The sequence below is a fragment of the Tasmannia lanceolata genome, unplaced genomic scaffold (assembly GCF_043159265.1).
Source record: "Tasmannia lanceolata isolate RefF3 unplaced genomic scaffold, GAP_Taslan_0.1 ptg000019l, whole genome shotgun sequence".
Lineage (NCBI taxonomy): Eukaryota > Viridiplantae > Streptophyta > Magnoliopsida > Canellales > Winteraceae > Tasmannia > Tasmannia lanceolata.
In genome coordinates, this window is record NW_027518696.1 from 18,460,275 (window position 1) to 18,748,632 (window position 288,358).

Consider the following 288,358-nt stretch of genomic DNA (forward strand, 5'->3'; position numbering starts at 1 on the left):
AATGGTGTGCCCCACCCTATGCATGGCCAGATTTGAGAGAAGATTGTGGGCCCACTCATTGGTGAAAAATGGTGGGCCCCACCATATGCCTAGGTTCGGATTGAGATGTGGGCCCAGACATATCTAAGCATGCCGTGTAAAACGGTGGGCTCCACCCATAAATGATGAGCCTCACCTTACCAAAAAATGTATTGTAAATTGATGGACCCCACGTACGCATGAGGTGAAAAAAAATTCCAATAAAATTTTTCTATGGAAAGAAAATGACTGACAAAGGAAAGAAACACACTTAGCATATTACAAAGCATTCTTGGCACATGCTATGCATAGGCGTAAAATACTTGGGCCCCACAAAGTTAGTGAAAAAGGTTAGAGAAGAAGGGAGATAGGGGAGAGGTGAACAAGAATTAGTTGTTAGCAGGGCATAGCATATCAATTAACCTTTTGGAGTATTGTTTGCAGATGATCATGTTTCTTGCTTTCCTTGCAGAAACTTTCTCTAGTGCCTGTGTGGTCACTTCCATCACCACGTTCATTGCCTTCATTGGTTTCAGCTTTCTAGTATAGTGCTGTCTTTTTCTTCATATCCTTCTTTCCTAATAAAATATGTTTCTTTTGTAGGAAACATTAGATGAAAATGTTTTGAGAAGAACAAGCCATATAATATAATGGATTACCCTTTGGGGATGTTTGGCAACCATGAAAAAAGAATTCATAGATAATTTGTTTACCCAAGGTGACAGAAGGGTAGAGAAGGCTGGTAAGAGAGATCTAAGAGGACCGTGAGTGAGGACATTTTGTGGTTGGGTTGGTAAACAAGAAAAAAACCTTACCTGTTTAACTTTCCTACCCCATCTCATGCTGTCCTCACTTACCATCCCTCAAATCTCTCCTTTTCGCCTGCCATTGTGCCCTCTCTGACACTAGGTAAACAAATATTCCATGGTTTTCTTTGTCATGGTTGTTGAACATACTCTTTGTGTTAGGAACTAGCCAAAACAACCCTTATAATAGTTGTTCGTAAGATGAATAGAGAGCACCAAATTAACAAAGCTTTAGCTCTCTATTGCTACGAAAGGAGTTTATACATAGTCCACCCGTACTTTCCCAATTAACAAAAGTACAGTGGACTAAAACCGACGGAACTCGAGAAAAAATTGTCTCTAGCCTTGTTAGGGTTTAACTCTATAGTGCGATCATATGAGCACAAATGAAGTCGATCACATCAGAACTTCAATGTTAAGTATGGTTGGGCAAGAGTAGTACTATAATGGGTGACCTTCTTGGAAGTACATACCTTGTACTCCTGTCTTTTTTGGGATTCTTTTTTGGGATTGTGCTTCAGCCTCTAGCTCAATGGCCAAGACCTTGTTTTTCAACATGGAGGCCGGAGGTTCAATTCCATCATACATACTACAAAAAACAGGAGTTAATTCAATTGTGATAAAGTCAACTCACCCCAATATGAAATTGATTGTTACAGTCCTAAGTAGGGGCCTCCTAAGTAGGGGCCTGCCTATGTATGGGGCTAGGTGGCACCCAGGTGTGGGACAGGTTTAAAGGGCCTAGCCTAACACATTCCATCACTCCTAGGGCCGTTGGCATATTGATTAGATAAATAACATTTGGTATCAAGGCCGCCGCCACGTCACATGTTCTAGTCCCGGAAGGGGTGACCTATGAAAAGGGCTACCTTAAAGAGGTTAGGGTAAAACAGCCTCCCCCTTGATTCTTCAACCCCTGTTCAAGTTTCCCGTAGTAAAATCTAAACCATTGATTATTGTAGTCTTTTATCTACACACCGGGTGGCAATTCATCATAGGACCAAGACAATGTGGTTCCCCTCATGATGTTCTACAAGATCAGAGGCCTCAATATTTACATACATGCGTCCTTGTGAGTAACCCAAAACTTATTCTGTTAATTAATAATCACAACTATTTCTTTTCCAATTGAAATTTTTTTTTTTTTTTTTTTTTTGAAATTTCACATAAATGTCCTTGTGTCTGCATTCAAAGACCAAAAATACATGTTATAGGAAGTAACCCAAAACTTATTCTGTTAATTAATAATCACAACTATTTCTTTTCCAATTGAAATTTTTTTTTTTTTTTTAAATTTCACATAAATGTCCTTGTGTCTGCATTCAAAGACCAAAAATACATGTTATAGGAAGTAACCCAAAACTTATTCTGTTAATTAATAATCACAACTATTTCTTTTCCAATTGAAATTTTTTTTTTTTTTTTAAATTTCACATAAATGTCCTTGTGTCTGCATTCAAAGACCAAAAATACATGTTATAGGAAGTTAGGACATCAAATTGACGTATCTCTGGGCGGGCCGATAAGATGGATGATCAGGAACGATCAAAAGCATGGCCTGCTGTATTAGTTTTGTGTGATTCGTGAGGGGAACCATGTATATTGTTTGGCCATCACAAGTCCGGCCTACTTCCCTTGGTTCCATCCCCATTGGTGATTCTCAGCCTTTGATCATGTATGATCAAATGATAAAAAATATGTTTCCGTAAAACATCTTATGTCATTAATTTTTGCACTCATAAATCTTGCTAATGGGATCTTAATTCGACACAAACCCTAGAGCCACCGCGTGGCAAAGGCCTTGTTTGGATTGCAAGAAAAACATTTCTGACGGAAAATTTATTCTTAAGAAAAAAATTTCCTTTCTACAATATGGAGGGAAATGATAATATCATGTTAATTTAGAAGGATATATATTAGGAAAAATTGTTAGAAAAATGCAAAGTTTTGGTTAAATTGTCAAGTAAGGGTACGTTCTTTTTATTTGTGAAATAGGGGCTGTCAGTGCTTTTAGAAATCCCAAAGGACAAGAATACTCTCCCTTCTCTTTTTCCCTTCACCTTTTCAGCTCACTTCCCTAATGGTTCCGAGATATAAAATGTGGTTCCCTAGTGGTTCCATGGTAGAAAATGTGGTTCTCTAGTGGTTCCGGGGTATAAAATGTGGTTCCCTAGTGATTCCGGGATATAAAATGTGGTTCCTAGTGGTTCTGGGGTATAAAATGTGGTTCCCTAGTGGTTCTCGGGTATAAAAAGTGGTTTCCTAGTGGTTCCCGGGTGTAAAATGTGATTCCCTAGTGGTTCCGGGGTGTAAATGGGGTTCCCTAGTGGTTTCAAGGTGTAAATGGTGGTTCCATAGTGGTTCTAGGGTATAAAATGTGGTTCCCTAGTGGTTCCGAGATATAAAATGTGGTTCCCTAGTGGTTCCCTAGTATAAAAAGTGGTTCCCAAGTGGTTCCGGGGTAGAAATTGTAGTTCCCTAGTGGTTCCGAGGTATAAAATGTGGTTCCCTAGTGGTTCTGTGGTAGAAAATGTGGTTCCGTAGTGGTTCCGGGGTATAAAATGTGATTCCCTGGTGGTTCCGGGGTATAAAATGTGGTTCTGTAGTGATTCCGGGGTATAAAATGTGGTTCCCTAGTGGTTCCGGGGAATAAAATGTGGTTCCCTAGTGGTTCCGAGGTATAAAATGTGATTCCATGGTGGTTACGGGGTGTAAATGGGGTTCCCTAGTGGTTCCGAGATATAAATGGTGCTTCCATAGTGGTTCCAGGGTATAAAATGTAGTTCCCTAGCGATTCCACGGTATAAAATGTGGTTCCCTAGTATAAAATGTGGTTCCCAAATGGTTCCGGGGTAGAAATTGTGGTTCCCTAGTGGTTCCGAGGTATAAAATGTGGTTCCCTAGTGGTTCTGTGGTGGAAAATGTGGTTCCGTAGTGGTTCTGGGGTATAAAATGTGGTTCCGTAGTGGTTCTGAGGTATAAAATGTGGTTCCCTAGTGGTTCCGGGGTATAAAATGTGGTTCCCTAGTGGTTCCGGGGAATAAAATGTGGTTCCCTAGTGGTTCTGAGGTATAAAATGTGATTCAGTGGTGGTTCCGGGGTGTAAATGGGGCTCCCTAGTGGTTCTGAGGTATAAATGGTGCTTCCATAGTGGTTCCAGGGTATAAAATGTGGTTCCCTAGTGGTTCCGAGGTATAAAATGTGGTTCCCTAGTGGTTCCCTAGTATAAATGTGGTTCCCAAGTGGTTCCGGGGTAGAAATTGTGGTTCCCTAGTGGTTCCGAGGTATAAAATGCGGTTCCCTAGTGGTTCTGTGGTAGAAAATGTGGTTCCGTAGTGGTTCCGGGGTATAAAATGTGGTTCTGTAGTGGTTTCAGGGTAGAAAATCTTGTTCCCTAGTGGTTTCGAGGTATAAAATGTGGTTCTGTAGTGGTTTCGGGGTAGAAAATCTTGTTCTCTAGTGGTTTCGAGGTATAAAATGTGGTTCTGTAGTGGTTTCGGGGTAGAAAATCTGGTTCCCTAGTAGTACTGAGGTATAAAATGTGGTCCTGTAGTGGTTCTTGGGTATAAAATCTGGTTCTGTAGTGGCTCCGGGGTATAAAATATGGTTCCCTAGTGGTTCCGGGGTATAAAATGTGGTTCCCTAGCTGTTCCGAGGTATAAAATGTGGTTCACTAGTGGTTGCTATATATAAAATGTGGTTCTCTAGTGGTTCCCTAATGGTTCCAGGGTATAAAATATTGTTCCCTAGTGGTTCCCTGTAGTTCCGAGGTATAAAATGTGGTTCCCTAGTGGTTGCGGGGTATAAAATGTGGTTCCCTAGTGGTTCCAAGGTATAAAATGTGGTTCCCTAGTAGTTCCGGGGTATAAAATGTGGTTCCCTAGTGGTTCCGGGGTATAAAATGTGGTTCCCTAGTGGTTCCGGGGGTATAAAATGTGGTTCCCTAATGGTTCCGGAGTAGAAAATGTGGTTCCCTAGTGGTTTCGGGGTATAAAATGTGGTTCCCTAGTGGTTCCGGGGTATAAAATGTGATTCTGTAGTGGTTCCTGGGTAGAAAATGTGATTCCCTAGTGTTTTCGGCGTATAAAATGTGGTTCCGTAATGGTTTCGGGGTATAAAATGTGGTTCCGTAGTGGTTCCGGAGTATAGAATGTGGTTCCGTAGTAGTTCCGGAGTATAGAATGTGGTTCCGTAGTGGTTCCGAGGTATAAAATGTGGTTCCTTAGTGGTTACGGGGTATAAAATGTGGTTCCCTAGTGGTTCCGGGGTAGAAAATGTGGTTCCCTAGTGGTCCTGGAGTAGAAAATGTGGTTCCCTAGTGGTTCCGGAGTAGAAAATGTCGTTCCTTAGTGGTTCTGAGGTATAAAATGTGTTTCCCTAGTGGTTCCAAGGTATAAAATGTGGTTTCGTAGTGGTTCCGGGGTATAACATGTGGTTCCGTAGTGGTTCCGGGGTAGAAAATGTGATTCCTTAATGTTTTCGGCGTATAAAATGTGGTTCCGTAATGGTTCCGGGGTATAAAATGTGGTTCCCTAGTGGTTCCGGGGTATAAAATGTGATTCCATAGTGGTTCCGGAGTATAGAATGTGGTTCCGTAGTGGTTCCGAGGTATAAAATGTGGTTCCTTAGTGGTTCGGAGGTATAAAATGTGGTTCCAGGGTAGAAAATGTGGTTCCCTAGTGATCCTAGAGTAGAAAATGTGGTTCCCTAGTGGTTCCGGAGTAGAAAATGTGGTTCCTTAGTGGTTTTGAGGTATAAAATGTGTTTCCCTAGTAGTTCCGGCGTAGAAAATGTGGTTCCCTAGTGGTTCTGAGGCATAAAATGTGGTTCGGTAGTGGTTCGAGGGTATAAAATGTGGTTCCCTAGTGGTTCCGAGGTATAAAATGTGGTTCCATAATGGTTCTGAGGTATAAAATGTGGTTCTGTAATGGTTCTGAGGTATAAATGTGGTTCCGTAGTGGTTCCGAGGTATAAAATGTGGTTCACTAGTGGTTCTGGCTTATAAAATGTGGTTCTCTAGTGGTTCCGGGGTAGAAAATGTGGTTCCCTAGTGGTTCCGGGGTAGAAAATGTGGTTCCCTAGTGGTTCCGATGTATAAAATTTGGTTCCCTAGTGGTTCCGGGGTAGAAAATGTGGTTCCCACGCCGGGCCCGTACGGGCCAGGTCGATCCGCGTGTCACCCGGATTTTTGCCGTATTTTTAAAGATGTTTTTGGGAAATGATATCCGCACTACCGTATTTTGATGAGGACACTCCTCACTTTATTAAAAGTACGGTATGGCCCGCACCATAGGATGATCCAAACCGTTCATTAGATGGGCCACAGCCTAAATAGGTTGTGCCCCAAAAAGCATTTCCGTAGGTTTATCCTAACCCTCTGATCAGAATGTGAGAGGGTTGGTCCTAACCCTCTATAGATCGGAGGGATAGGATCAACCTATGGAAATGATTTTTAGGACACAACCAATTTAGGCTGTGGCCCATCTAATTGACGCTTTGGATCATCCTATGGGGGGCCATACCGTACTTTTAATTAAATGAGGCGTGCCCTCATCAAAACACAGTAGTGTGGATAACAATTCCCTTTTTTTATGGGAATTTGCTAGCCACCTTTGCCGAGGCAACTTCTCGGCTTGTGGCCCATCCTTTGATGCAAAGATTGGCAGAAGTAATATGGGTGCAAAGGTGGCTAGCAAAAGCATAATTGCAAAAAATAGTAATCATTACTTGTAAAAAATAGTAATCATTACAGATTTGTGGCTGAACTGCTAAGTTTTAAATGAAAAATTACGAAAAAATGGAAGCAAAGTATTAAAATGACGAAAAAAATACCAAAAGGATGCACTTACATATGACAATTACCGACCTATAAAGTTTGACTGTCTTCCGTCGGAAGTCCGAACGTTTGTTCGGAAGTCCGACTCGGAAGTTCGAACAAATCTTCGGACTTCCGAATGTAACCAATATTTTGGTTATGTATACTGGCTTCCATTCGGAAGTCCGAAGTTTTGTTCGGACTTCCAACGGAAGCCAGTAGAATAGGGATAATTCCAAAGATTTTTATTTTCAAATTGAGTAAAAATTCGAAGGATAATAGGGATATACATTGTGATCTTAGTGTCATGCAGGCAACTATAAATTGAAGCTTGATTTTGATGTTTTAGAATAAAAAAATGCAAAGAAAATGGATTACCAAACCCTGTTGTAAATGGCAACCTTCATGATTACCAAACCCTGTTCCAAGAGTCGGACTCGGAAGTCCGACTCTCTCTCTCTCTCTCTCTCTCTCTCTCTCTCTCTCTCTCTCTCTCTCTCCCCCTCATGATTATCAAACCCTGTTGTAAATGGCAACCTTCAAAACCCTTTCATGGAGTTTTCCACGTTAGAAAAGTCTTGAGGAAGAAGAAGGTGGTAAGTGAGAAGGTAATAAGTGCATAGGGATAGGGAGGGTATTCTTGTCCTTTGGGATTTCTAAAAGCACTGACAACCCTTATTTCACAAATAAAAAAACGTACCCTTACTTGATAATTTAACCAAAATTTTGCATTTTTCTTACAATTTTTCCTATATATTATCATAAATTGAAGGTCCCTCACTGCAAAAATAAAGATTAGGGTTGGCTCAAGTTATCTTTGTTTTTGTGTGTGTGTGAATGCAAAAAAACAGTATAGACATTTTAGAAATAGTTTTCCTCGCCTAACTTCTCTAGAAAATTTCTATACTACAAACAAGGCATTAATGGCAGATCAAATCAATGGTCTCAATCACGTATCATATCTGCAACTTGTGCATTGTGTCATGCTCATTTTGTTCGTCAAAAGATCATCTTGTCAATCTATCTCTAATGAGACTACATGAGTACATGGGGATAGAAAGTCTTGGATAAGTTAATCCTAGGATTGGTTATCCTGCCTGAATAATTTTATCTTGAATAAACTCTTGAGATTAGCAACCAGCTTTATAAGTAAAATTTTCTCATCATGTTATCTCCACAATATGGGTTTCACATGAAGGACCCAGATCATGCCGACGTAGTATGGGTGTCACCCGATCAAGGTTCCAAGGCATTCTTGTTATAGGATCTTTCCCCAACCTTTTGTTGGCTAGAAAGAAGAATATTTAAAGTTAGAGAACGACTCCACACAAAGTCACTTTTACGATCAATGGTAAAAAAAAAAAAAAAAAAAAATTGGGTCCTACATGAGAGATGTGCGTTAAATCAATACAGTATGATCTTATTAAAACATATCATAAGGGACCCACATGATCAAACAAAGATCCAATTTGTAAGGTTAACCCTAAACAAAGCTTGATGGATCAAGGGTACAGGAAGATCCTATCAACGCAATCTCGATCAATGGCATTTGGCTGGACTTATAGATCAACAGATCTGATCATGTAAACAAAGGCAAAAGTGGCGGGGCCCAACAAGTATCTTTTAGGAAGGAACGTAAAAGTAGCTTTGTTTGTAGCATCTTTCTTAAAGTTAATGCCACAAAAGGTGCTACTGATCTCAAAAGCTTCAATGAGATGCCCTAGACATTACTTAAAATAATACCCATGAAATGAGTCTACAGCAAATGAGAGGGATTATTCAACCTGTTTCTGTCATTTGAGGCTTTCCTAGTCAAAGTAAGTCAAGTTGAAATTTTAAATTCATGCATAAAAGGCCAGGAAAAAAGACAAAGATCTCTATAAGCTAGGGTGTTCAAACCCTAGCTTTTTGTCTTGTCAAAACCACCCATTTCTTCTTTAGGTTTCTAAGATTAGTCTTTAATTTTCTTTAAATAATCATCATTTTTCTCTTAACTTTTACCGTGGCGGCGAACTCTTGATGCCCATATTTTATGTTTTTTCCTACAAAGGCGGCGCATCTACACCGATGAATCCTAGGCAGGCTTAACAGTTTGCCAGATTAAACTACGAGTTTAAGCTTAATCATATAGTTTAATTACAGAAAAATCATAATTGATGGAATTTTCCTACCCGTCCAACCGTACATGATTTTTATGATCTACAACTTTTTTTCGACTAATCCTAGAGTCAGTATCTAAAGCCCATTTCCATTCTGGCCCAACAAATGAACGGTCTGGATCATCCTATGGAGTGGGTCCATATTACTTTTTGAAAAATACTGGACTTCACGCGCACATACCATATAAAATCTCATAGCTTATGCACTGTAGTTTAGAATATGATTATAAGTTGACATTCAATCTAATCATGCAATTAATTAAATGAATAATTGAGGATATTTTATTGTTTCAAGGCAATATTTCTGAATTATTTAGTGGGTGTTGAAACAAAAATTAAGTTATAGAACATGGTGGCATGGTGGCACGAACGTTCTACCTACGCCATTACCATGACGTATAATGATTTATATCATTTTAAGGAGAAAACAAAGAGAGAAAGAAGAAGAAAGTTGAATATAGTGACTAAAAGCAAGCCACGCGTGCAATAATATCATGTGGTATTCGTTAAGGGTACTCCAATTGGATGTTTTAAAATCTTAATTTTTAATTATATGACATGTGTCGCTCTCAAAATATTAGAGCATGTCAATTTTGCCACCTCAGCAATGACATTTCTATGCCACGTGTTGCTCGCATCATCAACTAATTCATTCATCTAAATAAAAGGGTGTGTTTGGATGCATATTAAGTAGAAGTATAAGGAAAGTAAAATGAAATTACTTTCTAAAGTAAAAACAAATATAAGTAGTAAAATGAAGTTACTTTCTTAGTAAAAACAAATATAAGTAAAAGTGAAATGATATATTCCCACGCTTTTCTTTCTTCTTTTTTGAGCCATTAAAGTTGGGGGGGGGGGGGGGGGGGGTTTCTCTTCCTCAAGTAAAAATCATGTTTGCTTTCTCTTTTTCTCTTGATTTGGGAGGAAACATAAAAGGCTATTATTTGGAAAATTCCGAAATTAGAATAAACAGTCCACGACAACCAAAGGCATGTGGGAAAAGGAAAAATGAAGTCATTTTTCTTTTGTTTTATAGGGAAATACTATTTTGGTGGCAACCAAACGACCCTAAGGAATTTGATCTCTTATTTAAAAAGACTATAAAAAAGTAGTAAAATAAAACTTTACTTCAGTTTTTTAGTGCGCTTAAGTTGTTATAACGCCTCCCATTGGTGCGCTTAAGCGAGACCCAGCGGGACTCAACATTTAAACGAATGTGAGGCGTTATAACAACTTAAGCGCATCAAAAAAATGGAGAGCTTAAGCGCACCAATAGTTTTCTCTGTAAAACAACAACTTTATAGTTTGTATATAGATGATGTGATAAATAAGCATGTAAGTGACCCATTTGTTATGTTAGTCATATGGGATTTGCTAACCAATTTCTATGAATATTCTAATCATCCAATCAAGAACTTATGATAGCCTAACAAAAATCTACTTATAACCCTTATTTAATACTCGAATATAAATTTAAATATCCAAAAATTATCGTAATCGTCCAATCAAGAACCTATGATTGCCTGACCAAAATCTACGTATAACCCTTATCCAACGCTCAAATATAAAGGTACCAGAATAATTACGAATCTAATGGTCATTTTCAGGCTTATTTATCATATCACCAAAATGACTTGATATAATAATGTTTTTAAGTCTGTTTATCACATTATTTTAGCAGTTTTAAGTGAAATTTATTTTCTTAATTTTGGTCAATTTTATAGAAAATATTCTTAATAAATGTAATTTATGAGTAATGTATCATGAAGACTGATATCCACACTACCATATTTTGATAATGCCACCACTCACTTTCTTTTATACTTATGCAACTAGATTTTTATGCCTGTTACAATATTAAAGATGGTATCAACATTCAATCATAAATGTGTAAATAAAACAAGGTGACTAGTGCCATTATTAAAATACAGTAGTGCAGATATCTTCCCATTGATATACTACCGATTACGATTAAATTACATATACAATGAACATTATATATCTATCTATAATACAAATTAACCACGTTTCTTTCTATTGTCATTTGTTCTCTTTGGAAGAATTTTTTTTATTGGAAAACATGTTCTCCTCTAATTCAAGTTTAGTACTAACTTTGCACTGGGTGGAGCCAACCATTATACCTGTGGGGGCCCACCATCTCTACCCAGACCTGCTAGGGCGGTCCCCCGGGCCACTCTCTTATAGGGCAAAAGAGTAGTCATAAATACTAAGTAATGCCTCTCTTAATCTTTCAAATACAATAATAGAGGAGTCATAAATACAGTAGAGGGAGTTGCTCAAGGAAGAAAAAGGGGCGAATATATCAGTTCGAGGGAATGATATTTCCACCACCCGGGGGTGGGTAAAATCCCGCCTTTAATGTTAATGGTTAAGTTTTAAAGGCAAAGAAAAACACCAAAAGGGGTGAATTTATCCTCAGCAGTGAACCATTCTCACAGAAACCCGTTAAAGGGAGGGATTTTACACAGAGTTGGTACCCTACCACATGTTTCACACGTGGTGCCCAACCATTGGATGTTTGGAAATGAGCATAACGAGGCCGTCATTTTATCTGCCCACAATTCACGTTTACAGTGGGGCGCATTATCCAACAGTGGGAGCGAAAAAATCATCTCCCTATAGCAAAATTCCTACTAGCACACGGGATCTTTTCGCAAATCTCTGGAGGGGGAAAGGCAATCGCGGTGGGGCCCACAAAACACTGTCGAGTTTTTCCAATCACGAGGGCATTTACAACACGTTCGTTAATACTTTTTTTTAAAATTTTCTGTATTTCTCTCTCCGAGGAAATTTCAGATCGTACGGTCCAGCTTTGAGCTTAGCTGGAATTAGCGGGGGACAGCTGGCAAATGTACGGAGGCTACCGTCGCCGTCCGATCGTTTAGTTTGGCTCACCGACGGCACCAAACCCGTGTCAGAAAAAAAGGAAGGCTGATTTCCTTTTGTGCCCTTTCCTTTTGTCTTATTGACATATAGATTTTTGGGCTTAGAATAGAAGTAATTAGTAATAAACGTTGTCTTTGCACAGAAATTATATGTATTCGTTGGATGTTTGAAGAATGCTTACCAAAAGGTCTTTCACTTGGATGAAATTACAACCATGCCATTTTTAAGAAAAGAATGATATTCCCACGCCTTTTCAGAGCATATCATACCTCCTCTTGTCTTTTCCTGTTATTTTCAACTGTTTGATTATAGGAATTTCCTGGAAAAGTATTCCTATATTTTTTACATGGTAAAAGAAAAAACTTCAACCAACCTTATTCAGTTTTACTTACGGAAACCTTATATTTATGATAATATCCCTCTAAATTAACTATACTCATGCTATTTTCCACTAAGTCATGGAATGAAAAAAATTTCCTAAGAGGAAATGTCTTTCTTGCAATCCAAACAGGGCCAAGGCTCCATTTCTTTGGATAGTAAAATGGGAGTAAAAATAATTTACACTAAGTTTTAAGTGAAAAAATAGGTGCAGGATTTGTTTTTATGCCCATTTCATGTAAAGAGAGAATGTTATAAAGAAATCATTGGTTATGTCCCTTCTTGGGCCCTACTTTTGCCCCTTGTACATAATCAGATGTATTGATCTAAGCAATGGGCATAAAATAGGGGTAAAACGCATTAATCCTTTATTTGTCCCCTTTGATACAAAGGCATTGCATGTATCAATTCACTAATTACTATTGTTAAATCTAAATAATATCATTTTAATTCGACAATAAAAAAACATGTACTATGGATGAACATGATAGTTACAAAAATATGTCCTTTTCCTATATCCAAATAGTCAAGGGCCTATTTTTATCTAAAGTTACATTTTCTTGAATTTTTTTCTCTAAAACATGAGTTTTCAACGTCTGGCTAATTGGGCATGTTCGGCAACACTTCTCATTCTCGCCTAAAGAATCGGGCGAAAACGGAGTGATGAGAAACTTTAGAAACGGTTATTTATCGCTTCAAGGAATCCTATATTTTAGTCGAAAAAGTAGCAGAAATTTTGGAAACGGACCTTAGTGGGTCACGCAGCCAAACAAGATTTTTGAGATTTTTTGGCTTTTGTCATTCTCCACCCGTAAAAAAGGGGAAAATCCCGTAAAAAATAGTTGTCGAACACGCCCTTAATGTTCCATTGATTTTCACTATTTTTAGGTAAATTTCAACTCATTAGAGTCTCAAATTCTTTCTTTTTTTCCCATAGGGCCACTAGGATGTAAGGAAATAAGATTATGAAAAAAAATGAAAGTCTAGTAAGGTTGAAACTTTCAAAGTAAATACTAAACTTTTTAGTTATAGAAAATATTATCCATTAAAACTGAGTTAGGCAAACATTAGGAAATTCATTTTCTAGAGATAGGGCGTGTTTGACAAGGCTTCTCATTCTTCCCCGACTAAATGGGGGGAAATGGGAGGATGAAATCTTTCAAAGTGACTCCAAGTCACTTCAGAAAATCTGTTTTTTTCTCATTTTTTTGCAAGACAAATGGAAAAATGAGAGAAACATGATTTGTGGATCCAAGCTACCTACCTACATTCATTTAATTTTTTTTTTCATTTTCTCACACTGCACCGGTTAAGGGTAAAATCTGCCCAACCAATAAGAGCAGAACTTGTGGCGCTTATGCCAATCTTGTAGGGGCCGAGCTTGCCTATTATAAAGCAAGGCCAAAAAGGCCCTTTTTTTATCTCCAATGTTAGCAACTTTGAGTATAAAGGAAAGTGCTCTAGTGGAGAGTTCGAACCCCATGACATGAGGCAACCTTCCTAAAAGCACCAACTCGTAAATAGAAATCGAGTTCCACTAGGAAACTTGGGGATTTTCGAGATAAACATGCAAACCGACTCCTTAGGGAAGTCGACCAATAAGGAAAGACTCTAAGAAAGGCAAGTATTCCAAAATGTCAAGTACTCCAACTCTATAAAGGACCCCCACGCTCAAAGGTACGCATCTAAGATCTATGACATACAGTTATGACATACGATGTCACGCCCCGACCCCACTGTGCAGATATTGTCAAGTTCTGGGTTGTCTACCCTCCCCAATTTTGTTTTCCTGCAGTACTAACCGTGCCCAATGTTAGACATAAGTGTGTCCTTTCAGTAAATTTTACTTGGATATGATGATGCTAGTTATTTTAAGCATGTTAATAATTGTGATTATTCTTGCTTATTATGGGGAAGCTTGTTTTGCCTATCGTTGCATTATTATGGAGATGCATGTTAAGTAACTAGATGGAATTAATTAATCGTTGAGATTGATTAATAATCGTCAACAGATACTGTCTGTTACTCACACGACATAGACCAGCCCCAGCATCTGGGATGTGCTGGATGAGGCCAGTTGCGATGAGGTGATTCACCGCCTCGACATCTGGGATGTGCGATGAGGTAATTGACCGCCTTGATTCCACATGAGATTAGGATGATTGACCTGTTTCAAACCAGGATAAGGTATTCCCGAGATGAGTCGGATGAGCCTTGCAGTCGTTGAGGACTGACCTGCATGGTGTAACCGCATGACGATATATCTACTTCCGGATAGGTATGTGCTCTCTAGATTTACACCATGGCGTGTGCACTGGGTGCAACATGTGCTTCAGACCACTACCTACAGGTGCTGGATTAATCCCTTTTACCTAGCACCATGTGTGAGGAGCCGGTTCCGTAGGTAACCCTTGTGCCCTGAAGACCCTTCGCTTTGCTATGAACTTGAGGTCTGATGCTCGCTACTTTGGCATGCTAACCTGCGGTTGTGATCGATTGGACCTACTGGTGCATTGCTAGGAAAGCAGTTGGATTGATATGGAATAACATTGTGGTTGGGGAGGATCCCGTGATATTTACCTATGGTTAGGCTATGGCGTGCACTTGTTTCTCTTTATCGGCCGCGACATTTTTATCAGGTTTTATCGATTATATTGCAAATTGTTTTCTAACTATATTTATATAATTAGATATGCTCCTAAACTTGTAAAAGTGGAAGAATTTTCCGGCTAATTGTACAAGACTTAGAGATTAACGCAACAGTACAATGTCTGAACTCCCCTAATATCCAATGCAAAAATCAAATCAAACCAATTCCTCAACCTGCATATGTAATTGGTTTTCGGTTCCAGAAACCCAAACCTAGAACCGAACCATATATAATTGGTTCTCAAAAATCTGAACCGGAACCGAACCATTTAAAATTGGAACCAAACCGAACCGAACCAAAGTGACCGGTTCGGTTCGGTTCCTCGGATTGGACTTGAACCATGTCCACCCCTACTTGCCTGACACAAAATACCCACATTTGTTTAGGGTATTTCATTTTCTTAATGCAAGTGGGGTTTTCCCCGACAAAGTATTTGTTCCCTTTATTGGGGTTCTCTCCCATTAGGCAAACAAAACAGGATTTCCACTAGAGGAAATTTCTCTTGCTCACGTCTATGTTTGGTTGCACGGTGGTGGCTCTGAGAGTAGTGGAATAGGAAGCCAAAGGGAGGAGACAAGCATTTTGATTTCCCTGGGATTTCCTCAGAGAATTGTGTAAGTAGTGTTTGGTTGCGTAAATATACTCTAAAAGCAAGAGAATAAGTAGGGGGTGTCATTACCAATTAAGGAGAGAGAGAGAGAGACAGAGAGAGAGAAAGAGGGAGGGAGGGAGGGAGCATTATTCCCTAGAAAATTCAACCAAAATTCTTAACTTTTGGAAGAATTTGGTTTAAAAGTCATGACGGACAATGAATCCATGTTACCAGACAAGCAATTAGTACATGTGAAACATCCAAGGGAGTCAATGGGAGTCCAATGCTATTTTTGCAAACACACGTGGAATGGCATGCCAAATCCAAGTCAAATTCCTACGACTGTTGAGCTTTTATGCAACCAAATGAAGCCGAGTGTTATCAAGACCCAGAGAGGAGGTGTTATCAAAATCGTGCTAAGTGCAGAAAACAGTTCCAAATGTAGAATGATGGTTGCAATTGGTAGTTAAGAAAAAAAAATATAAAACATGTTGGTCACTTTGAAATGGTTACTTACAAAGTAAGTTCTGTTATAAATTATGAGCACTGACGAACTCCAAATGACTTTAGTGTGGAAATATCTTTGCCACGTAATCATAAACATTATTTCTATGGCTCAAAAAAGGCAGTGACAAATCGACTCCTAAATATCTTAAATCGACTCCCCATGGTCTAGGAACTAATTTCTAAACTTTGTTTCTGTCGAATTGATTTAGTTCATCTTGCATGGCAGTAATAAAAAATCATCTTTTTCCGCCTCATCTATATTCTTAGGCTCTATATGTGACAAAAATGCAGCAAATTCACACACATTTCTATAATGAGACATCGTTTTGACTCCTTGAGAGGTATCACCGATAATTTGAGTTCTTAGGTGACTAGATAGAATCATTTTCCCTTTTCCTTGATCATCAACCTTTTTATGATGACTTTCTAGCTCTAGTGTCTCTAAGGTTTCACTAATATTATTAGCAGGCACTTTATTTTCAATTTCATTTTGGTTTGTGTTTCGGGGGGTAACTTCGTAATCTTTATCATCGTGTGATCTTTTCATTTCTTCACTAAGTTCATCACATTTCACATGAATGACTTCTTCAACACATAGTGTTCTTTTATTTAATACTATTACCAAGTTTCCTCTCTCTCTATATAAGTGAGCTTAGAGCTCATTCTACAGGTACATCATCATCATTCGTGGTTTCTTTGCGAATTTCTACGTGATTACGTTCCTGGTTCAAAGGTTATGGAGAATTTTTTTTAAGTTCGCTTTCGCATTAACGTACACCCAACACACTCCGCGGGCTCGTCCCCTTGATATGCTAAAAACACACTCTTGACGAGGAGAAATCCACATATATAGCCCTGTAACTTTTCCCCCCTTTCCGATGTGGGGAGGTTCCGCTCTATTACCATAATGTCATGCCCCGACCCAATTCTGCAGATATTGTCCGGTTCTAAGTCGTCTACCCTCTCCGGTTTTGTTTTCCAGCAACACTAACCGTGCCCGACCCACTCCGCGGGGCCCGTTCCTTGGAGATGCTGAAAACGTGTCTGCACATGGAGAGGAGAAATTCACAGATATAGCCCCGTAACTTTTCAAGCTCCGAGGCTGTTTTCTCTAAGAGCAAGACGTGCACGGATCGTAGGACTCTTCAAGCTCATTCGGCCACGAACGAATTTCGGCACCAACAACGCTTAAAAGAATCGAGTGGAGAATTACTGGTGAATACAGCCATAGTTTTTGAAGAATGATTTTTTTTTGCACCCAAATAGGCTACCCTAGAGCAAGACAGCCTTTTAGGCCCTGATTTGATTGCAAGAATTTACTCAAAAGTTTGGAAAAGAAAAACTTTTCAAGAATCTTCGTGGTTTCTATTATTTGATTACACATAGAAAAAGTTACTTAACTATGGAACTTCAAGTTTTATTAACATCAACCTTTAATTTATAATCACATCACTTTAATTTATCATTTTCCTCTAAATTATAGAAATTTTTTTCACAAGAAATTTTTTTCCTAGAGCTGTTTTTCTTCCTCGCAGGGTATTTTCGTAATTAGAAAGGTGGCTTTGGGCAACATTGTAAACAAACATTTTACACGTGGTTGATACTTTGATAGTGACATTCCTCGAAAGCATGGCAAGACCGTAAATATCTTACAAACAAGTGGCAATTGATAAAACCATCTTAATCATAATTTCAACCTCAAAAACCAAACCCCCACCACATATTAAACCGACACGAGTCAAATTTCATTAACTTCACAAACACGCCCGTCATTTCCCCAATTCAACGGGGCCAAATCCGTCATTCTCCCATTAAATAAGTACGCCAGTCCGCTTTCCAACACTACTTAGACCCAAGACCTTCTAAAATCTCCCTCCCCTTTCTCTCGCTTTCTCTGTTTTCTTCTCTTTGGCATTTCATCGAACAGTTTGTGAGATTTAAGTTTTTCCTCCATTTTCCGGCCAAATCTCGCCGGAATTTTCATGGCGTGACCGGCCGGAGAGCGATGGGGAAGGTGGCGTTAGGTTTGGCGGTGAGTTTTGCAGTGGCGAATTGTGCGATTGCCGCGATTTTGGTTAGTCGAAGTGTTAAAAGGAGGAGAAAGTGGAATCATGTGGTTGAGATTTTGAAGGATTTTGAAGAAGGGTGTTCTACTCAGTTAGGGAGATTGAGACAGGTTGTTGATGCTATGGCTGTAGAGATGCACGCGGGTTTGGCTTCTGAAGGTGGGAGCAAGCTCAAGATGTTACTCACCTTTACTGATAATCTTCCAAATGGGTAAGATTAGGGTTTTAAGATTTGGGTTTTGTCTAATTTTTAGGGTTTTCACCTTTTTCTTTCCTTTTTAAATCTTTTGTCTAACTAATTCCTTTTTTGTTGTGTGGAGGAAGAGGAGGGCTAATGAATGATTGATTGGGTTTGTTTTTGCACTTTATTTAATGATTCTTGGTTTTCTTCGAATTCTTTTTTGTGTTTTTTTGGACTTTGTTTCCATTTTATGTTATTATTCTTAGTTTTCTATTTGTGGGATTTCTTTCTTTTTTTTGTGTGTGTGTTTTTTGGGATTTTGTTGAGTTTCTATTTTTGTTACTTTTTTTCGGAGTGTGGAGGTGCCTAATTGATGGTTTGTGTTTCCACTTTATTTAATGATTCTTGGTTTTCTTTGAATTCCTTTGTGTTTTTTTTGGACTTTGTTTCGACTTTATGTTATGATTCTTAGTTTTCTATTTCTGGGATTTCCTTTTTTTTTTGTGTGTGTGTTTTTTGGGATTTTGTTGGGTTTCTTTTTTTGTTAATTTTTTGGAGTGTGGAGGTGCCTAATTGATGGATTTTTGTTGATGAGTGGATATCTGTTTTTCTGTTTTTTTTAATTTTATTTCTTGGTTTTTTTTTTTTTTTTTGGGTTTTAACATTGAGGTGGTTTGGTTATTATACGGTTGGAATTATTCCCCCCCCCCTTTTTTTTTTTTAAATATCTTTTTAAGGGTGAAAGTGATGTTGAAAGTGGGTTGTGTGGAGGTGAGAGGTTTGTTTGGTTTGTGCTGATGGGTAGGATTTTTATGAAAAATTTCATTTTTTTTTATCTGGACATATGGCTTTGCTTGTTTCAATTTTCATTATCACATATATATTTTTTCCTCGTAATTGGTTTCGTTCTTTTGCCAGTTTTGTTAATTATATCAATGTATAAAGTCTTAAACTTTTTGTCTTTGATGCGAATTATTAACAAACTGGTAGGCTGTTGCTATTTGCTGTGAGGTGAGTGGGAAGTTATTGCTGTTTTGTTGGTTGGTTTGATTTGAAGGAGCAATATTTCTTTTCTTTTCTTGTATATTTTGGATATAATACCTTCTTTTTGTTTATAATGAGGGAACTGTGTTTTCTTGTTTTGGATTACTACAGACATTTATTGTATTCTGGTGATTACTTGGATTTTTGTTCTTTTTCTCTCTCTTTTTCTTCTTTTATTTATTTTCTTTTAAATCTAAAATTTCCCGTATTACAGTTTAAATGTAGTTTTGCTTGAGGCCAGAGATGAGTTTGGATACTATTTGATGTGACTGATTATTTTTCTGTACTTCCAGTTTTAGCTGAAGTGTTTGTCGGGCATATAATTGTTTCAGGCTATCTTTTTTGTGTTGATTGTTGGACAGTAGTGCATCTTTTCAGAACATTTTTTAGTTCTTTGGAAGGAAGAGAAAAGAACAGTGGGAAGATGCTTGGGGTTTTTACTTGCATTATAACTTTATATCTTTGATTTAATTCCACTATGAGGTTCTTAGTTTGGGTAGTGTGTATATGGATGGCCAAAGTCCTTGGCTTTTGTACTATGGCATTGGATATTGGGTACTGAATTGTAATTGCTGATATTTTTGCTTGTTTTCAGGAGTGAAAAAGGAATTTATTATGCACTCGATTTGGGGGGTACTAATTTTAGAGTGTTGCGTGTTCATCTTGGGGGTAAAAGGTCCGCAATCATAGGAAACCAAGTCGAACGCCAACCAATTCCTCCGGATTTAATGACTAGTACAAGCGAGGTACTTTAGTTTCTCCTTTGTCAAGCTTTAATTTGGTGTGGCCGACCTAGAAAATTTACCAAGCGTTCTTCTTAGCTCATGAATTATTTACCACTTGATTATTGTTGACATCTTTGCTCTTTCATCCATGTCATCTTATATTGCACTATGCCATCTACAGCTATCTTTATTTTGGAGTGATGAAAATTGCTTGACACTTCAATTCCCTTTCTATCAATAGAATCCCATAATTATAGAAAAAATGACGTCTTTCTTTGCTTGTAGGATCTTTTTGATTTCATTGCATCAACACTAGACCGCTTCGTCCAAACAGAAAGCAATGGTTTTGTGCTTCCGCCAGACAAAACAAGGGAGCTTGGCTTTACATTCTCTTTTCCTGTTAGACAGACATCTGAATCATCAGGCATTCTTATCAAGTGGACAAAAGGGTTTGCGATTGAAAACATGGTGAGTTGGACTTTGGTTTATGAACAAGCAGTTAGTAACTTAGCATAAGCTGTGTTTTCGCATCTCAATTTAAGTTTTTTTTTTCAGCGCTTGTATTTACACATCTTAAATTTTAAGGTTTTTTAAGAGCTACCGAGTTACTAGTATCATATGTCTGCACTGGTGGCGCTTATAGTTGCATATAAATGTGTTCTCTGTTTGTCATATGACTCTAATGTGTCATTTTCTTTGCCCCAACCTCAAAGATTGTAACTTTAAATGGAGGAATGCTGTTTTTGGATTATTATAAGACTTGCTATTCTATGGTTGCCTGTTTTTCTTGTTCATTTGAGTTACCTTTCAAACTTGTTTAATTCCATTCTCTGCCCTCATTCATCATATTCGCTTAATTCAATGATTTGTCCTTTTTCAACCAATTGCCTTCATAAACATGATTTGGGCTTAGGGACCCTAAGCATATCTTAGATTGCTGTGTGGTGGTGTCTTTGAGAGGTAAAGTATTAAGCCAAATCTTTCTCATCTTTCTTTTCTCCTCAAATCCTTTTGAGTTCTTGTCTTGTATTTCATTCATATCAAAGCTCTAAGTTGCCCTCTTGTCTCTCTCTCTATGTGTGTGTGCATAGAAGCAGGAACCTTCTCTCGGTGTGCCGCTCCCACCTCGGAACCTCGATTCGACGCTCCTTAGGAAGAAGCTTCTAGGGGCGTGACTCCAGAGAGACGGGAACCGCTCTAATGACGCTCTCAGCCTGCTTCCATTACTCTATAATTCCCACTATCACCAACTTCCTTACATCAAACTCCTCCAACTCTTAAAAGTAGTTCATTGGAGCAAGCACAAAGGCTTGTGCATCTTCAGAAGGCACGAGGAACGAGTGCACACAAATGAAGATGGTGAAGATGGTTAGAAATTAGCTTTTAGATGTACTTAAAATTTGAAAGTTACATATTAAAAAAGGTTAGAAACTATTGTTTTTTGATGTACTTGAATTTTGAAAGATATATAAAGAAAATATTACATACACGCTCCCATGACGCTCCCAAACTTAGACTCTTATAAACCCACGCTTCCCCGCCTCCACCCCCGCCCCCGCTTCGTGCTTCTAAGTGTGTGTATGTGTATATCCTCTGTTCTCTTTGTTTTCATTCTTTTGTTCATCATTCATCAATTCCCTTCAATCATGCCTCCTTTTCTTGTAGTTATATGTCTAATGTTCCTATTTCTTTCATCTGGCTCCTTCTCTCCTCCTCGAAACCTATTGTGTGGGTCATAATTCTCTCTTTTTTGGTCGAAGTTCCACCTTTTCCTTGCTAAGTGCAGCTGTTGCGTTAGTTGCTTATTAAGTTACTCTTATTTTAAACTCTTATAAGTTGGTGCATTTAGTAGAAGCAGAAGAAATGAGAAAGATATAATTTTCGTGAGGGTGAGTTAGGCGCTATATGATTAACTCCAATCTTTTGTCCACTTTAGTGACTTTTATTCACTTGAGTGGAATGTACTTATCTTGCAAAAAAAGTGGCATGTACTAAAATAGATAATTCTACATCTATCCAACAGACTTAAAAGTCCAGATCTGATCTAAAAATTCCAGAACAGTACATTAGTTTGTAAAGGGTTTAACAATAAGAAAGTAATCTGAATTTGAACTATTTGTAAGGTTTGAAACTAATCCAAACATTACTAGGTGAAGAGAAGATGAAAAATCTAAAGCTCTAATGGAGTAGATGAAGGAAAAGAGAAAGAAAACATGATTGAAAGCACTTAGAAAGCAAGAACTGAATTGAAAACATCTAAATACCTAGCTCAACTCAACTCAACTCAACTAAGCCTTTGCCCCAGACTAGTTGGGGTCGGCTAATGAATACTTCAGAAAATTTTCATGAAGAAGGTGAAAGGATCTACCCGGCTCAAATTGACTAAGTCTAATCCTGACACCAGTTGGGTTTGTCTACATGGATCATTTTCTTCCATTCTCTCCTATTGAAGGTCATGTTCTCTGTTATGTTCCTAGCCATCAAGTCTTTCCTCACTTTTTTCTACCCAAGTTGTTTTCGGTCTGCCCCTACCTCTTTTTACTCCATCACCTTGGCACGAGCCACTTCTTCTCACCGGAGCATCCAAAGGCCTACGTTGGATATGCCCAAACCATCTTAAGCGGTGCTCTCTCATCTTCTCCTCAATTGGTACCACCCCCACCTTTTTACGGATGTCTTCATTTTTAATTCATCAATACCTAGCAAAAGCTATACTTTTTATTCATCAATTCATGTATTTCAATGGTCCTAAGGCTTACAAAATATAGAGCTAGTCCGTGACATCTAGAAACTTTAGACTAATAACAAATAAAGTTCTGACATGTGGATGAATAGTTACTTGAATACCACAACCCTGATTTCTAGCAGCTTATCACTTAAAACTCACCCTTCTAATAACTAAACAAATAAAATGTAAGGAAAATAAGACTGCAACTGTGCTAATTTGGATGGCCTCGGTTCATTATTCTTCACCAATAATTTGTTGTCTGCGTTGTATAAACGGCCCTCCACCCTTATTAATTTTCAATGCTCTTCAAAACCTAATGGTAGTTCCTGTGGGCCCCACTTCATCGTGAGTTGTAGAGCAAGAGCTTGGACCTGGTGCTTTCTGGTATGACTTTGGCTGAACATGTTAAACGGGTCTCTATCACATAGATACCAATAATGCCTGGATTACTAAGAATTCCTTGGAGCCCGTTCTGACTAACAACCTTGATGAGAATGTCTACAAGTTCATTTTCAGATTTGACAAATGGCACAATCATCATGTTTGCAAGTACTATCTCCTATGAAAAATGTCAATCACTTGATATCTTTCATTCCCATGTGAAACACGGGAAGTGATATCAGTGGTTGCTTGATTGTCGTATTGAAGTCTCATATTGACTCAACTGGTTTTTCCCTTTGTTGATCGATCAAAATCTTCTTTGTTTCCGTGTTAGTAAAAAACTAGTGTTAATCATTGACTTAGTCAAAATCTTTTTTCTTTTCTATGCTTTTTGCTTGATCGATTTATGGATCCCTTTTCTCTTCTGTTGCCATTGTCCATTTTTGGATCCTTTCTTAACTACTCACTTATTCAAAAAAAAAAAAAAAAAAGGAAAAAATATTCATGGTAGTCTTATACTTGAATCGTGAAGCTTTGGACTGGATTTTGGAACTGCAAAGAGGGAATTCGTCTGCCCAATACTATTTTAATTCTTATTTGTCTCTAAGAAAAAGTATTGAAAGCGACATTGACCAAAGTATTTTGATAGGTAGAGAAAATTCATTTTTCTAGCATATTATTTTTATTGCTGATTGAACTTGTCATGTGCACTAGTTGTTAATTGATTATGTATATAGAAACTTTTGGGTTAATCACATTTTTCGGATAACTACTACTTATGGGAACTGACTATTGTTAATGTTTAGCTGAACCTAATCATAAAAAAGGGTGCTTCTGTAGTATGCACTGTGTACATGTTCATAGTCAAGCACATTTTTCGGAGAACTATGTGTGCAATAGATAACTTAAAGTCTTAAACTGTTTTTGGTTGTTTTCCTTGTTTGTAGTGCTGAAAATAGGTTATTATTTTCGTGTTATTTTTCTAGATCATTTCAACATATGATATTTGCAGTCTAATAGTTATATACATTCCATAATCATTAGTTGTTATTTACTTTACACTTTAGGTTGGAAAAGATGTAACACAATGTTTACAACAAGCAATGGACAAAAGAGGATTGCATATGCGGGTAGCAGTATTGGTATGATTAGTGTGCCTGCTCTTTGTTTCGAACATCAAATAATTTTGCTATTGCGATGTCTTTATTTAATAACATAAAACTAGTTGAAGCTTGAGTATGTTTGTTTTCTTCTTTGATCCATAAAGTTCTCTCCTCAAAGTAAAAAGAATGGATTGTTGTACACATTTCCAAAAACTTCCATGAAAGCTGAGACGGGGTGGTTGGATTTTTGGCGAAAGACTCGTACAATTTTCTTGATGTGCTTTAATACAAGCAGCTTAATCAAATATGCTGTATATTCTTGAATATAAGTGTTTTCTTTCCCTTTAGTTTATTTCATGTTGTTTTCTTAGATTTTGGGTTATAATCGGTCGTCTCTGGTCATTCTATGTTTATTGAATTGTTACATATTTGTCGCATTACGTTTATTGTACTGTTACAACCTTATGCCACTTCTGTAATTTTTGATGTTATTGGACCATCGGATTGCTGCATCACATTTTAATTAGAGACAAATCTGTTCGAAGGTCGAGTTCAGATCTCATGCTGTTTTTCATTTTGAAATGAAGGGGCATCATCCATCCATGTGCAACCTCTGAGAAACAAGAAGAGTAACAAGGGGAGAAACATTGTCCAAGATTTTTTGAACATTGAGCAATGTCCCAAGATGTCACCTTACTTGAAATTTTTTGTTTTTAATCTCTTGAGGGTTCATTAATTCAATTTCAACATCCTCCACAATGAAAATAGTTAGTGCTAGAGTTCATGATCATGTCTGTATGGAAGACGGAGTTCCAAATTTAATTATGGATTATGTAGTTCCTATCCCTATTAATATTTCTTGACTTGTTGATGTTCATGGACCTGGTCAACACTAAGAAGAAACAACAACAATAATTGCACACTTGAGTGAGGAATTAGGGGTGAGACATGGAAAAAACACTACTACCCAGACATTTGATCTTGATTCAAGTATTGATACCATTCCATCGCTTCCTATTTTACGTGATTATGCTCCAACTTCGGATAGTGTTTCTCTACTGTCTTCTATTCATGTCGACTCTGAGAGTCATTAGATCTTGATCTTCCCATTACTCTAAGAAAGAAATCTAGATCGTGTATTCTACATCCAACAATTACTTGCATATCCTATCAAAACTTAAATTCTTTGTTGCTGCAATTTCGTTGTCGAGGTTCCCAAGGCAGTCATAGAAGCTCTTTTCCTTCTTAATTTGAAGGTGGCAAACGAAATGAAATCCCCATAGAGAAATGATAAACGGGAAGTAATAACCTTACCATAGAGAAAGAGGATAGGTGAATTTAAGTGGGCATCCATTCTACCAGAAGTTGAGAATAAATGGTTCAATTGAGCAGCATAAAGCTAGATTGGTTGCAAAGATATTCACTCAAGCTTACAAGGTGGACTATCATGAGATGTTTTCTCGATGGCCAAATTAAATTATGTTGGGTCTTTTTGTTCGTAACTAACTCTAAGAATTGGCCTCTCCATCAACTTGATGTCAAGTATGCATCCCTTCATGGAGAACTTCTAGAGATGGTGGACATGGCCTTACCTCCTAGATTCATTACCAGTATTGACCATCACACATAAAACAAGAACTCATTCAATATTATGTGTTATCATAAGAATTATAGCAAAATAACAAATAATATCCATGCACTCCTAAACCTTGCTTTTGATCTCAACCCCTGATTTTGCTTTCAAAAGGCCTAAAATGACGAAGAAGAAAACTTTCAAATCACCTAAACTATAAGCTTTTGTCTCCAAAATGCTATTCAGGTCATACAACTTAGGAAGTTATTGCTTTACATTAGTGTGGCCAGGGATGGAAAATTTTTGAAGTTCACTTCAGCACTAGCGATCGCTTATAGTACCTTAATTTGCCCTAGTCATAAAACCAACTTAAACCCCAACTTAGAAAACCTATGACTTAACAATCCTGAAATAAAGAGACTTGCTAAATTAAGGATTCCTAAAAGACTAAACTACCCTAAAAGCAATAAAGACTAAAATAACCATAATAACATCGCGTAATCCCAAAAATATCCATAAGAACAATAAAATAACCCTAAAATAAATAAAAAGATCCCTGTGCAGGCCCATGAGCACTGCCCCGACTAGAATAAACCCTCAAGGGACGTCTACGGTACCCATCATTACGTCAATGCAAGTGAGAGATCTAATGAATGTTGTTGTCTAGACCTCCAACTTTTCCGTTTCAAACATCCTAATAGAAAGCACACTGCCCTTACACCCCCCTTCCCGGTGCTTTTATTTATTTTCGAATTTCTTATCGTTGGAATTATATAGATGAGTACCAGCAGCTTCATACCTTGAAATATGATGGGCCAAATGGCTTCTTTTTCATATTGTTTTTTTTATATCAAGGTAGCCAAATTTCGTTGAAAAACAAAGCGACCGAGATGGTCAATACAACACGATTCTTTTTCATATTTTACTCGCGTCAAAACCTAGAGGAAATCTGCTCATCTATGTAACAAGAGTAGTCCATTTTTGAAAAGTTGCAATGTATGATATTTCTGGAGATTCTCCATCTCTCTTTCTCATCTCTCTCTTAACTTTTCTCCTTCTTATTCAAATATAAATGGAGCTGGCCACCTTAACTTGCCTATGTACCGAAGAGGATAGGGGAGGATAGGGGCATGATCTGATACTAGGTGGGAAGCATCCTTCTAAACGCCTTGAGAAAAATATCTTTCCAATCTGAAAAATAATTAATCTACATATTATAGGAAGGTTTTGGACCATGTGAACTTCCCTCATAAAAAGGGTTAATGAGATCATGGTTGGAGTCGAATTCCATTTTAAAAAAATGGTTAGAGTCGCATGAGATCATGGTTGGAGTCGAAGTCCATTTAAAAAAAAATGGTTGGAGTCGAAGGCCAAGAATTTAGAAATTGAAAGAGTCAAATGAACCGGAGGTCATGGAAAAAGGGATCTGATATTAGGTAGTTTGACCCAAAGAAGGTCCCTTTTCGAGTCACTGCATGGGGCATAAACTGGGGACATCATCCATGAACAAGATACACTGCTGACACAATCCATGAACAAGATGAAAGGACATTTGGACTGATATGGATGAAGTTCCTCAGAGAATTTGACGAGTCGACTCCTTTTTACCTTGGCCGCGTTCCGCATTGCACCACATCTGCATTCTGCGTTTTGCCCTACAGTATCAATAAACTCCTTTGACTCTCCCGAGTTATGACCGCGTCAACCACGTTCTTGGCCTCGTCCGTGCCGAGTTGACAAGGATTTTTCTTGGTCATGTTCTGCATCACATCCGCGTTTTTAAACACTGGTATGGATTGTTAAAGGGTTCCACAAAAGCCAAAGACCACCTTGCTAGACCTCTAGAACGAAGAATGACCACACTATAACCATCCCAAATTGAGTGGATTTCATCGATAGTAGCCGGCTCTAGTTTAATTTCCTTAAGTTAGACCATGGTTTTAAATTTCGGGTTCGATTGCTACTCGCCACGGAAATGGAAATGTTTCGGTTTCAGTCAGAAATTTCAGTACGAATCCTGTAAAATTATAGATATGTATGGAAACATATGCAAATGATAGACAACCACATAAGCAGAAATGCACACTTGGAAAACTATCACATAAGCAAGACAACCATTTATAATGGTTTAACAACATTTAACACTAGTGACATACGCTGTCACGCGTGTCATTAGGTGAAACATATCATATTGTACATTATCTCATCAATAATAGAAGTGTCTCTCCCATCTATTTGAAAGTCTTCAGTTTCAATTTGTATACTTAAACAAATAGGCAGGATTTAATAACATTTCTGATTTAGGGTGAAACATATCATTTTGTACTTGTTTTTTTAATTTCTTGCATTCTCTCAGCTGTTAAAACGAAACCGCCTTACTCATTATGATAAAGAAAATTGGCAAGTGCTACCAAAGTAATTAGGTTTGTTTGCTTAATTATCTGGTCTATCTAAGCAGGTGAATGATTCTGTGGGAACATTAGCTCTTGGACATTATCATGATGAGGACACTGTGGCTGCAGTGATTATTGGGACAGGCACAAATGCCTGCTATGTGGAGCGCATAGATGCAATTATTAAGTGTCAAGGCCTTCTTACAAATTCTGGTTGCATGGTATCTTTTATTTTCCTCTCAAGTTATTTGCAAGATTTTAAATTTCGGTTTCGATTTCAGTTTCAGCCACCACCGAAACCAAAATATTTCGGTTTTGGTGGAAATTTCGGCCGAAATCATATAAAAATATAATAATAATTTCATTTTTTAAAATTTCCACCGAAATATCTAAATTTTCCACAAATTTCGGCGATTTCGGTGGAAATTTCGTAAATTTCGGTTGAAATCATAACATTTTGGTGGACTTTTTTAAATTTTAGGTGGACATTTTGTAAAAAAAAAAGATTTCATGCAAATTTCAGCAACATTTGTTGTGTAAATGAAATGACAACAGCATAGTTTGTGGACACCTAGTAGATTATTATTTGATATGTTGTTTATGCATTTGGATTAAATCTTCATCTGTTGATTAGGTTGTCAACATGGAATGGGGAAATTTTTGGTCATCTCATCTTCCGAGAACTCCTTATGATATTGATCTAGATGCCGAGAGCCCAAACCCTAATGATCAGGCAGGACTCAATTGTTGTGGCTTGCTCTTGCTCATTCATTTGTCCTTTTTCCCTTATTAATTATTGGCTATTATAACTTGTGCGTTCTTATTTCAGGGTTTTGAGAAGATGATTTCAGGAATGTATCTCGGTGACATTGTAAGAAGGGTGATTCTGCGGATGGCACAGGAGTCGGATCTTTTTGGAGATGTCACTCCTAGCCTATCTGTGCCCTTTATCTTGAGGTCTGTCCCATGTATAATTAGCTGTCTCCTACATACCATCTTTAAGTTTTTCCTTTGGGAAATGATATTTCCCCCCCGTTAACGGATAAAATCCCCTCCCCCCCCCCTTTAACGGTTCCTGTGAGAATGGTTAACTGCTAGAGGATAAATTCACGCTCTCTAACTTTTTTCTTTGCCTTTAGAACTTAACGAATAACGTTAGAGAGGGGGGCGGGTTATCATTCCCCTTTTTCTTTTTCCTTTTTAGCCAATCTATGAAAATATCATAATCTTCATGAACATATGTGGCGCAGTTTTTGTCTTTTTAATTTCCAGTTATCTATTGACACTAAAAACACTACCCCAACGATGTGAATATTCAGGGGTCCAGTATATCAATAGACGATTTCTATAACCCACTTCATTGTTTTTTTTTTGGTTACTACCCAGATGATCTTTCTCATGTTTGAATCTAGCAATATTTTCTTTGTGCCTTCAGGGTTTTGTTTTGGTAGGTAGTAATTTTCCTTTTTTTTCCTTCTTCTTATGTGTAACATAAATTTCCTTTTTACAGAAGAAATATTTTTGCCTCCTAGTCTCGTAACTACTGCTGAAGTTGATTGTCATCTCACTACTTTTCCGCATTTGGCATTTTTAGGGCCTGATTATATGCATGATAAAATATTTTTTATTGTGATATTGCCTTTTGTCGCACACAAAATATTGTATAGGTCCTGGTGGAATGCTTCAGTAGGATACAGATTCACAACGAGGCATGCACACTATTGCATAGTGGGGCCATGTCAGGCTGAGATCCGGATCTTGAGGTCCTACTTTGGAATATGCAAACGGGATTATCCTTATATCCAAAAAATGTTTTTTATGGAGTTTTGACTGTAGATTCAATGACCTAAAATACATTTAATTGGATATTAGGATTATTTCATGCTTTTTAGGACATTGAAGATCCAAATCAGGGCCTATCAGATTTGAGGTTCAGATCAGCTCAAGGTGGGACCCATTTTGTAATATCAGGCGTGCCTCATTGTATTACAATGAGGTTGCACCCTACTGAATTAGTCCTTAATTATTGTATATTGTAAGCTTAATTATTGTATATTGTAAGAAAGAAGCCAAAAAAAAAAAAAAACTATAATTGTGCTTTTTGCAAATCTGTGCACTATGTCACATCACTTGTGCAATATTTTTTCACATGCTACAGCATATTATGTGCTTTTGCAATAAAGAGAATCATAGTAAAAATATATTTAATGTCCAGTGAATGAATCCCTAATTTCGGTTTATGCATTGTACTTCCTCCCAGTGTGTGTTTCTTTGCTATGCTATTCAAGGTACAATCAATGTGTCTGTCTAATGACGTCATGATTGTTTCTCTAAACGGGCTTCTTGATCACTAAGACAAACAATCATGTTCTTATCTTATTTAACTGCTCTTTCTTTCCTATGAGCATTCTTTTCCACCATTGCCATCTTATATCTGGTCCCTTATTTATTGGCATCTTCTCTGTGGTGTTGTGGTTTCAGCTATCTGTTTAAGATTCCTTTCCCTTGTTTTCTTTTCCTAAATCATATAGCATAGGTGTCAAGTTACATTTGTAATCTGATGATCATGTATATTACACTGTAAACACCTTCACCATTATGATTCCTGTCTTAACTGTGCTGCTAGACTCTGATATTTATTTATATCGAGGCTTAGTAATGTGTGACGAGCTTTATGACTAGTAGTGTGGGCAGCGGTAGCTATTTCTGAGTTCCTAGTTTTACGTTGTATTGAACGACTTGTCTATAATTCAATTCATTGGCTCCTCAATAAGCTAAGGTTACATCTTTTTAATGTGATGTTTGTGAGCTGGTTATAATGATCTCAATGACATTAATCATGTTACCAAGGTATAGAAGAACTGTCATAGGATTTTGAAGTGCCCATCTTGATCTCACATGGTGGAATCCTACCAATTGCAAATGGACATGAGAAGAGATATAGTCAGAAGCCATGTTAGAAGTGTGTTGATTTACATCAGTTGATTTTGTTTCTGTTTTTTCCGTTGTTATCGTCGTTGTTATATCATCAGTATCAGTATGTATTTAACCTATTCTGTATACCCTCAAGGGAGGGTATTTATGCTACAATAGAATGTGATGCTTCTGAGTTAAGAAAGCACCATAGAGCGCGCACCCCCCCCCACCCCCGCCGCTCTCTTTCCTCTTTCAATAGCGACCATATCATACCTTTTAAGTATGATAAAAGGAAGTCAGTTCCCTTTTAAGTTGTTCGTTTTGATACTTGGGCTCGAAGCAGGGTTCAAAGTTTGTCGAGTCATAGATATTTCATTTTTTTAGTTGATTACTCATGTATGACATGGTTAAATTTAATGAAAGAGAGATATGATGTTTTGTTTTGTGTATTTTTTAAGTATTTCGTAAAGAGTTTTCAGACTTTATTTGGAAATTTTTTTTGTATTTTACGTTCAGATAGTACGAGTGTGTGAATTTCAAAATTATCTTTCACAATCTTATTTTGTGCATGAAACATCTAGTGCCCCTGCTTCACAACAAAATGGAGTAGCTAAACATAAAAATCGTTCTCTCTTTAAAGTTCGCTTAATCAATATTGAACAAATTTATTAGGTGATGCAATGCTAACTTTCTGTTACTTCATTTATCAGATGTTATCTTCTATCTTGTATGAAGTGTCTACTCACTCAGTTATATTTCCTGCTAGTCTATTGTTCCCTTATTCTGCTAAACTGTTTGGTGTGTCTACTTTGTTCACTCTCTGATTCATGGTAGAGGAAAATAGACCCTTTTGTCGTTATGTGTCTTTCCAGGGTACTTTCGTACTTAGAAATGACATTGTTACTATAATTTTGTTTCAAAGAAATGACATTGTTTCAAATAAGGTCTGAGGATGAGTCCTATTTTTGTAATTTGGATGTCGACAAACTAGACTTTAGTATATGATGTGGACTAAAATTGGCCTAGGAGTTTGGGCTCTTTCTAGCTTGTGTGTGTTGTAGTATAAAAGGGGTATCATTGTAATTTGAGTGTAATGAGTGGACACTGTAATGAGGGCACCATTGTAATATGGGTGTGATGTGGGGGTAATGTAGTGAGGCATCAGTTTTAAGGAGGGGGACCACAACAATCAACCCTCTCTTCATTCAGCACTCATCAAAGGGGACCGCATGTGGCATAACAACCAGTCCTTTTAATTTGATACTTGTCAAAGGGGACCACATGTGGTATAGGGGATCGCACTTGCTGGAAGCATCATAGATTAACACTTGGCACGGCAACTCAGCTTGCTAATTGGCCATGAGTTGGCATTGGATGGCAGCAAGAGATTCGCTCAAGGCCTCTACCTCCTATAAATAGAGGATATGAGATCTCGTTTTGGACGGTTCTGAAGTTGGAAGTGTAACGACCCAATTTCCGACGGGTCGCTACGAGCAACAAAACTTTCTAAATATCCCCATGAATTTTTTTAAACAATTCTAACTGCTAACATGTCCGCCATGAATCTTATTCCCAAAGTTAAAAAGAGAGTCAACTACAATTATTCAAATTGCAAATGTCTGAAATACAAATGCATAACTTAAGGTTCCATCCATCTAGATACTTTTCAAAAGCTAAGAAACTAAACACAAGAGATTGACGAGGCTTGTCATCTCCAACACTGAATCTCCTTCGTGCCCACCCCATGACTTAGGTCTCTTCATTAGCAAACGCTCCTTCTTCCATGTTCTTCAATCCTGATGATAAAACTGAGTGAGAATAACATGATCCCATATCGACTTGAACCAGTAGCGAAATTCAATAAAGAGATACATGTCCAGAAAAATATCTATCAATTGACAATTAAAAGAAATGAAATATAAGATGAGTCATATGAAATCAACAAAACACAATTAGAATAATGTGATGTAACATAGAGTGATACGATACCGAATAAATTATACTTGAATTATTTTAGGTGTGAAGGTTATCCCACCTAAAATAAACACAATTAGAATCATGTGGGAAATGCATAGTTGGTTGTAGATAGGTCTATACAATAAAGTATTTCTCAAAGTATTTCTCTGATGGAACTGTTGAGAGACTAAATGCAGATTTGGTTTCTAAAGCTTTGCACAAGCCTTTGGTATTGATTGCATAGAACGTTTTGCACCTGTTGCAAAGCTCAATCCAGTTAATGCATTTCTATTGCCACCCATTAATATTGGCCTTTCTGGCAGTGGGATGTGAAGAATACCTTCATGGTGATTTACAATATGAAGTTTATAATATATGGAGCAACCATCTGGTTATGTTGCTCATAGGGGCTTCTAGGTAAGGTTTGCACTTTGAGAAAGGCAATCTATGGTCTGAAGCATTTTCCCGTGCTTGATTTGATAAGTTTAGTTCCGTTGTTACCAAGTACGACTTTTGTTGTAATCATGTGGACCCCTGGGTATTTTTGTGGAGCCAAGACACTGTGATTCGAGCTTTTCGTGTGGGTGGCATTATTCTTATAGGAAACAATCTGAGAATTATTGATGTAAGTAAGAGGTATTTGCACACCAAAGGTTTTGGGCAGTTTTATTACTTTCTCGGCATTGAATTTTCAAGGTCGAAGTTTGGTGGCCTTCATAGTGTCATCCTATTAGCTTAGTTGTTTTTTGCGGCCTTCATGGTAATTGTGGTGCCAATTGTCTTGTGGTGGGACTTTTTATTACTTTTGATTTTGGCGCCGATTGATTTCGCTTCCAATGAATACTAAACGACATTTTGTGGTTCTATAGTTGTATCTGTGATTCTCAACTCAACTCAACTCAACAAAGCCTTTGTCCCAAACTAGTTGGGGTGGGCTAATGAATCCTTTAGAAAATTTTCATGAAGAAGGTGAAAGGATCTCTACCCAGTTCAAATTGACTTAGTCTCATCCTGACACTAGTTTGGTTCGTCTACATGGATCATTTTCTTCCTTTCTATCCTATCCAAGGTCATGTTCTCTGTTATTTTCCTAGCCCTCAAGTCTTTTTTTACTATTTCTACCAAAGTTGTTTTCGGTCTGCCCCTACCTCTTTTTACTCCTTCAACTTGGCACGAGTCACTTCTTCTCACTGGAGCATCCAAAGGTCTACGTTGGATATGCACAAACCATCTTAAGCGGTGCTCGCTCATCTTCTCCTCAATTGGTGCCACCCCCACTTTTTTACGGATGTCTTCATTTTTAATTCGATCTAACCTTGTGTGGCCGCACATCCATTCGCATCTCCGCTACACTCATCTTATGCACATGCTGCTTCTTGGTGGCCCAACATTCTGAGCCATGCAGCATGACTGGCCTCACAACTGTCTTATAAAACTTACGATTCAACTTGTTAGGTATTTTACGGTCGCACAGAACTCCTGAAGCATGCCTTCACTTCAACCAATCTGCTCTTATTATGTGGTTAACATCCTCTTCAATCTCTCCTTCCTTCTGTAGGATTGAACCAAGATAACGAAAGATATCCCTTTTAGGTACCTCCTGTCTAGTCATATTTAGTGCATGCTCGCCTCGCCTCCTTACATTACTAAAGTTGCACTCCATTTACTCCGTTTTAGTCCTGCTCAGTCTAAAACCTTTGGATTCTAAAGTAGTTTTCCATAACTCTAACTTAGCATTAACTCCTGCTTTGCTTTCGTCAATTAGTACTATGTCATCTGCAAATAACATACACAAAGACACGTCGTCCTGGATACCTTCTTAAGTTCATCCATAACTAGAGTAAAAAGATAGGGCTTAGAGCTGATCCTTGGTCCAGTCCTATGGTAATTGAAAACTCACTAGGCGTGCCATCCGTAGTTCTGACACTAGTTACACTAGTTACGGCTCCATCGTACATATCCTTAATCATAGTTGTCTCTGGGATTAATGGCAGATATTTTACTGTTGTCTGTTTATGGTTTTTTATTGGTATATTCGATCTTTCGATATAGACCATTTTTTTTGTCATCCACGGTTCTTTTTTCCCCTCATGAGTGACAACTTTATTAATTGGAACAACTATGAATTACAGGGAAAATGTGACAAACTACATAAAAGTGAATAAGCTGTCATGGAAATGGTGTTTTAGTTATTTCTCTGATTTTCTTGTTACATTATTTGGTAGTAAGTTTGTGATATCAATTTTATTATTTTTCATTTTAGTAAGGTCTTGAAAATGCAAGGACAAATTAATGACATTTTCTTTTTCCTCTATTCTCTCCTTGGGTTTGCATGGTCTTTGAAACTCAGAGTCAATTTGGTCGTGCTGAAGCTGATTGGTAGGTAGTGACCAAGTCTTGAGTCAGGATTTGATTTGGAATTTTGTATTACTGCGTTCTCTCAGCTTCGCTGGAGATTGACATGGAATTTCAGGACCTTTTGCTTCTAGTTCACTGTGATCATCTTCCATGCGTTTGGAAGAGGACCAGACCCGTGATGGGCCAATGTGATGGATTAGTTGGCTCCTGTCCATATATTAATTGTTATGTAAGGGGCCATAGTCCATCATTTTGCAGGTGGAGGGTCAGATGACCAGTCAGGTACTCTTTGGGTGGAAGTAGTATGAAGTGGGTTTCATGTTTGACCCATTTGCTGCAGTTTTCTTGGGCTAGGGTCCTGGATGCCGGGCATTTTATGTTGGTAAGCACCTATTAGGGACTGCTGCTTAAAGGTTGGATGGGCTAGGCAACCAGTTTTGGGTGTGGAGGGCTATGATTTTGTCTACACATTGAATTTATTGCTGAGAGACGACACGTTTCGACACTCCTTTCAACATTTTTAAATGTCCTGCTAGATGTGTCAGACTTAATGTGGGTGTGTGGACTGTGGACACGTTTTTGTACCATGCCAAGTGTGAGATTTTGTTTTATTATTGAATATTGTGTTTATCTATTTTATTGCAACTCTGCTTTCTTATCAACTCTCCTTTTAGCTCTTTAACTGATATATTTTTTTTATGTTATATTCCCTCCCCTAAACCTACAACCGCCAAACCCACCCTTATTCCAATATTATATTCATTGTATCCTATTGGTCTCCCATTCTCGTTGCATATTGGAGACAGAAGAGAACTAGATTAAGTTGATGAATGCATTTTTATTTGATTATCTTATGTCTGTTTTAGATTATAGTTGATTGATCATGAAATTTGTTAGTTTGTCAAGTGAATATCATATTGATATTATTGCAAGTTATGATAGTAATAAGTAATTTATGTATGTGCTTGTATGGAAGTGCCCGCATTTCTAGATTTTTAAGGGTTGCCATGTCAGACACCTTGTATCCATGCCGAAACTCGGCACACATACCTGTATCCAAAAATTATGATTATATATACCTTTTGTTTTAGCTGTGCCCCGGTTTCTAAATTTTGGGGGTTTGCAAACACTCCATGTCCGTGTTGACACATGATGCTCGTGTCAGTGTCCTCAAATCATAGGTGGAGGGTGATTCCATTTTTGGCTGTTGGCATTTGTTGGAGCCAACAAAATGGAAACCCACGATGCTTTTTTCTAGGACCGTAACTCTCCTTTGCGTTCTCTTATTAATGAATTTAAGGTTTAATCACAATGGAAATCCCACCCTGTTTGATTATAAATCTATTGTTTACTTCGTATGGGTTGGAAAATTCGGAGTGTATAATAGAAAATTTGAAGATTTCAAATCATTTGGGATGAACCCTCCAGATCTTATTTGGCCCCATATACCACATAGTTCATGTGTAACATCGCAAAAAAAAAGCTAGTGTCTTGCAGCACATGTTCTATTATTTTTTATTTTTTACTGATAAAATAACTCATGTATCCAGTCAAGCAAATAACATTTCAATGAATAATTTCTGCTAAAGCTGTGTGTTCCATCAAGTAATAACTTTCATGATGATCCAGGACACCGTTGATGTCTGCGATGCACGAGGACAATTCTCCTGACTTAAGAGAAGTTGCGAGAATCTTAAAAGAGATTCTGCAGGTAAAAGTCATGACTGCCATTGTAACTTTTTTTCCCCATGTAGGCCTTTCTCTTCTTCATTTCATGGACACTCAGCTCATTTCTGCTCTGTAATCAATTTTATTTCATCAAAAACTTCTTAAAGTTAAATACAGCGTGCAGCAATAAAATATCATGGAAATTAAAAGCCTTAAAAAACTAAAAATATGGAAATAAAAATCCAAGAAACTAAATAATATGGAAATAAATCCCTAAAAGCCCTAATAAGCAAATACTCCTCTTATTTGGGCCTACAATCTGCATCACTACTAATATCATTCATATTATTCCTTGATGAATTCTTTCAGATCTCCGAAGTCCCCCTCAAAGTACGAAGAATTGTCGTGAGAGTATGTGACGTGGTGACACGGAGAGCTGCTCGATTAGCCGCGGCAGGTATTGTTGGCATCTTGAAGAAAATAGGAAGAGATGGAAGTGGTGGCAATACTAGTGGAAGAAGGGAGTCGTTAAGTAAAACGAGAAGAACAGTTGTAGCCATTGAAGGGGGTCTGTATGCAAGTTATTCTATGTTCAGGGAGTATTTGAATGATGCAGTGTCTGAAATATTGGGCGAAGAGATGGCGCCTTATATTGTTCTTAGGACCTTGGAAGATGGGTCAGGTATTGGAGCTGCAGTCCTGGCCGCTGCTTATTCATCAGCATCCTCGGCCGTTGATTGAGGTTTCTGTAATAAATATATAGCCGCTTGTAAATGTGGGAATTGTTTTCATATTTATATATAAAGCTGGTGTTGTGCAGTAGCTCCATTGTATGGGTATTGAGAAAGCAGGTTTTCTTTGTTTCTTTGTTAAAATTATATCATTCTTTCCGCTACCGCCCAATGTTTCTTGGATTTGAGACCTCTTTTCCTCTCCTCCCCTTTCCTACAGAGACAGAGAAGGCAATTGTCTATTTTTTGTGTACGCTTTTGCCGCGCATGTTTGTTGGGTGTCTTATTGTTTTGTATATATGTTTTTTTATTCCAGGGGAAATGACTTCTAAAGATATTCAGTTTGTCATATTGCACTGGATATATAACATAGAGGAAGTGATATATCCGCCCCTTTTGATCACCAGGAACACCCCCTGTCAGTGTTTGTGGCAATCAGGAGCTTTGAATTCTTCTTCTGACATAAGTACAACAGCCCCTCTTTAGTCATTGATACATTGACAGGGGGTGTTCTAGTGATAAAAAAAGGGCGATATATCATTTCCGATTAGAGGATGCATAATATGAAAGGCTAGTGATAGTGAAACCGGTTTTACAAACAAATCGGTTTTTGCCACGGACAAACACTTCAAGAAACTCCCCAAAAGGGGATTTTTTTGTACACATGGTGCAGTTTGATTGTTGGTTCCTTCCATCGGTCTTACTCTCGGTTACCATCTTACTCTCTTTACCATATCATTTTCCAACATGAAATGATAATGCCATTTATCAGTCTTTTTTCAAACACTACTCTCTGGGGATTATGAGGCGGTTTAGTCAGGAAAGATGGTGTGAACTTTGCTGGAGTAATGGGAATTATGAGGGTGTTTAGTCAGAAAGGATTTGTGTGACTTTCGCTGGACTTGAAGAGTAATGTGTTAGTGGCGCGTGCCTTTGTGGGAGAATTCTAAAATAACCCCTTAGTCATGAGTTCCCTGAATTGACATACTTCATACCCTAGGAGACCGTTGGAGGACATCCCAGCGTAATCCTACAGTCCAGTTCATAGCCTCTCACGATCATCCACTACCCGATGACACCGATCATCCAACTCCATTATCAAAGTCTCACATCCAGTCTGGAAAAAAAAAAAAAGCTCTCAAATCACACCTTGTGAACATGTGTAATTGTGCGACTGTCACCTTATAGCTCATCCTACGGTGGCGTGGACAGTCCTCCCTCTAGTTTCTGACACATTCAACTCTAATCCTGACTTTCAAAACGTGACAAGTACACCCCCTGAGGTTTTGTTATCGTGACGGAGTAGACGACGAGGCGGAAATGGCCAAAATGCCCTCGTCTTCCCCAAGTGAAAATTAGGGTTTTTAGACTTGAAAACTGAAAATTACTGTTTGATTCAAATCCTTGTTTATTTATCAACATAAATCCTCGATTTAGGAGTTTTATTTGCCTTCATTTACACCATTATCATGATTTGCACATAAACCCTAATATTTTAGGGCTTTTTTCTTGTCTTTATCAATGTTTTTTTCTTGAAATGTGGGTTTGATGTAGCCATGGCGTGGAGTTTCATTGTCTGTGGTGAAGGTGACGGCGGTGGTCGGAGATGGCGAGGGCAGCGGTGGCCAAAGGTGGTGATGGCGGTGGTGGCCAGAGGTGCGACGGCGGAGGCCAGAAATGGCATAACCCTAATCCCTCTGCAAATGAGGGTATTTTTGTCCTCAAAATATTAATCATGGTTAATTTCAGTCTTTCCGTCAGGTTAAACTGACAGACTGTTGATGGAGGGGGTGTACTTGTCACGTTTTGAAACCTCATGGGGTGTACTTGTCACGTTTTGGAAGTCAAGGTTAGAGTTGAATGTGTCAGAAACTAGAGGGGGTGTAAATGTAATTTTCCCTTAAATTTAAAACAAGAGGGGAAGTGGAGGGATACTTGGCAACTCATCTCTACTAAACTTTGTCTTCTCACCATTTCAATAAAAAAAAAACTATCTTTTCACAAGCCTTTTCTACACATCTTTAAAAAACACCCCTTTCAGCAAAATAAAATATATTTGTTTTCGAAAAATTAATTTTGAAACTCTTTTATTTTGATAATCACCAACACCTCCACACCCTCTTGTTCATTCATTTCCATCAACGATCTGAAATGGACATGGAAGTGTAGTGTAACAAAAGTGGAGTTGAATGGGTCTACTTAGAGCGAAAAAAGCACCAAAAAAGTATGAAATGGCTAATGTAAGTAGTGAAAATCATTTCCCATCATAGAACTATAAATAAATAGAAAACTGCTTATTTTTATTATTTATTTATCTGTAGAATTGTATAATTTTATTTTTAATTTTCATCTTCTTATTTTCTTTTCTGCTATCCCGAGAGTGGAGAGAGGAGAGATATTTTTTTTTTCGGCCTCAGGAGGAAGAATATCGGATAGTGATTTTCCTTTCATTAAATAAGAAGTCATAAGGCAAAGGTGAATAATAGTATAAGAGAAAACATTTCACCTACACAATAGCTTAAAAATACGGTGGGGGCCCGCATTGTTTGGGTGATCCAAACCATTCATTTGAATGGTCCTCACATAGATAGGGTGTCCACAAAAAATCAGATCAATAGGATCATCCCAACCATTCAAACTATGGTGGCAAAAAATGGACTAATTTGTGAAGGTTTATACCATTTTCATTAGATTTCATGTAAAATTCAGTACCAACTAGAATATGGATTCGCACCCCTGTAGGATAATTCGCACCTCTGTAGAGGAAGATATGTGGCAGGCTTAAACTGTTTTTAATGTGACAAGTGGTGCGGATTATCCTACAAGGAGTGGGAATTTATAATCGCCCAATACTTCGCGTGGAGCCCAATTACTCCACACGCGTGCTGAATGTAGATGCTCCCACTTCAAACCAAAGTGATCTCATGTTCATGCCTAAAACCCTTGCCTCCTCTTTCCTTCGTTTCGGTGCTTGTTCTTTGCTTGTAAAATTTTAAGTTTCAGTAAGACTCCTGCACTAACTCTCTGATACCAAACCCTACTTCCATGGGTGCGGATAACAAATCCAACGGGGACTGCAACAAAGGCAAGAAGAGAAAGCATCGTTATCTTCCCCATAACGTAATTTTCACCCCTTTCTCTTGTTCTACTGCTTTTTTTTACCTTGAATTTTTTTTTCTTGATTTCTGTTTCCTCTGCTTTATATTTTCAGAGGCCAGTCAAAAAGGGATCATACCCATTACACCCAGGGGTTCAAGGATTCTTCATCACTTGTGATGGGGGAAGGGAGCGCCAAGCAACTAACGAAGCTATTAATCTACTCGATACCGTATGCTTTTCGCCCCTTTTTATATTTCCCCTCTTTTTGATTAACATGTGTGTTGGTGTTCCAATATGTTTTTGCTAATTTTCTATGTGGGTTTTGCTGTTAAGGGTTCAAAGTCCAATTTTTTCACACTTGCTTTTAAGTGGGTTTGTGTTTTATAGGTTGACATTCCAGTCCTCTGATAAGTGTTTATCCTGCAGTTATAAAGTAGTTATTAGATATTTATTTATGTTTGTGCCGTGATGTTGGACTGGATTATGCTTGATGTATGGAATTTCAACTCTGATTAGAAGGATTTGAGCCGTAACATCTCACACACTTCATGCAACATAGATCTGTATTTTGCTTCTGCACTAGATTTAGTCACAACCTATGATTTGTGGTCACGAACACGAGTGTCACGTGTCGACACGGACACAGAGTGTCTTACACAGCGAACCCTCAAACTTTAGAAACAGGACACGGCTAAAATAGAAAGTATTTGTAATCATGATTTGTGGATATGGATTCGTGTGTCCAGTTTTGACATGGATACGAGTTGTCTAAACGAGGTAAACACAATATTCAATAAAAAAACAGAATGTCACACTTGACACCGTACAAAAACATGTCCACACATCCACATTAAGTCCAACACTTTCAGCAATACAAGTGTCCAAAGGAGCGTCGACACGTGTGGACACACGTGTTGTGTTGGACATGGCAGGACATGTGAGTCGGCAATAAATTCGAACTGTCGGCCAAATCATACGCCACAACAAATTGTTTCTAACTCCGCCACATAACAAGGTTTCCTATTACTAAGGAATAGTGGCCCAAAATGGACCTCCTATTAGTAATCGGGCCTGCGTAGTCTGCATTTATATGGACCTAAGATCCCAAGTGACCATGTCTAGTTAACAAATTCTCCTTCGAAGAGATGATTTTAATTACCCTAGGATTTTGTTAGCTGCCTTTAAATGTGTGATCTTGGTAGCATGCATAAACTGACCGACTACACCCACCGCGTAAGCAATATCAGGCCAAGTGTGGGTCAGATAGATCAATTGGCCGACCAGTGTCTGAAAGCGCTTTGCATGAACTGATTGTTGTTCATCCTCATCATTTAGTCTATAGTTTTGTTCAATCGAGGTGTCAGCTGGATTTGCGCTTAGAGTACCTATCTCTTTATGTTCTAGGATGTACTTACGTTGAGATATGAAGATACCTCCGTTTTTTATTTTGAACGGACTACCTCAGTCCCAAGAAAGTGCTTTAACTTTCATAGATCCATGATTTCAAATTTCTTCCCCAGATAACTTTTGAGCTTTTAATTCTTCTCATCATCTCCAACTACCATAATATTATTACATAAACAATGAGGGTCAATATCCCTCCATGGGCCTGACTCTGCAAGTTACCATCCTTCTTCACAAGACTGTTGAAGTGCTCAAACCATGCTGTTGGTGACCGTTTGAGACCTTATAATGGCGTCTTTACTTTACAAACCTTCCATTCATCTCCAAGAAGCTGAGAACCTGGAAGTACTTGCATGTAAACCTCTTGTACTAAATCCCCATGAGGAACGATATTCTTCACATCTAACTGATGAAGAGGCCAGGATGAGTTCTCTGCAACAGATAATGGAACTTGTATAAATCCATGTTTTTCACCGGTGCAAATGTCTCCTGATTTCAACACTGTATGTCTGGGGTGTATCCCTTGGCAAACAACGTAGCCTCGTACCTTTTCACTGATCCATTTGGCTTGTATTTTACTGTGTAGACCCATTTACAGCCAACTGGTTGCTTCCCTCTAATAATGGCCACGTATTTCCATGTTTCATTCTTTTCTAAAGCTTACAATTCTTCACATTTAGAATCTTTCCACTGAGCCTGAGATAAAGCATTTGAAACACAAGAGGGTAAAGAGGCAGAGGAATTAGAAGCCAGAAAAAGGATGAAAAGATGGAGATAAAGACTGATTTGAAACACAACAGGGTAAAGAGATAGGAAATAAAAGCCAGAAAAGAATGAAAAGATGGAGATTAAGACTGATTTGAAACAAAGTTAACAATGGGATTTTGTGGACATGTGGATTTCCCTTTACATGCAATAATGAGAAGATTATGATTATCACTGGTATCAATGACAGGAGCATGATTAGAAAAATCGGGGTTTTTAAGGTAGTTCCTGCATTCAAGGTAGGAATAGCTTTGATTGATTGTTCCTCCCTTGGCTTCCTCGTATAGACTTTCAACTCCTTAGCCGGCCCACTTGTATCTTGTAAACTAGTAGTACCACTAGAGTCAAAGACATATGGTGGCACCAGAATATGGAAAAAAAAAAAAAAACAAGAGCACTCCTCCCTCCCCTAACAGGCTTCTCCGGAAGAGAGGCACCATGACAAGCAAAGAAAGGGTTGGATTTATTAAAAGCAACATCCGTCGGCATAAGAAGTCACCGAGAAGCAGTATGTTGGCATTGATTCTCCATAGAAGCTAAAGAAAAAAATCAGAGTTGGAACAGCATGTGAAGCATCACTCGGCGGAGAAGCGTGGTTCTATTGAGTCACATGAAAAAGGGATCGTCTCTGGAAATCAAGTAGGCCAGTCAAAATCAACGGAGGTGGAATCACTTGAGATGGATCTCACAGGAAAAGTGGCTGATTGCCTCTTGCGATATGAAGATGTGGCATCCCTGGAGTGCACTAATATCCCGGAAAATTTTGATGAATTCTCAGAGATGGGTGGCTGTCTGGGTATTATGTTCGAGGAAAATATGGAACAAACTCGGATAATGGCAACTGAAATTGATAACAGGGAAAAGAAAAATAAAACTTTCACAAGCTTGAAGGGTAAGGGGCTTGGGGAGTTATTACGCCTTCGGTGAGGTGGCTGGGTGCATGGGGTTTCCGTCGGGTGTGTATCCTTAGTTAGTTTACTCATGAAGATCGTCTTTTGGAATATAAGAGGGTTGGGATCTGAAAGGAAGTAACTTGAGGTAAAGGATCTTTTGCCTGGGTCGAAAAGCTGATATATTTGCCATAATTGAAACAAAAATGGCGGGGGTATCAGAAAATTGTATTAATGGTATATGGGGAAGATCAAACAGAAGGTGGATCTCAAAAGATGCAAGGGGCCTTGCCGCGCTGCCGGGGGGTGGGGGTGGGGGTTGGGGGGGGGGGGTATTGTGACTTGGAGAGAGAACGGTTTCGAGATGTTGGACGCGGCTGTAATGGAGTACACAATCTCGATTAAGTTCAAAACAATTGGTACCAATTTGCAATGGATGCTTACTGTTGTATACGGGCCACTAAAAGCTAGAGAAAGACAGTTGTTATGGCCGGAGCTAATGGGGATCCGGAATCAGTGGCAAGGTCCATGGATACTGGGTGGAGATTATCACGGGGGGCCAATCACTAGTAGCATGCAGAAACTTTCCAACCTCATTCAAGATTGTGAGCTGATCGATCTTCCTCTTGAGGGGTCAATCTTCACATGGTCAAATAACAGGAAGGAAGTTATTCTGAGCAGATTGGATCAGGTCCTTATATCCAAGGAATGGGAGGAGAAGTTTCCAATTATTAACCAATGAGCTGTACCGAAACCGACGTCCGATCATAACCCACTTCTTCTTGAACTATTGGATCAATCGGGTGGTCCTAGACCTTTCAGATTGGCTGAAGCTTTATGCGAAGTGGAAGAATTTAATTCAAATATCTCCAATTGGTGGCGGTAGGAGACATGATCGGGGTGGAAAGGGTACGTTTTATGCAAAAAACTACAGAATCTCAAAGCCAAGATCAAGGTATGGGCAAAGAGGGAAGTTAATAGCCAAAGATCGTCGGAAGGTTCAAATTACTTTTGAGCTGGGCAATTTGGAATAGAAAGAGGCATCATCAATATTGACGGGTGAGGATCGTCAGAAGCGGATTGATTTGAAGGTGGATCTCGAGGAGATTATTCGAGGAAATTAGTTGGCGCCAAAAATCCCGAATCACATGGCTGAATGAAGGGGACGGCAACACGAAGTTCTTTCATCGCATGGCTAATTCTCGCCGCAGGATAAATGCAATTAACTGTCTGATGATTGATGACAGTTTTGTGGAAGATCAGTAAATTATTTGAAAACATATAGTGGAGTATTATGCCAAACTATGAGTCTAAACACCGGTGGCGGCTGAAATTTGAGGGGCTCGCATTTAAAAATCTATCTCCCGAGCAATCGAGGTGGCTTGAAAGACCTTTCTCTACTGAGCAAGTTGAAGAGGTAATGAAATTGATGAAGAAGGATAAAGCACCAGGCCTGGATGGCTTCCCGACGTCCTTTGGCAGTCAACATTGGGAGGTTTTTAAAGATGACTTTCTGGCATTCATAAATGTGTTTCATGAAAGGGGGATTCTCAATCGTGCTATTAATTCAACATTTATTACACTGATTCCTAAGAAAGAGGGTGCAACATAAATCAGAGATTATAGACCTATCAGTCTGGTGCGTGGAATGTATAAACCAGTGTCTGAAAATGAGGATGCGACGTGGAACACGGATGAAGAAAATCTTTGTCGACTAGGCACGGACGCTAGCAAGAACGTGGTTGACGGGGCCAAGTTATATTGAGTCTTAATTTTTATAAAAAGATAAATGAAAAAGATACAAAAAGTATAGAAATAGTGTAAATATAACAGAAACTAAATCATTAATAAGATGGATCATATTTTTAGGGAAATGATATATTCGACCATTTTTCTTCCCGGGGAAGAAAAGGAGGCCAATATATCACTTTCCTACTTTTATCAATGAACATAGACGGTGAAAAATACACATCTTCGTAATCTGCCCATTTTCAACAAGATTTTAGAAAAGGAAAGGCGAACTCGAAGGCGTTTATGGGAAGAGGAGAAACATCTGGCGATTGCAAGTCTGGAAATTAGGCGTGCGACTCTGGGTGCTGACCATGGTCTGGGGCGAGGTATCCCTGAGGTGGAAGATGGTCAGCAATTAGTGCAGTCTAATGAATCCAGTAGACGTGACAAAGGAAAGGGTGTTTTGGTATCGTCTACTCTTGAAGAACCTGGGCACCCAGAATTGGAAGATTTTAATGATTTCTTAGCAATTGGCGATGTGTTTGGGATCTCTTATCAGGAGGATCTAGGCAAGACTAGAGAAATGTTTCTTGCAATGCAAGCCAGCGTTGTAGATGATAAAACAGAAAGATTCAAGGAGGCTTAAACAAAACCTGGATTATGCGATTAAAGGATCTATCTTAAGAGGTGGCTGAGACATTCTGTTTCAGGGAGTGTGTATTGTTTTTCCAAAGATCTCATTTAAGGAGAATTAGTTAGTTGTGGAGAAGTGCACCCCATGGTTTTACGTTTCGGCCGAGATATTTCGGTTTCAGTCGCAACTGAAATGAAATTTACATTAAGTTGTTTCTTTCCAAGATTTCGGCGAAATTTCAGTTGAAATTTTATTTTTAGCCTTTTGTACAAAATTTTAAATAGATCCACCGAAATTTTAAAAAAGTCCACCGAAATGTTATAATTACCACCGAAATTTATGAAATATTCACCGAAATAGCCAAAATTTCCACCGAAATTAAAAATAAAAACGAAATCATAATCATATTTGTACATGATTTCGGCCAAAATTTCATCCCGAAACCGAAATGTTTCGGTTTCGGTGGTGACCGACACCGAAACCGAAATTTAAAACCTTGGTGCACCCGACTTCTGGTGGCAGACTATTTAGACATGATGCTCCTGATTGATTTAATTGTTAGACGCAGACTGGGAAGGAAACGGTTGCAGGAAACCAGGAAGTCAGTACTGAGGTGGTGGAAATTGTGATGCTGGCTTCAGTCCCATAGGTTGGAGGTAAGGCAATTGCTAGGATGAATGTTGGTAGGGGTCAGTCTCTGCGCAGTTAAGCTGAAGATCCTAGTTGGGTTGAAAAAATATTTAGTTCCGCATTAGCTTGAGAGACCATGGTCTTTCGCTACTAGAGGCACTTTGGTCTGGGAGTCTCTCTTATCGCTATTAGTCAGGAAAAATGAGGTTCGGAAAAGGACATGGGATGAAAGTCTTTAGAAATGCAATGGATAATGTCAAGCAGGCATGATAGGGAAGGGAGGAAAGGGGTTGTTTTGGTTTTTATGTCCTATTTGTATGGTTTATTTTGCATTGGTTTCGGGCATGCCCGTGCCAATATATATGTTAATATCTTGTAATGCAGGATGGGACCTTTGGTCCTGAATGCTTATTGAGTATCAATGAAATATGTCAACTTTTAAAAAAAAAAAAAAGACAGTGAAAAATATATATTGGAAATGATGGACATTGAACCATAAAATATTATGTGTGAGCTTGTGCTGTAAATATCATAAGCCAAAAATAATAAACAATTAATAAAAAATTTAGGGAAATGATATATTCTCCCATTTTCCTCCCCCCCCCCCCGGTAGTGTAAAAGGATAGTCATAAATACTCTAAAGGTAGTTGGCTCAGGAAAGAAAGGGGGCGAATACACACATCCCATTATTTAATATTTAATGGATGTTAAAAATAGCAGGTAAGAAATAGGATAGGACAATGGATGGGACAAAACATGCCAACTGTGCCTCACCCAATTCTTCCTACTCTATTGAGGTTTACAGAGGAAGACAGAGAGCACATTTATTGAGGAATAAATAGCGTATAGAGGAAGGAAACAGGGAGGTGATATCTTCACTACTTGTTTTTACTTGGGACAGTCCCTTGTATATCTTTGACTACTCTTTTACACTACTGGGTGCTGTCCCAAGTAAAAGAATGGCAAATATATTATCTTCCATCCCCATCACTTTAGTTACTTTTGGGTAAAATGAGAAGAGGTTTTTCTTGGCCGACGGATTTTCTGCGATGCACCCAGCTGCGGAAGGGCTTTGTGTGAGCAACCAGAGGTTCCTTCTATTGGTCTTACTCGCTGTTACCATATTACTCTCTGTTACCATATCATTTTCCAATATGAAATGATAATGCCATTCATCACTTTTTTTAAACACTACTCTCTGGGAATTATGAGGGGGTTTAGTCAGGACGGTTTTGTGTAACCTTTGCTGGACTTGGAAGAGTAATGGGAATTATGAGGGGGTTTAGTCAGGAAGGATTTGTGTGACCTTTGCTGGACTTGAAGAGTAATGTGATAGTGGCGTGGCGTGTGCCTTCGTGGGGGAATTCTAAAATAACCCCTTAGTCATGAGTTCCCTGAATCAACATACTTCATACCCTAGGAGACTGTTGGACATCCCAGCGCAATCCTATAGTCCAGTTCGTAGCCTCTCGGGATCATCCACTACCCGATGACACCGATCATCCAACTCCATGATCACTCCTTGCGAACATGTGTAATTGTGCGACTGTCACCTTATAGCTCATCCTACGCTTGCGTGGACAGTCCTATTGGTCCACCATTTGCAAAAGCAATTTAAATTTAAAACAAGAGGGGGAGTGGAGGGATACTTAGTAACTCATCTCTACTAAACTCTGTCTTCTCACCATTTCTAAAAAGAAAAAAAAAACTTTGTCTTCTCAATGGCCTTTCCTACACATCTTTCGAAAACAACCATTTCCGCAAAATAAAATATTTTTATTTTCAAAAATTAATTTCAAAACTCTTTTATTTTGATAACCACCAACACCTCACCCCTTCTTGTTCATACATTCCCATCAACGATCCGAATTAGACACGGAAATGCAGTGAGAAAAAGGTAACACAAGTTGCCTAGAATGTCCACTTAGAGCCAAAAAGGCAGCTAAAAATAGTATGAAATGGCTAATGTAAGTAGTAAAAATCGTTTCCCATCAGAGAACCATGGTTTTAAATTTTGGTTACGACTGAAATTTCAAACTTATCCGAAACCGAAATTTCAGCCGAAATCCCAAAATTTCGGGTGAAATTCCATACTAGCTATCAAAATGCAGTTTTTTGGGACAAAATTTCGACCGAAATTACCGAAAATTTGGCAATTCATTACGAAATTCTGTAATGGAATAAAAAATTAATATTTTATAGCAAATTTCGCAAGAATTTCCGAAACTTCGGCCGGAATTTTCGAAATTTCGTCGGTTTCGGTGTCGGTCCTCACTGAAATCCGAAATTTTTGGTTTCGGTCGAAATTTAAAACCATGTAGAGAACTGCAAATAAATAGAAAACTGCTTATTTTATTATTTATATATTTGTAGAATTGTATAATTTTAATTTTAATTTTTATCTTCTTATTTATTTGTTTATTATTCTATTTTTCTGCCATCCCGAGAGTGGAGAGAGAATACTTCGCGTGGAATCCAATTAACTTCGCACGTGTGCTCAATGTAGATGATCATGTTCATGCATAAAAAACTATGCTTCCTCTTTCCTTCTTTTTGGTGCTTGTAAAATTTTCAGTTTTAGTGGGACGACTGCACTGACTCTCAAACTGTACCACCATGGGTGAGGATAATAAATCCAATGGAAACTGCAACAAAAGCGAGAAGAGAAAGCATCGATATCTTCCACATAACGTAATTTTCACGCCCTTCTCTTGTTCTACTTTTTTTTTTCCTTGAATTTTTTTTCTTGATTTCTGTTTCTTCTGTTATATATCTTTAGAGGTCAGTTAAGAAGGGCTCCTACCATTACACCCAGGGGTTCAAGGATTTTTCATAACTTGGGATGGGGGAAGGGAACGCCAAGCAACTAACGAAGCCATTAATCTACTCGATACCGTATGCTTTTCGCCCCCTTTTATATTTCCCCTATTTTTGATTAACATTTTGTGTTGGTGTTCTAATATGTTTTTGCTTATTTTCTAAGAAAAAATACATTTACACCCCCCTCTAGTTTTTGACACATTCAACTCTCATCCCGACTTTCAAAACATAACAAGTACACCCCCTGAGGTTTCGTTGGGTTTTTTTTTAACGCGATGAAGTGGCCGGAAAGCATAAAATGACTATAATGCCCTCGTCTTCCCCAACCAAAAATAAGGGTTTTCATACTTGAAAACTGAAAATTAGGGTTTGAGTCATTTATTTATCAGCACAAACCCTCAATGTAGGGGTTTTATTTGTCTTCATGCACATATCATCAACCTACAAACACAAACCCACTTAAAATCAAAATTGGAGTTTGAACCCTTAAACGCAAACCCACATAGAAAATAGGGAAAAATATAGATACACCCCCTCTAGTTTCTAGCACATTCAACTCTTACCCTGACTTTCAAAACGTAACAAGTACACCCCATCAACTTTCTGACACAGTTAAGTAGACCCCCTCTGTTGACGGTCCGTCAATGTAACTTGACGGAATGACTAAAACTAACCTGTGTTAATATTCTGAGGACAAAAATACCCTCCTTACTAGTTTTAAGCCATTTGCAAAGGGATTAGGGTTACGCCATTTCCTTCCAAGCTTGTTTCTTCCTTGTTGACAGTTCCTCCTCAATGGCATCAAGTGCCTCTTCTTCAAGACATCCCTTACCACAGACAACGAAACCCCACTCCATGGCTACATCAAACCCCACATTTCACGAAAAAAACAATGATAAAGACAAAAACAGCCCTAAAATATTAGGGTTTATGTGCAAAGCATGATGATATGTGCATGAAGACAAATAAAACCCCTACATTTAGGGTTTGTGTTGATAAATAAATGAGGGTTTGACTCAAACCCTAATTTTTAGTTGGTAAAGACGAGGGCATTATAGTCATTTTATGCTTTCCGTCCACTTCGTCGCGTTTAAAAAAACCCAACGAAACCTCAGGGGTGTACTTGTTACGTTTTGAAAGTCAGGGTTAGAGTTGAATGTGTTAGAAACTAGATGGGGGTGTAAATGTATTTTTCCTTAGAAAATAAGCAAAAACATATTAGAACACCAACACAAAATGTTAATAAAAAAGAGGGGAAATATAAAAGGGGGCGAAAAGCATACGGTATCGAGTAGATTAATGGCTTCGTTAGTTTCTTGGCGTTCCCTCCCCCCATCACAAGTTATGAAGAATCCTTGAACCCCTAGGTGTAATGCGTAGGAGCCCTTCTTAACTGGTCTCTAAAGATATATAACAGAAGAAGTAGAAATCAAGAAAAAAAATTCAAGTAAAAAAACAGTAGAACAAGAGAAGGGGGTGTGAAAATTACGTTATGGGGAAGATATCGATGCTTTCTCTTCTTTACTTTTCTTGCAGTTTCCATTGGATTTATTATCCTCACCCATGGTAGTACAGTTTGAGAGTCAGTGTAGTCATCCCACTAAAATTGAAAATTTTGCAAGCACCAAAAAGAAGGAAAGAGGAAGCAAGGGTTTTTAGGCATGAACATGATCATCTACGTTGAGCACACGTGCGAAGTTAATTGGGCTCCACGCGAAGTATTCATTCTCCACTCTCAGGATGGCAAAAAAAGAGAATGATAAACAAATAAATAAGAAGATAAAAATTAAAATTAAAATTATACAATTCTACAAATATATAAATAATAAATAATAAAAATAAGCAGTTTTTTATTTATTTGCAGTTCTCTGCATGGTTTTAAATTTCGTCCGAAACCGAAAATTTCGGATTTCGGTGAGGACCGGCATCGAAACGGACAAAATTTTGGAAATTCCGGCCGAAGTTTCAGAAATTCCTGCGAAATTTGCTATAAAATATTAATTTTTTATTCCGTTACAGAATTTCGTAATGAATTGCCAAAATTTCGGTCGAAATTTCGTCCCAAAAACTACATTTTGATAGCTAGTATGGAATTTCACCCGAAATTTTGGGATTTCGGCTGAAATTTCGGTTTCGGATAAGTTTTAAATTTTAGCTGTAACCGAAATTTAAAACCATGGTTCTTTGATGGGAAATGATTTTTACTACTTACATTTGGCCATTTCATACTACTTTTAGCTGCCTTTTTCGCTCTAAGTGGACATTCTAGGCAACTTTTGTTACATTTTTCTCACTGCATTTCTGTGTCCATTTCGGATCGTTGATGGGAATGTATGAACAAGAGGGGGTGAGGTGTTGGTGGTTATCAAAATAAAAGAGTTTTGAAATTAATTTTTGAAAATAAAATTATTTTATTTTGCGGAAATGGTTGTTTTTGAAAGATGTGTAGGAAATGGTTCTCTTGGCATATCTCATCAATCTATGCAATCTTCTGGGTTGTCTGTTCTTGCTGTTGGCATCTGTGGGGCTACTTGTCCCCCTGCTGTATCGCTTGATTCAATAAAACTTTTAACTTTTCAAAAATAAAAAATCTCCCAACTACCATTATATTATTACATAAACAATGAGGGTCAATACCCTTCCATGTGAAATCCTGATAAATAATGTGTGATATGTCTGATTCTGCTAGTTACCATCCTTCTTCACATGACTGTTGAAGCGCTCAAACCATGCTGTTGGTGACCGTTTGAGACCTTATAATGCTGTCTTTACTTTACAAACCTTCCATTCATCTCCAGGAAGCTGACAACCTGGAAGTACTTGCATCTAAACCTCCTGTACGAAATCCCCATGAGGAAAGATATTCTTCACATCTAACTGATAAAGATGCCAAGATGGGTTCTCTGCAACAGACAACGAAACTTGTCTAAATTCATGTTTTTCACCTAGCAAATGTCTCCTGATTTCAATACTGTATGTCTGCGGTGTAGCCATAAGCAACATAGCCTTGTACCTTTCCACTGATCCATTTGGCTTGTATTTTACTGTGTAGACCCATTTACAGCCAACCGGTTGCTTCCCTCTAAGAAGGGCCACTGATTTCCATGTTTCATTCTTTTCTAAAGCTTTCATTTCTTCACATATAGAATCTTTCCTCTGAGACTGAGATAAAGCATTTGAAACAGAAGAGGGTAAAGAGGCAGAGGAATTAGAAGCCAGAAAAATGACGAAAAGATGGAGATAAAGACTGATTCGAAACACAAGAGGATAAAGAGACAGAGGAATTAGAAGCCAGAAAAGAACAAAAAGAGGGAGATTAGGATTGCTTTGAAACAAAGTCAACAATGGGATGTTGCGTACATGTGCATTTCCCTTTACATGCAATAATTGGAAGATTAAGATTATCACTGGTATCAATGACAGGAACATGATTAGAAAAGTAGGGTTTTTTAAGGTAGTTCCTGCATTCAAGGTAGGAATAGCTTTGTTTGATTGTTTCTCACCTGGCTTCCTCATATGGACTTTCGACTCCTTAGCCGGCTCACTTGTATCCTGTAAACTAGTAGTACCACTAGAGTCAAAGACATATGGTGGCACCGGAATGAGTAAAAAAGAAAAACAAGGACACTCCTCCCTTCACTAACAGGCTTCTCCTGAAGAGAGGCACCATGAGAAGCAAAGAAAGGGGTGGATTCATGAAAAGCAACATCCGTTGACATAAGAAGTCACCGAGAAGCAGTATGATGGCATTGATACTCCTAGAAGCTAAATACCAACAAAAAATACATTTGAGAGCTTTCTGATCAAGTTTAGTATGTGAGCCTTTTGAATGTGGACAAAACAAACACATCCAAAACTCTTTTTTTATTTATTATTTATTTGTGTGTGTGTGTGTGTGTGTTGGGGGGTGAATATAGAACAATGCGTGATTAGGAGTATGGAGCTGAATTGGAGACTTAAAAGTAAGGACATGAGAGGGCTTACGATTGATAATAAAGGCAGCTGTAAGAACTGCATCAAAAGTTTTGGGAACATAGTGCGACATAAGAGTGCCTGAGTAACTTCTAGAAAATGCCGATTTTTTTCTTTCTTTTTGCTACCCTATTTTGTTGAGGGTGAGCCTTGGCGCACTGGTAAGGATGCTCCATTGTGACCTGGTGGTCACGGGTTCGAGTCACGGAAAGTCGGAAACAGCCTCTCTGCAAAGCAGGGGTAAGGCTGCGTACATCTAGCCCTCCCCAGACCCTGCAATGGCAGGAGCCTCGTGCACTGGGCTGCCCTTTATGCTACCCTATTTTGTTGCGGGGTCCCAATGCAAGTTCTTTGGTGTTCAATCCCATGATCATTCAAATAAGTTTTTAGGCCAGAGTAAATGTATTCCCCCATTATCAGATTGAATAATTTTGATAGGGGAATTAAATTGGGTAATAGCCATCTTATGAAAAATTCTTGAAGATTGAAAATACTTCATCTTTAGATTTCACATGGTATACCCAAGTACTCCAAGTACTATCATCCAGAAATGACACAAAATAACAATGACCAAAAAGGGAGGTGGTAGAGTACCGTCCCCAAACATCAGAGTGCGCAATAGTAAACGGAACAATGCTTTTAATAGAGGTCAATGAATACAATGTTTTCCAGGTTCACAGACTTCATTGGGAAAATTCAGAGGAGCATATGCAAAAATTTGAGGAAACAACTTTTCAAAGATTGAAAAGATGAATGTCCTAATCTAGTTGGCAACACATCAAGTAGTCTTTATTGCTACTAGAAATACTACTCTAGTACTTCTGATTTGGGTTTATTTTGAGTTGGGCTTGAAAAAATAGGCATGATTTGGGAATGGAAAAGCCTGGATTCCTATTGTTGTCTCAATAAGAAAAGTTTCATTTGATATTTTTGATCGAACTGATCTAGCATTATCAAATTTGATCCCTCAAATTTGTTGTATATTCTTTCATATGTCAGTTACGTTTCAGGCATGGTTATCCATGACTGTCATGGTGTGATAATGTTCACTATGCTAACATTGTTTACATTGGATGCATTTGTCTTCTTATGCTTGCAATTTCCCCTTTCAAAAGTCATCTTTTAATAGATTTTCTCCCAAGTCTATTAAGATCTTTGGTATGGTTTTTCTTCTTGCGTCTTCTCAGTACTTTGTATTTCCATCTAAAGCACTCTTTTTTTTTTCTTGTGCAGTTTTATGAAGAACTAGTGCATGGAGAAAATTCAGTTGCAAAGACGATAAAGCCCAGCAAACCTTTGAATAAAATAACTAAATTTTCAGATTCAGAATCTTCTAGTAGTGATGATGAGTCACAAGATAATGCTCAACATGAAAATGAAGCAGATGAAGGTGAAAAAACAACGGCAAAGAAACAATGCCTCGAAACAGACGCATCAAAATGTGAAAAAGTAGACTGTGATAAAACTGAGGAGAAGCCCGTTGATAAGCTAATTGAAATTGAGGGGAAGCCAATTGATAAGCTAATCGAAGCTGAACTTGAAGAGCTAGGAAACAGGAACAAGGTGAGCTTAATAGAGGAAAAATCATTTATAATCTCTTTAATGGCCTAATTTTGGCTAATTATATATTCGTTTGTATTTACATATAGAGAGTTGTGTTTCTTTGACTACATGACTGTGTAGTACTTACCCTCTCTCCTATTTGTATGCCTTATGTAATGGACTTAATACTTTTTATAAAAATCACAACTTTTTCTGTGCATGTCTTGTCTCTTTAGCATTCTTCTGAGCTCTTTGATGCGAATTTTGTGAAGAAAGCGTGCATGAAATATGCGCAATTATCAGTTATTATTGCATATCTTTTTTTTTTTTTTTTTTTTTTAATTTTGGTTACTTCCCACACCGCTGCATCTTGTATACAAGTTCCCTGTTTAGTTTATCTAGAATTCAAATTGCTTCAAATTTTGAAAATGTGAAGATTTAGTAATCGAGGCTAGAGTCAGTATGTAGATGTTATTAGTTATTACCATTGTTGTTGCAATAAAGGGCATAGTTGCAGCTTTATGACAGGCTATGGGAGAGACTTAAATTTTGTTGGTTATCTTCTTTGTAAGTTTAGAAGTGGGTGGATGGTGGTCAGACATGGAGATGAGGTGCCTGACATGGTAACCCTGGCAAATTTAAAATTTAAAATGGCAACACTCGTTCAGTTATATGATACATTGGAGAATGTATTATTTCGTATAGATTAATTCATGTCAACCTGAAATGCGGAAAAGTTTATGCATATTAATCGAACGAACAATTATTATGTATATATTATACATATATAGTATCGTTTATTATGTATATATTGTACATATATCGTATTATTTCATATATTAATTCATGCCAGTTAAAATATGGAAACTTTACCAAAATTAGTAGAACAAACAATGACTGTATATATTATGCAGTATATATACACATATTTTATTTGAAAGATGACATATTCCATTGATACTATGAAAATTACATTGGGGACCAGAAGTCCCAGCCTGCATTACATAGAATCAAACAAAAAAGGTCCAGGGTGTACCCTAGACCAAGAAGGAAAAGGAGAAAATAACAGAATTCGAGACCCTTTCTTCGTACGCCATATTTCTTGACTAATCACATTAAGAGGGACTTCTAGACAATATTGCCTCGACTAGCGAAAGACCGTGGTCTCTCAAGCTATTGAGGTTCTAAATCTTTTCTCGGCCCACCTAAGATCTTGAATTACCTAGAGCAGATATTGACCCCTGCGATCTCTCCTATTTATCATTCTAGCAAATTACCTTAACACCAACCTACAGAACAAAAACCAGCTTCATAGATTTCACAATGACTGTGACTAAATTCCCAATTTCATTTAACCCTCTCCTTTCCAACCTACCTCTACTAATTGAAACAACCACAAGAATCATGTCTAAGGAGGTTCCATTAGAAGTCAATTACACTGCTCCACAACTAACGAATTCAACTTAAATAGATTCTTTGGAAACCAATACAGAGTCCCTGATACAGTACAATTCAGCAACCTCTCAAGATAGGATCCTTTAATCTCATAATCCAGCTTCCATTCCAGCCACCTTGGCTCTTTCTATTTTCTCCTTTACGACTCTTGCTTGCATTGCAATTTCTCTAGTCTTTCCTAGGTCCTCTTGGTAAGAGATCCCAAAAACATCTCCAATTGCTAAAAAGTCATTAAAACCCTCCAACTCATGGTGTCCAGGTTCCTCTAGATTGGACGATATCAATACACCCTTTCCTTTATCATTTTTACTGGACTCATTAGACTTCACTATTTGCTGACCATCTTCCACCTCTGAATTACCTCGCACCAGACCCGAATCAGCAACTAGGCTCTCGCGCCTATTTTCCAGGCTTAAGATCGCCAAATGTTTCTCCTCCTCCCACAAACGCCTTCGGGTTCGCCATTCCTTTTCTAAAATCTTGTTGAAAATGGGCAAATTACAGAGGGGCGTGTGAAGTTCTTCCTCACTGTTCATGGTGGACAGAGAAGGAGACATGCCTGACTTTGACTGACTTCGACTCTTTCTTTCATCCACTGCTTCTTAAGAGGAGAAAGTAACACCTCGCCAAGGGTAGGCAATTCCTTCCTCGCCAGCTTTTCATTATATTGAAGATTTTTTAGAAGGTCAAGGTCTCCATCCACCAGGGTAAGGTCACCCTTGGTTACACTAATTATAGCCACAGATCGATATCTACCAGACATGCTTGAACTAGGCGAGTTATCCAGAATTCGTAGGTATTAGTGATTTTCGGACTCAAGTTTTTTCTTTCTGACGTACTTTTTTCGATAGATACACTTAATCCTCCTGTTAAGTACTGATAGGCCACCACGAGTACCAAGATACGAGTGTCCCGCCCAAGACCTCTTCTGAATTTACCTTTACCCGAACGTGTGTGCTTTTCATCGACATTCTTGCTTGCCTTGAGGAACCTATTTTTTAATTTTAAAGCATTTAGCTCCTTCGCCGACTTTAACCTAAAAGAATCCACAATATCTTTCCTACATGCCTTTCCTTTTACGCCATGTGGAACTGAAATTAATGTTTTTGGTGCGATCCTTACATTAGGCAGACTCACAACTCCCCTTAGCGTAGCCTCCCTACTTTCTGACGAGACATGGGCGATCTTAGAGGGGACAAGCGGGTAGGTGGGCAATGCAAAATTTAAAATGGGGTCCACCACCGTCTCCGATCCGCGTCCAGTGGCCACTGCCACCTTTTCCACTGGATAGACCGCAACCGGTGAGCCTTTATCGATGGAAATCTGATCGGATCCCTCAAAAAGGGCTAAATTGTCTTTACTACTGGATTCTTTCACCACTGACATTGCCAGAGAATTTATACTATCCTCGGACACTACCTTAACTCCCACCGAATAAATGGTGGAATCTACCCTTAAATTAATGGATGGAGGGATGGATTTCCACAAGGGGGAAATAACTAGCTTAGAGGCAAAGGCCAAACAATGAATGTGATTCCCAAAAAGCTGGGTCTCAAGGACTTGACCCAGATGTAGACCCATGATCTCCACCGTGGCAGAAGACCATGCATGAAGAGGAATATCATAAAATCGCAACCGAACAGTTCTAGCCCCTGTATTATATGCCGGGAACCAGGGCTGGAGGGAAGAAAGATATCCCCCAAAAGCCTCACCTCCCCGTCGGAGAATAGAGGTGGCCTGGGCCTCAGAGTCAAAGCGAAATAGGATGCCCATTGTGCTAATAGCGAAAGGTTTTTGCAAATTCGGGAGACCCCAAAATTTTTTGGCCCAATCAATCCCAAACATCTTCTAAGAGCCGGGAGCCAAATTTCAAACTCCTAATAACACAACTCTTAAGATTTCTTTTTCTTCCACTACAGAAGCTGGAATGTGCAAACATTGAACCTCATCGTATGTGGCGACTTGGACCTTTTTGGGTCTCTACACTAAGTTGGGATTCTCTCTAATTCCAGGTTTCGAGGATTTTCTGCATATGGTGCGAGAGCCAAAATTTTCTGCACAACCAGTCTCCCCCACTCGAGAATGGCCTGCGATTAGACTCCACAACCTGCGGCCAGGTGCCTTCCTAGCCCCAAAATCCATCCTCCTCCCCCTGGTATCCCAGTCTTCCAAACTTCCCAAAGAACCCACATGCGATCTAGGTGGGGGCCATTGTGGCCATTGGGCCCTTGCCAAATTAGCTTCTTGCCCAAGCGAAAACAAGAATCTTCGGCAGCATGGGTTAAAGATCCCAAGGGATTCAAACACTTCCATAACAGAATAGCCTTCATCTAGGCAAGATAGAAATGACTCTGATAGCCGCTCAAGGTTAAATCCACACACAGAAAAATTCCGATAGTTGCTTAAACTCAAAGACTCCTGGTGGGATATTCCGACGGCTACTGAAGACATCCCTTATAGTCATGATCTCCTCTTGGTCCTATTTCTCATTATTTTTTTTTCCAGTATGGCTTTTTATAGCTCCATAGGAGTTCAAGATTCCAATACGACAAAAGTGCAAGCTCTCCTTACGGATATTCTTCTCATGATCACGACCTTTTGGATGCCCCCATCAGTATATATACATGTATGGTATCAGATGACAGAATGATGTGTTTTGTTTGAATAACACATGTCGATGTGTCTGATATACATGTTGTGTGTGCAGTCTACTAACTTTTAAAATATTGGAGTGAACTTGTTAAGGTCCAAAAGATTTCCTTTGTCCCCATGAAATGACATTTGAGGAGTCACCTTCAACCAATAGGCGGCCCATTCATTGTTGATGCAAAAAATGCGAAGGTCACAAAGGAGCGCATGTGCTTCTGCTTCATTTGAATCACATTCCCAGCTTGGAAATGCTTTCAACACTATGCCATGGTGGTATCGAAAAACTCCGACTCCAACTAGTCCTGGTTTCCCTTTTGAACTCCTATCAAAATTTAACTTCATCCACTCTTGGGGTGGTGGCTCCCAACAGGGTTGTGGTTTTGGTCATAGACTCCTTCCCAAATGATACTTCTCCAATTCTGTACTCTGATACGAATCTGAGTTGCTTCATCCATGAACTACCTAGGATGAACACATTGTAGGGAAGAAACATTATGCATCTCCTCTTGGACTGCCCTTGCCTCAGTATGATCACTTTAACCACTCCAGGGAGCCATCATAATTTTATTTTATTTTATCCCCCACACTATCTAACCACCCAACTGTCCATTTGGATCTGGTAGACCTTTCTAGCCTCATCTTCAAGTCACAACAACATGAGTAGAATTTCATTACAGCTTACAAGCTATGTCACAAATATCTCTGATATTTTCAAAATATAGCGTTTTTATCACGGCATTTTGATAAAACAACAAAATCCCGAAATAATCCTGAGCTTTTAAAAATATAGTGATATTTTCATTTTTATCATAAAATATCGCGATAATATCCCGATATTTTTCTGATATTTTTATTTTACATTTTTTCTTAAAATTTATATTTTTATATAAAAATTAATATATCCCGAGATTTTCCATTGCTGAGAAATTCACGAGAACAATAATTGTGACATAGCTTACAAGTACAGATGGCATCAGCATCAATCCATACCGACACAAGGAGAAGATCAAAACAGCTTGCAAGCACTGGCTACTAGTTACCTTCCATAGATAAGTGTCATTTTCTGTGGATTCTTATCAAAGTCTATTTATGCTTGTTGTTCATTCTGACCATCTCTCACTGGAAAATACCTGTAACTTTAATATTTTTATTCTTCATTGGAACTTCTCCATATATTGATGGCCTATAAAATCCTCTACTTTTGGTACAAATGCAAAGGTGCCTGTTTCATTGTAACTTTTCCATGTACCGATGACTGCTTTTCCTGTCAATTAGAGGCATTTTGTTAGCCTTGATTCTGGTTGTAATGGTGTCGTCTTTATTCAAATGCACAAAAGAGCTGGAGACCCTGGGCCTACTGAGATTGTACAACACATGATGCGATCAGCTGCTTCTACAAGGAAGCATATGTCAAGGTTTTTACTTTTCTATCTTACTTTTCCTGAAAAATCTTATATATTACTATGTGTTTTAGAGAATTTCTTTATCTTGTGCCTGTGCTCTAAATTTGACTTGGCTTCCACTAGATTCATCTTGAGAGTGTTACCAGTCGAAGTTACATGTTATGCATCAGAAGAGGAAATTTCGAAAGCAATCAAACCTCTCATTTCTCAATATTTTCCAACGGAAGCTACTACACCCCAAAAGGTATTCTGTAGGTCAATAATGCTTATGTTATTTATCTCGAGGTCAATAATTCTTCTGTTATTGTAGTCGCTATGTTCTAAATTTGAAGGAAGAAACGCCTAATGCCACTTGTTCTGTTAAAATCAAATTTGCAAAGCACTCCCCTGATTTTCTACTGGTCAACTCCATATTTTTCATAGACAATCAAAATGGCAAAAAAGAATGGCCCTGTGCCTGTAGCTCAATGAGACAAGGTTCTGTGCTTTTAACCTTGAGGTTACAGGTTCCACCCGGCATATCTGTCCAAAAAGAAGGTGAAATAAAGAAAAGGCAAAGAGAATCTTTTAAAATAAATAACCATAGAACCCTTGTTTAGTGCGTTAAAGTTAGTTTTTACATGGTGTCAGGGCAGGAAGGTCAAGATGATTAAGATCCAAGGGATCGCATCTTTAACAAGGTACACGTTGAAAAATGGAAGATTTTTAACCTCTTCATGAACAATATCACACTCGGTGTGCAGCTAAACACAAGATGAGATGCAAAAACATAAACACACAAAAAGAAGAAACACAATATTTATGTGGTCTGGCAATGTGCCTATGTCCACGGGAGAACACAGTTTCACTATTTCAAAATTAGGTTTACAAACTCTCTTTACAGCTCGACCAACGTCTATATCGCCCAAATTAGTCCGCTAGGATGATTCATCACTCTGCCTTAATACCAGACATCTGCTCAACAATACATCTCATATTTTTCTTTCTCTAATGGTTCATTATATTTTTTCGCAAAAGTTCTCCGCTTCTCCTTTTCATTCTCCACTTATCTCTTCATTTCACCAACTAATCCTTCATTTGTGTCTGTCCCTTTTGGTCTTAATCTAATTTCTTTTCTCACTTCCCGGCCCTTAAAACCCACAACCCCCCTAGGGTTTTGTTTCGAAACCCACAAACTCCTTATGGTTTCTCCCTTTTTTTTCAATGCTTCTTATCTTATATTTTCTAACTTGAGCATCACTTAAGGTGCAAGTTACCAACTCAATAATAGAAAAGCTCAGATTGGAATAATGGTGGCTTGTCATTGATTCTTGAAATTGTACCTTTCTGTATTATAGATTTCAGATTTCCTATGCCAATCTTCTTGAAACTGTTAACCATTGCAAAGAGGCTATCATTTGTGGACACGGACACGAGTATCACGTGTCGATACGGACACGGAATGTCGGACTCAACAAACCCCCAAAATTTAGAAACGGGGACATGGCTAAAAGAGAAAGTATAAATGATCATGATTTGTGGATATGAATTCGTGTGTCAACAGTCGAGTTTCGACACTGAGAGTTGTTTGACATGGCAAATTCTAAAAATCTGGAAATGGTGACACGCACATACATTTAAAACTACTGATTACTACCATAATTTGTAACAATATAAATATGGTATTCATTTGACAAACTAATAAATCTTAGAATTAATCAACTATAATCTAAAACGAACATGATATAATCAAATAGCAACGCATTCATCAATTTAATCTAATTCTCTTCCATCTCCAATACACAACGAGAAAGGGAGGCCAATATGATACTATATTTGAATAAGAGTTTGTTTAGGTTTTTAGGTTTAGGGGAGGGAATATAACATCAAATTTTAGTTAAAGAAGAGCAAAAAGAAGTGTTTATAATAAAAGAAGAGTTAATAATAAAAGAGGTAAACTCAATATTCAATAGTAAAATAGAATGTCACACTTGACACGGTAGCAAAACTGGTCCACAAACCCACATTAAGTCTAACAGTACCCTTAAAAGTGTCTAAAGGATGTCCACACGTGTGTGGACATGTGTGTCGTGTTGGACACGACATGACACGTGTGTCAGGAATAAATTCAAAGTGTTGGGTAAATCATAGCAAAGAGGTCATTTTATCTATAATAGAAAAACTAATGTACTTGTAGAAATATACAATATGAAGGTTGCAAAAGAAATATGTTGATTGTGGACCACTGTGCTCTTTGCATCCAAGATGGGGAAACTGTAGACCATCTCTTTATTCACTGTAAGGTTGCAAAAGAAATTTGGAGTGGCATATTGGGTAGATTTGCTATTTCGTGGGTATTTCCGGAGCACCCAATTGATTTGTTGGATTGTTGGCACATGGCCCATGGAGAAAGAAGGGTAAAGTCCTATGGTGCACTTCTTTCTTAGTAGTCATTTGGGTTTTGTGGGAGGAGAGAAATGCAAGGGTATTCAAAGGATACACAAAGAGTCATTTTCTGTTGAACAAGGTGATAGCCCTCACTATTTTTTGGGTAAAATCGCTCCCAAGCTTCAAGTTTGTGTCCACTTTTGATCTATGGTGCGGTTGGAGGGAAGTGTGCTCAAGCTCAAAATATAGACATGTGATAGTGCAGGAATGGGAACCGCCGGCTCCCCTGATGTTTAAATTAAAATTTGATGGAGCTAGCTTTGGAAATCCGGGTCTGGCAGGTATAGGTGGAGTATTAAGAGATGAGGAGGGCTCAGTTAAGTTGGCTTATGCTGATCCTATTGGAGAGACTGATTCAAATGAAGCGGAGGTACGTTCGGCTTATCAAGGCATCAAGTTGTTGGCGGCGGAGGACTTGGATAGAGTGGTGGTTGTAGGGGACTCCCTCAATGTAGTTCGCTGGCTAAGTGGTTCACATGTGCCACCCTGGAGATTTTCTGAGCTTTTTGATGAGATCAAAGACATTGTGGAGAGAACCGATATCTCTTTCCGCGATGTCAGGAGATTAGCTAAGGGGTGGCTGATAAGTTGGCCAAGGATGGGGTGCATATGTCATCTCTTCAACTTTTTGATTTCTTGCCTCCTTGATTTTCTTGGCTTTGCTTATTGTATTTTTTCTCTTTTCTTTTTCCTTCTCTTGTATTCGATCATCTCGGTCTTTCTTTTGAATGAAATCTTCAGCATTCAAAAAAAGAAGGAAGAAATATACAAAATGAACAAATCAAGCATTTTAACAACCCGCATCAACTTTTACCCAATTTATAACATTCCATTGTATTTCTATGCAGTTATGAAGTATGGACTATATAAAGCATTACCAGATCATTAGAGAAAAAAGGGGGGGGGGGTCTAAAGTAATCAGGGCGTTGCATGATAAGAGACCCTGATTTGGATGCTCAAGTGGAATTTGGAGTGCTCTATGCTTTGGGATTTGTACCACAAATGGTGTCCTATGAGCCCACCTCTGTGTAGAGTTGACCATTCAACACCTGCGGCACTGTACCACAATTGGTGCACTGGTCTTTGCTTCATTAATATTTTATTATAAAACCGAATTTTAAACCTAAAAAATCATGAAATCTAACTCCATTCCATTTTTAATTGAAGTGTTTCATATGATTTTGAAATACCATTTTCTCCTTTTGAAATACCATGGTCTCAGTTTTTGTGTCTTACTAGCAACTCGGTTTCATTTCATTTCTCTTCAATGGAAAGTGATCAGGGCGTTGCATGATAAGGGACCCTGATTTGGATGCTCAAGTGGAATTTGGAGTGCTCTATGCTTTGGGCTTTGTACCACAATTGGTGTCCTATGAGCCCACACCTGTGTAGAGTTGATCATTCAACACGTGCGGCACTGCACTGCGATTGGTGCACTGGTCTTTGCTTCATTACTATTTTATTATAAAACCGAATTTTAACCCTAAAAAAATCATGAAATCTAACTCCGTTCCATTTTTAATTCAAGTGTATAGTATGATTTTGAAATACCATGTTCTCTTTTTACTAATATTTAATATTTACGTTTATGTTACCATTCAAAAAAATATATTAACGTTTATGTTACCATTCAAAAAAATATATTAACGTTTATGTTATCCTCATGTGCTGTTAGTCTCGGTTTCAGTATTCAAATCTGTAGTATTTCTTTTTTAATTACTTTTTATTTATTTTTTCCAAACAGTTTTGTGTCACTGGACCAATCAATGAGTACTACTCTGAAGGGACACCCAGTAACCTTTTTAAAACTTTATTTTCCTTGTATTTGCAGTTTGCAGTACTATATGAAGCACGTGCAAACACTGGTATTGAGAGGATGCCGATTATAAACTCGGTTGCAAAATCTGTTCCCGAGCCGCATAAAGTGGATCTTAATAACCCAGATAAGACCATTATAGTTCAAATTGCCAAGGTAAGCACAGTTTTGCAGTATTTGGCCTTTGAATATTGCATATTCTTTTCATCCATGCATACCACATGAATTTTAGTACGAAACATATTGCTAGTACTCATGGACGTGACATACTATATGCTACGAAATTCCCAAAACCAGAAGTCTTTCCTTGTATTTACTAGTTCTCCACTTATGCGCTTCTTTACTAAAGCCTATACCAAGCAATTAACAATGATTCACTTGTGGTATGTTTGGTTCCACAAACGCTTAGCATTCATTGAAATTTCGATTGCCAATGAATGTTGATTCCTTGTTTGGTTGCCAATATTGCATTGAAGTTCCATTTGACTCCCAAACATGTTCCAGACATCATTATTGCTTTTTTGCACATGTGGCGCCCATGTGGGACTAATGTTACCTCTTTTCATCTTCCAAATTCTACAAAAATGTTAAATTTTTGGTAGAAGAATAGAGGAAAATCAAGGTGGCAGCATGGCACGGCACTAAAAGAATCAGCCCACACGGCCCGTGGGCCAGGCACGGCACGGCCCGTGACCCACTCGTGCCGTGCCTTGTCGTGTCGTGCCGGCCGTTTCAGCCCACTAGTTTTTATAATATGCATTTCCTCTAGAGATCCGAGGGCTAAGATTATCCTATGGAAATGATTTTTAGGGAGCAACTTATTTATGTTGTGTTCCATCTTATGGACGGTGTGGATCATCCCATGATGTGGTCCATACAGTACATTTTGAAAAATAATAGGGGTGCAACTTGGGTTGGGCCGGGTTGAGCTTTTATCAAAAAATGAATAAGAATCAACCCGACCCGACCCGATTTTAAGGTAAAAGCTCAACCCGAATTCCCAAAAATCGACACAAGTTGCACCCCTAAAAAATAAGGGACTATAAGGGCTTACATCATATAAAATCTCTATTTTAACTTCAAATTTTCACTCTTATTTTTTAATCCAGACAACCCCTTCCTATTTAGAAATTAACTATATATACACTAGAAAGGGGTTGTCCAAAGTAAGATAAGGGGGCGGATATCACTTATGAAAAAAAAATTTAGAATTTTTTTTTTCTTTTGAACATCATTTCCTTTGTTGTTGTCAAATAACAAAAATTTGGACCCAATTGAGAATTCATTGTGCTTGGAATATTTATCCAGAACCCGCGCGACACCTTTAATTCTTATTAATATAAAAAATTATGAGAGGACATAGAACCTTGCCTCTAACCCGCCAACCATACAAGAAAAAAAGAAAAAAATTAAGTACAAATACATTGTGAAGTACAAATTAGAAATTACAACTTAAAAATTCGAAGTCTTCATATTTCCTTAGGTGACTCGGTTGAGTCATCTTCTCTTTTGTCTTGTGTGTTCTATCATCTGCATTCAACCAGTCCTTGAGGCACACGCAAACCTCTAATTTTTTTTATCACTTTCTGCTCTGTCTGTCATCTAAGACCCTGTTATCTGCACTAAAATCAGACTCCGATGCTACTATGGACACCGGAGGCTTAATAGATCACGTGCCATCGCGGATAGTACTGGATAATTTTTTTCATATTCTTTCCACCATGACATCAAAACTCTCATTCATCAGGATTAAGGTAGCTTGAATAATCATTTCCCAACTATAATGATAGCTCATCAGAAGATGTACTAGCATTATGTTTTGGTCTTTTTTGATTTATTAGTGACCAAAATGGGTTATTTCTAGGTTGGTAGTTCTTTGAAGAACTTGGTCTTCCATGTCCATTTTCTGTCTCATACAACGCACACATAGAATGTAATAATGATCTAATCTCATCTATACTATGCCCAGATCCACTACCCAAGTTTTCATTGCATGCATCTAAACAGACCTTGAAACCTTGTAACTTAAACTTAGGGTCCATTATTATACTTAAACAATATAAAAGTGGAATTTCTTGAAAATATTTTTTAAATTTATCCTCCCTTCTATTAACTATACTTCCATATCCCAATCTCGTTCTTTTATTTTGAAAACAAATTATAATTTTATATATTTGACCCAAAATTAATTGCGAAGTTTGATAGTAAACAACACCGGAAAGAAGATTAGTTGTATTGTAAAATACTTCTAATAAATCTGCAATAACTTCACAAGTGTTCCAATATTCTAGAGATAGATTATAATTGGAAGGTGGAGGCATATGTTTTTGGCAAAATGTTGTAATTATATTTTTGTACTCAAATGATGCTTTTAGCATTTTATAAGTTGAATTCCATCTAGTTTTAATATCTAAGGGGACTTTTTTGTAGTTTTTTAAAATTTTTTACACAAAGCTTTAAATTCTTATCTTCTATGCCCGAAAGACTGATTAAATTGAAGACAATCCTTAATAGTCTCTATTTATAGTGCAATTTTCGATAAACCATCTTGTACAGTTAAATTTTAAATATGGCATGCATATCTAACATGTAATAGTTCTCCATTTAAATATGTTTCAATTGAAATTTTAATAACCCTATCGATGTAGTATTATTACTAGTATTATCAAAGCTAATAGAAATTTTTTATTTTGAATACTATATTCGTGAATAGTAGATAATATAGATTTTGATAGAGAATGAGCATTATGCGGGAATTCTAATTTACTAAAACTAAGTATTATTTTTTTTAACATCCAGTTGGAATTAATATAGTGTGTTGTTGCACAAATATAGCCTTCATTTTGTTTATTGGTCCAAATATCAGAAGTGAAATTTTTCCGTTAAATTTTTCAGAACTTGAAATCAATTGTTCTTTACGTTCAGTAAATAATTTAAACAAATCTGATTTTACAGTATTTCTAGTCACTTTTTAAAAGGTAGGATTTAGAGCTTTACGAATATATTTTTCAAATCTTTTACTTTCGGCCAAAACTAATGGTTGCTGATCTTGTATGATGTATGATGCTAGTTCTCTCCTGTTCGTATCTTAAGAATAAGAAAAAGTTTCTAATGAACTAGAAGTGAGGCTTAATGGTTGCTCATCTAATGAACTGCTTTGCTCTACAAACAGTGGAATACCTTCCCAAGTGCCATGTTCCAGCTTTACTTCAACAACTAAAATCGTTTTTACATAATTTACAAATAGCCCTATCTTCTAAAACTTAAATCTTTCATTTTTTCAACGGTAAAGAACTTCATACTTCTGACATCTTACCTCAACAGGTCTTAAAACTGGGAGCTTGACTCCCATTAGTACTACAAAGTCCTTGGGTAGGTTGAGGAGGAATTTGATATTCGGATTCATGAGTGTATGTATCCTTATTCCAAGGTTATACACAAGCGTCTATTAATTCCTCATTTCCCATGATTTCATTTGGTTCATGGCCATGGTCGTTAAAAAAGCGGTTGTGTGAACCAGCTATTTTAAAATAATAATAAAGATAAGCTTAAAGTAAATTTTAAAATATAAATATTAAATACTTCAACTTATGTAATCAACTTTGCTTGAATCATCCACGGAGTTGTTAAGTGCCTCCTTAAATGCTAAATACCGCAAGTTGTTAAGCGCCTTTTTAGTTCCCTCCTTAGTCCCTTTTTCTTAATCGCTAATCGAAGTGAGTAACGGAGGATTAGAGAGAAATAAATTAGAGGTAATTAGAGAGAATGATTAGAGGTAATTAGAGAGAATGATTAGAGGTAATTAGAGTGAGAAATAAATTAGAGGTGATTAGGAAGAGCGAGAAATAAGAGAGTAATATGAGAGTAAAAGAGAATAATTGAGGGTGAGAAATGAACGGGGAGGGGAGGGATATTTATAAGGCTTGTAACATAATGAGTTACCAAAATATCCCCCAAATATAGTTGTTGGGGTGGGTATTTTTGTAAAAACATGTAAAATCACTAAAATACCCCTAAGTATAGTTGTTGGGGGTATTTTGGTAAAAACATGTATAATCACGAAACTACCCTCATAATATAGTTGTTGGGGGGTTTATTTTGGTAAAAACATGTATAATCACTAAACTATCTGTGCCTAATATAGTTGTTGGGAAGTGTATCTTTGGTATACAAGAACTTAAACAATGTAATTTCCGAAATTACCCCTCTTACTAACCTTTTTTTCTAACTTTAAGTGGGGTTTTTTGGATAAAACACCAACAACAATGAAATTCAAAAGGGAATGATGGTCGTGGGCTGTGCCGGGCCGCAGGCCGTGGCGTGCCGGTTCGGATCGGCGTGCCGGAAAGCGTGGCCCGGTACGACCCACTTCTTCATGCCGTGTTGGCATGGCCCACGCACTATAGCAATTCGTGCCGGGCCGTGAGCCGACACAGCCCAATTGCCACCTTGAGTCATTACCAAGAAGAAAAGAGAGAGAGAGAGAGAGAGAGAGAGAGAGAGAGAGAGAGAGGAAGATGAAAACACAAGCCCTTTTCCACTCAAGGTGGCAATTGAGCCGTGCTGGCCCACGGCCCGGCCAGCACTGCACGACACGAATTGCTACAGTGCGTGGGCCGTGCCTGACTACGCTTTCTGGCACCCCGGCCCGAACCGGCATGGCCCGTCGCCCGGCCCACGACTATCATTCCCTTTTGAATTTCATTGTTTTTGGTGTTTTTTTTCCAAAATACCCACCTTCGAGTTAGGAAAAACGGTTAGTAAGGGGGATAATTTGGAAATTACATTTTTTAAGTTCTTGTATACTAAAAATACCCTTCCCAACAACTATATTAGAGCGTAGTTTAGTGATTATACATGTTTTTACCAAAATAACCCCCCAACAACTATATTAGGTGTGTAGTTTAGTGATTATACATGTTTTTACTAAAATACCCCCAAACAACTATATTTTGGGGTGCTTTAGTGATTATACATGTTTTTACCAAAATACCCCCAACAACTACATTTGGAGGGTATTTTGGTAACTCATTATGTTACAAGCCTTATAAATATCCCTCCCCTCCCCCTTTATTTCCCACCCTTAATTACTTTCTTCTACTCTCTCTTTCTAATCACCTCTAATTTATTTATCTCTTTCTCTCTAATTACCTCTAATCCTTCTCTCTAATTACCTCCAATTTATTTCTCTCATTCTCTGAGCCTCTGTTACTTCGATTTACGATTAAGAAGTGATTAAGGAAGGGACTAAGGAGGCGCTTAACAACTTGTGGTATTTAGCATTTAAGGAGGCACTTAACTCCGTGGGCAATTCAAGCAAAGTTGATTACATAAGTTTAGGTATTTAGCATTTATTTTTTAAAATTTACTTCAAGCTTATATTTATTATTTTTTTAAAATGACCGGTTCACACGACCGCTTTTTAACAACCATGGCCTTGAACCAAATGAAATCATGGGAAATGAGGAATTAATGGATGCTTCTGTAGAACCTTGGAATGATGATACATACACTCCTGAATCCGATTATCAAATTCCTCCTCAACCTACGCAAGGACCTTGTGGTATTAGTAGGAGTCAAAACTCCCAGTTCAAAGACCTGTAGAGGTAGGATTTCAGAAGTACGAAAGTTCTTTACCATTGAAAAAATGAAAGATTATAAGGGCTATTTAGAAGATAGGGCTATTTATAAATTATGTAAAATAGATTTTAGTTTTAAGAGTAAAGGTGGAATAGGGCACTTGGGAAGGCATTCGACTGTTTATAGAGCAGGAGGGAACATAAGTCATTAGACCCTAAACAAACCCAATTAAGCCTCACTTCTAGTTTATTATAAACTTTTTCTTATTCTTAAGATACGAACAAGAGGGAATTGGCATCATATATCATACAAGATGAGCAACCATTTGTTTTGGCTTAAAGTAAAAGATTTGAAAAATATGTTCATAAAGCTCTAAATCATGCTTTTAAAAAAGTGACTAGAAATACTGTAAAATCAGATTTGTTTAAATTAATTACTGAACGTAGAACAATTGACGTAAAGAACAATTGATTTCAAGTTTTGGAAATTTTAACCGAAAAATTTAACTTATGATATTTGGACCAGTAAACAAAATATAGACTATATTTGTGTAACATCACACTATATTAATTCAAACTGGATGTTAGAAAAAAAGAATACTTAATTTTAGTGAATTAGAATTTCCGCATAATGCTCATTCTATATCAAAATCTATATTATCTACTGTTCACGAATATAATATTCAATTTTTTTTTCTATTAGCTTTGATAATGCTAGTAATAATACTACATCAATAGGGTTATTAAAATCTCAATTGAAACATATTTTAAATGGAGAACTATTTTATGTTAAATGTGCATGCCATATTTTAAATTTAACTGTACAAGATGGTTTATCGAATATTGCATCATAAATAGAGACTATTAAGGATTGTCTTCAGTTTATTCAATCTTCAGGGCATAGAAGATAAAAATTTAAAGCTTTATGTAAATTTTTTGGAAAAAACTACAAAAAAGTCCCCATAGATATTAAAACTAGTTGGGATTCAATTTATAAAATGATAAAAGCATCATTTGAGTATAAAAATATAATTATAACATTTTGCTAAGAACATACACCTCCACCTTCCAATTATAATCTATCTCTAGAATATTGGAATACTTGTGAAGTTATTGTAGATTTATTAGAAATATTTTACGATGCAACTAATCTTCTTTCCGGTGTTTACTATCCAACTTCACAATTAATTTTGGGTCAAATATATTAAATTACTGTTTGTTTTCAAAATAATAGATCGAGATTGGGATATGGTCATATGGAAGTATAGTTGATAGAATGGAGAATAAATTTAAAAAATATTTTCATGAAATTCCACTTCTATATTGTTCAAGTATAGTAATAGACCCTAGGTTTAAGTTACAAGGTTTAGAGGTTTGTTTAGATTCATACAATGAAAACTTGGGTAGTGGATCTGGGCATAATATAGATGAGATTAGATCATTATTACATTCTATGTATGCGTTGTATGAGACAGAAGATGGACATAGAAGACCGAATTCTTCAGAGAACTACTAACCTAGAAATAACCCACTTTGGTCACTAATAAATAAAAAAAGACCAAAACATAATGCTAGTACATCTTCTAACGAGCTATCATTATATTTGAGAAATGATTATTCAAGCTACCTTAATCCTGATGAATGGAAGAGTTTTGATGTTTTGACATGGTGGAAAGAACATGAAAAAAATTATCTAGTACTATCCGTCATGGCACGTGATCTACTAACCACTCTGGTGTCCATATTAGCATCAGAGTCTGCTTTTAGTGCATGTAACAGTGTCTTTGATGATATACGGAGCAGAATGTCACCAAAAACATTAGAGGTGTGCGTGTGCCTCAAGGACTAAGGACTGGTTGGATGCAGATGATAGAGCACAAGACAGAAGAGAAGATGACTCAACCGAGTCATCCGAATAAATATGAAGACTTCGAATTTTTAAGTTGTAATTTCTAATTTGTACTGCACAATGTATTTGTACTTAATTTTTTTTTCTGTTTTTCTTGTATGCTGGTTGGTTAAAGGTAAGGTTCTATGTCTTTCTCTAATAATTTTTTATATTAATAAAATTTTAAGATGCCGCCCGGGTTCCTGGATAAATATTCCGGGCACAATGAATTCTTAATTGGGTCCAAGGTTCTGTTATTTGACAACAACGAAGGAAATGATGTTCAAAAGAAAAAAAAATTTCTAAATTTTTTTTCATAAGTGATATCCGCCCCCTTTTCTTACTTTGCACAATCCCTTTCTAGTGTATATATAGTTAATTTCTAAATAGGAAGAGGCTGTCGGGATTAAAAAACATGAGTGGAAATTTGAAGTTAAAATAGAGATTTTATATGATGGAAGCCCTTATAGTCCCTTATTTTTAGGGGTGCAACTAGGGTCGATTTTTGGGAATTCGGGTTGAGCTTTTACCTTAAAATCGGGTCGGGTCGGGTCGGGTTGATTCCTATTCATTTTTTGACAAAAGCTCAACCCGGCCCAACCCAAGTTGCACCCCTATTATTTTTCAAAATGTACTGTATGGACCACATCATGGGATGATCCAAACCGTCCATAAGATGAAACACAACATAAATTGGCTGTTCCCAAAAAATCATATCCATAGGATAATCCTAGCCCTCAGATCTTTAGAGGAAATGCATATTATAAAAACTAGTGGGCCGAAACGAGACGAGCCGTGCCGTGCCTAACCCCATCCTTTTACCGGCACGGCCCGTGGACTAATCGTGCCGTGCCTGACCCACGGGCCGTGTGGGCTGATTTTTTTCTTGCCGTGCCGCGCAACCAAACACCACTTGCCCTGCGCAACCAAACACCACTTACCCCAATTCCACCATTCTTTTAGACAAATCAGATGCTTGTCTCCTCCTTTAAACTTCTTATTCTACTCCTCTCTGAGCCACTACCGCACAACCAAACATATTAATGACTCGAGATAGAATCTTTTTGAATTTGTAAAGAAAGTTTGCTAATGGAATGAAGAAAGGAAGAAGTGATAGGCTACTGTATTTTGCTCTGTTCTACTTTATTTTTTACTGGCTTTGGGTATGCCCGTGCTAGCACTCTTTGATATTTTGTATCGCACGATGGTACTCCTGGTCCCTAATGCTACTTCAATATTAATGAAATATGTCAACTTTCAAAAAAATTAATGACTTGAGATGAAGGGTGCACTCCATGAGGGAAGGTGGTCTCAATCTTCATGTTGAGAGAGTTTATTAACTATAATAAGCGGATTATAGAGCATTATGTCCTAAGCTACCAAGGCCTATTGGCTAAGATTATGTGATCTGAACTTGCCAACGAAATCTTCTCCAGATTGGTGGCTGTTTTGATGAGTTTGTGCTCATTTTATTTTTTTATTGAATGAAGGGTGGGACAAGTTGTCCCTACCAACATACAAAAGTGGACTGAGTCCGAGTACATTATAGATAAGGGTTATATATGAGATCCTCTTACAACTCCTCACTAACGGTGCTATCTACGTAGATGTGTAGATTATGGTCACCTCCTTTAGCACTCCCGCTTTAGCAAGGACATCCGCCTCTTCATTGGCAGATCTTCTCCTGTGTTCAATTCTTGGTTGCAGACTCCTCATTAGATCAAGAACTTCCACTATTATATTCTGTTGATGCCAAGGTCCTGGTGAACTTCCCGAAGCCCATCCTATCGCATTTGTTGAATCTCCTTCCAAGATCAGCGGCCCCAGGTTCTTTTCAGAAACCCACCGCAAACCAAAGAGTAAAGCCTTAATTTCTGCCTCATTTGCATCACATTGTCCTGCTGGACCTGAGAAGGACATAATGACTGATTGATTGCTGTCTCTGATTAGACCTCCAATTCCTCCCTTGGCCGGGTTCCCCACCGAGCTTCCATCAAAGTTGAATTTAAACCATCCTTCCGGCGGAGCCATCCATTTAGGTTTGGGCTTAGTTCGGATAGTTCTTTCCCAAATGACTGCCCACCAATTCCTTATCAAGTCACTCACCCCATATAGCAACTTTCTTTTATTCTTTGCCCACGAAATTAGCTCCATCTTGGTATCCGTAGCCACTCGCCCCAACGATCTTTGCTGGTCTTTAAATATTTGCCTATTACGCTCCTTCCATATGTTCCAAACGATTGCATAAGGAATAGTGTCCCAGAGAATTTGCCAATCTCTCCAAAGGGGCCTCCCCTCCAATTGATGAGCAGTTGTGCTCCTTTTAAGGAGGCGGAGAGCCATTTTAAAAGATTTCACTACATCAAGAGCGGGGAATGGAAGTTTCAACGTACGAGTAGTTCAGTGAACAACCTTGGTAGTCTATTGTCTCTCAGTTTGGAAATTTTAGTTGTGGAGGATACAACCACCTTGGATGAATTAATTGAATAAGACAATCTGCTAAAAAAAGTGAGCCTGTGCGGCTGTTCTCTGATGCAAAAGCCAGCCGTGAAATGGCTTTTCTTCCTGTGTGGCTGTTCTCTCATGCAACTATTCGTGAGCTTGAGCACATATAAGCTTATATGAGTTTGAGTGCCCAAACGCACGGGTCCCACATTTTTTGTGGTGATCCAAACCATTCATTTGCATGGCCCCGTCATAGATAGGGTGTGTACCAAAAATCAAGCCCATTGGATCATCCTAACCCCTCCAAAAGTGGAGGGGAAAAATGGGCAGATTTGTCGACAAGCAGTGTCTGTCCATTTTCCCCTTCACTTTTGGATGGGCTAGGATGATCCTATGGACCTGATTTTTGGCACACCCTATCTATGTAAAGTCCTTCCAAATGAATGCTTTGGATCACCCAAAAAATGTGGGACCCATGGTTTTGTGGCACTCTAGCTCGTATAAGCTATAAGAGCTCAAGCACACAAACAGTTTTCCCATATAGATATGTATATTTATATATATATATATATATATATATATATTTTGTAAGACGTCACATAATAAAAATACAAGAAGGTTTTTCCGCGGGGCTGACGATGCTGCCAGTATCTGTTTCGAGTGGTCCTAAAGCGAAAGATGGGGTCCTATAATCCGAGGGAACAGAAGATGATTAACATTTGAACCCACTTTGGATTGATATTCGCTCAATTGCAAACTATGGGTCCTTTGATTTAACTTTACAACTTGAAATGTCTATAAATACTCTAATATTTCACAAAGGACACAGAAATGCAACTTAATGCATTAGTTACTTGATACAAAAAATGACAGCTAGAAGGTATGTTAAATGGTAGGATCTGTACTGTAAATAGGGTATTGTGATTGCTTACAAGATTACTTACGAACTATGGGTCCTTGATTTAACTTTACAACTTGAAATGTCTATAAATACTCTAATATTTCACAAAGGACACAGAAATGTAACTCAATGCATTAGTTACTTAATACAAAAAATGATGGCTAGAAGGTATGTTAAATGATAGGATCTGTACCGTAAATAGGGTATTGTGATTACTTACAAGATTATTGCCTTCTCTTTGGAGATAATTGGTACGTATTTCACTGTGAAAACACACAGCCCTTAATTAACTAATTAACAGCCTGAGGCTAGAAGCACACAATTTTATGGAGTTAATATACAAGAAATAACAAGAAAAATTAATTTTTTTCTCCACTTGTCAACGTGCAGAAGTGTTATTGAAAGATCAACCTTTTTCACCCAGTTATCCTGATTTCTGTTTTCTGTTTGATGTCTTGCAGACCATTTGCTTGGTGGGTGTTGTTGAAAGCTATAAGGAGTTGGCCAAATACAACTTGAGGCAGCTGACATCCCCAAAAGCTTAGCTCATCACATTTCAATGTCAGCTTGGAAGCCTCAACAACAGAAATAGAGCATTTCCTAAGGTGATCCTTTCTGGGCTTTCCTATATTTATGCTTGCATAAGTATCTTCAAAGTACGTCTGACTTGTTAAAGATGAACTAAAGAACACAAGGAAAGTTTGAGAAAAAAATAATGGAGATTAGTGTGCATTAGGGAGATAAACATACATGCCAACTTTTGCAAGGAAAATTTTGTCGACTTTCTGCTGAAAAAACTGAAGTGATGGTACCTCTTTTGAGAAAATATTCGAAGTTGTGAGTAGTTATGATATTCATTGAAATTAACAATTGAAAAGAACTGTAGTAATAATAAAGTATGAGGCCCAAGTATGAAAATTTGGAGTGTAGTTATCATTTTCTATATCTATTCTTACATTGCTTTTCAAATAAGAGACGACAAAAAGCATGGAATGATGGTTAATAGCATGTGTTTGTTGAGTTTTTCTAGCAAAAAAAAATTTACAATAGGATCCATATTATTTGCTGATCTAAACTACTCATTTGTTGGGCCACAATGTTGATAGGTTATGTGCCAAAGATCTCCAAATTATCATTACTGTCCGCTATGTGGAGGTTTAAAATGAATGAGACGGTCTAGAAATATATCAGAATTGGGAGTTAGGATTATCCGTTGGTGAAGATTTTTCTGTGGCACGGCGCATCTACATCAGGACCCAAAAAATGAATGGTTTCGATCACCCGGTGATGTGGGCCCCACCATATTTTTCTTTTGCTGCACTCGCATGCAGTCATTTCACCATATAAAATCTGTGTTAGATAGGGGTGGCGAAGGATCCACTTAACTGGCTCATAATTTGTTGGCAAGATTGCCAATGGGGGACACACTTATGAAACATTGCTAAAGAGGGTTGATAACCCCCTTTTGAGAGTTTGATAACCCCATTTAGAGGGTTGATAGCCCCTTTTAGAGACTTGATAACCCTCATTTCGTCCCTCTCTTAACAATTTTTCAGAAGTGTGTCCCTCAATGGCGATTCTCGTATTTTGTTGTCCCCCATTGCCAATTTTTCCTAATTTGTTTGTCGGTAGAATCTAATTCAAAGTGTTCTTTTGGAAAATTGGATCCTATTTTGTGTCTGGGTTACTATCCATTTCGATTTGAACCGTCCATTGGAGCGTTCTGTGGATCTTTTTTTCAATATTTGGGTAATGATCGATTTCAAATCGAACTGTCCATTGGACTGCCCTGGCTCGTACCTCCAATGTGCATTTTTAGAATCATAGAGAAAGAATGTTGTCTATTATTACTTATTAGTGTGTGGATATACTGTTTATTCAGTCAAATTATTCATCATCCGGAACTCATCTAAACTCCTAAAGAATAAATAATAATGCTTGTGAGTGAAGGAATTAATTTCAACTGCAAACAGGCAGCATCTATCCTCTAGGACTAGGTTAGTACCTAACTGGTTAAGAGAGAGAGAGAGAGAGAATAGCCAACGTCATGGTTGGATTCTTCTTAATTAAATTCATACGAGGTGACACCTCTCTCCTGAAAAAGGGCTGAGAAATTGCTATTGCGAAATTGACTTGGACATCAATAGATAAATAATACAAGTAAGAAGGGATATTGTAGTGGGAGTGAGATGTGAATGCAAAAATTGTAGGGGTGCAACTCGTGTTGATTTTTGGGAATTCCGGTTGAGCTTTTACCTAATAATCGGGTTCGGGTGGATTCCTATTCATTTTTTAGCAAAAGCTCAACCCGACCCACCCAAAGCACCCCTACAAAATTGTTCAACATTCATCAAATGATTGTTAGGTATTGTGAACTCTAATTAAATTTAAGTTAGGCTCGGCTTACAAATTAATGCACAGCCCTATGATCAAAACATAGTTCACAGCTATTGTATAAGAACTCTAATTAAATTTATAATATTTCCTGTTGCTCAATATGAAGAAAAAGGAAAAGTACGCCCATGGATTGGACCCATGCAACTATAAGAAAGTACGAAAAGTGGCTGTTGAACGGTATGGATCATTGAACCAAAAAATTCACAGCTATTGTATAAGAACCCTGAAATTAAAATTTTTTTCCCCAAATAATGGTTATATAGCTTTAGAATGATATAATTAATAGCTTCTTAAGAGGAGTTTTTAAGAGGAGTTTTTATATGGTGGCCGACCGTCCTACGTGAAGGGCAGAGAGAGAGAGAAAACTATCCCCCTTGATTTTTTATCCAGGTCAAACCTCCTTTTTTTTAACTTTTGAGTTGATCAGAAATCAACGTGGTGGATATTTTCTCTCTCCGCCCTTTACATACAAAGGGCGGCCACCATATAATTTCTCTATTAAAGTTTTCTTATATGCAAGTAAGAATCATTTTTTGCGGCATCAAAAGAAGCCCTAAGATTACCAAGTTCCTTACCATGTCATTGCCTCTAAACTTAAATTAAGGAATTATTTCTTTTTTCCTTTAAGCTTAAGATGATACGAAACAAGGGGTGGAAATGTGAGACAAGGAGTGGAAATATCAGTTGTTAAAATAAAATTTTGGTTTTATTATTTCTTTCGACATGCTTAAGGGCCTCTTTGGCTCTTTGGATAACCCTGAAAATTGTTTGCGTATAATTTTATGGGAATTGATATTTCCACCCCCCTTCCCAGCATTTCCAGCCACTTTTGTTAATTAAAAATGACTGATTGGAGATGTGGTCATTTTAAGGAAGAGACAAACAAAGACAAAGGGTGCCAGATATTATGGAAAATGGGTGGAAATATCATTTCGCTAATTTTATATGCTTGTAGTCTTATTTTTATATAATACAATACCAAATAATGGTTGCAAATAGTTTTTTATATGAGAATAGTGTTTCTGAGCTCGAGCTCAGAAAGCTCATCTGAGCTTGAGCGTCAAAAACTCATGTGGGCCCATGTTTTTTGGGGATCCAAAGCATTCTTTTAAAAGGCCCTATCATCGATAAGGTGTGTACCAAAAATCAGGTCCATAGGATCATCCTAAACCTTCCATTTGTGGGGGGGAAAATGGACTGTTTCTCCACAAATCTGCTCGTTTTTCCCTCCAGAAATGGAAGGGTTAGGATGATCCAATGGAGATGTGACATTATATATCTTAGATGGTTTCTAATGTGACATTAATGTCTCATTTGCAAATAAGATAACTTAAAATAGCTTTCTCTTTGTTAATTTTCCTTCAGGCCCTGTTAAATTGCAAGATTTTCTATTTTTCAACTGTTTGATTACACATGAAAACGATAACTTTTAGCAGCGTGGATAAAGTTTTATTTAAAGGGACTTCCAATTTCTGATAAGATTAATCTAAACATGCAATAACCATATCACATCACTCTAAACTGTGGAAAGGAAAAAATTTCCAATAAAAAGTTTTCCATATTCTACCTGAAATCCAAACTTGGCATAGAATAAAGTCTCAAATATGAGAATAACTCTCTCAGTCTAACCTCATGTCTTCCTCTAAGTAAATTCCTATCGCCAATCCACCATGACCTGTGCAAACACTTCTTTGCCTCGAATTTCCTCTTATTATCTTTGATCCTCCAAAAAAGATCTATTCTACATCTTTTGTATTATTGGGCTCAAATTTACGTTTAATTCTGTGTCTAATAATCATTTTAGGACTCCATCTTCTCAAAATCCAAAACAAACAAAGACAGATTGAAGCTTTTTCTGATTAATTCAAGCAATAACCGACGCCTTGCTTATGATAATCATTGTTCATGGAGTAATTCTAAGAGAATACTCACCTGATCTGATGTCTGATTCCACAAGTTGCAGCTATAGTTATCTCTAAGGTTTTCTATGTCATCCACAGCGAGTTGCGATGGCAAAGAAATCCGAATCACAACTTGAAAATGGACATTTTTCAGTCCATCTCTCTTCTGTTCGAAGCTACTATAGAAACAGCGAACAACATGATCTTGCCACTCTTCAGACTGAGGAAATACAATGCTTGTGATCCTCAAAAAAACCACTCAATGAAGTATAATCCATTTGGATGCACATATAATTTAACAATAGACGTAGAAGGAGATCACAGATCATGCCTAGCCATGATGGTTTTGCAATTTCATAAATCAAAAGTGTCTGTTTGGGGTTCATTTAAAACCCAGTTCAATTTTGGGTGCAGTATGTGTAAACTGGCAATCTGAAAAGAGAGTCAACACCTAGCAATGAAATTAGAATTCCAAAAAGTTGGACTACATAATTTCTATTGATCCTAATCATATATTTGTTTTTCAGTAGTTACAGTGGTAAGATATTATGTGGGCAATCATTGATCTTAGATCAACGGTCTAGATTGATGAATGAGATTAAAGTATGAAATTACTGGATTTACTCATCAACCAAAGTGATCGATTAAGGGGTATAAGGGTAACCAGTTCATCTCATCCTATTAAATATTTAGTGTAGCCCTGAGTTTAACTTGTTGAGTTCAATTATGGGAGAAATTATATGGTGCCTGAGCGGGCATGCTCGTGTGAGAAGCACCACCCTTGATATTTGATCCAATAGCAACACAGCAGTAGTTTTTCTATATATGAGGGGTTGGTCTCTGCTGCCATCTATCTGATTATAAGATCTTCCCCATCAGATATCAGGTCATCCATAGAGGCAGTAGAAGATGTTACACTAATACATCTATTGTCTCAAAAGTCAATACTCATCTTGCAATAACTTGCAGAAAAAGCACAATGAGTCCCCTACCAGCATCATCTTTCTGATAGCAATACAATATAATATCCCACCCAAGGTAAAAAAAATGCGGAGAGACATCCTTAGCATTGCAGCCCATCCCATCACAATAACCCAAATGTAGATATATGTTGGAGATATATGGCATGACGAGGAGATTGAGGAAGTTGGAAAGTTAAAGGAAGAACATAACCATATTATACAAATCATGACTATCATAGACGTCTTGAGAAGCCGCCGGAATATTCCTCCGGGAGTTCCCGAGTTTAAGAAATCGTTGGAATTCTTTTGTGTGTGGACTTAACCTTGAGCAGCTATCAGAGCCTTTTCTTTCATGTCTAGATGGTGGCTATTCTGTTATGGAAGTGTTTGAATCTCTTGGGGTTTTTCACTCATGCTGCCGAAGATTCTTGTTCTCGCTCGGGCAAGAAGCTAATCTGGCGATGCCCCAATGGCCCCCACATAGATCGCATGCGGGTTCTTTGGGAAGTATGGAAAACTGGGATACCAGAGGGAAGAGGTTGGAATTTGGGGCTAGGAAGGCCCCTGGCCGCAGAGCAGTGGAGTCTAATCGCAGGCCATTCCCGAGTGGTAGCGACTGGTTGTGCTCAAAATGTAACTATAAAAACTTTGGCTCACACACCATATGCAGAAGGTGCTCGGAATCTAGAAACAGAGAGAATCCTAACTTAGTGTAGAGGCCCAAAAATGTCCAAGTCGCCACCCACGACGAAATTCAATGTTTGGTCCAGCTTCCGTGGTGGAGGAAAGAAAAAGGAATCTTAAGAACTGTCTCATTGGGAGTTTGAAATCTGGTTCCTGGCTCTTAGAAGATGTTTGGGATTGGGCAAAAAAGTTTTGTGGTCTCCTGGATTTGCAAAAACCTTTCTCTCTTAGCACAGTGGACATCCTATTTTGCTTTGACTCTAAGGCCCAGGCCACCTCTATTCTCCGACGGGGAGGAGAGGCTTTTGGGGGATATCTCTCTTCCCTTCAGTCTTGGTTCCTAGAATATAATACGGGGGCTAGAACTATTCGATTGAGATTCTATGATATTCCACTTCATGCATGCTCTTCAGCCACTGTGGAGATCCTGGGTCTCCATCTAGGTCAGGTCCTTGAGACCCAGCTTTTTGGGAATCACAATCATTGTTTGGCCTTTGCCTTTGCCCTGGTCATTTCCTCCTTCTGGAAATCAATCCCTCCATCCATTAATTTAAGGGTAGATTCAACCATTTATTCGGTGGAAGTTAAGGTGGTGTCCGAGGATAGTATAAATTCCCTGGCAATGTTGGTGGTGGAAGAATCCAGTAGTAAAGACAATTTGGCCCTTTTTGAGGGATCCGGTCAGATTTCCACCGATAAAGGCCCACCGACGGTGGTCTTTTCATCGGAAAAGGTGGCAGTGGTCTCTGGGCGAGGAAAAGAGCCATTGGTGGACCCCGCTTTAAATTTTGAATTGCCCACCTCCCGCCTGTCCCCTCTAAGATCCTCCCTAGCCCATCAGAAAGTAGGGAGGCTACACTGAGGGGAGCTGAGAGTCAGACTAATGAAAGGATTGCACCAAAGAAATTAATTTCCGTCCCACGTGGCGCAAAAGGAAAGGCAGGTAGAAAAGATATTGTGGATTCTTTTAGGTTAAACTCGGTGAAGGAGCTAAAGGCTTTAAAATTAAAAAATAGGTTCCTCCAGGAAAACAAGAGTTCCGATGAAAAGTGCGCATAAAGGCAAATTCAGTAGAGGTCTCGGGAAGGACGCTTGCATCTTGGCTACCCGTGGTGGCCTATTAGGACTTAACGGAAGGATTAATTGTATGTATCAAAAAAAGTAGTTTAGAAAGAAAAAACTTTGGTCCGAAAACCACCAATTTCTACGAATTTTGGATAACTCGCCTAGTTCAAGCATGTCTGGTAAAGAACGATCTCGGGCTACAATTAGTGGGACCAAGGGTGACTTTACCCTAGAGGATGGAGACCTTGACCTTCTAAAAAATCTCAAATATAACGAAAAACTGGCGAGGAAGGAATCGCCTACCCCTAGTGAGGTGATACTATCTCCTCTTAAGAAGCAGTGGATGAAAGAAAGAGAAGAATCTAGTCGAAGCTTGGGTATGTCTCCTAATTTGTCTATCATGAATAGCGAGGAAGAACTTCATACGCCTTTTCGTAATCTGCCCATATTCAATAAGATTTTAGAAAAGGAAAGGCGATCCCGAAGGCGGTTGTGGGAGGAGGAGAAACAATTGGCGATTTTAAGCCTAGAGAATAGGCACGAGAACCTGGTTGCTGATTTGGGTCTGGTGCAAGGTAATTCAGAGGTGGAAGATGGTCAGCGAATTATGAAGTTTAATGAGTCCAGTGGAAACGTTAAAGGAAAGGGTGTATTGATATCGCCTAATTTAGAGGAATCTGGGCACCTAGAGCCGGAGGGTTTTAATGATTTTTTAGCAATTGGAGATGTATTTGGAATCTCATACCAAGAGGATCTAGGAAAGACTAGAGAAATGTTCCTCGCAATGCAAGCTAGAGACGCAGCGGAGAAAAAAGAAAGAGCCAAGGAGGCTGAAATGGAAGCTGGAATATGAGATTAAAAGGACCCTATCTTAAGAAGTTACTACTTTGAATTGTATTAGTGAGTCCTTGCTTATTGATTTCCGAAGTATCTAGTTAAGTTGATTTCGTTAGTTGTGGAACATTGTAATTGTCTACTAGTGGAGTCCTCCTAGACATGGTTCTTATGGTTGTTCCTAAATAGTAGAGGTAGGACGGAAGAGGAGAAGGTTAAAGGAAGTTGAGAATTTAGTTACTTAAATTGTGGAACCTATGAAGCTAGCTTCAGTTCTACTGGTTGGTGCTAAGGTAATATGTTAGAATGATGAATAGGAGAGATCGCAGGAGTAAATATCCGCTCTAGGTAATATTAGATCCTAGGTGGGCCGAGAAAAGATTTAGAATCTCAATAGCTTGAGAGACCATGGTCTTTCGCTAGTCAAGGTAATGTTGTCTGGAAGTTCTTTTTGATGTGATTAGTCAAGAAATATGGTGATGTTGTTGCTAGAGAAATGTTGGGGTTTTGGGAGACTATATGAGGAAGATGAACGATGCTGGTTGTAATGTCTGCAGTGCAGGGCAGGCGGCTGGGCATGGTTGGGGCAGGCTTCTTTGAATGTAATGTAAGTCTCGGCCATGGTGCAATGCATGAAGAAAGGGTCTCGACTTCTGTTGTTTTCACTTAGCCTTCCTGGCCTAGGACCTTTTATTTGATTCTATGTAATGCAGGTTGGGACTCCTGGTCCCCAATGTAATTTTCATAGTATCAATGAAACATGTCATCTTTCAAAAAAAAGAAAAAGAAAAAAAAAAAAAAATATATATATATATATATATATATATATGAGAGAACATTTCCTACACACTACCTTAAAATACAGTGGGGGCCCACATTGTTCGGGTGATCCAAACAATTCATTTGAATGGTCCTCACATAGATAGGGTGTCCACAAAAAATCAGATCCATAGGATCATCCTAACCATTCAAACTATGGAGGCAAAAAATGGACTAATTTGTGAAGCTTTATACACGTCCATTTTACCTCCACAAATCGTAGGGTTGGGATGATATTATGGAGCTGATTTTTTGTGGACACCCTATCTATGTGAGGACCATTCAAATGAATTGTTTGGATCACCCAAACAATGTGGGCCCCCACTGTATTTTAAGGTAGTGTGTAGGTAACTTATCTACACAAGTGTGTAGGAAATGTTCTCTCTCTCTCTCTCTCTATATATATATATATATATATATATATATATATATATATATATATATATATATATAGAGAGAGAGAGAGAGAGAGAGAGAGAGAGAGAGAGAGAGAGAGAGAGAGAGAGAAAATTGTTGGTGAGCTTAAGCGCACCAAACCTATGGTGCGCTTAAGCTCCCCAATCACATGGGTCCCACATGTTTGGTGGTGATCCAAACCATTCATTTGCAAGGTCTTATCATAGATAGGGGGTGTATCAAAAATCAGCTCCATAGGATCATCCTAACCCCTCCATTTGTGGAGGACAAAAATGGGGCAGATTTGTGTCTGTCCATTTTTGTCCTCCACAAATGGAGGGGTTAGGATGATCCTATGGAGCTGATTTTTGGTACACCCCCTATCCATGTAAGGGACTTTAAAATGAATGCTTTGGATCACCTAACAAAGTTGGCCCCCATGTGATTGGGGCGCTTAAGCTCACCAAAAGTTTGGTGAGCTTAAGCGCACCAACAGTTTCCTCATATATATATATATATATATATATATATGTGTGTGTGTGTGTGTGTGTGTGTGTTTTGAATGTCCTGAGCCTAGTTTTACAAAGGCGGCCTCAACCCTTCAATGACTAGCTTTTGCACTCTAAAAAAACAAGAAAATACGTGCAATTCAAAAAGGGGTCCAATATAATGGCATTCATGTTCAGCCTGTGTAATTATAATCCAACAAGAAGAAACCATTATTAGCTTAGGCCATCAATACACGGCATCAACCCTGACACTATAAATAGTGTGGCAATAGGATCAGAAAAGATGATTGCAGATAATGTTTATAAAGAATCATACTTAACAACAATCACATGAGATTGAATGGAATGAAAAAATTGATTTTGACACATACATCACCTTCTCAAAAGCCTCAGCACATCACCAACTAGATGCAAGGATCCGGTCACAAGAACCTACAGGACCACAAGCAGTTTCTATGAATAAACTTAAGAAATGAATGTGTTGCTCGTAAAACTATACACAAGGAAATCCAAATGTTGTGCCTCCTGATGAAGAAGTAGAGGTGCAACTTGCGTCGGGCTCCACCCAAACCTGATGGGTGCAACCCGAATTTGGCTTGGGCTGGGTTGACATTTCCTCTGGTTGGGTTGGGAAAAGCTAAACCCGATTTAATTTCGGGTTGGGTTAGAGTTGGTACCTTGGCAACCCGACCTGACCCAAATTTGACCCCGTCCTCTAATTTTATTTTGATTTTCAAAATCTCAAGGTTATATTTTTTCAGAGAAGGGTTCCTGCGCGAGAGCAGCAGATAGCTTATCTGCGCTCGAGTGCAAAAAATCATGTGGGCCCACATTTTCTGGGTGATCCAAATTATTCATTTGGAAGGCCCTTCCATATATAGGGTTTGTACCAAAAAATCAGATCCATAGGATCATCCAAACCCATCCAAAAGTGGAGGGAAAATGGACAGACACTGTTTGTCTGCCCATTTTCCCCCTCTACTTTAGGGTAGGTTAGGATAATCCTATGGATCTGATTTTTTGTGGACACCCTATCTAGGTAAGGGCCTTCCAAATGAATGCTTTTGATCACCCCAAAAATGTGGGCCCTGCCCTGTTGTTTGCACTCGAGCGCAGATAAGCTTATCTGCACTCAAGTTCAGGAACAGTAAGCCCATATTTTTTTTTATGTATTTTATTCTGTTTTTCCACAGGCCAATGTGAACCAATTTGAGGAAAATGGGTTGGGCTAGGATTGAGTGATTTAGAAGGTGGGAGGGTTAGGGTTCGGTTGGCCCTCCACAACCAAAGGCTTAGGTTGGGATGGGTTAGGGTTGAGGGCATGCCACCTCGGGTTGGGCTCAACACGACCCAACCCAGCCCGAGTTGCAACCTTATGACGAAGACTGGACACCAAGAGGCCGAGTAGGCCAAACAGTAGTCTTGCTCAAGGATTGAAATTTCAGCCCAAACAACTCAGTTTCCCATCCCGAAACATTCTGAAATGTCTCGGTATCAACCACCCCGAAGTCATAGCCCAGAAAGAATTTTTAATCCTTGCATCTTGCCCCTACCATAACAAGTGGATTGGTTCTCATTGTTTACCTTAAGATTTAAAATTTGGACTTTTAGTGCTTCAGTAGAACACCAGTAATCCAGTATTAATACTTCGACAATAAAAGCTTTAAGTAAACACAGTTTAAGAAGATTGGTCTTACCTGAATTCTAATGGAAGGGTTTTCCTTAACACAGTCCCTTAACCATTTTATTGTTGTCGGCAATGAAGGAATAACTGCACTGGAAGTAAACTGTTTACCCACAGTATTAAATTTCGGAGAATGATCATCATTGAGTAATGCGAACGAGGGTAAGCATTCTGGGTTATCCAACTTGGAACTCTCTTCTGGTATAGCATCTGAAAGGGGGCATGAAAAAGCAGCGTGAAGGGGCTAGATAATGACTGTGGCACCCATTTTTATTTTATTGAATGTCAGTGCCAGCAAAATGAGAGCACTGTCACTTGGCAAAAAAAGTGACATTTTCCCATGCCTACCTAATTGAAATTCTATCAAACATGACACCAAATAAAAAGAACATTACCTTTTCCACGGATTATCTTTTCCCAGGTTTTTTGGAGGGTGCACTGCCATGATAGGTCCTTTGAAGTGTCTGAGGATATAGTCGATGCACCTGAATCGACCTTATGATACATAGACAAACTTGGTGCGAAAAGGGCTTTTGAGAAATGGACACCTGACCAAACAGATGAAAATTTGGCAATAGATTAGCCAAAACAAAACCACGATTTCAAGTATCCATCATAGGAAATAGGAGAGTATGTTATCTATGGAATCCAAATAACACACAGCACAAGGCAATCTTATCAAATATATCAAGGGTAAATGGTCACTCCAACAGGGCTATCTTTTAGATCATAAATATAACTTCTTCAGCTCAGTAAATAAAGAGTACAGCTGATGATTTCTGCAGAATCAAGATACCATTATCCACTCCAAAAGACAGGTGTTTAGCCATTTCAGGAGTCAACAGGTGTTTCAGTCACGTCCAAAAAAATATTATAATTTTTTTTTTCATTTTTGAAATATTAGATATATTTAGTCCCAAAGGTGGCGACCTTTGCTTGGTTGGCCTTGCGGGATCAGCAAGAAAACTACTGTGCTAATGAGCAAGAAAACTAATGCGCTAACGCGCTTTTATTTAAAGAGAACTATCGTTTCGCGCAGCTAGCTGTTCTGTCAAGCATCCGCTGGTACTCCAGCTTTTCGTAGGGAGTCCTGTAAGGTTGGTAGTTCCTCGCATGAATCATGAGAACTGTTTCTTTAAGCCCTCTTCTAGGTGATTTGAGTTTGAATTCCTCTGCTAAGCCCAACTATGTGGCTCTGAGGATGGAAATAGGAGAGTATGTTATCTATGGAATTCAAATAACACAGAGCACAAGGCAATCTTATCAAATATATCAAGGGTATTTGGTCACTCCAACAGGGCTATCTTTTATATCATAAATATAACTTCTTCAGCTCAGTAAATAAAGAATACATTAGCCATTTAATGAAGATAAACATGTCTTGGACAACTTAAAAAATTAATGATATGGTTATTTTCGAAACTCAGAGAACAGCTGATGATTTCTGCAGAATCAAGATACATTATCCACTCCAAAAGACGGGTGTTTAGCCATTTCAGGAGTCAACAGGTGTTCCAGTCACGTCCAAAAGAATATTATAATTTTTTTTTTCATTTTTGAAATATTAGATTTATTAAGTCCCAAAGGTGGCAACCTTTGCTTGGTTGGCCTTGCGGGACCAGCAAGAAAACTACTGCGCTAACGAGCAAGAAAACTACTGCGCTAATGCGCTTTTATTTAAAGAGAATTATCATTTCGCGCAGCTAGCTGTTCTGTCAAGCATCCACTGGTACTCCAGCTTTTCATAGGGAGTGCTGCAAGGTTGGTAGTTCCTCGCATGAATCGCGAGAACTGTTTCTTTAAGCCCTCTTCTAGGTGATTTGAGTTTGAATTCCTCTGCTACGCCCAACTATGTGGTTCTGCGGTTCCTGTTAAGTATTTTACGTCAGCAAGTCCCTTGATTTCAAGAACTATTGCAAGGACCCCTCATATAAGCTTATATGAGGTGACAGCTAGAAACACAGTGGGCCCACATTTTTGGAGTGATCCAAACCATTCATTTGATAGGCCCTGACATAGATAGGGTGTGCCCAAAAATCAGATCCATAGGATCATCCCAACCCCTTGAATTGTTGTAATAGTCCCACATCGGAAGTGGAGAGAGAAAGTTCTTGGGTTATATGTTGTAGACCCCCATTCCCTGTGTAGACATGTTTTCTGTGGGAAAAACAAAACCGGGGAGGGCTGCGGCCTAGAACCGCACAATATCTACACGGTTGGTCGGGGCGTTACAAATATGGTATTAGAGCCGTACCTCCTCTAGTACGATGTGCCAACGAGGACGTTGGGCCCTTTAAGGGGGGTGGATTGTAATAGTCCCACATCGGAAGCGGAGAGAGAAAGTTCCTGGGTTATATGTTGTAGACCACCATTCCCTGTGTAGACGCGTTTTCTGTGGGAAAAACAAAATCGGGGAGGGCTGCGGCCTAGAACCGGACAATATCTACACGGTTGGTCGGGGCGTTACAAATATTGGAAGCGGAGAGAGAAAGTTCCTAGGTTATATGTTGTAGACCCCCATTCCCTATGGAGACGTGTTTTCTGCGGGAAAAACAAAACCAGGGAGGGCTGCGGCCTAGAACCGGACAATATCTACAAGGTTGGTCGGGGCGTTACAAATATGGTATTAGAGCCGTACCTCCTCTAGTACGATGTGCCAACAAGGACGCTGGGCCCTTTAAGGGGGGTGGATTGTAATAGTCCCACATCGGAAGCGAAGAGAGAAAGTTCCTGGGTTATATGTTGTAGACCCCCATTCCCTGTGTAGACGCTTTTTCTGTGGGAAAATCAAAACCGGGGAGGGCTGCGGCCTAGAACCGAACAATATCTACACGGTTGGTCGGGGCGTCACAATTGTGGAGGTGAAAAATGGATAAATTTGGGCAACTTTATAACTACCCATTTTCACGTCCCCAGTTCGAAGGGTTGGGATGACCCTATGGAGCTGATTTTTTTTGCACACCCTATCTATGTCAGGGCCTATCAATGAATGGTTTGGGTCAGCCCAAAAATGTGCGCCCACTGTGATTCTAGCCGTCACCTCATATACGCTTATATGAGGGGCTGCTCATACTCACTTTTCCCTATTTAGATTTACAATAAATTTCAGGCGATTAGATCAAACCATAAGTGGTGACATATGAACAACTACAGATCATCATTTAGAAACTTGAACCCAAAAAGAACCCAGCTAGATACATTCCGAGTCAACTTGTCTGAGTGATTGACTGGGCTGGGTTGAACGATCCGCTTAAAAACCTCAAAAGGTATCAGTTTAAAAAGAAAGGTACTCCAATGGGAAAAGATGCTATTAAGTTTATAAAAGAAAGGAAAGCAACTAAGTTCTTAGGAGCAAACAATTGACAAAAGTAAAATCATGGGGGAACAATTCTCTGTGAGAACCTTCTCTAAATGGAAAAATGTCATACCACTGGTCGCTGTTAGGATTTTTTTCCAAATGAACACCCCTGGGGTCCCATGTACCATGTGTACAAGATCAGGACCATTAATCCATTGAGAGACCACAAGTCTGGCCCATCATAATCTTATGGATGGAATGTCTGTTCAGTATGGGATCGAGTCTCTATACGTAGCCTCGTGATGGTGCACCACATCAATGGTCCTAATCAATACTCTCTGTTCAGTATGGGATTGAGTCCTAATCAAATCCTAATGGTGATCAATAAGGTAGTCGGTCTCTTATAAATAGTACCACTATATAAGTCAAATCGCTTTACTTTTTGTATTATTTACTACCAACTAATATCTAAGCTATAAAGGTCTTGGAAGGCCTATGTAGCTTTCATCCCATATTTATCTCCTCGTTTGCAGCTTTTCTAAAAGTAAAATAAATTGAAAATGGAGGGAAAGAAAGAAGAGGAAGTGATGCAGGATTGAGAAGAGAAATAGAGGAATACAAGAAGAAGAGAAGATAAGGAGAAGAGAGAGAAGAATAGAAGAAAAGAAGGAGAAGAATAGAGGAGAAGAGGTCTTGGGGGAGAAGATGAGACGAAATGAGAGGGGATAATCTCAATTCAATTAATCATCCAAAACTCTAAATCCCTAATACATATGAAGCTTATTTATAGGCAATTAAAATAAAATTCCATGGAAAATAAAAAAGCCTAACAACTAAAAACATGGAAATAAATATCTTAGAATCAAAATAACATGAAAATAAATTCCTAAACTAAATAACATGGAAATAAATCCTAATGGACAAATATGCCTCTTATTGGGCCTACAATCTGCATCATGAAGTAAGTTGGGGAAAAGAAGAGAGAGTATAATAATAAGAAAGAAGGGTCCCAGTTTATCACTTTCATTGGGCTTTCTTCTGGTGTTAGTGGACATGGTGGATTTCTTGGCATATATCCTTGAAAGAAGATGCAGTAATGACATAGAATTTGCTAAAATTTTAGACATTTTTTAAAGATCAACACTTCCTACCTTTCCTAGTAATTTCTACAGAATCTCAAGTACACGGAATGGATCAAAAACAGCAAAAGAGGATTGACAGCTTGATTCTACAAGGGATGGCAGAGCCTATTTGAAATCTTTGCAAATCATGAACCAATGTTTAGTTTGAATATCAAGCATGATTGTTTTCTATAGATAGTTATGTTTGTCATACAAGCTGATCACAGACAACTGACATTAAAGTCAACCTCTCTTGAGGAGAGAATACCCAGCTTATAATATCTTCTATGGTTCATCTAGCTGGTCCTCCACACCGGAAGTCCACAGTGTGAGATTGTCCCTCGAGAGTTGCATGATGAGTATGCTGTCCTTGTATGACTCTTCACCTAATGTGTCTAGTTCGGGGATGGCTTCCTCAAATGCCTGTTTTGCCATGCTACAAGCTTTCTGCAAGGAATTCAGGATCTCCCAGTAGAATACTAAGAAATTGAGTGCCAGCCCAAGTCTGATTGGATGGGTCAGGTGAGATCAGCCGTCGTGATGTCCTGGGCGGCCTTGTAAGCGAACGTAGTATCCTCGACGGCCTCTTTCTGCTCAGAACTGACCCTGAATTCGGACAAGTACCGATGATAATCATCCTTCATCGTGAGGTAAAAGACCTTCGATTTGCTTAGAGTGGCAGACGGGATGAGATGGGAATCCAAGATCTTGAGGATTCCGCCAAAGACTTCGTAGAGCTTGGACTAAACAAGGACTCCCTTTTCCCTTGGACGCATTCTGCATTTTGCCACCGTGTTCCGCATTTTGCCCTACAGAGCCAATAAAAACCAAGGTTGCCAGAGCGGGAATCGAAAGCGGGAATCAAAACGGGAATCGAAGGCTCCCAGGAAAAAATCCTACTCAAGGTTGCCAGAGCGGGAATCGAAGGCTCCTAGGGAAGAATCCTGCTTCCATGATTAAAAACTCCTTTGACTCTCCCGAGTTATGCTCGCATCAACCGAGTACTCAGCCGCATAAACCAGTACTCGACTGCCTTGTGCCGAGTCGACTAGGATTTTCTTCGACCATGTTTTGACCTGCATCCATATTTTGAAACATTGGACATGTTCTTCGTTCTTACGGCTCTCCTCATGCTCGGTCGAGGAGACGATTCTCTAGGCGGCACGACGCTGACCACGTTCTCAGTGCAGGAGACGATTCTCTAGGCGGCACGGCGTTGACCACATTCTTGTAAGCGATGGAGAAGAGGTCGTGCTTCTCAACGGTGACCTTGCAGACGGTGGGGGTTCCAAGGACGAGCTTCTCCATGAAGCCGGCCATCTCCTCGTAGCAATCGGCTGGTTAGGTATTCTGTAATTGCTACTAGCGCCATTGGAGAGAGAGAGAGAGAGAGAGAGAGAGAGAGAGAGAGAGAGAGAGAGAGAGAGAGAGAGAGAGAGACTTTCAAAAAGCATATTTTTTGTCATCAGTTCCAGTGACAATTAGGGATGTGCTTTTGTATCTCTATTGACCTCTCTCTTTCCAAAAACCAAAGCGAACAAAGGGAACTGCTTTGCATTCAATGTGAAAGGCTAGCTGAGTACATAGACCTGAGACTATTAGGAGCAAATACCAATTAGCAATAATAATTATGATGACGATGATAACACCACAACCACGATCAACAACAATAACAACAAACTCACAGTAAAAACACAATTGCATGGAAAACACATAGCAGAGTTATCATTCGAAAAAAACACATACGAGAGTTAACTATTGAATAAAGAGTGTTAGAATATGTAGAATGCCTAACGGCATAGTTGTCTTTGTATCTCTCTCCTCTCTTAATATAAATATATAAGTGAGGGGGAGTTCACTCCACTCACTCTCTTCTTCTTCATTTCTATTGCAACATGGTATCATACCCCTAGGGACCCCATAGAACTTCTCTCCACCACCACCCTTCCCTTAGCCCTAACCCTAACCTACCATGACCACCACCCCCCCTTCCCCTCCTCTCTCCACGCTGGCAGCCCCCGCCCCTCTCCCTGCTACAGGGAACTGCCAATCCCCCCGCCCCTTCTCTTCCCCATTCCCGACCTCCCCCCCCCCCCCCCCCCCCGCCCAACCCCTTCTCTTCTCCTCAATCCCTGCGGAACCTCTCCAGCCCCTCCCCCCTCCCTGACCCCAACCCTCTCTCTCTCTCTCTCTCTCTCTCTCTCTCTCACACACACACACACACACACACACTGGCCTCTCTTTTTCTCTCCAGCCTAAACCCCTCCCACACCAGGATGGGTATCTCGTATCCGAAAAATAGCAGTTCGTCCTGTCAATCCTCCATGGCCCAAATAACTCGATTTTCGCCCATGAACTATTTGTGTCAATGGATTCGTTCGATCCAAAACTTGAGATAAAGGGTGTAGGCCGAAGAACCTTATCGGGGCTTGGCATGCTGTGAACAAAAAAAAAAACCCTACTACCTAATGTCTTGAATCCCCTCTACCCTTCTCTTGTTCTTGTCCGCGGTCCAGTTCCCACTACTATGTCTTTCTCCTTTACTTGTCTCACTCCGAGAGCCGCGATATGATCCTTGGCCCCATCTAGTTTTTTCTACCTTCTCGTCTTTGTTCCAGTTTGCCGATTGTCGTGGTTGTTGTCTTCTTTATTTCTTTGTCTTCATGGAGCCTCTCGTCATTGAGGATTCCTCGATCGGCACGACCAATGGGGTCTGTGCCACACAACCACCTTCAAATATTCCCTCTTCTAGTTACTCCTTTCCTGTGGAGGGCTCATTCCCACAGATGACTACTGTTAAATTGGATGGGATCGTGGGACCAAGTATTTAACTTGGAAAGTCGCTGTCGAGACATATCTTCTCGCTCGAGGCAAGGTTAGCCTTATTCGTCAGCCTCCTTCCTCCTCTACTGATTCCACATATGCTCGATAGGAGCAGGAAGATGCGTTGATTCGCAAACTCCTTTGGCAGAGTATGACTCCGTCTATAGCTGTCATCATGATGCTTCTTCCCACCTCGAAGAAGATCAGGGATCACACTGCAATCCTCTATTATGGAGTCGACAACCTTACGCACATTTGTGCCACATATTCTGAGTGGATACGCTTTTGTCGTGGTGATTTGTCTCTCGTTGCCCATTAAAGCCAGTTCTCCCTATGCTAGTAGCTTGATCTTTTTATGGCCCTCACCTCCGACACCACAGTACATACCCATCAGCGTGACCAGCTCCGTTTTGTCCACTACCTTGACAGTCTGGGCCCTGAGTTCGTCCATCTACGTTAGCAGATCATTGGCTCTGGCTCTATTCCCTCCCTCATTGAGGTATATTCTTGTGCCCAACAGTGTGTTTTGAGCGACTCCTCCCCAGCTGTTCCTATTGATAGCACTGCCCTGACAGCCTATGATGGTGGTGTTCGCTCTGGTTGTGGTGGTGGTTCTGTTCCCCGTGGTAGGGGTCATGGTGGCCGTGGAGGTGGCTGTGTTGGTGGTGGTCGTGGCCGCTCATATTGTACTCATTGTCAGTGAGAGGGCCATCATGTCGACATTTGCTATACCCTTCATCCCGAGCTTCGCCAGACTCGCTCGGCGCACCTCACTGTTGCTGGTCCTCTCGAGGCTTCGCCTTCATCCCCCACTACCCCCATGGAGGCCAATGACACATTCACTTTATTATGGGCTGGCTATGAAGAGTTTCAGCGCCTTCACTTGAATGCCTGTCCTCCTACTATGAGGTTTGCACAGCCACATAATTCACCCACTACCCTTCTTTCTAGCTTTTGGTCCTGGATTATTGATTCGGGGGCCTCGAAGCACATGACTGGTAACTCTTCCCAGCCTACCGCTTTTCAAGCTTTTCATTCTGTCTCTCAATCAATTACAGTTTTTTATGAGACTACCACTCTCATCTCTCGTGTTGGTAGTATTTCTCCTCATCCTAGCCTTCTGTTATCTTCAGTTTTATGTGTTCCTAAGTCTCCTTTTAGTTTACTTTCTGTTAACCAGCTTACGAAAAGTCTCAATTACTCAGTCTCATTTTACCCCTCGTATTGTCTTTTTCAAGATCTCTTGATTAGGAGGATGATTGGCTCGAGACGTGAGGTGGATGAGCTCTATCATCTGGATTGTAACACGCCTACAGCTGCCTTACATAGTTCTTTCGATGCCTATCGGTGGAACTGTCATCTTGGCCATCCTTCTCTTCAGCAGATACAACAGACACATGTTGTTCCATGATCTGTTTCTCATTTTTAGTGCGAGTCATGTGAACTCGGAAAACACCATCGTGTGTCTTTTCCACCCCGAGAAGTCAGTAGAGTGCCGAGCCCTTTTTAGTTAGTTCATCTCATGTATGGGGCCCTCTAGGGTTGTGTCTTCTTCTGGTAATATGTACTTTATTGTTTTTATTGATGACTATTCGCGTATGACATGGCTATTTAACTTAAAGATTGTTCTGAGGTTTTTTCTGCCCTTTGTCCTTTTCACGGTGAAATTACAAACCAATATAATTGCAATCTCAAATGTCTACAAACTGATAATGCTAGAGAATATTTTTCTGGGTCGAATGGTTTTCAGGATTATCTTTCTACTCACAGCATCCTTCATCAATCCTCTTGTGCCTACACCTCTCAACAAAATGATGTTGCGGAGAGGAAACTGCGCTACTTACTAGAGGTGGCCCGCATCCTTCTTTTTTCAAATGTGGGTGCCTAAAACCTATTGTTGTGATGCTATTCTTACCGCAGTCTTCCTCACTAATCGTCTCCCGTCATCGGTCCTTAGTGGTGACTCACCCTTCATGGTCTTACATCCCGATCGGGATCCTTTCCCTCTTACCCCTCGGGTATTTGGCTATGTTTGCTTTGTTCACAATTTAGGTCCTGGTCGTGATAAGTTAGACCTGTGTCTTTCTGGGTTACTCTCGTACGCAGAAGGGATATCATTGCTATAGCCCTCGTCTTCGACGATGGTTTGTGTCATCCGATGTGACCTTCTTTGAGTCCGATCCATTGTTCGCTCAACCGCATGAGTCTCGTCCTCTTGTTTTTGAGCCGGCGCCTCCTCTTCCTCTTCTGGTTCTACTTGACCTTGTTGTGCTGCCTCCTCCACCTCTATCTGTGTCAGTGGATGCACCCGCCTCGGCCTCTACTCCTGCACCAGTTTCGATAAGTTTCGACAGCACCAGGTCCTGCTACTATAAGACACTATCAGTGGCATCGGCGTGCAGATCCCCCCACCTTTCGAGGCATCTTCTCTTCAGCTAGTGATCTCGGCATCTACCTCTCAGGTATCATCTCTTCCTTCTTCTGTTGAGCGAACTGATTCTCCTATTGCCTCACGCACCGGTTCACATTCTAATGCGCATTCTATTTATAACCTTATCTCTTATGATGATCTAACCCCCTCCTTCCGAGGCTTTGTCTCTTCTTTGGCTTATATCTCTTTACTGCGGTTTGTGGCCGAGGCTCTTGCACACCCAGGCTGGCATGTAGCCATGGATGTAGAGATGGGTGCAGTTCACACTTATCAGACCTGGGGTTTGGTTCCGTTGCCTTCTAGTGCTCGTCCTGTGGGATGTTGATGTGTGCTCTCTATTAAGTATTTGCCAGATGGTAATGTTGAGCGTTTGAAGGTACGATTAGTGGCTAAAGGGTATACTCAGACTTTTGCTGAGACGTTCTCTCCTGTTGCGAGGATTCCATCAGTTCGTGTTTTACTTTATTTGGCCATTAATCATGGCTGGCCACTATATCAGTTAGATGTGAAAAATGCCTTTCTCCATGGCGACCTCACTAAGGAGGTGTACATGGGGCAACCTCCAGGGTATGTTGTTCAAAGGGAGATGTCCTCCTCTGTGTGTCGAATGAGGAAATCTCTCTATTGTTTGAAGCAATCTCCGCGAGCATGATTTGGGAGGTTCAGTGAAGTTGACATATGTTTTTGCATGAAGCAATCCGTCGTAGACCATTCAGTTTCCAGCTATCAGTCTGCTAGCCATGGTTTTAAATTTCGGCCGAAATCCGAAATTTCGGCCGAAATGTTTCGGTTTCGGTGGACACCGAAATCGAAAGAACATTGAATCGGAAAAATAGTTTATGTCGCCGAAATTTCGGCCGAAATTACCAAAATTGCCGAAATTTCCGAAATTTTGGTGGGAAATTGGAATTGCATCGAAATTTGGGGAAATTTCCTGCAAATTCTGTGCAGTGCACCCACATGGTTTCTCTGAGAAAGGCAGAAAAAGGGGTCTGAAGCCCATGTGCAAAGCCATGTGCAAAGCCAAAAAAAGCTCAAAAAATGAGATTGAATGGAATCTTACAGGAATAATCTTCCCTATAAGAAACAAGGTTGTCATCTTCTTTTCCATCATGCAAAATTTCTTCAATTTGTAGCCGCTTGCTTCCTCTCCTCTTCCGATTTCAACTTTCAAGAAAGGTAAGTTTTTAGGGTTTTTTTTCTTCTCTCTGGTTTCAAACCATTGCAAGTTAAAAAAAAGGAAGACAGATTCTCTGTATTGACTTTTGATGAGAAGTTAAAATTTATAAAGTGGCCTCATTTTTACATGGGACAGTCCCCTAACCTGTATTTATCACTTATATTTTACACTAGAGGGGGCTGTGCCCAAGGTTTTAAATTTCGGTTTCGGTACCGATTTCGGACCCCACCGAAATCCGAAATTTCGGCGAAATCCGAAATTTCGGCGAAATCCGAAATTTGGTAAAATTTAGGAAAAATCATTTAAATGAGGCTGAAATTTTGAACCGAAATTCCGAAATTTCGGACCGAAATTTGGTAAAATATAGGAAAAATTCCCTTTTTTTTAAAAAAAAAATGAAAAAAATTACATTCAGGACCAGTTAAATGAGAGTATGCCACAGTGCGGGTTGGCTACTAGCATTCTAAAACAGTAGCCATTAATGCAGTAGTGGGGCTACTAGCATTTTACTTGGGACAACCCTTGCTAGTGTAAAACAGTAGCCACTAATGCACTAGTGGGGGCTGTCCCAAGTAAAAAAGGGGAGACAATATCACTTCACTTTCTTTGCACCCTCTCTTTAATTACACAAATTCAGCTTGTCCTTTCTTTTATAATTAGTATATGATATGCTTTTGGGTACCCTAATAACCCTTGACAGTTGCTTAAATTATAAAGGACAAGATAAGTTATTGCATTGATAAATAAATGCACTGCTAATGTCACCAACTTACTTTTTGTTGTGTTTACGAGAAAAAGCCAACAGTGAAATACATCATTGCTGTGACATGTGGCAGGAAGAAGATTTCCTATGATTCTTATAGAGTGTCACTTTCACCTTTTGCTCTCTACTTGCAAAAAATAAAGACAACCCTCGAAACTATCACTGCCACATGTATAAAGCTACACCAAAGATGGTTTCCCAATTAATTATCTGTCAGTCACTTCCAAAAAAACAAGGTAAGTGATATATGAAGCCCTTGTTTTACTTGGAATAGCCCCCTCTAGTGTATTTATGGCTACTCGTATACACTATATGGAGCTGTCCCAGGTAAAAACAGGGGCACATATATTCCAATTTTCAGGGCAATTTCGTGCTATCACTCATGTCTTGAATTATAAAGTGAATTCTAAACATAAAGTAAAGAAATACAATGTAACAAAGCATAATGTAAACACAGTAGAATCGACAACCACCCATCTAAGGAGTCCAACTCGATGTCAATAGCACATTGAGTTACGAGGCGGTTCGAATCCATCATCCCTTTCTCGAACTTGGTCATGATGGGCACGATGCATCTGCTGGCGAATCTGGTTTTCAATGAATAAGTAGTACTCTTGCCAGGACATGTGAAGGACGTATGACTGTTGGTATTGCTGGACATAATACTGATAGACATATGGCTCAACTTGCATCAACAATCCCACACGTGGGTACGCCATAGTAGGGACAAGCGCTATCGGTGCTGCTTCGAACGAAGATGATGCCTCGCCATGTGCATGTGCATGTGAATCATATGACATCCCATACCCATACTCATGGCCATAGCCATACCCATAAGAAGCAGTCGAACCCCATCCACTCTCGAAAGATGCATCGATCGGTCCATAACCATAACTCTGTGGAATCCCACCTTCAACGCTCAAACTCTCGAATGTGTCTGTCAAACTATCAACTCCATAACGAGAATGCGCATGTAAGGAGTCATCTTCTTCATCAGTTGGATGATACTTCCGTCGTCGTTGGAATACTTGTCTTTGCCTTGGTTGGGGTCGTGCACCGTGATCCTCATCTTGTGTAACGTGGTCAAACCTCAGCTCCGCTGTGAATGGGCTAAGTGGCCTATAAGGCTCATCACCTCCCACACTACCCCCACCACCAGAAGTTCTAGCACCTCCCACCTGTATCATCATCCGATGGAGAGTCTATGGACAAATCATCGTCACTAGTACCCTGTATTGGAACGGCAATGGGTTGAGCGAGGCCCTCTGTATCCGGCGGCAATGTATCATCATCGTCTTGCATCTGTTCAGCGATTATAGGATTCGGTCTACCACCCGGTGCATCCAGCACTGGCTCTCCAACCTCCTTCACCCACTCATAGAGAGGGTCATCCTCATCATTTTCACAGAAGATGTCTGTGAGATCAATTGGATCGGTGTAGTCCTCCAGGTTTTCTTCTATAGAGGTGTGTTTCATCCTCAATCGTGTGTTATAGTGGACATATACGAGCTTCTGCAAGTTTTCATGTCCAAGCCTGTTCCTCCTTTTAGAGTGGTTGAGGTTGAAAGTGCTCCAATTTCTCTCACAACCTGAAGAAGACGCTGTCTGAGATAACACTTTTATGGCTATCTTTCTCAGGTTCGGAGCATCTCCCCCATATAACACCCACCACTCAGATGCAAAATAACAACAGATTAATTAATTGGTTGCTCAATCAACAACTAATAACTTAACTAGCTTTAGCTTATACCTGGTAGTGTCTTATGTCGTCCAGCTATGCCAGCTGGACGTCCAAAGGATCCAAGTGCATCCCTAAACATCTTGATCTACAATAGAATTAACAATAATAGCTATTAGTTAAAAATTACAATATATACTCATCTATTTATAGTGAAATAATGCAATGTTTACCTCTCCTAAAGCAGTGGCTTCTGCACTCGCATCCGGTTCCAACTTGGCGACTACAATCTGTAAATCTTCAATGAGATCGGCGCGAGAAGCAAGTTGCTGGGTGTATTGGTACTTTGGATTGAGATAATATGCTAATAAGAAATAATTCATTACTATATCATAAATCAAAACATAAGAGATAATAAGACTATGTTGGTGTTGTCTGTTTTGATCATACCAGCCGAATGAAGTGGATGGAGGAGCATATTTGTCCATCTATTATCGATGATGGTATGATAACCTTGATAGGATCGAGGAGCAACTGCTTTTATTGCCTCCTTCATCAATCTAATGGCGTGATACAAAGAACCCATAGTAGGTTTTTTGTCCCCATCAACCATCCTCAATACCTTTACAATGGGCTCCAATATACCAACTACAGTTCTGCACTGATCCCAAAAGCTTGGTTTACCGACGATCTCCTCAGCCCTCTTTCCAGCTACACTCCTGCTCTCCTTGTACTCATTCCACTCATTGGATGAGAATAACTGCTTTAACCCAACCTTCTTGTCTAGCATACTCTGGAGAGCAATGTAGTTTGTGGCAAACCTAGTAAGCCCAGGGCGTACCAAATCTCCTCCACACATGTTCCTCATGATGGACAATATATACCCGTGGTTGTATAAGAAATTAGTCACTGATCTAGCCTCATCAACTACCTTCTTCACCGTCTTCTTTTTTCCAATGTCTTTCAACATAAGGTCTATACAGTGCGCTGCACACGGAGCCCAGAATATTTTATACTTCGACATAATCTTTTGTCCAGCTTTCTTGTAGTTGCTCCCATTGTCAGTGACAATTTGAACAACATTCTCCTTCCCAACCACTTTTATTACATCGGCCATATGCTTGTAGATGAACTTATAAAATATTCTGGACTCCGTGTGCAGCGCACCTTTACAATCGGCCATATGGTTGGGAAGGAGAATGTTGTTCAAATTGTCACTGACAATGGGAGCAACTACAAGAAAGCTGGACAGAAGATTATGTCGAAGTATAAAATATTCTGGACTCCGTGTGCAGCGCACTGTATATACCTTATGTTGAAAGACATTGGAAAAAAGAAGACAGTGAAGAAGGGAGTTGATGAGGCTAGATCAGTGACTAATTTCTTATACAACCACGGGAATATATTGTCCATCATAAGGAACATGTGTGGAGGAGATTTGGTACGCCCTGGGCTTACTAGGTTTGCCACAAACTACATTGCTCTCCAGAGTATGCTAGACAAGAAGGTTGGGTTAAAGCAGTTATTCTCATCCAATGAGTGGAATGAGTACAAGGAGAGCAGGAGTGTAGCTGGAAAGAGGGCTGAGGAGATCGTCGGTAAACCAAGCTTTTGGGATCAGTGCAGAACTGTAGTTGGTATATTGGAGCCCATTGTAAAGGTATTGAGGATGGTTGATGGGGACAAAAAACCTACTATGGGTTCTTTGTATCACGCCATTAGATTGATGAAGGAGGCAATAAAAGCAGTTGCTCCTCGATCCTATCAAGGCTATCATACCATCATCGATAATAGATGGACAAATATGCTCCTCCATCCACTTCATTCGGCTGGTATGATCAAAACAGACAACACCAACATAGTCTTATTATCTCTTATGTCGTGATTTATGATATAGTAATGAATTATTTCTTATTAGCATATTATCTCAATCCAAAGTACCAATACACCCAGCAACTTGCTACTCGCGCCGATCTCATCGAAGATTTACAGATTGTAGTCGCCAAGTTGGAACCGGATGCGAGTGCAGAAGCCACTGCTTTAGGAGAGGTAAACATTGCATTATTTCACTATAAATAGATGAGTATATATTGTAATTTTTAACTAATAGCTATTATTGTTAATTCTATTGTAGATCAAGATGTTTAGGGATGCACTTGGATCCTTTGGACGTCTGGCATAGCTGGACGACATAAGACACTACCAGGTATAAGCTAAAGCTAGTTAAGTTATTAGTTGTTGATTGAGCAACCAATTAATTAATCTGTTGTTATTTTGCATCTGAGTGGTGGGTGTTATATGGGGGAGATGCTCCGAACCTGAGAAAGATAGCCATAAAAGTGTTATCTCAGACAGCGTCTTCTTCAGGTTGTGAGAGAAATTGGAGCACTTTCAACCTCATCCACTCTAAAAGGAGGAACAGGCTTGGACATGAAAACTTGCAGAAGCTCGTATATGTCCACTATAACACACGATTGAGGATGAAACACACCTCTATAGAAGAAAACCTGGAGGACTACACCGATCCAATTGATCTCACAGACATCTTCTGTGAAAATGATGAGGATGACCCTCTCTATGAGTGGGTGAAGGAGGTTGGAGAGCCAGTGCTGGATGCACCGGGTGGTAGACCGAATCCTATAATCGCTGAACAGATGCAAGACGATGATGATACATTGCCGCCGGATACAGAGGGCCTCGCTCAACCCATTGCCGTTCCAATACAGGGTACTAGTGACGATGATTTGTCCATAGACTCTCCATCGGATGATGATACAGGTGGGAGGTGCTAGAACTTCTGGTGGTGGGGGTAGTGTGGGAGGTGATGAGCCTTATAGGCCACTTAGCCCATTCACAGCGGAGCTGAGGTTTGACCACGTTACACAAGATGAGGATCACGGTGCACGACCCCAACCAAGGCAAAGACAAGTATTCCAACGACGACGGAAGTATCATTCCACTGATGAAGAAGATGACTCCTTACATGCGCATTCTCGTTATGGAGTTGATAGTTTGACAGACACATTCGAGAGTTTGAGCGTTGAAGGTGGGATTCCACAGAGTTATGTTTATGGACCGATCGATGCATCTTTCGAGAGTGGATGGGGTTCGACTGCTTCTTATGGGTATGGCTATGGCCATGAGTATGGGTATGGGATGTCATATGATTCACATGCACATGCACATGGTGAGGCATCATCTTCGTTCGAAGCAGCACCGATAGCGCTTGTCCCTACTATGGCGTACCCACGTGTGGGATTGTTGATGCAAGTTGAGCCATATGTCTATCAGTATTATGTCCAGCAATACCAACAGTCATACGTCCTTCACATGTCCTGGCAAGAGTACTACTTATTCATTGAAAACCAGATTCGCCAGCAGATGCATCGTGCCCATCATGACCAAGTTCGAGAAAGGGATGATGGATTCGAACCGCCTCGTAACTCAATGTGCTATTGACATCGAGTTGGACTCCTTAGATGGGTGGTTGTCGATTCTACTGTGTTTACATTATGCTTTGTTACATTGTATTTCTTTACTTTATGTTTAGAATTCACTTTATGATTCAAGACATGAGTGATAGCACGAAATTGCCCTGAAAATTGGAATATATGTGCCCCTGTTTTTACCTGGGACAGCTCCATATAGTGTATACGAGTAGCCATAAATACACTAGAGGGGGCTATTCCAAGTAAAACAAGGGCTGCATATATCACTTACCTTGTTTTTTTGGAAGTGACTGACAGATAATTAATTGGGAAACCATCTTTGGTGTAGCTTTATACATGTGGCAGTGATAGTTTCGAGGGTTGTCTTTATTTTTTGCAAGTAGAGAGCAAAAGGTGAAAGTGACACTCTATAAGAATCATAGGAAATCTTCTTCCTGCCACATGTCACAGCAATGATGTATTTCACTGTTGGCTTTTTCTCGAAAACACAACAAAAAGTAAGTTGGTGACATTAGCAGTGCATTTATTTATAAATGCAATAACTTATCTTGTCCTTTATAATTTAAGCAGCTGTCAAGGGTTATTAGGGTACCCAAAAAGCATATCATATACTAATTGTAAAAGAAAGGACAAGCTGAATTTGTGTAATTAAAGAGAGGGTGCAAAGAAAGTGAAGTGATATTGTCTCCCCTTTTTTACTTGGGACAGCCCCCACTAGTGCATTAGTGGCTACTGTTTTACACTAGCAAGGGTTGTCCCAAGTAAAATGCTAGTAGCCCCACTACTGCATTAATGGCTACTGTTTTAGAATGCTAGTAGCCAACCCGCACTGTGGCATACTCTCATTTAACCGGTCCTGAATGTAATTTTTTTCATTTTTTTTTAAAAAAAGGGAATTTTCCTGAATTTTTCCTATATTTTACCAAATTTCGGTCCAAAATTCCGAAATTTCGTTCAAAATTTCAGCCTCATTTAAATGATTTTTCCTAAATTTTACCAAATTTCGGACCGAAATTTCGGATTTCGCCGAAATTTCGGATTTCTGTGGGGTCAGAAATCGGTACCGAAGCCGAAATTTAAAACCTTGCTGCTAGCTGGTTGTATATTGATGATTGTATATGTTGACAACAATATCATCACTGGCAGTAATTCAAGGGGCATACAAAAATTGATGAGTTTCTTGCAGAAAGAGTTCTCCACCAAGTATCTGGGTCGCCTAAGGTACTTCCTTGGGATAGAGGTAGCATATTCTTCTCGAGGTCTCTCGCTATCACAAAGAAAATACATGTTGGATTTATTAGATGAGATAGGGAACCTTAGAGTGAAACATGCATCTGTACCCATGGACCCTAATGTAAAGCTTATTCCAGAAGAGAGGGACTTGTTGGATAACCCAGGCAGATATAGGAGACTAGTTGGTAAGCACATATACCTCATAGTCACTCGCCCAGACATCTCATATGTTGTAGGGGTAGTCAGTCAGTATATGAGCTCCCTACGTACCTCTCACTGGGCTGTAGTAGTCCAGATTCTCAAGTACTTGAAAGGCGCTCCAGGGAGAAGCCTGTTGTTTAAAAGACACGGTCACATAAAGATTGAAGGTTTTTGTGATGGAGATTGGGCTGGATCTCCAGCAGATAGAAGATTGGGCTGGATCTCCGAGATCAACCATTAGGTATTGCACCTTTGTAGGAGGTAACTTGGTGTCATGAAACATATTGAGGTGGACTGCCATTTTATTCGTCAGAGAATCCATTGGGGGAGGGGGATATGCACAGTTTTCACTCGATCTGTGGATCAGCTGGACGGTATTTTTACAAAGTCATTGAGTAAGGCTAAGTTAGGTGATATTTGTTTACAAAGTCGTTGAGTAAGACTAAGTTAGATGATATTTGTAACAAGCTAGGAATGTATGATATATACATTCCAGCTTGAGCGGGAGTGTAAGAAAATGTAGAATGCCTAAGGGGGCATAGTTGTTTTTGTATCTTTCTTCTCTCTTAATATAAATACATAAGTGAGGAGTTCACTCCACTCACTCTCTTCTTCTCTCATTTCTATTGCAACAAAGAGAAATGCAGCTGCAGAGAAGTCTCAAAACACAATTCTGCAGTTCTAGAAGTGTACCGGATGAAGCACAGGTACTGAAAAGCCGTGGGAGCAGAAACTGAGGGTCTCTCACCTCCATGCAGTTGAACAAAAGAATCTAAAAAGACAGTTAAAATGTTATTCATTAGAATCTTTTTGAAATATGCAACCTAAATATACGTTAGCAGAAAGATAGTAATGAATAAATATATTGACAGCTATTTTTATTGTTAAGAAGTGAACCTGCAAATATATTGACAGTTACCTGCTTTGACGTTTTGTTAGAGCCATCAAAATTCTTATTGTCATTTCGAATGCCGGAATTTCTCCAAAATTCTTCTGTTTTACCATCTTTAATAGAAATTTTGTCCTCTCTTACAGCATTGGAGAACCATTGCGCACAAACTTCCATGCTTTCTGGACTGTGAGCGCCATCCAAGTAAAAGATTAGATCACCCAAAGAATTTTCTTTGATATCAGATATGCATGATTTCACCACCGTGTCATAGACAATTTGAGCCCGACCAGGTAGATTTGCAGTTGAAAGGCCTCGTAGAAATGCATCTGGCAAATAAGTGTCCTGGTTTGCCTGATTTGAAATTCTAATCAGTTGGGCAAGAAATAATATGGCTACCAATGGAAGCTTTCTTAAGTGCCATTCAAAAAAATAAAAATGAAAGCTTTCTTAAGTGTTCACATATCCCTTTCTTAAGTGTTCCAGCTCTACATTAATTGTTGTTTGGAAGCATAGTCATGGAAATAATTGCAGACGCTAGTTACTTTATTGCTAGACCCTAGCAATATCTTGGAAAACCAATATTACACTTCAAGGGGCTCCTTTTTTCGTAGAAACATAAATAAATTAAATTAAAAGGTGATTAATCCAAGAACAACTTGAGAAGAAAGGACTTTTTATTTATGTTAGCACAATGAGTCCATTTAGGAAAAAAAAAGCATTTCAGTTTCATTGATTGCACATCATAACAAGTGTCAAGAGAATGGCAGTTGCAGACCAAACACTAACAAATCTATTATTCATGACTTTAACTGTGAACACCCGAAATTTTGATACCCAAAATACCCCTACTTAAATTTTCGTCCACCCTTCCAAAGGGGAGGGCGTTTTTGTCTTTCAAGTCTTATTAGGGTTAGGACTCCCAATTGAAAACTATAAATATATCCTTTAGGGATTCTGCAGAACATAAATCAGCCCTAATCATTTCTGCAGCCCTAGAAGAGAGAGATACGTGCGAACGACCTCGGAGAATCGATCGCGGAGCCTTCTTCTATGAATCCGGGTAAGAACGTTGAGTCTTATTTGTTTATGTGATTAGAGAAAAGTGAAACAAGATTAATAAGTTTTAATAAGATAAACTGATTAGGATTTTGTGTCTTGATCTAAAGGATGAAATCGTAGATCCCTAAAAGATCAAGAAGTTGAATTAAAACCCTAAGATTTGGGTTGTGGGTTTATGTCCTAAAAGTTTAGATTAATTTTGGTAATTAGATCTAAAGATTTTAGAGCGTGAAATTGGGTTAGATGAATTCCTCTCGTCGATACGAATCCAACGGATCCGACCACGCGCAATTTGGAGTTCAAACGTATGAGTTATGGCCGTTTTAGTGTAAAAAACGGTGAAAAAGTCGCATTTCGGGGAAAACTGGGTCTGCGCAGGGGCAGACGACGGGCAAAAATGGCGGACGTCCGACTGTATGCAGTCGGGCAAACTGTAAGATTCCCGGACGTCCGGGAAATTTGCCGGACGTTCGGCGCGACAGTTTTTCCCCCGATAGCTTAAACTTTGCAAATTCATAACTTCTTCGTCTCTCGTCCGTTTTCGACGCTTTTGTACTCTACGGATATACCGGAAACGCATTCTTTCTGTTAAAAATAGTTTTAAAAAGTTTTGGAAACTTTATAATGATGAAAATTCAAAAATACTAATAAGAACCATAGGACGGTTTACCGATTCTTTTCCGATTGAGTACCAAAGGGTGTCTTGAGTCAGTGGAAGGATATATATGCCTAATAGGACTGATATTTATCATGAAACTCATGGGGAATATTCATATTCTTGATTGTAAGTAACCAAGGTGTAATGTGAAAAGGATTTCGAACTTCAATCGAAGTGAGTAATAAGGGACTATACTGATGGATTATCCTAAACCCTTTTTGACAATATTCTTATTGTTCACATGCTTTACTGTTTGAAAACCAATTCATATTATTGATTATTGCACCCTATTGAATATTGAAAACCATGATACTTTATAGATTGAGACTGTACACCCATTATGAACCACATGCTATTGAATACTTAACCCTTCTGAATATCGAATCAGTTTTTCTTGGGATGCTAGTTTATTTTGGACCCTTAGCCAATGGGGGAATGCATAATCCTGTTGGCACTTAAATACCACTGGCCAGTGTAATTACTGTCATATAGTAGACATATATCGAATCAATAAACATAACACTATCAATGTCTCAAGAAAATCTGACCTATCAAATTTCACACCCATATCGAATATTAGAATTGAATGATGCCTTATTTCTGAGATTGATGCCCATTGAACTACCAATTACTGTTATCATTGAATGCCTTACCGTCTTTGATTGCTTCTGCTTTTGGTGCCATCTCTGTTAGTGTAGTTTCTTATTACATCACATGAGCGTGTTTAGCTCACCCTTATTTAACAATTTCAGATCTCGAGGCGTGATTCCAGCTTGACTTGGAGCAGCAATGGAGGATTATCTGAAGATTTAATTATTTGCTTTATAAGGTTACTAGGGAGTATTAGAGAGCTTTAGACTCATTTATTTTATTTAGCATTGGGATGAGAGAAATTGAACATGGATTGAAATGGATTTATTTACTTTGAGGTGGAATGGTTATTTGGATTTAGTTTGCTGAGCATGGTTTTGTTTATTGCTAGCCTTGCATGCTTGTGAAGGCAACCTTCACAGGTATGTGACGCTGTTGTGTTGCAAGCCATGGAATGTGGTTTGAGGCATGACAAAAAAGTGGTATCAGAGCCTAGGCTTTAGGTCCTAGGTGTTTGAAATTGCAAAAGTGAGGTTGACTAGAAAATTTGGATGTTAGAATCAAGAAAGTTCTTAACAGATTTTCGAGAGAATGACTCGTGACCATTTTAGACTTAAGGTGTCATCAATGACTTTGTAAACTAAGGGAATCTTAGGCACGATCTAGTGCATTATGAAAATCTAGATAAATAGTAGATGAGTCATGAACATAGTTGATGACACTAGAAAGTAGTGAGTTACAAAATTGTACACTATGCGAGTTTAGACTAATGACCCTATAAACTATTGAAAGCTAATATTTGAACTTATGGATTTTGAGGAACCGGTTCGTGACATTGAGACGGGGTAGTTTGAATCCAATAACTATCTGAGTTCAGCTTGGTGATTTTGTAAGTAGTGAGAACATAATTGTCTATTAATTCAGATAAGAAAATATCGAAAATCTAACAGGGTAGAAAATGGGAAGTGTTTATTTGACTATGGGCGAATTGACGAGCTATTAATGAGGATTTTGTAAAAGTTGAAGATATGGATTTTGAGATAATTATTGTTTAAATTGATAATATTGGACATCAATGATGAAATAACTGGGAGGATGGCATGATGGACTTGTTGCACATGAGTTAGTTGTGCTATTTAGAGACCACACGATAAACTCACGTGCACCAGGGACGCCTGGTTGCACATGAGTTAGTTGTGCTATTTAGAGACCACACGATAAACTCACGTGCACCAGGGACGCTTGGTTCAACATGTGGGTTAGCCATGTTAGAATGAGAGGGGATGGTATGATGATTTTGCATGCACCGAGACGCTTGGTTCAGCATATGGATTTGTTGTACTTGTGTGAGATAGCTCAGTCCCTCATAAGGATATAGAGCCTTTGGTTTCGCGTGTGAGTTGGCTGTGTTGGTATGGGACAACATGGTGAGCTTGAATGTATTTGGAGTGCTTATTTCAATATGAGAATTTGTTACTTATGGGGTATGACAATATAGTCAGCTCATTTGGACTAGGGGCATTTTGGTTTAGTATATAAGTTAACCATGCTGGTATGGGACGGTGTTGTGAGTTGTGTGCACTAGAAGCCCTTGGATGAAATTGTGATTCAGCGTTTTGGTGTGAGAAGATAGGATTGGTTCTAGTGTTCTGAGACAAAGCTAGAGAATGAGAATGAGTTAGGGATTTGATTTTCTCTGTGACAGGCACCGTTTGATTTTGCTCTATGATTACTTCGAATCACAAATATACACCTTATTCATCTTGTAATCATCTTTGAATGGGAATCTGAATGATTTGCTCTGTCTTGAGCACATCCTCGCCAAGATATGGTTGATTGTTATCCAATATAGTGAAACATCACCGATCTGATGAGAATTCTATATCTTTCCTTACGTTTTCCTAGTGTACGGGGTAAAGTTTGGATTACTTTCCAATAAACCTCTTTAATTGAATAAGATCAAAGATCATTAGTATGGCATCTGAATAAATTCAGTGGAAAAAAATTTTTGCCCTTGAAATTGAGGAAACCGAATTCAATTGGTATCAATCTCATCTGATATAATGTGTGTTATTGTAATTTGAATCTGGCCCTAAGTTTTACCTCAACCTTAGTTGGTCAAATTGGAAAGATAAATTTGGTACTCTGTAAATGTGAAACGTATATGTGTTTCGAATTTGAACCTTAGAGTAAGCCATTGTAATATGGCTATCGTCACAGTCCTTAGGTGGCCATTTTGTCTTCGCTTGTTAGTGGAAAATTTCAAGATAAAAGAAACCCCAGGATAAACAAAATTAGTATTGAACTTGTTCTACAAAGCCTCAAATTTGAAAATTTTAATACTCAGCTACTTTTAAAAAAAAAAAAACTCAACTCCCTTGAGGAAACTAAACTTATGTTATTGTATATCGTCATCGATTCTGAAATACTAGAAGAGTGCTTCAATTACAAAAGCTCATTAGCAATCGAGTCTTAAACTATATGTGATACTAATGATCACCGATCGTTCACATTTTGGACCTCACGTTCAGAAATATAATGAACGTAGAAGGCCAAACTGAATTTTGTACGAACCCCATAAGTATTATTTGAGCTATACAAATGGGAAGCAAGAACTTACTGTTTGGGTGCAAATATTAAAAGAAAATTTTCTTGAGCAAACTTATAGATATTGTGTGTTGTTGTAATTTGAATCTGACTCTAAGTTTCGCCCTTAACCTCTATCTACCATTAGAAGAGCTAAGAATTTGTACTTTTGTATGTGTTTTTAAAGTATAATTTATTGTAATAAGACCTTTGTTCCGCCCTTAGATAACCGTCTCATCTTAGTTTGCAAGTAGAAAATTTTGAGATATGAAAAACTTCGAGATAAAAGAATTTAGTAATGAACCAGTTTAGCAAAGTCTTTTAACCCAAGATTTTGAAAACTTGGAGCTATATAAAAAAAGAGAGGAGAACAATTTGTTTATTTATAATCGAAAGAAACCACCTCATATAGTTGAACTTATCAGTGAGATTTAACCCCCTCTAAATCTAGTGAATGTGTTACAATTTGACTAGGTGATCCGTGTTCAGAACCTAAACCCTTTTAAATCCTATCAAAATGTGATAAACTGAACTCCGAAAATCGACTTGTGATGCACGTTCGAATCCCTTATATCTTATCATATACTTGATCTATGCCTTTGGTTAGAACCCTCTAAATTTATTGGATTGTGACCAATTAAATTTTATCCTTGTTCTGTGTTCAGAGAGAGACTTATCTCGTATGTATTAATCTAATTTGAAATTTTATTCGATAAACTGTAAGAGACCGCTATCGTTGTTATGGCCGTTGAATCATTCATATTCCAGATTCTACCTTTAATGTAATGAACCTAGGAATGAAAACAAAATTCTGTTTGAAATCTATAAGTGTGTTATTAAGTTGTACTTTGACAGCCAGGATTAGCCACCTTAGTGGGGCAATTAAATGAAATTGTCTGGAGAGAACATGGTGAATGTTGTGTGAATCCTAGCCCAGAGCTACATTTTCTCCCTAGGATGTCATGTGCTGGCCTTATGATAGTGGCCCCTCCTTGGTAATTGTTTAGTGTGTGAAGTGAATAAGAAAAAGTCAAAGTATAGAATTATATTGCCCTGTGTATTACGACTCAGCTTAAGAATTGTTCAGAATGAAAAGCTAATTTAGTGCGTAAATTTCAAAAACGAATTTTTTGTAACTAGGGTAGAATGTGAACACCCGAAATTTTGATACCCAAAATACCCTTACTTAAATTTTCGTCCACCCTTCCAAAGGGGAGGGCGTTTTTGTCTTTCAAGTCCTATTAGGGTTAGGACTTTCAACTGAAAACTATAAATATATCATTTAGGGATTCTGCAGAATATAAATCAGCCCTAATCGTTTCTGCAGCCCTAGAAGAGAGAGAGATATCAACAAACGACCTCGGAGAATCTATCGCAGAGCCTTCTTCTATGAATCCGGGTAAGAACGTTGAGTCATATTTGTTTATGTGATTAGAGAAAACTGAAACAAGATTAATAAGTTTTAATAAGATAAACTAATTAGGATTTTTTGTGTCCTGATCTAAAGGGCGAAATCGTAGATCCCTAAAAGATCAAGAAGTTGAATTAGAACCCTAAGATTTGGGTTGTGGTTTTATGCCCTAAAAGTTTAGATTAATTTTAGTAATTAGATTTAAATATTTCAGAGCATGAAATTGGGTTAGATGGATTCATGGTTTTAAATTTCGGCCGAAACGTTTCATTTCGGCCGAAATATTTCGGTTTCGGTGGAAACCGAAACGAAATTCACTGTGAGTCGGAAAAGTACCAAACTTCGCCGAAACGTTTCGGAAATTTCGGCCGAAACGTTTCATTTCGGTGAAATTTCGGAAATTTCGGTGAAACGTTTCGGTGAAGTACAAAATTTCAGTGAAATTTCGGAAATTTCGGTGAAACGTTTCGGAAATTTCGGTGAAATTTTTACAAGATTTCGTCCGAAATTTCGTACCGAAACCGAAACCGAGATTTAAAACCTTGGATGGATTCCTTTTGTCGATACGAATCCAACGGATCCGACCCACGCGATTTGGAATTCAAACGTATGAGTTATGGCCGTTTTAGTGTCAAGAATCGTGAAAAAGTCACATTTAGGGGGAAACTGGGTCCGCGCAGGGGCGAACGACCAGCAAAAATGGCGGACGTCCGATTGTGTGCAGTCGGGCAAATTGAAATATTCCTGGACGTCCGGCGCGGCATTGTTTCCCCTGGCAGATTAAACTTCGAAAATTCATAACTTCTTCGTTTCTCGTCCGTTTTCGACGCTCTTGTACTCTACGGATATGCCGAAAACGCATTCTTTCTGTTAAAAATAGTTTCGGAAAGTTTCAGAAACTTTATAATGATGAAAATTCAAAAATACTAACAAGAATCATAGGACGGTTTATCGATTCTTTTCCGATTGAGTACCAAAGGGTGTCTTGAGTCAGTGGAAGGATATATATATGCCTAATAGGACTGATATTTATCATGGAACTCATGGGGAATATTCATATTATTGATTGTAGGTAACCAAGGTGTACTGTGAAAAGGATTTCGAACTTCAATTGAGGTGAGCAATAAGGGTCTATATTAATTGGTTATTCCAAACCTTTGACAAGATTCTTATTGTTCACATGCTTTACTATTTGAAAAACAATTCAGATTATTGATTATTGCACCCTATTGAATATTGAAAACCATGATACCTTATAGATTGAGACTGTACACCCATTATGAACCTTTTTGAACCACATGCTATTGAATACCTAACCCTTATGAATATCGAATCAGTTTTTCTTGGGATGCTAGTTTATTTTGGACCCTTAGCCAATGGGGGAATGCATAATACTGTAGGCACTTGAATACAACTGGCCAGTGTAATTACTGTCATATAGTAGACATATATCGAATCAATAAACATAACACTATCAATGTCTCAAGAAAATCTGACCTATCAAATTTCACACCCATATCGAATATTGGAATTGAATGATGCCTTATTTCTGAGATTGATGCCCATTGAACTACCAATTACTGTTATCATTGAATGCCTTACCGTCTTTGATTGCTTCTGCTTTTAGTGCCATCTCTGTTAGTGTAGTTTCTTATTACATCACATGAGCGCGTTTAGCTCACCCTTATTTAACAATTTCAGATCTCGAGGCATGATTCCAGCTTGACGTTGGAGCAGCGATGGAGGATTATTTGAAGATTTCATTATTTGCTTTATAAGGTTACTAGGGAGTATTAGAGAGCTTTAGACTCATTTATTTTATTTAGCATTGGGATGAGAGAAATTGAACATGGATTGTAATGGATTTATTTACTTTGAGGTTGAATGGTTATTTGGATTTAGTTTGTTGAACATGGTTTTGTTTATTGCTAGCCTTGCATGCTTGTGAAGGCAACTTTACAAGTATGTGACGTTGTTGTGTTCGCCATGGAATGTGGTTTGGGGCTTGACATTAACAATCAACAAATAATTCACAAGTGCCAACTTAAATACTTATCCTCAGTTCTTTTAATTATTAGGATGCTGTTACTACTATTGTGGACTAGTCTGGAAAGGTATGTAATGACAGTTTATACATCATAAATCCCAAGATTGACAGCTGCTAATTGGAAAGATATCCCGGAAATCCCTGAGGTTATCCTCGAATCAGGCTAAAAACGTTTGAGTTTATGGCTTGGTGGTTTCTGTAAGTCACTATTAACTTGCCATTACTGCAACTGTTTAGGATGGAAAAAAATAATGAATTAATAAAGAGAACCGAGAAAGTCCTCAGAGGAACATACAGAGGATAGAAAATACAAAGAAAACCACAGACTCAAGGATGGAGGAAGTCAAACATTCCAAACCCACCTAGTCACACCATCCCTCACTAGAGAGCCTACTTCGGAATTAGCAGATCTCTTTAGACGCTTAAAGACAATAGAAGAGCCGAGAGTTGAGTCTGCAATTTCTTCAAAAAAAGACAAAAACCTCCACGGGGGCGCCGCTGAACCCGACAGCCACCTCACCACATTTTTAGAATCTCCCACTTTTGTCTTGATAAAAAGATTCCTATCCATTTTCTTGATTCCATGATACGCCGCTTTAACCTCCACCTCAGTTGAGTCCCCAACTCCAATGGGGCCAGAAAAGGACCATAAGATCAATCCAAAAGCATCCCTACAAAGCCCTCCAATACCAGCCGACCCCGGATTGCCTAAGCTAGACCCGTCAAAAATGATATTGAGGAGGTCCACAGGGGGCAGCTCCCAATGTTCAATGGTTCGAGGTCTAAATTCACTTTCATTGCAAACTACTTGCCACCCCTCCCATAAATCAAAGGCTGAGACAAATTTAAACAATGAAAGACTTTTCGCCTAAGCAATAGAGAGAGCAATTACTTTTATATATAGCCAATATGGGGATTTGGCCACCCCATCAAAGACTAGCATTTCTCTCATTCCAAATTACCCACCAAAATGCAAGAGGACTAATTCTCCATAACACCTTTCCTTTCTTTTTCCACGGTACACTCTCCCAATAAGACATTAATTCAGGGATTGACAGAGGAAAAATCCAACAAATTCCAAATCGCACAAGAATGCGACTCCACACCTCTCTAACAACCTTGCAATGGATAAAAAGATGGTTAATAGACTGACCATCTTCCAAGCACAAGGGGCAATGATCTACAAGCGACATGCCCCGTTTCCAGAGGAAGTCAATCGTTTGAATCCTTCCATGGACAACCGCCCAACCAAAAAAACTAACCCTGGGAGGGCAATAAAATTTCCATACCTTGGCTGAGATAGAGGGTACACCGCAGGGCACTAGATGATGATAAAAAGATTTAACAGAAAAGAGACCAGACGAATTCCAGATCCATACTCTCTTATCAAAGCCAGTTCTTTTGATGTAGAAACCCCCAATCAAGGTCAATAGCTGAGATATTGAGCCCAAATCCCCATCAAGGAAATTCCTTCTGAACATCGGAGTCCAAGTCACACTGGTACCCTCCCATTTGAAGCATTCACAAACTAGAGCCTCCTTTTGAGAGGCGACCGCAAATAAATCAGGGAACAACACCATCAGAGAGTCTCTCGAACACCATGCATCAAACCAACATCTAATACGGTTACCCGAATAAACTTTATATTTAATTCCCCCATCAAAAAGATAGCTCAGCTTATGAACATCTCGCCACACAGTCAGTGACTTCTTCTTATATAAGTCCTCCGACCCCCAATTACCAGCCGAGAAAGCATATTTGCTCCCAATCACCTTAACCCATAATGCAGATTCCTCCAACCCAAACCTCCATAACCATTTTCTTAAAAGACCATGATTGAAGTCTCTAACTCTTCTAATGCCCAGAACCCTATTCTCAATTGGAAGACAAATAGATTTCCATTTGACCAACGAAAAACCTTTCTTATCCTTAGATCGCCCACAAAGAAACCTACGTTGGATTTGCTCAAGCCTCAGAACCACATTCATAGGACATTTGAACAATGATAAGAAGTAGATAGGAATGTTTCCTACCACTGCTTTAACAAGTGTTAATCGACCTCCTTTGGATACAAGTTTCTTTTCCACGTTTCTAATCTCCTCTCAATTCTTTCCACAATAGGATCCCAGAAGGCCTTCTTGGGTCTCCCAACTCTAAGAGGAAGACCAAGATAAGAAGGTAAGCCTCCACCTTACAACCCAAAATGCTAATGAAAACACAACTCCTGCTGAGGAGTATTCAGAGCATACAGTCTAGATTTCTGGAAGTTGGATCTCTAACCCGAAATCATTTCATAGCATCTGAGAGTGGCCTTTAAATTCAAAATCTGATTTTCCTCAGGAGCACAAAAGAGAAGGGTGTCATCTGCAAATTGGAGCAACGAAACTTCCACACAATCACTGTCGATCTTGAACCCTTCAAAAAGCCCCAAACTGTTTCCTTTTTTCATCAGTCTGCACATAATCTCAACAATAATAACAAACAAAAAGGGAGAAAGGGGATCCCCCTGCCTTAGTCCTCTAGATGATTTAAGGAAACCCCTAGGGGATCCATTAATAAGAATAGAAAACCAAGCCGAGGAAACACACTTTCAGATCCATCCTCGCCATCTACTACTAAAGCCCATTCTCCCAAGGAGGTAGTCCAAACAATCCCACTCAACTCTATCATAAGCTTTCTCCATATCCAATTTACATAAAACACCACCTTTCCCAGCCATCAGGTAGAAGTCAATTGCTTCGTTAGCAATGAGAGAACAATCCAATATTTGCCTCCTACTAACAAAAGCACTTTGACTATCCGAAATAATCAAAGGAAGGATAATTTTCAAGCGATCAGCTAAAACTTTTGCCAACAATTTGTATAGGCAACCCACCAAGCTCATGGGTCGGAACTCCGAAACCTTTGAGGCCCCCTCCACCTTAGGATGGAAAAAAATAATTGATCATTGGATGTAGTTAATTTCGATAACGATCAACCTATACTCCAAAGTTGCATCCATAAATCATAACATATAATAACCATCAAGAAAAGAGATTGTAATTGTTGCAGTCGAACATTTAGCAAATGCTATTGGTGTTAGCACTTAACACTAAACTTTGATTAGAAAAAAAACCCATCAAAATGCAGTTTCAAACTGTAGACCATCTGCAGAATCGTCATATGGTGATTATTTATCACTGTGCTCTTTGTGTAGAGGTAGAGGAGACAGTTGGCCATATGCTCCGATCAAGTTGCCTTGGAGGTGTGAGGCTATTACGCAGTATCTTGGGTCTCCTGCTCAAAGCGGAAGACTTGTTGGAAAATTGGTCCTTTGTGCCATGACCAAAAAGAGGAAAAATCCTTTGAAAGTACCCTCTTAGCCACTACCTGGATACTTTGGAAAGAAAGGAAAGGGTCTAGTTAATGGGTCTTGATTCGCAACAAATTTTACATGCATGAAAAAAGAGAATCACACACAAAATCCATTGAGATCAAATTTCCCTCTTGCGAGAAGCGGTTTTATAATTTTGGAAGGGATCGTACACTTCCGGCTTTATTAGCCATTAATTACATTTCTTGAAGAAGAAAATACCTCTGATTATCCATCAAGAGGTTCCCTATCAAAGTACAAGTTTTGATTATCATCCCAAGAGAGAGTGAATTTGACTCTTTGATGATTTTTGTTTCTGAGTTATTTTCGACTCTTTTGTAAAGGGTTCTCCCGGAAGAGAGAAACCTTTGAGTCACCTCAGATGATTCAGATACCGCTATACAATTACAACCCATCTTTGCTCAATGGTACAAAACACCCAAGCTTTAGCACCCGGTGCAACATCTCCTGGTGCAACAACAAGCACCATCTTGACTATACTCTCAATCAAAGAGCGGATAAAGAACGCAAGCAGATAGCACATCTAATACGATATTGATTTGATTCTTTGATCATTACTATGTGAAAACATAGATTCTCTCTACACAATCTTAGTGTGAGCAATGGGCTCTCTATACGCTCTTGTCTGGAGACTTGATTCTCTACCCGAAAGAAGAAGACTCTTTTGTAAGAGAGTTCTCCGAAAGAAGAACTCTCTTGAGTCATTTCATCTTTCTCCCGGATCCCGGCAGAAAAAGGTCTTCTTTTCCTTTTTAGTCTTCTGGAAGGAAACTTAAAAGGTTTTCTTTATCATCTTTCTCCTGAATCCTGGTAGAGAAAGGTCTTCTTTTCATCTTTCTCTCGGATCCTGGAAGAGAAAGGTCTTCTGGCATCTTTCTCCCGTACACCGGAAGAGAAAGGTGTTCTGGCATCTTTCTCCCATACACCAGAAGAGAAATTTCGTCTTTCTTTCGAGTCTCCTTGAAAAGACTTAAAAGAGTTTCTTTATCTTTCTCCCAGGTCCCCGGTAGAGAAAGGTCTTCTTCCTTTTGAGTCTCCTGGAAGAGACTCAAAAGTACTTCTCTCCTTTTTAGATGAACTCTGCAAAAATGAAAAACGGAAAGAGAACTATTCTGGAAATATTTACCTTTCCTTTGTTTTTCTGCTTCCTTCTTTGCTCTTCCTTTGCTCCTCCTTTGCGTAACCCTCTTTTTTTCTCTAGGATTGGATCCCCTTTTCTAAAGGATCGAATTCTTATTTATAGAACTTTCTTGAAGTGGTTGGTAACTGCCACCTCACCCCTTATCTCTGAACTTCAAGATCTCCACTTCCCCTTTTGTGGGGAGTTATGTAACTTCTTTTCTTTTTTTTTTGAAAAGTGGATGATTCACTTCTTCCTTTGCGAGAGTTACTTTATCACCAAAAATTTAGGGATTTATCTTCCCTTAGTCGTAGGCACCTTTTTTTTTTGTTCTCTTTATTAAAGTACTTTGAATTTATATTTATCCATATTCACTTTAGGGAATAACGTAATGTGTAGCGACCCCTTTTTCTCTCTTCTCATTTTGCAAAGAGATTTCACTATTATACCCTTCTTTATAAAATTTCGAGTCCAACAGTCTCATTATATATTTATCAAGGAGATAGCCTTGATTAGTGCTTAGGTAAAATTCCCCCAGACTTGAGATTCATCTCAGCTCATGACCTATGGTATGAGTGGAGAGATGTATGACTATCAGAGCAGGCTCAGGCAGCCAATAACATGTGGATTCCACCAGAGGCAGGGAAGTTGAAACTGAATTATGATGAATCGAGTATGGGCAACCCGGGGCCAGCTGGAGTAGGAGGCCTCTTGAGAGATGATCAGGGGGTGTTGTCGTTAGCCTTCTCCGGGCCGCTGGGGACGACGGACTCAAATGAGGCGGAGATTAGAGCGGTTCTTCAAGGGTTGCAGCTCATTGAGGCAAACCTTTTCGATCATCTAATAGTCGAGGGGGATTCTCTTAATGTCTTTAGATGGCTGCAAGGATCTCCAGCTCATCAGTGGAGATTTGCACATTGGATCGATGAGATCCAAGATAGGATAGCCAGATCCCTTATCTCCTTCAAACAAGTTAGAAGAAGTGAAAACCCAGATGCAGATAGGCTTGCCAAGGAGGGGGTTTCAAGAGAGAGGCTAGAACTCTTCGTCTTCCTCCCTCCTTGATTTCTTTAGTATCGTAGCTTTTCCTCTGTCCTGTATGCTTTCTGGCTGTTCTTTGTCCATCTCGGGTAGCCGGGTCTTTCCCCTTTTATTAATAAAATTGCTGCCATTTCAAAAATAAGAAAAACACTGAACTTTGATTAGATAGTAACAACCTATCCAGATATCAACCTATAAGAGATTAGTAATTTTTCATTTTTAAGTGATCATTAAATGGAGTGTTAATTGTCAGACGTTTTTTATGATGGCATCCCGACACTCAATCTGTAAGTGTCCATGAGTGTAATTTCATGTCCATAGGTGCAAGTGTCCAAGGTGTCCAGTCAGCCAAAAAACTGGACTGATCAGGCAACAAAGGTAACAGCTTGGTTATCAATTTGGTTCTAATTGATTCCATTTAATTGACGGTTCATGACTCCAGTTTTAAATATATTATATATAGGAAAGGATATAGTGCTCGTTTTCTGTAATCCAGGGACATACAGTCACAGTAAAATTTGAATGTAATAGTGATAATATGAGGGTGATTAGCGTTGACGAACATTTGAAAATAGCTCCTTCAAGTGTCCTGTGCTTTGAAGCCAACATCTACAAAGAGCCACAGCAAGTCCAGCATTTATGTATTGGTGATCACCAGCCAACCCGAGCTTTAAACCGTTCAACTTATTCGGATGAAGTGGTGATGCCACTTCTAATGGAATCTGCACAGAGTTGCAAATATCCGATAACATTCATTCACAAATGTGACAAAAAGGGAAAAAGAGCAGATAAACTTTGAAAATTCACATCATAACCAATATAATACAGCCAATGTCAATGTTGTACAGGTCCATCTAAACAGGTGAAATACCCATCTCAAAATGTATTAGATTCTATCATGCTTTGGGTGCAAAAATTCTAGATTTTTTATTCAAATAATTTCTGAGTTGCATATTATTAAACTAGCAATAACCATAGTTTTACAGTTCTCTACAGCAAGCTTTACATGGAAACTGTAAAATTTAATTTATGTACTCCACCATATAGACAATACATATTCAGTTAGAACTATTATTAAATTAAAATACTAACTTCTTAAGTCGGTTAAAAAATAGGAACTTTTTAATACCCGAATAAAATATGCCACAAAATACATGAATCCTGACTTTTTCAGTGTTAAGTGTGACATTCCTTAGATGCATCATCCTTGCAACATAGAATGTCATGTTTGTTACTAAACTGATTTCCTTCATGTGCACATGACAGCAAAGAAAGAAAAACGATGTGTGGAATGGGGAGAAATAATAAAACAGCAACATAGAAACTCTACGGGCCATACCTGAAAATTCAGGGATGTTTAATCAATATGAGAACAGCAAATATATGTAGATCAATTTAGAAATCCAGGGTAATTCCTTGTCCAAGATATTAGGAATAACTTGTCATTTCTATAAAATCTAGGGACTTATTATGAAAAAGACAGAAATATTTTTGTTAAGTGAGAAGAGTGACGAGAATGAGTGAGTTGGAGATGAGCTCCCCCTCACTTATGTATTTATATAAAATATAGCAAGAGTACAGAGACCATATTGCCCTTAGGCGCATATACACTTCTAACACTCCCCCTCAAGCTGGAATGTAGATATCATATATTCCTAGCTTGTTACAAATATCATTTAGATTAGCTTTACTCAAAACTCAACTAAGCCTTTGTCTCAAACTAGTTGGGTTGGCTAATGAATCCTTTAGAAAATTTTCATGAAGAAGGTGAAAGGATCTGCCCGGCTCAAATTGACCAAGTCTAATCCTGACACTAGTTGGGTTCGTCTACAAGGATTATTTTCTTCCATTCTCTCCTATCCAAGGTCATGTTCGGTGTTATGTTCCTACCCATCAAGTCTTTCCTCACTGTTTCTTCCCAAGTTGTTTTCGGTCTGCCCCTACCTCTTCTTACTCCATCAACTTGGCACTAGTCACTTCTTCTCACTGGAGCATCCAAAGGCCTACGTTGGATATGCCCAAACTATCTTAAGCGGTGCTCCCTCATCTTCTCCTCAATTGGTGCCACCCCCACCTTTTCTACACACTCGTCTTATGCACATGCTACTTCTTGGTGGCCCAACATTTTGAGCCGTACAGCATGGCTGGCCTCACAGCTGTCTTATAAAACTTTCCCTTCAACTTGGTAGGTATTTTACGGTCGCACAGAACTCCTGAAGCATGCTTCCACTTCAACCAACCTGCTCTTATTTTGTGGTTAACGTCCTCTTCAAACTCTCCTTCCTTATGTAGGATTGAACCAAGATAGCGAAAGATATCCCTCTTAGGTACCTCCTGTCCAGTCATATTTACTACATCCTCGCCCCGCCTCCTTACATTACTAAAGTTGCACTCCATATACTCTGTCTTAGTCCTGCTCAGTCTAAACCCTTAAGATTCCAAAGTAGTTCTCCATAACTCTAACTTAGCATTAACTCCTGCTCTGGTTTCATCAATTAATACTATGTCATCTGCAAATAACATACACGACAGCACCTCATCCTGGATACCCTCCGTAAGTTCATCCATAACTAGCGTAAAAAGATAAGGACTTAGAGCTGATCGTTGGTGCAATCCTATTGTAATTGGTAACTCACTAGACATGCCATCTGTAGTTCTGACACTAGTTACTACTCCATCAAACATATCCTTAATCACATCAACATATTTAGTAGGCAATTTTTTTCCTTTCAAGGACCCACCACATAAAACTCCTGAGAACCCTATACACTTTCTCCAAATCAATGAAAACCATATGAATGACCTTTTTATTTTCTCTAAATCTCTCCATTAACCGCCTAATCAAGAAGATAGCTTCCACAGTCGATCGTCGGGGCATGAAGCCAAACTGATTCTCTGACACCTTAGTCCCTTTTTGTAGTCTATGCTCAATTACCCTCTCCCAAAGCTTCATGGTGTATTACTCATTAGCTTAATTCCTCGGCAATCGGTGCAACTCTGAATATCCCCTTTACCCTCTCCCTTTTTTAGCTTTACTCAAAGACTTAGTAAAAACATCAGCTAGCTAATCCACTGATCAAGTGAAGGAAACGCATATCTCACCCATTTGTATGAAATGGAAGTCTACCTCTATGTGCTTGGTTCTCTCATGAAATAAAGGATTGGTAGCAATGTGAATAGCAGCATTATTGTCACAATAACGCTAGACTGGGGATGATGAAGAGAAGCCAATCTCAGATAGGAGAAAGCGCAACCAAATAAGCTCTCCACTCGTATGTGACATGGCTTGATATTCTGGTTCTGCGCTTGACTTGGAAACTATGTCATGTTTCTTACTTTGTCATGACACTAAGTTACCCCCAACAAAGGTACAATATCCAGTGGTGGATCTCCTATCTGTTGGTGACCCTGCCCAATCTGCATCACATAATCCTTCCAACTTCTCATGCCCATGCTTCTTGAATAGCAGGTGTTGGCCCGCTTTTTAGATAGCGACGAATCTGAATCACAGCTGCCCAGTGGGAGGTACGTGGCGCACTCATAAACTGGCTAACTACCCCCCACTGCATATGAGATATCTTGGCGAGTATCTGTGTGATAAATGAGCTTCCCAACTACTCTTCCCAACCTGGATCTGATACCATGTTAAGAGAGAAGAGTGAAAAGAATGAGTGAGATGGAGATGAGCTCTCCCTCACTTATGTATCTACATAAAAGAGAACAAGAGTACAAAGACCATATTGCCCTCAGGCACATATACATTTCTAACAGTTTTCTTTAATTATCTTGGTGGGAGAGTAACTAAGTGATTTGATACCTCCGGTTGGTCTACACCACATAGCAATGTTGCCATTACACTGATGAGGTATTGGAAAATTAAGGGCTTTAGGCAAAAAAAAGTGGATGATGTAGATATTTCTTGTTAGTATCATTGTTTATGTAATTATCTCATTGAAGAGCGTTTATGTAATTTACATTGTATCACTAAGGGAATAAAAGAGTGGGTCATGATTTTGGAGATCCTCATTCCCACAAAAGTTATCTCTTCCTTCAGTTCTCCTCTCCTCTCTGTCCCACAATGGGAATAAAAGAGGGGGTGTATCCCATGATTTTGAAGATCCTCATTCCCACAAAAATTATCTCTTCCTTCAGTTCTCCTCTCCTCTCTGTCCCACAACTTTCCTTCTTTGTATGTGTCTTACTACAAGGTGTCAGAGTGGCTATAGGCCAAGCGAATAGTACAAATCTAGTGTAGGTCGACAATCGAGGCATCATAGAGAGTTTCCAATCTGACAAAAAGGGGGATGCTTCTCATTCTAGGCTGTATGTCTATATCATCAGTTGTATTGCTCTCCAGGGATAATATGATGGGTTGATGTAGATCCCTTCAAAGGCATTTACGATTATATTTTCAAAATTTTCTCAATGTTTTTAAGGAGTGCTTGTGGAGTTTTCTAGATTTCAAATTTCTCAAAATAAAAGAGAAGGCAGATCTGGACTGTTTTGATATGTTCTCACTAGAATTTTTTGAAGGAAAATATGATCTAACCACATTGTTTTTATAACGATAATGTGAGTTATTTGATCTGTTTTGGATTTATATTGAAGGTGATGGTAATATTTTCTTAGAGGTATTTTGATCATGAATGAATTTATCTTTCCGCTGTTTTTTGAAAATCTGAATGCCGAGTTGAATAGGAAAATTTCTGAATAGTTCTTAGATGTATAAGATTTGATAGACTGAAAATACATCATCAGGAAGTTCTGTGACGAAGTGAAGTCCCTATCAAACCCACAGAAGCAGTCAGACGGACCACCCCGGAATCTAGATCACAATCGTTAGATCAAACTATCTTGAATGGTCACGATTTGGCAAGATGTTTATGGGCAGCATATCAAAATTAGGCTATATAAATGTGTTGAGAAATTAAGAGAAGAGAAAAGTGAGTTAGAGAGAATGACTCCCCCTCACTAAATTATTTATATATAAGTAGAGGATGTACAATGACGATAATACCCTAATGCGCTATACTTATTCTAACACTCCCCCTCAAGCTTGAATGTATAAATTATACATTCCTGCTTGTTACAGATATCACTCAACTTTGCTTTACTTAATGGCTTTGTGAACATATCAGCCAACTGATCTGTAGACCGAGTAAATACAATACAAATTTCTCCTTTCTGAATCCTCTGACGAATGAAGTGGCAATCGACTTCGATGTGTTTGGTGCGTTCATGAAAGACTGGATTTGTTGCAATGTAGATAGCAGCCTTGTTATCATAATACAACTGTAAAGGAGATGTAGATACGATCTCGATCTCATATAAAAGCGATCTCAACCAGATAATCTATGTACCTGTGTGTGCCATCGCTCTGTATTCTGCCTCAGCACTTGACTTGGCAATGATGTCCTGTTTTTTGCTCTTCCACAATACCAGGTTACCTCCTACAAAGGTACAGTACCCGGTAGTTGATCTCCTATCGGCAGGAGACCCAGCCCAATCAGCATCAGAGAATCCTTCAATTCGCATATGACCATGTCCCTTGAATAATAAACCTTTTACAGGTGCACCCTATAGGTATAGGTATTTAAGAATCTGAATTACAGCATTCCGGTGTCAGGTACGTGGGGAGCTCATGTACTGACTAACCACCCCTACAGCATAAGATATATTTGGGCGAGTGACTGTAAGGTATATGAGCTTACCCATCGGTCTTCTATACTTGCCAGGGTCTTCCAACAGATCCCCTTCCTATGGAATTAGCTTTACATTGGGATCCATAGGGGCAGATACAGGTTTTACTCCAAGGTTTCATGTTTCTTCCAGTAAGTCCAACACATACCTCCTCTGTGATAGAGATATCCCACGAGATGAATATGCCACCTCTATCCCAAGAAAGTATCTGAGGCGGCCCAAGTCCTTCGTAGCAAGCTCTTTTTGTAATAAAGTCTTCAACCTCTGTATTCCCCCTGACTTGATACCTGTAATGATGATGCCGTCAACATACACAATCAACAGAATGCACCCTACAGAAGACTGATGACTGAACACTGAATGGTCTACTGTACACTGCCTAAGCCCAAAGTGCACAACGGCCTCACTGAATCTCCCAAACCATGCCCATGGAGATTGTTTCAAGCCATACAGTGATTTCTTAAGGCGGCAAACAGAGGATGACATCTCCCCCTTAGCAGCATACCCTGGAGGCTGCTCCATATAAACAAACTCATGGAGGTCGCCATGTAAGAAGGCCTTCTTGACGTCTAACTGATGTAATGTCTAACCATTATTAACTGCCATGGAGAGTATAACTCGAACTGAAGGAATCTTCGCAACTGGGGAGAATGTCTCATGGTAGTCAACCCCAAAGGTTTGAGTATAACCCTCAGCAACCAGACAGGCCTTCAACCTTTCAACTGTCCCATAGGAAGATACTTGATGGAGAACACCCAACGACAGCCTACCGGTTGAGTACCAATAGGAAGAGGAACAAGATCCCACGTCTGGTTTGAATGGAGTGCACCCATTTTTAGATCCATAGCAGCGCGCCAGCAGAGCCTCCTGTAATGACTGTGGCAACACAACAGAAGACAGGGACGACACAAAGGCTTGGAAAGAAGGGGTCAGACGATCATAAGAAACAAAGTGAGAAATAGGATGTGATGTAGAATAAGAACGAGTGCGAGATACAATAGGAGAGTCGGAAGTAATGACAGAAGAGGGTAAATACGATACCTGAGTAGGCAAGTCAGGGACCTCGACAGATGAAGGCGATGGTTCGAGTGAAGGAGGTGGAGGACCATATTTCTGCAAACGCCGCAGATAGTGTTTGGCAACAAGTGGTGGAGCCACTGGTATGGAAGATGATGCTGGCGGAACATCTAGAGTAGGAGGCTGTGAGGGTATCTGAGCCGAGTCAGGAAGTAAAGGAATAGATAATTGTGCCTCAGGTTCCAAGGGGCTGGAAATAAGGGAAGATGAAGGACTAAAGAATGCCTCCGACTCAAAGAAGGTAACATCAGGTGACACAGACCATCAACGTAGTCAAGGACTATAACAACGGTAGCCTTTTTGATTCCTAGAGTAACCCAGAAAGACACACCGTTTCGACCTAGGATCGAATTTGTCCCGACCAGGACCTAGATGATGGACGAAGCAGACGCACCCAAAGACCCGAGGTGTGAGAGGGAAAGGATCCTGCTGAGGGTATAATACCTAAAACGGAGAGAATCCACGAAGGACAGAAGATGGAAGGCGATTCGCAAGAAAACATGAAGTTAAGACCGCCTCCCCCCAAAATGACTTAGGAACTCGCATATGAAACATGATAGTGCGAGTAACTTCAAGTAAATACAGTAATTTCCTTTCAGCTACACTATTCTGATGTGACGTGTAGGCACAGGAGGATTGGTGAAGAATCCCATTAGATGAAAGATAATCATAAAACCCATTCGTGGCTGAGAAAAATTCCATAGCATTATCAGTATGAAAACATTTAATATTGCAATTAAACTGATTCTTTATTTCAACATGGAAATTTTGAAAAGCAGTGAAGACCTGAGAGCGGTCTTTCAACAAATACACAACCATGTCAGACACGAATAGTCATCAATAAAAACTACGAAAGGTTTTGAAATGGTTTTAGCAAATGCATTTGCGGGCCGACACTGCTTGACTGAAAGGTATGCCATGAGTGAGCCCAGGGGGTAGTTAATGTCCACTCCCCGTAGGACTCAACTCGGTAGATGTGGACTTGGAGAATGGACTTGCACATTTGATGTGATTAGGGGTAGGATGATTTGACGGTTATCTTCAGGGTAACGTCTCGATGGAGGCCACTGACTCAATGTGATTGTAGCATTAGCTATTAGACAATAATCACAGTGGGGCCCACTTGTGGGTTCTGCAGGATCTATCGTTAAATCCCTGCTACGATCCCACTCATAACTCGAATGACCTGTTTACATCTATTTGATAGGGGTCCCGCATTTATTGGTTCGCACACATGAATTATTTTTGTGGCATTTGATGCAAAGGGAAAGATTTACATAATTCTAATGGTGTATACACACCATGGGATGGAATGGGAATACCAATTTAGTTAAATGTTAACTAAAGGGTATTTTGAGAATTATAGAAAAATATGGATAGAGCTTTTATCTCATTGGATGGGAAGAAATATGTTTATTTAATTAAAAAATTAAATAAACAATTGTAAGTTTAGCTTATAGACTCGTTTTACTAAAACAGTCATAACTTACTCACCTTTTGGCCAAAATTAATGTGTAAGTACTCGTTTCGAAGAACTTTGAGAGATCTACAACTTTGTAGTTTATGATTTTTTCTAATTCGGTCATTTACTTGTCCAAAAATGAAGTCGAAATTTGACATACAACATTATAGCGGGAAAGTAGAAAAAGGAGAATGTAGGAGATATTTTAAGGATTGTTTTTATCTGATAAAGCAACCCACGTTTTCAATTGGAAAAACGCCCAATTTAGGACTTTCTAAACGTCCAAGAATTTCTAAAAACATTCCCCACATTGTTTGGTTTCTATTTTGCAAAAGCAAACTAGCTTGTTTGTAAATTGGAAGCTCCCAATTTTGACTAGTTTCCTTGTTTTTTAAGAATTCTCTAGAAACTTTGGATTGTATCAAAGGCAATTAAAATCTCTATAAATACAAGACAAAAGAATAGAGTTTTCAACAGCTCTTTCATAATCCATGTGCTGGAAATTAAAAGAGACAAGAAAATCTGTCCCCTTTGTTCTCTCTTTATTCATCAACTAGTTTTGGTTTTTTGAACTCAAAGGCATTCATCCAACTAATCTCCATTGTTCTAAACAATAATTCTCATATTATAATCTGATTAAGATCAGATTATAAGGTAAACAAAGAGTTGTTTACAAGATCCTTTGTCCAACAAAAGGAATCCATCGATTCAACTTGTGGTTTCACGTCAATTAGATTGTCGGCGAATTTTCGAGTAGTAGATCAAGCGGATGAGTTCTTCTCTACAGCAACTTAAAGGTATTTATATTTGTGTTTATTAAATCACAATAAAATCAATTAGTCCCTAGGAATCCTGGGCTAAAGCAAATTTTTTGTTCTACACGGTTTATTCTTCCGCAATGTGTAGCGATTTTGCTCGGGGTTTTTCAACCTTTCTAACAGGCAGTGCCACTGATAGGTGTCAACAGAGCTACGCAAAATGGTAGGAGAAGGGCTGCAGTCAAGGCGATAAAGTCCATCCACCTCACGTCTCGATCCAACCGTCTTCCCAGTCGAAAGATCCTGAAACAAGCAATAAGAGGAATAAAATGAGATGGAGCACTGAAGATTTTTAGTTAATTGACTGACAGAAAGTAAACTAAACGGAGATTTAGGGACACACAGTATAGATGATAAGGACATATTGTACCAATACGAGTGATGGGGGAAGTGGACCCATCAACGAGGGTAATGGTCAGAGAGCCAAAGGAAAAAGAGCGAAAGGAGGATAGCTGAGATGAGTTACCAGTCATGTGATTGGAGGCTCCCGGGTCAATAATCCAGGACCCAGAGCTAGAGAGTAAGGTCGTGGGTGAACTACCTGGCTAAGCAAAGTCTGTAGTAGGCTGGGAAGCACTCTGTTGAAAGCGCTGCAACTCCTCATAATCTGCCATAGTAAAGCTGAAGGGCTCATCAACTGAAGCAGAACCAGGTGCAGAAGTCACTGCATTGGAAGAGCCAGTAACGGTAAGATGAGCTGATCGAGGTGGGCGAAGTTCTGGATGAAGCGTATAGCATGTCTTGATCTAGTGGCCATCACGATGGCAGTGGGTACAATAAGGACGGCCACATCCACCACCACGGCCACCACCACGAGCTCTGGAAAAGGAGCCACCTCCTCTGGGTGGCCGAGAACCACCAATACCATCAGAGGCCATGAGAGCCAAACTATCAGAGGGGAGGCTGGATGGTGACTCACCAAGGCACTGTTGTGCACGAGAATAGGCCTCACATAACGATGAAATAGTACTGGAGCTGAGAATCTGATGACGAAGGTGAGTAAACTCCAGGCCCAAGCTCCCAAGATAGTGCACCACTCGAATTTATTCTCGCTGTCGACGGAGAACATTCACATCAGAAGTGAGAGGCAAAAAATGTCAACCTGCTGACATAACAAGATAAATTGCCCATAGTGAGTCTCAAGGGACATGTCACCACGTCGCAGATGCATCCACTCAGAATAAGTGGCACAGATACGAGTGAGGTTCTCAACCCCAAAATAGGTGACAACAGTGTGATCCCAGATCTCCTTGGCAGTCGAGAGGAGTATCATAGTGGAGGAAATGACAGGTGTCATGCTCTGCTAGAGCAGACTGCGAATCAAGGCATCTTCCTGCTCCACCAAGTATAGGAAGGGTCCTTGAGAGACGGGGGGATCCTGCCGAAGAAAACTGACTTTGCCCCGACCCAGGAGGTATGCCTCAACGGCAACTTTCCAGAGTAAGTAGTTGGTTCCATCAAACTTTACAATATTCAACTGTGGGTAAGATCCATCCACAGGTGCGTAGCTAGGAGAAGATGAGGAAGAGGGAGCCGAAGGTGATGGGGTGGCACTGACTTCAGTAGTCATGCCGACAGACGGATCCACAACGATTAGGGGATCCATAAGAACGACAAGAACAAGAGAACCCACAAACAACGGCGACAACGAGCGGAAAGAACAAGACAAGAGATGAAAAACCAACTACTCAAGGCAAGGACTAATAGCGCGGCCTCACGAGACAAGGACACAGGATAGTAGAGGCCATAGTGAAGACGGAAAGAGGCAGCGAAGAGACAAAATGGAGAGAAACGGAATTAGATCAGCACATGAAGGTGGAGAGATGAAGAAAAGAAATCAAAAATAGGATTAGGGTAAGATTTGGAAAAAAAGATATAAAAATGGAAAAATAGGGTTAGGGTTAAGGTAATCCGGATGGGGGAAGCACGGGGGTGGAGGAGGGCTAGAGGTGGGGGTGAGACGAGGGACGGGGGGTTGTGGGAGTTGGAGGAGGGGAGACGAGGGGTGGGGCTGGAGGAGTGGGGTGAGGGGGGTGGTACGAGGGGCGGGGGGCGGAGGGCTGGGGGTGGGTGATACAGGGGACGGGGGCGCTGGAGGGGGGTGGGACGGGAGGGGTCTGGAGGGGTGGGTGGGATGGGGGGAGGCGGGAGCGGGGTTGGAACGAGCGGCGGGAGGAGGTGGGGCTGGAGGGGGTGGTGTGGGGGTTGGGTTAGGGTTAGGGAGAGAGATGAGGGTTTGGGTTTAGGTATTGAGAAGATGGAGGCTGAAGGTAATCCCTAGGGATCAGAAACCCTAGGGCTCTGATAACATGTTAAGAGAGAAATTAAGAGAAGAGAAAAGTGAGTTAGAGAGAATGACTCCCCCTCACTAAAGTGTTTATATATAAGTAGAGGATGTACAATGACGATAATACCCTAATGTGCTATACTTGTTCTAACAAAATGGAAGAAATATGATCAAAATTATGGGAAGTGTGAAATGGAAAACCTTGCGGTAATGTTGTGGCTGCTACACTCTATTCGACATAATATCAGCAGAGGTCTATTGCTTCTTCCCAGAGCCAAAAATGGATGGGATATCGTGGCCAAGACATACTCATAAACACAATATTTCAAGATTCTATCAGTTATACCAAGGCATAGAAAATCTTGCTCAAGTGGAGATGTTAGTTGAGGAATAGTGGAGATGAAGTATTGAGTTCCGAAAAAGAGTGAGCCTTGACCTTGAGCTTCAGAGGGTTCAAGTCTTAGGAAAAGATTTTACCGCCCCTCTTCAGTCTTTGTATAACTGTATCAAATGGGAGACAAGAAGAAGAGCCAATGTGAAGCCCCTCGGGGCAGTGGCATCTCAAATCGAGCAGTTTGCTTTAGTGTTCAATTCAAGAGGGGACGAGATTGGTTGGGTAGCAACACTACACTAGTAGAGGCGCAAATAGAGGTGGCATGAATCTGTCAAAGAGAGACAGGATGAAATGCAGCCCTTGTGGGGAAAAAAGACACCATTGAGAAGTGTTAGAAACTTAGGATCGTCATCCCCATCTATGTCAAAGATTCAGGGGCCCGAGTGTTCACACAATTTTTAGAGGGTCAGACCACCAATAATGCTGACAAAAGAGCTCATGAAGTACCTCCACACTTAGCCTCAAGTAATGCTGAGACCATGTCATTGAAGATCTTCGTAAGCAAATTGGTTATAACTGCGAAACCCATCCCACTTGATCAATTATAGCGGCATTAATCTAATGGTTAGAACGTGTGTATATCCATTTAATCTAATGGTTAAAACCTGCCTAAAGTTTAATCTAACCTGATAGAACAGTTAGATTGTGATTTATGATCAAAGCCAGTACTAGGGTTTGAAATTTTTTTATTTTTTATTTTTTTTGTAGAACTGATAAATAAACCCAAATTTGAGTTTTATTAATCTGACCAAAACTTCAAACTTTGGTATTGGCTTCTAATAACGTTTTCACACCACATCCAAACTTCATGAAGTTCCAAACAATCATTCCTGATCACTTGGGCCAGTTACTAAGGCTGCATTTTTAACCTTTTTAAGTGCCTTTTTTTCATTGCGGAGAATGAAAATATGGAGAGAAAAAATCTGGAGAATGGCATTCCCCAACCCTGCTCCATTCTGACCGTTAATCCAAATCTTCGTCAAAATGTGGCTTGTGACACTGTGTTTTCAGGAGGAAGCTGAGTTGCTTGGTGTGATTCTCTTCCGCCTGTTTCGCCCACTTTCAAAAGTGGAAATGGAGAAATATTGAAGAATGCGACCCAAATTTAGCACCTTATCCCTATTCCTAAATTTCATTTGATTCTTCCTATTGAATCTGATTACATCTAGTTCAGCTCTAGAAAGCCTTCCAACCCTCCTAGCACTCCATCGCCATAGAAATTCTACATCACTAGGCACCATCTGAATGAATATTATTTTGGTTACTTTTGGAAATTGTGGACTGTCAGATAAAATCTGAAAAGAGAGGCATGTGCTCATATAGTAGATTGAAGGCAGTTGGATCCTCCCAGAAAACCATGAATATCAGATCACATCAAGATAAATCAGAGATCCCTTAGTAAATTACAAAAATTACTCTTCATGTTGGTAAAATCATTTGTAAAATAATGTCTTTAAAATATTAAGTATTCAAGCAGATGATAATACCATCAATTCAGAGGCCGTATCCTGAAGAACATCCATTGCTTCTGAAAGTTGGGGCACCGTAAATGCGGGAACTCGAGGCTTCATGTGCAGGGAAGAGATCAATCCATTTCAGAATACTTGAAAATGAAGACTGCATAGTCAGATAAGCAAAATCGAAATATTCTGATAAATAATCTATAACTAACAGATTCTTACTACTTAAAGGCCTTGAGCAGTTATGCTAGTAAGAGTTTACCTTGAAAATCCCAGCCTTTTCAGAAGCAATCTTTCCAAGGGTATCTCCTGCATGTAGGTAGCATTATACATCAAGTTTAAATAACGTGAATAATTTCTCCTTGAAGAATCATTCTATTTATATTAGAAAAAAAAATCTCCTAGAACTTCTTACTAGAGGCTTCCACACAATGAAGAAAAAAGAAATTACAGGAAAGTAGAAAAAAAGGTCGAAGAAAAAAAATTCTTAAAGGACCAGAACAGTGGCAGTTCATATATCAGTATCACAAAAAGAAAAGATATAAGTGAAGTTCAAAGCCATGAGATAGGAAGCTTAGCCACCCAATGATTTCTGGATTGAATCCCAGCTTGCCATATCAAACAAATATGGTGTAGAACAGAACCAGAAATAACTGAAAGGCATCTGGAAATCGTATTCTACTGTAATCTGTAAGCATATGTGAGCTAGAATTGGATTTTTCAGTTTCTAGTCTGTATGGAAAATATTGAAAAAACTTTACAAAACTTCACAAAGACAATTTCTATTTATTCTACAAAAATCAATGACTTCATCAAGTGGGAAAAACTTACACGTTAAATAATGTTTGGGATTCAGGTCACTTGGTCTTATGGCTTTTGACAAAGTTCCTATTGTGCTCACACATTAGACTAATACATTATGTTACGTGAACCCATAAAAAAACATATTTCCTGAAAGTAAAGAACAAAAACCTATTTAGGAAATTGGCTTATCTACTGAAATATCACATTTCCCAACAAGGTATGCTTTCTAGAACACATAAAGATCATAGCTGTAGAAGGTACCACCATGGTTCTAAATTTTGGCCGAAATGCAGAAATTTCAGATTTCGGTTGGGACCGAAACCGAAATCACCAAATCCGAAACTTTGGCTAGAGTCCCAAATTTCGACCGAAATTTAGGTTATTTCGGCCAAAATTTGGGAAAATGTCCGAAACTGAAATTTAAATCCATGGGTACCACAAGTCTATTACGTGGGCATTCGTAGTTTCCTACATAGCTTTTGAATGCTAATAACTTTATTATATATTGTTAAATACACAGTTATGTTTAGAAGGGTAGTTTGGGAATTATGTAAAAAAACTTGAGGGAATAAAAAAGCTCGTAAGATTCGTATGACGTTTTCTCCCCTTCTATTCCCCCCTACCACTTATCTTTCCTTCTTCCTATTTGCTTTTCTCCAAAACCTGTGACATGGAATCAGAGCTACAGATCTGATCCAGTCCTCTTCGCACATCCCCTCTCTCCTCCTTTCCACTTTTTCCTATTAATATCTTCTCTCCTTGGTGACAAGTTAAAAACCCTAGATCTACAGCGTTTCATGTGCAACAACCCTATTGGTTGGCTGTTCTTTCAGAATGTTCTCCTCTGTTCAAGACCAATGATCCGCAGAGATGTTGGTACATTTTATGTTGTACGTGACATAAACACAAATGTGTGTTTGTAAGCAGTGCACCATGCCGCCATGTTGCTAGCCTGCTAGAACCATAAATAAAAACTATAATATATAAATATGAATAGTTAGAAGTCTTTAGAAAAAAAAAAATACACCACCCTCAAGGTTTTTGAATCTAAGTATTCTTTTCAAAATAATCTTCGGCGAAAGTCAAATTATAGGAAAAAGGGAGTAGAATGTGTTTTAGAAGGCTTTAGCAAGTAAAAATTATCAAAGGGAAAAAAAATCTTTTCCCCCCAAGCAAGAGCATTAGAGGAAAAGCAATAAATGCCATCTGTGATGGCTGCATAAGCCCATGCAGAATCCAATCAAGGTGCCGGACTCCCTACCAAGGTTGAAGTGGCTACCTATATGCCTAGTAGGAAACTTTCGGAACTATGACCAAGTGCATAAAAAATGAGCACAAGTAGAGAAGGACGTTACCCAAAATCTCCATATGGTCCATCCCTAATGAAGTTATGCCACAAACAACAGGTTCTTTGATCTGTAAAGTTTAGCATAGCAAATATATTACGAAAAAGTTTATTTTACAATGTAATTTCCATATTCCTGCTGAATATAGGCTATAGAAAAAACAAAATAAAATAAATGAACTACTTTTATGTGTTTTGAATCATTTAATATCCAAATGCCAAATTACAAGAAAACAACTTTTAATTATCAATCCAGATAGCTAAAAAGGTGAGATAAAGTACCACATTTGTTGAGTCCAATCTGCCTCCCAAACCCACTTCAAGAATAGCAACATCAACCTATGACCACACAAGTCTTTGTTATAGCAATGTAATGATTGAGTTAAACCATGTGCATCAAACTGGAAGCTCATATTAATTAGTTAAACTGAAAAATGTATTTACATGTATGATGAGCTCAATGAAATAATGGAGTAGATCAAGTCGCTTTAAGGGGTGCTTCTTCCAGCACCTTTTTCTAGTCCTCTGCTAGGCATTGTCATTTGGCTTAACACGGCACCATATCATCATATTTTATCGACTAAATGGTTATAGACCACATGACTAGAAAGTAAAATGTGTTCTCTTCTTATGTTGATCTTCCTAGTTCTTGGAAGGGGTCAGATCGAGGATGGGGTCTATCATTACTTTTGATAGTAGGGGCATACTAGTTATTGTTATTCTATTATGTTTTAGATTATATATAATAACCTATGAAGGTGTCCCAGGGTTGATTATTTTTCACAACCCACAAATTCCATTCTCTGTTCTTTCTTCTCTAATATTCCTCTCCTCTTCTTTCCTTCCTACCTCTTGACATCTTACTTCTAAGATATATAGTTCTTTTCATTCAATTAAAATGGTAAGGGGGACCCAAGATCGATGAATGTATAGGCCTGATTTTCTTTTCTTTTTTCTTTAAAAAACCCAAATTTAGTCTATACTTCTACTGCATTTCCTCTTAGTATGTCTTGTACTGATTGTGGTATCAAGATAGAGGGTATTATTTTCTTTATTCTATTTTTATTTCTTTTGGGTCTGTCTTGTCCTAATTGTGGTATCAAGACAGAGGGGTTTTAATTTTCTTTCTGCACAGAAAAAGCATGAGTTTCTGTGTGTTTTTGTGCCCGGTTTTGTGCTAATAAAGGAATTCCTCTTTCGGTGATAAATCAAGAAAGAATAGTGGCAACGGTGAGGCTAAGATGACTCCGTGCTGCCTCTATGCATAAGAAGTTAAAAGAGTTGCTTCCCAGTTTGTGTAGCCTTTGTGATGTTCATGTGACCTGTATTCTTCTCATGTGGGGTACATGTGGTTGCACATTATGTGTGAACATTGAGAAGTCCTATAGTTGTCCTATTCGTGTGGCCATATAACTGTCCTGGACTGTAAATAATCTTGTACACCACTCATTTCTCATTTGTGTTGACCTCTTGTGCATTCTAAGTATGTTTTCTTTTTTGTGTAGCCAGATCTGCCCTATTTGCAAGCCACCATATGAGTGGAAGGAAACCTATGTTATCGAACATCATGGAGATGCCAAGGATGTAAATTTGAGTCTACCAAAATGAATGGGTTTAATTATATCCTATTTGAGAGTCATGTGATGTTTCTTGATACAGCCTAAGGGAAACAATATGTGAGACTGACTCTTCATATGAAACTATCTCACATTTGTATGAGCCATTTAAGAATATTATCTTGTTTCAACAAGGAAACAAGAATTTTAGTAAGTATTACACCACTCTTTGTGGCATGTGGGAAGACTTAAATGTGTACCAGCCTAAGTTATAAATTCTGGTCCGTTCGCCATTTCGTTTTGGGTACCTGAACGGAACGTTTCGGTTTAGTCCGTTTCATTCGGAGTTTCGTTCAAAACTTTCCGTTCTGCTACGACGAGGGAATTTTTTTTTTAATAGTTAAAATATGAAAAAAAAAATCCAAAAAAATCAGAAATTGTGAGAAAATAGAAGAAACAATTAATTGAACAAAATATGTAGAAGATCCAACATTTACTTAAAGGAAAATCACTATCAGCTGAAATGCCTGTGTTGACCCGTGCGTTGACCAGTGCCTGACAGGATGAAAAAATTTTAGAGACCAAAGTATGAGACTTTTTTTACTGGACTCTTGGGATTTAATAATGTTTGGATATGATAGATTTTATAAATTTTTAAAATTAGAAAAATACCCCATTGTTTGGAAGTTAGGATTTTGACCCAACCCATTTTTTCGAATTTTGTACTAGAACTGGAAAGTTGACTTTTTATCCTTTTAGATTTGGGTCTTGAAACTATTTTGAATAGATCCAAATGGGGGGTATTCCCTTGTTTACATGTAAATCTTAAGTAAATGGTAAATGACTTTACATGTAAATATTAGGAAGAAAAAGGAAGAACAAGAGAGAACCAAGAAGAAGAAACAGGAAGAGAAGAAAAGAAACCAGGATTTGGGGAATTCCGAATGAAACAACAAATTCCGCCTGTTTCGTCCGAAATTACGGATTCCGATGGAATTCTGGCCGGAATGACCGGAACGGACCGGAATTCCGACCGAACGGAATATATGGCCTTTCCGTTCCGGATTCCGGTCCATTCCGGCCGGAACGGAATGGAATTTAAAACTTAGGTACCAGCCCTTGACATAAGACATAGAACTTATGAAAAGGCAATGTTTCTCATTATGCTCACTCTGGAGTACCATTCAATTCGCAGAAAGATACTTTCCAGAAAGGAGCATTCTTCCTCGAATAATTTGACACTTTAAAAAATAGTTTAGTGTGGGAGATGTGTCTACCTTGACATCACCATTAGGCAGCAGAGGTGATGTTGGTACTGGTAGAGGCAATGGTGGCATTGGAAAAGTAGTGGTTGTGAGTCTAGGAGAGGCCGTGGTAATGTTAGAGGAAGTGAAGTTCGAGATCGAATGGCTGTATTTGTTTGACCTGGATTTAGATTGCTAGGATCATTACTGAGCATATGTCTCAGAGACCTTTGACAAGGGTGGGTAGATATCTATTTTTGGAAAATGAACAAAATCAGAGATCTATTAATTTTGTGAATTAGTTTGCTTGAATAATGTGCTATAAGTTTAGGGAAATGTTATCAGCACTACTGTATTTTGATGATCGCACTCCTCACTTTATTAAAAGTACGGTATGGCCCGCACCATAGGATGATCCAAACTTCTGCCGAGGGTTAGGATCAACCTACCGAAATTATTTTTGGGGCCCAACCTATTTAGGCTGTGGCCCATCTAATGGACGGTTTGGATCATCCTATGGTGCGGGCCATACCGTACTTTTAATAAAGTGAGGAGTGCGATCATCAAAATACAGTAGTGCTGAACATTTCCCTAAGTTTATCATATAATCCTACATGATATTTGGTATCAGTCTATCAGAGCCTAGGTTCAATGGCTACTACAAGCAGTAGGAATTTTAGGGGAAGGTGAACAGATAAGGACCGAGATGAACTTTATACGTGAACTTATAGATAGAGTTAGCTTTCTCGTTAAACAGTTACACATAAACGCAACTCAATGTGATGAAGAAGTGGCCAACACTTGGAATTCCGTTAATCAAGTTGATCGAATACCCAAAGTAAACAATCCAGTGGGAGAGGAAAATTACCAAGTGATTCCACTACCTAGAACAATCCCTAGAGTTAACCGTACACAAACTTACATGATGAACACTTGTACTAATAATTGGGAATAGGAAGTAACGGAAAGAAATAGATTATATAGGTGATATAACTAGGAAGGTTAAAGTTGATGCACCTGAGTACAATGGGACACTAGATACCAAGTATTTCATGACTGGATAGCCACCATAGAAGAGTATTTTGAGTGACGTGATATGAAAGATCATAGGATCTGATTTGTTTAGATGAAGCTAGTTGGTCGTGTTAAAATATGGTGGGAAAAAGTAGAGATGGAAGTACAAAGAGCTGTGATCCATTCAAATGTTCCAAGACAGGGCAATTATGCTTACAATTGTCCAACTAGAAACTTATTGGAGCTGACAATGTCGTAAGGAAGTATCATGATAAACTTGCCCACGATCATGAGTCGGGTGAGCCTAATGATGAGGCAAATGAGTTAGGGGAAGTAGCCTCTTAACTTGATACTGTTAGAAGAATTCTAATGACCCTGAAGGTAGACAAGGAAAGCTTTATACATCAAACTTTTGCACAAATATCTATTCTACTCAACTCAACAAAGCCTTTGTCCCAAACTAGTTGGGGTCGGCTAAATGAATCCTTTAGAAAAATTTCATGACGAATGTGAAAGGAATCTATCCAGCTCTAATCCTGACTTTTGCACAAATGTCTATTGCGGAGAGAAAATTTGTCGGCTGATCATTGATGGAAGTAGCATGAATGTGGTTTCACAGAGCACTTCGGATTTTTTAATCTAACTCCAGAACCACACGAGGTTTCATGGGTTCACTAGACTACTATGCCAGTCACACATATGATTGATCACCTTTGGTATTGGGGTATATGAGGACTCCATCTGGTGTGATGCAATTGCCATGAACGTTGCAAATATGTAACACCCGGCCCCACCAAGGGTCGGGAAAAGTGAATAATTTTAACTAAATATTAGCCGTATATTCCCCGATCGAAGATCAATGGCTTAGATCTTCGTTGGAGCCTTTCGAACTGTCGGATTTGCACTTACTATAAATAGTAAGTCCGTGCTTACTATAAATAGTAAGTCCGGACTCACTATAAATAGTCATCCAGTTTTTACTATAAATAGTAAATCATGATTTTACAATAAATAGTAAATCCCGTTTTTACTATAAATAATAAATTCGTTTTTACAATAAATAGTAAGTGGGCCCACCTATTTTTTTAAAAAAAAAATTAGTTCTTTACTTACAAAGATAAGAATTTAAAGAGACATAAATAACTTGGACACTTGGCATTCTTTTAGAATAAAAATAGGAAATATGCTTTTTAGTTGAAATAAACTAGGAAACACAAAAAGAAAGAAGAAAGAAAAAAAAAAGGAAAAGAGAAAAAAGCTAGGTTTTGTGCATCAATTCGTTTCCTCTTTCAAGTAAGTGCCCAAATTAGATTTTCTTTGTATTTTTCATTAAAATTTCAACATGTTCTCTTGATCTTAGTTAATTAATTAGGGTTCTTAGTGCCAAAAACATAAGAATAGGTTAACCTAAACTTGTAAAAATAAGGTATTAGGGTTGTTTGTAATTAGGGTTTCTATATACGCATGTTTTCCCATATTTAATTACTACATTTTCTCAATTTTAAAGCCCTAATTGAACCCTGATTTTTTTAATTATCACCTCTTTACATGCATATTTTTCTCAGTTTTTTAGGGCATGAAAACTGCTGATTTTACAGAGTTTCGTGCCATCAAAACTGCTGATTTGTACAGTTTTATGTCCTTAATTAGTTGCTGATTTTGGCAGTTTTATATCTCTAAATAGGTGCTGATTTTGAGTATCTAAGCATATAAATAGTGCTGATTTTGCACAGTCATTAGGGCATAATAGGTGCAGATTTCTATGGTTTTAATGCATGTTTAAGTACAGATTTTCATAGTTTTAATGCGTGATTAGTCGCAGATTTTCATAGTTATTAGGGCTTATTTAGTTGCAGATTTTCACAGTATTTTGATGAAAATGTATGTATTATTAGGCATGAAAAATATGATTTTTGGGGACCACATAGAGAATAGTTGAACAAATAAATAAAAAGGCATATCATAGGACAATAATAGGCATAGGTTAAATAACTTTAACATAAGACCGAAAGACGAACACCAAGCTAATTATTAAATTTAGACCTTAGGATCCTCATCTTGGACTTCGTACAATCACTTAGGCTTCAATATCAAGGCAAGTGATGACTGACTTTTATAATATTAGTTTTTTTTTAAATTGACAATTTATTATAATATGGTTGGGACAAGATATCCTCCCCCCCAGATTACAAAATAGGATCATAGTCCTTAGTCCCAGTAGGGTTCACAAAAAAGAGGCACCCAATATTTCTTCCCTTCAGGCTCCTGCCTTTGCTAGGCTATCGGCCACCTCATTCGCCGATCTCCTACTATGCTCAATCCCAGGATCCAGGAGTCTTATCAAGTCCAATACTTCCGCTAACAGTTCCTGCAATTTCCATGGTCCCTTTGAAGATCCAGAAGCCCACGCTACTGCGTTTGTGGAATCTCCCTCAACAATTAATGGACGTTGATTGTTCTCGTATGCCCACCTCAAATTGACAAGAAGTGCCCTGATTTCAACTTTGTTTGCATCGCAAATTCCAACCGGTCCGGAGAAAGTCATAATTGTGGATTCTATATTATTTCTGATAATTCCCCTAATACCAGCCCTTCCTGGAATGCCAAGAGAGCGGCCATCAAAATTGAGTTTTTTTTTTTTTTTAAATTATCTTGGCTTTTATTGAAGAAAAAGTGGGGACAAGATGTCCCATTACAGACACGTAAGATGTTATACAGCAATACTATTCCTCAGAGAGAGGCAAGTGATTCTGTACAAGATACATTGATTTCCATAAGATTTATGCCCTCTTTGGCCAGTATATCCGCCGTGCAATTTGCAGTTCTCCTCTGATGAATAAGTTGAGGGCAAAGACACCTAACAAGATCCCGAATTTCGTCCAGAATGTTGTGTAACCTCCATGGCCCTCCTCCTTGATTACCAGTCCATGCTATCACATTTGAAGAGTCCCCCTCCACTATAAGAGGGCCTAAATTGTGAGAGGCATACCACCGGAGTTCGAAAAGAAGTCCTCTGTCCTCAGCCTCGGCCTCATTTGCCATCAAAATTGAGTTTCAACCATCCATTTGACGGTGCCACCCATTTTGGTTTGGGCTTGGTTCTGATTGCTCTGTCCCATATAATTGACCACCAATTCCTTATGAGATCTCCCATCCCATAAAGGATTCATCTCTTAACCTTAGCCCATGAGACTATTTCCACCTTAATATCCGTTGCAAGGCGCCCAAATGTTTTGCTTTTCTCCTCAAAGATCCATCTATTTCGTTCCTTCCAGATATTCCGGGTTATAGCATAAGGGAAGGTCGACCATAATGCCCTACTTGTTTCACTAAAGGTCCCCTCTTCCAGCTAAGAAGAAGATAACTAATTGAGGCAGGACATACCCAAGACATTCCAAAAGCTCCAACCGCCCTTAACAACAATTGATATGAATATGGGCAATGCAGCATAAGATGATCCAATGTTCCTCATTTTTCTGACAGAGGACGCACATGCTTGCTAGACTGAAATGTCTTTTCTTCAAGCGGTCACGGGTGTTAATTTTCCTGTGTACCAACGTCCATCCAAAGGTCACCACTCTTGCGGGTGCCAAAGATTTCCATATGCGCCTGATCGCTGTTGGTTGGCCATCATTTAAGATTGCAAGGAAGAATTTTTCCGTAAATTCACCATTGGGTTCCAGAATCCATACCCTCTCATCTTCCCTATAAATTGAACAGTATGTCGACTCCGGTAGAGTAAGAAGCCTTTGAAGATCCTGTATTTCTAGCTCTTTACGATCCCGACGTAAACGTATATCCCAAAAACGGCTGCCCCTCTACCCTTCTCTTATCAGATAATTTGATACCGTAGCTTCTGGCCTTGTCACAATTCTGAATAGCCGTGGGAATTCCACACGCAGTAGTGTTTTGCCGCACCAAAGATCTAGCCAGAATCTCACCTCCGTGCCTTTGCCAACTTTGTAACGTATTCTCATTCAAAGTCTTCCTTAGCCGAGCAGATAGCCTTCCATGCTACTGAGCCCTTTCCGGCCGACGGTTTTTTGATATTCAAATCCCCCCTCCAATCCATATTTGGATCCAACTACCCAGTGCCAAAGAGCCATTTTTTCCGAACCATATCTCCATAGCCACTTACCAAGCAAAGATTTATTTCGCAATCTTAATTTCCCAATCCCCAAACCTCCATCCTTTTTTATTTGGTGACCCTCTCCCAATTGATTAAATGTTTTAGCTTCTTTGTTTGGCCACCTCCATCCCACGGCAAGTTCCGCTGCAATCTTTCAATTGTCAACGCTACCTTCACCGGCATTTTGAAGAGACACATAAAATAGACCGGCATGTTTGAGAGCGCCGCTTTTATTAGGGTAATTCTTCCCCCAAGAGATATGTATCTTTTCTTCCAAGTGGCTAATTGCCTTTCTACTCTCTCCACCACAGGGTCACATTGAGCTGCCGACGGGATCCCAAAGCCTACAGGTAAACCCAAATAAGTTACTGAGAAAGTCCCGGTGAGGCAATCAACAATTTACGCAAGATTTGAACTACCAGCTGGTCCATGTTGATGCCCAAAAGCATGTTTTTGCTAAAGTTGATTTTAAAGCCAAAAGTAACCTCAAACCATTTAAAGATCTTTATGATGTTAGGGATAGCCTGTGAGTTGCTTTGCAAGAAGACAAGTGTATCGTCAGTGAATTGAAGATGCGTTATTTCATCACCATTGGGTCCGGCTTACAACCCACGAATTAGGCCCGAGCAATTCGCCTTCGTCAACATTTGGCTGAGAGCCTGCACCACCATTATGAAAAGGTAAGGGGCTAAAGGGTCCCCCAGTCAGATGCCCCTTGAGCCCTTGAAAAAACTTTCTGCATAACCATTAATAATTACTGAGAAATTATTAAAGGATATTACTGACCTAGTCCAGATCCTCCACTTTGAACCAAAACCCATCCGTTCTTGTATAAAATCAAGAACTTCCCAATCAATATGGTCATAGGCTTTCTCAATATCTATTTTAAGCACTAAACCGGAGCTTCCACTTCTCTTAACATACTCGATAATTTCACTGGTAATGAGCACCCCATCCAGAATTTGCCTTGAATCAACGAAAGCTCCCTGAAATTGGGATATAATACCCCCCATAATACTTTCCACCCTTCGAGCCAGCAGCTTAGATACGATCTTAGGGATGTTGTGCATTAGGCTAATTGGGTGGAAGTCCTTGATCCCAATTGCCCCTTCCTTTTTTTAGAATTAGCGCAACGAAGGTGGCTTTTTCTGCTTCGTTGATGATTCCCCTCTCCTGAAATTCATGGAAGAAAGCCATGATGTATTCCTTTAAAATTCCCCGGAGCTTTATCTCTAGCGATCGAGAGAATGGTCTATTCTACCTCCTCCTCGGAAAAATTACGATCCAGCGAGATTCTTTGAGCGAGGATAATATTCCTGAACTGTATTCCCACCAACTTTGGCCGCCATTCAGTTGACTTTGAGTATAGTGCCGAGTAGAATTCCACAATTTTCCTTTGATGAGATTTGGGTCCTCAATCACTAAATCCCCATCCCTCGGACAATTGATAGAATTGATTCTTCGTCTTGAGTTTGCAACTCGGTGAAAGAATTTCTAATTCATGTCTCCTTCTTTGAGTCAAAGGGCTTGAGATTTTTGCCTCCACCTGTTTCTTCTCTTCGCAAGATTTCCTCATTCTCCTCCAAGAGTTTTAGCCGTTCCAGTTTTTCATCAACTGAAAGCAGGCCATCAGCCTCTTTTACTTCTAGAAATACCAAGGTGCCAGATATTTCATCCTTCCTTCGCTTGACCTCCTCATCCAATAATTTTTGACATTCTTTAATTTTTAATTTTTACACCTTCAATGTTTGACATAAAACATACCCCTTCCATCCATTAATTTCAATTTCCTCCCACCATTGTTTGACTTTGTCACCGAAACCCGGCACCTCCAAGAGATCCAGATCAAATCTGAATGGTCGCGGTCCCTCGGAGAAATTAGAAATTTCCAGCACTATTGGGTTGGGGTCCGACAGAAACCTAGGGAAGGCCTTCTAAGAGATAAGGGGGAAGTATTCTTCCCATTGTCTGGTTATAAAAATCCGGTCAATTCTGCTCACAATCAACTGATCCTGGTTGTTAGTCCACGTGAACCTTGCTCCATTTAATACCAGATCTATCAATTCATGATCCAAAATGAAATCTGAGAATTTTCTCATACTAGTTGTAATTCTGGTGTGAGTTCTTTTCAGTAGGGAAGCGAATTGTGTTGAAATCACCACCAATAATCCACGCCCCCTGCCAGCCAGCTCGATTACTTAGCAAATCAAGCCACAATTCACGCCTCTCACGAGCCCTGACCGGTCCATAGATAACCGTGAGCATCCATTTTTCATCCCAGTCAGATGAGGTGAATACTATCGAGATCGAGAACCTCCCCATTTGCACTTCTTCCCTAAGGAATTTTCCTTCTTTCCAGATTACGATAATCCCTCCTGCCGATCCCACCGCTTCTTTTGCAACCCATTCCCGATGGTTTCTGCCCCATATTTTATTGATGATGTTATCTGTTACCCCCATTATCTTGGATTCAATGACTGCCACCAAATCTAGCTTTCGATGATAGACTAAGTCCTTCACCGCCTGAATCTTCCTATCTTCCCCCAATCCCCTGATGTTCAAAACCCTAGCTTCATTGGGAGCAGAAACTGGGACTCTCAATGGCTTTACCGTCCTCTTAACTGAGGACCTCACACGAGCGGTGGGGCACGTGAGGGAGATCTACCCTTCCAGGTTTTAAAACAGCTTCGTTGAATAGGAAGAGTTTGGGGTTCCTTCCTGTGCAGCTCACTTCCGCTTTCTTTTGATTATTCTGTCCAGTGGCCTCCTCCGGACTCCCAGTACCAAAAACTTGATGAAGCATTTTCCGCCTCCTTGAAATGTTCCGATTAGACTTTCAGCTCTTGACAATCAACCCTGAAGAAATAGATCGTAGCAAACTTTTTTTAAGAATGCACAAGGCTCTGATTACTTTTCCCCTTAGCCTTGGCGGAATCGGGGCGAAGTGGCCCTTTTTCGACCCCTTAAAGTATAAACGGGTGCAACATGTATCCTATCGAAGGAAGCCAATAGGTTTTCCACAGGGAGCGGGCCATACACGGATGGTAAAGAGCTTTCTGGGTCTTTTCGATTAACAGATAAGCGAGGCTTAGGAAAGAAATTATCTTCAACGGATACCTTGGAATTGCCTGCCAGCTCAGCCAGGGAGGGACCGTTCTTAGCTGTGAGATGCGATTGAAATTTGAAATTTGAAATCTCCTTGTGGGCCCTGCTTTGAGTCTTGGGACCAGGGTCACCCAATTGCTGCAGTAGTGGCAGCCAGGTGACAGGAGGATTAACAATCATTCCACCGGCAATCTCCCTGTCACCGGAGAGGACGGATCTAGAGCCAGTGGCCACCACACCTCGCCCCTGAAAAACAACTTGATCGGTAATAAGCCCCTCCATCCGCCGATCAGTTGCCGGAGGACTTGTTAACGAAGGATCTATCACTCTATAAGATGTTTCTTTATTAGTCTTTGTGGAAACCCAAGTCGGCACCCTTTCCATTGGCTGGGGATCGTGAATTTCAACACCGATTTGAAATAATTGTTTCCGATCCGAAGATAGACAAAAGGCCTGGAGAATTTCCAATCTGGTAAAAATATTTTTGCCGAAACGAAGCTCATGTAGTCTTCACGGTTTCCTTTCATATCTCTTTCTAAAACTGTCCCAAAAATTTTCCCCAGAGCTTCCACCGTCGATATAGCCCATGCATGAAGAGGGATCCCAAAAAATTTGACCCAAGTTGCCTTTGCCCCCTGATGATAATCATGATGCCACACTTTGAGACAGAGTAGGTAGTGACCACAAGCCTTCCCCCCCACCATTTTGCCCAATTCCATAGATCATCTAGGTTCCATTCTGACTTCTTTACCCTTCCAATCAAGCAGGACTTTAAAATCTGTTTACGTTCGTCCACCTCCTTACCAGACACTGAGATTACCGGATTTCCATCCTCTAGGCTATATGAGGTCATCCCCGAATCAGGCCAAGACTTTCCTTCATCCAAAGTTGGAGATTTAAGAGCTTCCAGAGTAGGTGATGAAAGCGGTGGTGATGCAACATTCTTCCCAAGTTGACACCTTCGATAGTGTTTAATCCATTTAAAGTTCCGGTAGTCACATGTAGCACAGATCCAATCCCCCCTGTCTCATTGTACCCAAGGGTTGCAAGGAAACACCTTTGTTCTTCACCTTCCTCTGTTCCGTCATGAGTCCCAGAAGAGAGAGGAGTCAAGAAGGGCTTGGGCCCTCAGAAGCAGCACAGATTGCCAAAGGACGAGAAGGGCTTGGGCACTCGCACAAAAGCTCCGACCTCCTAGTGGCTTAAGATAACTCCGAGATCCCTCGCGGGCCTTGGGGTCCAAATCATATCCTTTTATAATATTAGTTACAATTATGATTTATGTGATTATATTATGTTTCCTATGATTATTCGCATTCTTTTTGTACCTATGTAATTGAATGACCTAGAAATCCCTTATAGAAATTGCTTGTGGTAGGATTTATATTTTTAGGGAAATCCTTTTATAAGACTATATACACAGTGCTTTTGGAGTCCCATACTACGGTATGAGATGTATGTGTAAATATATGGAAAGATTCGGTATATATACATGGTTTCTCGTGGCCACAGGTCGACGGATTTGTGATGATTTCACTGTGTACATACTTATGAGAAGATAGATATGACCCATATACCTCGTCGAGATAACATGATACTTCTCGTAATTTACTTGTCTATATGTACTCTGTATGATTGAGGCTCTCTTATATGATTCCAAGATTTGCCATCTTTAGCATATTCCCTTGACATTCTCATATGCTTATTGATATTCTTTATCCTTAGTAATAAATCTTATAATTCTTGTTGATTTTCCTTATCACATGTGAATGCCAAGAGAAACACTTTATAATGCAGATTTTATTCTTATCACTTTTATTATCTAAGCCAGTCACATGAGCTTGATGTTTGACTTAGATTATTTTCCAGACTTTGTAGGTGAGGAAAATGAAGGAGCCTTTGCCGATGAACAGGTCTATGTGGCACTTAGGACGGAAGAGAGAGCACTCATAGGGTTTTCTTTCGGGGGTGACTTGTTGTCATGCCTGATAGAAGTTTAGTTGTTTTTATTCACTTTACATATTGAGATTTAGTCATGGATTCAGTATTTTTATTTTATTTCAGCAGTTGAGATAAATCATGTAATAGACATTCAGTTAATGGAATAGAATTGTTTTGTTGTTGTTTCCCTCTTTGGTTGTTGTTTCCCCAAATCCGGGTCATTACAAAATATATTACTTGTTAGGCCATGGACGTATGATCTAAGCGGTCCTTAATTACTATCGTCTAATAATAACATTTACAACAATGGTCAACGCATTGTTGGAATCCCATGAATCAACGTTAAAGAAGTTCCATATTTTTACAGAGGAATCCAAACCTCTACATCTTTTGAACAAGAAAAAGTTTTTAGGCAGTAGGAAGAGTGGAGTGGGCCTATATTGCCACTAATGGTATTCTTTCTTCAAAACGAAGCTAAAGGCGATTGATTAGGTTGTGATTGTGCAATCTTTCAATATCTCTCTTTCCTCCCATTTCTAAAAAAAAGGCGTAGGTGGGGGGCTCTGTCCATGAACCATGCAAGGCAGGGGGCGCACTGCCCACCTGCAACCCTCCAATCAGCTCAGTGTTGAGTGGGATATGCACATCTTCTAAATAGTGTAGAGTCCAAACCTGATGATCAATCAACAATAAAATACAGGACACATGCACAATAACATACTTACATTTTAGGTTTTAATTGCATTCTTTCAAGTTTGAGAAATGAGATGTGATCCGTAAGAAATTTGAATAATTCAATATTCATTTTTATATGCAAATTGTAATATTCATAGTTAGATGGCAATTTGTATGATTAAATTTTCTTAGTTTTATTAATGTGTTACAATAAATTTGACATTTTAAGTAATAAAATATGTCTTTCTATTAAATTTGGTTAATATAGCAATTTCTTGTATTTTTCTAATAATTTCTTTATTTTTTATTTTTTTTAATATTTCTCTTACAAAAAATTTCTGGTTGTAGAGTCTCTTAATACATGGAACACCGACACGGACGAAGCACGGGTACGTCCAATCCCACTGACCAAAACGAAATGTTGAACGATTCGGTATTCATAACTAAGATAGTATCTATGCTGCAATCACAACAGGGCAGCAAGATGACCATCCTAGTTACTCCATTCAAGAGGGTAACCTATTTAAGGGAACTAATTTATGCTTGCTGAACACATCATTGCGAGAGCAGGTAATATGGGAGTTACATGCTGGAGGATCATCAAGGCACTTTGGCATTGATCAGACTATCTCAATAACTAATGATCATTATTACTGGTCATCACTCAAGAAGGACGATGCAAAAAGATTCCAAAGGTGTTAAACATGTCAGTTACAATTGGCAAGAAACATAATACAGGAATTACCTCATTAGTGATGGATAGATCTCAACCCGAAGCCTTAGTTTGAAGTTCTAGCCAAGAGTTGGAGGCATGGAGCCCACCTAGGAATTAATTTAGTAGTTATTAGATCTTTTATTCATATGTAAGATAATAAGGGAAAATTAGGTCTTTTGATTTTGTCACTTAAATCACTTATGTAGGGGTGCAACTTGAGCAGGTTTGGGTGGGTTGAGGCCAACGTTAGCCCGACCAGAGGTAGCATTCTGCATTCCTTCAACTCTGACCCGACCCAATCCAAGCCTCAAGTTGAGGATGGTCAACCCTAACCCTAACCCAACCTGTCTCTAAATCTCTCAACCCATCTAACTCGTTTTTTTTCCAAATCAGGTCGGGTTGAGGCAAAAAAGAAAAATGAATAAAAAAAAGAAAGCATAACCCTACGATTTTGAAAATTGTAATAAAATTAGGAGATTGGGTCATGTTCGAGTCGGGCCGGACTCAAACCTAATCCAACCCGAAATTAAATTGGTTTGACATTTCCCAACCCAACCTGAGGAAATGCCAAGACAAACCGAACCGAAATCGGGTTGAACCTATTGGATTCAGAATGAGCCAGACTGTGCCCCTACACTTAAGTGACATAAGTTTAAAAGGACCAACTTCCCTATTCACGACACTATTCACGCCAATATTCGCATGCTTTGTAGGGAGCCTTAAGTGAAAGAAATTTTAGTACAAGATTTAGGTGGTTTTGATTAGGGTTTTAGAACTTTCTAATGTTGTTTGTTAATTTGTTTTCTCATAAATATGTAGCTTCAGGGTATTTGGATGCTACGAAAATAAAACTTTTGCTATGATGAACCCTACTTCCTCTTTGATTGTAGTGTGATGCCCAATCGACCTATGTTGTGATACCCTAGGGTTCTAAAGTATGAGGCCTTGGATCAATTATCCTCTTCCACTATCTATCTTCTCCAACTATCTATTTTCTCCAACTGTTTGCCTTATCACCCTACATCAAGCTCCTACGTTTGGCTTAGATGTTTTGTCCATGATTTGACTTGAGTGACAAGATGGAAAATAGATCCATTAAATATTTATTTCTCGGTCACTCCTCCATTTAAAAGAAATTTATTAGTTAGAATACTAAAACACGAAGGAAATAATTTTAAAATAAATTTTAGAAAATCTCCTTTTTAATGGTAAATTTTCGCTTATTTTCAAGTGTGCGAGACTCTACCCAGTCCCTATTTTTCTGAAACTTGTTCTTTTGTCACTTTTTTGACCCAAATGTATGGTTTTATCCAATCTTTGTTCAGTCATGATGAATGGACTGCATGAGCACGTGATATGCAAGAGTCCGTCAATATGCACTTCAAGGGAATGTCTTACAAACCAGAAATGCTCTCTATGCCAAACTTACAATTGGGATAGGTCATCACTATGTCCATCTATTAACACCAAAGCAGCCACAATTCTCAATAATTAAACAAGAATTTGCAAGCAAAGATAGTTTTCACCCATTTGTTTGCAAAAATTTGAAATGTAAGTAAATGGAAACTCCTATTAAGGACTGAAATACTAAACTGAGGGACACCAGTCACAGAAATTCACATTTAGGGAAAACCAATAAGCAGCAGATCTGGCATTCACAAAATTTAAACAAGAAACACTTCGCAACTAACCATCTTCCAGGTAAGGTATATTATAGAAAAGGGTCAACAAAGAACTGAGAAAGACAAGTATATATGCATCAAACCTTCTCAGAAATAAAGATCTTAAACGCCAGCAAAGTGAGAAACTGAAACAATGGTGGCATCGGCAAATCCTCCGTAACTGTTTCCTACCAGCAAGAAATCCCATTTTCAGACATTTTTCCCTTGCACGCATTTTGTTTTCAGACAGCATCTAAGCATGAATAGATGAAATTTATCCATGAAGTTGATCTAATGATAAAATGAATGGCATTATGTCTGCTGTTTTTCTGACCATTCAACCCATTGTAATAGTATGGACATTTTATTCTAAGTCCACGACAAGCATACAAATTGGCCCACACTATTACCAAGAAATGAATCATCTAGCGTTTTTATGTAAAGGAGAAGCGATATTAACTAGATTTTATTTCTACAGAAATTTTGCTTTATGGATCCAAAAAAGTTTTTCCTTGGTGCGGTTGGTGAGCTAGGATTTCGGATAGAGCAGGAAAATGCAGTTGAACAGATTTCTCATTTCAAATTCAGATATAATAATGTTTTTTTTTTTGCACTAATAAATAAAACTATAGTACTCTAGTGTCTTTTGTTTTATTTTGCATGAACTACTAGATGGATCTCCAAAATATATTTTGCATTGCCTATTAAAAAAGGATCCCTAAAAGAATTTTGGTATCCCCTATCATGGAACCCATACCGTATACCAAGAGGAGGTAGAGGAAAGAGAGAAAGTTTTGGGTGTATCTCCTTTTATTATCTTATGTGTGGAGTGGAACTATTTCATGTTTCCCTGTATTGTACTATTGATAAATGGAAAATTTATTGATAAAGAGACACAACTAAAACGGGACCTTATTTGCATAATAAGATTATTTTAACTTAAAATCATTTGAAAGAGGGATTAAGCGGAACAGAACTGAACGGGAGGTAGAGTTGTGGAAACACTTGTTTATTGAGAGGACTATGATGCAGGGTGAAGGGTAGTAAACAAGATATAAAGAAGCTCCTTCTCTTTCATGATCATGACCGCAAGCAAAAACTTCATATTTCTTCCATAACCTCCTTTTCTCCTTTTTTTTTTTTTCGTTCTTTTCTTTTGTATATATCGATGAGGGGTTTAGGTTTTTTTGGCGGTGATGTTGATTTGTATGGATGATTGAAATGAATGATGCCCGTGGTTAAATGGCATGGTGATCAAATTTTTGAAGGGTGGATGTAATTGGGGGAAGGTATTGCCAGTCACAAGTTTAGGCATTTCCAACCATGTATATTTGCCTTATTTGTGATTTTGTTTTCTTTCTTTCTTTCGTTTCTTTTTTTTTTTTTTGTAATATGTATGGGAGCATGTACTGGACAGCTAAACTGCTACCTGCTCTTTTCAACACCCCATATGTAGACTGTTTTACCTCTTCTGCACGCCCAAGCTCTTCACTCACCCCCTTATTCTCACACCACACACATACTCATGCCCATTGTGGGCTGTTACATTCACACTCACATACAACCTAACACACGCACTCAATGTATATACACTCAACTCACGCCCTTTGCTCCTCGGTCGTGGTCCATGTTAACATCACTGCTACAGAGAGTTCTCCACCTACCGCCCTTGCTCCTACCTCACAGACTGCATCACATGACTCATCTAGTCCGGTTGTTACTTCTAGGATGATCTCCATTTCTAAGGACAATTTGGATCATCTATGCCATATGGTAGCCCAATTGGAGAGCTCGTCTACTTCTACATACCCTCACACAGGTATATGTGCATCTGCCTTCAACTTCTCCGTCATCTATTATTGATTATGGTGCTTCCGACCACATGGCGGGTATGTCCTCTGTTTTTTTTCCAAAATATAGCATCTACTCTGCTTTAGCATGGAAAGGAGACCATTGACAGTCCAAGTCTGGAAGCCTCCATCCGATGAACTGTTTAAGATGAACTTTGATGGTTCAAGCATGGGTAATCCCGGTCCTGCAGGAATTGGAGGTGTCTTGAAAGGCTAAGGTGGGGATGTTATTTGGGCTTTCGCGGGGTCAATAGGGATAACTGACACAAGTGAAGCGGAGGTAAGAGCTGTGCACCAGGGCATAAAGTATCTAGACCAAGCCTTAATGAACAGAACGATTATAAGAGAGTCTATGAATGTGATTCGATGGCTAAGAGGGATGGTTCTAGCATCGTGGTGATTTGCCTGTCAGTTTGATGAGATTTAGGACCGGATAGGAGGGTCCTCAATTGTCTTTAATCACATCAGAAGGTCTGCTAACAGTGTAGCAGATAGACTGGCAAGGGAAGGAGTTGGGAGACAAAGGATTGAGAAGTTTGATTTCCTTGCTCCTTGATAGCTTTTTATGTCTTCTGGGCATTTTTTGCCTCTTTCCTTGTTCCTCTTTGTACTTTTGCTGGACCAGCTCGGTCTGGCTTTTATTTCAATGAAATTGCTTCCATGCAAAAAAGAGAAAATGTAAAAGTTGTAAACGGATCTTCTCTTCCATTGATGGCAAGAGAGATGTTTCTCTGCACTCCCAGTTGTCTCTTTCTTCAGTTTACCATGTCCCAAATCTCCCTACAAATTTGTTATTTATTAGATGCATTACTAAGTCCTTGAACTGTAGTGTAACATTTTTCCCACTTATTGTGTTTTTCAGGACCTGCATTCAAGGAGGATGACCCATTCAAGGAGGATGACCGGGAGTGATTCGGAAACTAATTGCATGTATCTTCTCGAGACGCCTTCAACTCTCTGAGCCACACATCAATCTAGAAGTACAAGCTGTTCATATAGTAGTAACAATAAAGACCATCTGATGTAGGTTGGGACATATGTCCTTTCAGTTTTTAAAGTTGTTTCCAGAGTTTTTTAGTCAAGGTCAATTAACTCTTCAGTGTAAAATCTGTGAACTGGCAAAGTACGGAAAAAAAAATTATTCTTTGATTTTGAGTACAGGTATTACTTCTTTTAACATTATTCATTCTGATGTTTGGGGTCCAGCACCCCACCCACTACTCTTTTTAGCCATCATTTTTTGGGTACATTTCTGGATGATTAAACTCATAATACTTGAGTTTACCTAATGAAATCTAAAGATGAAGTGTTTTCCACCTTTAAGAACTTTCATAAGATGATCAGTATGCAGTTTAGCGATTCAATCTGTATTTTGCTTTTCAAAAAAAGAAAAAGATTAGTATGCAGTTTGAAACTGCTGTTAAAATTCTCTTGTCCAATAATGGTAGGGAATACATATCTTCCGACCTCAAATCGAATCTAAGTGGCCATAGAATAAGTATTGGCACTCCTGAGCAAAACGGAGTTGATGAGGTACAATCGTCATATTCTTGAATCACCTGGACTCTTCTTTTTGGTATAAATGTTCTAAAGCCTTTTGTTTTGATGTTGTAATTTGATGTTGTTCCTTCTTCTTCTTCTTCTTCTTCTTCTTCTTTTTGAATGGTAATTTGATGTTGTTCTTAATGTTGCTTTTCTCATCAATCGTATGTATGCCTTCATGGGTCTTTGGGTTTAGAACTCCTGTGGTCAGGAATTATTTGCTATTCCTCCCAAAGTGTTTGAATGTCTTTGCTTTGTCCACATTCAAAAAGGGTTTCATTCCAAACATGATCCAAAAGCTCATAAGTGCATTTTTCTCTGATATTCTTCAAATAAAAAAGGTTATTAGTGTTATCATCTGTCTTCTCGTCGTAAGTTTGTTTCCCGGGATGTCAATTTCCATGAATATGTTCCTTTGTTTATTGCTTGTGGGTGCTTGTCTTCAAGGTGGAGAGTGTTTGTGAAGAAAGGACAAATTTTGATTCTATAGTTATTTTTCCTCTTTTTTCTATACTACTGTTTTGTCTTCAATACTAGAACTACTACTGTGCTACTAGTCTACATGGGAGAAATAATGCACCCACAAAAAAGTTGAAAGCTTACACTAGGAGGAAGTCAAAGGATAACCAATTATCACAAGATAATCGTGCGTTGGATTCAGGTACTACATTATTTCCTCCTCTTCTTGTCTATGTCTTCTTGTCTATGATTATGTTCCTATCATTGATGTTCTTTTTTTTTAAAAGCAACAGGTTTATATATATTATAAATGAAATCGAAAGTTACAGAAGATAGGGACCAGCGGTCCCTTGCATATTTACAGTCGTCAAGGATGCCAACAAACCAAAAAACAAAACCATTGTTGCTCCATCAGAGACCACCACTCCAAAACTCAAAAATTATCTCTAAAAGCACTATGCACCAGAACTCTGAGATAGTAAAAAATAAGAGCTTCTAAAAGAGACTCCCCTTAAGATGAGCACTTCTGTAAATCCAATAGGAGCCCAACAATCTCAGAGGCGAATACCTCCTCGTCAAGGCCGATGCCGAGAGTTCCTCATCAGATGGTTCTTTCTCTCCTGTTGCTCTCTTCCTGATAATCATAGCCTCTAACTTTTGGATCCCTACCTCCTTATCTTCCTCCCACCGAAGACGTCTTGAGGTCTTTTCCTCCTCCATCACCTTGATAAAGAAAGGATGCTTGTGCATGGGAGAGTGAGTTTATTTCACGTTACGCGATCTAGTCAAACTAAAAAATACTTCCGGCCTTCTGTTAGCGGCCTCTTTAAATAACTTCCATTGTCATTTTAGAAAGTCCCTAATAACTTCTCTATGTGTGGCCGATTGTTTAGAGGCTAATTCCTCATTATATACCATCTCTTTCATCTTTTTTAAAGAGTCCTCCATCTCTGATAAGTCCACCGTCTGTTTTCTCTTCCGGCCTAGAACCAAGGGGCTCGAAGAAGCAGGGCAAGATGAGGACGAAGCGTTCTGGTTTTCCATCTTGTTCTGAAAGATCCTCCGCTCAGATATATTAGAAGGAAAGCGAAGGCGCAAGAAGGAGCTATTCTTACTATAAACCGCCTTGGAAGGGTTACTGATTTTAAGCCAGGTATCCAATCTCGCATTTAATGTGGTGTTCAAAGATATCATGTTAGCATAAATGAGCATTAATTGCACCGTAGTCGCCATTTCCAATCCTCCCATTACAAGTAACCTTTACGGCTTCCCACAATATATTAAGGTCCCGAAAAATGAATACTTTAATCATAAGTCAAAAATTCATTGGGGGTTTCGTCCAGAGCAAGTATTTCGATCAAGCCTCTCATTAAATGAAGGTAATCATTCCTCCAATTGCCATCGTCGTTGTAGTACCCATATCAGATAAAAGATATTACCTTTTCCATTCATTATCCCCTATACCCAAACCAAGACTTGGGAAACCCCCTCATCCACAAGCTACACATACTTTGGGAAGCGAGGAGGTTCCAACAAGGCTCGTATTGTTTACCTTTAAAATTTCAACCCCTTCTTATGTGAGTTTCAAGGGGGTGCTTGTTTTGTCCATGAATGATCTTCCACAAGATGCCCCCCCCCCCCCCCAGCGGGATCAGATTTATCCATTCTGCAACCTTGTTTCCCTGGGCATACATTTTTCGGCTTTCGAGGTTCCGGGCGGGCTCTCTGGATGGGTAAGCGAGAAATTCCTGGCCTAAAGGTTTTCAGATCTTTCCTTAGCTTCACAAGTCTATTCTTCCATATCCTTTGGCGCAAGGATCTGACAAACCTAGAAGGATATTTATGACAATGCCCCTTCATGCTGGACCCTCTCTTAGTAGGATCTGATAACGTGGGGAGGGGGAAACTAAACTAGGGAGGTTTGAGACTTCCGAGGCCCTGACGTGATTCAGAGGAAGGGACAAAAAGGAGGGAGACAACATACCCTGCATATGACCTGGCGCATCCGTGAGATGATGAAGATTCAAATTTGAATTTGAGGGCCCCATAAGGTCAACAATCTCCTTACCCTGGATTTCCGAGGAGAGAGAAGGCATCGTCCCCCGCACCGCCGGTAGCTGCTCCAAAATCTGATTATTCCGAATTACAACTCCCACAGTGTAACACTGGCCCAAAACTCGAATCTGAATAAAGGGCGGAGGTGACTTCCACCACGGAACAAGAATTTTAGCAGATACGAATGCCATACAGTTATTATGGTCCCCTTCCATTTTCACTTCCAAGACTCGACCAAATAAATTACCTAATGCTTCAACTGTTGATAGGGCCCAAACATGAAGGGGGATGTCATAGAAGTTAACCCATAGCGCCTCCACACCTTGAGCATACTATGTGCTCCAGGTGGAGAGGGAAATCAAATGACTGTCCCACGCCTCTGATCCTTTGGCCAGGATCACGGCGGCTTCCTCCTCCGATTCAAACATAAACAAAACTTCATTCCTTGATAAATCACAAGGACAAGAAAGAGGGGGGATATTCCAAGATCTCTTAGCCCACTGCCAAAGGTCATCAAGGGATCTAGACGTATTCTGCTTCCTCCCGATGAGGCATCTTTTGAGAGTATTCAGTCTCGTTTCTACCTCCTTGCCCGAGATGATTACGGATGAGTTACCCCCCTCAACCAGAGAGGAGATCATCCCCGAATCAGGCCATCGGTCAGCTTCTTTACTAGCATTATCCAACGAGTTTTCCGGGTTTTTCTTTTTCTCACCATAGATAGTACCCTCCAATCTAACCAAATGGCACCTCCGGCATTTGTTCCTCCATCTGAAGTTGAGATAATTATAGGATGAGCAACTCCAATCCCCGGATTTCCAAAGTAATTCCTCCTTGCTTCTTTTCCTTGACCCCCTTCGAGGATATGGGGCAGTAACTCCAGGTAGGAGATCGCGATGGTTTTGCTTACACCATCGACAGCAACGTCGCCATTTGAAGTTCCAGTAGGCACAAGCTAAGCAAAATCAATCCGCCTCCGGCATTTTCCTCCTCTCCTTAGCTTCAATCTTTCATTCACCTTATCATTGATGTTCTCAATGATAGTGATCTTCCCATTGTCGGTCGTAAAGGTAAGGACACATACGCAACATCCCATTGCTGAGTTCGTTTCTTATCAATCATTATCCCCATCTCACCATTGCTTTGTAGCCTCCATTTCCTCTGTTTTTCTACCTTCCAGAGTTTCAAATGCCTTCTCAACCCCAGTGGAAGGAAGCAACATGTGAGAATATGCGAGCGTTAGCGAAAAATGGGACTTTGGAATTGGTGGATCTTCCTTGTGGCGAATAGTTGGTTAGATGTAAATGGGCATACCCTGTGAGATACAAGCCAGATGGACTTGTAGAGAGATACAAAGCTTCATTGGCTGCCAAGGGTTATACACAAATGTATGGTATTGGCTATCAGGAGGCATTTCGCACCAGTATCGAAGTTGAATTCTATACAAGTTCTCCTACCTATGGCAACAAACCTCTCCGGACCCCTTATCAGTTGGAAGTAAAGAATGCATTTCTTCACAGGGACTTAGAGAAGGTTTATGTACGAGCATTTCCTAACTTCCAACTTCGTGATAGCAAAGGAAAAGTAAACAGGTTAAAGAAGGCTTTCTATGGTCTAAAGCAGTCACCTAGAGTATAATTTGAGAGCTTAACCTACAGCATGGTTTGAGAAAGGAGTAGGTTACTCTCAAAGCCAAGAGGAGTGCACGTTTGTACGACGTTCTCAGGGTAAAATTGAAGCACCCATAATATATGTGGATGACATTGTGGTAACTAGAGATGACGAGTTGACTTTAAAAGAGTATTTGGCCAAAGAATTTAAGGATCTGGGAAGGCTAAAGTATGTTATTGGGAATGAAGTTGCCCATTCATCTAAGGGCATCTTTATTTCTCAAAGAAAATGCATCCTATATCTTCTCAAGGAGACGGGCACTCTTTGCTCCAAGCATAGATCAATCGAACAGAATCGTAAGTTGAATGATGAGGACGGACTAAGATTGGTTAATGTAGGTCACTTTTAGAGGTTGACGGATCGACTTACCTATCTTCCCAACACTCAACCAGACATTGTGTGGGCTGTAAGTGCAATTAGTCAGTTCATGCATGCTCTCAAGACCCATCATTTTGAGGCTGCCCACAGAGTACTTCGATACTTGAAGTCATCTCTTAGAAACGGGACTTTGTTTGCTAGGCATGACCACGTGAAGATAGAAGCCTATAAAAATGCAAATGCAAATTGGGCAGGAATAGTTATGGACAGATGCTCTTCATCAGGCTATTATTCCTTTGTAGGAGGAAACCTTGTTACTTGGAGGTGGATCGGCATTTCATAAAGGAAAAGATGTAGGCTGGGCTGATTTGCACGGCTTTTGTTTTTCTTTCGGGGGGGGGGGGGGGGGGGGGGGGGGGGGTTGGCAGATGCAGATGCGCGTCAAAATTCTACCAAACATTGTCTACAAACAAAAATCGCTCATCGCGGACACCCCCGAGTCGACTCCCTTTCCCTTTGGCCGCGTTTTGCCCTACAGTGTCAATAAAAACTCCTTTGACCCTCCCGACTTTTGACCCCATCAACCGAGTTCTAAGCCGTGTCAACCCATTCTTGGTCGTGTACCAGCTGAATCGACAATGTTTTTCTTGCCAGCATTTTGACGCGCATCCGTATTTTTTTTATTTCTTTTAAGTTGAAAAAAGTATATTTATACTACGAGAATTACATTGGGGACCAGAGGTCCCAGCTTGCATTACATAGGATATCTGGTCAGAAGCGTACTCCTGAACCATAAAGTAGAACAAAACTAGACCATCTACTTACACTTCCATCGTAATAAAGCTAACTATTCAGTCCTTCCAATGATTTACACTGCAAAAAGCCATCTAAATAAACAAACCAACAAGCTTCCCAACAAACCATCAATCATTCCATCATAGCACCAGACTCCACGAGGACAAGAATGATCTCAACAAAAAGATGCCACCAAAAGCGAAAGACCAAGGTCTCTCAAGCTGATGGGGATCTACTTCGTTCCATATGCCCCACTGCTTCCATGATCAAATCAATGCCTCAATAAGCGAAGGCCAAAGTCTTTGAAGCTTGGTGAAGATCTACCTCATTTCATTCACTCTCATACTTCCTCTGGAGAATTTCTAATGAAGCAACTCAAACAGTCATTTCACCTAAGAGACAACCATTGTAAAATGCCTCAATATGCGAAAGACAAAAAGTCTCTCAAGCTTAACGAGGATCTTCATCGTTTAATTCGTTCCCATGATCTCTCCTGGAGAATTTTAATAAACCCATTAAACAGACAACCCACCAACGAAACAACCGCCCACCCATAATCCTTTGACCCATCACCAACAAACCTCGCCCGAACACCCAGAGACTACAGCCCTCCTAACAACATATCCTGCTGAGAAAAATTAATAATGAAACCGAGATTGTCTCCCATCTAAGCTCTAGATCCACACCTTTAACCGCTAACAACAGTCAACAGCTAGAGTCTTAATGCAACAGACTCAAATCATCCACTAATTGTTAGTAGCAGATCTTGTTATCATACCAAAATTTCCACCTAAGACTGAAGAAAATAACAGAAAAGAAATGACCTTAAAGCAAAATCCCTAAACACAAACTATATACAGAAGGAGGACTGGACAAATACTTCTTTAGAGCATTCAACTCTCACCCCCCCCCCCCTCTTCTCCATCCACTTTTTCTTTTTTCCTTTTTCTCCCTCCGGTCCCTTTCTTCCATACCAAGGAACATCTTTGTCGCAACTAAGTTTTCGTCATAACCAATCCCAAACACATCACCGATTGACAGCAACTCATCAAACTCATCTGACTCAACCTCCTCCTCCTTTTTTGAAATTCTTGCCTCTTCTGAGTTCACCTCAACCTCCTCCCTTTAGACTCTTCCTCCTGAGCAAGACGCGTACGAACCAACTGACTAACCTCCTCGCATATTTCTTTTACATTTCGCTTTCTAGTCAACCTAAAAATTCCTCCGCATTCTCCCTTGCGTTTTTTTTGAATTGTTTCCACTCCTGCTTCAAGATAGCCATTGATTTTTCTCTGGGAGTCGGACAATCTGCAGGCCTTCTATTCATTGCAGACCATGGTCTTTTTTGGTCTTGCAGCCTCTACTCCTTCCAGAGAGACTACTTTTCCTTTCCTTTTCCTATCTCTTACTTCTCCATCCCCAGACGTAGAGGAGTCACTTGGTTTGTCGTAATTTTCCAACATTCTCTGGTTTTCTGAAACTAGGGTTTTTTTCTTCTCCTCCTCCCTTGCAAAATGACCCTGAAGCTTCCTTTTAAAAAAAGGAAGGCCGCCTCTCGTAGCTAATAAATGTTTCTCGATTTTCTAGCCCCTAAGCATGGAGCTAGCTTTTCCAACACGGAGGCTTTCTGCTTCCTCTTAGGTTTGACATGCTTCCTTAGAGATCGATCTCTATCGGTTAGCGCTATTTTTTTTATTTTCCAACATCCCTTTTGTAGCCATCATTGACACTATTTTTTAATTGCCTTGATAACGACGCTTCCGCCGACTGCAAGTCTATTCCGTCAACCACACGATTTCAATTGACCTCCCCCCGAAAGCCAAGTGTCCTCGTATTCAATGTACTCTGAACATTTTCCTACCCACGCAGTCCTTTCCTACCTCGAGATGTCAACTTCCTTACTCCTGCCCACCTGACTTTCTTTTTTGCGAGCGATTCAAATTCCAAAGAGGCTTCAAGCAACGGCTCTCTGTCCTTTGGATTACTCCTAGCAGGATTTTTTTTTCCTTCACTTTCAGGGCAAGATTTCCCCGCGCATCGGATCACCTTAGTTCTGATAGCCAGAATCCTCAAGGGAGATTGGTTTTTCCTTAGCTTTAACCTCTGTCGCGTTCTGTCAGTTCCGGTTAATGAGTGCTTCTTTAGCCCCTGCTTTAACTCCCACTAAATAGAAGTTGGACTCCACCTTAAGGCTTATAAAAGGCACCAGACATTTCCACATAGAAGTGAAAACTGTAGCAGAAACGAAGGCCATACAGTGATCGTGATGCCCATAAGTTGGACCTTGAGAACCTGCCCAAAATACTCCACCAGAGCCGCCACTGTAGAGGATGTCAATGCATAAAGAGGGATATCATAAAATCTAAACCAGATAGACCTTGCACCATTCTTAAACGCGGGGAACCAAGGCTAGAGCGAGAGGAGATACCCGCCCAGAGCATCACGTCCCCTACACAGGTTGAAGAAGCTTGTGGTTCTGAATCAAAACTGAAAAGTATCATGGTAGGGCTCAGAATAAAGGGTTTCTTTAACTGAGGTAGACCCCATAATCTTTTAGCCCATGCCCAGACCTCTTCTAGGAGCCATGAACTATTTTTCATACATCCCAGAAAGCAACTTCTGAGGGCCAACCTGCGGTCAACAACCTGTTCCGACGGTACTTCAATCTCTAGAAATCTTTTAGTCTCAGATTCCAGAGTGAAATCGGCCTTATCTACTCTGGGGAGCCAGCCCCTTGCAAAATCTATTGCCTTTTTTGATAGCGAGCATTTCCTGCAATGGCTACGCATCCCAAAATTATAGTATCCGCAATCAAAGCATTTCCAGTCACTTTCAACCTTGGTGGGGGATGTGCCTCCTGAATCCTTCCATTCTTCTTCCAAGGTTTCTCCTCAATCCGGAATCAGGCCTTCTAAAGAAAGCATCTCCCTCCTCTAATCTCCCAGAAGTTCTAGGATAAGACCTTGGGGGGACCAATGGGATCCAATATCACTTCTTCCTTGTCCTAATAGGATCAAGGATCTTCTGCAACAAACCTTGTGCAATCCCAACGATTGGAAAGCCTCTTGAGCTGAATATCCAGATTCAACAATATCTAAATAAGTCTCCTTTAAATTTTCAAGCCAAAAGCCACAACTACACCCACACCCAAGGGATCACCTAAGCCAAGATCCCCACGGGGAGAAGCCTCGGCGACGACCACAATAATCTCTTATGGTCATTGCACTATTCACAGCCACTTCTCCAGCATAACCGAGAGTGCTACGCGCATCCACATTTTTAAACATTGTTTTCAACTATCAGCTCCATAATACGCCACCCTCAACACCTCCTCCCTCAATATTGAGCAACAATATCTCCGGGACTTTACACATCCTAGCAAACATTGTCTACAAACAAAAATCCTCGGTCCTAGCAGACATCATTACTTACGAATATCACCCCATTCATTTCTCACAAGTTCACAACGGTACTCCAGACAAACAAATTCGACAGTCATTAATCCAAGATTCCTTCTGGAGTTTCAATTTCAATCCATGTAGGTACTCGAGAAAGATACAAAGTCACCAGGAAAAAGTCCTTCTCTTTCTCTCAAACTCTTTAAAATTATGGGACTTTATGGGTGTCGTTTGCTGGATAAGAAGGCAGTTTGTATGGCCTCTCTTCTCTAAGACATTTACGGTTCTTGGTACAGTTACTTATCCCACACCCGCAGAGATGACAATGTTGCAGCCCATTTGGATGGCAAGAAGAGAAAATAAAATAAGGTTTTGATTTTATTAACAATGTTCTCCAGATGTCAACCTGGCAATGCAATCTGTCACAAAATAGAAAATCCTAGTTACATAATACAATAGGTCTCATTTTACTATTTCAGACTTTCCTCCTTTAATTAACACCTTAATTTAACGACACTTATATATTGACCTCAATATGTATACCATCAAAATTTAGACAGTCTGCTCCTACGAGCGCCATAAGACTAGATCTAACCATAGAAAATACAGCCCATATACTAGAAATACAAGATCTAGGTCATGAGTTATTCTCTCTAAACTGGGATTGTTAACTTAAAAGGGAGTACGTTTCACAGAGAATAGTAGATTACTGGACCTGTAAAGGTACAACTTAGTATGCAGTCAAGAAGGATCTTCATAGTTATGACTGTAGGGAGACTCCAATTTCTAATCGAGTACTGATGCATATCAAGCTTCTTAGAATGTCTTGGAAACTTCTAAATTCCTTATTTTGGTATAATATGTATCTTGAGAATTAAATTTTAATAACAGGTACAATTATCTGTAACATTGGATCCTCGTTGGCATATTAATCAGAATTCACTTTACATTAATGCAGGCTCTGTGACTTGCACGAAAATACAAAAAATGTTGCAAAATTATGCCAAACAGTAGGTTAATTCTAAGATCATAAAGCTTGTATTGGATGAAATTAATCACGCAAAAGAACATAAGAATACCTTCAATTGATTCCAACAGTCCCAAAAGTACTCTAGAAACTTGACTTCCAAAATATCCAACCTATACAGATCATTCAAGGAAAAGCATTACAAACACAACAAATGCAAAGCCTTCAGTACAAAAGGCCAAACCAGTCAAGAACTAATTAATGACATTTCCGGGCAACTAACACATAAAGGGCAGCAAATTACAATTTCCATTATAGCAAAACTAGGAGGCTACAAATCATAAATTCATGTCAGTTATCTGCTATGATTTGTGGACACGGACACGGGTGTTGCGTGTCGACACTGACACGGAGTGTCGGACACGGCAAGCCCCCAAAATTTAGAAAAGGGGACATGGCTAAAATCGAAATTATATATAATTGTTAGAATAAGTATTCAAGCATAGGGTTATTCCCGTAATTGTACACTTTGCTTCTCTTATATAAATACTTAAGTGAGGAGGAGTTCTACCCTAACTCCCTATTCTCTTTCTCTAATCTCTCCCAACATGGTATCAGAGCCATAGGGTTTGCGATCCTAGGGACCGCCATTGACCTCCATCTTCTCCATCACCTTCACTCCGCCGCCACCCTCTCTTCTCGGATCCCCCACCCGTCATCACCTTCCTCCCAACCCACGTCTTACCCCACGGCAATCCCCGCCCAATCCAGCCCCGCACGGGACTCCCCCACCCCCCCCCCCCCCTCTCTTGCCCTCACGGCAATCCCCCCTGGCACTCCCCAGCCACCCTCGCCCCCACACCCCCCACGCCGTGGCACTCCACCACCCCCTTTGCCCTCACGGCATACCACCCACCCAGCCCCCCGCGGCACTCCACCCCCCCTGCCCTTATGGCATACCCTGCTCTCCCCCCTCCCCCGCGGCACTACGCACCCCCCCCCCTTGCCTCCTCGGCAATACCCAGACCCCCTGCGCTCACGATATATCCACCCCCTTCCTGCCCACCCACGACAGTAGGGGTGCAACTCGGGCGGGTTGGGTCTGGTTGAGGCAATCTGAGGAGCCCATTTTTCCGACCCAACCCGAGGAACAATTTCCCCAACCCGACCCGACCCGACCCGATTTCCATATTGAATCGTGTTTAGACCATCTAAATATGTTGGCTCCACTAGAACTTCTGCTACCAATATTTTTCCTGAGAAAATATGCACGGATGTCATATAATTAATCTAATTAAGACACTAATGGATCCAATATAATAGAAAGTCAGAAATGAAGAGTCAATGATATAGTGATGCACTAGTTTCTAGTTAAGACACTAATGGATTCAATATAGAAAGTCAGAAATTAGGTGATAAATGTACATTTAACACTACTGAGAGTGCAAGTGTCATTCTGTAATTTAAAATTTTAGAAATAGTACATAGGTCACTGTGTGTGTATAAAACTATAAATATATAATGCACCAAGTATCAACTACTATGAAGCTTACTTGTCCATCTTGCATCGCCTTCTCAATCTCAACAGTGACGAAATATCCTTCTTGTTCAAATTTCACATTGAGTCGGGTCGGGTTGCCGATACCCCAACCCGACCCCAACCCAATTTTCAGTCAGGTTATAAAATTCCCAGCCCGCAACCCAACCCAACCCGAAAAAATTCAACCTAACCCACAAAAAAATCGGGTTGAACCCGACCCAAGCTGCACCCCTACGCGACAGTCCTCCACCCCCCCCCCCCCCAGGGGTGCAACTTGGGTCGGGTTCAACCCAATTTTTGGGCGGGTTAGGTTGAATTTTTTCAGGTTGGGTTGGGTTGCAGGTTGGGAATTTATAACCCGACTAAAAATCGAGTTAGGTCGGGTTGGGGTATCGACAACCCAACCCGACTCAGTGTGAGATTTAAACAGGAAGGATATTTCATCACTGTTTATATTGAGAAGGCGATGCAAGATGGACAAGTAAGCTTCATAATAGTTGATGCCTGGTGCATTATATATTTATACACGCACACTGACCCATGTACTGTTTCTAAAATTTTAAATTACAAAATGCCACTTCCACTCTCAGTAGTGTTAAATCTACATTTATCACCTAATTTCTGACTTTCTATTTGGATCCATTAATGTCTTAACTAGAAACTAGTGCATCACTATATCATTGACCCTTCATTTCTAACTTTCTATTATATCAGATCCAATAATGTCTTAATTAGATTAATTATATGACATTCGTGCACATTTTCTCAAGAAAAATACTGGTAGCAGAAGTACAAGTGGGGCCAACATATTTAGATGGTCTAAACACGATTCAATATGGAAATTGGGTCAGATCTGATTGGGTTGGGTTGAAGAAATTGTTCCTCGGGTTGGGTCAGGTTGAACCCTGCCAGGTTGGAACTTGGGTTGGGTCGCGTTGGGTTGGAAAAATGGGTCCCTCGGGTTGGGACGCGTTGGCCTCAACCTGACCCAACCCGCCCGAGTTGCACCCCTACCTTCTCCCCTTCTCGCGACACCACTCCTACCCACTCGCTGTCCCGCGACCATCTCCCGCCCCCAGCCCCCGCAGAACATCTTCACTCCTCCCACCCTATTTTGAAGCCCCCTAATTTTTTGAAACCATAACCCTAGTTCGCTAACGACCCTTACGTGCTGATTTCTCTTCGTCCCTTTTGATCTATTCTTCGCGGCTTCGTATCTTCTTCCCGATGGCTCCCTCTCTATCCTTGTCTCTTGTCTGCGGCGCTGCGATATGAGCCACCGTAGTGTCTAGTTGGTCTCTTCATCTCTCTTTTCCCATCTGTGTGCTCGATTGTTGTGGGTGTTTTTCTCTTTGTCATTTCTTGTCATTATGGAGCCAGTTGTCATTGTGGATCCCTCTCTTGCCACGACCACTGAGGTCCGTGCCCCACACCCCACTTCGGCTACTTCCTCATCTCTTTGGCACCTGTGGAGGGATCTTACCCATAGTTGACTACTGCCAAGCTTGATGGGACCAACTATTCATCATGGAAAGTTGTGGTTGAGACATATCTCTTTCAACGAGGCAAGGTCAGCTTTCTTCGTCAGGATCCTCCCGCGTCTAAGGATCCTACCTACTCTCGTTGGGAGCAGGAGGCGCCCTGATTCGTACTCTTCTTTGGCAGAGCATGACACTGTCTATTTCTTCTACCATGATCCTTCTACCGACCGCGAAGCAGATCTGGGATCACACTGCTTTGATGTATTCTGGGGTAGAGAACCTCACGCGTATTTGTGCCACGTATTCTGAGTGGATCGGCAGCGTCGTGGCGGTATGCCCCTTGAGGCTCATTATGGGCAATTTGTCTCTCTGTGTCAGCAGCTTGACATATTCATGACTCTTACTTCTGACATTACCATTCTTCGCCGACAACGGGATCAGATTCATGTGGTTCACTATCTTGACGACAACCTAGGCTCTGAGTTCACTCATCTACGTTATCAGATTCTTGGATCGGGCAGCATTCCATCACTGACTGAGGTATACTCACGTGCCCAGCAGTGCCTTGGCTAGTCGCCATCGAGGCTTCCTGGTGATAGTTCTGCTCTTGCTACCTACGATGGTGGTAGTCGCTCTGTTCGTGGTGGTAGTTCATTTCCTCGAGGCCGCGGCCGTGGTGGTGGGTGAGTTGGAGGTAGACGTGGTCGTCCTTATTGTACTCATTGTCAGCGTGATGGCCATCAGATTGAGATCTGCTACACTCTTCATCCTCAGCTTCGTCAGTCTCGCTCAGCACATCTCACGACAGCTAGCTCTTCCGAGGCACCTCTTCCTCTGTCTAGTGTCGACCCTGCACCTATTGATGATTCCTTCAATTTTACTAGGGCGGATTATGAGGAGTGACAGAGATTTCGTCTGAGTACTCGCCCTCCCACTGCATGATTTGCTCAGCCAGGTAGTTCACCCATGACCCTACTCTCCAGCTCCGGGTCCTGGATTATTGACTCAGGAGCCTCAAATCACATGATTGTTAACTCATCTTAGCTCTCATCTTTTCGCTCTTTTCCATCTGATTATCAGACCATTACCCTGGCTGATGGGTCTACTACTCCCATCACTGGTATTGGCATTGTGTGTCCCTCTCCTAGTATTCCATTGTCTTCTATATTATGTGTTTCAAAGCCACCTTTAGTTTACTTTCTGTTAGTCAGCTCACGAAAAATCTTCAGTGCACCATTTCATTTTACCCTTCTTATTGGTTGTTTCAGGATCTATCAACTGGGAAGACGATTGGATCGGGTCGTGAGGTAGATGGCCTCTATCGCCTTGACTGTCGACCTTCTCCTACTGTTTTGCATGGTTCTGTGGATGCCTTCCAGTGCCACTGTCGTCTTGGCCACCCATCACTTTAGCGGCTCTAGCAGACTTCTCTCGTTCCTGCTTCTATTTCATCATTCCAGTGCGAGTCTTGTGAAGTCGGGAAGCACCACCGGCTGTCCTTTCCTTCCCAAGTCGTTAGTCGAGTTGCTCGTCCTTTTTATTTAGTTCATTCTGATGTATGGGGACCATCTAGAGTTGCGTCTAATAATGGATTCAAGTACTTTATTGTTTTTATTGATGATTATTCATGTATGACATGGGTGTATTTGCTTAAGGACCGTTCTCGGGTCTTTTCTACTTTTCAAGCTTTTCATGCTGAAATAAAGAATCATTTTAGTTGCAACATTAATGTCTCCATACTGATAATGCTCGGGAGTTTTTATTTGGAACTCATGGTTTTCAAGATTACCTTTGGTCTCATGGGATTCTGCACCAATCCTCTTGTGCCTACAGTTCTCAGCGGAATGATGTGGCAGAGAGGAAATTACATTATTCACTAGAGGTGGCTCGCACCTTACTCTTTCAAATGGGGGTTCCTAAATCTTTTTGGAGTGACGCTATTTTGACGTCTTGCTTTCTTGCGAATCGCCTCCTGTCACCTGTCCTTCGTGGTGACTCAGGCTTTCAGGTTTTATATCCTCAGCAGAAGCCATTCCCTCTCACTCCTCGTGTCTTTGGGTGTGTCTATTTTGTTCATCATTTAGGTCTTGGTCGGGACAAACTCGACCCTCGGTCGGAACGTTCTGTTTTTCTGAGTTACTCTAGTACTCAGAAAGGCTATTGTTGTTATAGTCCCCATCTTCATCGGTGGTTTATGTCGACCGATGTTACATTCTTTTGAGTCTAAGCCCTTTTTCAGTCTTTCGTCTGCACCCAGCTCCACTCTTATGGAGCGCGAGATTTCAGTTTCTCTTCCTCTACTTCCTAACTCAGTTTCGGACCCAGTTACACCATCTGTGCCTCCTGTTGTTCCAGTTGATTCTTCTTCGGCCCCATCGGCTCCACCGGCTGCTACAAAGCAATATCAGAGGCGTCCGCGCACAGATGGTCTCCCACCTACTCGACTCGCCACATCGTCTTCGCAGGCAGAGATCCCAGTCTCGTCCACATAGGTATCTTCACTTCCGTCTCCTGTAGTTACTTCTTACTCTCCTATTGCTTCTTGTACTAGGTCTCACTCCACTGCACATCCTATTTCTAATTTTGTCTCCTATGATCGTCTAACTCCTACTTTCAAAAGTTTTGTCTCCTCTCTGTCTTCTATTGTGTTACCGCAGTTAGTGGCTGAGGCTCATGCTCACCTAGGATGGCGCGCTGCCATGGATCTTGAGATTGGTGCTCTACATACGAACCAGAAATGGGACCTGGTTCCTCTACCTTCTGGTGCCAGGCCTGTTGGTTGTGGATGAGTATTCTTTATCAAATTTTTCCAGATGGTACTGGTGAGACTGAAAGCGTGCTTAGTGGCTAAAGGGTATACTCAGACATTTGGGGTCGATTACAAATGGAAATTCTCTCCAGTTGCAAAGATACCTTTCTATACGTGTTCTTTTATCCCTCGCAGTTAATCATGACAGGGACCTTCATCAATTAGATGTGAAGAATGCCTTCTTATATGGCGACCTCCATGAGGAGGTTTATATGGAACAACCTCCAGGGTATGTTGCTCAAGGAGAGACATCCTCCTCTGTCTGTCACCTGAGGAAATCTCTTTATGGGTTAAAACAGTCTCCTCGAGCATGGTTTTGGAGATTTAGTGAGGCCATTATGAGGTTCGCCCTGAGACAGTGCATTATAGATCATTCGGTATTCAGTCATCAGTCCTCAGTTGGTTGCATTCTATTGATTGAATATGTTGACGACATCATCATCATAGGTAATAATTCAAGGGGAATACAGAAGCTGAAGACCTTCTTACAACAAGAGTTTGCTACAAAGGATTTGGGACGCCTCAGATATTTTGGGATAGAGGTGGCATATTCCTCTCGTGGCTTGTCTCTATCACAGAGGAAGTATGTTTTGGACTTATTGGAGGAGACATGGAATCTAGGAGTAAAACCTGTATCTATGCCTATGGATCCCAGTATAAACTAGTTCCAGAAGAAGGGGACCTGTTAGAAGACCCTGGCAGGTATAGACTGGTGGGTAAGCTCATATACCATACAGTTACTCTCCCTGACATATCTTATGTTGTAGGGGTAGTCAATCAAAACATGAGCTCCCCACGTACCTCACACTGGATTGCAGTGGTTCAGATTCGTATTTACCTGAAGGGTGCACTGGGAAAGGGCCTATTATTCAAGAGACATGGTCATATGGGAATTGAGGGATTCTCCGATGTTGATTGGGTTGGGTCTCTTGCAGACAGAGATCAACCACCGAGGATTGTACCTTTGTAGGAGGTAACCTGGTATCATGGAAAAGCAAGAAGCAGGATGTCATTGCAAAGTCAAGTGCTGAGGCAGAATATAGAGCGATGGCACACACGAGTACAGAGATTATTTGGTTGAGATCACTTTTGTCTGAGATTGGTATCGTATCTTCTTCGCCTTCATAGTTATATTGTGACAACAAGGCAGCCATCTACATTGCGACAAATCCAGTCTTTCATGAGCGCACCAAGCACATTGAAGTCGATTGTCATTTCATTCGTTAGAGGATTCAGAAGGGAGAGATATGTAGTGTATTCACTCGTTCTGCAGATCAATTGGCGGATATGTTCACAAAGTCATTGAGTAAAGCCAAGTTGAGCGATATCTGTAACAAGCTAGGAATGTATAATTTATACATTTCAGCTTGAGGGGGAGTGTTAAATAAGTATTAGAGCATAGAGTTATTCCTGTAATTGTACACTTTGCTTCTCTTATATAAACAATTAAGTGAGGAGGAGTTCTACGCTAACTCACTATTCTCTTTCTCTAATCTCTCACAACAATAATCATAATTTGTCGATATGGATTCGTATGCCGAGTTTCGTCATGGATATGAGTTGCCCGACATGGCAATATCTAAAAATCTAGAAACGGTGACACATACATACACATAAAATTATTAATTATTACACAAATACGTATCCACATGCCCACATTAACTCTAACACTCCTAGCAATACATTTAAAAGTCTCCAGACGAGTGTCGACACGTCTGGACACGCGTGTCATGAGGAGTGTCAACACGTCTGGACACGTGTGTCGTGTCGGACACGGCAGGACACGTGTGTCACCAATAAACTCAAAGTGTCAGCTAAATCATAGGTTATCTATAGGCTCATGCTTGCAAATATGGAGGATCTGCACGTAAAGTACTCAAACAGAAAAAAGCATCATAGGTCAGTAGTTATACAAGAGCGAACGAAATGGAGTCACAGTAATAGGTGTAAATGCAGTCACGAAATCAAATCATAGACCACACTACTGTACTGGATTTCGATTCATAAGCTAAATGCCTATTTGGATACCACTAAAATGGATCCTTATTTGCATAATAAGATTATTTTAACTTAAAATCATCTGCAAGTGACACGTTTTAGTATGCATGGATGACGTTAGTTAAATAATTTAAAGAAAAATTCATAGAAACACTAATCTCTCTCTCTCTCTCTCTCTCTCTCTCTCTCTCTCTCTCTCTCTCTCATCAGCCCATAACCCCTTAATGGGTTACAATTATTTTTCAATACTATTGATTTTCCCACTTTTTCTCAAATTAGCATCTTATTGTTTCACCACATATTCAGATAATATAAAATAAAATTCGGGCCGACATGCATGCTTCGGTATAGACATTTCAATCCTTGATTCAGCAGAGCAAAGGTTCTTCCGAGAATTATCGAAGTGCCAAGAAAAATGCAAGTAACGTATATCTGATAGAAGGCTCTTGTTTGTCACTTCATATTCTAAACGACCAAAAGAATAAGAAACAACATTATCACAACAAATACCAGCTAGTCTGATTGCATTTGTTGGGTTTGCATCAAGACTGGAAGGTCAACATGTTCAGCTATCATTTGGGAGAAATTTCATGCATAGCCATAGATAGTAATGCTTTACCATACTAACCCATCAATATGATATCTTTCTCTCACATCAATCAGGTGCGGAGATGTGAAAACTCCAGTTCGAAAGCCACATTCACGTAAAATGGCCTCGGAAAATGTGCACGTTGAACCCTGAAATATAATTTCTGTAAGAATAAGAGCACAATTTTTTAACCAGTTGAATTACGATGCCTGCATCCCAGTGAAGCAACAGGTAAAAACATACCTTGAGAGAGACATTGACATAAGAATATGTGAAGAAAAACACATTGAATAAATAAAATAAAAAAGCAAAAATAAAAAATTGAAAGCCAATTTTCCAAAACACTTTTTACAAGTAGTAAAAGCAAGTAAAATAAAAGAAAAATTCATTCATATCCTGAAAGTGAAAGCACTTCTATATGCATAACACTGCATGATGCTAGTACAAATGAAGCAAGTAGCACAAATTAAGCAAATAAAATTCCTGCTTCAACACATGTGTAAGTGTTTATTAAGTTCTAGAAAGGATGGAGGCAGATTTGTCATAAATCTGGCAAATGGTGTGCGGATATGTCTGGTCGCCTGTGAATAGCTTAGGTAAACTCAGGACATAAGTACTAGTTGTATATTTATCATATATCCAGCAAAAACTTGAGAAAAATTGTATTCCCAAAAAAAAACCTTAAAATAATGGTTTTAAATTCGGGCTGAAATATTTCGACTTTGACTGCGGCCGAAACGAAATCCACTTGAATTTGGAAAAATACAAGATTTCACCCGAGATTCAGGATTTCGCCCGAAATTTTGGTCGAAATATGGGAAACAAGCAATTTTTCATTTTATTTTGCAACAGAAACCCAGACAAAAATCAACTCCACTAACAGAAAAGAGAACAACAAAATTCCTTTAAGATATTTCTAAAAAAATGATAAAAAAGAAAAAGAAAAATCAGTGGTTAACAATCTTACCTGGATTTCAGTTGTAATTTCGTACTGAAATGTTTCCGTGATTTTACAAGATTTAGGCCAAAATTTTGAACCGAAACCAAAATGTTTGGCCGAAATTTTGGAAGAGAAACACAATGGAAGTTCCTGAATTCCATATGGTCAGTCGTATGTCAAGTGAGAAAAGTGTTCGTGGCTGGGATTTCTCCAGTGGAAAAATTGATATCATGAAGGTCAGGTAGGAGAGAAATACAATGGAAGTTTCATTTATCACATATCAAGAGCAAACTTCAGAATAATTATAACAATAATGACCAGTGGAAAAACTGATATAATGAAGTTTAGGAAGAGAAACACAATGGAAGTCCCTCACATAGCTATTATTAAATGTTAAAAGGATTTATCCAAATTTTCTAAGAGAGAGCAGATAATATTAATAACATTCTGAAATTTTAAAAAGAAAGAGAATTTTGTCGGGGAAGTCTAACAGGTGAAAGGCAACTGTTCGAGGAGAGGGATAAAGATTCCATGTATTTGGAAAGCTCATAATAGTGCCCAAATCAGTTAAAAATAACTAGCAAGACGTGACATATGATTGGCCATAATGATCATAAGACCAAATAGCCGCATCTTCCAAATTAGAGATAGTAATTCCTGAATTCCAACTGAAACATGAAGTTCGCAACAAGCTTTATCCATGAATATCATTCAAAAAAAAAAAAAAGTTTTATCCATGAAATGAGAATCACACACATAAAACACATTGAGAACAAATTTCTCTCTTGCGAGAAGAGGTTTGATTAAATTGGAGGGGACATACACCAAGGTTTTAAATTTCAGTTTTATTTTTGCTTTTGGTCATCATAGAAACGGAAACATTTCAGCTTTGCTCGGAAATAGAATTTTAAAATGAAACTTCTAGAATAAGCACAAATACACACTTAGAAACCATCACATAAACATGATAATCATCCATAATGGTTTAACAAAATCGAACACCTAGTGACATCTGTTGTCGCGGATATATGATAATTAAGTAAATACCACAGTTCACATGTAATTCATATAAATATTTATGTATAATACATACATCGTCTTTCACATGCAATTCACAAAGATATAATTATGTCATACACTAATATACACTAATATTAGTATAGAACTATTACAGTTATGGTTTTGGTTACATATGTGTTTCAGTTACAGTGAATGGAGACGAAAACATTTCGGTCGTTTCGTGTCGATTTTGGTGGAAATTTAAAACCATGACATACACTTCTAGCTCTATCGATCGTTTATTACATTTCTCAACGAAAGAAAACACTTTTGATTATTTATCAAGAAGTTCCTAACTAAATATAAACAAGAGATTGATAAGTTGTGGGGTAAATATTTCTCTTACAAACTCATTTTGCAAAAGGGTCCTCTCGGGAGAGGAGCCCATTTTGAGTTGTAGAGAATCTTAACAAACTTTTCTTTTTGAGTCTTCCTGTAAGATAAATCTCACAATGAAAAGTTTTTTTGTCACATTAACTATGTTTTACTCTAGTTTAGTAAAGGCGTCTTCTCGAAAGAACTCAATTGAGTCATTTTGATAACTTCTCTTTTGAGAGTCCTTGTGGAAAGAGACTTTTCATATTTCTCCTCGGTGGAGAATCTTTGCTAATCCATCTTTAGGATCTCTAGATCAATTGCTGTGAGAACATGCAGATTGATTGGCACCACCAGTTGAATGTCTACCATAAATATGATCCGAAGATGGACCGGAGTAGTAATTTAGACCTCAATAGGCGACATAACCTGCACATCAGACACCGTGATGATTTGAAAGTTGATCAGTACAGTTATCCGCAACGTGATCACCTTTCGCTATTTTGTAGATATGGTCCCCTAAAGATCCACCTAAATGAGTCGGAGATTGATGGGAGAATCTATGACAAAATTCATCTAGAAGGTTATCATGAAAACGAATGGAGCCACGATTTGTAGGTTTGTAGGTGGCATAACCCGCAACTGATTGGCTTCTCAATCCTCAACTTTAGGGGAGCATTAATCCAAAGATTAATTATCTTTGCTAAAGCTATTTTTTATTTTCTTATATAGTTTTTATCTTTCATCAGTCGAAAACACATTTCAATGAGTTTCAAATGTATGACTCTTCGGGTTCCATTACCCAATGTGAAGGCAACTTGCCTTGTGGCATTTGGCTAAGGGGGTTCTTGAGCAAAGATCATTAGATGTCACTCTAGCCCCACTAGTCAAGGTTTTAAATTTCGGTTTCGGCAAATTTCAGCCGAAATCATGTAAAAAATTGAATGGTAAAATATGTAAAATTTATGATAATAATTTTGGTATCTTCAAGGTTGCTCCATTGTGAGCCTGGTGGTCACGGGTTCGAGTCACGAAAACAGCCTCTCTACAAAGCAGGGGTAAGGTTGTCTACATCTAGCCCTCCCCAGACCCCACAATGGAGGGAGCTTCGTGCATTGGGTCGCCCGCCCTTTTTTTTTTAATTTTCACCGAATTCATGTAAAAAAAAATTTGAATGGTAAAATGTCTAAAATTTATGATAATAATTTTGGTATCTTTAAAATTTTAACCAAAATGTCTAAAATTTCAGTGGAAATTTCGGCAATTTCAGCAGAAATCTCAAAATTTCAGCAGAAACTTTTAAAATTTCAGTGCAAATTTTGTAAATAAGGGTAAAAGTGAAATTTGGAAATTTCGCCAAAATCTTTTAAAAATCTGGTTTTCGGTTTATTTCATTTCGTCCTGGCTGAAAGCAAAATATTTTTAAAACCTTGCCACTACACGCAAATCAACAAAGGTCAGTTTTTTTTTTTTTTTTTGAATGGGACTCGACAAAGGTCATTAGACGTACTTATAGAGCAACCACCCCTCAATAATCGATACATACCCCCTAGTGGGGCAAGGGTGGTCAATATAATCACTAATTAACACTCTAGGATTTAATGCCCTATTATGAGGTAAGAAACTCTGAAGCCAATGCAAAATTCTCACACCATTTGTCCAACAAAAATAATGCTTAGGTCCCATTTCCCACATTAAACAGCATATGCTTCGAATAATGTTCAAAAGCACATTTCCATGAGTTCCATATGTATGATCCCTCCGGCTTCCATTACCCAAGTTAAAGGCAACTCCTAGACTTTTGGTACTTGGCCAAGGTAGTTCTGGTCGAGATATTGACCTCCACCAGAACTTAGAGAGCTCAGCATCATTATGCTTTCTTATGATTTGACGCTAAGACCCTCTTCTCTAGTATGCACACTGCAAATTAATCAAATGGACTTGATGAATCAATAAGTCATAATTCCACAAGATTTCCTTCGGATCCTATTGATTTTATCTGCTACAAGGGAGGATAACTTGAACAATGAGAGAAAAAGAATGACTACTTATAAACAACAAATTGTATTTCAGAAAAACAGACTTGGTCTCACTCATTAAGTCATAACTCATAAACAAAAACAAGGAGTTATCAGCGCCAACAAACACATGAAGACTGAAGAGTGCCGAAATTCATGAGAAGAAATAGAAATTGGTTCCCTTCAGTCTGGCATAATAAGCAAAGTTTTATGGTCATTTATAAACTTGTAATGTACTTAGCCTAGGTTCATGAATCAAGACATTCAGGAATACGATAAGATGCTTGAAGGGAACAAAAAGGGATATTCATTTAAAAAGTACTTGCAAAAAGAAGATGAAACAAAAAACAATAAAAAGGAAAAAAGAGAAAAATCACTTGAACACTGAAAGTACCTTCCCTTTGGTTCCAGCAACGTGAATAATTTTAAGCCCAGCTATGTCTACCTCCAAATCTAAAATCTGCAATTAAAAAAATAAATAAAATCATTAATTTTGCAAGAATAGAAGTTCAATAAATACAATACATCAGTTTGTGATGATAACTGTTAGAGTGTGTTATTATGCCAAGGGAATAATAAACTTTGTACATGTAACCCTAATATAAATATAATAGAGTGAGGGGGAGATCCTCTCAACTCATTCTTTTCTCTTCAACTCTTTCTCTCATGGCCCCTGTTGTGGCCGGAGAATGGGAACATCTAGATTAGGGAAGATGACGAGAACCCCAACATCATCATTAGCGGGAAGGAAGTTGAGGAAAGATGCAGAGCTCTCCAATCGTGTCTCATCGGAAGAATCAAGGAGGAATGGAACTTACACGAAATATGGGACTGGGCCAAATGGTTTTGGGAGATGACCTCATTACCCCAGCCTTTTATCTTAAATTCGAAGGAGATCCTCTTCGTTTTTTATTCCGAGGCTCTGGCTGATTCAATATTCATGAAGGGGGCTCAATCTTGCGGTAACAATCTATTATCCCTCAGCCCTTGGCACCCGACTCATAGAACAGGGGTGAGAACCACTTGGATAAGGTTTTACGGCATTCCGTTGCATGCATGGGCCCCATCGACTGTCTCGGCTCTTGGTGAATTGTTTGGCTCGGTCATTGAAGTAAAAATGGAAGGGGGAAATGAGGAAAGTATGGAGTATGCCCGGGCGAAGATTTTCACGTCGGAATGGGAATTTCTACGCTTGTATGTTCGCATGAAGGTGGGGGACCGCTGATTCTCAATTGGGGTGGTTGGTGGGATTGAAGCGGAGTGTAGGGAGGGTGCTAAACCGATTGGAAAAAAGACGGAACGTTACCCGTTCACTGAGGCGGCTTCAATGCCTGATGGGGATAAAAGAAGAAGGGATTTCAGGGATTTGGCGCCGGATTTTCGGGCTCCGGGGCCGGCAACTAGCCAGGAGGGCAGAGGTTCATTGTGGAAGAAGGAATCCGTACCGTCGATTTTTTATAAGTCGAAATTGGACGGTGAGATGGGAATGGAGCAATCTGATTGGTGGGCGAAGAAGCGGGAAAAAGGAAAGGCCGTGGCCGTGGCCGTTGATGATACTTTAAAGATGTACGACACAGATCAAACTCTCCGTTCAAATTTCGAAAATCGAAAAGAGCGGGCGGAGGTTTCAGGATGTCAGGCCGTACGTCACATCCTCCCCCCGCGTGTCAACAAGGAGATGGATCAAAAGGTTGTCTCACCGCCAAAACATCACACCAGCAGCATGAGCGAGACACGTGTACAGCGGGGAGTGATTTTTTTTATTTTTTTTTGAAAGATTTGTACAGCGGGGAGTGATGTTAGGGGACAGATGAAAAAGGTTTGGAACAGGGCGATTACGTGAGGGACAAGTATCACCTCCTGGGGGCAGATGGAGATCATAAGCCAGGCAGGAGGGCCACGTGTCTAAATCAGAAATGCATGCAAAAGATCAGGTTAACAGGTGGCGTGATCTTCGGCATCATAGAAAGGATGGGAGGCACGTCGTCATAAGGGAGGGCAGATGGCAAGACAAAAAAAGGAGATACAAATCGATGGCCCACATTCGTAAAAACAAATACCAGTTGATGGATATATGACTGGGTGGTCGACGAACCTCCGGTGGAAGCAAAAGATTCAAAGGACGGGTGTCGGTAGCAGGCCCAATGACGGTGTAAATAGATACACCATATATCGTCGATCAAGAGAAAGTATGAAAAATCATGGAGGATTTTTTGGAGGACACTATCTCCGCGGCCAAAAAACCGGATATGGGTGAGAAAGGGAAGGGCTCACCAGCGAAAGATGATATCACCCAGGAAGATCTCAACAGTGAAGGTCAGAAACTTGTACAAAATGTCATCGGCCAGGGGACAGGCGAGAAAATCACTACTCCGCGGGTGGATACCAGTACGAGGGCAGAACCGTTACTTGGGGATGCACAAGTAGGAGAGCAGGAAGCGCCAGAAATGGGCACCGTGAAGAGACCTATAATTCTAGAAGAAAATGGGGGTCATGAATTAGGCTGCTCGACAATCGATGTGGAAGGTATCAACGGACCTCTTTAAGGCTCAGTGATGGAGGTTGAAGATACCAATGAGGATGGAGGGGAGAAACATCACATGACGGAAAGTGACTCGATGGAAAGAGAACTACATGGGTCTGTCATGAGGGCTATGACGATGGGGGGAGGAGATTCAGTTGTGCCAAACAAAACGGTGGGAAACATGGACGAAGGCTCAAGTACAGATGAGAAGACCCCCATGGCTTCTTTGGGGCACGATCTAGGTGTTGAATTCGAAGAAAATACTAGCGAAACCTGGAGGATGCTTGACGAAGCGGAAGAACGTTATGAGTTAAAAACAAGATCTAGAATGATGACTCTAAAGGGTTCTAGGGAACTCCATGCTCTGTTTTGAGGCACGGATTGGGTTATGGGCAGCTAATGTTATTTATGAAGATCGGTTTTTGGAATGTGCGGGGTTTGGGGTCTGATGGGAGGAAGAATGTAGTTAAGGGCTTTATACACGATCGAAAATTGGATTTGATTGCAATTTTCGAATCCAAAGTCATGGGGGTTACGGATTCGTTAATCAATAGCTTATGGGGAAGAAATAACAGGGAGTGGATCGCAAAGGACGCTATTGGTACGGCCGGTGGAATAATCATCATATGGAGGGACAATTACTTTACTTTGGAAGATATATCCATTAAGCGCTTCTCTGTAAATATTATTTTTCGATCATCTAACTGGGCGGATAAATGGTGTTTATCTGCAATATACGGGCCGGCAAGGACGGTGGAAAGAAGTGGTCTGTGGGATGAACTCAAGGAGACACGGGAACATTGGCAGGGGCCATGGCTAGTGGGGGGAGACTTCAACACAATTAGGTTTCCGGAGGAAAAGAGCAGAGTAACCAGAATATCAACTAGTATGAGGAATTTCTCAACCTTCATACTGGAATCCCATCTCATTGATCTTCCTCTTGAAGGCGCAAAATTCACATGGACTAATAACCAAGATCGTCTTGTGATGAGCAGAATTGATCGGGTGCTGATCTCCTCCGAATGGGAAGAGACTTTCCCCTTTATTTATCACCGTGTGCTACCCCGTCCCACTTCCGATCATAACCCGATCATGTTTGAGGCTGCGGAATTCTCCGGTGGGCCAAGACCTTTTCGATTCAACCTTGCTCTATGCGAAATCCCCAATTTTGAAGATAGGATTCGGTCATGGTGGAGTCAGGGCAACTATGATGGGTGGAATGGTTTCACCTTGTTCAAGAAGCTTAAAGATTTGAAGATCAAGATTAAGGAATGGCAAAAGGGGGAGGAGGCGATCAAGCATTTAAGAAAAGAGGAAATTTTAGAGGCTCTTGAGTCTCTGCAAAAAAAAGAAGAATCGGCAGTTCTTGAGCAAGCGGAACGATTAGAAAGAATTACTCTGATGGAGGAATACGACGAGATATTGCAGAGGGAGGAAATCAGATGGAGGCTGAAATCAAGGGCGCTGTGGTTGAAAGTGGGGGATTGGAATACTAAGTTCTTTCACAGGATGGCTAATGCGCGGTGAAGATTCAATGCAATTAACTGCCTCTCTAACGGCGATACTCTTATTGAAGATAAGGAGGTGATTAAAGGGAAGCTTATTGATTTCTATTCCAATCTTTACTCCAAGAAGTCGGATTGGCGTCCTAAACTATCCGGGCTCGAGTTTCACTCTCTCCATACAACAGAAGGAAAGACTTGAAAGAGGATTCACGGAAGAGGAGGTTCTGGGAGATATATCCAGTATGGTAAAGGATAAAGCCCCTGGTCCGGCTGGATTCCAGATGGCTTTCTATCAGAATTATTGGGATATCATCAAGGTCGAGGTGATGGGATTCATAAGTGAGTTCCATGAACATGGCATTATGTGCAGAGAAGCAAATACAAATTTTATTACTCTCCTCCCAAAGAAGCAGGGGGCTACCGAGATCAAGGATTTCATACCCATCAGTCTCGTACATAGCATGTATAAAATTGTGGCGAAAACGTTGGCGATGAGGTTGAAGGGTGTTATGGGAGAAATCATTTCTAAATTCCAAGGAGCATTTGTAGACAAAAGGCAGATTCTGGATGGGGTTCTTATAACAAATGAGATTCTTGACTCAGCAAAAAGAACTGGTCAGAGGGGTCTAGTAGTGAAAATTGATATAGAGAAGGCCTACGATCATGTCGATTGGGAGGTTCTGGACTTTATTCTTCTAAAGATGGGTTTTGGAGCGAAGTGGAGGGGATGGGTCAACGCTCTGATATCCACGGCCTCCTTCTCTCTTATGTTGAATGGTTCGGCGGAGGGTTATTTCAGGAGTTCTAGAGGGCTTCGGTAGGGGGACCTGCACTCCCCATACCAGTTCATCATGATAGTCGAGGCTTTGAGCCTGACGATCTCGAGAGCAGAATCACGGGGCTATTTAAAACGAATGAAAGTGAGTACCAATTCGGAATCGGTGAGTCATTTACAATTCACGGATGATACCCTTGTTCTTCTCGAAGATGACGGGGAGTCAGTTGAAAACTTGAAGAGGGTCTTTCGCTGGTTCGAAATATCTTCGGGACTGAAGATCAATTTCTACAAAAGTGCTATTGCAGGGATTAATGTGGAGAAAGAAGTGGTGGAAAGGTATGCATCCAGATTAAAATGTGAAGCAGCTACACTGCCAGTCATCTATTTGAGGTTGCCCTTTGGGTTCAGACGGGTCCCGTCCGCTTCTCAATGGGACCCGGTGGTGCAGAGGGTGGAAAGAAAACTAGCCATGTGGAAATGTAAGTACATTTCGTTTGGAGGAAGGATTACCTTGATAAAAGCTGCTCTAGCCAACATGCCTGTATATTACATGTCCTTGTTTAAGATCCCTGAAAAGGTGGCACTACGTATTGAAAAGCTTCAACGCAATTTTCTCTGGGACGGTGGGGGAACGATGAAACGAACCAAACATCTGCTGAATTGGAAGAAAGTTTCAAGGTTGAAGAAGCATGGGGGATTAGGCAATGCACAAATATGGCTGCGTAACAAAGCACTTCTTAGGAAGTGGTTATGGAGGTACAGGGAGGAGCAAGACAGTTTGTGGCACAAAGTAATTGGGGACAAATACGGTAGTGAATGGGGCGGATGGAATGCACGTAGGGCGGCGGTTGGAAAAGGGTCCGGGGTGTGGAGATCCATCATGGCAGCAAGATCAAACTTCGAATCGCTTGTCCGATTCAAAGTGGGTAAGGGCAACTCTGTGTGATTCTGGAAGGATTGGTGGGTTGGTTCCAGGAGGCTAGAAGAAGCTTTCCCAAGTTCGTTTCGGCTAGCAAGCAACGGTGAAGCACGAATTTCGGATTACCTAGTCCGGACCAATGAAATTGGTAGGAGTTTTTGGGACATCCGGCTTTGGCGAAATCTAAAGGATGAAGAAATTAATAATTTTGCAGAGCTGCTGGATACCTTAAATAAATCATATTGCTCGCCATTCATTAACGACGTTAGGGTGTGGATTCCAAACCCTGACGGAGATTTCTCGGTGAAATCGTTCTTTGAAGAACTTAATAACGGGAGAAGGGCCACCAAACGAAGAGCTATCATATGGAAGACCAATGCCCCACGGCGAGTGGCGGCTTTCGCTTGGACGGTAGTTCACAGATGTATAAACTCCTTTGACAGACTCAAAAAAAGGAGGTTCCAAATGGCAAGTTGGTGTGTTCTGTGTAAACAGGCCGAGGAAACACGCGATCACGTGCTTCACCACTGCCCGTTCTCTCACAGCATTTGGGTGGATATAATAAGATCGTTCGGGAAGGTATGGGTCACTCCAAGGAGTATCACAAGTCTGTTGCTGAGTTGGGATGGAATGCCGCTAGGTGAAACAGGACTAGCAATGTGGAAACTGTACCCATACGTGGCTATCTGGAATATTTGGAAGGAAAGGAATCACAGAATTTTTGAGGATGCATCTTTGGGGTTGAATAGGGTCAAGCTTAACGCCAAAATTGAGTTAATCTCATGGGTAAAGGAGAAGAAGAGGTTCACTTATGGAACAGTGGAAATTCTGAGGAATTGGGCCACTATAATAAGGGAGCGGAAAAAGAAAGAGAAGATCTTACCCAGATGGGTCGCACCGCCACCGGGTTGTTTCAAACTGAACTTCGATGGGAGTGTTATTGACAATCCCGGTTTAGCCGGTATTGGCGTTGTTATAAGGGATTCTAATGGAAAGATTATCATGTCATTTTCGAGGTCCGTGGGGACGTGCGATGCCAACGAAGCAGAAGTTAGAGCATTATTATTTCGGCTGAGATGGTTCCATCAAAACATGAGGGGGCAACTGATGGTGGAGGGTGATTCGGTGAATGCTATTTCATGGGTTAATGATCGATCCAAAGGACCGTGGCATATTCACGATTTGATCTCAGAAATCAGGGATTTGGTGCGAGCCATTCAGCCTCTGATCTCTCATCGGAGGAGATCAGCGAATGAAACGGCAGACGGGTTGGCAAAAGGTGTAAGGAGGGAATCGATGTTTGTGATTCTCGAACCAAACATACCAATGCGCTAACGTTCAGAAGTATCTGTAACTTTTTCTGTTTTAATACCAGAGTTGAATCAGCTGTATATTAGGGACAACTTGTCCCTCGTTTCACGCTAATGAAATAATAAAAGTCAATTTTCAAATTAAAAAAAAAAACTCTTTCTCTCAACATGGTATCAAAGCCCTAGGGTTAGTGTGCCGTAGGGACCTCCATTGAAGACCCCTTGTCTTCTTCCTCCTCCGCCACCGCTTGCCTCCATGCTTTGAAACCCTAACCCTACCCGCCTCTCTTCCCTCAATCTCTCTCTCAGCTCACCAGCACCCTCCCCTCCCTCGGGAAACCCTAGCCCCTCACCCCCTCCTCTCCGGCCCCCTAGAAATCATCACCCCGTTTACCTTCGTAACAGCCCCCCTCCACTCCTCCGACCCCCTCGCGCCCCCCCCCCCCCCCCCCCCCCCCGCTGACCTCCTCGCCCTCGCCACCCACCCCGCTGGAAATCATCACCTCCCCCTTTCGTAACAAAAATCCCCCCCACTCCCCGGCAATCTTCCAATCGTCCCTCCGCCCCCACCCAGCTATATATATTTTCCTAGCCCTAGCCCTAAAGATTTCACTCTTTTCCTATTCCAGTGCACTCATGCTCTAGATTCCTCTTTGGGATTTATCCGTCTCTCGTCTTTGCGCCTCTACCTCTTTATCGCATGGAATCCGTCCGGGATTGTGCTTTCGAATTATGCACTTCGTGGAGCCGCGTTTAGTGTTCTTCGTTTGCCCCATTTTTTTTTATTTCTATGCCTCGCAGTTGTCCTCTTCATTGTTGTTGACATTATGGATCCAGTGATTGAGAATCCATCGACAGGAGTGGTTCCTGTAGTTAGTACAATTCCTTCTGCGGCTTCTTCTTCTTCGTCTGCGGTCTCGGTGGATGGTTCCTTCCCACCGATGACTACTGCCAAGCTAGATGGGGCAAACTATGTTCTTGGAGGGTCGATGTCGAGACCTATCTTGTTGCTCGTGGCAAGGCCCATATTATCCGTCGTGAACCACCACCTAAAACCGATTCCACTTTTGATCAGTGGGAACAGGAGGATGCTTTAGTTCGTTCTCTACTTTGGCAGAGTATGGTTCCTCAAATCTCTAGCCCTCTGATGCTTCTTCCTACCACCAAGGAGATATGGGATCAGATCACTCTTATCTACTCTGGCGTTGCCAACATTAGTCTTATTTGTTCCACGTACTCAGAGTGGATCCGTCTTCGGTGTGGTGACCTTTCACTTGCTACTCACTACAGCCCGTTTGTTGGCCCTCTGCCAGCAGCTTGATGTCTACATGCCTCTCACGACAGATCTCTGTGTTGCTGCTCACCAGAGGGATCAACTAGTACCTGGAGAGTTTGGGCCCGGTGTACACTCATCTACGTTAGCAGATTATTGGTTCTTGAGATATTCCTTCACTCACCGAGGTATACTCACGTGTCCAGCAGTGCTCTCCCACTGATTCTTTCGGCCGCATACTAGTTGATGGATCCGCTCTTGCGGCCTATGATAGCAGTAGCCGTCCCAGTCTTGGTGGTGCCTCTATTGGTCGTGGCCGTGGCCGTAGGGGACGGGGAGGTGGCCGTGCTGGTAGTGGTCGTGGTAGGTCTTTTTGCACTCACTGTCAGAGAGAGGGCCATCACATCGACATCTGTTACACGCTTCATCCTGAGCTTCGTCAGGCTCGCTCGGCCCACCTCAGTGCGACTGGTTCTTCTGACTCACCTGCATCCACTACCTCTGTCCCTACACCAGCTGATGATTCATTCACTCGATCTCGTGTTGACTATGAGGAGTTTCAGGGTCTTCGGCTCGGTGCCCGTCCACCTACTGCAGGGTTTGCCAAGCCAGGTAGCTCACCCACGACTCTTCTATCGAGCTCCGGGTCATGGATCATTGATTCGGGAGCCTCAAACCACACGACCGGTAACACCACTCACCTGTCCTCATTTCGATCCTTTCCCTTTGGTTTTCAATCAATCACACTAGCTAATGGGTCTACTACTCCTATCACCGTGTTGGGACAGTGTCTCCCCACCCCAACCTTCTTTTATCTTCAGTCCTCTGTATTCCTAAATCTTCTTTTAGTTTACTTTTGGTAGTCAAATTACTAAAATCTTCAGTGCTCTGTCTCATTTTATCCGTCTTATTGTGTTTTTCAGGATCTTTTGACTGGGAGGACGATTGGATCGGGACGTGAGGTGGATGGGGTGTATCGTCTGGACTGTTGACCGCCTATTGTCCTACATAGTTCCTTGGATGCCTATTGATGGCACTGTCGTCTTGGCCATCCTTCGCTGCAGCGGCTTCAGCAGACTCATCTTGTTCCAGGCCTTCTATCTTCTTTTCATTACGAGTAGTGTGAACTCGGAAAACACCATCGTGTGCCCTTCCCTTCCCGAGTAGTTAGTCAAGTCTCTAGTCTATTTCAGTTAGTTCATTTTGATTTATGGGGACCTTCTCGGGTCGCCTCTGCAACTGGGTTGAAGTATTTCATTGTCTTTATTGATGACTATTCTCGCATGACATGGTTGCATTTACTAAAAGATCGTTCTGAGGTCTTCTTTGCTTTTCGCACGTTTCATGCTAAAATTCAAATCAATATAATTGCAATATCAAATGTCTAGTACTATAATGCTAAAGGATTTTTATTTGGTTCACATGATTTTCATGAATATTTATTAACCCATGGTATCCTTCATCAGACTTCCTGTGCTCATGGTTTTAAATTTCGACGAAATTTCGGGTTCTGTCGATACCGAAATCACTAATAGTACAAACGGTCATTTATTTCGTCCTAAATTTCTAAATTTCGTTTATCCCAAAATTTCGGGCAAAATTTTCGAGATTTCACCCAAAAATCTCATTTTTTGTTAATTATTTAATATTTTCACTACATTCCGGCTAAAATTATCGAAATTTCGGTAATTTAGGCCGAAAATTTATAGGAGATAAAATATTAGTTTATTAGATTTCATCAGATGTCTGTCGATATTTCGGTTTCGGTGAGGACCGAAACGCATTCCGAAACCTAAGTTCGAAACCATGCCTGTGCTTACACCTCTCAGCACAATGGTGTTGCTGAAAGGAAACTACGTTACTTACTCGAGGTAACTCACACCCTAAACTTCCAAATGCGGGTACCTAAGCAGTATTAGAATGAGGCTGTCTGTACTACCTGTTATTTGGCTAATCGCCTTCCTTCTTTCATCCTACGTGGGGAATCGCCCTTCATGATCTTAAATCCTGGGAAGGATCCATTTCCTCTCACACCTCGTGTCTTTAGATGTGGTTGTTTTGTACACCACCTAGTTCCGGGTCATGACAAACTGGATCCTCGTTCCGAGCGGTGTTTTCACGGGGTACTCCCGTACACAGAAGAGGTATCATTGTTATAGTCCTCGCCTTCTTCGATGGTTTGTTTCAGCTAATGATAAATTTTTTGAGTCTGAGCCATTCTTTCCTCATAGCCCTGAGCATCGCAGATCTGTAGTGGACTCAGAGATTGCCATTCCTTTGTCGGTTCTGCCAGATTCGCTCGTGATTCCTTCTATTCTTGTCGCTTCTTCACCAGCTCCTGACACGTGCCCACTCATGTGGCACCTCCAGTTACTGCTAAGCATTATCAACGACCCCGGCAAAAGTATGATCCCAAGCCACCTCCAGCCAATCCTTCATCCTCTCAGGCGATGATCCCAACGTCTTCTACTCAGGCATCCACCCAGCCTACCTCCAGTGAAATCTCTAACTCCCCTATTGCATCTCAGACACGTTCTCATTCTACAGCACATCCTCTGTATAATTTTGTTTCATATGAAAATCTCTCACCCTCCTTCAAAGGTTTTGTATCCTCGTTGTCTTTTGTTTCTTTACCGCAGAGTGTGGCTAAGGTTCTCGCCCATCCTGGTTGGCGTGAGGCCATGGACCTGGAAATGGGTGCACTTCATTCTATTGACACTTGGGATCTGGTTGCCTTAGGATCTGGTGCTCGTCCTGTTGGTTGTCGCTGGGTGTTCTCCATTAAATACTTACCAGAAAGCACTATTGAGCGCTTGAAAGCGCATCTGGTGGCGAAAGGGTATACTCAGACATTTGGTGTTGACTACCATGAGACGTTCTCTCCTGATGCAAAGATTCCCTGTGTTCGAGTTCTCCTTTCATTAGCCGTAAATGGTGGTTGGGCTCTTCATCAGTTAGATGTGAAGAATGCGTTTCTTCATGGAGATCTTACAGAGGAGGTGTACATGGAGCAACCACCAGGTTATGTTGCTCAGGGGAGATGTCCTCCTTTGTATGTCGTCTACGGAAATCCCTCTATAGACTCAAACAGTCTCCTCGTGCATGGTTTGGCAGGTTCAGCGAAGCAGTCATGCGCTTTGGCATGAAACAATGTGTAGTGGACCACTCTGTGTTCAGTCACCACTCTTTAGAAGGGTGCATTTTGCTGATTATGTATGTTGACGACATTATTATCACAGGTAGTAACTCAAGAGGGATAGTGAAGTTGAAAACCTTCTTACAGAAAGAATTTTCCACTAAGGATCTAGGTTGTCTTAGATACTTCCTTGGAATTGCGGTAGCATGCTCGTCAAAAGGGCTTTCTCTATCACAAAGGAAGTATGTCTTGGACCTACTGGAAGAGACAGGTAATCTTGGGGTCAAGCCAACATCCGTACCTATGGATCCTAATGTGAAACTGGTTCAAGAAGAAGGTGATATATTAGAGGACCCTGGTAGATATAGAAGACTAGTGGGTAAACTCATATATCTTACAGTTACCAGACCAGACATATCATATGTTGTAGGAGGAGTGAGTCAGTACATGAGCTCCCCTCGTACCTCTCACTGGGCTGCAGTTGTCCAAATTCATAAGTATTTGAAGGGTGCTCCAGGAAAGGGTTTACTGGAAAGGGTTTACTGTTTAAAAGACATGGCCATATGAAAATTGAAGGGTTCTCTTATGCAGACTGGGCTGGATCTCCTGCAGAGAGGAGGTAGACTAGGGTTATTGTACCTTTGTAGGCGGTAACTTATTGTCATGGAGAAGCAAGAAACAAGATGGCATAGCCAAATCCAGTGCAAAAGCAGAATATAGAGTAATAGCACATACGAGCACTGAACTCATTTGGTTGCGCTCACTTCTATCTGAGATTGGCTTTGGTCCCTCTTCTCCTTCGCAGTTGTATTGTGACGACAAAGCTGCGATATACATTGATACCAATCCAGTGTTCCATGAGCGCACAAAACACATTGAAGTAGACTGTCATTTCATACGTCAAAGAATTCTTAAAAGAGAGATACAAACTGAGTTTACTCGTTTAGTGGATCAGTTGGCTGACATGTTTACAAAGTCATTGAACAAGCTAGGAATGTATGATACATTCCAGCTTGAGGGGGAGTGTTAGAGTGTGTTATTATGCCAAGGGTATAATAGACTTTGTACATGTAACCCTAATATAAATATAATAGAGTGAGGGGGAGATCCTCTCAACTCATTCTTTTCTCTTCAACTCTTTCTCTCAACAATAACAAATGCACAAATTATAGCAAGGGCTTCTGAGACAGCCCAAAATTCAAACCAAAAAGTCATCCAAGGAGGTTTCTTTGGACAGACACAAAAAAGAAAAAGAGGGGGGGAAAGTCAGTGTTAGGTAGAAAACCATTTTAGAATTATTCAGAGATGTTGACCTTTCAAAAAAATTATTCTGAGATGTTGTGGAGCTGTAACAGAGTTTCTAAAATAGACTTGATGCACAAGCCAATCTAATTAGAAATTGGTTTGAGGCTTCTAGTTTCCCAAAGTGGAGAATTTCCATACATGAAACTGAAAGAAATTTGTACAGGAAAGGAATTACACGGTTTCCCAAATAGAAGAAAATTTTCGACATAATAAAAGAAATTTGAAAAGAGACTAAGGTATCAGTTTGGCTTCATGCTTGGATGATCGACTATGGAAACTATCTTCTTGATTAGGTGGTTAATTGAGAGATTTAGAGAAAATAAAAATGACCTTCATATGGTTTTCATTGATTTGGAGAAAGCATATGATGGGGTTCCCAGGAGTGTTATATGGTCGGTCATTGAAAGGAAAAAAGTGCCTACTAAATATGTTGATGTGATTAAGGATATGTACGATGGAGCAGTAACTAGTCAGAACTACGGATGGCATGTCTAGTGAGTTTCCAATTACAACATGACTGCACCAAGGATCAGCTCTAAGCCCTTATCTTTTTACGCTAGTTATGGATGAACTTATGGAGGGTATCCAGGACGAGGTGACATGGTGTATGTTATCTGCAGATGACATAGTATCAATTGGCGAAACCAAAGCAGGAGTTAATGCTAAGTTAGAGTTATGGAGAACTACTTTGGAATCGAAAGGTTTTAGACTGGGCAGGATTAAGACAGAGTATATGGAGTGCAACTTTACTAATGTAAGGAGGCGGGGCATGGATGTAGTAAATAAGACTGTACAGGAGGTACCTAAGAGGGATATCTTTCGCTATCTTGGTTCAATCCTACATAAGGAAGGAGAGATTGAAGAGGATGTTAGCCACGGAATAAGAGCAAGATGGTTGAAGTGGAAGCATGCTTCAGGAGTTCTGTGCAACCGTAAAATACCAACCAAGTTGAAGGGAAAGTTTTATAAGACGATTGTGAGGCCAGCCATGTTGTACGGCTCAGAATGTTGGGCCACCAAGAAGCAGCATGTGCATAAGATGAGTGTAGCGGAGATGCAAATGCTTAGATGGATGTGCGGCCACACAAGGTTAGATAGAATTAAAAATGAAGACATCCGTAAAAAGGTGGGGGTGGCACCAATTGAGGAAAAGATGAGAGAGCACAGCTTAAGATAGTTTGGGCATAATCATGAGAGACATGATTAGAGCTTCAGAAATTAGAGATGCTGAGGTGTCTGGTAATTCGGTGAGCTAGGCTGAAATCCGAGGTGAATTATGGTGAGAGTTTAGATGGGAAGGAGTCAATCATTTGTCCTTCTCGAAGGAAAATGAGTGTGAGGAAGGGGAGGAAATTAGTTAAATTTGTTTCCTTATGAAGATACTATCCTGGAATGTTAATGGATTGGGATCTTTGGTAAAGAGGGCTCACATTAAAGGGTTAGTTAAAAAGTCAAAACCGGATCTTATCTGTATTCAAGAAACAAAAGTGGAGTTTATTTATAGGAGTATAGTCAACTGTCTTGGTGTTAGTTCGGATTGGGGTTCTCTTTTGTTGAAGCTATTGGTGCTTCGAGGGGGATTTTAATTGCTTGGGATGAATCTAATTGGGTTAGGTCTAAGGATTGGAAGGGTAGGTTTTCCATATCTATTGTCCTTCGTAGGGTGGAAGATGCGTCTTTGTGTTTGTTCTTTGGAGTGTATGGTCCTTCTCTATGGGCTGATAAGAGATTGTTATGGCCATGGGAAGAGCTAAACAGAGTTAGGGAAAGGGGGTCTTATCCCTGGTGTATAGGGGGATTTTAATGAAGTTCGGTTTGTTTGTGAAACGTTAGGTTGTCGGAGAGCTAATCAAAACATGGGTGCCGTTGCAAATTTCATTTCAAATCATGATCTTATTGGCCTTCCATTGACTGGAGCTAGGTTTACTTGGAGAAGAGGTGAAAGTTATAGTAGGATTGATCGATTTCTTGTTTGTTCTGGTTGGATGAATTTGCTTCATGAGGTCTTCCAAAAGGTTCTCAATCATTTGGTATCTGATCGTTGCCCTCTTCTATTGGATCCAGGATTGGAGCCCTGGGGTCCTCTTTTTAGGTTTGAGATTACGTGGCTTCAATTACCCCACATGGAGGAGAGATTGGGCGGATGGTGGGAAGTGCATAAGTTTGAGGGTCCAGCGGATGTGGTTATTGGGCAAAAGCATAGGCATGAAAGAAAAAGTTAAAGGAATGCGTAGCTGAAAGAAGGCAAGTTGATTCGAGTAGAAAAGTGTGGTTGGAAAATAGAATTGGTGCTTTAAATGTGTTGGAAGAATCTGGATTAGGGTCCGTAATCTCAAGGAACGAATTGGGTAGGGTTAAAGAAGAGCATAAAGGTTTGTTGCTTCATGAGGAGATAACATGGAGACAAAAGTCGAGAGTGAGATGGTTACTAGAGTGGTCTTGGATTTTTATACTTCCTTACACTCATCTGACAGGATCATGAGACCAGCTCCGGAGGAATTGGAGTTTAGTGAGCTGGGTATTGCCAGAGGGTTGCTTTGGAGAGACCCTTTGAGGAGGAGGTTGAAAAAGGTGTTTTCTCTATTAGTAAGGATAAGGCCCCCGGTCCTGATGGTTTTTGTTTAGCTTTCTTTCAATCCTATTAGTCGTATGTAAAGGGGGATATCCTGAAATTTTTTTATGAGTTCTATAATGGGTTGGTTTATAATAAAGGCAATGGTCTATAATCTATCTATCCCAAAGGTTTCTGGTGCCTCTAAAATATATGAGTATTGTCCGATTAGCTTAGTGGGATGTTTATACAAATTCTTGGCAACAGTGCTAGCAGATCGTTTAAAGATGTGCTTCCATTCATTATCTCTGATTGCCAAAGTGCTTTTATGGCTAATAGATAGATTCTAGACTGCTCATTAGTTACGAATGAGGCCATTGACTTTTATCTTAAAAATGGCATATGAGGTATAATGTGCAAACTGGATAAGGAGAAGACTTATGATAGAGTGGAATGGGATTGCTTAGATTACTTTCTTGGAAGAATGGGGTATGGAAGTAGATGGAGAGAATGGATGCCGAGTTTTTTTCTTTTCCTGGGATTTATGTGGGTAAAGGTAGGAGACAAAGGAGGGGACAAGCATTAATTAGAGAAAGATATTATGATGAGTGGAGAGAGAGGGTAGAGAGAGAAAGAGAGACCACCATTTTCAAGACAAGATTTTGCTGATGTCACCAAGAAAAAGCTGATGTGACCACTAAATATTCTCCCACATAAATCCTAGGAAAAAAAAAACCCAGCAACCAAACGGAGCATAAAGGATTCTTTAAGTCTTCTCGAGGACTTAGACAGGGTGATCCCCTATCCCCTTTTCTTTTTGTCATTGTGGCTGACACTCTTGGTAGATTGATGACTAAAGGGGGGGGGGGGGGGGGGGGGTTGAGATTATTCAATGGTTTTAAGATTGGAGTGAGCAGGTAGAGGTGTCTCATCTTCAATTTGCTGACGATACTCTCATGTTTTGAAAAGCGAAGATGATCCATGTGATGAATTTGAAATCTTCCCTTAGATGTTTGAGTTGACTACTGGGCAGAGATCCAATTTCCATAAGTCCAGGTTGTATGCCCAAAACATCCTGCAGGATGAGGCGCTTGAATTGGCTAAGACTGGGTTGTCTGGTTGAACAATTGCCTTCCGCATACTTGGGTCTCCCGTTGGGGTTTGGGAGACCAAAAAAATCTTTGTGGGATCCTTTTGTAGAGATATTTGAAAGGAGGTTGGAATCGTGGAAAATGAATCTTGTCTCTAGAGGGGGAAGGCTTGTGTTGGTTAAGGCGGTGTTGGCCAATATTCCCATATATTTTTTGTCCTTGTTCAAATGCCTGGCCAGTGTAGTATTACGTATTGAACAAATTCAACGTAGATTCTTATGGGGACGCAATGAAGAGAGAAAGGGCATTCCTTTGGTGGGTTGGCCGAAAGTGTGCCTTCCTGTTAAGAATGGTAGTTTGGATATTAGGAGAGTGAAAGAATTTAACCATGCCGTGTTGGGAAAATGGTCATGGAGGTTTGGCGAGGAAAAATCTCAGTTGTGGATTAGAGTTATTGGGAGTAAATATGGGTGCAAGGCGGGTAAGTGGGAAACTAATAATCAATACAAGAAACGAGGTTTGACTGTATGGCGTGACATTTTGGAAATGTCGTATGCTTTTCATTTGAGTGTTAGGTTTAGACTTGTAAGACGAAAGTTTAGACAGAGAAAATAAATGAGTTAGGGTTATCTCCCCCTGACTCATATCTTTATACTAAAACATAAAGGAATGTACAAAGTCCTAAATGCCCTTAAGCAAGTTACATATTCCAACACTCCCCCTCAAGCTGGAATGTAGATATCATACATTCCTAGCTTGTTACATATATCATTCAATTTTGACTTATTTAAGGACTTTGTAAACATATCAGATAATTGGTCCCCTGACCGAGTAAACACAGTGCAAATCTCTCTTTTCTGGATTCTTTGACGGATAAAATGACAATCCACTTCAATATGCTTGGTGCGCTCATGGAAGACTGGATTGTTGGCAATGTATATTGCAGCTTTGTTGTCGCAATAAAGCTGCGAAGGAGAAGATGAAATGAAGCCAATTTCAGAAAGAAGTGAACGTAACCAAATAAATTCCGTGCTTGTCTGTGCCATTGCCCTGTATTCAGCCTCTGCACTGGACTTAGCTATAACATCCTGCTTCTTACTCTTCCATGAAACAAGATTGCCACCTACAAATGTACAATACTCAGTGGTGGACCGTCTATCTGCTGGGGATCCAGTCCAATCTGAATCAGAGAAGCCTTCAACTTTCATATGGCCATGTCTTTTGAACATCAATCCCTTCCCTGGAGCCCCTTTCAAATACTTAAGAATCTGTGTCACCGCAGCCCAGTGAGAAGTACGTGGAGAGCTCATATACTGACTGACAACTCCAACAGCATATGAAATATCTGGCCAAGTAACCGTGAGATATATAAGTTTACCGACAAGCCTGCGATACCTGCCAGGATCCTCCAACAACTCTCCTTCTTCTGGAACGAGTTTCACATTAGGATCCATGGGTGCAGAAGCTGGTTTAACTCCAAGATTGCCTGTTTCTTTTAGCAAGTCCAAGACATACTTTCTCTGTGATATGAACAAGCCTCTAGAGGAACGAGCAACCTCTATCCCCAAGAAATACCTGAGCTGACCCAAATCCTTAGTAGAAAATTCATTTTGCAAGAAGGTTTTCAAACATTGTATACCTTGTGAATTGCTCCCTGTGATGATTATGTCATCCACATAAACTATCAACAAAATACACCCAGCTGAAGAGTGATAACTGAAGACTGAGTGATCCACTGCGCATTGTTTCATGCCAAAGCGCATGACTGCCTCACTGAATCTCCCAAACCACGCACGCGGAGATTGTTTGAGGCCATATAGTGACTTGCGTAGGCGACACACGTAGGAGGAAGTCTCCCCCTGAGCAACAAACCCTGGTGGTTGCTCCATATACATCTCCTCAGTTAGGTTGCCATGGAGGAAGACATTCTTCACATCCAGCTAATGAAGGGGCCAGCTATGATTAACAGCAAGAGACAGGAGCACACGGACAGAGGGAATTTTCGCAACGGGACTGAATGTCTCAGTATAGTCAATACCAAAAGTCTGAGTGTTTCCTTTCGCGACTAACCGTGCTTTTAAGCGCTTGACAGTACCATCATGAAGGTATTTGATGGAGAAAACCCACCGACAACCAACAGGACGGGCACCAGCGCGTAGGGAAACCAGATCCCATGTATCATTACTATGAAGAGCGCCCATTTCTAAGTTCATAGCATCACGCCAGCCAGGATGGTCAAGAGCCTCAGCCACTGACTGTGGTAAAGAGATAGAAGACAAGGAGGAAACAAAGCTCTGGAAGGTACTGGTGAGCTTATCATAAGAAATAAAATTCGAAATAGGATGTGCAGTGGAACGGGATCTCGTACGAGATGCAATAGGAGAATCAGAAACAACAGAGGAAGGCGGAAGAGAAGATACCTGAGAGCGGGAGAGAGGGATCATCGACTCAGAAGATGATTGTGCGAGAGGAGGTAGAAGAGACCTATCTGTAACTTGGCGCCGCTGATACTGCTGTGTAATTTTAGGTGGAGCTGGCTTCTCCAACGTGGCAGAAGAAGTAGAAGCTTCAGAAGCTGGCCGCACGGAAATAGGAGATGACGGAAGAGAAGCAGGTAGATCTGGTAAGGGAAGCGAGACCTCGGACTCGAGAGAAGGGGTGAAAGATGCCGCGCCATGTTGGAAGAATGCCTCAGACTTAAATAACGTAACATCGACTGAGACAAACCAGCGACGCAGACGAGGGCTATAGCAACGATAGCCTTTCTGCGTACGGGAATACCCCAGAAAGGCACAACGCTCAGACCGGGGATCGAGTTTGTCACGGCCAGGTCCAAGGTGATGAACAAAACAAACGCATCCAAATACACGAGGTGTCAGAGGAAACTGTTCCTTACTAGGAGATAAAATCGCAAAAGAAGAGGCACCCTTTAAGACAGAGGAAGGAAGGCAATTTGCTAAGAAACACGCCGTGAGAAGGGCATCACTCCAGTATGCCTTAAGAACACTCATCTGAAAAAGAACAGTACGACCTACTTCAAGCAAATAACGAAGTTTCCTCTCAGCAACATCATTCTGTTGAGAAGTGTACGCACATGAAGACTCATGTAAAATCCCATGTTGGGAGAGATAGGATTGAAAGCCATTAGTATCAGAAAAATATTCTCTAGCATTGTCAGTACGAAGACATTTAATATTGCAATTATATTGATTCTTAATTTCATAATGAAATGTGCGAAAAGCAAAGAACACGTAGGATCGACTCTTAAGTAAATATAACCAGGTCATGCGTGAGAAGTCATCAATAAACACAATAAAATACCGAAAGCAAGTACTAGACGCGACCCTAGAGGGTCCCCATACATCAGAATGGACTAATTCAAATGGACTAGACACTCGACTAATGATCCGGGACGGAAACGACACACGACGATGCTTCCCGAGTTCACAGGACTCGCACTAAAAACTAGAAAAAGGTCCGGGAACCAGAGAAGTCTGCTGCAGCCGCTGAAGTGAAGGATGCCCCAGGCGACAATGCCACTGAAATGTATCCATAGAGCTATGTAAGACAGTAGGCGGCCGGCAGTCAAGACGATAAAGTCCATCTACCTCACGACCCGTTCCAATCGTCTTCCCAGTCGAGAGATCCTGAAACAAACAGTAAGATGGGAAAAATGAGACAGAACAATGAAGAGATTTAGTAATTTGGCTAACTGAAAGTAAACTAAATGGTGATTTTAGGACACAAAACAGAAGATAAGGTAAGAGCAGGATGAGGGGAGATATGACCAACACCAGTGATAGGTGTAGTGGACCCATCAGCAAGGGTGATAGACTGAGAGGGGGATGAGAAAGAGCGAAAAGAATAAAGCTGAGAAGAGTTACCAGTCAGGTGATTGGATGCCCAAGAGTCAATGATCCATGACCCTGAGCTAGATAGAAGGGTAGTGGGTGAACTACCTGGCTGGGCGAAACCTGCAGAGGGAGGACGAGAACTGAGCCGCAGACGCTGGAACTCCTCATAATCGGCACGGGATAATGTATAGGTGGAATCAGCTAGTGCAGGAACAGAAGCAAAGGGAACGCAATCTGAAACCGAAGCAGTAGTAGCACCCATGTGAGCCGAGCGTGCCTTACGAAGCTCGGGATGCAGGGTATAGCAATGGTCAATATAATGTCCTTCGCGCTGACAGTGAGTGCAAAAAGAACGGCCACGGCCACCACCAGAACGACCACCACCACGGCCACGACCAGAGGAGGCTCCACCACGAGGCAGGCGAGTACTGCTATTATAGGTCGCGAGAGCAGAACCATCAATAGGAACAGATATCACTGGATCACCAGGAGAGCACTGCTGGACGCGAGAGTAAACCTCAGTAAGGGAAGGAATAGCGCCAGAACCGATAATCTGCTGACGAAGATGCATGTACTCTTGACCCAAACTCTCAAGGTACTGCACAACACAGATCTGATCCCTCTGACGGGCAGCCTCTGTGAGATCCGTGGTAAGCGGCATGTAAACATCAAGCTGCTGACAGAGGCCAACGAATTGGCTGTAATGGGTGGCAAGAGGAAGATCACCATGGCGGAAACGCACCGGAAACGCACCCACTCAGAATAGGTAGAGCAGATCCGACTAATGTTTGCCACGCCAGAGTAAAGAAGAGTAACCTGATCCCATATCCGTTTCGCAGTAGGCAGAAGCATCAAGGGCCCAGAGACGTGAGGGGCCATACTCTGCCACAGAAGGGTGCAAACAAGAGTATCCTCATGTTCCCATCGATCAAAGGTGGGATCCGTCGTAGGAGGAGGATCACGACGAATGACGTGGGCTTTCCCACAGGCAATAAGATACTTCTCGACGGCTGCTTTCCAAGTAACATAGTTTGCCCCATCCAACTTAACAGTAGTGATATGTGGGAATGATCCATCCACAGAGAGAGATGATGACGAAGAAGACGCCAAAGAGGGTGTCGGACGAACACCAGGAGCCACTCCTGTGGAAGGATTGTCAAGCACCTCCTCCATAACAACAAGCAAGAAAGAAACAGACAATCCAAACCAAGACGAATAACAGGAGATAACAGAATAGGTGGGCAAACTAGGATAGGCCAAGAAAGCTAGACGCGGCTCCAAGAATGACGGGCATCGACGAAGCTTGACAAAAGGGAAGCCATGAGACACAGAGGGGAGCCGCAAAGACAAACAACAATCAAAGTAGGGTAAGAGATGAAGATCTAACACATAATAACAGGGAGAAAAGAGTGGTAGGGTTTACCAAGGGATGAAAGGAAGAGGTGGAAAAATGATGCGGGTTGAAAATTTTGGGGTGTGAGGCTTACCAGCAAACCTAGGAATTGGGGGCTAGAAAAAAAAAATTCTGATGTGAGGCGAAACACAGCCCTGGAAACTTATTTCCAGGAGAGTGATTTTGTGGGGGGGGTCAGAAAATATTTTTCCTGGACAATTTTGGGGGGTGCAAATCCTCGTTCTTGGAAAATAATTTCCACCCTAGGTAGAAAATGTGTGGGCGGTTGCTGCGCGGGGGTACAGGACCAGGAGCTTTGCGCAGGGGTAGAGAAACGTGGCGGGCGGGAGGGAGGGAGGGTCTGGTGCCTTCGGCTCGGAGAGAACGACTCCTCCTCAGGAGGAAAAAGATGGCGTGCCGGTCTGCCTACGATGAAACTTGGCCCGGAGTTGGGTTTCGCGGCGAGGGGGGTGGCGGAGAAGATGGAGGCTGCTAGAGAACCCTAGGGATCAGAAAACTCTAAGGCTCTGATACCATGTTAGACGAAAGTTTAGACAGAGAAAATAAATGAGTTAGGGTTATCTCCCCCTGACTCATATCTTTATACTAAAACATAAAGGAATGTACAAAGTCCTAAATGCCCTTAGGCAAGTTACATATTCCAACAAGACTGTATTCGAGGGATCGAATAAAAGTTTTGGGGGATGTATGGTGTGCAGATGAGCCTCTTATGATTTTATTCCCGGATTTATTTAGTGTAGCCGTCGAGAGAGATATTCTTGTTTAGTGTAGCCGGTATGGAAATTTCATTGCCCACCTGGAGTTGGTATCTTCGGGTGGGCGGTATGTCGCGATCAGAATGATTAACTTCCTTCGGAAGCGTGGTATGATGCTTGTTGACCATTGCCTCCTTTGCTTGAATGATGATGAATATGTGAGTCATCTCTTCATGCATTGCTCCTATATGCATCAGATATGGAGTTTGATATTTCTGGGATTTGGCATTAGTTGGATTTTTTCATTTTCTATTCCGGAGTTGATGCTTCATTGGGCCTTCGTGCCATGGTGGGTGATATGGAAAGAGAGACTCTCGTGTCTTTGAAGGGGTTGCAAAATCTCCGTATTGGCTATATATGAAAATTATCGCGCTCACTATTTCATTGGCGAGAAGTTTACGGGCTTTCTGTTTTGTATCGACCTTTGACTTATGGGAGGGTTGGAGAGTTGTTTGCTTTAGTAAGGAGATCCGGCCTCGAACTATTCAGAGATAAGAGGCTCCGCCAATTGACATGTTCAAAATTAGCTTTGATGAGTCGAGTTTTGGGAACCCGGGCTCGGCCGAAGTTGGTGGATTGTGTCAGGACGATTGTGGTGAAGTTGTATGGGCTTATTCCGGCCCTCTTGGAGTTTGTGATGACTCGGAGGCCGAGGTGATGGCGGTTTATCATGGCATAAGAAGGCTTGATAGAGATATAATGGATAGCACTATTGTGGAGGGAGACTCTTGGAATGTGATTAGACAGTTGAAGGGGTCGGTGTCGCCTCCTTGGAGATTTTCTTCTATTTTTGATGAAATAGATGATTTAATTGCGGGCTCATCTATTGTTTTCAATCATGTTCGGAGGTCCGCTAATGGGGAAGCGGACTCTTTAGATAGGAGTGGGGTTAGAAGGTTGGAGTTGGAGTTGGAGTGGTTTGAATTCCTTCCTCCTTGAGATTTGTATCGTTTTTTGCTTTTGCTGTATTGTTTGCTTGGAATTTTGGTTGGGATCGATCTCGGCCCTCTTCCTTTTAATGAAATCATCCTACCATTTCCAAAAAAAAAAAAGATAGTTTGGGCATATCCAACGTAGGCCTTTGGATGCTCCAATGAGAAGAAGTGACTCATGCCAAGTTGATGGAGTAAAAAGAGGTAGGAGCAGACCGAAGACAACTTCGGCAGAAACGGTGAGGAAAGACTTATGGCTAGGAACATAACAGAGAACATGACCTTGGACAGGAAAGAATGGAAGAAAATGATCTATGTAGACGAACCCAACTAGTGTCAGGATTAGACTTAGTCAGTTTGAGCCAAGTAGATCCTTTCATCGTCTTCATGAAAATTTTCTGAAGGATTCATTAGCCGACCCCAACTAGTTTGGGACAAAGGCTTAGTTGAGTTGAGTTGAGCTAATAAAAGAAATTTGAAGAATATTCTCAAAACTATTGGACAATATTTGAAAAAGACTACGTAAACAACAGCAAATAGAAAAATAGGATGTCTCAAGTCAAAGGACTATTCAATAGAGGAAAGAAAAGTTTTAGAAAAAGAAATAGGATTTTCACGTGGCTTCTGCCCACCGTTAAACTGTATTTAGATGTAACCATCCTTGAGTTAACAGTTTCCAAAAAGTTAAATTCTTCTCTGTCGTGTATCTAATGCAATACAGTTGAAATACACTGGATTATTTTAAACAATCCTGAACCAGGTTTACTGTCTAGAGGCTTTTATTCTTCCGAACCCAAGCCCGCAGTTGAGTAGCTCTTAAAGTGAGTCCTAATCAACATCTTCTTGCATGTATTTTAAACAATTCTGAACCAGGTTTACTGTCTAGAGGCTTTTATTCTTCCGAACCCAAGCCCGCAGTTGAGTAGCTCCTAAAGTGAGTCCTAATCAACATCTTTTTGCATGTCTGAGATGACTACTACCATCAGAAAAGACTAATAAATCCTACAATTTAGAAACTAGGGTATATGTCATGACACTATTAAAATGACACACCGTCTTCGTTAAAAGGTTTCTCATTCGCACTATTATCTATCATAAGAACACTGAACCCAGTAGCCTATTCAAGATTAAGGATTTTATTTTTATTTACTTTTTTTTTTTTTTTTTTTTTTGAAATGGTAAGATCCAGTTAAGGTTTACCATTTAGATGCTTCCTTTCCCTTGCAGAACCCCAACCAACAGTTCAGCTTCTCTTGAAGCTTGTACGAAATGTATATATTTTTGTAACCATGAGACTACTTCAAGAGTTGGCAATTTTATCAAAAAAGTAGCTGGTCTGAAGGTTTGGGCACAAAACTCTATAAGATCCTGATCGTTTGCAAATTCATTGTTATCTTTGAAAAAATGAGTTTTTGAATCCAATTAATGAAGCAAAGAGGAAGAGATTCTGAAAAGAATGTACAAGACCTAAATGGAAGCCATATAGACAGTGGTTTTTTCATTCCAGCACAATGGTAATTGAAGTTACCTTTAGATATTTAAACATCAAATCAAACTTGATTTCCCTATTTGATCCATCTCCACGTCTACGTCGAGTAATGAGAGAAGAAAGGGCTCCCATTGCATTTTCATATGAAGAAGAAAGAGATAATTCTTGTGAGTGTCCATGAATATCCCCGTCACTTCCCATCTCTTTCATGAATTGAGTGCACTTTTATGGTATCAACCCTGCAAAGGCAACAAAGAAGTACAATTAGAATTTAAAAATGTGAATTCGAATCAGGGTAATATTGTCAAAGACGTGATGTCCAATTTCTGAACTTGATAGATAGAGCTTAAAAAGAAATTAAATACAATTAGAATTTCCAGAAAATACAGACACTGACGATAAACCTGAACCTAGAGCACCATGAATCAATAATTTCAAAACAAAGTTACCAGAGTAAGAAGATAACCTGTGAAACGAAATCAAGAAAAAATGGGCCGTCTTAAAGCAGTAATGAAGCAAGGGAGAAACAACCAGAGAAAAAACACAGCAAGCAGTCGGACTGTAGGACTCAACGAGAGAAAACCAGAGATCACAATGGATTACAATATTCCGACCTGAGTCGAGGTTGTGCTGAGTAATTTGTTATGTGTACAAGAAGTCTAATGTGTGTCGTAGTGTACTGTGATTGCAGGTTTTATAAAAATAAAATATAAAATTACACGTTGGCCAAAAAACATCAGCTCTGTACAATTTTCAGCGTTCTTCCTAAGCCATTTCTTATCTAGTTTCTTGGGTTTGTGGACAGGAACTGTGGCTCCTGTGGTGCCAAATTATGGGTTGAGTTTTGCTTGGCATGTTGGCTAGCTAAGATAATCCTTGGACAATTTTGTTGACAGCATCAGACTCCAATATGAGTAAGAATATAACGATAGTTCAAGACGCAACCTCAGTGCTCTCTCACAATATGATTAGCTTATGGTCGACAAAAGACAGCTACTGTTAATGTTCCTCGCTTTGTAGGCCCTATCATGGACATGACATGACCTAAGATAGAATATTTATTGGATCGTCCCAAATGCCTAATCAATAGCTTGCAAATGAAGAGTGAGAAAATTAGTAATAGCTCACACTTAAGTTCAATGATCAAATGATTGGAAACATATGAACAGATTGATTCTCGCAATATTTGATCCACAAGTTGGGATGTATGAGTGGGTGAGGGATGAAGGATGATATGTATCATTTGAGGTAACGCGGATAGTCAAGATTAGGTTTGCTTCTCAAAGTAAGAGCTTCTTGTAGAATAAAAAAATAACTATCTTAATATCTTTATTCATATGGGGTAGATAAACCAAATATATACAAATTCTTCCCCAATGAGGAAAACTTAAAAACATCAAAAAGGTAGTTACCACAGAAAAATTGCATAGTCTAACACTACTTTACACTCCATCTCTTTAATACAAGTTTCAGCAAGCAATTTTCTTAATCTTCTTCTTCATCAATTTTTCTATCTGTTTTCTTGTTATTCAAAGATAAACGATTGGCTATTCAATTCCCACTTAGCTACCAAAAAAAAAAATAACAACCAAAATAACTATTAATGAATCAATAAGTTTAGTGAATGAGAGATTGATTCCAACATGACCACAAAATAAAATAAATCAAAATCATATGTTCTATCTGTTTTCTTGTTATTCAAAAATAAACGATTGGTTATTCAATTCCAACTTAGGTACTAGAAAAATAATAACAACAACAATAACTATTAATGAATCAATAAGTTTAGTGAATAAGAGATTGATTTCATCATACCCACAAAACAAAATAAATCAAAATTAAAGGGTTATTTCTCAATCCTTTCTTTTGAGATTGAAACCCTTTTTTTATAATAAGCATCACTCTGCAACCATTTATTTATAATACCTAACATATAGTTTTCCTTCATAAAACAGAGTTTCCTACCATGAATGTGAATAAGAATGAATCTCATACACAATCTTCTGATATAGGGAAATTAAACAGATGAAAGAGAGAGAACAAAAATGATAGTAAACAAAAAAAAAAATTATACAGAAAATGAAATTTAGTTTGGTTTTTCGTTTTTTTCCTTCTTCTCTATTTTACCTCTCTTCCTTCTTTCTTTCACAAGCTTCTCAGTATCGTCTCGTTTCTCATTTTCAGAGATTGAGTCTAAGTCGTGCTAAGTAATTTTATATATGCACCACCAGAAGTCTAACGTGCGCCGTGGTGTGATGTGGCTGCGTGTTTTTTCTAGGGCGGAGGATTGTTTATTTTCCGACCCTCCGTCTGAGGTCAGGGACTCGGGGTACGAAATTGTTTTTATGCGCCTGTTGAATATACGGGCTGCTGATGTTGACAACTCGACACTACCATGTTTTTATAATTGAACGAACTCAGCTTGTCTTTTGTTTTTTTAATCGTGGCCTTGGAGTCTTGGACGGCTGGTTAAGTCATAAAAAGACAAGATGCGTTCGTTTTATCATGAAAAGAAGGTGGGGAGAGAATAATGATATGGTGAGAAATTATATGCTGTAAGCCCTTATAGTCCCTTATTTTTCAAAAACGTGTTGTACGGGACACAGTATAGGATGATCTAAACCGTCCATCTGATGGGCCACGAGTAAATGCCCAAAAATTTATTTCTATAGGATGATCCCAACCCTCCAATCTATACAAGAACTGCATATGATGGAAACCTGTATAGATCGGAGGGCTCGGATAATCCTATGGAAATGATTTTTTGGGAACAACAACGGTTTGGATCATCCTATGATATGGTACATATAGTACTTTTGAAAAATACGGGCTTACACCATATAAAATCTATGATAAGGGAACCAAGAATACGGGCTTACACCATATAAAATCTATGATAAGGGAACCAAGAGTGGAACGGAATAAGTAGCCTTTTTCTAAAGTTAGCAATCTTTGCCTTGTTTTTTGGCTTTTTGTTTCCTTGGAATGCCGAAACCGTCCCTCCAATGCCTAGTGGAAATATTGGTGCCTTAAGTTGTTATAACGCCTCCCATTCGTTTAAATGTTTGGGTCCCGCTAAAGCGCATCAATGGGGGGCGTTATACCAACTTAAGCGCACAAAAAAAAATCACTTTTCTATATATATACACCTACACACATGGGTAGATAAGTTATCTACACACTAGCTTAAAATACAGTGGGGGCCACATTATTTGGGTGATCCAAACCATTCATTTTTAAGGCCCTCTCATAGATAGGGTGTCCACAAAAAATCAGATCCATAGGATCATCCTAACCATTCGAACTTTGGAGGCAAAAAATGAACTAATTTGTGAAGGTTTAAAGACATCCATTTTAGCTCCACAAATCGTAGGGTTGGGATGATCATATGGATCTGATTTTTTGTAGACACCATATCTATGTGAGGGCCTTTAAAATGGATGGCTTGGATCACCCAAACAATGTGGGCCCCCACTGTATTTTAAGCTAGTGTGTAGAGAACTCTCTACACATATGTGTAGGAACCGGTTTCTCTCTCTCTCTCTCTCTCTCTCTCTCTCTCTCTCTCTCTATATATATATATATATATATATATATATATATATATATCAGCAGCTTAAACTTATCTTGGAAAGGAATGTAAGAGGGACTTTCTTGTAAGCATACTGAGAAAAATACCAAAGAAGGCTAGTTTATTTTCTGAACTTTCATAGGCGGCGAGTTTTCAACTTTACGCTCTGACACGGCAAAAGGACATGTGTCAGACTAAATATAGACCATTTTGCCCTTCCTTGCAGCCCCCGAGTACAAGTCAATCATTCTCTCATTCTGTAGCCCATTTGTAATATTTTATTGATTTAGAAAGTTTCTTTCGGCTTGCATTTAATAGGTATCGTGTCAACCATAAATGCAGTGCTACGATCGAGACACTCCCCAACCCACAGACTATATGTTTTACCCAATTGTAGCACTTGTAGAATCTTTGCTATTAACGTCCCCGTAAAGAAAATTAGTGTATTAAACTCCCCTTAAATGAATTAGCGTACTTCCTAATCAAGAGTTTGTAACTGTAAGAATCTTTAAAATAGGCCATATTCATCCTTTTTTTTATTGAAACAAGTTTATTATTCAGCAATATTTAAAAAAGTAATCAGTTTCGTGTCAAAGGTAAGTACAGTTGTAAAGAATTAGTCGTAAGGGATCATTTCCTCCTACTTTAACGTCGACATTATTGTGGAAGTTAGAGTCAACGTTAACAATATAAGCTGGCGGGAAATGATATGAGTGATACTGACCTCTGTTTTTTTTAAATGTTGTCAGTGATGCCTTTTATTTTTCTTCTTCTTGTAGCAGAGGAGGAGAAATGGAAATGTAATGGATTGATATCCACTGGCATAAAAATCAAAATTTTTTGTGAAAATGATTTTTTTTACTTTTTACATCCTTGGGCTTATAGACGGTGAGGAGTCCCCTCTCTCATGGGTTTTTCGTCGGTGAACTCATGAAGCTAGAGGATCGACAGTCAGTGTAGGGTTTAAATATGAACAAGTATGTAAGTGTGGTACCCGATCCCGCGAGGGAGGGTGGGGCGCGAGCCGCCGCGCTCTCTCTCTTGGTCTCTCGTATCCACGAGATTGGCGTGTGTTTTTTAATATTGATTTGAATTCATCTTTCCTGTGGACTTGGGATCACTAAGGCAATCCGAATTCCACACGAAAGAGACTGACATAGTCGCCACCTAGATGTGGGATCTAGGACCCGTAATTGACCAGAAATCTAGACTCGCTACCTGGTTACAAGAATGGAAGGTATGGGGAGTTATCCGCCACATGCACCATTCCTGCCCGATAATCGGTCTTCGATTCCAAAAGCTAACTCTTTTAAATTTATTTTAAATGGCTCATTCAACTCTCTGTTAATGTGCGAACTAAGTGACATGCATCCTATGATCTAATTTCATTGTGGATCCTAAATGTGTGTCTTGATTCATTAATTTGTCTGGATTCAATCTAACTGACAGTTCTCCTAGAATTCTAATTTCATGGAAAGTCCTAAGTGATTTGATTAAGCATTTACAAGAAAATTAATATACGAAACACCACAATTTGTTGTGGTGCCGACTCGCGGGTGGTATGCCGTCAGACATCCAAGCTGCCTACGTACCCAAGCCTTACTGGGATCAGAGTCGACGTAGTTCGGTGTACCTAAGCTAAGCTACTTATGCCTAACTCAACTAGGACACCGACCTAGACGGGATTGACTGTTTCAACAGTTTTAGGAGAAGTTATTTAATTCAAGTTGAGGATTTTATTATCTTAGGATTTCATCTAAGATGCTATATGATTCTCATCTAAATGCAAATGGTCCCTTAGACTAATGCAGGTTTGCCTACATCCTAGTTTACTAGGCTTGTCCTAGGGAAAGATTGGGTAACTAGTGTAACTAGACCTATGGCACGGTTGCTATACATAGCAAGCGTCCGTGATGAGGCTGGACTCCTAACTCTAGGACTCCCTAAAACTTAGGACACAACACGACACGACACCATTGTTCCTAAATTGGGCTCTAAGGGTTCTTACGACGGAAACCATAATCCAATGGTTCCGAGAGACACGAGATGAATCGAGATGATGAATAGTGTGAGGGAATGGGAAAGATAGAGAAAGGTGCGACTGAACTTGGGAGTGCCAAATTGCCTACGTACCCCGCGATGGGGATCAAGCCACACGTAGTTCCGCTGGGGAGGTTGCTTGGATTTTGGAAAACAGGTTTGGTATTTGGATCAGGAATCGGGTTTGTATTTGAGCATTGGACTTGAGATTCAAAAACATTGATATAGCAATGGGATTTTGGAATTGGGAATTTGCATCAAAGAATTGAGCATATTGGAATCATCAAGGGTTTGAATTTTCGGAATTCAAAGTGGGCGGGCTTATGAGATTCGGCCAAATGGATTCAGACATGCGACTCGGATTGTGTTGGGATATGACTTGGTTGGATTGGGTTAATGGTTAGGGTCAAGTGAGTCGGGTCTAAGTTAGGAGCAAACCCGAGACTAGCCATGGTCTAACTAGGAGGAAGCAGGGTACAAACCAGGGTGCGGACCAGGGTGCACCAGGGTGCGAACCAGCAGGGAACCAGGGTGCGAACCAGCAGGGAACCAGGGTGCGAACCAGCAGGGGAACCAGGGTGCAACCAGCAGGGAACCTGGGTGCAACCAGCAGCGAACCTGGGTGCAACCAGGGTCTAACCAGAGTGCGAACCAGCAGGGAACCAGGGTGCGAACCAATATCGAACCAGGGTGCGAACCAGTAGGGAACCAGGGTGCAACCAGCAGGGAAGCAGGGTGCGAACCAGTAGGGAACCAGGGTGCGAACCAGTAGGGAACCAGGGTGCAACCAGCAGGGAACCAGGGTGCGAATCAGTAGGGAACCAGGGTGCAACCAGCATCGAACCTGGGTGCAACCAGCAGCGAACCTGGGTGCAACCAGGGTCTAACCAGAGGCTAACCAGGGGGAAAACAGACCCTACATGCTTCCTAACATGGTTTTTCTTTTAAAGTAAAAGATATGCATGAAAACAGACCCTACATAGAATTGAAATAAATGCCTACCTCTTTGGAAACCCACTTTGTGTTTGATTTTTCTTTGATGGTAATTCCTTGAAGATGATTCCTTGCTTGATAATGACTGCTTTTGATATATATCACCCAACGTATAAAATCACCCGATCCGGCAAGGATGGCCGAACCCTTGAAGAGATGAGGGAGAGGGATGAATTTTCTAAGAGAGGGGTTCTTTTTCTTCTTTTTGTTGGATGGTGGGATGAGAGGGTATTTATAGGAGAATGGGATAGGAGGTTAGGTGAGGTTAGGTGAGGTTAGGTAAGGTTAGGTGAGGTTAGGTGGTTAGGTGAGGTTAGGTGAGGTTAGGTGAGGTTTGGATGGTTAGGATGAGAGGAGAGGTTAGGTGAGGTTAGGTGAGGTTTGGATGGTTAGGATGAGAGGAGAGGTTAGGTGGTTTTGGATGGTTAGACCCAGGTCAAGATCTGCCATTGATCTAACGATTTACGGAAATCGGGTCTCGGAATGGAATCAGGGTTCGGGCTATGAAGTGACCCTATCTTATTTTGTCCCGATTGATGATCCGTAAAGTCAGATCAAGATATTAATGACCTAAAACATATATTAGGTTATTGTTGGTTAAAGTAAAGCAAAATGTGGGTGTCTACAGATGCCCCTCTTTGGTAGAGACGACGTAGTCATCGAATACCAAAGTTAAAATGACAGAACCATTTTGCGTAACTTTAATCGACAAAGGAACCCCCTAAACACAATGCAACCTAATATAATGCAAGACCTTAGATGAAATCCTAGAATTGGAATGCAATAAAACAAACCCGCTGCGGTGCCGCTGGCAACGAGAGAAATGGGATACCATTTTCAAATGGATTTTCGGAGGGAAAGGAATATCGCTTTTGAACAGCTTCAGAGGAAATGAGACGTCATTTTCAAATGGTCTCAGAGAGAATAATGGATGACTTTTGAAAGATTCTTAATGAAAATGCAGCATCATTTTTGAATGGGCTTGGGCAAGATAAAATACCGTATTTATACGGATTCCAAGGAAATGAGACATCATAGTTGTATGATGTTCAAAGGGTATAAGAGATCATTGTTGTATGGACTCGAAGAGAATGAAATACCGTATTTGTACGGATTCCAAGGAAATGAGACATCATAGTTGTATGATGTTCAAAGGGGATAAGAGATCAAAGTTGTATGGACTCGAAGAGAATGAAATACCGTATTTGTACGGATTCCAAGGAAATGAGACATCATAGTTGTATGATGTTCAAAGAGGATAAGAGACCATAGTTGTATGGACTTGAAGAGAATGAAATACCGTATTTGTACGGATTCCAAGGAAATGAGACATCATAGTTGTATGATGTTCAAAGGGGATAAGAGACCATAGTTGTATGGACTCGAAGAGAATGAAATACCGTATTTGTACGGATTCCAAGGAAATGAGACATCATAGTTGTATGATGTTCAAAGGGTATAAGAGACCATAGTTGTATGGACTCGAAGAGAATGAAATACCGTATTTGTAAGGATTCCAAGGAAATGAGACATCATAGTTGTATGATGTTCAAAGGGGATAAGAGATCAAAGTTGTATGGACTCGAAGAGAATGAAATACCGTATTTGTACGGATTCCAAGGAAATGAGACATCATAGTTGTATGATGTTCAAAGAGGATAAGAGACCATAGTTGTATGGACTTGAAGAGAATGAAATACCGTATTTGTACGGATTCCAAGGAAATGAGACATCATAGTTGTATGATGTTCAAAGGGGATAAGAGACCATAGTTGTATGGACTCGAAGAGAATGAAATACCGTATTTGTACGGATTCCAAGGAAATGAGACATCATAGTTGTATGATGTTCAAAGGGTATAAGAGACCATAGTTGTATGGACTCGAAGAGAATGAAATACCGTATTTGTAAGGATTCCAAGGAAATGAGACATCATAGTTGTATGATGTTCAAAGGGGATAAGAGATCAAAGTTGTATGGACTCGAAGAGAATGAAATACCGTATTTGTACGGATTCCAAGGAAATGAGACATCATAGTTGTATGATGTTCAAAGAGGATAAGAGACCATAGTTGTATGGACTTGAAGAGAATGAAATACCGTATTTGTACGGATTCCAAGGAAATGAGACATCATAGTTGTATGATGTTCAAAGGGGATAAGAGACCAAAGTTGTATGGACTCGAAGAAAAGAGGCACCGTTCACAAACGGGCTCAAGGAGAAGACAAGACCATTCACAAATGGACTCGAGAAATGAGGCACCATTCACAAACGGGCTCAAGGAGGACAATACCATTCACAAATGGATTCGAGAAAAGAGGCGCCATTCACAAATGGGCTCAAGGATAAGACAAGACCATTCACAAATGGACTCGAGAAATGAGGCACCATTCACAAACGGGCTCAAGGAGAAGACGAGACCATTCACAAATGGATTCGAGAAATGAGGCACCGTTCACAAACGGGCTCAAGGAGAAGACAAGACCATTCACAAATGGACTCGAGAAATGAGGCACCGTTCACAAACGGGCTCAAAGAGGACACGAGACCATTCACAAATGGACTCAGAAAATGAGGCACCGTTCACAAACGGGCTCAAGGAGAAGACGAGACCATTCACAAATGGACTTGAGAAATGAGGCCCCGTTCACAAACGGGCTCGAAGAATTTAGAGATTTTTTATGAACTTGAATTTGACGTAGGATTGGATTTTTTTTTATTTTTTTTTTTTTAATTAAGGATTTGGATTTGATAAATTTTTTTATTTTTGGAAAATGAGGTACCGTCCGCAAACGGGCTCAAGGAGAAGATGAGACCATTCACAAATGGCCTCGAGAACAGAGGCACCGTTCACAAACGGGCTCAAAGAGGACATTAGAGCATTCACAAATGGACTCAGAGAATGAGAAACCTGTTCACAAACGGGTTCAAGGAGAAGACGAGACCATTCACAAATGGACTCGAGAAATGAGGCACCTTTCACAAAAGGGCTCAAAGAGGACATGAGATTTTTCATGAACTTGAATTTGACGTAAGATTGGATTTGTTTGAATCGGGGATTGGATTTGATGAATTTTGGATTTTTTTTTTTTTTTTTTTTTGAACTCAATGAAATCGGGGACATTATAGATCGTGCCCAGTAAAGATATTGGAAACCAAGACTTTGACGAATGATGAGACGACCAACCTTATGAACGAAGAACCATTAGTAACAAGAATGGATTAGGAACACTTTTATGAAACTTCAACAAGATTTTTCTCAATGAGACTGTTGGTCTTGCTTCTGGGGATTTTGATAACTGAAACCTTGAACAAGATACTTGAAATTGGTAATTTAGAACAACGGCTCTCTAACATGGAAAAGCGGGATCTGTTTTTTGACAGGTGCTTAGATGAACATTTCTTGACCAGGATAGTATTTAACTAACCGGAAGGAAATTCTGAATTTTAATGGTTCATCTTTCTGAGAAATTGGCTCAACCACCATTGCATCTGGGGCTCTTCCAAGCTTAAGGTGCCTTCCTGGGGTATGATCTTTTTACGGAAGCTGGGCTTTCTGATGTTTCTACTTCTGAACTCTTCTGAGTTGATCTTCTTTGAAATGTAGCTGTTTGACTAGATTCTCGAACCCTTTCAGGTATAATTGCAGGGAGCTGCCTAGGCCGGGCCTCCTTCACCAAGACAGTTACATCATTTGGACATAGGAACGACGATTGACTCTTTCTAAAGAGAAAACTTAGATGAAAGGCACTACTCAAAGGATTGAGCAGCCCTGAAGGAGTGAACTTAGAATAACAAAGATTGACTGACTATACTGACAAACACAGTGATGCTTCTGACTTAGTTAATATTTTGTTTGGTAAGTCTATCCTTTCGAGGAATAGTTTTTCAATTGGTAAACACTGGACTTTTTCCTTAAAACAGTAATGCCTCAAGGATTTAATTACGCCCCCTAAGATTGCTTAGCTTCAATGCCCCCAGTTTTGAGGATATCACTTGAATTTGCTTGAACTTCAGTTGATCTTCAGTCTTGATACCAGCTGTAGCCTTCTTATAATGATTCTCTTACCGTGACCAAGTCACCTCTTCGGGGTTTTTAACTTGGCGGACCGCGCTAGCCTTAACTTTTGCCTGAACCACCATTCTAGGTTTTCGATCCAGCAGGCTATCCCCTTAGCTTTTGCCTAAGCCGCCCTTTCGGGTTTTCAACTTAGCAGGGGAATGATCTTAAATTTTGCCTAGACCGCCCTTTCAGGTTTTCAGTCTAGCAGATCTTCAAACTCCGTTCGTTTTCTTATTCATCATTTTTTTTTATTGTGTCTCGGGACCTAGCTCATTAGTTCTGAACACCAGAAGGACTTTATAGGTAGGATAGGGCTTTTCAAAGAATGGCTTAAGGTTCAACAAAGATTTCGACCGAACCTGTGAACAGGTTGCCTACATATCCCAAGGTAGGAATCAGGTCGTGTGTAGGTCAAGGCGAATGCCCCTAGTTTGAAGATCAATTGTTTGAAGGTTAATTGATTTTTTTCCTTTTTTCTTTTCTTTCTGGAACAATTAACTTCTCTTCTTTTGGAACTTGTCCCTCTTTTTTTTTTCTGGAACGATTGATTTTTCTTTTTCTTTTTTTTTTGAATCGACCGAACTCGGTTTAACCGAGCTGCCTACGTACCCCAGTGTAGGGATCAGGTCTCGCGTAGTTCGGGGCGGATGCCCCTAGTTTGATGGGTTTTCAAGAAAATTTGATTCAGGCTCGAAGGGTTTGCAAACCGGTATTCTTTTGACGTTGGGTTCTGATTTTGGGATTTATTCGGCCAAAGGAGGCCTTCCGATGTTCAAATTGGGAATCGATCTAGGTTACTAGGGTCCCTCTGGTACTGATTATTTATTTATTTTTTCTTTTCTTTTTTTTCACAGAATTTGACGGCATTTCCAGGTAAGAGATAATGGATCTTCTTCTTCCAAGATTCTAATACGTGCTTTTGATTTTCATAGAGTGAAACTTGTTCTTTGACATCCTCCATCTATGGATTCGTACTCTCGATATCTGATGATCACTTTTCATTGTTTGCTCTTGAACTTTTCATCTTGAATTTGTTGGCTTTATGTTATGAATTTGAGAACCAAGGTCATTGATTGGAAATATGAAAGTTGTTTCCACTCTATGCCCCTTGTATAGCATATATCTTCTCACTTTCTTCATTTTCTTTGAGCTTTCCATCTATGTCTTGCCCCTGGTATCGGTTGTAGCTTTTCTAGACAATCTTCTTATTCTTGAAATAATTTTATCAATTCTTCACACTCTTTAGAGGGTAATGTATTTTCAATCGGCATTCACTGAATCAAAGTTTCAGTGCCAGTGTTTATCATTTCAATTTCATCTTTGAAAGGTTGGGATTGGCGCTCCTCCTCTCGTTCAAGTAATTGCTGTGACTCAAGTGGAGTTTCGTCAATTTTGTCCTCATTTGAAGAGGGAGTCTTATTTTAAGATCAGAAGCACACTTAAGAACAGACACAAGTGAACTTTTTGGAACTGACTGAAATTTTATTTAAAGAAAAGCTATTACATCAGACGACCTATCCTGAACATGCTCAGGATTCACAACTCTAAATAAGAAAGGGAAACAGAAGATAACTTGCCTGGACTAGGCATTGACCTTTAACTGTAAGACCGGACTCAACAATTATACTGACCATGATGACTGACTCAACATAAAATAGTAAGTGACTAAAACTTTAACTGCTGCAACTGTTTGGCGTTGAAGGCTCGGCGAAGGCTGGTTCGTTCTGAACATCATCATGGCTGATACTTTCAATTTTGGACAATGATGACTGATTCGCATAGGGAAATGCCCCTAGCTCAAGGATTCTGAGAGTGAACTCTGAAGGACTTAGCAAAATAATCTTGAAAAAGGTAGCCCCTAGAGGAGGAACAGACCAGGGGTACAAGCAAGATTGGATTATCTGGACCAGGCATGATCAGATCATGAGAACGCATAATCGAAAGATTGTGAGATTCTGCATCTGCCAGTTAGGGGATGGCATGAAGATACGATCGAATCGTATGACAGAAGAACGAAAGACGCACGATCAAAAGATTAGATGAGATAGCATAAGATTGCTTTCAACGGATAGATCATGAATGACTAATCCTATGAGATCTTTGGAAATGATGGGATTTATATCCTAACTCAAAGGGAATTTTTTTTTCACATTTTATCAGTGTTACCTGAAGGCATCAACCTTAATCCTAATCTATCGGAGTGGAGAGAGAATCTCGACTCATGACTTTGTTCGTGTATATAAGGACCGATCGTGACCATTGGAAGATGGACCACGGCCTAATCTAGACACCAATGGGTAGGATATCCTAAACTAGGCTCACACACGTGATGCACATGTGTTCGTATACTACATGCATGTGTGGGTTAATCTAGGGGTAAGGCCAAGAGTTCCCTTAGCGTGAATCCCTGCTCGATATACTGTACCAGTGTCCGGCGTATCAGTACGTGAACAAGAGATCCGTTTACGTACCATAAAGGTACCAGGCTAAGGGTGGAATGCTTCTCTAGCACAGAGGCACCAGGTGATGAAATCCCAGTCAACCATGCTAGATAACACTCCGGGTTCCTAAAATAGGACGTGTGTGAATGTGAGATGCAAGGGTTTAGATGCAAGTGATGTAAGTGTGTGCAATAAGTTCGCGCAATCTATGATGCCTTCAGGTTTTGTTAGATTAAGTTTGAGTAAAGTGTGATGAGAAAATAAAACAAGACAAACTAATCTAAAAAGTATAGAGCTTTTATGAGCCAGTTAAATTAAATTCAAATGAGTTATCTTTTGAAATTTTAATGAAGTTAGGTGATCCCCAGCAGAGTCGCCAAACTGTGGTACCCGATCCCGCAAGGGAGGGTGGGGCGCGAGCCGCCGCGCTCTCTCTCTTGGTCTCTCGTATCCACGAGATTGGCGTGTGTTTTTTAATATTGATTTGAATTCATCTTTCCTGTGGACTTGGGATCACTAAGGCAATCCGAATTCCACACGAAAGAGACTGACAGAGTCGCCACCTAGATGTGGGATCTAGGACCCGTAATTGACCAGAAATCTAGACTCGCTACCTGGTTACAAGAATGGAAGGTATGGGGAGTTATCCGCCACATGCACCATTCCTGCCCGATAATCGGTCTTCGATTCCAAAAGCTAACTCTTTTAAATTTATTTTAAATGGCTCATTCAACTCTCTGTTAATGTGCGAACTAAGTGACATGCATCCTATGATCTAATTTCATTGTGGATCCTAAATGTGTGTCTTGATTCATTAATTTGTCTGGATTCAATCTAACTGACAGTTCTCCTAGAATTCTAATTTCATGGAAAGTCCTAAGTGATTTGATTAAGCATTTACAAGAAAATTAATATACGAAACACCACAATTTGTTGTGGTGCCGACTCGCGGGTGGTATGCCGTCAGACATCCAAGCTGCCTACGTACCCAAGCCTTACTGGGATCAGAGTCGACGTAGTTCGGTGTACCTAAGCTAAGCTACTTATGCCTAACTCAACTAGGACACCGACCTAGACGGGATTGACTGTTTCAACAGTTTTAGGAGAAGTTATTTAATTCAAGTTGAGGATTTTATTATCTTAGGATTTCATCTAAGATGCTATATGATTCTCATCTAAATGCAAATGGTCCCTTAGACTAATGCAGGTTTGCCTACATCCTAGTTTACTAGGCTTGTCCTAGGGAAAGATTGGGTAACTAGTGTAACTAGACCTATGGCACGGTTGCTATACATAGCAAGCGTCCGTGATGAGGCTGGACTCCTAACTCTAGGACTCCCTAAAACTTAGGACACAACACGACACGACACCATTGTTCCTAAATTGGGCTCTAAGGGTTCTTACGACGGAAACCATAATCCAATGGTTCCGAGAGACACGAGATGAATCGAGATGATGAATAGTGTGAGGGAATGGGAAAGATAGAGAAAGGTGCGACTGAACTTGGGAGTGCCAAATTGCCTACGTACCCCGCGATGGGGATCAAGCCACACGTAGTTCCGCTGGGGAGGTTGCTTGGATTTTGGAAAACAGGTTTGGTATTTGGATCAGGAATCGGGTTTGTATTTGAGCATTGGACTTGAGATTCAAAAACATTGATATAGCAATGGGATTTTGGAATTAGGAATTTGCATCAAAGAATTGAGCATATTGGAATCATCAAGGGTTTGAATTTTCGGAATTCAAAGTGGGCGGGCTTATGAGATTCGGCCAAATGGATTCAGACATGCGACTCGGATTGTGTTGGGATATGACTTGGTTGGATTGGGTTAATGGTTAGGGTCAAGTGAGTCGGGTCTAAGTTAGGAGCAAACCCGAGACTAGCCATGGTCTAACTAGGAGGAAGCAGGGTACAAACCAGGGTGCGGACCAGGGTGCACCAGGGTGCGAACCAGCAGGGAACCAGGGTGCGAACCAGCAGGGAACCAGGGTGCGAACCAGCAGGGGAACCAGGGTGCAACCAGCAGGGAACCTGGGTGCAACCAGCAGCGAACCTGGGTGCAACCAGGGTCTAACCAGAGTGCGAACCAGCAGGGAACCAGGGTGCGAACCAATATCGAACCAGGGTGCGAACCAGTAGGGAACCAGGGTGCAACCAGCAGGGAAGCAGGGTGCGAACCAGTAGGGAACCAGGGTGCGAACCAGTAGGGAACCAGGGTGCAACCAGCAGGGAACCAGGGTGCGAATCAGTAGGGAACCAGGGTGCAACCAGCATCGAACCTGGGTGCAACCAGCAGCGAACCTGGGTGCAACCAGGGTCTAACCAGAGGCTAACCAGGGGGAAAACAGACCCTACATGCTTCCTAACATGGTTTTTCTTTTAAAGTAAAAGATATGCATGAAAACAGACCCTACATAGAATTGAAATAAATGCCTACCTCTTTGGAAACCCACTTTGTGTTTGATTTTTCTTTGATGGTAATTCCTTGAAGATGATTCCTTGCTTGATAATGACTGCTTTTGATATATATCACCCAACGTATAAAATCACCCGATCCGGCAAGGATGGCCGAACCCTTGAAGAGATGAGGGAGAGGGATGAATTTTCTAAGAGAGGGGTTCTTTTTCTTCTTTTTGTTGGATGGTGGGATGAGAGGGTATTTATAGGAGAATGGGATAGGAGGTTAGGTGAGGTTAGGTGAGGTTAGGTAAGGTTAGGTGAGGTTAGGTGGTTAGGTGAGGTTAGGTGAGGTTAGGTGAGGTTTGGATGGTTAGGATGAGAGGAGAGGTTAGGTGAGGTTAGGTGAGGTTTGGATGGTTAGGATGAGAGGAGAGGTTAGGTGGTTTTGGATGGTTAGACCCAGGTCAAGATCTGCCATTGATCTAACGATTTACGGAAATCGGGTCTCGGAATGGAATCAGGGTTCGGGCTATGAAGTGACCCTATCTTATTTTGTCCCGATTGATGATCCGTAAAGTCAGATCAAGATATTAATGACCTAAAACATATATTAGGTTATTGTTGGTTAAAGTAAAGCAAAATGTGGGTGTCTACAGTAAGTAATGCTTTTTCATGGATTGAATCTTGATGGTATATGTACTCCTATGTTTTTTGCATGCAATTTAATACAGAGTGTAGTTGTAAATGATTGATTTCAATGTGAGGTTGTCATTAGTTATATGTATTAATTGCAACCGTTAGAAATTGAGACAAGAGCATGGAGGTAGGTATAACTACATTTATGGTATACTATGATGGATATCTAAGGGATGATGGATCATTTGATTATGTTGGAGGGAGGCTTAAGGTTGTAAAGGTAAATCATAGAGTTAGCTACTCTGAATTTATATCTGTAATTCGTAATACCATTGGAATTACTAAAAGTGATGTGTCATTCTCCATCCGGTGTCGCTACGTAGTTGATCCATCGAAGTCCATTGTTTATGAAATCAACGACGAGCACGACCTTTCTGTTTTAATGGGGATGCTTGATAATCCCGGGGTTAATGCTGTCATCATTTATTTAACCAAACATGTGAATATTGGGAGTCAGGTTGTATCTGGTATACCTTGTGAAAATGTGTAAGATGTGAAAGATGTTCCGGTCCCCAACACAATCCACCCAAATTCAAGTTTGCCGACTGTGCCATTGGCGGAGGGCGATCCGCAATATGTGAATGTAGAAAAATTTCCGGTTGGTAATGATCCTCCATCTGATAGGTAAGTTTGCTGGATCATTTGAAATTTGTCCTTCATTAAAATTTGTTTGCATTATATGTGCTAATCCAATATACCTATATACCTTTGCAGATATAATGAAAGTGATACAGGTTTCGTCCGCAATACAGTACACCCAAGTTCAAGTTGCCCGACTATTCCATTGTCAGACGGCGGTCCGGAATAACCTTTTCCCCCCATCTCCCAGTTAGTAATTGCATAACTTGTTTGCATGTGGGTATGTTTTTTTCCAAATAATGCGTGGTAGTCATTTATCATCATATCTTTTAAATTGGTTTGACTTATCATTTTGTTGTCTTCTTGGCACAGGTTTGACTTAAATGAATGCGCAGAGGAAGAACATGTGCCTTTGGATACTGGTACGCCATATGATGAAGAGTATGACTTGGGTGAGGACAATATTGAGTGATGCATGATTGATCCAGGTGATGGGATGGATGACCACATTATTGAGCCATGCATGATTGAGCCATGTAGGCCATCGGAGAATATTGAGCTCTGCATTGAGCCCTGTAGGATTGAGTCATTCATGAATATGAATTGGAGGGAGGAGCCATGTAGGAGGGATGAGGGGAATATTGAGCCCTGCATTGAGCCCCGTAGGATTGAGCCATTCATGAATATGAATTGGAGGGAGGAGGATATGAACATGAATGATGATAACGTCAATGTAAATGGGGTTGAATCTGACGAAGATGACAGTGGAGGTAATATACGTGACGTGAATCACGTTGCTGATGTAGAGATCGATCCTGAGATGATCAATTACGAAGGGGATGCTTTAGATGAGAAAGATGATGAATAATTGAAGGTAGGAGCAGTGTTTCAAAGTTTGTCATATTTTAAAAGGGTAGTTCGTGAATACTGTGGACCCCGATCCGAGAGAGGCGCGGGGACGGACCCCACACGCGGGTCTCGAGATCATCCACGAGAATGGAGAGCTCTACCAAGGAACTCTCGAAAGAATGTGCTTCTCACAACATGAGTGGCGATAAAAGGTGAGATACCTCTCGATTAGGGGACTAGCCCAGATTCGAGGCGTACCTTAAACAAAGAAGAGTCGCCATCCAAGGAAGTGGGCCCATTATCCCATTTTTTCATCTGTTGCAACGGATAACCAGAGATATAAAAGAAGATTCGTGTCTGGTTACGAATTTGGAAGGTCTGAAGAGCACCTCATCCGCCCAAGTGTAAACACCTGGTCTCTTATGCCATTTACTTAATGATTTTGAAGAGTTTTGAGCAAAAGTCATATGAAATGGGAACCAATATCTCCGAGAAGACGTCTATTTAATCATGCATGTCTCTGAGATGAATAATAACCATGCATAAAAGAAATGAAATAAGTGTCACCTAGGAGTAGCTAGATTCTGAGTGACAAGCCTAATTGGTGTCTAAGTTCTGGTGTGCAAACACATACATGCTACAGCTAAAAGTATAGGATCTGTACATGAAAGTAAGAAAATACAGCAAAACATACAACACAAATCAACTCTAAACATGACTGGACAAGACGAATCCTAAAACTCTAATGCAGGACTTGACTCGGACCAGAATGGCCATCCATCCCAGCTGCTCTATGTATCCCGACCTCGGGAAGAATCGGAGTCAACGTAGTTCGATGACCTATTCTAACTACGATGCCTAACCATCTAGAACCGCTATCCTAGACTCGATCCACTAGACTCGACTGACTTTTAAAGCTTTTTGTACGATTTCTTAAGTTCAGGTGAATTGTAATTTTCAGGACTCTCTATATGCCCTAACTAATGCAAGTTGGTTAGCCTTAAGCTAATGCAGGTGGGCCCTATACCCTATGTGTATCTAGGCTGTGCATTCTAGGGAAAACCATGGGCTAACTATATGCTTCCTAGCCTAGCCATCGGTTCGACTAAATGTCTAACCGATCAACTTGAGGCCTCCTAACTCTAGGGACACTCACGCGACAGGACACACCATATCAATCAAATCAGAACAGCTTCCTAACTCTAAAACACCCCAAATATCTAGGACAGACTCCTAACTCTAGGGGAAGATCTGTTTGAAAAAAAGGTTCTGAATAATTTTTGTATTTTTGGAGAATTTAAAATGTTTTATTTTTAAAGGTTTGGCTGGACTTGGGATGTGGATCCCAAGCTGCACTACGTACCATATGGAAAGGGATCAAGCCAACGTAGTTCGGAAAAGACTTTCGTAACTACTCCTAAAGACTCAAGAATTTTGAGATTTTCGATTTTTAGAAGTTTTTGAATTTTCAAGTGTTTTTGAAATATTTTTGTTGTTTTGACACAAGAGGACTGAATCCTATCATCATAAGGGTAGGATAGACTCCTGATATCCCGCAAAGGTTGGACAGCATCCTATGCTTTGCGGGGGAATTTGACAGAATCACGACTCTGCAAGGGTTGGACAGCATCCTATACCTTGCAAGAGTGGATAAAAATCACATGATTTGATGAGAGGATGAATAGAATCCTAACCCCTATGATGATAGGACAGACTCCTGAAAGATTGACTCTCTAGCTAAGGACAGACTCCTATGGTAATGACTCTGAGAAGGGCTCTAATGAGACATGACATGTCTCCTAAAACAAAAGGATAAGTAGGGCCAATGAGACAAAGCCTGTCTTCAAAGAGAAGAGGAGATAAGAAGGGTGCTAGTGAGACTAGGCAAGTCTCCTAAACACAGAGATGAGCTCAATTGCCCTTGCAATAATAAGAAGGGAAATGGTTTTTAACAGACCAAGTCGGTCCTTAACCTAAAGGAGGTGTTCTATTTGAGACTTGGATAGTCTCCTATGTATGACTCGCTAATGAGACAAAGCTTGTCTCCAAAGGATTTGATTATGCTTTCGTGAGATATAGCTTGTCTCCCTAAAAGGATTGACGCTCCAATGAGACAAAGCCTGTCTCTAAACGGGTTTGACATTCATGTTGGGACATAGCTTGTCTCCCTAAAAGGGGTAGGCTCCAGCTAGCATTATCATTACCCTTGCAATGAGAGGGGATTTTAATGCCTAGGATACACTCGGTAAGTCCCTTAAAAGACGGGCTCAGGTGGAAACAATCAAAAGGAGAATGCATGATATCAGAGCATCATCCAAAAACACAACTTTAAAGCATAGAAACTATAATACAGCAGTTATGCACCAATAGACAGCAGATATATGATTTTTAAACCAACCAAATCACAATTATGGAGCATAGAAACCTATAGGACAGCAGTTATGCACTAGTGGACAGCAGATAATGTGATTTTTAAGCCAACCAAATCACAATTATGAAGCATAGAAAACCTATAGGACAGCAGTTATGCACTAGTAGATAGCAGATAATGTGATTTTTAAGCCAACCAAATCACAATTATGAAGCATAGAAACCTATAGGACAACAGTTATGCAAAGATGGACAGCAGGCATGCCACAAATATGAAGTGAATGAACATATAAAACAGTAGCTATACTCTTGATCAAACCAAAATAGCAACTGTAAAATGCACAAATTTAAAGTACATTAGGTATGCAACTCATCAAATGGCCACTCGCCATGCATAAATGCATGAGTGACTCAAACCATTTCTAATGAAATAATCATTACTTCTCACAAGTAGAGAATACCCCATTCTCTTATTTTGGATAAACATTTCACATCTAGCAATCAACTAGGCAGACCTGCATTACTTGCCAACCTATAAAAATTTTCATCATTTGAAATTTATGTATAGTGTAGCCATCAAGATAAGCAACCTCTACAAGCTGTAAATTGGAAGACATGGAGGGGCAAGAGACTCTCTACCACCATTCGTTATAGATAGCCACAAGAAGTATCTGAACATTCAAAACAATATGGAGGGGACAAAAATGATTAAAAAAAAATAAAAATAGTAGAATGGATTCACCATAGATGATAAAAAGGAAAGCCGTATATTCTGCCCCTCCCCCCCCCATGTTAAAAATTCAGAAATTACAAACCTAATCTTCCAGATCAAGGCATCATGAAATGCTCCAAAATTAGCCAACTCATATGGAAGAAAGCCATATACCAGGGTGGTGAATTAGGGTATAACAAGGCTGACTTATGGGGGCATAACATGGGCTGAATTGTGCTTTAATTGTGAAAAATGATGACATTCGAAAATTTTCAATTTAGTTAAAATGATAGGGAGATAAATGAGATTGCATAGATAAACAAAAGAGCCACCATACGCATTATCATTCTTTAATAATTATTTCCAAATCATTTCATCTGAACCATGACAAGCTCGTAAAAGGTGCTGTAACAGACATGTTTTCAAAAAATCCTATATTACAACAATGATAGTGTAGGCATTTAGGAGCAGGTTGCCTACATATTAAAGGGCGAAACTTTTCATAAACTTTACAATCGCCATACAGAAGATAAAATGTCAAAGCAATACTCTCTTCAATGAAGTGCTATAGCATCTAAAGACCAAGTGAAATTTTAAAGTTCTAACAAACTTCATATTGCAAAGGATCTGTAACCTCTCTTTTTCTAAACCAGCTTTTCAAAACATAACTTCTTATACATTAGTTGAGAAGAAAAAAAAAAAAAAACTCTAAACAATGCAAATTACAGATAAAGTTATATTAACTAAAAAAAATGGTATCAACTCCACATCAATCCACCACATATCCAGAGACATTTGGTAATTCAAACAAAGTGGGGCTGACACTATACATAAATGATTATACTTTCAGCTAGAAACAATAGCATAGGCCATGCCCTATTTTAGCAACAGCACAACCACTATTTTAGCAGCAGCACAACCACTATCAAAACCATTCTGACACTATACATAAATTATTATATATATATATATATAATAGGCCTAAGAAAGAAAATTTTTCCAATAGCTCAAAGCCTACAATCCAACCAACTCTATCAATTCAAGATGGTCAAACAACTAGTTGAAGAAAGCATGAAGAAGTAAGAATTACGAAACTCATACAATAAGCATGTGATTGTCAAAACGAAGGTGAGCCGATATCCTCATTTTCAGAAAACATTTATAGGACATTAACTATACTCTCAGTTGAACAAAAATCACAGTTAATGAATGAAGAAATCCATTGGACAAAAGCCATACATTTTAGACCAAACAAAAATCATAATTGAAAGAAATGTATACATCTATACAAGTGATAGCTATATGCTTTGAGATCAAACATAGATCATAGCTACAAGATGCAAGAATCTATTAGGCAGAAAATCTATACTTTTAAGAAGACTCAAACCAAAGTTGTAGAGTGTAGGAACCTGTAGAACAGCAACTATAAAACATATTATAAAGGATAAGAATCCATAAGACAACAATTATGTGCTTTTAATCCAATATAAATCTTAATTGTAAAGTAATAGGGTCGGGTCAGGTAGAGGCAAACTTGAGGTATACTTCAAGGCAATACAAATGTCTCATTTACCTAAACCCACCAAGGGAATGAAAGGTGATGTTCTAACCATATGATACAATTCCCTATCACTATCAACACAAGCATTGTACTATTGTCGCAACAGAACAATTGTTAAATAAAGCTATAAATAAAGCTATAAGTTGAACATGCTAGTTTCCTTTAATAATAAAAAACTCCAACAGACTAGGATATAAATCCTTATATCACACCTTCCAACTGGAAAACATTTGATATAAACTAGAAACCTCACCTAAAACAGGGCCTGAAACACAGATGACATAAGCTGAACTATAAGGGGATGAGTTACACATAAGACATGAGCTGAATGAACTACTCACAACATAAGGGCTGAAGGAAAATGAACTTATCATTACAATCAATCATAACTGTCTTGGTGAAACGCAATAATAATCAATTTATTTCCATATATATGATGGATGATTATGAATTATTTGATTTTAATATGAACAAATAAGAATATCACAATTATTTTCAAAAACTTGAATATGATCACCTCATCAGACATACTCAACAAATGGAATGTAATATCCAATTGAACCAATATACTAACAAATGAGAGGTAGATCTTAAAGTTCAAGAAAAATTGCAAAAACATATCATCATGTGACAACAACCCTCCAAGAAAACTTTTCACTGAAAATTAGTACAACAGACACACGGTTCATAAAAATAAATAAAGTAAAATAAAATTACAAAAAGAATTATCTCAGATCTGAGTAATGTAAGGATTAATCCGAGTAGACTAATATTTAAATACGATTAAACACTTCTAAAATCAGAGATCATGATTAATACCTTCTTTTAAAAGAGAAAATAATGCTAATAGCTTGATTGAGAAAATCCACAGCTCCAGCAAGGTTAAAGCTCCGATTCAAACTTTGGATGCGTAGATCAGAAACTTGTCGGAACTCACTAGTGCTAGCAGATCCGCTCGGAGAAGAAGACTTTTGGCAGAGTCTTGCCGGATTCACCGGAGAAGAAGACTTTTGGCAGAGCCTTGCCGGATCCACCAGAGAGGAGGACCGGGAAAAGAAAATCACGAAGGTTAGGGGTTTCAATGCTCAGATCTATTCTCTCTCTCTCTGATGCTCTAATTTTCTTTTTTTTTACAGATCTGAGTTTTTGGATGAGCAGATCTACGGTTTTGTGAAACTAGGGTTTCTAAAGGGAATACACAGAGAAATCAATAGATTCACAGAAGAATAAGAAGAAGAATAACAGAAATTTCACGATCAGAACTTGGCCGGAGCTAAACCAGAGATCGATCGGAAAGAAAGAAATGGGAATTAGGGAAAACTCTCGCTTTCTTTCCTCTCTAATTTTCGCTGATTTGGGGAAAAAATCAGATCCTTGAAAAATGAGCGTAATTTGCTATTTATAGGCAAACAGAAAAACTGATATCGGCACTCTAAGTTGATGAGCGCGCGGAAAAATGATATGTCGCGCCCGCCATTCTTGTCTTATTTGGCTCGGGCACGTCCCATTCAGGATAAACCACCCCCCTTTTGTGATTTACACTAAGGACACTCTCCCATCTCGTTCGCTAAGCAAACACGCTCGGAATTCGATGAAATTTTGCAGGGGCCTAGCTGGGACCTTAAGCTAGCCTAGGGTGAAGTTTGGGGCCCTACCTCATTGATTTGATGGATTTTTCATGAAAACGAGAGGTTTAGGGCATGGTCAAAATGGGGTGTCTACAAATACGCATTAAGGCGGCGTTTTCTTTATGTTGCAATTACTACAAATACTAAAAAGTATTCAGTTAGATGTAAGTCACCTGGATGTCAGTGGCGAATAAGTGCTATTAAATTTAAGGAATTTGCCAAGGTGAAAAGATTTATAGCGGAACACACCTGTACTCCTCAACTATATGGAAATGATCATCTGCATGCTGCGGCAAGGTGGGCAGCTAAGACTTGCATAAGTAAATTTGGTCGGCTTATTGATCCGAATATTATTATTGACTACATGAAGTCAGAATGGGGTGTGAAGCTTAGTTATCGAAGGGACTGATTGCGAAGGGAATAATGCTCGATCATTTCCATGGAAATTACGATGACTCATTTCGTATATTAACTGCGTATGCATTAGAATTCTACCGTGCAAACCCTGGGAGTCACATGTATGTGTACAGGTTATGCGATATATGTGATAGACGAGAAAATTCCTTCTGTCGTCTATTCTGGGCAATCGGTCCATGTTTACGTGCTTGGGATCGGTCATTAAGGCCCGTTCTCACCGTCGATGGTACACATATAAGGGGAAAGTACGCCGGTATATTGTTGATTGCATGTGGTGTATATGGGGACAATCGGGTACCGCCGGCGTATGCTGTTGTTGAAGGGTTCAAGACATGGAGTTGGTTTTTATGTCATCTTCGCTTGTACGTTATGGCATTGAACCGAAGATTAGGCATAACGTTTTGCTCAGATCGCCAAAAAGGTTTAATGAAAGTTCGTCATGTTTTTCCCGAGTCGTTTCACATGTATTGCATAAGACACCTGCAAATCAACATGTACGATAAACTTAAGGATCAGGTTGCTAAGGATTTACTTTGGGTAGCCGCTACTACGTTGAGGAAAAGTGAATTTCGTGACACCATGCGGAAGATTGAAGAGAAGAATAATGCCGTGTATGAATGGTTGATGAAGATTCCAAAGGAGCATTGGGCATGTGTGTATTTTAGGGCGAAGAGATACGATGTTTATGCATCAAATGGGGCCGAGGTAATGAATTATGTTCTTCGAGAAGCGAGGACACTCCCCATCGCCACTTTGGTTGAGCACACACAGCGGAAGGCATCTGAAACATTTGATAAATATAGGAGAAAAAGTAACGGTTGGACTAATAGGTTGGCTTCCTATGCCGTAAAGGTTATTCATCTAAGGGGTGAACGAGGAAGGAGGATGCTTGCATTGGGATGCAATCTATTTTTGTTTGAGGTGAAATCAAAGGACCACCAAGATAGTGTCGACTTACAAACACGGACATGTTCTTGTGGCGAGTATCAAAACCTCGGCATACCTTGTGCTCATGCTATGGCCGCTATTGGTTCTCGGAATGCAGATCCTTATGACTTCACTGACGATTGTTGCCGTACCGAGACTTTGCGTAAGACATATGAAGAGGTTGTGTAGCCAACATTGGATATGTCGCAGTGGCCTCAACCTAGAGAACCTTTCCCTGTAGTGGAGCCATCCTTTAACAAAAGAGTCATGGGAAGGCCACTGACTGTTAGAATTTAGAGAGAGTTGGTGTCTGGAGTACATCACAAATGTAGTGCATGCGGGATAATGGGGCACAACAAATGAAGCTACAGAAACCCTCCAGGACCAAAGTAACCACTCCTTACAAACGAAATCACACCATATATGTACATCTTTTGATGAATATTTGTTGGCCGTAGTGAAGTTATTTACCCCAATTTGAGTTTACTTAGTTTACATTGTTTGTTGCTTGCAAATCAACTTTGACTGGGGAACCCCCTTTCTTCCTCTAACCCGGTGTCACTTTATACACCGTTGATGCATGTACCTAATAGGATACCTTTATTTATGTACTAACCTTTATTTACGTACTGATGTAACCTTTTGTTTGTTTTCATTTTGATTGAGGAAATAGATGGCATTTTGTATATATTAGATACCTGTTCGGATTGATTAAGAAGTAGAGTAGTCGTAGAACAAAATAGTAAATGGTTATACATATTCGAGTGCTTTGTACACAGAAAATAACACGAATATACAAAAGATGGGTAAATCGTTATAGATGTCCACCAAACATGGGTTATAGAAAACATATGCAACTGAATGAACTGTAGTAGACATGATTTATATCATGTCCACCAAACATAATAAAGAAATAAAAAATGTTCCTTCTAAAAACGAAGATGTCGTCGAACTTCATACACCGTACACAGGTTTCTTTGATTCCATATTCCAAGTTAGTAAGACAATCAGTCCTATTCTGAATTATCAGAATCGTATATCTCGGTCGTGTCTCCGTCGACATCTCGATCGTCTCCATCTTCTCCTGCTTTGTCTTCGTCATCTTCTCCTCCTCCATCCTCACTTGGTCCCTCCTCTTCTTCTTGCTCTTCTTCGTCTTCCTCATTAACGTATTGTTGGAGACGTTGAAGTTGTCAAGCCTGCATGTATTGAGTAATAGAACTGAATGGGTGCGAAGGACAATTTGTAGATAAAAATTCATAATTTCATGTGAGGACTACATTATCATCTCTTTCCCATTCAGCCCTATCCACGGCCAGTTGAAAGCGGCTCTCTTCCCTTCTCGATTCTGTTAGTAGTGCCTTGGTGCCGCTTTCCTACATTAGAGTAAGAAACTTACAATGATGTGGTGAAAAACAATTAAAATTGAACATAAACCAGTTCTTAAGAAACTCACCCGCTCTAGGACTGAAACGAATGCTTCTTTGAGACAATATGCCAATCGTAAGAGCCTTTCCATGTCCGCGGTTCGTATCTAGCCCCATGGTAGAAAAAAATGTAAATACAAAATATGATGGCCAAACAAATTTAGGTGGTATCCACTCACCCCATCAATTGAATCAGATATAAAGGGACCCGGGGCCCATTAGTGATTTGAAAATGTAAACTTCGACCGGTGGATGAGTCTCTGAAATTGACCTCCCATGATGGCTGCAATGGAGGCGGGGCTACGGTGACTGTGGAGGTAGGTGGGACCTCTATCGGAATGTGCTGGAAAATACAAGAGGCCGGCCAACATCATTAGGTTATGAGGAATACATAGTTATAGGGAAAATGGAGGAGATAACCATACCAGTCGGAGATCCATAAGCTCCCTCTATGCCCAAGCATTATAGTCCGCAGCTTGGAGAATGTGATGTCGACAAGGGGATCCCCTACCAAATATGGATTGCCATTCGGCCATAGGGCAGTTGTGAGGGGATGATAACATAAATGATGGGCTAACGGGAATGAAAGGACCGTCCCCAATTAATTGCCTGGAAATGCGCTCAGGGCAGTAGAGCACCTCGCTGTATGGTCCAGAGAATACGATTCTCCGAGAACTTAGTGCTTCAACACGTGAGAGGTAGTCATGATTCAGCTCTACAAGGCGTACTTATGGCATCCACGTTACCTACCAAATACACACTAGCTAGGCTAACTATATATTAATGCTATGTTGACGTAGGACATATATATACTTGCCTCTTCAACCCCCAGCATGTCAATGGCTGCTCGCACAGCCACTCTTGAAGAGACCCGGTAAGTTGTATCGGTGTTATCTACCCCCCCCCCCCCACCTCAATTGGGAGGGGAAGAAAGTTGAAATAGAATCCAATCTGGCGGGAGCCAGTACCCCAAAGGGGTCATACGCCCAAGCCTGCAAGATGTTGTTCATGTTGGAGAAGTAGATGTAATATAAAATAAATAAAAGACACTTTCAGTACTATTATATCAAGCATCTGACGTCCCAAATAAACCATAGATTAGAAAAATAGGTGTAGCCACGTGAAACAAGTGACATCCCATGCAACATAGAGGCGAACAATGCCCCACCCCAATCAAATTCAATTACCGAACGCATGTTAATCAAAGGACACAGAAGCCAACTCCCGACAGCTGCATATTAGTTGCTAAAAACAGTTTGGCCAAAGAATACCCCATTTATTCTCCGCTCTTACACAGGTCTGATCGTACATCTCATCCTCTCCATCACTTGAAAGACTTCTTTACATATCATGCGAGTTTGTATCCCATCCAAAATCATTTGTCTTAGTGTAATTAGGGGTGCAACTTGGGTCAAGTCGGGTTGAGCTTTTGCTAAAAATGAATTGGAATCAACCCGAACTCAGCCCAATTTTAAGGTAAAAACTGAACCCGAATTCGAAAAAATTGACCCGAGTTGCACTCCTAATTGTAATGCATCTGCTTCACACTCTATTTTTCTTTCAAGCATTGCCGATAAAGTTGAACACACCTCATTTCATGACTCCAATTCCCAACCTGTCTGGAAGAAGGCTATGAAAGAAGAACTTTTTGCATTGGATAAAATCATACTTGGGATATAGTCCAAATGCCAGTTGGGAAAAAACTAGTACGGTGCAAGTGGGTTTATAAGATCAAGTATAATAGTGATGGCTCAGTTGAGCAATACAAAGAGAGGCGAGTGGCAAAAGGATTCACCCAAACTTATGGGATTGATTATAAGGAGACTTTTGCTCTAGTTGCTAAAATGGGAACTGTTAGAATCCTTTTATCCATTGTTGTTAACCATGGATAAAATCTTTATCAAATGAATGTTAAGAATGCATTCTTGCATGGGGATCTAGAGGAAGATGTCTATATGAATCTTCATCAAGGGCATCCCATGGAAGGAAGGCCTAGAATTGTGTGCAAATTAAAAAATGCGTTAAATGGGTTAAAACAATCTCCCAGAGCTTGGTATGCTAACTTGAGTGACTCCCTATTTAAGGTGGGATTTAAAAGAGGCACCACTGATTCGTCCATGTTTACAAAGAGAAGTTTGAAAGTAATAATTATTGTGTTAGTCTATGTCGATGACATAGTTATTACAGGAAATGACGAAGATGGAATTTCGAACTTAAAAACTTATTTTCTCAAAAGATTTGATATTAAGGATTTAGGAAAATTAAAATATTTTCTAGGGATTGAAGTTGCATATTAAAAAACGAGGTTTTTTTTGTCCTAGCGAAAATATGCTTTGGACTTGCTTAAGAAAACTGGAAATTAGGTGCAAAGCCATGTGGAACTCCACTTGAAATAAATAAAAAGATGAATCCCTCTGATGGAAAATTGCTTGAAGAGATTGAGAGATATCAGAGATTGGTAGGGAGATTAATTTATCTTACTATTACTCGTCCTGATATTAGTCATGTTGTTGGTGTTGTCAGTCAACACATGCATGCTCCCAAAACAAATCACCTTGAAGCTATTGAAAGAATTATGAGATACGTAAAAGGCTCTCCCAGTAGAGGAATTTGGATGAAAAATAGTTCACATGTTGATATTATTGGATATTAGATATACATATGGAGATTGGGTTAGAAGTCAAGATAAGAGATTTACAACTGGTTATTGTATGATGGTAGGTGGTAACCCTGTCAGTTGGAAAAGTAAGCAACAGACTGTGGTAACCCTGGCAAGTAATCCTGTCACATGCCAGATCCAACACAGAAGCTGGATATAGAGCTATGGCGGCTGGAACAAGTGAAATTGTCTGGATAAAGTTTCTTGTCCAAGACATGGGTTTTCACACTAAAGAGCCAATTAGAATGTTTTGTGATAATCGTGCTGCTATCCATATTGCTGCTAATCCTGTTTTTCATGAAAGAACCAAACACATAGAGGTCGATTGTCATTTTGTACGCGAGAATGTTTAAGATAGAATTATTGGCACTCCTTATACTCGAAGTGAAGATCAACTTGCAGACCTATTCAAAAAGCAGTTTCAAAGTCAAAACTTCAACAGATTCTTTTCAAGTTGGGCTCCATTGACATCTTCCAACCAACTTGAGGGGGGGGGGGGTGTTGGAAAGGAAAAGTTGGACTTGCCTTTCTCATCCAATTGCCATTTCTTCTTCCTTACCGTTGCATATACTTGTTACCATGTTTGGAGGATCACTACTGATCTTTTGGGATTTGATTGAGTAAAAGGGGCAAATGACCGTTGCATCTTCTTCTATTTATTACAACTGAATGTAATGTTTCTTATGAAGGAAATAATAAAAGATCTCTCATTACCGTGGAGTAGGCAACTTGCCGAACCACGTAAAACCTTTGTCTCTTGTTGTGTTCTTTGTGTTTTCACCTTGTTAGCATTAATTTAAAGCACAGTTACACATATCCATTCCTTTTCTACAGAGAAGCAACAAAACTAATAAAATAAAGTGGGATGAAAACAATTGAAAAGATATTAAAAAAAAAATGTATAGTAGGGTTCATGGTTGCTTAACCAATTCTATACAAATGAGGCACCAAAACCACCGCTTCTTTGAATGACACTGTTTCTATTTGATGCCGTTCGAGAGCCATTTCTATTTCGTCCCATCCCTCTCGCCTATATGTAATCATCGCCTAAAAAACCTATTCAATTAAAATTACCGAGAGTCCGAACCATCAGGATCAACAACCTATTCACACAGATGGGCATCTTCATCCGCACTGGTCATGGTTGTTCAATTGTGTGTAGTGAGAGATGTCACAGTTACAAAGTCCCCGTGTTGTTGAGACTTGAGATATGGTTATGGATGTGAATCATCTTTTTATGGAAATTTAGCCCACAAATAAAGAGAGTTCAACATGAAAGACCATCTCAACTCGATCAAGACTTCATGGGGGTTTTAGCTTAGAGTAGAAGTCAGTTGAGATATGAGAAGGAGATGGCTCTGATAATGGTTTGAGATGGAAATGAGGTTTAAGAAGGAGATACTTTCTTGAATTGGTTGGAAGGCGTTTGAAACATTTTCATCTCTCTATGAAAAATACAACAGCAAAGATATGGAAAACTATGGGCTGGTGGGTTTAATGAGGACAGGAGAAAGAATTTTTTTTATTTTCTTTGAGCGTGAAAGCCTCTCCCGGGGCAAGGATCAAAAATTCAAATCAAAGGGGGTGGTCAAAGACCGAAACCTTTCCATCCCCTGGGATTGGATTTCAGGCGATTGAGAAGAGGAGGGGAACATCACTTCTTTGTTGGAACCCACTGCCTTTAGAATATGGAAATGACATTTTATGTGGGAAGTGCGGCATTTATCTTAGTCGTGCATGAGGAACGAAACAAAAGGAATTCGAAAGTAAGGAGGGGGTGTCCCTCACACACGTAGGGTATGGAAGACCCTCAAGGTCGACAGACCATCCGACTCAAACCAAGCAACAAAACAAGCACAAACCCGGCCATCACCAGTGCGATGGATAAAACGAACTAAAGAGATAGACTCACCGGGGAAAATGAATCCATTGCTTCTCTAATCCATGTTACAGCTACAGCTACTGACAAGTAAAATGTACATGTACTGGAAAGTAAAGTATAAAGATAAAATGCTAATACAAGATTTTGGATTTTGGTTTTGGGACCCCTTCCTTGGAGACAGATGCCTCCTTATATAGCTTTTTTCGGGTAACTACTCCTCATTATCCCACGTTATACTTGGAGGGAAACTTTTTGGTAACTACCCTAATGGGTTACCTTATTTTCACGTCCTCCATAGTCTAGGTGGCCATCCTTCACCTTCCCATGACCGGCAACAGACATGCCACGTCTTTAGATCATTCAAATATATAGTATCGTGTTGATGCATTCCCCTTCGACCGATTGTCTCCTTAATGGTGAACGCACTCTAGTGGATATCTTCAACAACTGCCTCCTTTTGCCACTATTAGGTTATGCATGTTTCCCTATACGTCCATTAAGTGCCAGCATGGCACATAACTATTGACCCTGTCCACACTGACAGTCACTCGTTGATCCGGTCATCTAGCCAATAAAACCCAAAATGGGTGTAAGTATTGTCCCCCATATTTCTTTGGTTGCTGGATCAAGACGAATGTTATGTAATAAATGCTGGATATTCTAGTTAATTCCTGGAACCGTTTTACCTTCCCAAGGATTTCCGGCTGCGAATCTTCCGATATTTGAAATCTTCGAGACGTGGAGGAAATACCCTGAATTTCTTATTCCACCACACGTGTCATCATCTAATTCATTACTTCTCACCGAGATTAGTTTATAACATCTTGGTGGAGGTAATCTTTCTTTTTCCTCCCCTTTTCTTCTTCTCCTCTTAGGATTGTACTCCTTTTCTAAAGACCAATTTGAATACCTATTATTGTTTCTTCACCACCATTCTGGAGTAATGTTCTATTCACCCCAGGAGGTAATGTCCCGTTGGTTAAGATGCGAAGCGGATGCATGAGTATTGTTTGACTTGGAAGGTACTTTTGTTTTTTAATTCCTTTGACGCCCCATCTGTCGAAAGAGTTTCGGCACTAGCTCCTTCAACTGTGCTGGTGTCAACGACATTATGTGGGAAGGAGACGTCCGGGATACATCCCAAGATGGATGAGGTAGAACAATTTCACAAGGCGGTCTTTGCACTATTAGCCCTGGGCCCGGATCCCTTGTTAATCCCTGAAAAATCGGTTTAAATTAGACAAATTGATGGACTCTTCTGGCTCAACTCCATAGCTACCTTCATTGTAGGGTATTATTCGATTATTTCCACCGTCGGCTTGACCAATTGCTTTCCGATTACAAACTCCATAAGGAGAGAATTCATAGGGTCATTGGTCATGTCTTCAATAAGGAGACTGCGAGGAAATCCTTAGAATTACATGAGCGGAAAGAGGCTAAAATCCAATCAATTTTGATGGCAGATAAGGGATTTCTAAATACCCTCGACCAGGAAATTTTCCAAATTTAAAAGGAAATGGTTGCTCCTGAGAAAACTCCATGAAGATGAGGCTTGTCGTGAGAATCTTAAGGAATCCATTTCCACTAGTACAAATGCTTTAACTACGGCTTCCATAGGAGTAGTGGAAAACCAGATCTTGGTAGCACTTCATCTAAGGAGCCGTGACCGTTGGGAATCTGAGTGGAAGAAGCTCAGCAAAGAAATTAGCTGGTTTGAGACTGAATGATTAGTAGCTATCAAAAGGTTTGAATGGATCTTTGACGATCGACCTTAGCCCTCCTCGTGGCATGATCTACATTCAGCCACTGGCTCAACCCCTTTTATTGTTTGTCGAATGGTTAGGTCATCTTAATTTGAGTTTGCTCGATCTGTTATTCTGTTTGGTTTTCCATAGTTTCCCATAGTAGGATAATATGGTTTTAAGAATTTTGCATTGATAGACTGATTATGGATCCTTCTATCCAAATCTTCGAGGTGATGTGCATAACCCTTCAAAACTTTGTGAATGGCAAACGGTCCTTCCATTTTGGTGACCATTTTCTCTATGTCGGATCCTTAGTGCCTAAGGGCAAAATGGTTTTCCAAACTACGTTGTTTTCCACAAAGGTTTTATTTCTAACCTTCTTGTCATATGACTCTGCCATTTTCAACTTTTGGACACGAAGGTTATCCAAAATCTTCAGTCTCCCTTCCGATAAATCTTCTAGTTCGGTCAACATAGCTTGTGCATAATCTTTTAGGGGAATACCATGTTGCACAGCCACCCTAAGAGACCGAACATTGATTTCCACTGGTAGAACTGCATCATGCCCGTAAGTTCCAAACGGGATAGTACCCGTGCTCGATTATACGCCCATATGACTTCTGATAAAATTTCATGCCAAGTCCTTGGATTTCTTTCAATCATTTTCTCGAGAAATAACTTCAAATACATGTTCGTAGATTTGGCTTGTCCATTAGCATGGGTGTAGTAAAGGGTTTTATTCACAATCTCTGTAGCAGAGCTGACCATTAACTCACCGATAAACACCGTTCCTTGATGGATGGTAATTGTTTGTGGTATACCGAATCTATGGATAATGTGTTCCTTTAAGAATTTTATAACATCGGCTCGTATAACTGATTTCTTATGAGTAGCCTCTACGCATTTAGTAAAATAATCCGTGGCCACTGTTATAAAACAATGTTATTTGGATGATGGTGGGTAGATTTTACCAATCAAATCCATTGCCCAACTCCTAATGGCCATGGTTTAACAATTGGGTGCAACAAGATGGCTAAGACATGCTGTATTTGCCCTTGTTTTTGGTAAGGTTGACAACCGTCTGCATACTGGATGCAATCTACCATAATCATGGGCCAATAGTATCCATGCCTTTGAATCAACCAACACATCTTTATACCAGCTTAGGAGCAGGTCATCCATACTCTTACAAAGATCGTCACCTATGATAACATAATTTAAAGCTTTTCTTTTCAATTTTGAATTGGTCGATATGTGGGAATTTTGCAAATACTGGATTATTGGATATCTCCCGTCAGTTTTCTTCACATTCAGTACCATAGCATCGACTCGGAAATCTTGATCACAAACCGAGGCTACTGACCGTTTTCGTACGGTAACTGATCTATTGTAAACACCTTTGGGGATCCTTAGCCCTGAGGCTATTTGAGCCAATTCGTTAGCCTCATAATTTCGAAACCTCGGGACAAACCAGATTGTTACATCTGTGAATTGTTTTATGAGGCTATTGGCTATCATATTATACCGAATTGGAGCTTCACTGAGGCATTTATACTCATGCCCTAACTGTTTAATTACTAGTTGAGAATCTTTGATGATTTCAACATGGCTAACTCCCATTTCTAGTAATATATCTAGGCCAATTATCAATGCCTCATACTCGGCCTGATTATTAGAACACTCAAAAATCCAAGTGAAATGAAAATCGAATTATTCTACTGCTGGGGGCGGCTATTGAGATTCCAGCTCCGGAAGCTTCATCGATACGGGACCCATCAAACCTTAGGATCCAGGACTTTAGACCGATGATTCCAACGTGGAGGTCTTTTGTCTCTTTTTGGTTCGATTTCTAAACAAGGGTCATCGGCTTAGAAATTGGCTAGGACCTGACCCTTAACCGCCCTTTGGGGCATGTATTGGATGCTTAATTCGGATAACCCTAAAATTCATTTCTGATTCGGCTTTATAACATCAGTCTAGATAACATAGATTTCAATACATCAAAGCTCATGATCAAGTAAACTAAAACAGGCAACATATAATATCTTAGGGTTTTGTTAACGAGTGCCCCGCCTCAGGGCACTCGTTAAGGTGCATTGGAAAAGTAAAGCCAAACGTTGTTTGAGAAAAAAAAGACTCAAAAGCCATGTAAAACTCTTAATCACTATGTAAATTTATTGTAAATTTGCATTTTCAATGCACCTTAACGAGTGCCCCTGGGTTAACAAAACCCAATATCTTATTCACGGACGCGACTGTCATAAAAGCAATGGACGGGCGCGAAATGGATTTCTGCGAAGGTGGCTAGCAAATCCCTTTCTATAGATATTAAAACAGCAGATGTCGGCACTACCATGTTTTAACACTTGCACAAAGTCAGCTTGTCTTTTCTTTTTAAACAGCTGTCGATTGTTATTACAGTCCCCAAAAAATTCTCAAAGAGCTAATTTAAAACGAAAAGAAAAGCTGTGTTGGTGCAATTATTAAAATAAGGTATTGCGAATATCAGCAACCATATATACTTCAAATGCGTGTATCCTGGAGCGCCGTATAACTGGACTTTATCTTGGCAAGAGGAGCATACCACAAACCATAACGTGTCTTCAGTGTATAAATGTGAAGAAAGACTTCTTTTGTTTTTATTTTCTTTCCTTTTCCTATTCCAAGGAACATGGCGATTGGATACGTTTGGGTTGGGAAAAGAGCTCCATTTCGGCCGAAATGGGGTATTTGGAGAAGAACCCACCTCAATTCTCAGCTCCTTTCTACTGCAATTCAGGCTTCTCAATCCACAAACCAAAAAAATAAGGTCTACAAAGAACTGGGTCTGTCACTATTTCCCCTTCTTATCTTCTATTTGTCTCTGAACTGTTATATTTTGAAATGGGTTTGGGCTGCTTCACTCATTTCTCAAAAGGATTTCTGCAAAATGTGTCTCTTTTCCTACCAATTTCTGGTCATTTGCTCTGATGTAGGTCATTTTCTCTATCCAGCTGAAAACCCTCGAAAATTCATAAAAAAGTAAAGTCAGATATAAGGAAACTAAATTGAATATGAGACTATCATTCGATGAATGCATAAAAATAAAGTACTGAAGAGCCCCAAAAATGACTTTTGATGTATGAATAAATAATCGACAGCCTGTATAAGGATACTGGATAACTAATTATCCTAAATTGAAGAGAGATATTGCAAATAAATAACAACAAACACAATTAAGAATAAATGTAGATGTGAGAGAAAAGACTTAGTGTAATTTTTGAAAAGTAAACAAATGTTGAATGAATATGTTGCTTAAGGGCCTCTTTGGAAACCCCCAAAATTGGTTCTTATTGGCAAATAAGGTTGCCTTAAGTTAATCTTATTGGCAATTGGAATATAAGGTCACTTTGTTTGCCATTAATTAAGATAGATATAACACTAGTATAACCATTATTCACATAGAAGATTATACGCAAACAACATTATATGCAAACAATTTTAGAGGCTATCCAAAGAGGCCCTATGGGTTATTTTTATTTTTTTGTTTAAGAAACAATATCTGTGCCGACCCCAACTAGTTTGGGACAAAGGCTTAGTTGAGTTGAGAAGAAACAATATCTCTGTCTTTCAGTTCACTTGATGCACTACAACCTACCCAATTCAATTTTCAATTAAAGTATCCTCAATGACTCTGCTAATCCACTTACCAAGATTGAAAAATCTAAAGATAACCAAAAAGCACTGTTTAAAAACTACTCGAGTCAATCGTCGACTTCCTTCTGCCTTGGTCAATTTCTTTTTGCACTTTGCATTTTGTCCTACCAAGTCAATCAAAACTCCTTTGACTAGCCCGAATTATGACCCATCAATCATTAACTCTCCCAAGTTAACTCCCTTTTACCTTGGCCGAGGTCTCGCTCGAGTCCGAGTTTTTAAACACCCATAAAAGCAATAAAGAAAATGGGGGTTTAGTACTTTTCTCGTCCTTGTCATTTGCTGTTTCAATCATTGAAAACAGATTCGTCTAAGATGGATGGAGAAGTGAGGTGTGTCACATAGGCTATTTTGTGCAAGGATTCAAACATTGGTTTTGGGCCAGACTTCGTCTCCACCAAAGTTGAATTATTTAATGAAAAATTATGAAAGTCCATGGAAATAATGAAAATCTAAGATGAAACTTCATGAAATGCTAGAAACCATCACATAAGCAAGACAACCATCCATAATCATTTAACAAGATCAAACACCTAGTGATGTGTTGTCTCGCATGTTTGGATAGTAAGGGTCATTCTAAATATAGTTATTTTACATGTTTTGAAAGCTGATGATCGTGCAATTTCTTTTACCTTTCAATTTACTCATCATATTAATGGGATGAACATTACTTTTTCATTATAATATGAGAGTTTTTATTTATGTGGGAGCAATAGGAATCAAACTTTGGACTTCGGTTCAGAGTTCAGACTTAACTTCAGGCTTTGTTTCGAACTTACTTTTGACTTTGGTCACCTCAGAAGCTGACATATGTCGGCCAAAATCGACACTTGTTGGTGGCAGTTTAAAGCCATTGTTGTTCGAAGATCGAGATCTCCGTTGTGTGGATTCGGATTCGCGTGATGAGATCATACACGGATTCGAGATGTCGGATTCGACAAACCCCAAGAACTAGGATTTGTGGATTCAGTAATTTTTATTAAATAAAATAAAATTAAAAATTTAACTAGATGTATATATACTCATGAAAAATTTGAGGCGTTAGTTTTCATAAAGAGAGTTGAAGAAGAAGGGGGAAGGAGGTCGATGTTCGAGGGTGAGGGTCAAGGTACTAGGGTTTCTATTGTGCTTTTATATTAAAAAAGTTAAGAAGAAAATGTTTTTAAAGGGAAAATGTATAGGATTCGGAGTTTAAAAGAGAATGATGTGTTGGATTCTCCAAAAAAAAAAAAAACAGGATTCAAGTGAGACACGGCTACAAGAATCTGGGTGTGTCCGACACGAATCAATGTCCAATTCGCATGTCGAAACGTGTTGACACGGATTCGACATAGGGTGGCAAAGAATCCATGCAACACAGATCGAGATGAATGCGTAATGATGTTGATTTGATATGATAATCATTAACATATGAGCAATAGGGGATGAATGTTGATAGAAAAAATTAGATGAATTGCTTTTGTATAGCTTTCTGAGGACGCTTCCATCTTCCCGTTTTAAGGGACAATAAAAACACGGATTCGACATAGGGTGGCAAAGAATCCATGCAACATAGATCGAGATGAATGCGTAATGATGTTGATTTGATATGATAATCATTAACATATGAGCAATAGGGGATGAATGTTGATAGAAAAAATTAGATGAATTGCTTTTGTATAGCTTTCTGAGGACGCTTCCATCTTCCCGTTTTAAGGGACAATAAAAAGAGAGACATTGGATTGGTTTTGAGTAGGCTTGGCAAATATAGAAGCCCCACTAATTAGTAATTACATATATGTCTAAAGACATTATTTTCTTTTTAAATAAAAATAGGTGTTTACAACTCTTTCATGAGGAACTGCAAGAAGAAATGGGGTGAAAGAGAGGTCCTTTTGAAGGTAAGGATGATGGTCCCAATAATGTGTTCCATCCATCCATGTTCTTTTACGCTGAAAATGTTCATTAATATTTTTGAGGATTTTTAGTGAATTACATTCAAAATTAGGAGTGAATTTAAGTTGGTTCAAAGTTATGTAAGAAATAAAAACATGAATAATATTTTAAGTTTTGCTGGTTCCAATTTGAATTTTTAAGAGTGTTTAGGTCTAATTGTCTCATCGAATGACCATATATTCTGTTTCGTTTTAATATTTTCATATACTCCATTTGGAAACATAGCTCACTCCGTTTTGGTGTTTGATTACCTCCATGAAATGAAATCAGTTTGTTCATGATTCTGAACATCACAATGAAAACTCTTCGTAGCAGGAGTGGAAAGATTTTTCACTTAGGTTCATGCGAGGCTGCTCTCTTTCTCTCTCTCTCTCTCTCATCTCGCCACTAAGGTTTTTGGCGGAGACTAGTTTTCCCCACTAATATTATAATTTTTTTTGAAAGATGACAAATTTTTATTGATACTAAGATTACATTGGAGACTAGGAGTCCCATCCTATATTACAAAGTATCTGGAAGGCTGGTCAGGGCATACCCTGGACCAGGAAACTTAAGAGCAGAAATTAAATACAATATCCAGAGTCTATTTTTCTCCATTATACCAAGACCGAAAGAAAACCAAGTGCGACCCAGAGAATTTCCATGGTACCATCCTCTTACACCACGCCTACCTTTACTCAATAACCTCCCCACGACAAAATACCAAAATTTCATCAACCCTATTGAAATACTCCTCCCAAGGCTAGATATAGCCAAGCGAAAAGATTCAGTCGAAGAGCCACTCAAGGCGAAAGACCATGGCCTCTCCAACCTTTATTGGTTATAATATAGCCCAACCGGATGCAAATCCATTAATACAATTACTTCTATTACTGCCAAGATCATACTAAAATTTCCTTGGTAATTTTGAAATTAAAAACCAGCAACTAAGAAATCCTAAAGGAACTTCTACTCCGTCCTAAAAGTCACCTACCTTCCCTGCGAGGCTGCGATTCCACGACCAAGCAATCGATTTTAATTCACAACCTTTCTCAAGGGATTGCAATCTACCTATGACCTAAGGTAGTCTCCCTGACACCAACCAATGCTCCTAGGACCCCAGAAATTCGAACACACAAAGATTTGGAGAAAGGTTTGCTAGAGAGGGACACAAGAACTGAAGCCTAAAAAAAAAAACTAAAACGCCTAGACGAAACAAAGCTGAGAACCCATTACTTACCAAGGTCCCCCTCCCCAGAATTCTTTGCAGCCTCTTTCTCTTTTTTTCTTCTTCTTCCAAATCCCTTGCTGCCATTGCCAGGAACATATCTTTTGTGGTCCCAAAATCTTCATCGTATCCAATCTCGAACACATCCCCAATTGACAGCAAATCATCAAATTCTTCTGAAAAGTACGCCCCGATCCTCAGATTTTCCTGAAATATCTTGCACCATTTTTCCTTTGCCTTTGGTATCCGCATCCGGACTCAAGCGCTCCCGAACTAGCTGACTTACTTCTAGCCCCAACGAATCTTAAGAGACACTAAGCTCATCAATCGGGCCATCCTGCAACTGCTCCAATTTCCTGATTGCTGCCATCTTTTCCTCCTCCCACCGACGTCTACGGGAGCGCCTTTCCTTTCCAATATTTCACTGAAATGAGGGAGCTTACGAAGGGGAACATGCATTTCCTTGTCATCCTTCTTTCCAGATAAACTGAAGCAGCTCCCCACTAATACTCTCAACTCAACTCAACAAAGCCTTTGTCCCAAACTAGTTGGGGTCGGCTAAATGAATCCTTTAGAAAAAAAATTCATGAATGAGGCAAAAGGAATCTACCTAGCTCTAATCCTGGTTCTAGTTGGGTTCTTCTACGTGGATCATTTTCTTCCATTCTATTCTATCCCACTAATATTATAATGACTATATTCAGGATGATGTGCATTAGAGGAAAAGGATTTACCCATTTATTTAGAGTCAAATGCGGTATACAAAACACTCATTGTTTGGATAAAGAAGTCCTATTGCCACTCCAGTCCATATAGATGTGTGGTTTGAGGTCAATCTATTCTCCATGTTCGGTAGCTAAAACCAAAACTACCATTATGTGTTCAGGCAGTTCTCCTGGCAGGGAATAGTCCCGCGCTAAAAATTGGGCTGGGGATTCCCAAAAATAAAATAAAATAAAAGTTCTCCTCGTAGGTGGAGCCTCCTGACATATGACATCAAGGAAGCCTTCCTCTATCACACTATGCTTTCCATAGTCCATACATTCAGTGTCATGATTTGTAACATAATTCTCAACGTGTAAGGGAAAGATTCTCAACACATTCTTAAATCATAGGAGTTTCAGTTTTTTGTTTATGTGGCATTTTCTAATGCCTTCGAACTTTGAAATCATATAAAATTTACACCTGTATTATAACGAGGCTGGGATTTTGGTTGAACTTGTGTTTAGGGCTTCTACTGGTGAATGCCTTTTGATGTATGTGTCTATCTAGTCAAAGAATAGTAGGTGGGATGCCTTTTGATGTATGTGTCTATCTAGTCAAAGAATAGTAGGTGGGATCGACATCCTCAGAGAGAGCTGAGATCATGGCGTGCTGGTAATACAATGCAGTTCTGATGTGTTTCCCTTGCTACATTGGCATTCTACGTATTTCAAGCGATCTCGAATATGGTTGGAATATATAATAGGTCTTGCTCTATGAGAAAAACCACCCTCAAGTATGAGCAGTCGAAAGATTAATAAGACTTATTAGTTGTACAGAGAAAATGGAAAGTTCTAAGAGTAAAGAAAATGGTATGTTCAAAGTGAAGGCATGTTTTTGTTGAGAAAGCACTTTCATAGTACCATCCAAGAGCTTAAGATCTATGATACTGTAGTAATGTTATATTTTGTTTCAACACTTTTGATTAGTTATATGTCTGTGAGTTTACCCTTGTATTTGATCATTGACTAGCTAGTCTAACATGGGTGTTTAGGATGAGCAATTCAATCTTTAGCAATAATTTAAAGGGATAATTACATTTACACCCCCTCTAGTTTCTGACACATCCACTTCCACCCCTATAGTTTAAAACGTGACAAATACACCCCTGTAGTTTCAATTTGTTTAAGGTTTGCCCCCTCAGCTGAAGGTTCGTCCATAGATTGAAGGGTTAGGATGATCCGATGGAGCTGATTTTTTGGGCACACCCTATCTATGTCAGGACCCATCAAATGAACGCTTTGGATCATCCAAATAATGTGGGCCCATACCCGAATCCAAACACTACCAAACGCTTTGGATTCGGGTATGGGCCCACATTATTTGGATGATCCAAAGCGTTCATTTGATGGGTCCTGACATAGATAGGGTGTGCCCAAAAAATCAGCTCCATCAGATCATCGTAACCCTTCAATCTATGGGCGAACCTTCAGCTGAGGGGGCAAACCTTAAACAAATTGAAACTACAGGGGTGTATTTGTCACGTTTTAAACTATAGGGGTGGAAGTGGATGTGTCAGAAACTAGAGGGGGTGTAAATGTAATTATCCCTAATTTAAAAGAGTCACTTTCAGTGAGAAGGTATCCTTCATGCCAAATGCATAAGATAGACCTTTTTTTTGAATGGTAAGAATAAAATAAACCTATGGCCTAAAAAGTCCAGTTGCTAAGACTAATCTGTATGTTATGAAATCCCCGGATGCAAGCACTTGATACAAATCTATTGAAACTCCCTGAACAAGTCAGTATGAAATCAAAAGCTCTTTGCATGAAAACATGTAGCATACATGGATCTATTTGTGCATGCCATCATTTTTTGATTCAGAGGTTGTGCCTTTTAATGTTTCTAGCATAGGCTCTTTGGCATAAAGTCATGGGTTTGCTCCTTAGTGACGAGCGTTTGAATCCCCCCTTGTTTACCCGATGCGCGTGCTCTCCGGGTGCCCGTGCGCATCCCTAGGGAATAGTCCCGCCCTACAAAAGTGGGGTGGGGATACCCTATGGCATCAAAAAAAAAAAAAATGTTTCTAACATAGTTTTAGTGTCTGCGTTGACTCCCCCGAGGCGACTCTATTTTACCTTGGCGGTGTTCCGCGTTGCGCTGCATCCGCGTTCCGCGTTTTGCTCTACAGAGTCCATAAAATCTCCTTTGACTCCCTCGAATTATGACTGTGTCAACCGAGTACTCAGCCGCGCCAACCGAGTACTTGACCCCGTCGTGCCGAATCGACTAGGATTTTCTTCGGCCGTGCCGCATCCGCGTTTTTAAACACTGGTTTCTAGACATTCTTCTTTCTTTAGTGCTTTTGATTTTGCAGAGAGTTAGCTATTTCAAAGTTCTTGTGCCGAACATCTTTTTCTTCATCAGATCTCCAAAACCATTTCCATAAAAGAGCCACATGTCTCAAGTTTACATTCCCAATGACGTGACCACTATTCCTAGTAGGCTTGCACACATAAGATTTTTTAACCTCTGCTTTATCTTTCCCTCCCCATATAAAGTACATATGATACTTTTCTAAGCTAGATGCTACTACACTTTTTTACACGGACAACAACATGAAATTGAACTGGAGATTGGAAAGTGAAGTTCCTATGACAATTATCCTTCCACCAAATGATCTATAGCTTTTCCTCCCAACACCAACTACTTTTCAACTTTCTAAATCACTGTATGATTTAGTAACATTAATTAGATTTCTTCATTATTCATCAATGTCCCTTGTTGGAGTTGGAAAAGATATTAATTTCCTTGCTATCTGGATTTTGCAGGTTTATTTTCTGTTAGGAAGAAGGTTGAAGATGTAGTTGTTCGTGCTGAGACAATGGCACCAACAGCACTGCAATTTGAAGAAGAAAGACGAATCAATCAAGAAGAAATGATGCGAAAATGTAATCTGTGGGATGACCCTACTAAATCAATTGAAGTTCTCACCTCGTTATCTGATACCACCAAAGTTGTTGATGCTCTCAAAGACATAAGATATAAGGTGCTGTTCAATGCAGACTAGCATAGTGTGAGTTTACCATAAGAATAGTCATTTCCAGTAACTAATATTGCCGTTTCACCCTCAAGGTTTTAAATGTCGGTTTCGGTGTCAGGTTCGGCCACAACCGAAATCGAAATTTTGGCCGAAATCATGTAAAATTTCGGAAAGTAATTTCGGTGGAAATTTCGGAAATTTGAGCAATTTAGCTGGAAATCTTGGATTTCGGTGGAAATTTTGCCAAAATTTCAGGTTTATGTGCTTTTGGTGTCGGCCCTGGCTGAAATCTGACGCATGTATCCCCTTGTAGCTTACTGTTTAAAAATTGGATTTGTTACAAATGGAGTTAGGGTTAGAAGAGGAAGAAGAAGAGTAGAGATATGGAGAGTCTCCACTAGGGAGCTCCTCATGTAAATGATGTATATACATGCCCAAATAGGGCATCCAATTGACTACTGTACCCCTAAGACTACATGTAATACCTAAACTACCCTTACATGTTATTCAACACCACCCCTCAGGCTGGAGTGTATATGCCATGGAACTCTAGCTTGGTACAAAGAAAACTACAACAACAACTAAAAATAAGAAAAGTACATAATTTCATACACACATCCGGCCTGGAATAACACTCATCCTCAAGCTGGTGTGGTGAATACATAATGAAAGCATAATAAAAGATAACGGCCACCATGAGAGTACAATCGTTGAGATCAACGGCCACAAAAAAGAAATTGTTCCCCCTGAAGCAGCACTAGGCGAGAACGATCAGAACATGGCCCCCCCTGAATGAGAGCCTGGAGAATAGATCTGCAGACCACGAAGGATCGAAAGGAGACACCTCAGCCTGGAAATAGCAACGATCCATCGAGTAAAAAGGGGCACACCAAAGGCGCGCACATGAGAAACTGCAAGGCACTACGAGCAGGAACACCATCCAAGCAATGCCACACCAATAGAAGATAACCACCGATGGAGAAACCATCGAAACCATCGGAGACAAGGTCGACGGTGAAACCGTCGCCAAGTGAGAAGAAGACAAGAAGGAGAAAGATAACCAACCAAAGGTGAGGAAACTATCGTCTGGTGACAAGGTCAACGGCATGAACATCGTCACTTGAAGATAAGAAGAAAATAGGAAGAGGATAACCAACCAACGATGGGGAAACCAACGATGGGGAAACCATCGTTCAGAGATGAAATCCCAATAGGGTAATTAAAATTATTACCTAATTAAATGGAAATTTGAAATCAATACAAGCTTAAATCTAACCCTTGTTCAAATAATCACAAGCATAAAGAACGGTTAGATGTTACCAATCACCCAAGTATGAAGGAGAGAGAAGAGATAGGAGACGATGTTATCATTTGGAGTGGTTCGATCCCTTAAACTCAAGAACCTACTCCACTACCCAAGTGCTTGGTCTTTCCTTGGGATTTCTTCCACTAAAGTAAGATTCCGCACGCCGAATCTCTGTGCTTTACAATACCTTCATTCCTTCAAGGGAACAAACCCTCTTTTACAGACCGCCTCCCAAGGAACAACCCCTTTTTGCAAACCGCCTCCAAGGGAGTAAACCTCTTTGCACTGGATTCACCTTTGTTGTTGGGCCGAATCATAGACCCTAAGTACAATGAAGAAGAAGAAGTTTAAGCGCTCGCAAAGCCTCTTGATAGGCAAATATTACAATCAATAAGCTCGCTACAAACACTCTGAAATGATGTACAATGAAACCTAGATCCAACACTTTAGATGAAATCAAAATCAAGGCACAAGTGTTGAAGAGAGGTTTGTAAACAAAAACAAATGGTAGAACAATAGTTTGATGGGTTTTAGGCTATTTCAAAAGGTTTTCATCAAGTTAAAATGGAGCTAAAATCTCTTTTTTATAGCCTTTGAAAGAATATAGCCGTTGGGGGGCAAAATCGTAAAAACTATACGTTTTTGAAAAGTGTTGACAGAACCCCAACAGATCTATTTTCACGCAGTTGCGGTCGACCGAGGTATGGCGGTTGCCCGCGGCCCATGCGCTGGTCAGTATTTTATAAACCAAGTTCAGGGTGTCGCGGCCGACCGAGGTATAGCGGTCGCCCGCCTTTCACCTTCTGACTATTTTTATTTTCTTGATTTTCAAGGGCCGGTTGACCGGGGTAAGGAGGTAGGTCGACCGCGGGTTGTAAAAACTGTGTTTTTACTTTTGAATTTTGGGGAAAACTTTACAACCCTTTTTGCTTCTTTCTTGGACATTTAAAACAAAATTTTTCAGTGGTCTAAGAGAGTGTGCCTTGATAGAGAAAACATCAATAGTGCTAGAGATACAACTTATAACTGAAAATGACATCTCTTGAGTCTTCTCTTGAATATGATCTTCATTGAGCTCCGATTGATGCTTGACTTGATTGAGATCTTCGAATCTTTACTCTATCTTGTAGAATCTTTTATAAGATGATATTTTGAGCTTGTTCCCATCAAGATTGAGTTGCTTCAAGTAATGACAAGTGGATCTCCAAGTCATGCATAGTGTTGTGTACATGTAACGTGCTATGGTTATCCTGTTTCAATACAACATTCAAGGCAACATATTAGTCCTTCAATACTAATCAATTTGTGTTTGTTGATCATCAAAACATGGGTGAAAGTGTAAGAAGCCCTTGGGGGAACCCTTGGGCTTATAGGAGACAAGGTCGATTGCATGAACATCATCGCCTGAAAAGAGCCAAGCAACGATGGAGACACCATCGCCCGGAAAAGAAGGTCAACGAGAAACAAAGCCGTCACCTGTAAGAAAGCCGACCAATGATGGGGATACCATCACCTAGAAAAGAGAGGTCGACGGGAAAACGAAGTCGTCGCTTGTAAGAGAGCTGACCGGACGGGGAAACCATTGCCTGGAAAAGAGAGGTCGACGGGATAATGAAGCCATTGCCGGTAAGAGAGCCGACCAACGATGAGGAAACCATCGCTCGGAAAAGAGAGATGACGGGAAAATGAGGCCGTCGCCTGTAAGAGAGTCGACCAACGATGGGGAAACCATCTCCCAGAAAAGAGAGGATAAGGCATAAAGCCGACAAGACAGCGTAAAACTATGCCGAGAATACGGAAAGGAAACAACGAACATGGGGAAGAACATTAGGAGAACACAACAACACTCCCCCTCAGGCGAGATTACATGAGCCCGGAGATGAAAAACATAAGAAAAATCAATAAGAAGACAACACTAACACCCCCTCAAGTGAAGACAACAAAGAGGACAACACTCCCTCAAGAAGACAATACTATGACAAAGACAACATCCAGAAAAAGAATAACTCCAAGAAAAGCATGACAACACTCTCCTCAAGTTGAAGGTCGAATACCTTCAACTTGCAACAAAAAAAAGAAGACAAACAAGGCACCACACCTCTCTCGGACAATTCATCGAACATTTCGTGTGCGCCTTGAAGAAGACAAAGAAAAGAAGACAAACAAGGTCCTACACCTCTCTTAGACATTTTATCAAACACTTGGTGTGCTCCTTTGAAGAACAACATAAAAGACATAGAAGACAACACTAGACAATGTAAAGAAAGAGATGACATCAACACAGAATGAAAGAGATTACAACACTAGACAACGCTCCCCCTCAAGTTGAAGCTGAATGGCTTCAACTTGAAACGAAAAGAAGACGTCCAAGGCACCAAATCTCTTTCGGACATTTCGCCGAAAACTTGATGGGCAACTTGAAGAACAACACAAAAGACATAGAAGACAACGAATCTAGAGGAGAAAGGACACAGATAAGGATGGAGAGGATGGAGGAAGAGACTTAAAACATGAAAGAAAGAAATGATTTAAAACATAAAGATACTTGAAAGAAACTAGAAAGAATCCAACAAGGGTATGGACTTTTAGTGAAGAATGAAATTTTGGGATGGAAAACCAAAAAAAAGGGGAAGAGATTTTCGAGAGATTTGGGGGAGAGATTTTAGGATATTTTTTTTTTGTGATTTGCGGCAACTCCAAAAAGAAAGGAAATGGAAAAAAACGATATGCGTGAGAGAAAGTTGCGAAAAAGAGAGAGAATACCGAGAGAGAAAGATTAGGGAGATTTGAGGAGAGATTTTCAGAACAATAAATCGGAAACACCATGTTGCGCATAAAAGCAAAGAGAGATATGAGTGATGAGAGAGAGAGAGAGAGAGAATGGCATGGAGATGATAGACTCTTCTTCTTTCCTTCTACCCCTTACCAAAAGATCTTTGCTCTGATCCCATGTTAGAAATGGAGTTAGGGTTAGAAGAGGAAGAAGAAGAGGAGAAGAGATATGGAGAGTCTCCACTAGGGAGCTCCTCATGCAAATGATGTATATATAGGCCCAAATAGGGTATCCAATGTACAATGACTACTATACCCCTAAGACTACGAGTAATACCTAACCTACGCTTACATGTTATTCAACCTTATTCATTAGAGTTTCTTCCATTTGTTTTATCTGTATTTAAGCATCAAGTGCCTTGTTTATCCACTCTAGATTTAGAAATGATTTTACCATTGGAACTCGTTAATTTCTGTACAAATTTGGGTCTTAGTCCAACTTGAGTGTTGCTAAATGGTCCTTTCTTTAATCGGTTATAAATTTCCATCTGAATATCCTTTTCCATATATACCATTCAAAAAATAAAATAAAATCCGTTTCCATATGCAGGCTGAAGAAGCAAAGTTGATCACACAACTAGCAGATATGGATGCAATAAATTATCCGCTTTTAAAGCAAGCATACACTGCCTCCTTACATGTTGGCAAATTTCTGGATCATTATGAGATGTCCAAGCTTCTTTGTGGACCATATGACATGGAGGGGGCTTGTGTGATTATTAGAGCTGGATCTGAAAGCATCAAAGCTGAGGTTTGTGGAGCATTCTGTCTTTCAATGATAATTTTCATTTTCAAAATGTTACGTATGACACGATGAGGCTGACATAATCTTGGCTGCATAACTATCTTATACTATGAAGTATTTGCGATGATTGTTGTTCTTTTTATTGGTATTTATTTCATTATTGGCATATGTTTTCAACTATTGGTTCAACCTTATTTTCTCTCTGTCTCATTGCTCATATCCATCATATTATGGTGTAAAACTAATGTTTTACATCTTCTACAGTTGTTGGTGCTTAACAATTTTCGCACGGACAATACTGTAATTGTAATACCACGTTGTCTTGGGTATAATTCGGGTGTAAGGGAATGCTTTTTATGCAATTTATGTGTTGGGGATTTCAGAGATTAACATGTTCACACTTCAGAGGGAGGGCAATTTCGAAATAAATAGTCTAGCTAGGCTTAAAAATTTCCATTATTGTAACTGGGACTTTGTGCCTCCCTAATAATATGGTGTTCCCTCTTTGCTTTTGATATTCTTCTGATTTAAAATGGAGTACTTTTTTCTGTATTCTTTTATCTTTCATCTGTTGCTTTTTTCGCTCACTTTAACTAGAACCGTGGTATAGAAAATGTTGTTACAACGTAATTATGATTTTATATTTAAACCTTGGTTTAAGAAAGCGTTGTAATCTAAAATTGAATTCCGGTTATGAAATACTAGAACCAAGATTAGAAAATGCCCTTACGACATAATAATGGCCATTATTTCTCCTTTATTTCCTTCTCTTTTGCCCTAACAGGTATTCAATTTACCTTTATAATGGTTTCTTGCACCATGGCTAGAACCTTACTGGCTGACAGCCATCTTTGTATTGTTTGACACAAGCAATACATCAACTTGTTAGTTCACAATTTAATCCCTTTTAAGATGTTGTGATGATAGTGGTCTTGGTAGTTTATCCAAAGCATAATAACGTCCATTATTATTTGAATAAAAAAATAACGTCCATTATTTCTCCTTTTTTTTCCTTCTCTTGGAAGTTGTTGCTGTCAAGCTATGGGGATACACATAAGCTTGGTGTCACAATTGCACATAGCTAAGCAAACTCCATTGCTCTCCCTGTTTTGCTACTCTCATAGTTAATCTTAAATGTCAGACTTCTTACCTGTCTCTTGCCTATGCCTTCTCCCATTTCTTATTTGTAAAAGTTCCTTTCTGTTCTTTTTGCAACTGGTTCATCAATTCCAGCAGTTGTTTCCCCTTTCTGTCCAAAACAACCGCTAGTCATGATCCCATCTGAAGAACAGTCTCATCCGCATCCACCAAATTATCAGAGGACTAGGTGGAAAAAGAATTTTGGAACTCAACTCCACCATAGCCAACTTACTACCTCCGGCAAGTTCCATCTTTCATGCAATGTTATCAATATGAGGTGTAGGATTGAGGATATCTCATAATCCGTGTAAACACTGCTAGATTTCTCATCACAGTGTGTTCTCACCATCGTCATCACAGCTCTTATCATCTCCCATTAAGCTTTCTGATTCAGTGGTCGTCTCAGGGAAGAGAGTCGCAGAAATAATCCAAATATGCGAATTGAAGCTCTAAAATACCTTTTAGTTGATAATTTCCCCCCTCTGGACCACCTTCTAAGTTGGATCCTTGATTAGCTTCCTCAACTTGTGTTCGTGGAATCACTTGGTTGCATCCCCCATTACACCTCGGTGTCAATTGATCACATTACTACTCAGTCTCATTATCTTCCTGATCATCATTGCTTCTAGCTAACTTTAAAAAAAAAATAAAAATCATTGCTTCTAACTGGACCAAATCAACACTGGTTGGTGAATGCATCGGTGTTCTCTTCAGGGCTTTCCAACTCCCCTTGTGCTCCTCTTTTGGGCCCAGGCATACTAGTATTATTATCGTAGTAGTTTTATTACAAACTTGGCCGGCATAGTTTATGTTAAAGTATAAAATATTAAATACTGCCTTTCTCCAACAGCTTAAGCTTTTGGAGAAGTTGGTTAGTTAACATGGTATCAGAGCCAAAGGGCTCGAGTTCCAACCTCCCGGATAGCAAAAATCGACATGCGATGGTCGGCCCAAAGTGGGACCACATGTGCCACTTGTTTGCCAAGTGGGCCACACGTGAGGGGGAGTGTTAAAGTATAAAAGATTAAATACTGCCTTTCTCCAACAGCTTAAGCTTTTGGAGAAGTTGGTAAGTTAACAGTTTATATGCATAACCCACTCCCATTTGATAGTACTGAACTTTTAAACTTACAGTGGTTGTACCCTCTAGCACTTGTACGTGCCTCTACTACAACTCAGCTCAACTCAGCTAAGCCTTTGTCCCAAACTACTTGGGGTCGGCTAATGAATCCTTTAGAAAATTTTCATGAAGAAGGTGAAAGGATCTACCAAGCTCAAATTGACTAAGTCTAATCCTGACACTTGTACTTGCCTCTACCGTAGTGTTTTGTGGACACTGTTTTTATGGGCATGTCCTTGTTGGACACACTAACACTTGTTTGGGTCTTATTGGGGCACTGTTTGGGATATAAATAGTTTTATTTTTTTAAAATATTTTTATACTGATTTTATGACTGCATGTATGATATCTTAGATTTTACTAGATAGTACGTCTTGTGCTTGTCCAGTCAAACTTCATTCCTGTGCTTATCCTTGCAAACACTCATCAGTCTATCTTCCATCTTTTCTTTGCCATGCATATTAATAAATCTATCTGAAGATGATGTTCTGTAACCAAAAGAACTGTAATAATAGGACTGAAAGATATTGGTGTGATTGTTATAGGCAAGTTTTTCTCCTATGTTTGAACATGATACACCTTTGTTCTGTATTACCTGATATCTTAATACCTCAAAGCAAGGTATCAAAGCATTTCATTAGATTGGTTGATCTTTATAGTGCATGAATATTGTCCATTGTTTTTTCTTTATTTTCTGTAATAATCAATGCTTTCTGGCATCAGATACTAATGAAAATTTTATAACTTCCTCTTACAGATATGGGCGGAAAAGCTTCTAGGCATGTATACCAGATGGGCTGAAAAGCAAGGTTACAAGGGACGGATAATTGAGAAGTATCCTTCCAAGCTTGGTGGTATCAAATCAGCAACTATTGAGTTTGAATCCAAGTATACTTATGGTTACCTTTCTGGAGAAAGAGGTACTCACCAAATGATCATAAGTTCTCTTGATGGGACTAATCCCACTGAGGTACTCATCTCTTATAATCTCCCATAAAAATCATAAGTTACTCAAGTCTCCAATTGCTAATATGATTTTCTACTTCGTCGTGCGTCGAAAAGCAGAATTTTTTTAATGGAAATAAACTGGGGTTTCTGCATTATCTGGACAAATCTTGTCCGACTCTAATGTAAAGTAGTAAACTTGATGGATGATCTGCTTGACAAAGAAATATTTTGATTCATTTGTAGAACCAAACTCCATTTTAGCTGCAGTATATATATGAATATGAATCAATATCAAATTCTTCTAAGTGTCTGAGAAGCATAGCTTCATGGCCCTAAAATAAATTAAAGAAGAAGAATGGTCTAATACAGCCAAAGAAAGAATAATGTCTAGTACTAATTTAGCTGTGATGATTCAGTAAACAGGAAGAATGTTTATTACAGCTAAAATAAGAATATTTATAGTCCTTGTAAGTTGAGGGTCAAGAAAAGAGAGAGATAGAGATAGAGATAGAGAAATACAGGCATGAATTGGAAAAGGTGCGTCGGACATTACCTACTTGAAACTCATTTATGTTAGATGTGTAAATGGTAGGAATCAAAAAGCACAGAAGTCCCAATGATGCTAGAAGATCGAGTTCCAAGAATGTCGTACTCGTTTGATGTCAACATGAATATGGAGGAGTGTTTTGTTGACAAGGGATGTCATTTTCAAATTTGACATCAAAATTATCTATCTTGGGTGTCATTATAAAAAATGGTCCATGTGTTTTTGACAGTAACGCCACTTAAGTGCACATGGACCACCTACCTGTTTTCATTGGAAATATAGGGAGGAGTTCCAAGCCTCATGAGAAGTCCTAGTTGTTATTGCTCTTTGAGTTTTAATAAGAGTTGTCATGTACTGTTAGGAGTTTAATTTAGTTTCTGCCGCTTGATCAGAGTCCAAGCCTCACGAGGCCCATATTTATGCCGCTTGATCAGAGTCAGGCCCATGCGGCCCATATTGAGGGTCATTGATGTAGGCCAGGGAAGAGAAATAGAAGAATAACAGAAGAAGAAGAATAGGAGAAGAAGAGAAGAGGAAGAATAGAGGAGAAAAGTGGGAAGGAGGAGGAAGAAGAAGAATAGAAAATTAGGAGAGAGAGCTTTGTAAATCTTATTTTATCAAAAATTAATAATCCCTAATACATGAGGCCTATATATATAGGAAATGGAAATAAAATTCCATGGAAAATAAAAGCCTAAAACTAAAATACGGAAATTAAAATCCTAGAAACTAAAAAAACATGGAAATAAACCCCTAAAAGTCCTAATGGGAAAATATGCCACTTATTGGGCCCACAATCCACATCATTCTCCCCCTCTTGAAAAGAACTCGCCCTCGAGTTCTAGTCCGCCTGTACCAAATATGTAGTCGTTTAACTCAAGTAATAACAGTAGTAATCCATGAAAGTCCCTCATGTATAATGCTCGTGATATCTGTGAAGGTGGTATGGAACGCGAGCGTAGCGATATAGAAAAAGCATCTATGCATAACCATAAAGATGCGAACCTCTCTTGAAAATCAAAGAAGCTAGGAAGATGGAAACGTACTCCTCTTGGATCGGCGTGATAGCTATGGGTAGTACCAGTCCATGACCATCCTCTAAAAGGCCAACATTCGCTGGTATCTCATCAGGCTCAGTTTTTCCAATCTTGGCGATCGAACACCGACGAATCTTTGATCTTCTCGCTCTGAAGCGTCTTGGATCCTTTGCTCTGATACTAAACTGATGTACTCCATGGAAGAGAAATAGAAGAATAAGATAAGAAGAAGAATATGAGAAAAATAGAAGAGGAAGAATAGAGGAGAAAAGGGGGAAGGAGGAAGAAGAATAGAAAATTAGGGGAGAAAGCTCTGTAAATCTTATTTCATCAAAAACTAATAATCCCTAATACATGAGGCCTATGTATAGGCAATGGAAATAAAATTCCATGGAAAATAAAAGCTATAACTAAAGCACGGAAATGAAAATCCTAGAAACTAAAAAATATGGGAATAAACCCCTAAAAGTCCTAATGTGCAAATATGCCACTTATTAGGCCTACAATCCGCATCAGTCATCATAATGTCTTTGTTAGAAGAGTATGGGCTTTGAAGAGTCTTCCCAGGAGACCTATTTGGTGCCCGCTCGAATATATTTCACAGTCCAAGCCCAAACGTTTAAGGGTTCATTTGTCAGGGATTGCTAGTGAGGCCAACTCGATGGTCATTACGTGCCCAAAAGCCGACCTCATACCCTTTTTCTACAGGAAATCTCCTTGAATGCATGCGGGTGACCGGATGGCCATATCTACGGCGGATAGATAACCCTCTCCTCTCACTTAGACATGCTCGGAAGAGTATTGGCTACTCCTTTTATCCTTCTTTTCCTATGAAAGCCCAAGAGATGAGTTTGGGAAGTCACCACGCCTTCAGCCAGCAGCATCTAAGCGATGTGATACCTCTGTTGCTCGAAGCAACCATCTGTATTGAGTCGGTAGGTGGATCCCTCTACTCTTCTTGGACCAATGACTACCAATAGGGCCCTCCACTTTCTTCCCTTATGTCGACTTACCATATTGGGGAGCTATCAAGTCCTTCTGGTGATCGTATGATTGATGCCAATGTAAAAGTGGTCTGTTTTGGCCTGAAGTGACTGATAAGTACTGATTACACACATTGTTTTGAAGGCAATTTATCAATCACTATCAATTGATCAACGAAGTTCCTAAGATTCCTTAGCGGTACTAGTGCTGTTTCATGAGATAGAAGACTATGTTTACACATTGTGGAACATTCATTCTCCCACATCCATAGGAAAGGAAATTCCAAGGTCAACAGATTAAGAAATTTTGGGGTCCATTGTAGTGATGTTATTTGGCATCATACGTGTGATTTGAATATCTTGTTTTTGTTTCTTTTCTTTTTGCTTTTTCCTTATATAAAACTTTTGCCTTTAATTTTTAATTAGTGGGAGCTGATAAATCCGCCTCCCATTTTTGCCTTTCTTATGCTTTTAATAACGAGTGCTAACAAATTCTTCCCTTATTTTTACGTGGCTGCCCCCTATTACTGGTTGGGCGAGGTAACTTGTATCTGGCTCTCTCTCTCTCTCTCTCTATATATATATATATATATATATATATATATATATATATATATATATATATATATATATATGAGAACGGTTTCTACACACAAGTATAGATAAGTTATCTACTCACTAGCTTAAAATACAGTGGGGGCCCACATTGTTTGGGTGATCCAAAGCATTCATTTGATGGGCCCTCACATAGAGAGGGTGTGCCCAAAAAATCAGCTTCATAGGATCATCCTAACCCTTCGAACCATGGAGGCAAAAAATGGACAGATTTGTGAAGGTTTATATACGTCCATTTTACCTCCACAAATCGTAGGGTTGGGATCATCCTATGGAGCTGATTTTTTGTGGACACCCTATCTATGTGAGGGCCAATCAAATGAATGGTTTGGATCACCCAAACAATATGCCCTCCACTGTATTTTAAGCTTGTGTGTGTGTGTGTGTATATCTGAATGGTATCTCTCTCTCTCCATTCCTTAAATGCTTCTCTTATTTCATGGTGGCGTAATCTGGCGGTGCTATAATAATCATAGCTGGGCATGTGGACTCTGAAGTTCTCTTCTCTCATGCAATGAGGTCTGGCTTAATGCACCTACAGAGGTGCGGACTTGGTCGGAGAGGGAGAGATGCAGCCCTCTCTTCCACTGACTTGGATAGAGATAGTTAAAGTTCATAATAGTTGTGTACTTCTGAACATTGACTCTGTTGCTTCTGTAAATTGGTTTTCTTTTAAAAAATTCTGGGAAATTTCTCCTCCTAATTAGGTCTTCTCAGTTTCTTAGTATGGGACCCGATCCCGCGAGAGGGGGGCGCGACCTGCCTCCCTCTCTTGGCCTCTCGTACCCCACGCGAATGGCGTGTGCTTTTTATTATTGATACGAATCATCTTTTCCGTGAACTTGGGATCACTAAAGCAATCCGAATTTCATGCAAAAGAGAATGACCAGAGTCGCCACCTAGGTAAGGGACCTAGGACCCATAAGTGACACTGCAATGATCTGTGATCCAAGAAGTCTAGATTCGTTACCTGATTACGAGAATGGAAGGTATGGCGGATTACCACCATATGCACCATTCTTGCCCGATAATCCGGTCTTCAATTCCAAAGATTAACTCATTTAAATTTCTTTTAAAAGTCTCATTTAAACTCTATTGATGTGGTCCATGTGACATGCACCCTAAAAATCTAATCTCGATGTGGTTCCTAGATGCGTCTTTTGATTCTCTTAAATTGGTTTGATTCGATCTATGTGAAAGTTCTCATAGAATCTAATTTCATGAAAAATCCTGAGTGATTTGATCAATTTGATTTAGGGTTTGAAAAATGATGAAGGAATAAACAAAATAAAACCCTAAAAAAAACCCTACTGAAGTGGGGCTGACTCGTGCTTTGTATGCCGTCCAAGCATCCAAGCTGCCTATGTACCCAAGCCTCACTGGGATCAGAGTCGACGTAGTTCGGTGGCCTAGACTAAGCTACATGCCTAAGACATCTAACACACCGATTTAGACTAGAAAGGACTGTTTCAACAGTTTAAGAAAATATATTTAATTCAAGTTGGATAACTTATATTATCCTAGGACTCCATCTAAGATGCTATATAGTCCTATCTAATGTGTAAAATGTTCCCTGAACTAATGCAAGTGGGTCTTGCATCCTAGGTTAACTAGGCTTGTCCTATGGGGAAAGGGTTAACTAGTGAAACTAGTCTAAGACTCAGTTGCCATCAATAGCAACTGGCCGTGATGAAGCTAGACTCCTAACTCTAGGACACTCTAAAACTTAGAACATAACACGACGTAAGTGTTCCTAATCAGCTCTAAGGGTTCCTACGAGGTGATACTGCAATCCAACGGTTCCAAAAACAGCTTGAACATGGATTAATTCAACTCAATTCATTAAGTTGCTGATTTTTCAGTTCTTTAAGGGTTCCTAATACCTAGAATTTGGAAAAATGTAAGGTGCTACGGGTTGACAAGATCCGTGCTTAGATTACATTTATGGAAGGGAATCGTGCTTTCCATCCTTATACAATTTGGCACATAAGTTATAATATATTATTGCCTGGCATATTCTCAGAATTTTCGTGGACAACGACCTCGGAGCCAACAACATATTATAATTTAAATGCTTAAACTGTTAAGGATTGATCGCAATTAGGATACGATTATAAATACAATCTTTGCATCTAGAATAACAAGTTTACAAAGGAGATTAATGATTCATAAGGTTTCTGTTTCAGCCACTTAAGAATTCCATGCTTTCTGAAAAATTATGATATTCTGGAAATTTTCATGGTATTTAGCATTAAATTCAATTTTTAATGATTTTCTCAAAATTTAGGCCAGATTAGCACTTTGTAAAGGAAGTTATTGATTTTTAAGGTTTCTGTTTAAGTGGCTTAAGGATTACATACATACTGGAACGTTAAGATATTCTGAAATTTTTTATGATTTTTTGGAATTAAATTCAATTTTTAATGATTTAATCAAAATCAGGCCAGGTTGTTAACATTACAAAACATCACATGGCAAACATGCACAAATTCAGTTCAAAATTTTACAGTAACTTATTAATAATATTAAAAGCCCGTTGTAAAAATTTCATCAAATTTTATTGTGATTTGCTTGTAATTTAAAATCTAAGAAAATCTGGCTGTTTTGAAAGAAAAATAAAAAACAAATAATTACTGTAATCTTAAAATCATGAAAAATTCACAGATGATCAAATATGAATCATATTATTTTTTCTCAAAATTTCAGCCTTTGAAGATCAGTAGATTTTCGAAAACTCAATTTTCAATGAAAAATCAATGATTTCCTAGAAATTTTAAACTCAAAACACCATAAAAATTCGAAATTTAAATCAAAACTTTGTGAAAATTAATTAAATTTTTTCTACATCATCCCAGTAACATAAGTAGCTGGTTTGAAAAGAAAAATTTCGAAAAATCTCAGTTTTACGTGGAAAACCCTAATCGCACGTAGAACGATGCTTCGAATAGAAAACCATGAAGAAAAGTGATTTTTCAATATTTTTTATAAAAACCTCCAAATATGTTTAAGATATTGATCTGGAAAGTTTCGTCGCTTTTCGAATTCGTTTGGTATTTTTAATAATTTACTCAATTTTAAAATAATTTTTAAAGGTATTAAATTAAATTGAAAAATCTCAAATTTTTTTGAGTGATCTAGAAATAATAAAAAACTACTGGAGTCAAAATTTTAGCCAACTCCAACTTGTTTTGGTATATATTTGATTTTTCTCTTTGAAAAATTCCCCTTTTTCTGAGCAATTGCTCGAAGAGCGAAATCGGCGTCAAAACGAATCAAACTTGGCTGGAAATTTAGGTCTCTAGAAGTTTTTAATTATGTTTTAATCCCGGAAAAAATCAGGTTTGAAGAAAACCATTGATTCAAACCACTTGCTTTGAAAATCAAGTTTAAATCCATATCGAAAGAAATTTGAAAGAAAATTGATTTTAAATCAAGAAAAACTCATTTTGTAGCAATAATTTGGATTTAAAAAGAATATGATTCATATTAGATCATATCAAAAATTTAATTAGAAACACATCCATATGCATAATGAAACTAAAGAAAACCAAAAATCTAATCTAGCATGCTTTTTTAGTTCCTAGTTTACATGAGAGACGAAAACTAACCGTTGATCGCTTCCCTTGTCTCTAGGGTGTGTATATCCGAGATATACGCTTTGACACACCCTTATAAACGCTAGAAAAACCCCGAAGATCGATCCAATAATCTCCAATATGATGAATATAGAAGAAAAGAAGAAATATGATGGAACTTTGGAGACCAACCAAGGTAGGACGATTTTTCAAGGTAGGGAGCAAAGGTGGACATTTTTGCATGCTCCCCATATAGGGTTTGGTGTGTTGTATATATAGAAAATCAAGAGTTTGAATTGAATAAGAAGTTTCCTTTGTGAGGACTCCATATTTAGTAAGTTTTCAATATTTTTCTCTTTCTTTCCTTTACTTTCTAAAATAGAGTTGTTTCCTAATTAGGATTCCTTGCTGAGCAAGAATTCCATTCTAATTATACCAAAAGAGATATTTCAAGATTATTCTAGAAGCTTTCACATATGGGAAACACACCATTTTATGAAATATTCCCGTCCAAAAAAGACTGCCTAACGTTGGAGCTCATTTTTGACCTATTTAGAGGCAGAATTAGGAAAAGTCGTAAACTACAAAGTTGTAGCTATTTGAAAGACCTTTCCAACGCATATTTACGCTTTAAATTTGGCCAATCGGTTGAAGAGTTATGACAATTTTAGTGGGCTGGAATTTTCATCAAAATGGCACTGTCTGATTTTTAAGCTTGTCTTTGACTTTTTTCGTGGAAGAATTACGAAAAGTTGTAAACTAGAAAGTTATAGCGCTTCTCGAGACGTTTCCAACAAGTGCAATTACGAATTTTCCGGACGAGTGGTTAAAAAGTTATGGTCGTTTTAGTAACCTGACAATATTAGCCCTTTTCTCTTTCTCATCTTTTATGAAATCCAACCCATTTCAAAGAATAATTCGAAATTTATAATGGTGGGCCCACACCATGTGATGCACATGGTGGTTCCTACACACATGGCCTAACCTCATTTACCCCTTGGAAAAATCATTTTTGCCCAAATGACCTCGTTTGATCAACACATATCAAAAAGTGACCAAAATGCCCTCAAACCGAATTGCCCTTGAAGGAGAAAGTTAAAAAAATGGAAAGTCTTCATGGTCAAACTTCTAAAATAGAAAGTTTTTAAGTTGGCTCATTTTAGTGGGTGATATCAAACAGGGTCACTTGGAATCCCCTGAAAATGCCCAAAATGCCCTCGTCTGACAAAATTTCCAAATCAAGTGAAACCCCTGAGAAGTTCTAAATTTAGAAGGTTTTTAAAAATTCATGTAATCACTCAAGATTTCTCAGACACAACTCGGGGGTCAAATGAGACACACTGGAAATGACCAAAATACCCCTGTAGTGCAAAAATTGATGAAAAATAGGAAAAACCCTGAGAAATTCAAAAAATAGCAGGTTTTTTTTTTTGAAACTTGAAATTTCATCTTCCAGGGGCCAATGGAACCCCCTAGAGACTTTTAGGATTGCGAATCAATACTAAAACACCTAGAGTGAGGTGAAATTCACCCTAAAATACAAGAATGCCTAACCTAATGCAGATGACTGACACAGACCAAACAAACATTTCGCTTTTTAAAGCGTAGCAAAAGGGAGGTGTCTACACTTAGTTGACCTTTTCTTCCTTTTTCTTAATGGTTCCTGGGTTTAACTATGTCAGGTTTTGACCAATTCAATTACATTGGTTTGAAACAGGCAATATGAAAAACTATGTTCATATATCTTGTTTTTAGAACATTGACGCACACATGGTATGGTTTCTAAAACATTGGTTTATGGTCTATATCACTATAACTCTCAACTATGTAGATTGCTATGCTATTTTATTCTTTCAAGAAAGTAAAATTTTATGAACAAGGCCCTGTTTGGATTGCAGGAATTTTCTGGAAAAGTTTGGAGAGGAAAAATATTTCTAAAAGTTCCTCCTTTTTTACACATGAAAAAGATGACTGAAACAACCCTATTCAATTTTTACTTAGAGGCCTTCAATATATGACGAAAGAAAAGGGAACAAAGCATACAAGGGCCCCAAAAGGGAGCAAAAGCAGAACTACAAAGATGACATCTCATGAAATTCCATCACATCTGGAGTTCTGGACATGATACTCCAGTCATAATTTGTCGCATCTGATAGTATTTTTATTTTTTATTTTTCATTTGTAAGTGTGAAAGATCTCATTAATACTTGACGATTGAGGTATTATGGGTTGTTGGATAAGCCCTCTATTTTCCTTGTTCGTTTAATTTGTATTGACTTTAATATGTTGCACTAATATCTACAATTACTTGAATGATCTTAAATATGAAAATTGAAAACTGCTTGTATTTTGGATTTAACTGCATAAATTCGTTTACTTCAAGCTCCTAGCTATTAGTTATATTAGTTACAAGAGTCCTGCTGATAGAAAGAAAGATGCAGATTATTTTGGCAGGAGTGGACATTATTCCTCTCTTTCTTGAAACATCTCCTGAACTACATATAGATAACGGAGATCTTGAGATTTCTTCTTTATCGTCTTGCGTGGAAAACCATCTCGGGTACAGAACAGAACCTGCGGTTAGCATTTGCCATATCCCAACTGGCATCAATGTCCAGTATTCAGGTATCATATACTCTCTTGCCTGGTTGATTTTAGTTTTCTCAGTCTATTTGGTCTTTCTTAACAGTTGCAAATATCTTCCATTAAGATTTATAGTGATGAAATATTTAGCCTTAATCTGGTTAATATTTCTAATCAAGGGTTGCCTCAATTCGTCAAATCGGGAGTTTTTACAAGTTGAGCCGACATAAGTTTTGAGATTCACTTGATTACTTGCTATCTTGCTTGCTTAAATAAAGGATGTTTTTGAACAATTTAAAAAGAATTATTTGACATCCTGACAACCCAAACTTTGAAGAGTTAATCAACTACTTTAAAAAAATGCCGAGCTGACTTGACTTGATCAAGACTGGTTTAGTTAAAAGGGATAACCTGTTTATTTAAGAGACCTGAAGAATTTGTTGCGTATTTGATCAAGTTTCAGTTGCTCAAGATATTCAATCTATAACTTGAAAAATTAGAAAAATCAACTTGAAAAATTAAAAAATCAACCTATATATATATATATATATATATATATATATATATATATATATATATAGAGGAAACTGTTAAGCTCACCAAACTTATGGTGAGCTAGCTTGCCCAATCACATGGGTCCCACATTTTGGGGAGTGATCCAAACCATTCATTTGCAAGGCCTTATCATAGATAGGGTGTGTACCAAAAATCAGCTCCATAGGATCATCCTAACCCCTCCATTTGTGGAGGACAAAAATGGACAGACACACATTTTTGTCCTCCATATATGGAGGGGTTAGGATGATCCTATGGAGCTGATTTTTGGTACACCCCCCCATCTATGTAAGGGACTTTCAAATGAATGGTTTGGATCATCCTAACAAAGTGGGCCCCCATGTGATTGGGCAAGCTAGCTCACCATAAGTTTGGTGAGCTTAACAGTTTCCTCATATATATATATATATAATGTAGCCTTTTAAAACAATATCCAGTAGTCAAATTAGTTTTGAGTTTATAAACTTTGATTTAGTTTATAAACAATATCCAGTAGCCTTTTAAAAGTGTTCAAACTTATGATTTAGCCGACACTTTGAATTTATTGTTGACACGCGTGTCTTGCCGTGTCCAACACGACACGCGTTTCCACACGTGTCGACACTCCTTTGGATACTTTTAAATACACTGCTAGGAGTTTTAGAGTTAAGTGGGCATGTGGACACGTTTTTGTACCTGTCAACTGTGACATTCTGTTTTATTATTGAATATTATGTTTACCTCTTCTATTATCAACACTTCTTTTAGCTTTTCTTTAACTAATATTTGGTGCTATATCCTCTCCCCTAATCCTAAAATGCTATACAAATTTTTATTCCAATACTATATTCATTCTGTATATTGGGGATTGAAGAGAACTAGATTGTTACGAGAGAGAGGGGAAAAGGAGAATAGTGAGTTAGGGCATGACTTCCCCTCACTAAAGTATTTATATAATAAGAGAAGACATATAATGACCATAATGATCCTATGAACAGGTCTTATTCTAACACTCCTCAAGCTGAAATATATAAATTATATATTCCTAGCTTGTTACAGATATCGCTTAACTTTTCTTTACTTAATGACTTTGTGAACATATCAGCCGATTGATCTGTAGAACGAGTGAATCCAGTACATATCTCTCCCTTCTGAATCCTCTGACGAATGAACTGACAATCGACTTCAATGTGCTTGGTGCGCTCATGGAAGACTGACCTTGCCTCGCCCAAGAAGATATGTCTCAACTGTGACTTTCCATAATAAATAGTTGGTCCCATCAAGCTTGGTAGTAGTCAGCTGTGGGTAAGATCCCTCCACAAGTACCAAGGTAGTAGATGATGAGGTGGTCGAGGGTGGGGGTTGGGCACGAACCTCAGTGGTCATGCCCAGAGAGGGATCCACAATGACAGGTGGCTCCATAGCGACAACAAACGACTAAGAGAGAGAAACCCCCACAACAATCGACCACACCAAAGTGACAAAAAAGGAAGAGATAAGGAGAGACCACCTAGGCAAAATAGTGGCTCATAATGCGGCTTCGCGAGCCAGGGATGAGCGGAGAGACGTGGCCATCGAGACAGCGAGGCAAAGTCGCGAAGAAGAGATCAATAAATTAGAAAAATAATCAGCACATGATGGCTGTGAAAGTACGGTGTCTGGATAGTAGGTTAGGGTTGTAGAAAATAAAATAGGGGGGAGGTGGGAGGCCGTACGGTAGGGGGGAGGTGGGAGGCCATACGGTAGCAGGGGGGTGTTCGGTGGCTATTGCCGAGGTGGAGGAGATGGAGAAGATGGAGGCTGGCGGTTGTCCCTAGGGATCGGAAACCCTAGGGCTCTGATACCATGTTACGAGAGAGAGAGAGAGGAGAATAGTGAGTTAGGGCATGACTCCCCCTCACTGAAGTATTTATATAATAAGAGAAGACATACAATGACCATAATGACCCTATGAACAGGTCTTATTCTAACATAGATTAAATTGATGCATGGATTGGTATTTGATTATCTCATGTTTGTTTTATATTATAGTTGATTAATTCTAAAATTATTAGTTTATTAAATGAATACCATATTTATATTGTTATGAATTCTGATAGTAATCAATAATTTTGTGTATGTACTTGTCACCATTTCTAGGTTTTTAGATGTTGCCATGCCAGAAAACTTATATCCGTGTCGAAACTCGACACACGAATCCGTATCGGCAAATCATGATTGTCTGCTTGTTTTAGCCGTGTCCCCATTTCTAAATTTTGGGGTTTGCCGTGTCTGACACTCTGTGTCAATGTCTACATGCGACACTCGTGTCCATGTCCACAAATCGTAGGTTCAAACCACTTGAACAAATCTGATAAACAATGCCTACAACTATTAAATTAAGAAAAGTAGCACCATGGCTTCACGCAGATGAGAATGGAATCCATCAACATATTCCTGGTAGCTTTATTGTATACCTGCTTTTCTTCTTAGCACACAAAATTAGTTAAATTTCCATGCATATACATTCTAGGTAAATGAAACTTCCATGGAAGAGAAGCAAATGAAACACTTTCATAAAAATTCTCATACAATCGGCAATGAAGTTTTCATTCTGTACATGCCAGATCATGAATTAGTAACTGCACCCAATCTCTAAAAAAGTCTCAATTGTTTCAAACGTTCTATTTTTAGAATGGGATAGTTACGGTTTATCTGCAGGTGAAAGAAGTCATTTTGCGAATAAAATGAAGGCTCTTAACCGTTTGAAGGCAAAACTCCTGGTGATTGCAAAAGAACAATGTGTTTCTGATGTGAAAAAAATCAGGAGGGAAGCTATAACTGATACTTGGCTACAAGAGACGAGGAGGTACCTCTTTCACCCATACAAGTTAGTACAAGATGTAAAAACTGGTGTCCAACTGCCCAACTTGAATTCTATTTTGGATGGTAATCTTGAACCCCTTATTGGAGCTCATGTCAACAGTAGACAGGCAAGAGATGTGGGCTAATCCAGTTTGTAAATTAAAATTTTCGTAACCGTGCCGCTGATTTATTTCCGTTAGAAAATCCAAATTATTTGTTATCCACATGAAAACACATGAAAAAACTAATTAGATGAAATGATGATTAACCCTGTCAACAGGCCCGGATCGGATCCATCCATGGTGTATTCACAGTCCTAGATCCAAGAATAAAAGTTAAAAGACTGAAATGGTGTAATCCATGGAAAATTTTTATTGGAAAACTTTTTAAACGGAAAATTCTTGAATTTTTCTATGGTGATTTTTTACACCTCGTGCATAGCGGGTGGAGCCAATAATTTTACATCACATATTTTTACCCCTAATGTTTTGATATGGTAGGGCCCACCATCTCTGCCCAAACCCATTCATACAGTGGGGCCCACTGTCTCCACCCATGAGAGTTACGGTCGCAACTCTTAGGTAGCTTGGTTTCACCATTTTCTTGGATTTTAATTGGGAATCAATTACGTCTGAGCCAATTCAATCAATAGTTTGAAGAAGCAATAAGGCTATGGTTTAGAAACTGGTATTATCAGGTGGGAATGATGCTGAACACCTTCCATTTTAAACAGGTATTCTACTCTATCTATGGTGAATTAACCAGTAATTTTATATTCACATGTTGTGGTGGGGATGGAATAGGACGGTTTATCGACCCTTAGGCTCCGTTCACTTGTTTTCTAGGGAAAGGAAATGAAAGGATTCTGACGTGGCAGAAAGGAAAGGAAAGGAAAGGAAAAGAAATTGTGCAGGACAAGGAATCTTGTGCCTATTCACTTGCGCAGGAAAATCTGAGAAATCCAGAGAAAAGGTTTTCTAAGCCTGTTCACTTGCCAAGTAAACTGTATTGGGAAAACTAAACAGAAAAGTTACATTAAACCATATTTCATAGTCTGACATACTTACAGGCCTACAAATTGAAAAGTATAAACAGAAATACTACAATAAAACCTAATTGGAAGAGGAACTCGTCACAGAAGAGCTTGTTGAAGCTTGTGGCGTAGGAATGTTGGTCTCTTCTTTCCTATCTTTGTTGGGCCCACTAATGCCATGTAAATACACAGTAAGTTCAGCTTCTGCCTCCTCTCTACTCCCATACGAACGGAAGCACGCTCCACTAAACCCGTTAACTTGAAGATGACAGTATTGCCAATTGTCATATACTCCCACCTGCCTTCCCTTAAAAACCACATAAAACTTATTTTTTGCCATTAACCTACAGAAATGCAAATAAAAAAAGTAACAACATATACAAGTCCAACAAAATAATTCCAAGAAATAAGAAGCATCTCATTGAGACTAGTCCAACAACATAAACCAAATCAATATAAGAACTCCTCCAAAATAAGTCCAACAACATAAACCAAATGACCAAAAAAGTCGGACAAACACGTAGGTTAAGCGGTCCAACAAAGTAAACAACATTACAATAAAGCCCAAGAATACAAACCACATCAAAACAAGTCCAACAACAACATAACAAGTCCTCCAAAACAAGTCCAAAATAAAGATGCAGAAAACTAGCAGAGTTATACTACGATCATATAATACGATCGTATGATTCCCAAAAAAAGGTCCCCAAACCATAGCAACCTACGCCAAACGCGCTACAATATCGCCCATCACAGCCACTCGCTCTTTCTCGGAAAGGGAAAGGAAGACTTCAGCATCCTTGTGATTTTTGTGCAGGTACGTATAGGCACTAAGCAGCTCCAACATGGTGAAACCAGAGGTGCTCATCAGAGCGGCTTCAATTCAGCAAGGCTATGGACCTCACCAGTCGTAATGATGGCCTCAGCAACCATCCTAACACTATCTGACAAGTAAGTCATATCAGATGAAAGTTGTCCACCACTTGTTCGCCTATTTCTCTTCCCCTTACTACCTGATGCTGGGGCTTTAAGTGGCGATGAGTCACTAAAGCCCATGCTGGTGTCTCTAACTGGGGATGAATGACGTGATCTGGAAGCACGAGGAGCTGGGGGAGGAGTAAAAGCAGGGGTCGTACCGTCGAACATATCATCGAGCCCTACTGCCTGACTCGATGAGAAAAGCCCCTCCACATCCAGTGTGTCCTGAGAAGGGGCATGTCTGTCCCTGGCGAACTCTCCAGTGGCATAATCTTCCCCGAACACTTATTTCATCTCCTCATATAGCTCCCAACGATTATTAAAGAAGCGTAAATGTTCAGGATTCCTCTGAAAACAAAACGAGGCATTGTTGTGTCTTCAAGTAATGAAGGAATTATGACGACTTATACTTACCGCCAAATAGTCATTCTTCATTTGGTCTTCAACGGATATTTTCTTCAGCTGTGGATCCAAGCCAAATCCGCTCAGGTTGACGATAGTGTTAAGAAACCTATAGTTGGTTTTCATCATCTTCAAACGGTTCTTAACGTGCTCCTTTGTGATCTGGTTTTTAAGGACAGTAGTAAGCTCCTGCGCTGCGCCACTGTACGCAGCATCTTTAAAACCATTGGGGGCCTTCTGGCCCTCGGCAATCTGATGCTGCATGGCTACTATGAGATGCCTATCCATATCGTCGTTCCAGGAGTTATTTTTCTTCCTCTTCTCTACTGAAGTTGATTCCATCATATCTACAACATTGTGAAACAATATATTATCAAATAGAGTACCATTGAACATAGTAGAAAAATATCCAAATAATCACTCACAACAATATATCATCAAATAGAGTACGATGAAACAGATTACTATTACAACCCAAAAAATTCCAAATCCTAATACAATCAAACAACATATGATGAAACACAGTTGCAGAAGTCTAATTGAAATAGTCATAAAATTATTACAACCTAAAAACATGTCATCCTAATGACGACCACGTCGTTGTGCTTGAAAATCATTCTACATATGATTCATTATTCTTGTTCGAAGTAGACCGCCTGCTCTCACATCTTCAGCCCTAGTAAGAAAACGATCTTCTTCTTCTTCATCCTCCTCCGCTACAGTTAGCCCCAACTCATTGTCTACAATTGGAATGTATGTATCGTTCGGCATCTCCCTCCTTATGTGATTGTGGACGCAACAACAGGCTAACACTATGTCGACCTGTCGTTCGAATGGGTACATGGGTGGCGTATTAATTATGTTGAATCGCTTCTTCAAGACACCGAAAGTCCGCTCGATTACATTCCTTGCTGATGAATGCCTTTGATTGTACAACTCATCTGCAGTTCGAGGTTTGCGCCCTCTAATGTCGTTTAGGTGGTAACCAATGCCTCGGATAGGAGTTATAAAATTTTTCAGGCATGGGTACCCACCATCAGCAAGGTAAAACTTTCCTACAGACACGCGAAGGGATATATATAAGTTTCATAACCGAGAACAACAACAGTGGTACGGAGTAAAAGACAAACTCAGTAGTACCTGGTAAACAAGGAATCCCATTCGGCTTTGATAAAGCAGATGCTAGGACCCTAGAGTCTGATGCCGACCCTTCCCACCCAGCTAACACGTAAGTAAACTTCAGGTCGAAGTCACATACAACTAGCACATTTTGAGAGGGCCATCCCTTACGACAAATAAATCTAGGTTTCAGATCCTCGGCTACTGTTGCTTGAATGTGTGTCCCGTCAATTGCACCAATGCAATTCTACAATATGGACATTTAAAATGTCACACGTCAGTGCTGACATATGAGTAACTTGTTATGCAACTTACATGCTACTACAAGGTAATAAACGATACCTTAAAGTATGGCATAAAATTCGGGTTGTCAGCAATGTGATGTGGTGTCCCTTGATGGAGGTAATATGAACAACTCTTGCAGTTTGAGCACAGCATATAGAACCTTGTTAAAATACTTCGAAACAGTGGCCCCTGACCGTCTAATGGATACTCTAATAGTACGGTTCCTTTGGCTGTGGGCAATTAGCTGTAAGAAAATCGCCACTTGTTCCTCAACACAACAGTGTATTGTGTCTTCAAGTAGGACCGTGTTTCTAAATATTGCGACGAAGCTGCGGAAGCACCGAACATCCATTCGCAGAAGCGCAATACAATGATTCTCTGCATTCATAACACGTGTAACAAATGTCCTACGAGTTTCGTACCCACTTTCATAAGGGCCCCTTGTCATATTTTCTTCAACGTAAAGTCTAACCTTAACCGTCGTTGTAGCTACCGCAGCCATTACTAGAGCTACAGCTTGAATAATCAGTGTCCTCCTATTTGGTAGTTCTCGAGGCATGATAATCGATGGTAGCCTATATGAGCAACACCAAACCACCAAGACATTATAACCGACCCATTGCAAATACCCCAAAAAATCCGAACCCAAATGTAGAAAAAGATAAAAAAAAACTTCAAAATCAGTTAAATAAGATCAACACCCACAAGTACCAATGAAACAAAACACCCACACCCACAACCACCTCAAAGAGGGTTTTTGCAAACAAGATAGAAGAGGGTTCTTGCAAAAAAAAAAATCCGAAGATGGAGACCCATTTCAACAGTAATGGAGGCCCAACCACATATCATCAACACCTCCAAAACACCTACATATCATAAACACCCACAACCACATAGAAAAGATGAAATACAAACCAAAAAACACAAAAAAATGGAAATCAGGCCCTAAACCCTAATACATGGGTCCGTTCTCAACAAAAATGAAACCCTAATCACAAACAAAAACTGGTAATAATGCTTGAATCTCAACAGATCCAAGCCATTCTTTGTAAAAAAAAAGAAAAAGGGATGGGTCTGTTGGAAAAATGGATCTCTTGCAAAGAAGGTTGGATCTGTTGGAAAGTCACAGAGCCGAGGAAACCCCATTTTTGCTGCAAAATCGGATTTTCAAAAGACTCAATTTTTTTCAGAAAAAAATGTACCCTAACCAGTGAGGGACCCCATTTCTGCCATTAAGAAGAAGTCACCATTCTTGAAATAGAACCAAGCCATTTCATCCCAACAGATCCAGCCCATTTATTCCCAATAGAACCAACCCATTTCTTCCCAACAGCTCAAACCCCATTTCCGCCATTACTGAAGGAGGCAACAGCTGAAACCCACTTTCTAGAAAAATTTGTGTTGAAAACACTACATTTTTTTCATGAAAATAGGGGTTTCCAAAAAACAGAAAAGAGAGAGAGAGAGAGAGAGAGAGAGAGAGAGAGAGCAGATGAAAAAATGTGATAGTAGAGGCTTACCTTCTCTGGAATGGGTGTTCGCTCCTCAAGATTCGCCGGAGAGGACACAGAGGTCGCCTGAGACAACATAGAGACAGATCTGGAGCAGAAAAAAAAGGAAAAATGGTGAGAATAAGACGGAGAGAGAGAGAGAGAGAGAGAGAGAGAGAGAGAGAGAGAGAGAGAGATGAGAGAGAGAGACGGAGAGAGGGGTACCCGTCGGTTGGGTCTTCAAGGGTACCCGTCGGTTGGGTCTTCAACGCTCGCCGGCAGCTACTTCTCACCAGAGAAGGAGGAGAATGGGAGGCTACTGTTTCTGTGTTCCAAGACACGAGTGAGAGTTGGAAAAAGTGGAGCCCGATGAATTTTCCCACGAGAGAAAATAAACAAAATCTCGCTGCTTTAGTCGGAAACCAAATCCCGCTTCTGCGAGAAAACATATTATCCACGCCATTTTTTTCACTTGCCACATGTATTTATGATTTCTTGGAAAACCATGTGAACAACGCAAAAACGTGTTTCTCGGGAAAAAAACCATGCTTTCTTTTCCTTTCACAGGCACGGGAATGCAAGTGAACACGGCCTTAAGTTACGAAGAGCAAAGGGATTCCATGAAATCAACAAAGCTAAACATCCCAAAAAAGGAACAGCTAATAAAGCCCATGAGTAATTCCATGAAATAAACAAAGCATAAGGGTGTGTTCAGCAACCATTCCGTGCCTACTTTTTTGGGTGCGTCGAATGAGAATCGCCAAATATCGTATTCACTCCGTTCGGTAACAAGGCCCACAAGAGTCCGTTTCTATCATTCTCATCTTTTAGGTGCTAAAGATAGGGCAATGATAAATTTGCACCCCCTGCTGTACGCAAACGCACCCCCTATACCATGATTTGACGTGAACAATGCTCAACTTTAACGCTTTTTTGACAAATCACATTATAAGGGGTGCGTATGCGTAATCCGGGTGTGCGAATTTATCATTGCCCTAAAGATATTGGATATGACAAGATTTTCCGAAGCTACTATGATCCACTTCGGAAGATTCTCATTATCCTGTTTCCGCCAGTTTCTTTCGGCGTTAATGAGAAGCCTTGGGAGAGGTTTTTAGGTAATATCTTGAAAATCTACCACAAGGATAAGGGTATTTTAGTCATTTCGCTCTCAACATTACTACTGTATGATGAACCTGTTTTATTTTCTATAGGAAAAATTGCCAATGGGGGACATCAAAATATGAGAATTGCCAACGGGGGACACATGTTTGAAAATTGTTAGAGAGGGACGGAATGGGGTTTATCAAGTCTCTAAAAGGGGGTTATCAACCCTTTAAATGGGGTTATCAAACTCTCAAAAGGGAGTTTATCAACCCTCTTTAACAATTCTTCAAAATTGTGTCCCCCATTGACAATTCTTTGGTATTTTGGTGTCCTCAATTGGCAATTTTTCCTTTTCTAGAACCGGTTCCCATTTTACCAGCTGCCTCTATAGACTATAATATTATTTTGGAAATGATTTCTGCGCTCCGTGTTTTGATAAACATGCGCTCCACTTGTTTGTCCTGTGGTATTTAAAGGGATGTCAAAGGATATTATGGTTCTCCAAAAGCTCTTAAAATCCCTTTAAATACTACAAGACAAACAAGTGAGCGCATGTTTATCAAAACATTGGAGCCCTGAAATCATTTCCCTATTATTTTCATAGTCCATACCTACTTTTACGAGTTTAAATAAGGAAAAATTTCCAAATGGGACCATCAAAATATGCTAATTTCCTACTGGGGATACCTTTTTAAAAGCTTATCATTTGGGGTTGAATACCCTTGTAGGAAAAGACAACAAGTTACTTTATCTTTTGTCTTTTAACACTCTTAATTTTACTTATCTTCCTCCTCTAGCTGTCACTACTTTTTCTACCTCCATTGTAGATGGAAGAACAGACCTTCCACTCTACAAGGAAGAACGCACAGTGCATTCTAGAACAAAGAACGCACGATCCATTCTAGAAGGAAGAACGCTAGGGAAAATCGTACGTGAAACTCTTTTTCATCCTTCAACTTTGCCTTTTCTAGTGGTCCACCTGTTTTTCCTGTGATTGCCGGTCTTTTTCTGGCCAAAATCGTGGGCTAGACTTGATAACCCCCTGTTTATAGTTGATAACCCCTTTTCTGACCTGACAACCCCTCTTTGAGTTGTTAACCCTCCTTAGATTATAGTTTTAAAATTTGTTTAGTCTTGATAGCCACTGTTTAAACTTCTTCACCCCTCTTTAATCTTGATAACTAGTTGATAACCCCTGCTGAGACTTGATAACCCCTTGTGAGACTCAATAACCATGGTGAGAACTTGATATCCCCAGGTGAGACTTTATAACCCTGTTTAGGTTAGAGTTGTTTAACCATGTTTAGACCTTCCAACCAGTTCATAACCACTGTTGAGACTTGATAACCCCTTGCGAGACTCAATAACCCTGTTGTGAACTTGATATCTCTGAGTGAGATTTGATAACCCTATTTAGGATAGAGTTGTTAAACCATGTTGAGACCTGTGAACGAGTTGATAACCCCTGTTTAAACTTGATAACTCTTTGTGTCTCTTTGCAGGTCTTTGATAACCCCTTGTGTCTCTGTTCCATTATTTCAACATGGTTCTTCTGATATCTTGTGTCTCTTTGTAGGTCTTTGAAAAATGATTTCTATTCTTTTACACTATGACTGAAATTTGAAGGATGACGTTTGTTGGGAATATGTCGGCTGGAGGAAGACGTTCTTACCAGTCAGCCGCCGAATCAATTTTCGAGAATTTCAAGTTCTAATTCACAGAAGAATTGGGACCATAGAAAGGCAGGTGTAACTATATAAACGAGCATCATTGCCCCTACACTTTAAAAAAAAAAAAACTAAATCACATAGAGACAAAGTTATAAACTTAGTTAAGTACATGGCATTATTAGACTAGAAAAAGACCATATTTGATGGTTTGGTTTATCGAAGCTAGCTCCCGTCCTCCCACTACTACCTGAATTTCCTCCTCAACAACAGATGCCATAACAGAGGCTTTATGAAAAGGCCAACCATCCACTCTAGGACGAGGGTTTCTCTCATCAAGTCCTCAAAAGGGGTTTAAATGTGTTATCAAGTATCTCAAGTCCAAAAAAATGGATTATCAAGTCCTCAAAAGGGTTCTCAAGTCTCTTAAAAGGGGGTCTCGAGTCCAAAAATGAGGCTATCAAGTCCTGAAAAGGGGTTATCAAGTCTCTAAAGAAGGGTTCTCAAGTATCTCAATATAAAAAAGGGTTTATCAAGTCCTCAAAAGGGGTTATCAAGGGTAATTCCCTACTCTAAAATAAATATCAAATAATAATTCCCAAATCCAATAAATATGAGAAGAATCACATCAATAAAGATTGAATAAAAGAAGCAGGGTTTCTCCAGTACTAAAAGGGTTACCAAGTCCTCACAAGGGCTATCAAGTCTCTAAAAAGATGTACTGAAGTACTAAAAGGGGTTCTCAAGTATCTCAAGTCCAAAAAAGGAGTTATCAAGTCCAAAAAAGGAGTTATCAAGTCTCTAAAAAGGGGTTCTCAAGCATCTCAAGACCAGAAAAGGGCTTATCAAGGGTTCTCAAATATCTTTAGTCCAAAAAGGGGTTATCAAGTCTCTAAACAAGGGTTCTCAAGTATCTCAAGACGTTTTTCAGAATAAACCAAAAGCCAAAAACAAGTGTTAAGGGATAAAAGACATGCATTTACACTACAACAGTGTCAACCAAAGCTCAAACGCCTCTAGAACCAACACCATTAGATCCATAATGGTGCAAAACCCTAGAACAACACTCTGCAGAAGCAATCCCAAAAGTGTCTCAAAATAAATCAAGCTCCAAAGGCATGTGAAAATGCCCTTAAAAGAGCATCAATCGAGGCTCAAATGCCTCTGAAACCATTACCATTAGATCCGGAATAGTGTAAAACCCCTAGAACATAAATTTGCAAAAGTAATCCTAAAAGATTTTTACAAATAATCAAAATCCAAAACTTGTGGAAAATGCCCATAAACACCAAAACAATATCAACTGAGGCTCAAATGCCTCTAAAACTATCATCATTGAGTAGAAAGGTGGAAAACCCTAGGAACTATCACCCCTTTAAAAAATTCCCAAAAAGGGGCATTGAATCTGACCCAAATCAGTAAATAAATAAATAAAGGGTAAGTTAATGACGCTGGGGCAGCGTCACAATGGCTAGCGCGTCACGTTCGCATCATGGTCTGATTAAAATATTATTAATTCGGAAATGTGAAAAGATAAAAGACAGGAGCTGATAAGTGATAAAACCCGCAAGGCCGCAAGGGCATTTCTGTGAAAATAAAGAGTAAGTGATTTGTGAGAAAAAAGCGCATAAGTGAGAAATTTTAGAAACCAGCCTGGGTCGGTTGATTCGAACAAGATTTTAGGGATTCTGAATTTTTTTTTAAAAATTCTCTACCCCCAACTGAAGCCATTATCTCTACTTTAGATGAAAGAAAAGCTTCGAAGGTAAGTGCACGAGAACGATAACAAAGTGTGTAAATATGAAAGGAGTAACCACCTATATATATATATATATATATATATATATATATATATATATATATATATATATATATATATATATATATATATATGAGAAAAGTGTAGCTACACATGCGTTTAGCTTAGCTACACATGCGTTTAGCTTAGCTACACCGACGCCTTAAAATACAATGGGCCTCACATTGTTTCGGTGATGCAAACCATTCATTTGATGGGCCCTCACATAGATAGGGTGTGCCCAAAAAATCAGCTCCATAGAATCATCCCAACCCTACGATTTGTGGAGGCAAAATTGGACGTGTAAAAACCTTCACAAATCTATCAATTTTTGCCTTCACAGTTTGAATGGTTGGGATGATCCTATGGAGCTGATTTTTTGGGCACACCCTATCAATGTGAGGGCCTATCAAATGAATGGTTTGGATTACCCAAACAATGTGGGCCCACTGTTTTAAGCCGTCGGCGTAGCTAAGTTAGCTACACAAATGTGAAGCTACACTTCTCTCTCTCTCTCTCTCTCTCTCTATATATATATATATATATATATAGAAAAGGATAGTACGCTCGAGTCCCCAATCACATGTGGGCCCACTTTGTTAGGATGATCCAAAGCATTCATTTGAAAGGCCCTTACATAGATGGGGTGTGTACCAAAAATCAGCTCCATAGGATCATCCTAACCCATCCATTTGTAGAGGTCAAAATGGACAGACATTGTTTGTCCACAAATCTGCTCATTTTTGCCCTCCACTTTTGGAGGAGTTAGGATGATTCAATAGAGCTGATTTTTCTTACACACCCTATCTATGATAGAGCCTTGCAAATGAATGCTTTGGATCACCACAAAAAATGTGGGACCCATGTGATTGGGCACTCGAGCGTACCATAAGCTTGGTACGCTCGAGCGTACAATCCTTTTCCTCTCTCTCTCTCTCTCTCTCTCTCTATATATATATATATATATAATTTACAATTTTTCCTCTCGAATCTCTCTAAAAACCGCAACTGCCTACCCAATTCCCTCTAAAAAATGTATGAAATATTAACCGCTCGAATAATCGTTGGAACCCACGAACGAAAATATCGAATAGGATGACAGTATCAATCCAACAGGATCCAACCAAAATTAAAATAAAAAATTTGAAACATTTGGGGTGCATGATTTTATCCCAAGACTAGTTAAAAATAAATTTCTATCAATAAAAGAAGGGGAAAAACACTAATGTTTAGAAGCATGGATTTTATTTTCTTGGGAAAATTTGCTGAAAAAATGAGTCTTCCACTATTTGGTTTACTCATTGATCAGGCATTTTTTTCCTAGGATAAAACTTCCTGTGAAAAACAGAGAAAACTAAAAATCTACTCAGACTTGATAATTTTCAAGAAAAGAAAATACCCATATTTCTTAGATACCCAATTTGTTCGAGAAAAAAATGGGAAAAGGGAGAGAAAATGTAAAATGAAAAAAATAAAAATTATTGGAAGAAAAAAGAAAAAGAAATCTTAAATTTACTTCTATTTCATAAAATGACCAAATTACCATATCTCATCAAAAAATGTCCAAATGTCCTTATTTTATAGAAAATGACTAAAATATCTTTATCGTGTATCGTGAAAAATAACAAAAATACCCCATCTCATATAAAAAAAGCTCAATACCCTACACAAAGTTTGTGTATCTAAAAAGTACGAAACAAAGAAGAAATAAAAAAAAAAACTAAAGAATAAATAAATCCTGGTACACCCTAACTTCATAGGAAATAAACCAATTACCTGTGTCAAAAAAAAATAAAAAAATAGTGACAATTCACCCTTCATTCTATCCTAGGGAATGCATGCACTTACCCCTGTTCATGCCTTAATTGAGACACACACACACATACGGGGAAAATGTTTGTGAGCTAGAGCTCATATAAGCTTATTTGAGCTAGAGCTCACTAACATAGGAGGCCCAAATTGTTTGGATGATCCAAAGCATTCATTCGATAGTCCCTTATAAAGATAGGGTGTGCCCAAAAAATCAGCTTCATAGGATCATTCTAACCCTTCCATTTGTGGAGGTTAAAAATGGACGGGTATAAACCTCTACAAATCTGTCCATATACAAGGCCCATAAAAATGGACGGGTATAAACCCTTCCTTATCATTAATTAAATAAGGAAAGATTCCATATCCAACTTAAAGGGAAGACAATGCCCCATATACAAACTCTATAAGCACCATATGTAGCAGGGGATCAGCCAAATCATTAGCATTAATCGAAATGAACGAAAAAGAACAAGTTCCATGCATACAAAGATCTTTTATCTCATCGAATAGATAAGCTATCTGCACGAGCCAATGTTCTTCGTCGCCAACGCCTGCCATGCCTAGGTTTCCAAGGGAGCAAATACCGTCAATGATTTTAATGACCTTTCTACGAGGGAGCAACAGTTGACATTAGGGGTGTAAACGGATCGAATTCGAATCGGATAGTGCTATATCCGAATTCGAATTCGTTTACAAAATTCAGTATCCGTATCTGAATTCGACGGATGATTAAAATTTGTTACCGAATTCGCATCCGACGGATATTATTCGAATTCGGATATTATCTGTATCCGTTTATCTGGATTCAAATCCGAATTCGAATTTAGTGTCCGAATCCGTATCCGAATGTCTGAATTCATATCCGAATTCATATCTGGATAAATCATATCCGAATGTCCGAATTCGAATTCGCATAACCAAATTCATATCATCCGAGTCCGAACACCTATTATAAAGAAGAAATTACAAACATACAATTCAAGTATTTATAGATACCACTCTGAAATCATTTAAAAGAAATTACAAACATTCAGTTCAAGAAGAAATTAATAAAAGAGGAGGATTCAACCACTCTAAAAAAAAAAAAAGAGATTACAGATACCCCTGCGCGGCTGCACCCATCACTTCCTTTAGTACAACATTGCATTCTAATCCAGTAATCCTCAATGGAAATCATCAAATCAATATAACAAAAAAAAGTAGCAGTTCAAGTGTTCAACCATCAAAACTCAAAGGGTCCACTCTCAAAACACATAAAGTTGCAAAACATGCTCATGTCAAACTACTTTGGATCTTTGCCTCATGGCCCTCATCTTTCGGCGCTTCCTCTTGAGCCTCCTTATGTGCTTCTTCTTCCACTGCAAAATTATCAGATCCCACCATTAAAGAGATCAATGGGTAAAATAAATAGAACTTTTTCATTGAATGAAGACAAATCACAATAGCCATGAAGAAGTAACAGAGTTACTTATATATGAAATGAAAAAGGGACAGAGCAGCTAAGTTGTGAGTGTGTGTGTGTGTGCACAAGAGAGAGAGAGAGAGAGAGAGAGAGAGAGAGAGAGAGAGAGAGAGAGAGAAGTAATTATGATAACCGTCTGCCTAGAAATCATTAGGCATGAGCATATATATTATTCCATAAAATGAAAGAGGAAAGTGTTCCTGCGTAGCTGTGCAAGGAGCTCTCTGCACTTAAGTGGGCTTATAAAGCCTCCCATTGGTCACTTTTTGTGGACCCGCTATACGAACCAATGGGAGGCTTTTTAAGCCACTTAAGCGCAGGGAAGCTCCCTGCACAGCTGCGCATGAACACTTTTCTCAAAATGAAATATGAAATATCAATTGTGAAATTCACAGAAGAAACGGTGAACCATGTTCAATTTATAGTCAAAGCTCATACCGGATGTCTGAGAAGAAATGATGACACCCTCTCCTCATTCTCTTCGGGATCAATGGAGCAAGTACTGGAGACTAGTATTCCTTGAGTTATTCAAGCAAGCCTCATTATTATAGAGGATGTAAATTCAAATAGGATAACATACTCACAGAAACTTTTGTAGGAGCAATGATGAGGCACAATCCTATGGTTTCTCTTCTCTTGCAGCTCTTGTGATTCACTAACAGAATTGTTGTTTGATGTTCCTCCTCGTTGATTCCGAGAGCTTTAGATCCTCAGCATAGAAATTGCTAATAAAAGAAAAATAGTAGAAAAATAAAAAATCAAGCAAAAATAATAACAACAAGAAATTGAGAAAGCAAATAACATACCCAAGAGTGGGTCTCTCCTTCAAGAAAGCACTGCAAATTGAGAAAATCCAAACAGAGACCTTCAATTTAAACCACCTCAGTCCAAAAAGGCAAAATGACAGATCTGACCATGAACATTCATCTTAGATTACAGTTTGTTCCCAATTGTTTTTCAACAAAAGCTTAAATTAGCCCAACCTATATTACACCCTCACCATAGAAACTCACCAAATGCTAAAATTAAAACAAGAGAAGATGAAGAACATACTCACAGGGTTTGTCTTGAAGATTAAATCACAGCCGGAGGTGATGGGTGGCCGATGGAGAATGGCTGGTGTTCTCCTTCTCTTTTGTCTATAAATCCTCCTTGTAAAAACCCTAGCTATGGAAATGGTGGAGCTCAGTGGAGGAGGTAGCACAGATCCTATTTTCAAGAAAATCCAGATTATAGAAAAGGAACAAAAGAAACCCACATAATAGAAAGTGAACAAGAGAAAACAGTGAAAAAAGGAACAATAAGCTAAAAATGAAAAGAAGTGGGTTTCACACCCTAGTGAAAAAAAATGGGTTTCACTAGGATGTAACCCATTATGATTTCTCCTTTGCTGTGTTTTGATCTTCCCATCTGATCTTCAGATCAATTGCGTGTAGACGACTATGATTAGATAATTTCTACCCAAAAATCTAGAAATGGCCATGCAAAAATCACATTGATGACTATGGTTAATTTCAAATATAAAAAGGGAAATGAGATTATTGAAAATATTGGAATATTGGATCCCTTTTCTTATAGCAAAAAAAGAAGAAGAAAATGAACAAAGAACAAAATACGGTGGGTTTCACACAATCACACCCTAGCAAAAAAAGGAACAAAATGAAAATGAAAATGAAAAGCGAAAAGGAACAACCAAATTCACTGGCAAGAGGACAATGCAATTTTGGGAAAGCACCGATGGACCTTACATGATTTTGTTTCAAGCTCACAAGTATGATCACATTGGCGTGCCTGTGCGAAGATGCAAGGAAGCACCAGAACAGTGTCCATGTCAGGGAGGAATTTTAGCAATGCAAAACATGCCCTTCCCTTGCTGTCATTTTATCTTAATCCGTTGAGTGTTGGGAAGATGAAATGCTTACATACATATTTCTGTTGACTAAAGTTATTTGCGTTTTAGTGCAAATAAGTTTTAATTTCCAGAAAGAGATCATACATAATTTGGCCATGAAGTTGGTTACAAGCTGCACTGTATACATTTGTATCGTTGTGACGAGCAAATTAATGGTCACTGTGCTGACACTCCGCAAATTCGTTTCTCATGAATCGAAGAGAGTTTATACAGTTTATTATGAAAGGTTTTAGCCGGCTTTTTTATGTCATTCATAATGAAACAGTGGAGTAAAACAAATAAGAGCATGGTAGTTCATCTCTTGATACCCACATGCTTCACACAATCACACCCTAGCAAAAAAAAAAAAGAAGAAAAAAAAAGAGCGCAAAAAAGAAGATTCACCCACTTAGAAGTAGAGAAAACAGAGAGCATTTTCTCTCTGATCTGATCCCTCTCTCTCTCGCGCTTGGTGGTGGGGCCGATTGGAGGCGGGGATGAGGTGGAATGCCGGTGGCGAAGTCGGCGGCGGCGAGAAGATGGAGGGAGCCGACGAAAACCCTAAGAGACCAACAAAAAAGCTTTTCTGTGTTTGTGTAATTGTGTGTTTCTCCCAACAGAAAAGCCCTAGTCGATATTAATAATGAATGATTTATTCCGCCCCCTTTTCTTCTCCAGGCAGCCGGCTCCTTTTATTAAAATGATATATTTCGCCCCCTTTTCTTCCCCAGGCAGCCGGCTCCCTTATTTAAAAGGGAAAATGACCAAATAGAAGGGGTTTGTACTGACTATGACATTTGAAGAGGGGTGTTTTCTAAATCACCAATCAAGAGTGCATATGACTAAAATGCCCTTGATTTTCTCTCTCTCTCCCTATCAAATCACCTTTTTGAAATGATTACATTTAGAATACAAATCCCAAAACCCACATTTTCCCCTCTTCTTCTTCTTCCTCCCACCTACCAAAAAAAACCGTACGTATGAAAAACCCAAAAACCTCCATTTTTGAAACCCAAAAAGCTCCATTGTTAGATGCCAAAAGCTCCATTCTATTGCTGAAAACCTCATTTTTAGATGTCAAAGCCTTCCTAACCCTTCATTGCATTGCACAACGCCTCCATTTACAACAACTATTGTAAAAAAACGTTATTGGATTCCGAAATCGCAAAAATCTTTACAAGAAACCACCATTCCATTGCACAAAGCCTCCATTCAATGGAAAGGTGTGTATTTCTAGCCTTCTCCATTCTCTTTCCATTATAAGGCATGTTTATAAACTTGAATGAAAGTTTTCCATGTTAAACTACTGTCTTCCACTTTATAATCATTGTTATTTTACTGTAAACCACTAATTTCTTAAGTTAAACCACTATTTCACTACGATAAACCACTACTGAAGTGGGAGTTTATAAGTGGTTTATATAGCTTCTTTGGTTAAGAATCCTCAGTAGTGGTTTATAATCCTAAGTAGTGGTTTATTAAGGCTTACCAGTGGTTTAGAGTGTTTATAATTGGTTTATAAGGATTAACAATGGTTTAAAGTGTTTATAAGTGATTTATACAGGGTGAGGAGTAGTTTATAGTGTTTATAAGTGATTTATATAGGCTTATCAGTGGTTTAGAGTGTTTCCAACTCGTTTATATAGGGTAAACAGTGGTTTATATAAGCCTATCAGTGATTTAGAGTATTTATAAGTGGTTTATATAGGCTTATCAGTGGTTTAGAGTGTTTATACATGGTTTATACATGGTAAGAAGTAGTTTATAGTGTTTATAAGTGGTTTATATAGGCTTATCAGTGGTTTAGAGTGTTTACAACTCGTTTATACAGGATAAACAGTGGTTTATTTAAGACTATCAGTGGTTTAGAGTGTTTATAAGTGGTTTATATAGGCTTATTAGTGGTTTAGAGTGTTTATATATGGTTTATACAGGGTAAGAAGTAGTTTATAGTGTTTATAAGTGGTTTATATAAGCTTTTCAGTGGTTTAGAGTGTTTACAACTGGTTTATATAGGGTAAACAGTGGTTTATCTAAGCCTATCAGTGGTTTAGAGTATTTATAAGTGGTTTATATAGGCTTATCAGTGGTTTAGAGTATTTATACATGGTTTATACAGGGTAAAAAGTAGTTTATAGTGTTTATAAGTGGTTTATATAGGCTTATCAGTAGTTTAGAGTGTTTACAACTTGTTTATAGGGTAAACAGTGGTTTATCTAAGCCTATCGGTAGTTTAGAGTGTTTATAAGTGGTTTATATAGGCTTATCAGTGGTTTAGAGTGTTTACAACTCGTTTATATAGGGTAAACAGTGGTTTATCTAAGCCTATCAGTGGTTTAGAGTGTTTATAAGTGGTTTATATAGGCTTATCAGTGGTTTAGAGTGTTTATACATGGTTTATACAGGGTAAACAGTGGTTACAGCGTTCATAAGTATTTTATATAATCGTAGCAGTGGTTTAGAGGATTTATAAGTGTATAATATATGGTAAACAATGGTTTAGAGTGTTTATAAGTTGTTTATATAAGTCTAACAGTGGTTTAGATTGTTTATAACTGGTTTATATAGGCTTAACAGTGGTTTAAAGTGTTTATAAGTTGTTTATACAGTATAAGCAGTAGTTTATATAGGGGTAAGCCGTAGTTTAGAGTATTTACAAGTGGTTTATATAGGGTAAACAGTTGTTTAGAGTGTTTATAAGTTGTTTATACAGTGTAAGCACTGGGTTAGAGTGTTTATAAGTGGTTCATGTAAGCCTAGCAGCGGTTTAGAGTGTTTATAAGTTGTTTATATAAGCCTAACAGTGGTTTATAGTGTTTATAAGTGGTTTATATAGGCTTAACAGTGGTTTAGAGTGTTTATAAGTTGTTTATACAGTGTAAGCAATGGTTTATAGTGTTTGTAAGTGGTTTGTATAGGGGGGGGTAAGCAGTAGTTTAGAGTATTTACAAGTGATTTATATAGGGTAAACAGTTGTTTAGAGTGTTTATAAGTTGTTTATACAGTGTAAGCAGTGGTTTAGAGTGTTTATAAGTGGTTCATGTAAGCCTAACAGCGGTTTAGAGTGTTTATAAGTGGTTTATATAGGGTAAGTGTAAACACCCCATTTTGACCGAACCCTAATAGAGTCGTTATGATGGAAACCCTATCAAACTAGTGTTTTAATGTCCCAAATTTGTTTCTAGAATAGGTTAAGGTCCCACCGAGGTCCCTGCAAAATTTCGTTAAAATCCGAACTAATTTGCCCAGCGATCAAACCTCAGAAAGTGTCGTGGTACAAGTTCAGAAGGGTGGCGATTTAGCCAGAAAAGGGGTTGTGCTGAAATCTGGAAAACCAGTCCAAATTTTCCGTAATGGGTTGTCCAGGGAGATATAGGGGTATCCGAATTAGTGTGTAACTTAATTAGGGGGTGTATTATTCTGAACCAGGGCAATTTCGTAATTTGCGAAGATGCTTTTCTTCCCCTCCAAATCACCATTAAGCCCTAAGCTAGGTTAGTGAGATGCTTAGGACTAGGATTAGTTAGGGACATCTTAGGAAGCTTCCCTAGGTGGTTAGAAAGCTTTTGATCTCAGCCCTTTATTGATAAAGGCAATTTGAAGGGCTGGGATCGAAAGAGAGAGAAGATATTTTGCAAAGTTTTTCCTCCCCTATTTTCTACTTGGGCCACCCCTCTGCTAATATAACAATTATTATAAATAGACTAGGTGGGTTGTCCAAGTAGAGAAAGGGGGAGGAAAAATATCATTTTCTTCTTCCCCACCTCATCGAATGAGGGCATAAAAGAGGATTTTCCCCCATTTTCGCAAGGGAGAGAGAGAGGGAAGTAGAAAGAGAGAGAGAGAGGGAGAGAGGGAGGAGGAGCAAGAGGACCAGCCAATTCCCCATCTTCTCCAAACCCTATCTTCATCACCACCATCAGCCACCACCATCATCATCTCCCTCTTCCATTTTTCACCCCACCTCCCAACTTCCATCCTCGGCAATTCGTCTTCCACCTTCGCTCAACCACCTCTAGCCACCACCACTTCAAGCCGGAATCCGGCAAGGCTTCCTCCATTACCGGAGCCAAGATCCACTTCACCTACCACCACAGTCACCCCATACCCAATCCCCACCACCACCATCTCCGGCCGCCACCATTAAATCCAACCCAAACCCTCTCAAACCCTCTTCCATTTTCTTCCACAGACACCATCATCAACGAACCCCACAACCATTTCCGGTCCCAAACCTCACCATCTTCAACCTATTTTAGAGACCCATTTTCTGGAAAAAAACAGAGAGAAAGAGAACTCCGGCCATCTCCTCCGGCCCCACCATCTTCTCCCCTCCGGCTCCATCTCAGCCGCACCACCTCCACCTATATCCCACTGCCTGCAGCACCCAAACCCAATTCCACAACCATAACAGCCACCTCTCTTATCAAAACCCCATTTTCTTTTTCATTCTTCTCCCAGCCACCACCCATCTTCTCCGGTGGGCTTGCCGGAATCCGGCAAAGCCATTGGAGCCACCATCATCTCCCACCATCTGCAACCCCCATTCCCATTTCCCTATAAACCCTCGTCTCCGGCTCCATCTCCTTTAACTCCGGCCGGCCGCACAATCAAACCCCCTCTCTCGGCACACCATCAAACCCATTTCGGAACCCATTTTGTTAGAAAAAAAGAGAGATCGGAGAAGAGAAACAGAGAGAGAGAGAGAGAGAGAGAGAGAGAGAGAGAGAGAGAGAGAGAGAGAGAGAGAGAGAGAGAGAGAGAGGGTTTGGGGATTTTCTTCTTCTTCTTAATCTTCTCCTACCACCACCATCTTCTACTTCTATCCCACCTTCACCTTCCACCTTCACCTTCTCCACCATCTTCGTCAGCCAGCACCACCGCCATCTCCATCGATTTCGGCAAGCTTGCAGGAATCCGACCTCCTCATCCAAATCCACCTCAAACCCATTTGGTTCTTCTATTCAAAGTTGCAGGGAGAAACAAAGAGAGGGAATCCCATTTTGGGTTGAAAGCAGAGAAGGGGATTTTGATTTTAGAGCAAGAAAAGCAGAGGGAGAGGAGAGCTTGCAGAGAGTGGGAGAGAAAGGGAGAGTCTCCTGCTTCTTCGATCCATTAGCTGGAGCTCCGTCGAATCCTATCTCCCCGCCACCGGTCAACACCTCCATCTCTTCATCTTCTCCGGTGGCCATCACCGGAATCCGGCCACCTTATCCCATTCTCCGATCACCTCTTTCATCACCTTCACTATAAACCCATTTCAAAACCTCTCTCTAAATTTATCTTGGAAACCCATTTCAAAATACCCATTCCACCATCCATTTCCACCATTTCTAACCCATAACCCACCTCCATTCCACCCTCTTCTCATCTCAGCCACCATGATCTCCTCCGCTTGAATTCTCCCCCATTTGCAGCTACTAAAACCCAACATCACCTTCATCCATAACCCACCTTCATCAGCAAACCCCATTGGACTCTCCTTCAGCCACTGGAATCTGAGCTATACCATCATCTCATCTTCTCCGATCGTCAGTCTCATCGGTATTACAATTGTTCTCCGGTCATTTATTTGTTGGTTTCTACCTTCGGCAAGCTCAGGTAATATTCCTAATTCTCTTCTCTACTGCCAAATTATGTGTAGCTATTTACTTTGTTTACTGGTAGTATATCATTCTTTCATGGGTTTAATGTTAATTTGCTTATTGGATTTGATTTGAATTTCAATTTCTGTGGTGAATGGAGGGTGAAGTGGCGTATGCCTAATTGATGTAGGAAATCAGATGATACAAGTATCATCTGATTTCACAGGAGACCCCATGCTGTGGGTGTTACTAGATGGATAATCGATTTGCTTGTTCTCTTGGATTCTGGAGCATCTGCAGATTTCTTAAATTTGACCCTCCCCAATGCATGTTGGCAGTTTCTTTGTTGAGTTACATTCTTGTTCTCTTATTTTTTTATTGGAGAGTAATGTAGGCTGAGTGGATAATAGTGATTAAATGATTTCTTTGCCCCATGTTGTGGGTGCAAGGGCATAAATTGCCTGATTTTATGTCTTGCTTCTGAAATATCTTTGGTTTTATCAAGCTGATATCTTGGCACCCTGTGGATTGTCCCCCTCCTCTATCTTCATGAAATCATATATGTCTTGTGGAGCGTTATTGCAAGTTATCCTAGAATGGCGTATTGCTCTCTTACAGACTTTCGTCAGATGCTTTTAGGAATTTCATTAGAATTCGAGGCTGTCTTAGTGTTTGATATTCGCATCAAGTTTTGAGTCTTCCTCTTGTTGTTAAAATCTTCATTGAAGTATGAGATGGCCTTCAGTAGCTTTTCGTAGGGTTCGCGCGATGACAGAATGTTTCTTGAGGCATCCCTTTGCCCTTCATGTCTCTCTGCTTATCTCATCATTTCTCATGGGCTTAGGGATTTTCCCTTCTTGGAGGCCATCAGTTCTTGCAGGACTTAAGGGTTTCCTCCTCTCTGAGATGATCATTTTCTACAGGGTTAGGGATGCATTTCTTTCCTTCTTATAGGGTTCAGGACTTCCGTCACTTTCGAGATCATTCTTTGCGCGTTCCTTGGGATCCTTTTTGAGTTTTGGGATTCTCGTGATTTTGGGAACACTTGTAGACACCCCATTTTGACTAAGCCCTAAATCATCCCGGCTCATACCAAATCTGTCAAAATCTAACCAATAGGGTCCCAAACTTCGCCCTAGGCTGGATTAGGATCTCTTTTAAACCCCTGCAAAATTTCATCATGATCTGAGCGCGTTTACCCAGCAAACGGGTTGAAATGGTGTGTGTAGTGTAATGGGGGGTGGCCCACTAGGTTTTCATTTTACCCCAAAAATGTATTTTATCCAAAGACCCTAAGTACCCATAAATACATTTTTGGAAACCTTGAGACCCCAGAAAAATCCCTGCAAAATTCCAGAAAAATCCGACAAAAAAATTCACAAAAGACAAGCTGAGTTTGTGTAGTTATCAAAACAAGGGGGTGATTTAGCCACTCAG

General features: G+C 39.7%; 6 protein-coding genes across 11 annotated transcripts; 4 read left to right on the top strand and 2 right to left on the bottom strand.

Annotated features, from left to right (window-relative positions):
- The first annotated feature begins 17,662 nt into the window (after positions 1 to 17,662).
- Positions 17,663 to 37,746, top strand: LOC143852614 (hexokinase-3-like). Of its 2 annotated transcripts, XM_077362088.1 has the most exons (9): positions 17,663 to 18,109; positions 19,719 to 19,869; positions 20,134 to 20,316; positions 24,025 to 24,099; positions 28,092 to 28,247; positions 28,661 to 28,759; positions 28,856 to 28,983; positions 36,886 to 36,967; positions 37,294 to 37,746. In XM_077362088.1, exons 1-9 carry the CDS (start codon positions 17,838 to 17,840, stop codon positions 37,663 to 37,665), a joined length of 1,518 nt encoding a protein of 505 aa, XP_077218203.1. In that variant the 5' UTR covers positions 17,663 to 17,837; the 3' UTR covers positions 37,666 to 37,746. The 2 variants fall into 2 exon arrangements, with proteins under 2 accessions (XP_077218203.1, XP_077218204.1); XM_077362089.1 differs by lacking the exon at positions 24,025 to 24,099.
- Positions 37,747 to 40,533: 2,787 nt separating this feature from the next.
- On the top strand, positions 40,534 to 76,598 carry LOC143852904 (THUMP domain-containing protein). 2 transcript variants are annotated; one of them, XM_077362555.1, is made up of 7 exons: positions 40,539 to 40,775; positions 40,867 to 40,983; positions 54,834 to 55,163; positions 60,522 to 60,661; positions 60,773 to 60,893; positions 64,908 to 65,048; positions 76,167 to 76,587. In XM_077362555.1, exons 1-7 carry the CDS (start codon positions 40,701 to 40,703, stop codon positions 76,248 to 76,250), a joined length of 1,008 nt encoding a protein of 335 aa, XP_077218670.1. In that variant the 5' UTR covers positions 40,539 to 40,700; the 3' UTR covers positions 76,251 to 76,587. The 2 variants fall into 2 exon arrangements, with proteins under 2 accessions (XP_077218671.1, XP_077218670.1); XM_077362556.1 differs by lacking the exon at positions 64,908 to 65,048 and having other exon boundaries at positions 40,534 to 40,775; positions 76,167 to 76,598.
- An 8,804-nt stretch (positions 76,599 to 85,402) lies between these two features.
- Positions 85,403 to 208,746, bottom strand: DFC (DHFS-FPGS homolog C). 3 transcript variants are annotated; one of them, XM_077363314.1, is made up of 16 exons: positions 208,552 to 208,746; positions 201,978 to 202,177; positions 177,497 to 177,562; positions 172,801 to 172,919; positions 164,466 to 164,526; positions 151,403 to 151,486; positions 135,541 to 135,597; positions 135,269 to 135,329; positions 133,372 to 133,418; positions 133,137 to 133,214; positions 120,475 to 120,633; positions 106,053 to 106,376; positions 105,827 to 105,905; positions 87,352 to 87,504; positions 86,970 to 87,166; positions 85,403 to 85,704 (listed from the first exon to the last, which is right to left on the bottom strand). In XM_077363314.1, the coding sequence occupies exons 2-16, from the start codon at positions 202,146 to 202,148 to the stop codon at positions 85,645 to 85,647; spliced, it is 1,716 nt and encodes a 571-aa protein (XP_077219429.1). In that variant the 5' UTR covers positions 202,149 to 202,177; positions 208,552 to 208,746; the 3' UTR covers positions 85,403 to 85,644. The 3 variants fall into 3 exon arrangements, with proteins under 3 accessions (XP_077219429.1, XP_077219430.1, XP_077219428.1); XM_077363315.1 differs by lacking the exon at positions 208,552 to 208,746 and adding an exon at positions 204,066 to 204,258 and having other exon boundaries at positions 172,810 to 172,919; XM_077363313.1 differs by lacking the exon at positions 208,552 to 208,746 and adding an exon at positions 204,066 to 204,258.
- Positions 208,747 to 226,266: 17,520 nt separating this feature from the next.
- Positions 226,267 to 227,376, top strand: LOC143852389 (uncharacterized). Its single transcript, XM_077361771.1, has one exon. The coding sequence runs from the start codon at positions 226,267 to 226,269 to the stop codon at positions 227,374 to 227,376; it is 1,110 nt and encodes a 369-aa protein (XP_077217886.1).
- A 10,084-nt stretch (positions 227,377 to 237,460) lies between these two features.
- PRFB3 (peptide chain release factor) lies at positions 237,461 to 266,516 on the top strand. Of its 2 annotated transcripts, XM_077363197.1 has the most exons (6): positions 237,461 to 237,725; positions 245,272 to 245,489; positions 250,172 to 250,372; positions 253,384 to 253,596; positions 262,773 to 262,956; positions 266,149 to 266,516. In XM_077363197.1, the coding sequence occupies exons 1-6, from the start codon at positions 237,572 to 237,574 to the stop codon at positions 266,436 to 266,438; spliced, it is 1,260 nt and encodes a 419-aa protein (XP_077219312.1). In that variant the 5' UTR covers positions 237,461 to 237,571; the 3' UTR covers positions 266,439 to 266,516. The 2 variants fall into 2 exon arrangements, with proteins under 2 accessions (XP_077219312.1, XP_077219313.1); XM_077363198.1 differs by lacking the exon at positions 245,272 to 245,489 and having other exon boundaries at positions 237,461 to 237,709.
- A 1,676-nt stretch (positions 266,517 to 268,192) lies between these two features.
- On the bottom strand, positions 268,193 to 270,611 carry LOC143852390 (uncharacterized). The gene is made up of 5 exons (XM_077361772.1): positions 270,270 to 270,611; positions 269,846 to 270,071; positions 269,359 to 269,760; positions 268,718 to 269,052; positions 268,193 to 268,528 (listed from the first exon to the last, which is right to left on the bottom strand). The coding sequence occupies exons 1-5, from the start codon at positions 270,609 to 270,611 to the stop codon at positions 268,193 to 268,195; spliced, it is 1,641 nt and encodes a 546-aa protein (XP_077217887.1).
- Between the last annotated feature and the right edge of the window lie 17,747 nt (positions 270,612 to 288,358).

Excerpts from the sequence above, each read along its gene's own strand:
- LOC143852614 (XM_077362088.1), top strand. The coding sequence starts at position 17,838 with ATGGGGAAGGTGGCGTTAGGTTTGGCGGTGAGTTTTGCAGTGGCGAAT. Across the intron at positions 19,870-20,133 it reads TAATGACTAGTACAAGCGAG|GATCTTTTTGATTTCATTGC; the intron begins GTACTTTAGTTT and ends CTTTGCTTGTAG. Across the intron at positions 24,100-28,091 it reads ATATGCGGGTAGCAGTATTG|GTGAATGATTCTGTGGGAAC; the intron begins GTATGATTAGTG and ends CTATCTAAGCAG.
- LOC143852904 (XM_077362555.1), top strand. The coding sequence starts at position 40,701 with ATGGGTGCGGATAACAAATCCAACGGGGACTGCAACAAAGGCAAGAAG. Across the intron at positions 40,984-54,833 it reads CTATTAATCTACTCGATACC|TTTTATGAAGAACTAGTGCA; the intron begins GTATGCTTTTCG and ends TTTCTTGTGCAG. Across the intron at positions 55,164-60,521 it reads AGCTAGGAAACAGGAACAAG|AGGCATTTTGTTAGCCTTGA; the intron begins GTGAGCTTAATA and ends CCTGTCAATTAG.
- DFC (XM_077363314.1), bottom strand. The coding sequence starts at position 202,148 with ATGAAAGAGATGGGAAGTGACGGGGATATTCATGGACACTCACAAGAA. Across the intron at positions 133,419-135,268 it reads GGACCATATGGAGATTTTGG|GAGATACCCTTGGAAAGATT; the intron begins GTAACGTCCTTC and ends ACCTACATGCAG. Across the intron at positions 85,705-86,969 it reads ACCCTTCCATTAGAATTCAG|GTTCTTGTGACCGGATCCTT; the intron begins GTAAGACCAATC and ends GTGGTCCTGTAG.
- LOC143852389 (XM_077361771.1), top strand. The coding sequence starts at position 226,267 with ATGCTCGATCATTTCCATGGAAATTACGATGACTCATTTCGTATATTA.
- PRFB3 (XM_077363197.1), top strand. The coding sequence starts at position 237,572 with ATGGCGATTGGATACGTTTGGGTTGGGAAAAGAGCTCCATTTCGGCCG. Across the intron at positions 253,597-262,772 it reads ATGGGACTAATCCCACTGAG|ATTATTTTGGCAGGAGTGGA; the intron begins GTACTCATCTCT and ends AGAAAGATGCAG. Across the intron at positions 262,957-266,148 it reads CATCAATGTCCAGTATTCAG|GTGAAAGAAGTCATTTTGCG; the intron begins GTATCATATACT and ends GTTTATCTGCAG.
- LOC143852390 (XM_077361772.1), bottom strand. The coding sequence starts at position 270,611 with ATGGCTGCGGTAGCTACAACGACGGTTAAGGTTAGACTTTACGTTGAA. Across the intron at positions 270,072-270,269 it reads TTTCGAAGTATTTTAACAAG|AATTGCATTGGTGCAATTGA; the intron begins GTTCTATATGCT and ends TCCATATTGTAG. Across the intron at positions 268,529-268,717 it reads TGAAGAATGACTATTTGGCG|GACACACTGGATGTGGAGGG; the intron begins GTAAGTATAAGT and ends GCCCCTTCTCAG.